Raw genomic sequence first — 288,358 nt, forward strand, 5'->3', positions numbered from 1 at the left:
TTCCAAATGCATGATCATGATATATATACATTATTTGATGTACATCAAATTAATAGACTTTATTAGTTTGATATGCTCAAACTAATAGCTGAGATAGTTACTGCATCAAGACCTCAATTGGAAACTAACCATGAGAAGAATCCATCATTTGAAAATATTATAGGGTCAATGTAATTTTGGCCAAATCAAACAAATATACCAATTAAACAGTGCTTCAGAAAATTGTGCTGTAAAAATAAAAATATATAGCAGGACTATTTTTTAACCTCTAGCATCTCCTTTCTCCTGTGTGAAAATTAGTTAGGAGTAAAAAATAAGTCTTTCCTTGCCTTGTCTCTCCCACAGGGCACCATCTAAGGAAAATGGTTAAATCTTCAGCAGCCAAATATATCTTCTCCTATGGGTGAAATGTTTTATTACGGGAAGTCAAGCCTGAAGAAATGGCAATTAAGGAGGACTTTGAGTTATACTGTGCATTAGTTCTAAAGCAAAATGAAGCTATTTTTTTCCCTTTAGGATCAGCTTCAAGAGGGGATACCAGTAACAGTAAAAGCTTTTTCACAAAGTAGTGATAGTACTCTTTAGTCAGCCCTTTTAATGTGACCCTTACCCAATGCTCATGTTTAGAAACTTCTTCTTGTATATAAGAAAATGTAACTTAGCCAGGAGTTGATTTTTTTTTCTCTACTATCCTGAATTTCTGACTTTAAACACAGAAGAAATTGTTTCTACGTGACTCAGATCAGTTTGGAAAGAAATATCAAGTAATACAACAAAGACACAGGAAGTTTTCAAGCTTCTAAGAAAGAATTACATGGAAAACTGAATCTGACTTTTCTATCACCCATGCGGCCAGAAAGGGAAACTACAATGCTAAGTTTTGAAGGATTAAACTACATCTTGCTGAAAAAATTGGCAAAACTGAAAAGTGAACTTAGTGCTTCCATATATACAAAAAATATGAACAAATTAAAGAGTGGAAAGAAAGTTCATAAATAAAATATATCTTTATTATTACTTTTGTGCCAGTGTTGTACCCAAGAATCTCTGTATTTTTTTCCCTGAACAGTCTAGGGTGATCTTCTATCAAAAAGTACTGTGAAAGTGAAGTCTCTTTAAGAAAATATTTTCAGTTCTATGAGCAGTATTTTCATATATAAATAATTGCAGAGGACTCACATTTATAGTTTGTCTTCATATTTTTTGATGAAAGATATTTTAAACCAAATTTTAAATAGTGTCCCAATAGCCATCCAGCTTGCAAGGTTCTGTCTTTCCCTGAATGCATGAAAAGACTTTCATTGAACATGTAGATAATATTTTCTGTTTTCCCTCTCACATTGGCTGGAATGCAGATTGATGCAAACTGTGAGAACTTAAATGAGTTGAACTAATAGAAATGGAATGTTTACTCCATTGTCATTGAAGATTATGGTGATTTTTAGCTCTGAGCTCTCTTGAATCTGCCAAGTTATGTGTCTAGTCCTCATTTCATTGAAGTGCTGGTTCTATTCCAAAAACACTCCTTCATTTTCTCATATGTTTGGACACTTTTTTTAAATTTAACCCAGAAAAAGCATGTCTGTTAAAAACATAGCTAAGATCTGACTACTGAGATGCCTCTGTCTGAATTAAGGTGCAAAGGAGACCATATGCCAAAGTCAATAATGTGGATTTTATTTAATATTAAATGTGATGTAGAAAGATATAGAAAAGAAAGTGAAGACAGAAATCAAGCAGAAGACAGTCACCACCCACAGATTCAGTGACATCCTGTTGGTCCTTCTTCACCCTGGGCTTCTTGGTGGTGCTGGTCCTGATGTCATTCAAAACTTTTCAAGTATTACACATTTTAGCAAATGAAGAAATTAATGTTCAATGGTTACACTGTTCTGAAATGCTAATTAGAGCACGTGCTCAGTCTTTCTCTTCTTTTGAGTCAGTGGTTTCTTGGGTCATTGGGCTGGGAGATGGTGATTGCAATCTGCCCTTGCCAGAATTACATTTTGGCCAGTCGTAGCTGACTTCAGCACAGTTGATGAGCTGGCTTCCCTCGTGGCTCATAAATTCCTCATTCTTTGTGTTTATTTTCAGTCATACAATCTCTCCCAGCTATGTTAACCTCCCCCTGGTCTCAGGTAACATCTGGACAATAGCACCCCTCTACCATATCTGCATATTCCAGGTATGCACAGAGGAATATTTGTGGGACATTCAGTTGTCATTGGTGGCCACAGATGCCATCGGTGGCCACAGATGCCATCAGTCCCATAACTTGTGGTGCTCTTCCTTTGTCCATCATTCTGTACATGGGAACTTGCGACTTGCAAAGATGACTAGATTTAGAGATTCTATGGCCTGGAGAAGAGGAGGCTCTGGTGTGACCTTATTGTGGCCTTTCAAGACATGAGGGGAGCCTAGACAAAATCTGAAGAGGATTGAAAAGGTGTGTAGTAATAGACCAGGGGAAATTGGCTTAAAATTGAAAGAGATTAGACTTAGATTGGGGATTAAAAAAAAGTTCCTTGCTGTGAGGTTGGCAAGGCACTGGAACAGATTGTCCAGAGACATTTTGGATGCTCCATCTCTGGAAGTGCTCAAGGCCGGTTTGGATGGGGCTCTGAGCACCCTGGACTAGTGTAGGGCATGGCAGGCAATGTCAGGGGGGGTTGGAAGCAGGTGATTTTTAAGGTGCCTTCCAACCCAAACTGGTCTATGATTCTATGAACTCTTATAAGTGGCTGGCCTTTTAATAACAGAACAGAAATGCATGGGATGGTTTTTTGGAAACAATTTTACTTTGCTAACAATAAACTAGGTTAAATTTTGTGTGGTTTTTAGTGAAATTGTGTCATTCTTGTGGTCTTTCTTTTTCATTAATTAGTGTAATGAATGGCAGTATTGGAAACAGCTCATAAGCATGGAGAAGAATATAAAATTTGACCTCTCTGGAACAGGTCGCTATACTGTTGCATAGCCACAATTGTATTGAATAGTTCATGCAGTTCTGGTACACTGGTTTATAGGAGATCATAACAACAGAATAATGGTTGATTAAATCTGTTTAAATAAGACAATGGTGTAAATTTACTCTAAGTTATCCTCTTCCACTGTTAACATTACTCCAGAAGGGAGTGTTTTACAATTAGAATAAAAACCATTATACTGGGGCTTTGTGGCAAGGTTTTGGTAACAGGGAGGTGGGTATAGAGGTGGCATCTGTGAGAAGACAACGGACGGTGACCCCATATCAGACAAAGCCAGTTACAGACAACTCCTAAGAGATCTTGCCATTGGCTGAAATTGTGCCCAGCTGGTAGCTCATCTCTGGTATCATATTTAAGAATAGGTAAAAATGCTTCTCAGCAGCTGTGGAAAAGAAGAATGAGAAGTGAAACCAACAGCTCTGGAGACATCAGTGTCACAGAAGAAGGAAGTGAGAAGGTGCTCCAGGCTCTAGAACAGAAGTTCTCTTGCAGCCCCTTGGAGAGCAGTGTGGTGTGGCAGGCTGCCCTCTTGCAGCCCATGGAGGTCTGTGGTAGAGCACAGATCCATGGAGGACCCCATGCTGGACATGTCAAGAGGAAGGTGCAGCATGTGGAGGAGCCATCCAGGAGCAGATTTTCTAGCAGGAGCTGCAGCTCAGAATTCATGTTGGAACAGTCTGCTGTTGAAGGACTGCGCTCCATGGAAAGGAGCCTCATTGGAACAGTTCATAAAGGACTGTATCCTGTGAAAGAGACTGCGTGTTGCAGCAGGGTAACAGTGTGAGAAGGAATGAGTGGCAGGGAGGAGCTGTTATGGGCTGATACACACCCCATTCTCCATCTCACTGTGCCACTTGAGGGAAAGAGGTACAGAAGTCAGGAGTGAGGGACTGAGGCTTAACCTGGGAAGAAGAGGAAGGGAAAAGTGCTCTTAGTTTAGTTTTTTATTTCTCATCATCTTACACTGTTATTAATTAGCAATAAGCTGAACTCCCCAAGTCAACTCTGTTTTGCCCATGAAACTAATTGGTAAGAAATCACTATGTTAGCTTTATTCTAAAGTTCTTTAATCTTGTTTTTTCCCTCTGTTCTAGGGAGGAGCATCTCGGTGGGCACCTGGCAGCCAGCCATGGCTAACCCACAACACTGCGAATAGACAATGTGACTGATGATTATTTATATGTAATTACCTTTCATAGGGCATTTAATTTGTAAAACGAATTATTTTTCCATTAGATGTAGTAAAAGCATTTAAACATCCTATTTCTCAACATGAATTAAACAAGACACATGAAAATATATAATAGGAATAATGGTGCAGAATTAGTACACGGTAAGGAAACAAAAAATATGAGATTATATGTTTATATTATTATATTAAAAATGGATTAATTTATTTGTTGCTTGTAAAGGGGATTTTTCAAAATACATGTCTAAGATATATGTTTGTAGATTAAAATAGTGTTTTCTAAGCACAAACACCTAAAAGCTCAATATTTTTCCTTATTCTGAATTGTTTTCTTAGAAAATTACCATGTCACTACATACTCCACACAGGAGTCTTTTTGTTTTGTTTTCTTTTTCTAAGAGACAGGTGCATGATTTCATTGAGCTCTAGTCAATGCCCATTGACAGAACATTAAGAAACAACTAAGAGTCTCCAGAAATATGCTGCCATTTCAAAACTGTTAAAACTGCTCCTTAAATTCTATTTGTGGATGCCAATAAAGTCGTGCAATGTGTAATGAGAAGCTTGGTTATACATTGCCTTTTAAATCCATTTGTATTTTTATTGATTATCTAACTGGAAGAAAAGCATTAATTTGTTAACAGAAATAGCATTTTGTTCAGTTAAGATGACTACGAAGCCCACTTTTGTCTTCTGATGTGGTCACTGATTGATGGTATGCTAAAATTTCACTTTAAACTCTCTTGCAAAGATAAACCCCCAAAGTTTAAACAGTAAATAACAGGGTTTTATTTGTCCTGTTCTTATCTACATTTTCTTCCTTTCAAATGTTAATAGCCTTAAGAATTATTTTATCCAATCTTAGCATAAGCAGTCATTCATGGCCCTTTTCTAATTATAATCAATAGATTCCTGAAATGGCATTGCCTGGAAAATATTCTATTCATGATTAAAGGAGGCAATTGAATCACATTTGCAGTCTTACATAGTTATATTTGTTGAATATATTTCGAATATCCTTTGAAATTAGTGTTGGGTTTTAGGTAATTTTGATTTAGACTGTATAAAATTATGAATAGACCTTTTCTGATTTCAGTTGACTAAAATTGCCTGTCTTCTTCCTGAAGTGACATGATAAAAGGTCTGTAATGGTAAAAGGCATCCAAGAATTTTTATGTTTTCTGAGAAATAATCTGTTTGCTGGCATATTTTAGATGCAGCATTTAAGGTTTCTTTCCATTTAAAATGGTGAAAATAGACTCAGGCTATTCTGAGAAAACTTTTCAGTTGGGAAAGTCATGGAGACAGGAGGATTAGGGAATTCAAGGGTAGAGATTTCAGTAGTATTGTCTAACTGTTAATCAAGTCAACAGTCCAATAAGTGCACATTATTTTGGTCTGCGTCTTGAAAAGTATCTCAAAATGCTCTAGAAGGGGATTGAGACATCTGTCAGAGAAGCAGCACTTAATTCGGGAAGGAGGAAATCAACATGGCACAGACAACATGGGGTCACAAAGCAAAGTCCTACATGACTAATTTGATATATAGCTATGATAAAGTCATCTGCCAGTGTGTGAAGGGAAGGTGGTAGATGTTGGTCTGGGTTTCACTACGGTTGTTAATTCAGTGCATCACAGCATCCTTCTGGACAAGTTGTCCAGCTGTGGGATGAGTGTTTTTAGGGTGTGCTCTGTGATGAACTGGCTGAAAAGTAGAGCTCAATGGTTTGTACTGAATGGGGCTACATGTCTCTGCCAATTGACCTCAGCAGTGTTTCTCAGGTTTCAGTTTTAGCGCCCATTTTGTTAAATATATTTGTAGGAGTGTAGGAGAGTGCCCCCTAATGACAGAGTGGCAAAGCTAGCCTTTGTCCCCCAAAAAAGGAAAGAAGCCCAGAAGTTTCTCTCAACCATCAGGTGAAAAGCCACCTTATAGGACCCCAGAGGCTTCACTAAAACCTTGGGGTCACCTAATTGGATAGAAGCCAAAAAGTCCCGCCTGGCCCATCAAGTAGAAAAGAAGAAAACAAAAGAACCACGAGGCTTTTGTGAACGTGTTTCTACCAGGGGCAGACCTCTGTACCTGGCTTGGATTTTCTGTTTGTTATTTTGCCTTTTATTAAACCTTTTTGTTTCTAACACTGCAGCAGAAGCCATCCTGCTCATTATTTGCCTCCGAAGGTAATAGCTAAGTTATCCTTGGGTGTATTAGGTTCCCTTTTGAAGGTTCATAAACCCTGGCCCGACAAAAAGGAACTTAATATATATTTATCAACAATATATCAATATATTTATTAACTATCTGGATGCAGGAGCTGAATACACCATTAGCAGGTTTGCTAATGATACCAAGCTGAGAACTGCTGTTGACTCTCTTGAGGTACAGGATGCCCTGCAGAGGGATCTAGACAGACTGGAGCATTAGGTAATGCTTAATGGGATGAAATGTAACAAGAACAAAAGCCATATTCTGCTCCAAGAGTGGAGTAATTTTGGGCACTGTTAAAAACTGGGAGAGGAATGGGTGGAGAGCAGTCTTGGAGGAAGGACCCTGGGGGTGCTGCTCTGCAGCAGGCTCAGTGTGAGTCAGCAGAGTGCCCTGGAAGTGCTGAGGGCAAATCCCATCCTGGGATTGCTGAAACAGTGTAATCAGCCAGTCAAATGAAGAGATTGTCCCCCTCTATTCAGTGTTAGTGTGGCCTCACCTTGAGCACTTTGTGCAATTCTGCACCCCAAAATTTAAGAAGGATATAAAGGTCCTTGAATGAATCTAGAGAAGGACAAAAAAGCAGGTGAAGGGGCTGGAGGGAATGTCCTTGGCAGAGCAGCTAGGGATTTTGGACTTGTGTAGCTTGAAGAAAAAGAGGTTGAGGGGCAGCCTCATCACCCTCTGCAGCTTCCTGAGGAGGAAAAGTGGAGAGAGAAGTGCTGAACCCTTCTCCCCACTGCCCAGTGACAGTATGCTTAGCAATAATTCAAAGTTGTGCCAAGGAAGGTTTAGACTGGACATTAGGAACATTTCTTTACATAAAGTATGGTCAAACATTGGAAAAAGCTTCCTAGAGAGGTGATCAGTGCCCCAAAGCTGTCAGCGTTCAAGAGGCATTTAGACAATACCCTTAAAAACACACTTTAGTTTTTGGTCAGCTCTGAAGTGGTCATGCAGTTGGAGTAGATGGTCATTGTAGGTTTCTTCCAGCTGAGCTATTTTAGTTTATTTTATTCCAAACACAGTGTTACCCACTGTTTCCATATCAACTAGTATAGGACCACAAGACTACATAAATCATTCTTTCCTGTCTTTCTGCACATATAACAATGTTAAATAATACACATGTTTATGGTATTAAACAAGGTTTAATTGAGCATTGTGAAAATTATTTCCATGTTGTTCTATCACTGTGTTTACAATCAGTTTGCAAAATTGATCCACATAAAAGATTAATGCTATTTATTATCTTAAAAAGGAAAATAAGAAAGACTATTTTTTCTACTGTTTTAGGCACCATTCATCTCAAAAGATGAACAGCTCAATTGTTTGTAATCATATTTAACATTAGTTTTCTTGGCTTTGCCATAATTATATTTGGTGACCTTGGCCAAATCACTCCTGCACAAATCTGTGTATTTTCACTTCCCACATGTAAAATGTGAAGAAGAATGGATGGGAACATTGGTATATAGCAAATATCATAGCTGCAGATTTAAGATCAGGAAATATTATAGTATTATTATGGAAAGGTCAAAAATTAGCATTCTCAAACATTCTCACTGCATCCAGGGTAAACATATATCATCTTATTTTGATTCACTTTCAAGCGACTAATTTATGGGTTTACTTCTTCAGAGATGCCTCTGAAGTTCCTGGTGTGTGTAAAGGTGAAATAAATGTTTTATTTAGATAATGGAAGTAGCTGAGTTTTCTCTGTCTCAGGCAATAGGGAGAAATCATGAAAAATTAAGGCATCTTGTACAGTGTATAAGAGGCAAGAAAGAAAACTTAAAAAGTGCTATTCAGAAGGTGCCTGAAAGTAAAATATGATCAATAAGTTATCAAAAAGATATGTGTAGGATAAATGTCAATATTAACCACCCCAAAAGAAACTAAGATTTTCTTATGAGAAAGAAAAGATACTGTACTGACATTCTGAAATATAAGTTTTAAAACTATCATGTGTTGATAATTTTATTGTTGCCATGACTTTTAGACCAGCCAGGTGCGTCCCACCTGCTAGGTAGTATAATACAGTGAACACATATTGAAGGACTTAGGGTAGAGTTAGAAAGAACAACAGAAACAGCTTCTGGTTTGATTTCCCACAATATCTATGTTACACCACCAAGCTGTTAACACAGAAATGATCTACAGAACCAATTAAGCACTATTTGGTTTTCCAACAGATTTAGAAACAGAGACACGAAAGACAGAATCCCAGTTTCCCCAGTAATTCCTAATATCCTTTGACTTGATTTTTAGGCACAGTTATTATTGAGGGCTGAAAAAATACTCTGGAGCATATAGATATTTTGGCCAGTGCTGAAACTATAATTTATCTCTAAAAGAGCTGTATTTCTAATGGCTTGACAGAGGGGAAAAAAAGGATCTTATCTCTGAAGCTTATCTAAATGATACAAGCTTTTATCAGTAAGCTGTTTTGTTTTTGTATACTTTCAAGTGCTTCAGTGTAACCACAGAAGTACATTTGGCTGCTACAGCACTTAAAAATCAATAATTATGCACTTTCCATTTCTATTGTTCACATCAACATTTTCAATGCAGCCATTTCACACACTGTGGCATCGTGAAGACGCTGGCATAAGAAAAGCAGATGGAGTTTTAGAGAAAGTCAGTGTGCCATTTCACAATGCATGGAACAAGACCAGAGTTCTTTTGTCTAATATAAAACCTTGAACCAGTGAGCTAATAAAGGGAGGAAGTTTGAATTATGAAGAAAATTAATCTTATTTTCTTGTCAGTTCTTGTAAGTATTACATGTTTAAACTCCATTAAAAAATAAATTGTCTTACAGTATCTCTGTAGCTTGTTGATGAACTTGTGAATCAGCTACTGGCAACAAAGACAGAATTTCCTCATTGTATATCCCTTAGCATGTACTGAGGGGTAGTGGCTGAAATTAGTTCAGCATTACAAACATGAAAGAGGGTTAAGAATCTATAAAGGTAGTCAAAACATAGATACTTCTGCTCTAGCATCCCATCTCCAGCAGCAGCCTAAAGCTCAGAGAGGGTCAAAAGAACATTTTCTTCCCAGCGTCCAAGCATCTTTAACTCAGAGAATTCCTGGGAAAAATGCAATTCCTGTGTAATCAATTATCTTTAATACTTTTCACTTTCTGTGTGGTCCTTGGTTACAAACAAAATCAAGAAATATAACAACCCCCTCTTAGAAAGGACATAAGTTTAAATACAGCTAGATCCCTCAGATACTTTTTCAGTTTATAGGGATATAAGGAATGAAACATATTGCTGAGCAATTACAGCAAGCATTGTGAAATAGAATCTGCACATACTCATTATCAATTGCACATGGCAAAAAAATTATAAGTTATGTCTCCCTTGATGGATGAAAGTTGCTGGTCTTTTTATAAACTGTGAATTTTCTAAAATTCTCAAAATCTGCTTTTCCAGTTTGTCTTATTCATGTTACTTCCTATGTGACATTTACAGGTTTGTTTTTTTCATGGACAATTAATAAAGTGAAATTTAAATAAAAATGTAATATAAGGTTAAATTTGAGATGCATTTATTATGTTATGTGATGAGTATAAGAAACACATAAGAAGAGGATTTTTTAAAAAATCTAAATGTGTATGTGATAATTTTTGGGTATTTAAAATATTTTTTTTTTAATGAAAGAAAATTGTAATACAAATGTCACCCTGGTAGAACTGGGGGTCCTGTGATACAGATATTTTTTTCCACTGCTGTATGAAAGTAAAACACACAAGCAAAGGAAGAAACAAACCACAGACTTCCATTTCAGACTCAATGTCTTCCCAGGACAGAACGTGAACCTCTCTCATAGACCATGCACATTTTTAAGTCCTTTTTCCAAAGGTAAAATAAGGGACATTTTAATTAAAGTCCACCTTTTACTTCAAAAAATAACAGTTAAAACAACTGGAAAGGAATGATAATGGTCAGCATAATTTCTAGAAATGTGCACCCTGACTCTGGCATATTTTCCTTGGTTCTTATAAAAAATCAGGAATACATAGAAAAAATGCATACAGTATTCCTGTATAATATATCTGACATGCACTTCTTCAATGAAACTTTCTTGTATGTCTTTATGAAGAGTGTTTGCCTCTCCTCTTTGCTGTTAGCCTTGTTGCTGCAGGGCTTTTTGGTGATCTCCCACATCTTCACTCACTGTCATGGTAGAATCTCCAACAACAGACAAGGAACTTTGTCTGGTTCCAAATCCTGTGTTCACTTCCTTCCGCCTCTTTACTCTGAAATGGAATTTTTAAAAAGCTGTGACCACAACACAAAACAGAAAAGTCAGTTCAAGTTTAAACAGTTGCAGCTCAAATTTCTTCTAAGAAAATGATTTTAATAGAAGACATTAGAATTTAGATGAGAAAATCTTTCTGTAGTGTACACATTAGATAGTTTCTCAGCTGATTCCTTAATAAGAAATGAAAAAGCACAGGGTTTCAGAGCAATTGCTGGGAATTGTCTTTCACAGTGAGAAGCAAACTGCAGTTTTGATGACTAGGAGACGTTATTGATTGATTGGCAGTTCTGAACTTCAGTCCTATTGCTGTGCAAGATGCATTTAAAGCACTTTCAACTCATGTGTCTTTTTGGCAAGAAGGGAAAGGGGGAAATAGTGTAAAAGATCAAACAGGTATCAAACTCCTCATTTGACAGAATTCTAGCCACTAGTTTGGCATAATGTCTTCATATTAAATTAATGACGATGAGGAGATAGTATAAGCACTATAAAATTTATAATTGAAACATAACTATGATAAAAGTATGTCAGTTTTTATAATTTTTGAGTTGCTAAGTTGCACTCCTAATAACAATGTGTAGCAGACCAAAATCCACTCAAACTGGGTGTCAGAAACTGGCTATTACACTCTGGGGAATTTAGAGCACAGTGAAAAGACAGTAGCCTTGCACAGGATAGAAGACATTTATCAAAATTTAGGATCTTAAGTGTGCCCAAAGTAGCTGCACTACAAGCTGACTCAAGAAGACTTCATGTAAGAGTGAGGAAATCATGTCAGATCTAAACTGTTTCTACATGTTACTAGGTTTTATCTCATCCATGATTAATTTATTGTCCTTTAAGCTTAGGGGTATATATCTCCAAGTCCCTCCATGTAATCTTGGCACTTTTATTCTTTCATTCAAATCCTACTAAAAGCCATGGTGCAATTACTCTGTTCCTTGTCCCTTTATATATCTTGAACAGGTTTTCAGAAAAAGGAATTCACAAACACATTGGTTTACTCTTGATTCTGGGACCCCAATAGTCTTATGAACAAAGTCTGAATAAAATGTCAGGGAACCTGAGACATTTTATCACTGTAATGGTACCCAGTTAATTCTTTGCAATTGTAATCCCTTTGTAAATCCATTCCCTGACAGTGTGGACAGGTCAGTCATGCCACTGTGCGCACACATCTCATCTAATCTGCTTACTATTTATAAAACAACAACGTTCTTAGAAAAAAGCAGTGTCACATGTCAAAAGCATTTACGCTGCCAAAGTGTAAAAGCCTTTGAGCTGGCATAGCAGTGTAATTCTTCATAGTGTCAGGAACACCATGATGCTCCTGTCTACTGATTAACATCCCCACTAATTATTCCAGATACAGACTGATTGCCAAGCCCTACATCAGTAAGAATCAGTAAGCTGGCAAGTTCTTCACCCTGCTTGATACACAAGACTAGGTTGTGCAGCAACTTGGTTGTTCTTACTGAATTTTACTGGAATCCTTTTGAAAGAGATCGCTGTTTCCTTTTTAATTACATTCATTTAATGATTTCCAATAATGACTTAACCTTATAAAAAATTGCAGATAAGTTATATGAACAATTACTTATTAAAATACTTGTGCAAAATTACTCAGTTCTATCCTTTCTCATTCATGAGTTAATCAAAGATATATTAATATAAATTAAAAATAGAATTCCTAAATCTAGCAACTGAAAAAGTTTTGAATTAAATTTAAAGAAAAAAACCCTAAAATATATGAAAAATTATTTGGTGTAAATGATGGCTATGGACTTAAATTGGTAGATTACAAGGTACATTTTCAGCACAAATCAAGTTATTTCTTTTTAAAATATTTCTTATTTAAACATTTTAGAAACAATTAGTCTGGCATTGCTAGATAACATGTAAGGTTACTGATATTATAAAAAGTTAGGAGACTTTCATTATGCCTTCTATTTCATATTTAAACTAATGCAGCTGCACATATAATGAGCTGCTCCCAGAACAGCTGTATGAATATTAGAATGGTAAGTTTTAAATGTTCTGACAAAAATACTCACACTTGCCAGAAACTACTAAATCTTAGTTAAAAAACTAGCCCTGGTCTGTAAAGCCTTATAAGACTTAAGAATGGCTATTGACCAACTAATGTACAACAATGTCCTTTTATTTCCACATTGGTTTGAACAGTCTTTGAACATCTCCAGTAAGAAGCCCTGAGATCACTGCTTTAATGAAGGGAATTTTTGCCAGGATATAACTGGAGTAAGTCACACGTGTGTCAAAAGGATTTGGCCCAGTTGCTCTTCTCTGCTACATGATATATTTCCTCTGACTACTTCTGGACTTCTGTGATTTCAATGTGTGTATTCCATGTGATGGAAACAATGAACAACCTAATTAAATGTGAACATTTATGAAGATTGGCCCATAAAAAAATAAAGGAAACCTTTCCCTTTGGTATTCTGCATCAGCCAAACTTCAAAACACATGGTATCCAGGAAATGATGTCACAAGAAGTTGTATTTTGTTTCTCAGCTGGAAGGGCACTAGGAGCCAAGTGAAATGGGAAACTTGGATGCCAGCTGGAACAGGTTGAGGTTCCTTGGGGCAGTCAGGGAAGAAGCCAGTTGCATGAGTGCTCAAGTAACAAGAAAAAGGACAAGAGAAAATGACCTCAAGTTGTACCGGTGGAGGTTTAGATTGGGTATTAGGAAAAATTTCTTCATTAAAAGAAGTGTCAAGCACTGAAGCCAGCTGCTCAGGGAAGTAGTTGTGTCATCATCTCTGGAGGTGTTCAAAAGATGTGTAGATATGATGCTTAGGGACATAATTTAGTGGTGCTGGGTTAACTGGTGAACTTAATGATCTTCAAGGTCTTTTCCAACCTAAAGGATTCTATAATTCTATGATTCTCTGGTTGTACCATCCTGGTTGTGCAAAGCCTGGTGAGCTCTGCAGCTGTTGCTGTTGCTTTAGCCATCTGTTTGGCCAGCAATGACAGTGAGTCGAAACCCATCTGCATGTGAAATACTCAGCTGTATTTCAAATTACTGCCATACAGGGACTAAGACTATGGAAAGCTTAAAAATAAAAGTAATAAGCAAATACTCTTGAAGAAAATTTTAAAAATGGGGTCTAAATTAATAAGCAAAATAATGTGTATGTGTTTCAAACTCCAGGTAAATAAGCAAATAATTTTAAAGCCTTTTTTCTAACAGCAGACAAAAAGAAAATGCTATCAGTCAGGTAACAAAATTGTGAAAAGACACAAGCGTATAAAAATGCAGCATACCATATGTCCACCAATATCTGGTACAACAGAAATATTAAGAAAGCCATTAAGATAGTGTCCCCATTGTACCGAGGTATACAATAACATATGGTACATTTCCTGCTTCACTGTGCATTTCCTTGCTTTTGTTGTTTAGCATCACTATTTTAGAGCTCAATTAATATAGTTTGTGCATGCATTTCTCCACAGAATATTTTTTAAAATTTCACTGCTGTTTAAATTAATCTATTTTTTAGTGAAAGTGCACAGTAAGGATTAATGGAAGGTAGGATTTTTTCCAAATCTTAATTAGATGGAAGAGCTATATAGAACTATTTTAAGGTAGCTACACATGATACTTAAATTATTATTGTCATTTTATTTAATCCTCACACAATTTACTGTAATGATTCTACAGAGAGACATTACAAGGTTGTTGTTTGTTTTAATCAATGATGACTTCCCAAGGACAGATGTGTGTATTTCTCAGGAGCACAGATTAGAGGCAAAATCGTAAGGGATTAGTGTAGGAGCCTTAAAGAAAATACAGCAAGAAATACCAGGTAACTATATTCTGATAAATATCCACGTGTACATGTGGAGAAGAGAGGAAAATGAAAATGTATTAAATATTTTTCTGCTTTTAAGGGCATTCATTCTAGAAAAACTAAACTTTAAGGAATTTATGGATTTCCAAATCTACAATGATAGTTATTTGTACAACACATTATCCCTCTTTTTGGTATTTACAGATTCCATAGGCCTCTTAGATGAGCTGAATTTTGCCACACTAGCTCAATCCTATCAAGGTTCCTATTTAAATTTAGAACTCCTGTGGAGACTAAAAAACAGTTCTCTTCTCAAAGGAATACTCTTAACTATGCCACGTGCTTTTCAAAAGGCATATACTGCGTCATGAGCTTGATATAGAAAATGACATAAGAAAGAAAATGAGCCCTTTCCACTAAAATCTCAAATACTTGCATCAGAAAGGTTTTGATCAAATAATTTAGACCAAATAGTTATTATCCTGGATATGTATTTTTTAAATATAAAAGATGAGAATTCACTTGGTAATAATCAATAATAAATTTCAGTTCAGAACCACTTCAATTTGTCATTTACTGTTTCAACAGTGGTGCTATGCTAAGCTATTTGCATTGGTGGATATAGAAAGAAGGGATCTCTGGTATGAAACAAAATCAGAGTTCAGAAAGGAAATCACTATAAACTTAAGCTAGCATCTACTGGTATAAATTTTAGATATTTATTTATGAATAAAATAATTAATATTCTGAGTGGGATTACAAGCTAATGCCCAAATTATAGAACATGGATTTATGTCAGCTTCTGCTTTAATTAAAATGTATTTGCCATTTAGCATTAGGGGACTGTGAAAGATCATGAGTGCACATATGGATATTGAATTAGGTTTCATATTTTACACTACAGACCCACTGTAAACTCATCCACTATGCCATTCCAATCTCTAAAAATACTACATGCGCTCTCAAACAGCATGACTTTAAGTGTTAAATGTTGTGTTTCCTTTGGGACCCACAAGAGCACAAGCCATCTTTTTCTATACTTCTCATTAAATTATTTTTAATTATTGAACTAATGAAAAATTATGCTTTTATTTTCCTTACAAGAAATTTTTGTTTTTGTTTTCCTATATGATTATAATCCCTTTTAACTTCAAAATTTATATCAGAATAAATTTCCCAAGGACATTTCTGGGTACAGTGTATCACAATAGGTACCACTGAAATTCACTATACAATTACATGTAATATTTTCCCTAAAATACAATATGACAAAATTAATATTTTATCAAACTTTTGCTACTGAAACAAACCCTTTGCTTATGCATCGCCATAACTGCACTGAAATTTTGAATAAGTTACTGACTGTAAGAACTTTTAGAATGGTAGAGGATAAATACAACTCAGTGAATACTTAATAGGAAAGGACTCCTTTGAACAGGCTTTCTTAAACTCAGGTCTTTTTGACTGTGGTTTTTCAAAAGAAGAATCGTTCCCATTTATAACATAATTCTTTCACTGTTCTGACATATAATTCTGACATGTAATAAGAATTTAAATTACCTTTAAAATAAAAGCTCCTTGTCTTAAATTGTTAATTCTCAGATATTCAGATATTTTTTCTCATAACAGCTTTGCATAATAACATCTTTCTTAATTTATAACATTTTAGAGTATGACCATGGCAGGCCATGAGATGACCAAATAAGACAACTTGCCCTTTCAACTACATGATAGAAGAAAAATTTATCCACTAATTAATTTAATCCATTCTCCCCAAGAAAATGAACACAAAGAAGTCAAATTTCCAGCTTTTTGGGAATGATAGTAATAGGGGAGTAATGGCCTTTCTGTCTTTGGTTTCTAGAATACTTTGAACCTCCTGGAATGATCCAGAATACCAATATTATCTGCTTTTACAGTGAAAGTATTCAGAATAAAGTACATTTTTCAAAATTTGTCTGAAAATGCTTTTTTTTTCTCTTATGTCCATCTCCATTTATCACTCTTCTAATTTTGCCAATAAATATTTTATTCCTTGCATATTACAATAAGATATCAGAAAATTTTCCTTATGTTTGAAAAGAAAGCATGTCTCAGCATTTTTGCTCTTGCTAAGCATACATTTAGGCCAAATACAAACTGATGTTGCCATTTTTCTCATAATTCGGTGCATTTTCTCATAATTAAAAGCTTGATATTCATATTGCAAGCACTTAAAATTTAAGTACATTTGAAATTAAAAATTGATAAAAGAGATATCAGGAATATTGAAGGATGTAGCTAGTACAGGTGGCAATTTTCTGTGAGCAATTTTTCTCATTGAATTGAAAAGAGGCTAAGAAAGTATACTTGGCACAAGCCCTTTTCTCATTCATTTTTTGATACATTAAGATTCACTTGCCATAATAATATCTTCACCTACATAATCTCCAGGCCAATAAAAATCACGATAATTTCCCTTCCCAGCAATTACATGTTTGCCAGCTTCAATTTAGTTTCTTTTATCCTTTCAGAATTCTAAACTTTTAACACTTGCTCACCATGCATCTTCATTGCTTTCCTCCTACTTCTTCCAGGTATGAAGGATATACAACTATGAAGCAGACATTAACTTTCCTCCCCATGTCCCTTATCCAATTGCTATTTTCCATCCAAATATGTAATTGAAATTAAATTATTTTCAGAGTTATATTGGGGAGGTTCTTTGTACTTTTCACAATGAAAAGCATGCTAAGATTTAGATTGAAAATCAAATTCCCCTCAAAAAAAGGGAAAAACTCATGTGCATTCAAGAAAATAAATAATTTAACTCCTGAAAAAATTGCTTAGTATATTGTGGCATCATTCAATATTATGCCTCCTAGTTATAGTCATTGTATGAAAATTATATGAGAGTTCTGGGAAGCACTAGAGAGTTATGCCATAGACCATGTTCTGCCTTGGATCATTGCCCAAAGCACTGCTCATCTTTGACAGTATTAAATTCTGGTATCTCCTGAACCGGCTGGAGTAGGAACAAATACCGTGCACAACTGCTGTGCTGTGATTATGAGCTTTACAACAGTGAAAGCATTTCTTTTAAAACTTCCAAAGCTGGAGATAGAAAGTGAATGTGTGCATTACAATTAGTCATTCTTCTCCCTTCCATTCCTCACAGCTTCAAATTCTGACATGATAGCAGCTACTATCTCACCAGCTGTTAAAGATAGCATGCAGCTAGAAAATCATGTAACTGGAAGTTGGAACCTCAGCTTTCAAGTATCACAAAGCACTAATCTCCAGTTCTGTGTCTGGTAAGGTTTTGACTGCTGAAATCATGTGGGAGCTGAAGTGAAAAGCAACAAATACTGATGGTAATCTGGTGACATGAAGGTTTCGTTATCTTAGGACCTACCATGTCTGATAAAAAACACACAAGGGTTCTCAGGACCAATAAAATTATCTTATGTATGCAAACAGCAGGGGGAAATCCTCTGATGCCAAAATGGCAGTAAAGCTGATAAAGAGAAAAGCAGTGAAAGAGTAAAGATTAGTTAAAACACAAGTAGATAACATATACATCATGCTTATTTTTTTTCCTTTGTCAATTTTTCACAACATTGTTTTATCTATTTAACAATGTGTTAGGAAAACAAATTGGTATTTGCTAAATACTATTCATAGATCTGGTAAAAATTAAAAATACTGCTTTTCTAAGTTTGGGTTTTTGGTGGTTTGGGTTTTTTTTGGGTTTTTTTTTTGGGTTTTTTTTTTTTGGTAAGAAAAGTTGCCTGAAAATTTCCATATCTCAATTACATTTTTGATACACTTAATTCACAATTCATTTCAGGATAAGTTGACCTATTACCTACACACTCCTTTGAAAAGTCCAATTTTAGTTCTCTGGATTATTTCATTTCCAGGACAATGCATTTCTACCACCTGTTTTTCTGGTACTCCTCCAGCATCCAGAACCATTGCATCAGGAATGTCTGAGGATAGGTTCCTGCTTGGTACTTTCAGGATTCCCTTATTGTCCTGTTGCCTAGCAACTCAGATAACCAATTCTGGATCCAGACAACACGCTTATTGTCCTCAGTACTCCTGGAAATGGTTTCTAGGTTTAGCTGCTACCTTTTTGGGGGGTGAGGTGAGACTGACTGTCCTGTGGTTTCCGGTCTCCACCTTTTGTACCTTTCTGAACAAAAGGTTGTGCAAACTGCTGCCTTGTTATCCTTGCCCTTGCCCAGGCTCTAGTGACCCCTATTTATCATGTTTGGCCAACAACAGTGCCATGCTCAGCTCATCTCCTGCCTTCATGATTCTGTAAATCTCATTCACACCCCTCTCAGCTCTCTGTCTATGAGTGGAACAGTCCAAGACTCTTTCTTTGCAAAGCACCCAATACTTGACCCATTCAGCAGGTGGAGCATGCACAACTGTTGGTTTATTGAACACTTACGCTTTAAAATTAGGACAACCCCAAACGTATACACATTAAGATGGAATATTAATAGCTCCAATTACATGTAATTGAGTTTAATTTCACATCATCTGCAATTTTACTTATAACTTCTAATGATAGAAAAAGTTTTATATCTTGAACATTCTTTCTTTCAATAGCACTACAGAAATCTTTTAAGATATTAATTTTGTTACTGTTACAATTTTCTGTCTGTTGCTTTGCAGTTCATTGATTTTCAGATCTTAAAATTTTTTGCTACTTCCAGATTAAATTTTTCAAACAATTCTTTAGATGCCTGTAAATTGCTACTTTTCAAAAATATAAATAATGAATAAAACAAGGTTATAGTTATATTTATGTCATAAAATCAATAGACTATTGGACTAAAATGCTGTGAAGCTCTTCTCTGACTAGAAACAGAATCCAGGTTTCTGCTACATTTTTAAACAGGCATAGCTGATTTAATGTATTCTCTTTATTTCCTGAAAATTATGAATCACAGCAGGGAACTAAAGAGTGAGCATCATTTAACTGGGTTCAGAAATATCAAAAACCAGTTTGAGAATATTTTCTTGGTAGATTTTCTTAAATTTTAGGAATTTTTACAGCATTTTATAGAAGATAAAGAAGATCCATAGAACATGCAGAGTTCAGAAACACTTACATGACATATGCTAAATTTAAAGCCTACCAAAAAATTAAATCAAGCAAGCTGGTTGTTTCATCATGTGGTTCTGAATTCTGCTCATATCTTGTATGTGCTGGATTTGATTGGTATTGTGCCACTATAGTTACATTAACGGCATAAATTGATGCACATAGAGTATTATAATTATTCATTGTGAGATTGCAGTAGTGATTGGCCTTGACATTATGGTAAGGTAGCTCATCCATTTCAAGTTATATTATATAGAATATTGAGCATAATAAAATCATACATGAAAATAGAGACATGTTTGCTACAAACACATTTATGTTTATGGATTAATTTACCTCTGAATAAGAAGAGGTGTGAACACAGAATTTAACTATTCCTAAACCTGATGGAAGAAATATATTTTTCCACTGAAAGTTGTGAAAGAAGCACCACTGACAGCTCAACACTGATGTATCTCTAAAATTTATAGAGCTATATTCACAAAACTAATACAAATTGTGAGCATACACAAATAATTTCTGTGGAACAACTCTTTGGTGTTAGTAGGAATTTTTAAGTTTTCTTAAGCCTCTCCTCCTTATAACCTAGAAATTAAAAAAAAAAAAAAACTCATACAAAGAATATGAATAATCTTAGCTCAACTTTAACTTTGCAGTCTTCAATTATCACTTGGGAATTTTTTATGACAAGAGCAACTGTACTGGGAAGGGAAAGAAGCTCTTTATTGGCAGTGTCATCTGCAGAAGAAAGCACTTAAAGCGCCTCTAAGAGGAATACATTTGCATTCTCCAAGTGTGAGATGTTGTGTTATTTTAAAAATCTTATGTCTGAGAGAAAAACAGCTATGAATCTATAACTGTAAGAATATTAGAACACTGGGTCTGCTTTTCTCTATTAATTTTCTAAATTTTGGAACAAAGCTGAAGCCCAAACACACAAAGGAAAAACTAAGTGCCAAATATTTTACACGTAATAGTAAAAAAGCACAAGCCTACAAGCACGACAAATGCTGACATACCCATGTTGATAGACCATCCTTGCTTGCTACTGTTAATTTTGGTAGCAAAATAGATTATCCCCTTTTTTCCATTTTTTTTTTTTTAGTTAGGCACACCACAATGGATATAGGAAAATACATTACTATTTTCTGTCTAAAAAGAAGTATTTGGAGTTATAGGCTCAAGAAACAGTTTTGCACATCATCATTCAGGATTTCTAAAGATGATCATTTGAGATCAGTGAAGTGACAGTGAGATCAATTTAGTGAAAGGAATCATCAGACTATCAGCATTCAAAAAAAGAAGAAATATCTCATATGGAAATAACTGACTTCTGATCTTCTGATTAGTTATAAACAAGTAGATTATAAATAATCTTAATTAACAGGAGCTGAAGTTGAAAACTTCTGAAATATTCCACTTACAAAACTAATACTTTTTTTTAGTTATTGCATTACTTTTTCAGTGAGAACATGTTGCTCTCTTCTTTGAAATAATTGATAATTGATCATTATACAGAATTTAGAAAGTGATAAGATACTGTAACAATGGCCTGGAATGGAAAAGTACCAAAAAAAAAAAAAAGAACTGCTAGAAAATAAGTGAGGCACACAGTATTCACAATATTTATGTTACTATATTAATCCAACAAATGACCACATGATGAATATGAATACAAAATTTACTGTACCTGACAAGAAATCATGCCAAACCAAGAAAATGTCTCCAGAACCACACAGATATATTAACACATATATGGTCTGACTTGAACAGCAGAAGTGACTAGGCAAACTTCAGGGTGCATATCATGGAGTGAATAGAAACAGGTCACAATCTCTATCAGTACTGGATGAATTTTAACAGAACACGAGTCTTAAGACCTCCTGTATCAAGCTGTTATAAAAGCTTTAGAGGAGAGCAGAAAGAAACTGAACAATTTTGTAGAGGAAAGGTATAAAAGATATCACCTCTGACTGCAGAGTCCTTAATTTTGATTTTCCTGGAATCTTGCATGGTACCCCTGAGACACCTGCTTTGTTCTTAAAATCAGAGACCTACTTTTTTCCACCCCACAAAGAGGACACCAGTTTAGAGGGAACTTTGTGTGATATTATTCTGTGGCACTCATTAGGCACTGTTGAGCATTCAGAACAACATCTGAAACCAGCTGGGTTTGAGGTGGCATCAGAAGAATTGTAAATGTGAAATGAAGTCTGCTAGAACTTGCAGGATTTTTTGCTTCTGCTGTTTTTTGAATCCAACTGAATTTAAGACACATATCCCCACTAACCAGAGAGAAGCATTCAGGTTTATAAGGATGGCTTTCTCTTTTACTTTAAAGCTCTACCAATGTCTCAAAATGCAGCCTAAGGAAATATGAGGTTCAGTATTTTTCATTTCAGATTGGGATTTTTCTCTGTCCAGTAAAACCCAGCGGAATTTTGCATGTATTATGATTTCAAGGATAAGGAGAAACTACAGTTTCTCATTTGGAAGAATCTGGGCTATTATCTCCCTTATAATTCATTGCAATCAATGTAAAATTTCTTGTTAATATTGATGAATTTAAGTAATTCAGATAATTGTAGTGTATTTTATTTCTTTTTTTGAGATCAAGAATGGCCTTAAAAATGTTGAAATAACATCTCCATAATTGTCACTTGAGAATTAAAATTAATTAGTGTAGCACTTAACCCCAACAAAACTCTGGCTTATTAAAATATATAAAACTGGAAGGATCACAAGGCTTGTAATTTTTGATGTGTGCTCCAGTTTCACACAACTTAGGCTATTTGGCACCCATTTTGCAGTATTGCTTCTCTCACTCCACACTTTCCCATCATCCCATCCAAAGATACTTCATTTTTCATATCTTATGAAACCAGCTGTAGCTGGCCTCCTTAGGGACATGACTCCAAATATGGAAGTAAATCTTCTAAACACTTATGAAAATAATTAATCATTCCAATGATAGGTTTCCAGGACCTTCTGCAAAGTGCATAATTGCTTATAAATCCCACCACTTGGTCATACATCACTTTCTAATTAATGTTCCTCTTTTATACTCCTTTCCACATTCTCTTTTTTTCTATTGCGTCTATTTGTTTTGAATATACAAGTTAATTTTTCAATTATTCCGAAGCCATATATTTTACTGCAAATTGCTAGCTTTTTGGTAGGTCAGTTCTGGGTAGAAGCATTAACTTTTCATTTAGATATCAAACCACAAAAGTTTTAGTGCTTCTGAAGATTTTAAACTTTTCTATTTAAAACTGGAGTGCAGTATGTATACTTATGAATTAGTTTCTAAAATGAAATACCATATAATAAAAAAACTGGTCTCTCTGTGTCAAGTAACTAGTTTTGCTTAAATATTGAAAATCTTTGCTTTCTCAAATTCTAAATATTGATTGTATGATTTGCTCGTGTTTAGTCTAGTGATTACAAATAAAGAAGTTTTACTGAAAAGGAACTTCAGTCCGTCTACCACTGTGATGGAATTATGCCGCACCCAGGGGAATTTTCTCAAAAATTGTAGGTTGTGTTGTCTGAGACTTATAATAAAATTTTATTAGTGGTCACTGCAGATCTGTATTGGTGCTTCAAAAATCATGCATGTTTTTTGTTTGCTTCTGTGTCTTTAAACACACCTCCAGTGTGGGCAAGCAGGCAAAATCTGTTCCTTAAAAGCATCTCAGGAACTTGTTTGAAGAAAAATGAGTAACATACAGTAGTATTTTTTTGCAAGTGACAGTAAATGCAAAGCACAGCAGGAGACTTTCAAGTGTGGAACTGATGGATGACAAACATGCTATCAAAAAAAAAAGTGTATGTAATGTAAGTTTTAAGTATTTGGAAATGTTGATGGAAGAAGTTATATAATAGAAATTCTTCACATTGCTAAGTGAAAACTGGAAGAAAGTGATTCTTCTGGTCCCCAGAATAAAATACAACTGAAATATCTTCTAAGAAGTGATAAACACAGCTAAAAGATTTAATTAAAGCTCTCAGGAATAAAGAAAAGAGCTGCTGACACAGAAACTGTCATGACAAATCATCTTTTGAGCAATCTTTCAGAACCAGAAAATGCACAGTTGACTACAGAAAACGTCTTCAAATTCTGCTGAAGACCATTAGCTAATCTCGGCCATGATAAACATTTCTAGTCTTCAGCATAAAGTCATGCATTCAGAAAAGTTGAAACTTTAAATGATGTGTAAAAAGAAGCGTGTTTCTTTTATAAATGCTTTGTGACTTGAATGGTTCTTTAAAAAACTTCTGTAAAATCACATTTCAAGACTATGATATTTACCATCTCAAGTAAATAATTTTTCTGTTAATTACAAGTTAATCTTAATAATCATTCTACAAATGGTATTTATGCTTAGTGACAGAACAATTTCAGGAAAGCTCAACAACTCATTTCAAGAACATTCATGGTGACAGTCTATATTTAAGAAAATCACAAAATACTTCAGGTTAGATTTCAGACTAATACATTGGTTATCTCTACTGTACATATTAATTCAATACTATTGAAAGAAAATATGTTATTACCATCATCAAGATTAAGACAAAAAGATCATATATTTCACATATTGAAATCTAATATTTTTGTTGTCTTAAAAACTGTTCATGATTTAGCCAAATTCTTACTGCATGAGTGACCTAATAATCTCTAAATAATAGATTGAAATAGAAAGGATTCATCTTGCTCATGAGATCCTATGCCACATCTTCCCATTTGGAACATTTATAGAATGATGTCAAAATGGTGTTGCTTAGAGGGGTGGATATTTATCTCAAACACAAAATCCAAAAGAATATAATGTAAGGAAAATAACCTTTCAGATATGTAGATAATAATATATATACTGCTGATATTGCAGACAATCAGAATAGCATAAAAAATATCCTCATGTAGTGAAATTTTGCAGGCCTATAAGAAGCAATGTGGTTGGTTCTATGGACATTACAACACTGTCAGTCACAATGAAAAAGGACTTGAATTACTGGATTTGTAAATATTTTTTCCTAGCATTGAAATTTACTTCTGTGCTGACATTAAATCACTAACAAAAAGAGTTTAGCAACTTTTAATGCTTTAAGTGAAAACTTCCTAAGAGAGGGGATAAATGCAGACAGGCAGGCTGTAGTTTCAGGAGGTCATTGACAAAAGACTCTTGTTTGGCTTTCTAATTTAAGAGAGAAGACAAACACAATTGCACTGTGATAAACAATTCAAAAAACATGGTAACTCTCCTTCTGTTATGTTTCCTTAAATGTTAATAAATATTCACCTTTTGCTATCTCCTTACGTTTGTTTCTGTGTAAGTTCTATCAATCATCAGACAACTAAAAACTAGTGATAAGGAGAACTTTTTAGAGACATATGCATGCAAACAACACAGTAGTATCTTATTAAATGCCCACTCAAAATCAGCCTGCATTTTTAAATTTTAGAAATCTCATTAAAAATTTTTTTACAAATTTATTTCTCAGTTTGAAAAACCTATAGGTGAAAGCATTCAAAAGATCGGCAACTTAGCTGAGAATCTTTCTAATTAAATTAAAAATATAGAATAATTTTAAAATAATCAAAAATTACCATTTAATTTCCTTAGTTGTCTTCTAATTGAATTAAAGACCTGGGAAACCAGGTTTTTCCATCTGCATCTGACAAAAAAAAATTTTCATAGATTTTATGAATGAAAACAAGTAATTCAAGATCTTAATAAGTATGTCATAAGATAAATTCATCCCTGATGTCAGTTTAGAAAACACATTCAATTTGAGAAAACATATGTAGTTATGAGTTTGAATTATCTGGAACACTGATTCTAAAGCTACAGAGAAACAATATTAGTGTTTCAGTTTTTTGCAGAAGCCAATAGCATCAGGATGCTGTACAAATTGTCTTTTGCCTGGAATATTTAAACTGGTAGAAGAAGTATGCAAAAATCTTGTCTTTATAAAACTGTTACATATCACTTGATATTCTTTTCCCACATTCATTTCGCACAAGACAATGTAACAGCTCATGTTCATTGAAATAGTATCCTTGTGATTCCTGGGTGCCACATTAGTATGACAAAAATGTGAATAATTTAAGTTCTAGATTAGAAGGTTTTCTATGGTGCTAGAAGTTTGGAATCAATAAATCCTTGTGAAGTGACTGCTTTTCCACGACCCACTGCTTCAGAGCTCTTTGAATGTCAACTCCATTATGAAAAATGGGAATACCTATTAAAAATCTGATCAAAAAAACCAACCCAACTTTATAGACTTTCAAGGTACTTAATATCTCCACTGCAGAGGCAACAACACCAAATGCATTTTTTCATACTCTTTTGCTAAGGGGAAAAATCCTTTTTGAGACCCAACTTTCCAATAAAATTTTCAGTTTTAATTTGATACAAGCATAAAAGTTTAGCGATGTTGCTGATGTTAGAAAGTATTCATTTGTACCCATAATTTACTGAAGGATGCAATACTGTAGCATGCACACCAATCATATTTTACATCTTTCAGCTTTGCCTGTTCCAAGTCCCATGTATCTAGCTGTATGAAATTGAAATCTTCATCTTTTGTCACTGAATCTGCTTAAATAAATTTTTACTTTTAGAATAATGTATTATTGAAATTATTACTGCAATGCTTATTCTAAAGATTTGTTGCTTAATGCTGTCGGTGAGTTAATCAATTATATAATTTTTAATTGAATTTTTTAAAAATTCATCTTTATGTATCTAAAAAAGATCTACCTCTCATCAAAAGCTTTTATGCATTAGACACACACCAAAAAAAGGATAAAAAAGCAAACTCAGAGTAATTAGTGTCTGAATATTGGCTGAATATTTGATGGTTATTCAGGAAGGCAAGTTTTCAGTGCAATAAGGTTAAACTACATCAAATAAGAATACTGCCCTGTAAGCATCTGAATAATTCATTTTTCATATAGTCTGAAACCTGGAACCTTATTCCCAGATGTCAAATTTAATTTTAAGAAATGAAAATTTTATTTTTCTTTTCAAACTGTTCTTCCATGGAGATAACTCATATACTTTCAAGAAAGAACTGAGTTACACTTGATAGCTGCCTCGTAAGATCACAGACTGGAGGTTTGGAAGTCCCTTGATACAGAAAAACCACTTACTCTATTTCTTTCAATCCTATATAAAGCAAAAATAATTTTATTCAGTAAAGATGGAGATATTGATCAGTTTAGTTAGATACATCATTTTGAAACATTAAGTCTGCCTTCTTCTCCTCCCTTACTTTTGGAAAACATATTGTTACTGGCAGAAGGACAGCTATTTTTGGTGGATAGAAACAGTACAGAACTTCAGAATGTATTCTTCACTGAGGACAGGAAAAAAATAAAAAAAATCCAAATTGTGGAGGAATTATATGATGGAAAGGTAAGACTTATGGGTAGGCTCTCCTCTTGCCTCTTGCTACAAAATCCATATATAGTTTATGGTTGCAAATATCAAACATCTTATAAGCTAAAAGTTGAAGAACTGACATTCACAACTTTTTGGTGGACCCAAATTTTATTTAAAATATAGCATAAATGGTTGAGAATTTCATCCCTATTCACATCTGCCCTGTTAATCACCCTTTCTTCTCCTAATCTCCTTCTGTCCCTTCCCCTACTATCTGATACTCCTTTGTTGGCCCTTCCTGTTTTACCTCTTCCCCCAGTTCCTCCACTGTGCATCACGTCGAGCCCAGTCCTGCTGACCTTTACCCATCTCAGCATGTGGATGTCAGAGGGGGAGTGCTGCACACACAGAACAGATCCTGCCCCAAAACATTGCAGATTCCACAGGTTTTTTGCAGCTGGAAGAAGAAGTTCTAGCAAATATTGTATTACCTCATGATTCAGGATTGATGTGCACCAGGTAGACTGAAAAGCTATGAAGAATTTTGCTTCAAAACTCTTAACAAGTCTCCAGTGCAGGAAATTGATTTTTGCTGGCTGCATCAGAATATTCCATGTTTTAACAGGGAAGGCAAAAGGCATGTATCTGACAGCAGAACAATCAATTTACCTGATTTAAGGTTTCTAAAGCAATGTGAGTTGAAAATTTTAAAGTCAGGTATTATTTTAAAGTAAGCAAATATTTGTGTTTTTATGGAGGTTGCAAAGTCCTTATAGGGACTTTATATAGCAATACACACTCACAGAGACACAAACACACAGCTTCAGGCCTTTCCAGACAGTGCAGTGCTGTACCATGGAAGTTTGTTAAATGTACAATATAATAAGATGAAGTTTTTTAGTTGCTTATATGTAGCAGGCACAAGGCCTGCAAGGCCTTGGAGGTCAGAGGCCTGAGCTAGGAAATACCAAAGTCAGCATGACTAAGGTTTTAGAAGGCCCTCTCTTCCGCCTTTCGGACCCTGTTATCTCTCTGTATATCCATAGGTCACTTTTCCCCTGACCCTTACTATTGGACAGTTTTCAATCCCCCTGTAAGGTATAAAAACCCCTAAACTCTGCCCGGTTCGGCAGAGGAGAGCTGTCACTGGAACCTTCGCGGAGACCCGAATAAAAGAACCCTGCGGAACCCACACAGCGCTGCTCTCTCTCTCTCTGCGTCTGCTGCGGCGATACCCAGGGTGACGGCCCCAGGCATGCTAAAAGAGCTGAAATCACTAAAGAGCTGACTGCAAATCACTATAGCTTGCCTGGGCTGCCTGAGCCTCCCGCTGGGCGATCCTGGACCCTCGTTGAGCTATCCTGGACAACCGGCCTCCCCGCTGGGCTTCTGCCCCGGGGGGCCATAGCTGGCGCACCGAACATAGCGGACGCCCGAACAGCGAGGGGCCCCTGGGCCGACATCTGAACCGCCGTGATAGCCTGGCCGCGGAACTGAATGCCGGACCTGGCATTTCAGAGGAGCAGCATTTCTTCGTGAAATTGTCACTGCCTCCGCTCGCCAGAGATCCTGGAAGGAGAAGCTCTTCGTTTTAGCAGGACTCTTCTGAACAGGAGGTCATCCGACCCGCACCCCGACACCTGGGCACGCGAGTGTCCATGGAGGCTGACGAGCAGACGACCCCCAGCAGAACTTTGACCCACAACAGGCTGAAAAGTGTAAGTTTAACACAGCCTTTCTTGCGCGCAAAAATATTTTTCCTTGGGTCCTTTTTTTTGGGTTTTTTTCTTTTTTTTTCTCTTTTTTCTGCTGGCGGGAACTGAAAAATGGGATCAAAGCTTAGTAAGCGATCCCAGAACGAGAGAGATTTATATTCCCTAATCCTAGAAATCCTATCTTCTAACAACTTTTCTTTTTCTAAAGGTAACCTTTCAAAAACTAACCTGAAACATTTTATAAAGTGGATTCTCTGCCACTTCCCAGATACTAATACACAGACTATTACCTTAGACTCCTTTTGGGATACAATTGGGACCACGATATATAAGTTTCAAACTAACCAAGACTTTTCTGTAACCCGGTTTTTACCTATGTTTCACGCTATCACTAAAGCTGTAGAAAAAACTAACAAAAAGATTTTAACCTCAGGGCTAACTTCTGTCGAACGAAACGAAAAGTTCTTATCTCACTTAACAGAAGCGCCTATTTCAAATGCTAATGGAGGAGATAACACCCCCTCCACCCTGGATTCCAGCACTCCGCTGGGTCCTAGTGTCCTGCCATCTGCGCCGCAACCCCCCGACCCCAGGGCGCCCACGGCCCCTGCCCACCCCCTCTCCCCCCCCGCCTTCCCCTCGGGAGCCACATCCTGCGCGCCTCCTTGCTCTGTGTTATCTCCGAGAGCATCTGCACCAGTTCCCGCCGGGACCGACCCAAACCCCACCCCTCCCCCTGCTCCCCCCGACCCTGCTGGGGCCCCCCTCACCCCCTTTTCCGTCCCTCCTGTCCCTGCCGCGTCCGCCCCCACTCCCTCTCCCGCCCTCGCCCCCCCCGCTACCATCGCGTCTTTCCCTGCCCCCGGCACCGTCCCTGCTGCGGCAGGGGATCAGCCCGCCTGCGTCTCCGCGCCCCCCCCCACCATCGCGCTTCTGCCTGCCGCCGGAATTGTACCCGCCGTACCCTCTTCCAGTCCCGCCGCCTCCTACATCCCGCACCCCCCATGCCCCCATACCCTCGCTGCGCAACCCCATACCCACGCTCCGCAGCCCCCGGTCGGGACCCCCCAGACTTCCTTCAGTTCTGCCCCCCCTCCCCAACCCCCCCAGTCCTGTGCGTACTGTATCACGCATTGCACGGCCACTTCGGCAATGCGGCCTTCCTGTAGCCACGTACTGCCATGTGCTGCCTTATACCCGGCCCAGCCACATGCACCTCTGCCAAATGCAGCTCCAGCCAGCCATAAGAAACATAAGGCAAGGCCTGATAGCTCTCACTTCTCGTCATCTGATGACAGCAGTGACAGCGATTCTGATTTGGAAATAGAATATGTAGATCCTTGGGCAAAAATAAAAATGGAAGCCACACAGGCAGGGGACTGGCAATTAGCTCAGAGAATTACTGCCTTTCCAGTAGATTATAAGAAGGGAAAAAAAGGAGGTGCCACTAATAGAAAGACATGGGAACCTATTACAAATAAAGAACTTGTGCAATTAAGAAATACAGCCACAGAACATGGTAGAAGTTCACATATTTTTAGAAATTTCCTAGAAGCTACGTTCTCAGCACATGTTCTGGTACCCCACGATATTAAAAATATTGCCCAGTGCCTCCTTTCTCCCGCCGAGTACATGCTTTGGGAAAGGCATTGGAAAAAGCAATTAAAAACATTATCAGATAACTATGCTGCAGATGCTGATAAGACAAATTTTACACTCGAACAGCTGGCTGGTGAAGGGGATTTGCAGAAACCCTCTGACCAAGCTGATACTTTACCTAAGGCAACATTACAAGACGTGGCTATAGCAGCAAAAACCTCCTTACTTCTTACCCCAGATGATTCTACCCCCACTCAATATTTTTCTACTATCAAACAAGGAATAGATGAAAGCTTTATCAAATTTGTGGATAGAATTAAGGATGCTCTGGAAAAACAGATAGAGAGCACAGAGGCAAGAAAAGAACTGTTGTGTAAACTTGCCATGAGTAATGCGAATGAAAAATGTAAAGCAATTCTGAGAGCCTTACCCTTAGACACAGAACCTACCATAGAGCAAATGCTGGAAAGCTGCACACGCCACCTGTCCACTGAAGATACAGTGGCCCAAGCAGTGACTAAGGGTATTGCAGAAGGAGTTTCTAGTGCATATGCAGTAATAGCTTCTAAAGATCAGGTCCGCTGCTACCACTGCGGAGATTTTGGACATTTTATAAAGGACTGTCCAGAGAGGTCACCTCCCAGGTACCCTCGCAACTTTCACCAAAGGCCCCAGAATCAGCAGTACTATCAGCCGCGTCCGGGAAACTTCCATCGGAGCGTGGTGGAGCCCCACGCAAGGACATCAAATCAAAGGCCACCCAGACCCGGTCACGCACCATCCCAGGAGATCCCAGACCACATGAGGAGGATCCAACACACGGAGCAATACCAAAGGGAACGCGCCGTCAGCTGGTAACTGCACTGTCCATTGACTTTAAAAATGACAATGTTTATCGTGTTCCCACAGGCAAACGTGGGCCAAAAGGAGGTCCTTCTAACATCCTAATTATAGGTGATTCTCTCCATACCCCAAAGGAAATATTTGTTGTTCCAGAAGTACAAACAGTGCACCCGGGACAAGAAATCTTTGTCCAGGTGTACTGCACAGACTTACCATATTTTCTTCCAAAGGGTACCCCATTCGCACAGGCCTTTCTACTCCCTAAGAATCACAGGGAACAGCTTCCTCTCAACCCCACAGCAATGTGGATACAAGTTGTGGGACCCAGTAAGCCTGTCATCGAGTGCGGTCTTACCTGCAGAGGAGAGAAGTTCCACCTACCAGGGATGCTGGACACCGGTGCAGACGTGACCATCATCGCTCGCTCAGAATGGCCAGCACACTGGGAGCTACAACCTGTGGCAGGCATGATCACAGGGATCGGTGGAGCTACAGTTTCCATGCGGAGCAAGAACAACATCCTCGTCGAAGGGCCTGAAGGCAAGTTGGCAACCATCCGCCCATTTGTGGTAAGGGCCCCCATCACCTTGTATGGACGGGACATTTTATGTCAGTGGGGAGCCTCCCTACGTATTCCCAGTCCGGATTTCTAATTGGGGCCACTGAGGAGCGCGCACTGCCAGACACTCCTCGTCTCACCTGGAAATGCCATGACCCGATCTGGATCGAGCAGTGGCCCCTCTCTAAAGTCAAACTGCGCGCACTACATGCCCTTGTGGATGAACAGCTCGCCAAAGGCCACATCGTAGAGACCACCAGCCCTTGGAATTCTCCAGTCTTCGTACTACAAAAGCCCGGAACAGACAGGTGGAGGCTCCTCCACGATCTTCGCCGAATCAACGAGGTCATCGAGGACATGGGTCCCCTCCAGCCTGGCCTGCCCTCACCATCGGTGCTGCCTAGAGACTGGACACTTGCTATCATTGACATTAAAGACTGTTTCTTCAGCATCCCGCTGCATCCCCAGGACGCTCCACGGTTTGCCTTCTCCGTCCCCTCTCTTAACAGAGAGGCTCCACTCAAGAGGTATCATTGGTGTTTTCTTCCACAAGGACTAAAGTGCAGTCCAAGTATATGCCAGTGGTATGTTGCTCACATCCTGTCTCCTGTTCGGAACCTATTCCCAGGTGCGATCATCCATCACTATATGGACGATATCCTGGTCTGTGCACCAGAAAAAACATACTTGGACAAAGCGGTTAAAAGGACTATTGAAACCATAGAAAAGGCAGGATTTGAGATCCGTGAGGACAAAATACAGTACACCAACCCATGGACTTACCTTGGACTCCAGATCCGGGAAAGAACCATCGTACCCCAGCAGCTCACCATCCGAGACGACCCAAAAACCCTGAGAGACTTACACAGTCTGTGCGGATCCATCAACTGGGTACGTCCACTGCTAGGAATTACAACAGAGGACCTCGCTCCACTGTTCAGCCTTCTCCGGGGCAAGGAGAATCTGGACTCTCCATGCACTCTAACACCAGAGGCCCGAGATGCCATCACCAAGGTCCAGGAAGCCCTGTCTTCACGCAAAGCCCATCGCTTCGAGCCCAGCCTGCCTTTCCAGTTCGTCATTCTGGGAAAAGCACCTAGGTTCTATGGACTGATTTTTCAGTGGGACACTCAACTTCGAGACCCTCTACTAATCCTGGAGTGGATCTTTACAAATAACCAACCCACAAAAACCATTACCACCTTCCAAGAAATTATGGCACATCTAATAAAAAAGGCTAGAACTCGCCTCCGTTCCCTTGCAGGGTGTGAGTTCACATGCATATATTTGCCAATGACCACTGGGGATCTGGAACATTTGCTCCAGACCAATGAGAGTCTCCAGTATGCCTTAGACAGCTACACAGGCCAAATTTCAGTGCATATCCCAAAACATAAGCTTTTTAATCGTGATGTGACATTTCATCTGACTCCAAAATTAATCCAAAGTAGGACACCTCTCAAAGCTCTAACCATCTTTACAGATGGCTCAGGGTCATCCCACAAGTCGGTAATGACATGGAGGGACCCTAAGACCCAAAATTGGGAATCTGACATAAAAATAGTGGAGGGATCTCCACAGATTGCGGAGTTAGCAGCTGTTGTCAGAGCCTTTGAGAAATTCAAAGACGAACCTTTTAATCTGGTCACAGATTCAGCTTATGTTGCTGGCATAGCTATGAGAGCAGAACATGCTCTTCTCAAAGAGGTTTCCAATCCAAAGTTATACCAATTGATTTCCACATTAACACGCTTAATTTCCCACAGAAAACAACCTTACTATATAATGCATGTGAGGTCACACACTGACCTCCCAGGTTTCATTGCAGAAGGGAACAGGAAAGCAGACACCTTAGCCATGGCAATAGAGACTGCTAATGTCCCTAACATCTTTGCCCAGGCAAAGTTGTCACACTCATTTTTTCATCAAAATGTGCCTGCCCTTATCAGAATGTTCAAGCTTTCAAAAGATCAGGCAAAAGCTATTGTTGCCACATGCCCGAACTGTCAAAACTACCAGATACCATCTGTGGGGACGGGAGTCAATCCCCGAGGTTTAAACAGCTGCCAGCTGTGGCAGACAGATGTAACCCACTTTACACCTTTTGGAAGGTCAAAGTACGTGCATGTATCGGTTGATACGTTCTCAGGAGCAGTATTTGCATCAACACATACAGGAGAAACTGCACAGCACACCATAAAACATTTTCTCCTCGCATTTGCAACCCTGGGAGTACCAAAGGAGATCAAAACAGACAATGGACCTGCCTATACCTCTCGTAAGTTAAAAGAGTTCTTCAGTGAGTGGGGAATACAACACAAGACAGGTATACCTGCAAACCCCACAGGACAATCCATCGTGGAAAGGACACATCAAACTCTTAAAAGAGTCCTCAATCAGCAGCAGAGAGGAACAAAAATCACCTCTCCAGTTGAAAGACTTTGCAAGGCTCTCTATGTCATCAACTTCCTGAACTGTACAACCTCAGAGCCTGATCCACCAATACTTCGCCACTTTGCAAATACCACCCAAGCAAAGCTCACAGAGAAACCACCTGTGCTGGTGAAGGACCCAGAAACACATAAAGTCTCTGGACCTTTCGAACTCATCACGTGGGGAAGAGGATATGCGTGTGTTCTGCTACCATCTGGTCCAAGATGGTACCCAGGGAAAAACATAAAACCATACCTAGGCACTGCAAATACCACTTCCACAAGCAGTGACAAGAATCCTCCTGAGTCAAACACAAGACCTCCTCAAAACCAGACCAGCTCGGCCTGGAGACGAAGACGTCGCCAAACGTCCACAAGTGGAGGAGACGACTGTCCCATCACACAGCAGCAGACAAACCAGAAAGCTGAACAACATTCTGTGGCATCAAGCCCTAGGCCAGGCACAGCCTGAAAACAAAACTGTTCTCTGAATTAGATGTTATTACCCTTTTTACCCTAAAAAACCCTATTGTCCCTTTTATCTACCCTTACCAAAAGCCTCTAACCTTTTACCCACTCCCCCACCCTTAGTACCATAAAAAAAAAAAAAAAACAAAAACAAACAGTAAAAAACTAAAAATAAAAGGGGGGAGGTGGGAGGAACAGAGGAAAGGAACAAGAAAGGAACCCTAACCCTCCCCTCCTACCATAAAAATAACAAGTTTTGCTTATATTCCCTATCAGAAGCCCCATTCCTGCCCAAAGATGAAAAATATCTCCGTTGGCGCTGTCCTCACTGCTGCCTGGATGTTCCTCACCATGCCATGTGCCGTCAGTTGGATCGGCCCACAGCCGAGCCATAATGTCTGGGTAACCTTAGCAAGAACATTAAAACAGGATAACATGTGCTTATCCATGGGGAGCGTTGATAACCCACTTTCCACATGTCTAGTAGGAATTCCCTTCGTAGCCGATGATTGGCCCGCCTATAATTCAGAGCTTCTCCGCACCACAGGTAAGAGACCCCACCAGGTAGAAACTTGGGACCAGTGGACAAAAACACTGCCCAATGCTCTTGAGGAACCCCAGGAATTGGATCTATTGGGGTCCTCTAAGGCCACCTTCTGTGTCAAATTTTACTTTAGACGTCCAAAGAATAATTTGCCTGAAATTGATCTGAACAAAAACACATACCGAAAAGACATATCGCCAATTAACAAAGCCTACAACCCTCACGATTGGTGTAATTACACTGCTCGTGTGATCTCTGTGTCCTCTCTCCATCCCAAAGTTCTACCCAAGGGAACGTTTCTCATCTGTGGTGACAGAGTATGGGCTGGGATCCCCCCACGACTCCAGGGAGGTCCCTGTACCCTAGGAAAGCTTTCCACCCTTACTCCAAATATCACCTTGTTGCACAATTGGAAAAAAGAGAGCGAATTAAAACGCCACAAAAGGTCCTACACAGCATTTGATGAAAATTGCGATCCCAAATTATACGATTGGAACAAACCTAAAAAGATAGCGGTCTCTATATTCCTACCATGGGTAGCTGCAGCAAAGGCCCTGGGTGACATAAATCACCTTGGGTGCTGGCTCAGTAAGCAGGCTAACGCTACTTCTGCTGCCCTGAGCGATCTCTTAAAGGAAGAAGAAACCACAAGACATGCCTCGCTCCAAAATCGAGCAGCGATTGACTTCCTGCTGCTTGCCCACGGACATGGCTGCGAGGACTTCGAAGGGATGTGCTGCTTCAATCTCTCTTCACGCTCGGAATCCATCCACGCCAACATCCAGAAACTGAAGGGACTTGTGAAGGACTTAAAAGTAGAACAGACCCCAGACTGGGTCAATGACCTCTTCGGTCAATGGGGATTAACGGGATGGGCTGCATCTTTGGTTAAGGGAATCTTGTGGATTTTTCTTGTAATTGTCATCGTGTTGCTTATGTTCTCATGCCTTGTCCATTGTTTTAAAAGAACCATAGGGAACGCCTTTTTTCTAAATACAGAAAGTGGAGTTGTAGCAGGCACAAGGCCTGCAAGGCCTTGGAGGTCAGAGGCCTGAGCTAGGAAATACCAAAGTCAGCATGACTAAGGTTTTAGAAGGCCCTCTCTTCCGCCTTTCGGACCCTGTTATCTCTCTGTATATCCATAGGTCACTTTTCCCCTGACCCTTACTATTGGACAGTTTTCAATCCCCCTGTAAGGTATAAAAACCCCTAAACTCTGCCCGGTTCGGCAGAGGAGAGCTGTCACTGGAACCTTCGCGGAGACCCGAATAAAAGAACCCTGCGGAACCCACACAGCGCTGCTCTCTCTCTCTCTGCGTCTGCTGCGGCGATACCCAGGGTGACGGCCCCAGGCATGCTAAAAGAGCTGAAATCACTAAAGAGCTGACTGCAAATCACTATAGCTTGCCTGGGCTGCCTGAGCCTCCCGCTGGGCGATCCTGGACCCTCGTTGAGCTATCCTGGACAACCGGCCTCCCCGCTGGGCTTCTGCCCCGGGGGGCCATACTTATAATCATCACCATCATTGTCATCATCATCATCATCTCCAGGTAAAAAGGTCGCTATAAAAGATGCCTTCTTTTTTTTTTTCTTTTTTTTTTTTTTTTTTTAATACATGAGTTGTTGCATACAGGTAGAGATATTATAAAAGAGGCCTTATGAGATATGGTTTAGGCCCTGCTACTCCAGTTAAGCTAGCAGTCAGCTTGTAACTTCCCATGTGAAAAATCATAAGAACGAGAGCAGTTAGCACAACAAACTATTCTGCTAACAGAACTGTTCACACCTGCAAAACCAACAAATCTATCCCAGAGAATCAGTAAAGAAGATATATAAAGTATTTAACAATAGGGAGTCTTAGCATGTACACACAAAAACGCCTTTTAACCAAGGAATTGAGTGACAAGAAAACTACTAGCCAGTTGGAGTTGGACAAGAGGTCTGTGAAAGCTGTATGAAAATGAGTTATGTGAATAAAGAATTAGCTTTTTCTGCATGAAGAAACTGAATCCCATTTCTTTATTATTGTAACAAGGAGCAACCATAGGAGACTGTGCAAATAGAAAAGTCTGCTTTCTGAGATTCTGATCCATCCAATATTATGAACATCAAGATTGATGTCTCCTGTTGTTTACAAGCTGTACATGCATGTTACTGTGCTGGAGCAGAGCTTTTCAATATTTATGGGTGCTGGTTTACAGATGTCCATAATTTCTTTCTAACCTTCTAAAAACAGAAGTAAAATTGTATTCATTGCACAGCTGGATTTTTCATTAATTTCAGGGAGCTGCAGATTTCTTAATAGCCACCAAGTCTTCCTCTGGCTTAAAGTGTAACATGAATACAGAAGCTAAAATCTTGTCATCCTTCCATTATGAGCCATGGGACAGGGCATGAAGCTATCATGTTCTTTCCAATGTGCAAAAACCCACACTTACCTGTTACACTGTTCAAATTACAGTGGGAAGAATGGACACATTAGAAATGTTGGTTCTTGAATTTCAAAAGAGATTAATTGATTTTGAAGGATAAAGATCAGAATTTTATTTTAGAGCAAGTTCTAAGAGCAAATGTGTATTATACCATATTCTGAAATATAATAGTAAAAAATCTGTATTTTGTATTGTATCATAATGTGCCTCTGGTTTCCACTCTTTGGAAATACTTTACTGCTGTTTATTTTTTTTAACCTTTTCTGTCATTGTCTTATGTCTTTAAGTAAATGGGAAATACAGTAGATGAATAGCTTAACAAAAGGAATTTCAAAGGATAAATGAGTAAAGAATTTGAAGTCTAAATCAGATGGGCTGAAAAATGTGCTTATACAGCTCTGTAATATTAATTTGTAAACACCCTGCTGTACTCTTGCTCCAAATCAAAACTAGCTCATTAAAAATGACATCATACATTTGAGGAAGAGCAAAAGGGTGGCACAAATTATGTAGGAGAAAATTTGTAGCATTTTTCACTATTTGCTGGTAATTATGCTTTTGTAGCAATTTTAACTAACAAAATTTATATACTAGATAACAGCTTAATCTCTCAAAGCAGAGAATTGACTAGAAGAAAATATACAAATCTGTAGGTACATGAATCTTTTTTTCCAGGAAAACTAAAAAACTTATTCTTCCACTATTTTGAGTTCATTATACAATTGCAAATTTTAAAAAAAATTCTGAAATTTGTAACATTTTTTATTTTTCTGAAATGATGTGCCTTATCATGGTAAATATTTTCCCATTATATATCTTCATATATATAAAAAAATTAACATAACTCCTATATTGAAATTCCATTTCTTATGTTTAACACCAGCACCATGTCTGTAGAAGGAACTATTAAATGGTACAGATTTTACTGTGCTTCACTTGATTTATCCAAAGTTAAACTTCGATCAATTAAAAGATCAGGGCTTTTAGTACCAGGATCAGTGGAGTCCACCACCACCTTAACTCCACAGCTGCTGACTCTTTCCCAGACTTAATTCCTTTTTGAGCTGAATGCACTGGTTCTAATTCTGTCCCCACTGCACACAGAAAGAAACACATGCTAGCACAGGCAGGTTCCTGTGACAGAGTTTAGGAGCCCTCAGGGTGGCAAGGAGGGAGGGAGAAGTGGGATATTCATCAGCTAAAACATTAGAAACAACACCGAGTTAAAAACGAACCAGAAGGAAATGCACTGAATAAACTCTCCTTTTCAAAAATTCAAATAAAAGCTTCAAATTATCTGAAGAATAAATGAATCTAAAAACATCACCTCCCTTGTTATTTCAGGTTTTTGCTACAATTGCAGATATGAGACTGAAATACCCGAAAAGGTTTTACTTTCAATAAAGATATTTTTAAAAAATTTCAAAAACTTTAATTGAATTCCAATAAAATCCAAAACAGAATATTTTACAGATTTTGTGAAACAACTCTTAATTTTTTCCAATTTTTCATTACTTAGTATATTACTTAGTGCAAACATTGCATAAATAAAAGGAGCTGCAATATCTGTATTTTTTCTAAAAAGGAGATGTAGCTAGGTCACTTGTTTTCCTCCAAAATTATTTTGTGTTTGAAAATGCAGCTAAGACACTACAACAGCTATTCCAGATGTCTATGTTGATCAACCCAGTATAATTTCAGTGTGAAGATTCTTCACAATCCACAGAGACTTTCAGCCATTATATATATATATATATATATATATATATATATATATATATATATATATATATTATATATATGCATATTAATTTTACCAAATTCTGATTGGAAATAATCAATAATCTACTTGGTTTAATAAAAGTTAAATAAATAAATATTAAAAAGTTTAATAAAAGTTAAATAAAAGTTAAGATTAAGGCAAAAAGTAAATATCTTTTAATAAAAGATATTTACTTTTTGCCTTAATCCTGGGTTTAAGAGTTTTATACCTCCTTTCCATGATTTATTTAAATATGTTCACTCTGTCTTTTTATCCATGTGAGGTTCCAATCCTTTTTTTAGTCTTGCAAATGAATTTGGAATTGTACTCATTAGTAGCAGTGGTTCTGCAGGCCTGAAAGGCATTTCCTAATGACTTACAACAGAGGTTAGTTGGGATAAAGATGCTAGGAACTCAATTCCTAATACTGGTGCTTTGTTTTTGAGAAGAGTTTCCATGTTCTTGGTGATACTATTTTCTTCTCATTCATTTTATCCTCTGTTGAACAGACACGTGTTGAAATGTGCAGCTGGTCCATCATATTTCTCCAGCTGCTTCTGGCAGTTCTTATAATGCAGATACAGCAACAGCTCCTGACTACTGTCATTCATGGTTGCTGTGCTGTAAATGACAACAGCTATCACATAAGTTGATAAAATTCCATATAGTAACAAACCTCTTTTTTTTTTTTCTGGATAAAAAATGTGGTATCTCCTAAAACTGCTACCTAAGGTAATTAAAATGAGACAGCACTTTAGAGAATACAGGTTTAACACTGTTAGAGAATACAGGTTTAAATTGATTTATAATATGTTTCAGAAAATTTTTCTATGGCCTCACTACATTGAACTAATATTTTGATATTTCTTTGAGCTTGGCTTTCCAATTACAAGATTAGGAAAACTCATTTTCCTTTATATAGTTTCTTTTGCCTCTAATGGGAGGAAGGAAGGAAGGACTATTCTCTCAGTTTTTTCTTCAGGCTAGATCTATAAAGATGACGTGGACATTATTTTGCTGGTGCAGATGGCCCAATCTGATTAAATAAAAGACAAGAGGATCCCATACTACAAAAGGGAAAATACTGGAGGAGATGTGAGAAAGTTTTTCTGAAATACTAGTTGTATTCACAAGACTAGTCAAACTGGTTTTGTCCTAAAAAGTGGAACCCATTCAGTTTTATAAACAAAAAAATATTTATGCTATTACACAATGGGACATGAAACTTGGAGTCAGTGGTCCTTCTAGGGAAAGTCAAAACAAAGACAAAAGAAAAATCAACAAATCATATAAGAAACACAGCATGAGGGCACCTCAGAATGCTTTTAAAGGTATATTCCCAAACGAAGAAAAAAGCTTGGACAATACAAGGTTTGGATTAATGCAGCATACAACCATACTTTGGAACGCTGACCTCTGGGACCATTAGAGAGAAATGTCTAAGTTATCTGCCAGTTATAGTGTAAATGTCTTCACTACAAACATGAATACAGTCTAATGATACATATGGCCCAAACAGTACTTTTCTTCATTCATATTTATTTGAAGCTTACAGAACTTGAGAAAGGTAATGCAAGCCAAATCAGAACAAAAGATAAAATATCAGGGGCTTTAATGTATGAATAAATCAGTAAGACCACTCCTGGAACAGGTTAATCCTCCTTGGTACTCTGTATAACAGCAAGAGTCAGCCAGTGCATATCAAAATGGGACAGGAGATGGGGAAGAAGTTAGTGGTTATGATGCTTTGCATGGTTTTTTTCATCAGTTTGCCTTTGGCCATTCAGCAGATGTGCACTCTGAGCAGTAGCTGTTAAAACATATCAGGGAGATGACCCTACAGAATGTAACCCTCATCTCTGCAGAGCCAGCTACTGAGATTCCAGCTCTACAAGGTGAGAATAAGGCATAGCCCAGGAAAAGCAGAAGTGCTGCCAGATGCAGTAAACCATCTTCAGAGCACCACACAGATGGCACTTGGAACAGATGATTACAGGATGCTCTATCTTTGCTTCTAGGTCTGGGAAGCCCAGCAGCTGAGACCCAGCTGAGCAGGATGAGATGCTCTGGAGAGCAAAATAGTTCATACCCTAGTGATTGTACAGACCATATGTAATCAGGTCAAAAATCAGCTGTGAAGGAAATTTGGAATTGTGTTTACAAGTAAGCAAAGACTAATTCTATTTTATGCCATAAGAAAAAAAAAATATATAAAGCAATCCTTGAGAAGCTAAACTTCAACTGTAGAAGGAATTCAGATTTGCAGAGAGTGAATGACAACAAAAGACAGCACTTTATTTTGTTTTAGTACTCAGGAAGTATCCAATGATTCTTCTTTCTGTCCTTCTGGTGCCTAGAAATGTATGAGCCAGACTATAATAATATAGTAAGGAAATACTTTAATACACTGTATTAGTCCTTTTTGTACTTTGTTTTTCAACAATCACTTGGTGGAATGAAGCCGTGTCCTGGTGGAAAGGTTCTTCATGAAACACGAAGCTCATAAGTCTTGTAATGACATACTTAGAAAAGAAATTTGCAAGAAAAGGTTATTCATAAAAACTCTAACATGTAAACACTGATAGTGTTTCATTGCATCTATTACTTAAAAAAAGATATCAACCAATAAAATGTATAGGTGGGATGGGATGGTTTATTCTTAATTATTCTCTGTGTCTGTCATTATTCTCTTAATTATGCAATAACATGTACTTTTAAATATAATAAGCAAATTTTTCAAAGAATTTGATGGACTTCAATTTATTAAAACTACTTAACCTCCAGTGATATGTAAAGTTGTTATATCTTTGTAGAAATAACCAAAATTAAATGTCTTATTAAGAGAATTTATAAGCTGATTATTTAAAGAAACCCTTAATAATAATGATCCTCATTTCATCAGGTTCCCCACTTCAGCTAGAGTGTTATTGTTATTTAGAATACTGATGTTATGGTTTTACCATTGCATTGCCATGGAAGACTTGCAATAGTTAATGTCACAATTAGAGGAATACAAAAATGTTCTGATAATTTGAAGAGAAATATTGTTGGAAAACGACCGGCAGTGTGATGGCCAAGAACCATTAACAATCTGGTGCTTATTTTTGAACAGGTGTACAATTTAATTATCAAAGCCAATGGGCAATGTTAATGCCAATTTTAGAGATGCAAAATACTGCTGAAGGTTCTGAGCCAACAAGCAAATAAATATCTCATTTCAGTCAGACAATCTAGGATAATCAGGAGTAGTCAACAGTGCTTTGGAAATACTGCAAGCAAGAAATAAAAATGGTACTTCAGTTCTTTGTAGCAAAAATAAGCAATAATTGTCATACAGACACCTTCCTGCCAAAATATTTTGCCCTTCATTAGCTCCTGAGACAAATCCAGATCTCATGCAGAATTACAAGGGGCAACATCTAAATAGATAAGATAGGCATAAGTACTACATGCTATTATTTGGATTATTTTCCATGTTTATGTAATTGCTATAGGTCACAAGCCTCTAGAAATTTTGGCAAAGAATACTTTATAAAAAAAAAAAACAAACAACAAAAAACCAAAAAAACCAGGATCTAGATGATGGAATTTGCTTATAGTGTCTTAAGGAAAACATTTATAGATGCTTGAATGAAAGAGCTCTTTATTGCAAACCCCGTTTTTTTTTTTGTTTTTTGGTTTTTTTTACGAATACCATGACATTGTAAAGAATATCATTTTCAGTTAACACTTCTTGAAAATTTCTGGTAGAAATAATATTAGTAGCTATGGATATTATTCAGACTAAAAAGAAGCATTGCTAATAAGGGAATAACCTGTTTAAATTATTTCCTTCAGAAAGGAAAATCTTATTCCTACAAATTCTTGCATCTTAACATTTTAAGATTCTTTCTAATTTCTAACTTACGTCATTCATAATATGTCAAATATTTTTGTACACTTTTTAATAAGTTATTTTTAAAAATCACTCTCTCCAATCTAGTTTTATATACCAAAGTCAAAATCATTATTTTTAGACAGAGTGTTTTTCTTATATATTTATGTCTTAGTCATGTTCACAGCATAGAAATAAATCTTCACCTAATGGATTTCAAATTTATATTTGAAAGCCTTACTGGACTTTCAGGGATTAAATATCATGACGTGTCCTTTTTGCATTTCTGCTTAACAAAAAATACACACCCTGTGGCATTTTTGGGCAAGACACATGCACTTACAAAGCTCAGGAAAGGTGTAATAAATTTAAATGACCAACCATTTGAACCAGACAGCATGGGTCACTGTTCTGAGGTCTGCATGGGCTTTGCATAAACAGGGATAACTCAGCTGAATTAGGTACTCACTGGTCTATAATCTGATTTCTCTGTTGCCACCATAGCTCAAAACCAACCATTCTGAAGCTGGTAATCCATGGTGTTAAAAAAAATAAAAATGAAAAGGGGGAAAGACAGAGTGCAGAAGAGAAAGAAAGAGTGAGAGAAGGAAAGTGATGGGAGGGAAGAGAGAATGAGGGGAGGAGAGTCTGAGAGATAGGATTGAGCTAATAATACTTCTGTCTTAGGAGCCCTCTATTTTTGCATTCTTGTCTTGATCTGGCTGAACTGGGACTTTTCAACTTTCGGGACACAGTGAAAAAGAAAATTTCCCGTAAATGTTTAGCCATGGTAGCTCTGTTATGAATTTATATGGCTGATGTGAAACCCACTGCATCATTATTACAGTTAACTTTTAAAACTAAAAATATTTGCCAGTGTATGTAAGTAAATAATTGTTTCTACATGATTGCAAACTGATCAATTAAACAAATTCTTTCTGTACAAGATATTGTCTCCAAAATGTTCGTAGAAAATATGTTAGAAGACTGTTGTAAGGTTAGAGATCAAATTATTTTTATAAGTTTGTCAAGGGTTTTATTATATTAAACTGCTTTGCTAAAGACCGGCAGATTTCCTCCACACTTGAAAGATGGTTTGCAATCTCCAGCTAATAAAGTGCACATAATTCTTACCTAAGGAGAGGATTTTCTTCAAATCATAGAGAGAGAAAAAGATACATCATAGAATCACAGAAGGTGGGAGGAATCTTAAAGATCAACAAATTTCAACTTTCCTGCCCTGGGCAGACACACCTTCCAGCAAGATCAGATTGTTCAGGGAACTGAGATTTACTGGCAGATCATACCTTTATGCCAGCCTGACAAACTGGATTTTAAGTAAAACTTTTGGTCAAAGTTTTACTTAAAAGTAAAATAAGAGAAAAAAAGTATTATACCAGGGGGACAATCAAAGTGAGCCTTTTGTTCTCTCCTGACCACTTGGTTTACATCAAGGTTAGGGATGGCACTGTCATTGACATATATTAGTTTTTGTGAATATGTACTCTTCATGGTCATATACATATATCAGTTCCTCATATATTCAAATTGCTTCTTGTCTACCACTGAATATTATTTATATAAGGACACAGGAGATATATTAGTTTTAGGAGACTTGTGGAATATTAGTTTTCGAAAACTTTGAGAACTATTTCACAATCTAATGTGGCATCATGCCGTAGGTTTTTGTATAATTGTGAAATTTCAACCCTAGTTTGCTCTCATATTTCAGAAAATGGACTGTTCTCTTAAATCAGTTTTTGAACTACTAAGAAATGCACTTCAAGCAACTATGCTGTGACTGACTAATAAACTTGAGATAGAAAGCCTTTCTAATATTATTTTTTAAACAAATTTAATGTACTGTAGTTGTGCCACTTATTGTTCTTTATATAAAACTATGTTTTATTAAAAAAAAAAAAAAAAAGAGAAAACCCCAACAACAAGACATTATGGATAAATCAGTTTGTTTTTATTATTCTTCACTTGCTGTTTTTATGGAAATAGACTACAGCCACTAAGTCTTAAGAGTTCAATCAAAATTTGATCACAAACCAAGAAACCCTGCTTTGTATTATCTCTGTTATTGACAGCCTTGTCTGCAGTGATCACAAGACTGTGGACTTTGGAATCCTGCTGAGTGCACTGAAGGTTATTTCTAAGACAAAAGTTTCTCAGTTTAGAGGAGGAAGCTTCAGCTTGTGCAGAGCTCGGTTGGGAGGGATTCTGCAGGAAGCTTCTGTGGGGGATAAAGGAGTTACTGAGTACTAGAAGCTTTTTATGAGCACTCTTCTGGAAGCACAAAAACAATTAATCCTCTTTAAGGTAAGGGAAAGCAGGCAAAGCAAGAGAGTCTCTTGGCTTAAATGAAAGCATCTGAGTCTGCTCAAATGCAAAGAAAAAAGAATCATGCCAGAGATGGAAAAGTGCACAAACACACATTGAGAACTACAAGGGCATTGCCCGAGTATGCAGAGATAGAGTTACAAATGCAAAAGCTCAGCTAAAATTGAAATTGGCCAGAGAGGTTAAAAAATACAAGAAGGGTTCTTCAGGTATGTAAATAATGATCAAAATCAGAAGAAAAAATATTAGCCTGATGTTAAAAAGCAGCTCAAGAAAGGTAGAGATCCTGAACAGTCTCTTTACCTCTGTCTGATAGCTTCCTGGCCTTGGGACCAAAAATCCAGGTTGATGAAAACACAGAGCTACTGTCAGTGAAGGAAGCGGTTGTGTGTGAATGATTACTTGAGCATGACCCCTAGAAATTGATGAGCCCTGACATTATCTACCCAAGGGTGTTAAGGGAGCTGCCTGACACAATTGCCAGGCCACTCTCTCCATGATCTTTCAGAGGCCATGGAGGTCAGGGGATGTCCTAGAAGAATAGAAGGAGGCTAATGTCACACCCATCAAGAAGAATGTCTTGAAGGAGGATCCAGGAAATTACAGGCCCATCAGGGTTACTACATCCCAGGGACAGTTATGGAATGCAGACTCCTGGAGGTTCTCAGAAGTCAAATGAAGCAGGGGATTGGGAAAAGCCAGCATAGGTTCACCAAGGGCAAATTGTGCTTGTCAAACCATCTCTTGCTACAACAAAGTAACACATTCAGCTGATGCAGCATGAGTGGTGGATGCAGTTTACAAAGCAATATCCACCTAAACCTTTTATATCACTTATTCTGTAAGTAACCACACAAATTCCTTAATTATAATATTTATTTCTTTTGTAGAATGATTTTAACTATTGTTCATGCTTTTTGTTTCCTTATGCTATATTTTCTCTGTGCGTTACAATGAAATTTATTCAAAATATTTGAAATCCTGAATATGATGAACTTTTTAAGAGATTTTCTTTGTATTTCTACATATCTTAAATACAATCTTTCTTCAATGGCTCTGTCTTTAAAGGGTTTATATATATAGGTTTAAGCTTTGTTCCAGGAAAATTCTTCACAAGTCACATTATTGTTCACATCAGCTTGAAAATTTAAGTAAGAAATCTGAAACTTTTGGGGACAATAAGATGTCACTAGAGGATGGCAATAGTGGAAGTTAGTCAAGTAGCCTGCAATATGTTCTCACAGGTTTTTTTAAGACCAAAAAATACAACAAATTCGAAAAACCTTTTCTTGCAATAAGATGTAAGTATACTTCAATAACCTCAGAAATGAAGGGAGCTGGAAGTTTGTAGTTTCTAGTGTCACAGAAAAGCCCAACAACACTGTCACAAAAAACCAAAAAAAAAAAAACAAAAAAACACCCAAACCAAAACAAAAAAACCTGCACCCATTATTCCACAGACATTTGGCTCTGAAGAAGGCTATCTCAACAATAAAAACTTAGTCAGACAGTTCAGCAGTTTAATAGATGAGCACAGATATTATACAAGAAGAAAGAAAAAATGAGAACCCAAGGCCTTATCACTCAGCAGGATGAGTGGTGTCACTCCTGACAGTAATTATAGAGTGCTCTGCTACATACACCACATCAGTCTGTGTTTAGTTGACGTTTGGGAATTACAAAAAAGCCAACCCAGCAACTATAATTTTGAGTCATTTTAATCATTGTTTATTGCAAGAATTTCAGATCATATTAGTTTTAAACAACTCATGTACGTTATATTCCTAGTCATCAAGCGCTTAATTAAAAAAAGTAACTTTGCAAATATTTTTCCATTTTTAATTTTTTTTCCAGTGCTCAGGGTTTGATGATGAGCTCCAGCATATAAAAGAGTATCACTCTGGAGCTTATACAGTGGGAAATCAAGGATTTGGGCCAATGCTAACCGAAAAATCAAGAAGCATAACTGATTTTGCAAGCCACAGAAGGCTGCCTATTGCTCACTATCTGAGTGTCTTTAGTAAGCCAACAAAATATCACAATACAAGAGAGCTAAAATTTTTTACTATTCACACAGGAAGGTATATCTTCATGAAATATTGCCATGGATTTTTCATAATGTGTCCAAACAGTTGCCTACATATTACACATTAGAATTTCTCAACACCATTAGAGAAAAAAGAAAACGTTGTATTCTGATGAGATTCCTGTATACCTATTATGTAAAAAGAGAACAAAATCATCTAAATCAGAGCTGTAGATTAACATCCTTCTAGTGCTGTGAATGTTTGAGAAAGGTCTTTAGCTTTCAAAAGTGAATTGAAATTATGAGAAACTTAATGGATGTGTAGACAATTCCTTTACAAATGAATAATTTCAACCTCAAACTGAATCAAACTTCCGAATGTATGACAAGTGCTACATAAACATTTGTTGGCAAAGGTACCAGATTGTGAAAAGGCCTGTAGTCAGTAAGAATACACAGTCTTCCAATGTTATGAAAATTTCTAAACTGCCTTTTGGGGCACAGCTCAGGCAGGCTATGGAGACCATGCTATACTTTGACTGGAGTACTTAGGAAAGTCTTGTACAAGTCTGTTTTCCTTCATAATTTTATTTGATGATATGATAGAAAACCTTCAACTTGTTTTTCCAAACACTAACTCTCAATCCAAAACCCTCAGAAGAATTGGTTCTTGCCTATGTGTTCATCAAAAAAAAAGAGAGTGAAAAGAATGTGGGTGGATTTGATCATTTGCATTGTTTGCATTTGATATGTATAGTGAGTATTTTCACATATAATCTATTATTTTGTGTCAAATGAGTCTCTTCATCAGTATTTTTCTAAAGGCTAAAAAGAAGGAGATTTGAAGATGACCTGCTGTAAGTGTAAAACCAAAAGGGACACAATTACTTAATCTTTCACTGAAGAAAGACTATGGCATAATGTGTATTTCTTGTTTTTTCCTTAGTCACCACAGTACCTCTTAAACATGCCTCTAGTTAAAGCTGCTAGTTAAATTATGAACTACAGCCAAACTTCTGATCAATGGTTGTCATGGAGCACAAGTATATGAAAAAGTCTCTATTTATTCAATTAATTTGCTGGCAAGTAACTCTATTTCAGTATTCTATTTCAGTAGAGATAAATTGAAAATAAATGTGTACTGGTTTATGATTGAAAAATATGACCAATGGCTGTAGAATTGAGCATTTTTCTATACCTGATAATTATTACAATTACCAATTGCAAATTAAGGGATTTTCTGTACCTGAATACTCAGAATGTAGTTTGGCAGACAGAAAATGTTACCATACTGAGACTGGAGAAATGCACTGAAGTAGGAGCTCAGATATGTGGGGGTTATTTCTGAGTTTTACAGATGGAACAACAAATTGTTAATCTGAGTAGAGCAAAGTAGGAACCCAATCCATCATTTCCTGATGGAGATTCTTATTACTGAGCTATTACAAGGTGATAGGAACACAGTACATTTCATTTTAATGGCACAGGTATTGTTTAGGAACATGGGTAGTTTCTAACTGAATGCAATTGAAATAAAAATTCCAGTAAAAATCTTCTTTCCAGATATGTTTATAGAGACATAAATCTCATTTAACTAATGATGTGGAGCTTAATGGCACGAATACAGTATATATTAGCACATAATATTTAGTATGATCCTGTCTGAGGCTGTTATTAAAAGTTTACATTTGGTTGTCAGTGTTATTTTTCGGAAGTGTTGCATGACATCTTATTTACCTCTAGCCCTGGGAACTATTCATAACACTTTTTGAGTTCCATTATTAATTTCCACCCTTATCAGCTCCCAGGTTTCTAGAACCTACCCCTGAGTTACAGTTGCTTTTGAAAATCTAATTCTTGCTTTCTTTGCTTTCTGCAGTTTTAGGCTTCATTTTTTATTGTAATTTTGACATGAATAGTTTCTCAGTACTTTTAGCTATAACTGCTGTAGTAAAATGCAACATTGTGAAGACACTGGTTGTTATAACTCCTATTATAAATTCAGGCTGAAAGTCTCTTCATCAATTCTTGCTGCAATTCACATAGAAAAACCACAGCTTTCAGGTTTGTGGCTACTCTAATCAGACAGAAGGAAAGGCAAGAGAAATAAAATAAGATACAAAAGAAATGAAAAAAAGATATCTCTCTTCAGCTGGAGAGATTATATGATGTGAGAATGAAAGTGAATTGAGGGCCCTTTTTAATAAAAAATCAGAATAATAGTAGAAATAATAATAACAACAACAATAATGATGACAATGATGATAATAACAATAATAATAATAATAGTAATAGAAAGTCATAGCATCTTCTGAAAAATTCCATAGGCAATATTTATTTGTATTTTGGTCACCTTCTGATGCAAGTGCTTCCATACTAGATTTCCATACTAGGAAGCTATTTGTTGCAATGTTTACAATGACACAACTAACACTGTGGGATTAAACTTCTTTTTGACACACGATGTAGCACTGCACCCACTAAGAGGTCCAAATGTCAGTTTGGTATCTGTTTTCCCTTCATCATTCTGGAAGCACAGTTGGAAGATACTAGAAGAAATTTTTTCTTTCATAGTCTTTCAATTTTCTCCACTTTGCAAGTGCAAATATTCAGTATGAATTATTTAAAGGACCGCATAGTTATAAATAAGAAATGCCAAAGCAAAGTAAGGTTATCAAGCTATAAATATGACAGTGGTGTTCAAATATCTAGCTGGATGTAAAATTTGGATGCCAGGTCTCTCTATAGAAGGTAAGGGCTGTTCCAAAATAGCATATTGCTTGCTTGAAACAATGTATAAACCAGTTCTAATTTGTCATTAATACATGCCTTTAATCACCACATAACTCTAACCTTCCTGTTTAGTGTGAGCTCTTATTGAACTAGAAAATTCATATCAGTCTATGCACGTGATTAACCAAAATCTGACTAAATATGGAAAAATACTGACTGATGAAAATCTCCAAATTGCTTTTACATTACTATTTATTCCATGTTCTCTTTCTCAGCAAAAATTTCCATCAGCCCAAGTTTCCTGCCATTTTATGTTCTGTGTAGCCCCACTGAGCATGATGTATTGCCTGTTAAGTAAAGCAAAAATTCTGAATATTATGTGAGAGAAGTGCAGTTGGTAGCAATGAGACCTTGATTAGTCCTACCATATCCATCTATCACATTCCTAGAGAAAAGATCTTCTTTCTCCAAAAATCTGTACTCCCAGTTTTGTTCCAAGTTTTGCAATTGTTGAGAAGCATAAAACTAAGGAAATTAGATAATTGGAGATTACAGCTTTTAAAATCTCAGTTTAAGGAGGATAACCCTGCTTGAAATCTCCCCCTGCTAAACAGATGAACTGCATTTTAACAACTGATGTCCCCCTATTAGCTCTCAGGTCTCTTCCTGAATAAGAATGTCCTTTACCAGAATGCATATTCCTTCTGTGTAGGGGGAGAGTGGGGGTAATTTTTGTATTGCACATTTGCATTTAAATTGCTGCTATGGAATATGGGGAACACATTGTTATTTAATTATTTTCTTATTAAAAAATCATATTATCCATATTCATTTATTGTGCTTCCTTCACTATTAGCGCAGCAGTAGGGTGAGTAAATTAGTCATTTTAATAAAATGTGACTGTTCCCTAAAAGATAATTATTAAGCAGAAAATTGCAGCTTATCAGCAAAAAACTGGCTTTTTTCCCCACAAATTTATTTGTTAAAATTGATTTGTCACTATTAAGATTATTAGATTAATTTTCTCGTGCTTTTCCTTTATTTATGCTAAAATTGAACAACCATCATTTTTCCAATCTACTCTTCATGGTTTATTAAGAATCTTTAATAGAAATAACATTTTTACTCATTAGTTATTTATGTTCATTGAATGCTGATGTGAAAATGTGACTTCAGCTTTATGAAATCAGCAGAACTTGACTATAATTAACATTTCAGTGCATGCATAAAGTGGGCATTTTTCACCATTCCAGTTTCCTGAAACAAACTTACACTGACCACTTGATCAATCTTCACTTATTCTGATGATCATTGTCAAGAATTTGGAAATACCAGCACTTTAATAATGCATATTTAAAATTTGATGAAAATACTGCCTTTTCTCATCCCTCAAGTTTTTTTATTTTTACACAGGTTTTTATATATGTGTATTTGTAAAAAAGAAAGTAGTGGAGGAAAAAACACTGACAATACATTAAGGCTAACCAGAAAACCACCATAGCCACATCTCTTAGCCCAGAATTTTTCTTACCACTAACCTTGCATTTAGATTAAGAACTGCAGATTACCTATGAATAGTTGATGTTGATTTTATGTCTGGTTGAACCAAACTTTTCCCTGTCTATAATGCTATATTCTTTATATTTCCATTTTAATATTGAGAATCTGGCGGTGGAGGGAAAAAAAGGATTAAGGCAAAATATAAACCATGGATAAGAAGTATAACAAGGACCTGTCTTTGTATTCTTACTTTAATTTCAGGAAAGAAGTCTTCAAATTTTAATTCAATCATTTTAATAATATTCCTTTTTTTTTTCCTTTCCCCCTGCCCTGTTTTTTATTACTTTCTGCATTCTACATTTTCAACAAGGAAGTCTATATCCACTTGTTGACAAGCAATGTCACAAAAAACCCTTAAGAACATTTTGCTATAGAAAGCAGATATAAAATGCAAAATATTGCCAATTCAAATGTTATTTTGCCCAAGAGGTTGGTTTATAAAGCAGGTTTATAAGCCTTTCATCCCTAACCTTATCACTAATGACATCACAGTCACAGAATACATCCTAAACTGCAGTACAGAAGTTATACATAATTCTGCCTTGGATATTTTGTGACAGTACCAATGAATTCAACATTAATAAAATACAATTTACTATTGTCTTAAAAATATTTTGAAAACATTTATGAAACCAAATAATTTTAAGGTTAAAATGTGGCTCATTCCTCTCTACAGTGTCTATCAACTATGTTGAGGATTAATAGTTTCTCTGAGAATATATATATATATATATATATATATATATATATATATATATATATATGACTTTTGTAAAAATATAAATGAGATGGACATGTTAAACCGGCCCTATTTAAATTCTTAAGTTCCTCAAGAGAAAAAATACATTGACTTAATAATCAGTAGTCTGAATGTAACCTTCTAAGCCTAACAACAGATTATCATGATGAAAAAATTCCTAAATTTTACTGATAATGAAATAAGTTCTAAGCTTACGGAAGGCTTCAGTTTATTGCCATCTCACTTTTACAGCACATTTTCCTGTGGAAATTATTACAAAATGCTAAAGCAATAGTGAAAACTAGATTTCGCATCACAGAACCATAGTCTTTGCAGATTAGTAGATAATAATATATATAGGTAGTTTGAGTTGGAAAGTACCTTAAAGATCATCTAGTTCCAACCTCACTGCATCGGGCAGAGACACCTTCCAGTAAGACCAGGTTGTCAGAGCTACATCCAGCCTGACCTTGAACATTCCCAGGGATGGAGCATCCACAAGTTACCAGGGCAAAGTTTTTGTGTTTAGCAATCCTTACAGTAAAGGATTTCCTGCTAATATCTAATCCAAATTATCCTCTTCCAGTCTGAAAACATTCCTCCTTTTCCTATCACTACATGGTGTTTGTGAAAAGTCCCTGTCCAGCTTTCCAATAGGCTCACTTTAGGTACTGGATGGCTGCTGTAAGGTCTCTGTGGACCTTCATCTTCTGAAGGTTGAAGATATTTCCTGAGACATAATGTCTTCTATATTTTAAAATTATATTATACCACCTCTTCTTAACTGAATACACAAAAAGTTGCTTTTTGGTTAGCAGCAAATATTAAGACATTTTAGACATCATTCACAGAGTGAAAGGAAGAAAATTTAGACAGTACTTCATGACTGCCTGAGCAGAACAGATGGTAGCTGCACACAGATGCTGCTGAAGGCAGATGACTACTCCACTTTCTTGAAGTAAACAATGGTCTAATTACTGACAATGGTTTGCCATTGTAATAAGAGCAAACAGTAAAATAAAAATTGAAGCATCATAATTTTCAGGAGCAGATGCATGCTCTAATCAAACTAAACAATACTAATTATTACATGTAAATTTTAATAGCATTACTGTCACAGCTGGTCGGTGGCTGAGCAAATAATTCAGTTATAAATAAGAAACCCAGCCCAGTTCCCTAAACCAGCCCCTGAGCTGAACTATGATAGGATGGATTTGAACACATACAGGGACTTGACCCAATCACGTTCCACCCTGAGCTGCAGAATCTCACTGGCACAGAAGCTGGGCGGTGTTTAAGCCTGATCAATGAGCTGTCTGGATTGGGAGATTCAAATCTTCCTATTTAAGGAGAGTGCAGGCAATAAAACAAGCTGCAGTTGCATGGCAGTCCTGGTTTGTGTATTGTCTCTGTGTCTGACCCACTCCCCTCTTGTTACACTTTACTATCAACAAAATATAAGCTGAGATGATAGAATAGGTGCAAAGAAATATTTCCTCCCCTTGAGCAGCTGACAGCAAAAGATGCTGTAAGTTTTAAAACGGCACAAAAATGCATACTGTTGGACAATACCCTTCTCCTGACCCAGTGGTGGGGCAACTGAGAGGCATTTTAAGAACTTCTATTTCCTTTTCAGTCTCATGAGAATGGTGAGACAATAGAGATGTTATAATTCCCGCCATCACAATCAGATATTTCCTAGTTGCAATACATTATAAGCATTTCTTGGCCTATCAGCTTTTGCCACGCCATGCTGCAGATGCCTTAAAGCAAATAATCTAGAACTACCCATCATGGGTCCTACTACAATCCATCTTTCATAATTCTATTTCCCCAAAGTATCTAGCCTTATTTGCAAGGCCATCCTTTGAAACTTTTTTCTAGCTCTGTATCTCCCTCAACAATATCTGTCCTATTCCATGGCATTTCTAAGTCAGCATTTCTTATTTCAAAGTTTTCATAGGGATACATACTGTGTGGGCCTTCTGTCAGGCCCTGAGAACTCTCTACAAATCTATTTCCCACAGCTTACCTTAAAAAAGACACACACCAAGTACAACTACCTATTGTCATACTCTGAAAGTTATGATTACATATGAAGGACAATACAGACTTTTATTAAAGAGAACAGAAGTATAGATATCCGCTAGGAAACAAGAGTAGAAAATTATATGAATTACATTAGGAAGTAGTATATAAGATCACATCATCCTGACAATATATATTACTCAGCAAATAAATCAGAAAGGCTATAGGATATTTTGTACACTGTATTTATTGAAAATACAAATGTACTTGATGCTTCTCCTCTACTCTTTTATTTCTTTCCATTGTCAGGTAAATTTCTAGGTAAAGATATAAGTCCAGTGGTGATATTCAAATTGTCTTCTAGCTCACTAAGCTCGTACAGGCTCAGTGCCCATTTGTTTCTTTTGAAATATTAATTTATTGAATAGTCAGTAATTTCAGTTATTATTAAAAAAACCTCAAAAACCCAAAACAACAAACAAAAACCAACAAAACCAACTAACACAAAACCCAACAAACAATGAACCCAGACCCTTCCTCCATGATTGTGGAAGTGTTATAAGCAAAAAGGACAAGGGAAGGACATTATTTTGTTTGTGCTTGTTGCTTTGAATATTTGTTCTGCTGTATTTTCTCCTTTAGTTTGCCGTGCTTTGACTGACAGGAGCAATTGACATAAAAAAGTAACTAAGTACTACACCAAATATTTATTTGATCAATCTGCTCTCAGTGCTCAATTCTCACTTCAAGAGCATCCATACTTAAGAAAAATGAGTACTATGACATTCAGCTCTTCACATTTTGTATCTCAATAATAGCTCCTCATATTAATTTTGAATGACAGCCTCTAATGAAGGGTAACTCCATTAAAATGGAATTGTAAATGAGTTTACCTATGAAATCCATTTAATCATTTTGCAGATGGAACATTTTTCTTGGACCACAGGGAAAAATGATACAGTAAGCATCCATGATTCAGACAGCTGCAGAATGTTGTCTGTTTATTTTGACTGCAAGGTAATTGCTTTGTTCAGAACACAAACTTCATAATTTTATTTTTTTGTTCTCTTGAGAGACAAATTCGCTTTGGCACTGAGAATGTATATTGACCATAGAAAAGTCTAAACAGAGACATTGTGTATCTAGCCTCTTGTTCCAGCCCTAGTCCTGGTAGGAACAAATACATCTTGTCCTTTCCTTCAATGCTAGAGACAAATATCCTTCTTCTTGACTGTAACAGAAACAGTGCTAGCCCTAATCCCATTATGTGGTATCAGATATTAGTTTCTAAGTTTGAGAGGTTCTTATAAAAAAGGGAACTTATATTTCACTCTTGCATCTTGTGGAAATAATGGAAGCATCTCAATCACTTTATCAAGGATTTTTCTTCTTATTTTATAGCACTGGGCTTGGAAGGCTTACAATGATTCATAATTTTCATACATTTAATGAACAATAGTTGTCATAACCAAAATGAAACCAGTGCAAAAAAAAAATTATATAAGAGTTAAGAGGTCTTGAATAAATAAAAAGTAATATTAATTGAAGAAATAAATATATGAAGAAAAACAAAACCTAAAATAAAAAATAAACTTAGTGTGAAATTACAACTGACAAGATTTAAAGGTCCTGGGCTGAGATAAAAGAAACATTGCTTTGACTAAATCAGTGGCATTATATGTGCTTAAAATTGATATGAATTTACCCATTTCATATACTTTCTTCCAATATTTGAGAATACTCTCAAAAACTTTGCTTTATTGCCATAGAAGTATTGCAAATATACAGATAGTTGGTATCTCAGAAGCACACTGTGCTTTGTTTCCTCAGACAATATTTACTAATCATTTATTAATCAGTAGTGACATCATATAATGTGTTTAGAATGGTGACTATTGTTGAATACACGCAGGTAAAGTTCAAAAAAAAAGAAGTTTTCTGGAGAAAACATGACATTACTGCTGCTGAAAACATCCAAAGCATTGAGTGGCTCTGAGCAACCACATTTGTCCTCAAAGTTGACCTTCAAGCATAGGGTTGGGCTGGATCTCTTCCTTTTCTTAGGTCCTTTCCAACCTAAATTATTCTGATTCCAAATTGCTACTGAAAGTGAAATATTTATGTCTGACTAAAATGTAGAACTTAATTTTTCAGTTTTCCTTCTGAGGAAAATGTAATGGTTGTTAAGGACTTTGAAAAGTTTCAAAACCACAGCATGTTGTTTGATTTTCCTTGCCAAATATTTTAATTACAAATAAGAGATGATGTTGGATTCTACAACAGAGGTCTTAGGAACAATTAGGTACATTGACTATTTTCCAGAGTGTTATTAAGCATGATAAGTGCAAATAGTATACATTAATTAGCCTGATTTAAAGAAATGTATTGGATTGATAATAAAATAGAATAAATGTAGATGATTAATGTTTTAGAACTCATATATTGCTAAAAACTTCAGCTTAAGTACAATATTTGTAAATTGTAGATCAAACACTATCAGTTTTAAACTTAGATTTGTATCAGTTAATTATGCAATTAATTTGGTTTGGAAAATCCTGAAAACATACATTCTTTTAAAGCTACATGAGTTCCAGAACTTCAGAAATCTTCTTTGTTAATTTCTGAAAGAGAGAGGATCTAAATTTCCAAAGACACAAGGCATGAATATGGATTTGCTTATGTAAGAAGTATAATTTACTAAGAATATTCAGATCTTCTGTTCTACAAACTGTAAATAAATTATTTTATGCATCAAATTATATGCTCTAATGTTTATAGTATCTTTAATTCATATTAAGGAAAAATGACAATGCAAACAGAATTTAAAAAGAAAAGAAAAAAATGTGTAAAGTAATTTAAAATATAATGGCATGCTATAAAAATAAAGACTGTTTCTTTTTTCCTTCTCAAAACTTAGGCTAGAATTGCTATTTATTTCTTAGTATCTTCTCCTGAATATTCTGAAATGAATTTACTTTTATACAACAGCTAATTGGTCTTTTTAGAGAAATGTCTTCACAAAGTTTCCTTCTTTAAACAGAGTAATTTTTATTTCTGCCAAGAATTCTTGCAGACTTCAGTAATTTCTGGGAGTAACAACAAAGAGAGTGATAAGACACAATGTGCTTCAACTTCTACTGCAGGCATAAAATTCCTCAGAATTTCTGGAGAATTAAAACAGTGAAACCTTCTAACAAGTGCAGCTTATAATACTAAACATGCCCACTTTTACCTAAACAATTTCAGTTCAATAAAGTAAAAATCTGAAGAAAGAGAAAAATCTGCAAGTAATTAACCCAATCAATAAATTAAAAAGTCTTTTGACCAAAAAACTGAAAATTAAGAAACACTGATGACTCAGCGGATCAGTGGATGACTCAGGGATTACTCATATAAAAAGATATCATCCTACAAGTAGGATTCTTCCCAGAGAAGCAATAGATGCAGCATCTGACCGTGTAGCAATTACCCCTTTCAGAAGAGAATTGCATTCAATATCCTTCACCTATCCATATAAAGGCAGCAATAAGAGTATTTTCTCAAAATTCCTCTGCTACCATTTCTCTATATGTAAATCTTCTGCTAAGAGCATTAGCCCCAGGCTCACTGATGAAGCTTCCAAAAAACTCCAACAAAAAACAACACCACTGCCACCCCCATAAAAAAAAAAAGTAAACAATTCCAATTCCAATTCTACACATTTTACAATACAATGCAAACATTTTCTGGCATTATCTTTGCTACAATAGAGTCCCTCTTGTTTCCTGTAATACAAATAAGGCCAAAAAATGCTAATAGAAAATAGTAATACTGAAATGAAATTAACAAAGGAATTGGAGTTCTGTATTTTCACTATGAAATAATGGGAATAAACACAGGCTCAGGGAATTGTGCTCATTTCTGGAGGGAGTAGCAAACAGAAAGGATGCAAGATAGCACAAAGACTGATAAGAAATAGGTTTGTCCTATCAGTGATTTCATACACCAGCCTAACCTTTATCCTGCACCCTAAAGAGGAGTTTCTGATTTTGTTCCATGCTGGAATTGCTGGAAGTGGACTGGGTTTAATTTGACTATAAAACCAGGTTTTTTTGAAGTGATGAAGTAAGTTCTCAGGGAAAAAAAATTTAGTATCAATAACCAATACTATTTTACTAATAGCAAAATACAGATATTCTATCAAAGTGAAACAATTAAAATTTTTAGTAACATAGTCAAGCCTTGGATCTACACATTCATACTGCTATAATTTGAATTTACAGAGTCATGAAAAAGTGTATTGGAATAGAGAAGGCTCTTGAAGCACTTAGTGTTTGTAAGCATTTTATCTTCCCCATAGATACAAAGAGCAAAAGAAATCTGTCAGCCTAAAAAATGGATATGTTAGAGCAGTGTGACTAAAATCCATTCCTTGGAAACACTGTCATATGACCAAAAAAAGAAGAAAACATGAATAATCAAGCTGGACTGTCCAGTGCAAATATTGAACTTGGAAATCTTGAACACAAAAGTAAGAGAAGTGTGAGCTTGCAGCAGTTTGAATAAATTATATTTCAATTGCAATGCCATAACCTGAAAAGCAACATTGGTTTTATATGCAATGAGCAGATTTACATGAAACTAATGATCTACAACAAGTGAGGTTGGAAATCTTGGATGGTGTGAACTACAGCTAAGTTTTGGCAACTAAAGCTACAGCTTTTAGTGCTTTATGAGGGATGTGATAGAAAACAAACAAACCTAGTAATCCCAAAGAAGAAATCATCATAAAGAAGAGGAAACCACCCCCCTGCCCCCCATTATTGCATTAATTATATGAGATAATGTGGTAAATGCACAATATGAAGAAATAACAATGGTTACTGAGGTCTACAGAATTCTTCATCCTAAGGGCTTGAAGTGAAATTTAAAAGCACCCTGAATTAATCTGAATATACTGTACAATTCAATATTATCCTTTTGTGCCGAAGAAGATGTCACTTTAGGAAGCAGTAAGCATTAGGAATATGAAATACACATTAATTGCCATAAATAATCCTGAACTTCTCTTGTAAAAAAATTTATATTATTAATTTTGTTTGCTTTAAACTTGCATTTTCTGTTATTTACAAGCACCACATCAATTATTTTCTTTCATTATCCATGTGTTCTGTTTACAGGGCATACATGAAGTTTTTCCTTAAATTTCACAAAATCAATTTTAAATCTGAAGGTTTTTTAGTAAAATCATATGCAAACTTAGATTATCAGGGCAGAACAACTCAGAAATCTCCATACCTCATTAGAAGTATGCTGCTAAATGCTTTTTGAGCAATTGCAAAGCAGATGCATCATTTGCAGGATCAGACAAAAGAAATTATGTCAAATGCAGAAGAACAGTGAATATAAATTTAAAAATTACTGAGATAATTCAGCTTAATCATTGTGTTGTTGTATAGTTCATGGAAATGTATCAAAGAGTCTAAATCTGTAAGGACATAAATTCTTTTTTCTCCATGTAATTCTTAAAAAAGGTAAACATTTTGATACATGAAAGATAATAAAATATTGAAAAGAATTAAGAAGGTTACTTTTTATCCATATTAGGGAACATGAAACATTATCAGACTAGTAAGTGTTGATGTAAGTGCTGCCTCGTTGCAAAAATGATTTTAAATATCTTTGTTATATTTTAGAAAAAGCAATTAAGATTTAATGTACAACCTGATTATTCATTCATAAGGCTTGATTAAGTTTGATTTAATTTTAATTCCATTGTGTCACAAAGAACTAGCCAGTAGACCAGGGGGTTTTTCTTTATGCACTATTCCCAGCCAGCTCATGCAATAAAGCCAGGAAAAAGTTTATTTAAAAAAAAAAACAAACAAAAAACCAAAAACAAAACCAAAACACAATTACAAAATTATAGAAAGAAAAGTTTCCTTCTTTCAATTTCTGCTAATGATGTTTCAAAGCCTCTGTTAGTGACAAATCTTTGTCTGGAAGTAGAGATTTTTGGTAAACACTGAACAGAACTCCCATGCACACATGTAAATCTATGCTCATCTACTCCACCTAGCCATACATTTTGAAGATCAAGCATATTCAGTGAAAATCTGTTCTAATTTTACAAGCATTAATCCCAAAGAGCTTTGAAAGATGAACTATTCCATACTCTGTCCTCACTTTAAATAAACATCCACAGATTCATAACAACCTACTGACCAGAGAGAAATTTATTTAATTTTCAGAATATTTTGCTTTTTATTATTGTACTCCAGTTCTCCATTATTTGACTTATTTATGAAAATCTCACTGTATCTATGATTTTTCATTGTAATATCACCAAGGCAGAGCAGCATGTCTTTCACCAGAACTTTAATTACAATGGGAGAGCAGTTCTAGATTCTAGATTCTAAAGACAATATTTTATAGAACTTACAGCAAATTTAAAATAATTTTTCTGGTTTTTTTCCTATAATTTTACCTGAGAATAATGTCCAGACGGAGCACAGAAGCTAAAGAAAACAGGAACACTCGTGCTTTTCTAATACTATAATACATATTAGTGTTCTGTAGTAGTAGAATTCAATTCAGTGTATTCCAATAAGCAATCATGTTTATTGAAATACAATACTGTGTATCAGCTATTTTTTCCCTGGCTTCAAATGCTACATAAATGTTATGCAAGCAGATACTGCTTAGCATAACAGGAAGAATAAGATACTCAGAAACAAAGGGAAAAATCATTAATTTGAAGTAAAACACGGTACTTTGCACTGAGACATTTAATATTTTCATGGGAAAATCTGTTAAATTTAATTTTCAACTAGAAAAAGAGTTATTTTGGCAGTTTCTGTCTGAATTATTCCATATTTTCTATAAAATTATTTAAAAGCAATTTTTTACATAAAAGACCAGTTTAAAAATGCTTAAAAACAGCTCCATCTTACCTGCCTCTACTAGAGTCTGGAAACATCAAGAGTTTGTAATATACATTGAGCAACTTAAAAAAAACCAACCCTGTAATAATAATTTCTTAACTTCTGAAAATCACTGTCCATGAAGTTATGAATATTATTTCCAAAGTCTGACTCCAAGTCACAACTGCCACCTTTGTAAAAAGAATAATAAACTTGGTTTCAACATTTATTACACATAAGTGAATGTGAAATATGGCAAGCTGAACCATTTTTTGTATGATTTGCCTAAAAATATTACACAGTTCAAATGGTTGTAATGGCAGGATTTCAAAAGTCAAACTTAAAATATATGAAGATATAGGGGCAACAAGCTACTGAGAGTCAGAGTACACCAAACGCCAACACTAAATTATACTGAAGTTCAGAATTATCACAGAGGGAGCAGCTTAGCCAGTGCTCATAGATGCATTTTCATGGACTCTGACCCTGAGCTCAAGGAAGGAAAATATTTTAGTACACATGCTAAAATAAATAAATGGTTGGCTATTAAAAAAGGAGCTACAGTGCCATAATGAGAAAATGGGAATAAAAGTGTTTCTGGATGATTTACTATCAGCATCCTTTCTAAAATGAGATAAAATGCCTGGAGAGCTGCTCAGTCTGCTCCCTGACCTTGCTGTGATGTGTCATATGAACAGCAGAACCACAAAGCCCATTCTCTAAGGAGAAATATAACATATTTGTGATTTATTTGACTTTAGTAGAAACATGGTTTCTAGGTTGTCATCCTACCCTGTGAGTAAAGCACTTAGTAAAGTTAGCAAAACCATAATGTATTAAATATTATTGATAGATGTAATTCCTATGTGAGTCAGTATTACAAAGAAGACATCAAGTCAGGGGAAAAAAAAAGTAAACTTTAAACATATTTATTTCTCTAACTTTTAATCTAAGGAAAAGAGATTTAGCAAAGAATGTACACACAGGAAATTTATACACACAGAGAAACTGAGCCGTGATCAATTTTCAATATCTAGCTCGCCTGTCCTTCCTAGTGTCATTCTGAATTTGGTAACAAAACACAGTACTATTCTTGAATTTTATTTTGCAAATATATTAACAGTTAATAATTGTTGTTAGAATTTTTCTATAATGGCACTCTTTGCTACAGCAAAATTGTTATTTGTTACAGATAAATACAACTCACACTGAAATTAATAAGTCAAAATATTTTTGGTCCGTAGTACCTTATGTACTTAAATGTAGCCAGATTAGATTGTGTCAAAATGTTGAAATTATGACACTAACATAGAATAAGCATAAGACACTTTATGAAAAGTCTAATTTCAAACTGCCAAGAAGATTATATATATAAGAACTATTGTGCTGTAATACTGTAACCACTGAGAACCATAGCAAGATTTGCACAAAATACTCAAAATTTTACTACTTTTTGGGTATTGTGTGGGGGTTGCTTTTTTTTTTAATGTGCAATTTCTAACTGAATTTTGTAGCTTGCATTTAAATACCAACATTCTAGTTTGCATTTAAATATCAAGGCTTTTTTACATGAAACATCAAAGTTCAAGAATCAGGACCTTTTTTCTTAACACTACTCTAAATCAATAAGGAAACAGCTTCCTTCTCAGAGTACACAGTCCCAGCACTGACTGTGAGACAGATTGTCATTTCCATCATGTCTAAACAAGTGCAGAGTAAAATATATGGATTTTTTTTGCATTTTGTTCCCACTTGATTGATCTGGAACTCATAAAACTGGTAACAACACTTGACTTGATGAAGCTTGGTTGTATGCATTTTTGCACTGGTTGTACGCACTGGCACAGCTTTTCAAAACCTGGTACCTGAATGGAATATTGTGGTAATGTGGACTCAAGAAAACATAAATTTCACATTATCAAACTACCAAGTCAAAACTCCATTGAACAATTGCATTGCTATCAAAAGACATCTGATAGCTTCCTGTCTGTCTTAAAAATAAAAAATTACAACAAACCCCACAAAACAAGACTAGCAAAAAAAATGAGACTGAAAGAATACGGGATTAATACTTGCTGCCAAAACACCAGCAGTAAAGAAACAGAGGAATCAGTAGGCTACTATGCAAAACAGAGAGAAGTGTAATGATATTATTTCTCCTCTCAAATAGAAATCTGCATTTGAAAAAAAAAAAAAAAAAGGAAAACCAAGACAGGGTTAACAGTGTGGGAGAAAGTGAGAGAGAAGGAAAGAGGCTGAAACAGTAGTTGGCTGCAATATTTCTTTTTACTCCCCAAGATCACAAATAAGAAAAGCAGACTTGGAGAATCCTCCAACAGTATAATGAAGACATGTTCTGAGACAAACTTCACTCTATATTTCAGAACTCAGCAGGATAAATTTTTCTAACATTGACTCATAAAAGTTATTTTATCTTAAACACTTCATATAATTGTAATTATCACAACCTCTGTGATTTTAAAAGTCCTTCAAGAATATTTATATGCTGAAGTGCTAAAATTACAGTGGAATTTAGATCCCAACTGTTCTAGATGTCAGAAAAGTGCATAATAGGGAGCATTTCACAGTCTAAAAAGACAAGAATTTAAAATTAAGAGGCAAAGAGAGGATGCAAAAAAATGAAGAAGTGATTGCTTCAAGAAGTGAAAATCACCAGAGAAGTGATTGATCCAAGATCTACTGCAGAGTCACCTCCAGAGAACAGCATGTCCCAAATCCTTGTCTAATCAGACAATGGATAACCCAGAACAGCAGCATTCATGTCACCAACAGTAAATGGTGCTTTCACAACATAATGAAGCTATCTTATCCAGAAGAATTACACTTAATGAGAAATGGGAAGAATATTATAGGCTTGTTTCACACATAGACTCTTTTCTTTTTGACATCACTACATTTTAGCTGAATCTTTCAGAGCTATTTAGCTGGGACCTGCTTGTGCCTAAAAGTTGCAGCAGATCTGAGGGAAGCTTTTTATTTTTATGCAGATTTTTTTGAGTTCAGACACTCTTCAGTACCGTTCCCAACATAAAAGTGTCATCATTTTGATATCAAACCTCGAATTCATCACTTTTTCACATCTTTACTGGGAACAAATATTTCTTTTTCTGAGTAACACTAAAGAGCAAACCAATCTTAAAATATTGACAGACACTAAATTAGACAATTACACAGCCAAGATTCTGACTGTGGAAAGGCTAAAATGTTAACACCTTGTGACAATAAAAACTGACTTCAATTGAAATTGAAAATTCGTTCAAATTAAATCAGTGAACATTTACTTAAAACTATCAGCTTAATCTAGTTAAGGGAAATGTGCAAGAATAGTTGTGTGTCAACTTTGTCCCTTACAATTTAGTTCCTTGAACTGAAGCTATTAGTTTACTAAATAAAAGTAGTGGGCACTAAAAGCTATTTAGTGGGCATGAAAAGATATTTTTTTAAAATGTTCTTTTATTTTAAACATAAATCACAAAAAAAAAAATCAGACAAAGTTGGAAATATCTCTTAAGTAATGTATGCAAAGGATTTTGATTTGCATAAAAAATTAATAATGACATTTAATCTAAATAGTGCTGCATTTCTTATATACTCTAAAGCACCTTTATGATATTAGGTAGAACCACTATCAAAAGATAAAAATTTTTTTATGTTGTCATAGTCTTGTGAAGGTGTGAAGATTCTGCTTCTGAAAATGCATGAAGGCACTTCACTTGGCTGCCCTTAAGACTCAGAGAGAAGCAGATTAAACAAGAAATTCACTTTTATGAAGAGCACTATAATACTTAAGCATCTGGATTATTTCCTGGTAAATTATCTTCTTCTCACTACTAATTTAAGATGCTTGTTAACTTTGAGTTGACTGCAGAACAGCCATAGAACATTTTCAGTAGGAAAACTGGAAAATATCTTGGACTAGTTGGGAGTGTAGGAATACATTTTAAAAAATTGACTGTACAGGAAGATGCAGGTAGGTGTTAAACACAGTGCTTAACTGCAATAATTCTATCTAACTGCAAATTACAGCATAACTCATATCTTACAAATATTTTGGTTTCCTTTTTTCCTACAGAAATATTTTTTTTAGGTTGAAAAAGACCAATTTTAATTCTTTAATTCTGATGAAGTGATAAAATGTTGAAGCTGTGTACAAAGACTAAGGCTGTCATAGACCTGAGTCATAGTATAGTCATAGACAAAAGTCTCTGTGTATCTTATTAGTTACATAATTTTCTGTGACAATCCCATAAATTAATTACTGTTTATTGGGACTTAATAAATCTATAATTTATACCTTATGCAACCTGACATCAGCACTTGAACAAAAATACCAAGACAGTTCAATCTGTGATATTTGTACATATTCTTTTTCTTGAAATGGTGAATTTCTCTTCTATGATCACATTTGCTTTTACATAAGGTCTTTATTAGTCCATACTGTAACTTATTTCTTTATGAGTATTAATTACAAAATTAAAATAAATATGAAGAAATAAGACTTTTTTTTCCTTTAGATGTATCTAGGCTATTTTACCTAGGTGTATTTTCTTAGGCAAAACCAGCACTGTATTATTACAGACCTTTGTTTAATATTTTTCCATAGTAAGATGTAGCAGTATAGCATAAATAAAGAGCAATATAGAAATAGTTTTTTTGAAAATTATATTTTAATGTTCAGGGTAACCATGGATACAGGAAACAGCTGGTCATTAAAAGCTCATAGATCTGAACACCTCCAGCAGTAGCCCAAATTTTTATTGCAACCCTGCATTTTCAAACAAAATCCCATCTGCTGACATGAATATAGAGGTCTCCTATGTGGTTTGGATCTTTTCCAATATCTTCAGATTCTTTCAAAAGTACACTCAGACCCCAGTAAAGTGTCTGCCAATTTTAGTATATTAATTAACACTTTCTTGGTTTATTAAACACATAAGCCTTCATCTATCCTGAGAAGGTAGCATCGCAAAGGCAGGAAGAATATTGCAATTAAGAATGTAACTGCTTACTGCGGTAACCACTTTTTGTAATGTGGCTGGCAGAACTGACATTAAAAAAATCTTAGATAGCCAGCTGATCTGCTGTTTCATTGTGGGTCAAATGTGGGTCAAATAAATAAAAGGATATTTGGAAATAGAGTAAATGTTAAATCTTTTGTATTTTACACATTGCTAACTATCTAGTTCTTTCCCCAAAAACCATTAAAACAGAATATATAGGCACAATATGAATATGTACAGTTAGCTGTCTCTCATGAATTCCTTCTGCAGGAGCATGAGATATTTTCCTTTCAGAAATGACACTGCTTGCCTGTACATTGTCTGAATGCTGCTACATCCATCTGACCTTAAACCCAACATTTTCAATTTGAAACATAGATGCAGAACAGAATTCTTTTTTGTAAAAAAACTACCTTAACTGTTGTTGTGACCTGCAAATCAATGTTGTGAAAGCAAATCAAAATATAGTGCACCTTCCATTTGAACATCACCATTGAGACCCAGCTGTTAACGTCATCTAAATATTTTTCGAATGCCTAGACTGAATTTGCAGGTTTTCTTTTTCTTCTTTCTGTTTAATCCAGACACTGTTGTAGCTTTTGAATCTAATTTAGCAAAACACTAAACTCAAAATTAAGACTGATTTTCAATATCCTAAGCACATTTTTACTTTGATGTTGATTACATTGCAAAGTAACATACAAGAATATTTGAAGCTGTTCTCTATATATGTACATGTTTCACTTTTAAAAATTTTTAACTTCAAAGAGTAGTATTGTGCTTCTCATGCTTGAAATAAAAGTTGTCAGATCTTATGGCATGTTTTATTACATATCATTGTACAGTGTGTTCTAGGCTATACATGTCTTAGATACCTTGAAATTCTTCCATTAAAATGTTATATGACATTTTATAGACAACAGGGCATTGCACACATTTTGCCTTTTAATGACAGACAAGGATATTTCTTTATCTTAATGTATTTCCCTGATTCCTGCACCACTGACAAGAAAACATTTGCACGACTTGAAATGCAATATAGTGCAGAGATGATTAAGAAATAAGTCACATATAACTTCCACTACAGGACTGTTATTTTGAACACTTTGAAATCTCTGCAACGAAAACTTGTAATGGATGAAATTTTTTTTTTGTTTGATTTTGTCTTTTTTGTTTGTTTGTTTGTTTTGATACATTAACAATCCATGTATGGCCATCTTCTTTTTTTTTTAAAGGAGTCATCAAAAACTTCTAACTGAGCATGAACTGCTTTCCAAGCTCCATGGCCTTCTGTACTTTCAGACACTTGATGAACTGAGGTAGGTATTCTTAATCGCAAGAACAAAAACAAATCTTGAAGAAGAAGTGAGTGTTGTGTTTCAAGTTTCTCAAAGAAATAACCTGGTGGGCCGAAATCTTGCATTTATAATTTTGAAAAGAATTATGAGTGTATTCATGTGTATACATATACATAGTGATAACAGTTAATAAAATAGAGGAAAATCTTTTAATGAGAGGGTTGATATTATGACTCAGAAGCCATTCTGATTCAGGAGATTCTTTTCAAATAGTACTTAGCTTCTCGTCAAATATTCTAGGCCTTTTCTAGGCAAAGGCAGTAGAAGAAGATGGTGAATCAATAATTCAGATTGGCATGCTGAAATATTTTTTATTGGTTAATATGTCATTTCTTCCAAGATAATTTAAAAAACTTTCATAATTTGCCATAGTACATATAATGCTATAAACTACAATACTTGAAAACATGTCCTACTGAAGTTGAAACTAAAATGTTTGATAAAACAAAACAAAATTTTAAAAAATCAGTTTCGTTGTTTAAACTGTCATGAAGCCATATACACTAAATTAGTTTTAAAAATATTGATTTTACGGAATGGTACTCAATCCTATTTGAGTGTATTCTCATTCATCAGATAATATGTGTTCCTCTGCATTACATATGACAAATTTACATCACAGGAAATATGATTTAGATATGCACAATGTTCCATATCAAAAATGTGACTTGAAATACAAATTTAAATAGAAAAAACCACTTACATTTCTGTTTAACTTTCATTCCACTAGTTGCTAAAGGCAAATCATTTGTATAAAATAATTTAACTGAAACAAAGAACATATAAAAAATAGAAATGCTATTGAAAAAGCTATTCTGCAGTACTTCCAGATCTATTCTTTTATTCTTATGGCTCTGAAAAAATGTGACACGTTTTTATTATTTCTATGACTGTATTGTATTTCTATGGCTTTCTGTATTTCTGTATTTCTACCATCAGCATGGTACAAACTGCTGCTGTACAGCTATTGTTGTTTGATTACCTTGGAAAAAAAAAAGGGACAAAATATTCTACCAACCTCTGACAGGGAAAGTGCACAGGGAAAGAGAATAACAACTCTGCTTCATATATATATATATATATATATATATATATATATATATATATATTTCACTCTAATGAACAGTACCTCTTCAGCCAAATTGGAGCATGAAGCAAAAATAAAATATTAATTTGGATGATCTTTTTAAACTATTCTATCTACAAATAGAAGGCACAGAGAACTCATTAAGTTTTCCACTAGAGGTAGCATTTTTGCCTGGCTTCATTTACAAGTAAAACCAGCCTCATTTTAATGTTTTGACCAGACATGAATAGGTCCCTAGAAACAGAGTAGAAAATAAAAAAATCATGACTATGCAATAATTAGATAGTCATTTCTGTACGCAAGTCTTAATAACTTTTTCTTGTCATGTCACTTGTACATACCCTAGAGCTAATGTGTTACTCATTGTTTTCACAAGGGAACTAAATTTTGATAATATAATTAATTGTCAGAATTTAACAGAATTAACAGTGACAGCCATCTCAGTAACTGTGTGAAGAATGCAATTTTCCACAAGAGACAAGAAAATTTATGATGATCACTCATAAAAATAATAATAAAATAATAATTCTTGTTCTCAAGAGTCAAAATCAATCAACAGGCAAGTTCTGAATGGGAAAGAGAAAGGAAAGATTTGTGCTATTTTATAGTTTTCTTAGAAGAGTGAAACTTATTTATTTAAAAGGAAAACAAATTAAGTAAGCATGGACAATCTCAACTTTAAATAAAATAGATATTTTTTTAAGTACCATTCTCAGCAGTGTTAGGGAAGTAATGAGTTATATTATGGTATTCATCAGAATCAAAATAGAGGAAGCAGGAAACAAACTCAGTGTAAAGTCTTTGATGGCCTCCAATTTCTTGTCTAGATGTAATGGAAAAGTTTTCAGTTTAAAAGTCCAAATGCTCTTCATTTCTTAAATTAATTCCCAACAAGTAGTATGATTCGCCTGCCTCTCCAACCATGCATGAAAGTTACTGGCAATAACTGGTGCCTCTAGTCACATTGGCTACCATGCTGGTGGAGGGAGAAACCAAACATCGTCTTCTCTTCGTGAGTTTGCAGTGTACAAGAAAGTTCCTCCTACACACAATGCACATAGGGAATTTCATTTTATACAAAACAGACCAAATAGACCAAATAGCTTACGTCATCCAAAGGATGCCTGATTAATTCACACCAGGATAACATCATGAACTTATCTGGGAGGATCTAACTATCATTACATATGGCTTATTGTGAACAAAAGCCACAAAATGAGCCCTGTTAGCATAGTCCCTAAGAAATAATAAAACATGTCTCAGCCAGATGCTTTGATCAGTAAAGGAGTCAAGAGAATAAAACTCTCTAAAAGAGAGGTAATTAAGAAAACTGCAGATATGTAACTGTCTTTCCTAATCATGACCTCCGGAATCCCTGAAGATACCCTATGAATTTTTGAGCAGTTTCAGATAAATGGGTTCAATGTGAATACAACATATAACTTAATTCCTTACTATAGTGGATCTTCACTTGGAGGAAAAGAAATGTAGTCATTCTTAATATCTCCATGAGATCGTATGTCAAACCCCACAAATTTATATTGCTTTCTTCAACTAAATGTAATTGTTAAACCAGAGGACTTTTGGTGGGTAAATACTTTGCAATTTGCAATGATGGATGATGTTTAGAAGCTAAGAAATAAACAAGCCAAGAAACTGGAGAAGCTGATAAGTATTCCAATTTAACAGATTTCAAATCACTTGAAACATTTATGTGAGCTGTAAACATTTAAATCCAAAAATTTCAGCATCCTTTTATATGAGCACAGAAGGATGAGAACACAGGAATCTCACTCTTCCTGAATTCAGCTAAAAACTAAGGTTATGTCGACAGTTGAATAGTGAAATCTAAGTAGTAAACAGCTCAAAAGAGTATAATTAACCCAATATTGCACAAATCTGCACTTTTGAGTAAAAGTTATTTTTTGATACTTATGACAGAGAGTAAAGATGGAGGAGGAGTGGGAAATCTTCAAGGACTCTGAAAAGGATATTCCTAATGTGACATTAACAGGTATGAGAACAAAGCTCTCACTAAATCTAGAATTAGTTCTAGTAGGATTTGAAATCATTGTAATTAATTTGAAAGTACTTTGCTAGCCTATGGTTACATGCAGAAATTTTTCTTCACAGAGAAATATCAATTTTCTGTACATGATTTATTCTGGTTATTGTTTTCCTATCTTTAGGCTAGAACTTGCAGCAGAATTTTCTTGTTTCTGTTATTCTTAACCACAATTATGAAAAGAGTGAAGCAAGTCATTAGCAATACATTTTGGAACATAATAGTACTTTGTTATAAAAAGAGTTTTGTCTTGTTTTGTTTTCTTTTGCTTTGTTTCATTTGTTTGCTTGTTTGTTTGGGAGGGTTCACATGAAATAAATGTAGTTGATGGCAAAATGATTTATTTATATTGCACTACAAAACACACCATCTTTAATTCATTTTGCTTGCAGGACTGCAAATGGTGACTCTTACACTGGCAATACATTTCACATTATATAAACACAGTTGCCAGGCATACTTTAATATATTAGAACTGTAACAATCTAAATGGACTCTAAGATTCTCAAAATCTGTACTGTGTTTTTCTCTGTAGAGAGATTCTTAGCATGCTGTTTTGCTATAAATAAAAAATACTGGTTTAACTATAGAAAAGCACCATCTATGAACCCATAAAGAAGCCCAAACAGGTTCCTCAAATATGAAAACTGCCTAGCAATGAAGAGGATGAAAAATACTGAACTGAACTGAAACTGTACATAACTGTAGTTATGTAGAATGTAACTACCCAATTTGGAAGGAGGCCAGAGAAACACAAGACAAATTCTGCCATCTGTTGCAGTCATACCATCTCAGTAAAACCAATTGGCACAGTTTGGCTCAACACTGATTCAACCCTTTGAGCCATGGAAATTAATCACTGCAAGTGGTCAATACCTTGGCCTTGTGCCTCATTTGGAGGATTAGACATTCAATAGATTATCTTTAAACAACTGACTCTCATAGAAATCCTCCCAGTCTTCTAAACAGTGAGAATCTTGAATTACCACCAAAAATACTTAAAGTATGACCTGCCAGGCTGGAGATGTTAGAGGGTAGAACATGCTATCACATCTGAAATGGACTATATTTTATACTGGTAATAGTTCTTTGAAGAATTAGAATTCTGTAAGAAAAGTAACCTGTTATTTCTAAGTTGGTTTTGTCCATTGGTTTGTAGTCAGTTGAAATGGTACAGCAAAAAACATGAGTATATCAAAAGAGATCTGATTCGAGACACGCAATTATCTCAATTTTCAAGGCTGTCAGTTTGAAGTACAGACAAGTGACTCTCTTGACATCATGATGCCTCAATGGCAGAACTAGAATGGGAATTCAAGGTTTCTGAGTTTCAATTCAGTGGTTCATCATCTGTTACATGACAGTAACCTCCATGACCTAAAATATCTCTTAGAAGTTTTTATAACATTTATGTAAAACACAATTTAATAAAATATTTTATTAATCTTACTTTTAATATCTCTCAAAGTTTTTTTCTCTCTTAAATTATTTATCTATTACTCTCTCAAGTAATAGATACTTCATACTGTTTTGAAGGACTGATGGTTCAAGAGTAGGACAATAAATTTTAATTTTGCAGGCAAAGTGACCCTTTGTAAGGGAAGGAATTTTACAAGGAGGATGGCCTTGCTTTATCCATACAACTGCTTTGTTTTAAATCTTCATTCACCTTACCATAAAAATGGTAAAAAATGTAAAAAATGTAAAAAAAACCTCAATTGTATATGTAGAACAGTGCACTATTATTACACACATTTGAATATTGTTTGTTATTGAAACAAAGAAGAAGCTTGATAAACTGTATGCCACACTGACCATACCTTCAAACTATCTACCTTAGAGTGATGTTGAACAGAAAATAAATACATTGAGCCTTTTGGGTTTTTTTGGCTAATATTTGTATTCAAATGTACAGTGTATAAAATTGTAATGGCCTTCAAGTCAACAAAAGACAAAAAATATAATTCTGTAAGAATTTTGCTGTTTGATCCTAGTAGGCTTATTTAGGCAATATTGATCTAAATTTGAGAGACATTATATCCTTAGGTATGAAAGACAATTTTACTTATTTTCAGGGATAAGAGTTAAAAACAGAAACAGTGCCAATTTATCTTTTCACTTATAACAAGATATGACTCTAGAATGCAGACAATTTATTGGTACAATTCCAGGTATCTTTTTATTTTTTTCTTATTTTGCAAGAATAATATTGATCTTAAGAGCTTTGTGAATGGCCAGATATTTAGTCAACCGAATTATTTATAAAAATTATGTCCTCTTAGTAATGTCTAAGATCACTCAATCATTTCTTATCTTTAGATATAATGTTTTAAATTATTTTCATTCTATTAAAATCATGTATGTACAGAGTAAGTTCCTGCTGAATTTGTTATACAGACTCTGTCACCTGGAACCTTGCAGAAAAAAAATTCAGATCTGTTGGGCTGAGAACTTTGTTTCCTTTCAAATAAATGCTAGCATGACACTGTACATTACCTTCTCAGAATTCATGAGCTTTCCCAACCATATCTGTGGTAGACATAATTTTGAATGACATGGAGCTGCTGTCATGTCTGTTCCTCATCAGAACAGCTCACAATCTCATAATTGATGGGTTGAAACTATGCGATAGTTTGGGACAATTTTTACCCATTTGCATGGTATATTAGTGCAGTCCATGATCCTAATAAAAATGAATAAAGAAATAAATTAATTTAATTGTTTAAATATTTTTCATTTTATATAACATTTTAATTTTTTAGATTTAAATTATTTAATTTTATTACTTTCATAGATTTTCTCACTTAAAAGCTATGAAAAACTGCATTTTTTCCCAATGATTAATCAGTCAATTATCCATCTGCATTTTTCCTTTGCATGATGCAGGCCAAAATTATTAATTTTTACTATCTTTTCCTCATTAGGATCCACAAAATCTAGTAACCAGACTGTAATCAAGACCAAAATCTGAAAATTATGAGTCTTGACACTGCCTAATAGGAGTTTCATTAACTCATTTTCAATGAGAAGCTTCAAGGTTTCACCTTGAATGACTTCCCAGAAAAAAAACTGTAGTACAAAACCCATCAAAAAATGTCCTGAATGAAAGAAGATCTGCAAATAAATATTTCTCATGCAATCCACTCTCTTTCTGCAAATTGTTTTTAATATGAAGATCACACCACTTGTATACGCAAATGCATTGTGTGCCTCTCTGGTTCAGATCCTAGTATTCACAAAATGAACCCAAGAGGTTCAACAAGTTCTCCCTGCTAACCAAGCAGGTCTTCCTCTCCTAGAGTCCATGCTGACTACACCCACGTCTTGTCCTTGCCTGGAAGCTGTTTGCTCTGTCACATTTCCAGGGATCAAGATGAGGCTGGCTGGCCTGTAATTCTCTGTGTCCTCTTTCTCACCCTTCCTGAGGATAGAAGATAGTCCAGTCCTTGAGCATCTTTCTCAGCCACCACTGCTTGTCAAAGATAATCAAGTCGCCTTGGCAATGACAGCAACCAGCTCCCTCAGCACTTGTGGGTGCATCCCATCAGAGCCTAGAGGCTTATGCATGTCCAGTTTTCTTATGTATGCCTAGTTTTCTTATGAATTCCCTGATCTGGTCCTCTTCCAACAAGTGTACATTTTTGTTGCTCCAGACTTTTGCCCTGGTCTTCCTAAAAGCTAATCTTGCTAGTAAAGAAGGTGAAGACACTTTTCAAGACCATGGCCTTTTCCATATCCTTTGTCACTGGGGCCCCCACCCCATTCAAATTCTATTTAGTTTTTGTTTTGTCTGCTATGTACTTACAGAAGCTCTTGTCATCCCTGGCCTGATTGAATTACACTTGGTTCTTGGCTTTTCTAGCTGTGTCTCCTCATGCTGAGGTAATGTCTCTGCATCCCTCCCAAATTACCTGTCCTTACTTCCACCCTCTGTAGAATTCCTTTTTGCATTTGAGTGTTACCAGGAGCTCCTTGTTCACCCATGCAGGCCTCCTGGGATTTTTACCCAATTTCCTGCTCAATAGAGTGGACCACTCTGGAGGTCAGAGAAAATCACTGAATATTAATTAACCAGCAGATTTTGGGGTGATTGAAGTTCCTATAAGGACCAGGATCTGGGAGACTGCTTCTAATGTATGTAGAAGTCATTATCCACTCATTCATCTGGTATCCCCAGAGCAAGATTTTAGCCAGTCTCCTTTTACAGCCACGGATTTAATGCTCGTTCTTTTGCTTCTTAGTTGATAGAGTACTCCTTTCTTCTCTATTCCCTACTATCCAGAAAACACTAGTTTTCAAGTGTAAAGAGTCTCATTTTTCACTGGGATTAAACACAGTAAAGATGATAATTAAGCATATTTCCAGCACTTGAAAGACTTTAATAATTTCAACTACTTTTGTGAAACACAAATCTCACTTCATCTGTAAATACAGATTACTGTCAGAAATTACAGGAGATAGGCTTGAAAATCACTCTTGATATTTTCATTCTTAAATTTTTTTTTGTGTTTGGTTGGGGTGTTTTTTTTTTTAAAGTGAATACACAACATGGTAACACAAGGAGTTTTGAAAAACTACAATCCTAAAGTGACTACATGAATAAAATACCCCAATTATTTACTCATTCAGAAAAGAGACTACAAGACAACTCATAGAGTAGAGCCTAAATGAAAATTCCTGCTCACAAAAGAAATGAGTTAATGGAGCATTATCCTACAATTCCCTAAGAGAGTTAAAAAATATAAGTGTTTCTGATTTTATTTATTGAGAGAAAAAAATTATGCATCAAAATTATCTTTGCTTCTAGCCACGTTACAATCAACATTATGTTGTTTTGGGCAGAAAACCTTCTCTTTGTTTATAAATAACTGGTATTGCTTACACCTTATTCATCACACATATTCCAGTTGTATGTGTTTTCATACAGCAAAAAGTTTTGGATGTAAATCTTTAAAAGAGTATCTTTTTATTGTCTCGTGAGAAAAATTTCATTTTCCTAACTCATCATAAAGACTTTCTTCTGAAACCATATGATAGGATTTAAACATTTACAGCCATAGGAAAAAAGAAAACACACTCCATTGTACAGGGATATACTACAATAATGAGCTATTACCTCACTGGAAACAAAGTAATATTACTATTTGCAGCAATATTTACAGCTGTACATAAATGCAATTTCACATACAAAACTTGAGTGCTACATATTGTTAACATGCATTGTAAAATTTATTTGACTTGAGAATAACAAATCTAAAGAAAAAATGAACCTCTTTATCCTTGAAATGGTACACTTTACTATAAACTCACTGTCAATAGTGTTTGGAATCACACTTACTTGCCTTGATCACTTTAATGATGCGTGTCCTAAACAGTGCACCAAATAATGGAAAAATCTGACAGCACATCACATTGTTGCATTAATCTACATAAATCAGTTAATTGAATATTAACTGCATGTCAAATATCCCTTCAAAACCTGCTAGGTTAGGGTATGGCTATATGAATCTACTCCTAAGAGAAGCAGTGAAAATTAATAGGTATCATATAGTAAAATGAAAAGTAGCAGAGTCAGAAAAACTAAGAACTTTTCATTTTCCTATGAGTCATAGAATACAAATAATCACATTGCACATTTCATTTGAATACACAAGATAATCTCCTGACAATGAAACAGAAAACAACAGATTACTTTTGTGGTATGTTAAAGATGTACTGCCTGTACCATTAAGTACAATTCTTCTGTGCAACATATATTAACTGCAAATATGTTGTGGTTAAGAGCTCTATAAAGAAAATTATATTAACATTAGTCTTATCCCTTTATTCCTAACACTCAGATTTAAAGTGAAAACAGGATCTTCATGCTTTTTGCTAAATTACTGATAAACAGCTGTGTTAGGGAAAGGAACGTAAATAAATATGATACTTTAAAAATACAACTTCTCTCTCCTTTTATAGAGTTGGGTTTTTTTAAGCAATATAGGAAAATATATTCTTACAGTACTGTCGGCATTTTTCCCATGTTTTTACTTATTACTCCAGAAAGATCAGAGAAAAGGTTTTTGCTGAGGATCAGGGAATTCAATAGGTAAAACAATATTACAGACTTGAAGTCTGTATTTTCACACTATAAGAAAGGTTCTAGATTGTCCTGGCTTGCAAAATAAGCATGTATTCTATTTTTGCCATCTGTTGGGGGTTAGGCAGTTTTTCTTATCTCTTTCGAGAACAATGACACTGCCATTAAGATAATCTCCTGCTAATGGGCTATTGAATTACTCACTGTGGCTGGTAAAATTAGTTACATCATCCCATTGGGAGATGCTCCACCCAGAGGGAGGAGCCAAGCATCCCTGCCACCATAAAACAAGCATTTCTGAGACCACAGACAGCCTTCTTCGCTGGATTTCTGAGAGGAATCAGGAACCAAGGCCCAGCTGCTCCTTCACCGCATTTTCGGAAGGGATCTACACCCTTCTGCAGATCGCCGCTCCAGGAGGAGCAGCCACCATCTGGCTGGACTGTTATCAACACCCTGACTTCTCAGGGTGTCAGGTTTTTTCTCACTCTGCCAGTGGTTTTTTGCTTGTGCTAAATTACATTGTTGTTTAGGTTTTTTTTCTTCCTAGTAAAAATCGGTTATTACCATTCCCATATCTTTGCCTGAGAGCCCTTTTAATTCTGAAATTGTGATAATTCGGAAGGAGGGGGTTTACCTTTTCCATTTCACAGAAGGCTTTTTGCCTTCCTTCACAGACTCCTGTCTTTTCAAACCAAGACACAGATGAATGGTAGTTTTATTTTAAAAACCCCTTACAGTACTACAAACTGTATATTTTAGAAAAGGCAGTTAAATTATTTTATATTTATTCTTTACATAAACCCCTTCCTGACAGTTCTAGGAAATGTGTCAATTAATTTCAGAATCAAAAAGTCATAGAAGTGCTGAGGCTGGTAGGTACCTCTGGAGAAGGTCTAGTACAGAGGCCTCCAAACACTTTTGATCAGGTACCTTTATCATTAAAATATGTTTTAGCAGGTGTGCTAAATATATGTATTCATTCATAAAATTCTATTGTGCTTTATTGCTGCTGTGCAGACACTATAATAAAGAATATATTAAAAGTTTAAAGACAGCTCCTAATGCATTCTGCAATTGAAGTCTTTTCACTGGAAAGATATCCTTACTGATTGCAGTGATCCTTGTCCTGCTACTCAAAGTTTTATAGGACTTGGAACCTGGGACAGCTAAAGTCACGAGCAGTTGCATCTGTGTACCTAAACTGCAAGCATCCTATTGGGTCACCTATTGAAGCAGTGGTGACGTTCACATTAAGGCTCAGGAAGATCGTGAAAAACTAAGCATTGAGGCAAGTTAGTTCTTCCGGCTTAGGTGAGACAATTGAAGGTTTTACATAGAAATATATAGAGCAAGGATTTGATCTTAAAACAGAAAAAAAAAAAAAAAGCCAAACTAAACCAAACAAAATACCCAAATCCAAAATGCTCAAAACAAGCCTAAAAATAATTTCATTGCCCATCATCCCATATTTTCCTATTATTCCTACCATTTTCTATCTCATTTTCTATCTTCTTTGAAATCTTGTTGCTTGGGTCTGGTCTTTGTGTGGATTTGACAGTCAGAAATTCAATCACAGGAAATGAAAAACCTAACAAAAGCTCAAGGAAAAATGACACATTTTTCGGGATAAGGGAAGAACTTCTTTATTTCACTTCACCTGATTTTTTATGCATTGTGTTTTTTTACAAGGGTCATATTGTTTGATAAGAAAATGTTTATCCCTACACACTTCTACACAAGAATGAAAAGCACAAGGTTAACAGTAGGGAGAGGTCTTCTTTACACTATATCATGAGTATGATTACACAAAGGACTATTATAGGTTTCAAAATAAAGCTTGTGTGTGATTTACCTCTCCCTGCCCCTTTCCATGAATTCAGAGAAGAGCAAACACAGAACTTGCACACATTTATCGATGAAGTGTGATCCTTGAAATGAGGTGCAGTAATGAAAGTCCAGCCATTTTGCAGAGAATGAAAGGCAGCTACTTTCATGGTCTTACTAAGGAGACTTTACTCACAACAACAGTAACAAGTAGAAACTTTTACTCTTAGACTGGTGCAAGAGCATTTATTAAGCAAGATTATTTTCAGAAAGAGGATGGATTTGGAAGAATGAATACCTTGCACATATAGATTTAAAGATAAAGTTTGATTTCTTTCATATAATTTTTCACTTGAGGGAAGTATAAAATGAAGCTTTCATGAGGATCCTATACCTGAATTAAAAAAAAAAAAACAAACCAAAAATAAAACTGCTAAATAATTATTTACAATGAAAGATAATTAACAAAAGTGCCTTGCATCTGCTCAATACCATTTTCTAGATAACTTACTGCATGCCCTTCTTGACAACCATTTTGATTTATAACTCCTTCAGCTCTCCTCAAAGTAAGTGATCATGAGGCTTGAGGAAAAATCAGCTTCTTTTGATTTATAATAACATGACTGCTGAAACTTACTTAAATATATTTTTAAAAGCATTAAGATTTTACCTTAAAACCATGCTGTGCTTTTACAGATTAGCCTGTCATAGTCTCAATTACTTATACAAATACAGACATTTCAAATTTTATATATACATGCACACAGAGGCAGGAAAGCAAATATGAGTATAGAGGAAAGATATAGAAAGAAGAGTATCAGCAATGGATTAGTCTGATCCTTGTCTAAATTCAGATATAAGCCTTGATTAATTTACAATAAATATATAAATTTTCCAAACCTTATAAACCAAGTGCTTCTGATAAAATATGCTACTAGTAACTTCTAATTTGATGTACATCAGCTTTTGAATATTTAACTCCCTAAGATTTCCTGAGAATTATCAGTATTTTAGCTTCAGTTTCAAGATATTTGATTACTTTATTTGTGTGTATCAGTTTTCCTAGTTTTTCTTGATCCTCCACTTTTATTTTGGTGTAAGCATGCTGTAGATTTTGGAGCTACTTTTTACTAAGAACAGAAAACAAACAAAAGTGGAACTCCAAGATCTTATCTAGAGTTATGTCAAGGAATCTGACTACTGCTGGGAAAAAAAAGCATTATAATATTTCCAGTATGTAGTAATATTTCCACCATTGGTAGTTGTTATTCTTTTTAATCCCTATCTGTCCACATTTGCTATATTTAGGGTAAGACTTTCAGAGACACAGACTTTTTAAAGAATTACTAAAAATAGTCTTGCTTTATTTATGCTAATAAAATGATTTTATATTTACAAGTATGTTTTTTATTTTAAATGTAAGCACTGACAGAGGCTGTTTGGGAAAAAAAAAAAAATATATATATATTTAACCTCACCGTGACACTATCACTATTATCTTGTGCTGTCCTACTGATCCTGTGCATAATCTGCTATTTCCTCCTGAGAACTAATGTGATATATTTACATTGAGACAATACCATCCCTCCTGTGTGATAGCTGTTGGCACTCAGTCAGAAATAATTATTTTATTGTATGTGGAAAAATAACAGTATGGTTAATTTAATGTTTCTGGTTTGTAGAGGCAGATAATGGAACCAGCTTTTAAAATTGAAAAAAACAATGTAGCCTATAAATGTGCAAAAGTGACTTAAGAACAAACATTGTGTTTTGATCACATTGGTGTTTGGTACCATTAGACTAAACAGGTGCAGTGCCATTACACTCTGGTGAGAGCAAACAGAAAAAGTGAATGTTATCCTCAGCAACATAGAACATAAATAAAATGGAACTTGATTGGAGGCAAAATCTGAATAAATCTGCCCCATCACCTTCAAAGCTGAACAACTATTATTGACTACCATAGTGTTAATTTCTCTCAGTATTGAAAAAAAGCCAGATTAGTGATTATGTGAAAGAAATGGTCCATATTTCCCATCTTCACCATCTATTACTGTAATTTTCAGCTCCCATAGTTCACAAATGGTCAACAATACGTCAGAATGACATTTGTAATGACTGAACTGAATAAAATTTGTTTTGAGCTAAGTAGTGAACTAATAATTTCTAGACTTTGAACACTCATACCTCATCCGCTATATTGATGTTGCATGTGTGACTTCTTAGATAACAGAAATTTTCAGAGAGACATCCACTTTAGGATGAAATGAACTGTATCTTAGAATAGCCCATTCTGCTAAATTAAGTTAAATGAGTTTCATTATTTGTATCCAAAGTTCCATTTGAAGTCTGAGCTGCATCCATGCAGGCAGGAAAGTTGGAGACTGAAAGAAAGACAAAATGGGTATTTCTATTCAATTAAAAGTAACTGAGAAATACTACCATTATAGTAAATAGTTATTACATAGTAAATGACTTTTTAAAATACAGTCTATTTTTCAGCTAATTGTTGTTACCAGCTCACATCCAGAAGACCAAGGTTATACAACCCACTCCCTTTCAGCTACAGTGTAGAAATATTTACCCTCTTTTAGAGACCACACCCCTATCAGTAATATTAATTATCTACAAACATAAGTTAGAATTCTTCTGCAATTTAGTATTAACAGTGCTTAACTCCCTCCATTCCCTCACAGAGATAAATATATATAGACAATATTGTCTGTAGAAGTGGCCTGGAATACTCTAAGAACTTTGAAATAGGTTACTGAATCTATGACTGTCAAAGCTGACAAGATTTCCTCCAAATACTTGAAAATACTTACATCTGATTCTCTGACAGAACCAGAGCACTTTAGAAATAACAGTGTCTGTAAAAAGTTATGATTCAGTAAAAGCAAAGACTAGAAATTGATTAAATAAAGAACTAGCATACAAAGTTTCAGTTTGTGAATTCTGAATGTTAAAACATGATTTTAAAAAATGTTTTAATTCTCTTACATGTATATATTTTACGTCCTGCAAACTTCTTCAGCTGCTGTAAACACGTGCATTAATATGTCTGTAACTGTTTATCAGTTCTGCATTCTATAGCAATTGATGCAAGAATATCATCTAGATGAGGATAGCTGTTTTTATTTACATGTGGACCTAGAAATTAATGTTGCATAGATGTTTTGAATGCCATGAGGCCTTCAAGGGTCACCAGGAATCAGCAAAATATCAATTCCAGAAGATCACTGATTCTCAGAATAGCAGAAAAATGTGCGCCAGAGACAAAGAAGAATTTCCTTATTATCTGGAGCACAGTGTTTCCTTTTGGGGTGACTGAATAAAAAAATATTCTTCTGATGGTGACCTCTTCTTTGCAAGTCAAGGTGATAAGTGAAGAAATGGGCAAAGTTTAATATTGGCATGAAATGACAACATTTATCCACACTAGAGTGTTTCAGTCCTACAAACACATGGCAAACTAATCTGAAAAGGACAAAAGAGAAATTATTTCTCAACATGTATCTAACTTTCAATCTAGAAATTATAGTAAAACACCTTTCGATCTGTTCAATACCACGAGTTTTACCAATGTTTCATGCAATGCCAAGTATACTGCATGGTCAAGGCACACAAAGTAACTGAAGAAATACTCTTTTACTGCATTCTTTTGTTTCACAAGTGTGGGATTCAATTACATCAATCTAGATTGCGATAATGAGCCATCATGGTGGCCTTAGATTTGTTATCACCTAACATTTTTAAAAACCTTCTGTCAAAGCAAGCTGTCTTTTTACGTAGAGTATTAAAACAGTGAAAAATATGAAAAATTTTATCCTTTTTACCTACCAGAGGGGCCAGCACAAAAGGAATCTGACTATAGATAAGTCATGAGATGCTTAGTGCCATATGTAAAAAATCCAAAACTTTAAAGGAAACAAACATTTCCTTGAAAAAAAACCTGATAACAACAAAACCAACAGGACAGCTGCAAAATAATTTGACTGCTATTTGGACTTATCTCTATCAAAATTCTTCATGGCACAGCTCAGGGTCACAAAGAACTCTGTCTGGGAATGCATGAACGCAAAGATTTGTTTGTGTGCATGTGTGTGTGTCCACACTGTCAGCAAGAGCAGAAGCTATGTGGGAGTAAACCAGCATGGCTTGCATTACAGTATTCACACACCAGAACATGGTAATTTCATTTTGAACTGTGCAATTCTTTGTAAATACAAATCTGTTCATAGATACATTCTACTGATAATTTACTACATTCTTCTGATGATTAATCAATCATTAAAACGTTAAAAATAAGGATAAATAGTTCAGCTCTGATGTATTTAGATGCAGCATTTGGAAATGTTTCTACTACTCCTGACTTTCCCATCTTCTGTAATTCTATCCCATGAAAGAATTTGAAGACAGACTCCAAAATATAATTGTTAATGAAGTTGGTGAGAATTTCAATTTTTATGCAAGTTTGTGAGCTTAATGTATTGAGGCAAAAGTGCTAATTTCTCTCAGGCCGCTTGTACTACAGATAAGGGCACTGGAATATTGAGCTAACAGAGCTTCCCTGAAGAACACTGGGCACAGTTCCTAATCCTGTATAGCATCCACCATCTCTGTCACAGTTGAGATCCCGCTGTGTCTCTGTCTGTCTGATCATTATAATGGTCAGAATATTGATTAAGACATTTTCTTTAAGGGATATCTGACCATGAGTGTAACAATTTTTCCTTGGCCATATTCCATAACTATTTGGAAGACCCCAAGAATTCTGGTAAGAGGAAAAATAAAAAGATAGTTCACTTCTTGAAATTATTTGCTGACACATTTTCATAGCACATTAGTGTGATTTTCACACATTTTTCTCTGGATCCCTGTGATGTTTACCACATCTACTGTCATCCAGTACTGCTCTCAGAAAGATTTTAGCCATGACTGTTGAGGTCAATTGAAAGGAAATGTCCTATTATTTGTCATTCCCCCGAGAAATGTGAAATATCTCAACTTTATTTCTGGAATTCCCTACTAGACCGGCCTCAAGAGTGACACAATTTGTATTGTACCAATACTACCACACCATACCTTGCCTAGCTTCAAGCATGCTGTCAGGATGATGTAAATTTAAAAGCCTGCTGTTAAATATCTCGTGTATAGAGGATACAATCTGCCCTCACAAGAATGTCAGTGCAAATCCAGTACCTACTAGCCTTAGAATTCATACTTCTTCTGCCCAAAGTAGCAGCTTTTAACTAATGCACCTAAAATGCATTAGTAAGTGAAATATTGGTCACATGTTCAGTCAGATTGCACCAGAAGAAAATATTTCTTTCATCTGTGATGATTTTATATGCAGATGAAAAAGAAATGGCTATATTCTCCATCAAATTTACTGTCTCCTTGGGTTACAATGCTGCCAGATTTTGGTGCATTGCGACTGCAGATGAAAAAAAAAAGGTGAAAAAAAATTAACTCTTCAGAAACAGAACAAAATTTTAAGGCCTTGTCTGTCGAGAACATAAAACTATTTCAGTTTTTCCTGATAACCAATATCATTAGTTGGTTTCCAGAAAGTTTTCTGGAAGACATCACTTACTTTACACCCACTACCTGGTGAATTCTTTAAGAGGGTCACCAAAATGGCTCTGAAGTGACTGGTATGGTACTTGTCTACTTCACAGTAGAGCAAATACTTCTGAATCCTTAAACAAGATTCCCTAGGGAAAGAATCTGCAGCAGTTTGTACTTAAGGCATCAGTGCTCTGTGGATGATCTGAAGGGCTCATATGCCCTGCTAAATTTGCTGGGCAATGGCTCTGTCAAATAATTAGCGAGGAGCAGGGGCTGGGGTAGATGGTAGTGCAAGATGGGGCAACTCATTGCTAACTTAAGATATGAGGTCAGGCCTAGGAAGTCCTGTGGGATTTGGAATATAACTCATTTTAGCCTCACGGGTAATGTGGTAGCAGAGAGTGGAGACTATGGATATTAGAAACATATCTCTGCCTCTTAGTGTCCCAAGCTGACAAAGAGACAGATATTGCTGAATTTCCTAAGTGTCACTGCTGCTAATGTTTCCCACTTATGGAAAATATTACCCAGCCAACCACTGATGGTTGAACATAAAAATCTGATGAGTAGGAAGTTCCACCTGAACACAAGGAAGAACTTGACTGTTGGTCAAACACTGGAACAAACTGTCCAGAGAGGTTGTGGAGTCTCCCTCACTGGAGATGTTCTAGACACATATGGATGCAATTCTGTGCCATGTGTTCTAGGATGACCCTGACTCAGAAGATTTGACTGGATGATGCAACTGTGCCCCCTTCCAACCTTACCCATTCTGAGATTCTGTCATCTGTTAAAGTGTCCAATCAGCTTTCCTATTGGCTGTTTCAGCAACCAATTAGGAATTAAGAAGTTTTTAATTAGAAGTTTTCTATCCTTCACTTTTCACTGTTCCTTGTGGTTATAAATTCAGTGCATACAGAAACTTTAATAAAGCCTAGAAGTTCAAGCTTACTTTTTTTCATTAGCTTCTCTAACACTTCATATCTTACAAAATAGGGATCTGACTTTTAGGATATTTCCATGTTCATTGAGCTGTAATATTTTAAGACATGGGGTTTATTACTTTACTTCTGTAAATGATTGCCTAATACCCAAAGAGGCCGTACAGAAAGTACCCAAGCTAATATAGCGATAGTCTACAAACACTTCTGTTTTATTGCCTTAAAAACAGATAGTAAATGGATTTTCCTATATTAGTATCCTGAGATCATCCTCTCTGGACAAAATTAACTGCTGAGAATAATATTGCAACTACTCAATTTTGCACTTTTAAATGAAATTTTTTTCAACTTTCACTTTGAGTTAAATAAATGATTGATCTATTTAATCTTGAACAGTTTATTTACTGCTTTGATCTTCATGATATTTCACTCAATGTCACAGGAATATGTGTATACTCTTTAGCAAATATTATTTTTTAATTCACTCTCCTACCCCCCTTTGATGTGGATACTAGCATGTAGCCTCAACCTTGACTGTGTATAGTGGACTAATCAGAAAAAAATTCTTATAATAATAAATGTTCATAAAGCATGAAATTTTCCTGTTCAGACTGAAAATTTCCTGAATGCAAAGGACTAAGGAGAATAATGAAAAATTAATATACAGAGTCTGGAAACTAAAATATTGATTGATAAGGGGAGAAAGAGAAGATCTTGAATATCCAAATAACAGTGGAGGTGAAGTGAGGAGAAGAAAAAGGAACATAAAAACAGTGACTGTAGTTCCAAATATAAGATGCCAAATGAAATTTGAAAGTGGAGAAGAATAAAGCTGTATTTCATGGCACCATGTACCTCTGGATAGCAAGTAGGGAAACAGAATCTCATGGGATACGAAACGTGATGATCTGAAGGACCACAGATATTTTATGGGAGGCAGAAGAGGAAGAAGATGGTCACTAAACTGGAGGGACAATGAAATTGTATCATGAGATCATACTTCCATTAGAGGCAATAAATTCTGCATCTATTCAATCTATTTTATCACACTAAGGAAAGCTTGAACATGCATGTCCTTTGGAAGGCAGGAAAGGTAAGAAATGAGTAGCAGTCACACTGCTTATGTTAGATTCTTTGTGGTTTTTGATACACGGTAACTTCTGTCACACTCTGATGCCCTGCACCTAACACCATGGTATGAGGTCAGGTCTTTAGGAAGACGTTTGCTAATGTAGCAATTGATTACAAAAGCCTTTGTAACCATTTTCTGTCCTTATGTTTGGCTAGTTACAATAAACAAACCCATCGAGTTGCACAAATTAGTTTTCCTTTAGTTTTCTAAAGTACAACATAAAATATTACATAGTACATTATGCATAAAAGTTTAACATAATGTTCATGGAAGTTCCGAGTGTAGAGAAATTAATGACTATCAAACTAGTTAATACAGAAGATATGTTTGTTTTAGAGGAAAATAAAAGCACAGAAATATTTCCATCACTGTTATAAATTTTCATCAGTTTATTAAATCTTTTATTATGCCTAGAGATTCCCCAGCAATCTGAAATGAAATGGCCTACCTCTGAGGTGCTATTAGGATAAGAATAACTTACAGAATAAGCTTTACAAGACACGTAGAATCAATCATTTTTACTATTATAACCAAGACAAATTCCCATTAGAAACTATGCTGCACTTACAAGCATCTATTTAAAATTTTTATATACTTGGTGCACCCAACATAGCAGCACTGTGTCTCAAATTACTTTTGTAAATCTAATTGATTTAATAAATTCACACTTAAATTGCTATTCAATTACTTACTCTTCTCTCCAGCAATTTTACAATCTTGAGCATATAGCAGAACGAGAACATAATTAAAGGGCTTATTCATTAAAGAAATTCTTCTCTGCTGGTAGATTACCTGGGTTTTTTTCTCAAGATATTGAAGCTAAAGCACTTCTCTGCAAAAAGGTTAGCATGGAAAATTGAAACATTATAAATATTTGGTACCACACAGAAGGAGACATGCCTTATCATGTAGTGAATATTAGTGAATATAGAGAATTTTTATGTACCTCATATGATCATATAATACAGAAATATTCCTAATGCTTATTAAGTATTTATCTGTTGTCAGCTAGATTTATATACATTTTTCTGATTTTTAAAAAAATAACTTAAAGTTTCAAAAAGGCACCAGCTTTCATATAATTGCATATATGAATGATGTGTAGTTAAAATCAACCTGAAAACTCCCTTTCCATGTATGAAGACAGATAAAAGGCAAAGATACTCACAGCCAATTATGTGACACAGGTAAATTGCTTTAAATCCAAACAAATCAGAGGACAACCTCTTGGCAGAGATCACAACACAATGAAAAATATTAGTATGAAAGTACATAGAGGGACTGAATGTTAGTGTTTTAAATTTCTCTCCAGAACTATGGACCCACAATACTAGAGCCTTTATGAGGAATTGTTTTTGCTCGTAACAAGCTAAAAAAGAAGGAAAGTATCATCTGTTGTGATTGATGAGAAATTTGAAACAGGGTACTACTACCTGTCTTCTTCAAGTCTGTACAAAACCGAACATACAGCACAGATCAATTAATCTTTAGAACAGTGCTTTAATCAAGACAACCACATCCTCTTTTCTATATATATCAAGAAACTGGTTTCAGCTTGAAGCTGCAATAAATCTTGCTAAAGTGAGATGTTACTCCTGTGAGCACAGACAGATTGTCTTTTCCCCACAAGCAAACAGTCTGCTTGCTCTGCATTTCCAACTTCCTACTTAGCATTGCTTAGAGTGGTTTCCCAAAAAAAAGCTCTTCTATCTAGAGTAAATGTGGAGAGGGAATACTGCCACTACTTATGCCTGGGGGCAAAACAAAGTATTCCAAAGAACAGCTTGACTCTGCTGATAGGCAGTGGATAAGCTAATTCAACTTTCTCCCCACCTTTGCACTCTTCAAGAAAGTCTGTGTATTATATGTTGTGCTCTTATAGATGTCCCTATACAAATAAAGCCAGGATACTGCTTTCTGCATTTGACTTTCTCTATTTTCCTATGGCACTTAAAAAATTCAGTTAAATTCAGAAAGAGTGAATCAAAACAACCCTACATATGGAATGTGACTTTTAATATACAAAAGTTACACTCATGGATTTCCATATGCCCTGAACTAGAATACTCAGCCTCTTAAATACGATCAATAGAAAATAAAATGAGCTCAAAAACAATTCTACAAATTTACAATTGTACTGTTTGCAATTTTAATAGTGAAATACAAACTAGTAAAAAATTACAGAAGTTTGTTTAGAGCTCTCCAAAGACCTTTCAGCTCTCTAAGATAGCATATATTAATTCTCCAGTTACCATATATCCTAGTTTGTTTAAGCTAGGAAAAATAAAAATTAAAGCAAATGTGGCTTTTGCCTAAATAAAACTGCTTAAGAGTATTAAGTCCTCTTTGGTTTACAATCACTTCACAAACTATACAGACACCTACAAGAAGTCTGGATTTCAGGCTAGTAACAGATTTAATGCTACAGTATCTAATCTGGGATTTTGGCCAGAATTGTGTGTTTGAATCATACCTGACATCTGCACAAAGCTTTTATATCACAAATCTACTTTGAAAAAGGATGGGTTCAGGAGTTTCATATGTTCTAATGAGGAAAAGGTTTACTTACTTTGATATTATCATTTACTTTGACATTTTGATGCACCAGCACTTTTTCTTTTCCAGACCAAAAAAATGCAAATTTTTTATGTTCTTATCTGACTGTTGGAAAAATCTTGCAAAAGGTTTACCAAAGCTGTCAGCAATGATGGCTCCATTCTACAAAATTGTATCTGGATTTTACCCAAGCATCCCCTTTATGCATCTGAAGAGCTTGCAATGAAATTTGGTCTACCTGTAGATGGGATACAATACATCAGAGTTTTCTTTGTTTTCTTGCAGTTCTTTATTGCTAACACAACAATACAATTGACATAAAACCATATATTTTTAGATAAAACTTCAGAAATTCAGGCAAAAAAGCATAAATATGCTGGCACTTTTGCATGAAATCTTTCGTCCAGAAAAAAAAAAAAAAAGGAAAATGTTTTGTATAACAATTTAGTGGTTTTTAATTTTTTTTTTCACTTATCTAAGAAAAATGGGTTTACTATCTGGAATAAAACATGATGTCACCTACATTTACAAATATATTTTTGTTACCCATGTCTCAAAACCATTTAAAAAACAGAAAATGAATTGTTCAAAATGTTAAGGAGGAATATATTGGAAAAAAAATTCTGAAAACACTAATATCTTGTTAATCTCTGAGATATTTCATCCTCTTTTCCTACCACCTCAATGAACAGAAATTATTTAGGTATTGTGAAGATGACAAATTCCTGTTTTGAATAAGTAAAAAATGGAGGGAATTATAAAATTCTGAAAAAGCTACCCACAATTTTTCATTTTAGAACACAGAACTGCAACTTATATAGAGAATAAGAATGCAGTTCCTTATCAAAGAGAACCATTTAGCTAGGACTCAAACTGCTAAGTCATTTTAGGTCAAAGCAAAACATTTTAATCATCACTCAACAAATTGATTAGCAGTCAGGAGTGACTGAGAAACTCAGTGATCTTTTTGCCTGAAACACCGTTTAGTAATTGGACTCCCTCTTATTTTACAAATCTCATCAATCATGAGAACCATGGTGAAATCTCAGTTTAATTTCTTCTCACATAAGAAGTATTGCACCATATATTCCATTGAGCTTCTGCCAAGTAAACCTGGCCGTGTGCAAACATAAATGCACCAGCAGAAAAGAGCAAGATATAAACCAATAGCCAGAGCCTGAATACCCAGCAATCCACACTTCAAGCCAGTTTTTAGCCCCTGCTTACCCCATTGAAAAAGGACAGATCACCAAATGGAAGGAAAAATACCTGCTGTTAAGTTTGAGGTTGATCAAGTGCAAAGCTCAGCCTTTCTGAAGTTAATGATTGCTGCTGCAGTTTGCAGTTTTGTCAGCAATATCTCATCTTTGATTGTTTCTATGGTAATCATGGAAATGGTGGTGATAGAGCAGCACGGAACCATTTATCTTCCTTCAGGATAGCCACTGTTAGCTAATCAGCAGTAGCCCTGCTGCTATTTGTCAATAACCAGAAATGTAGTTGTGCCCAAGCTGCCTGAGACACCTGTTAGTAGGGCAATACTTCAAGTTTCCACAACTCTAACTATTTTATCTTTCATTTTTCTAATCAACAGTTTGTTGGCAGATTGCTTTGAAAGGCACCTGAAAATGTCTGCACTCTCTGAACTATATCTAAGCTGAATACAAAAGGAAGATGATGTCACTACTCTCTCCACATTTCTTTTAAAATTATTGTTGTATTAAAATTGATAGATTCTCCATGTTCTTTGATTTTAGAAGCTGTACTTTGATCTGGAATATTCTAAAATATGAACAATATATTATTAATAACAAAATAGATTAAATTAATATCCGACTTTGGAGTTTCATAGTTTATATGAGAAAAACCAAAATATTCAGAATGCAGAAAAATTCAATTACTGATGTTAATTCAAAGACTCACTTAATTTTTCAGCTTCATTTCCTTTTGTTTAAATTGCAGTCATTGCCACTTTATCAAGGTTTTTATATTCTCAGCATGATCAATATGCAGAAACGAAATGAACTCTGTATTTTTTTACAATTTAAACCCTACAGTTTTGCAGCTTTATCAATACTTCAATTATTTTTATAACTCACTTGATGTAAAGATTGTTTTCAAATCAAAACAATCAAAATGAGGAGACATCTTTGCAAATAAGATTACTTTAACAATCAAGGTATTAAAAATTGCCTCTCTGCCTAGGAGAACCGTCAGTGGAAGCTAGCTAGGCAAAACCAAAATATAGTAATTTCAGAACCTATTATATTTGGATAGTGGGGGATTTCCTGATAATTCTTAATAAAATGTTATTCAGGGACACTTTGATTTCTTAAGGAAAAAAAGTCATTGAAAATCTAGAAACTCTAAGTTTCCTGTATTGAAATACAGCAAGCTAAATTTAAGTTTTACTGAATATAACCAGCATGATTAAAGTTTTAAAGTAAAAATACTTCCATTTTTTCTTTGGTAGAACATATATGTACATATACATATACATATGGCAGTTACATAAAATATCCTCTGTTCTGTCAAAACTATTGAGTTTTTATAGCAGCACTCACAAAATAAACATGGAGATTAAAAAATTTCCCCATCATTAAAGCAATTGTAGCACTACCTAAAACTATCTACACATCCAGAAGTTTAATGCTTAAAAATTCACTACCTTGCAGAGACCTTCTGATTATTGCAGTTACTGACAGTACAGTATATCAAAACCAAAGCAAGCCAAGAATATTTCTTTCACTTTTATTCATATTTCATTCATAGTCATCTCTTTATAATTTTTTTTTTACTTTTGAATGATTTCTCAGCTACAGTTGGCAGATTGTGTAAATATAAATCAATATTAACGTCCCAATATTAATATCCCTAAAACACAGAGAACTAAGTGTAATATCAAAGCTAAGCTTTGTTTGTATGGATATTGTCTTTATTCACATATTATACCATCGAGTTACAATAGATACAGGAAACACCTTGCTTAAATTATTTAGCACTAGTCATCTAATATACTAATGTTGAATATTACTAATTACTGATTAAGATCAACTACTGAGTAACTATTAATCAAATATTTTATCTTCTACATGTTTCTCTTAGGTATATTGCATTCATAAACAAATTTTGGAAGATTGAAATTTTTGACCTTGCAGTTAATTTTATGAGATAAAAAATATCTAATCACCAGAATTTGAGGTCACACAAAATACAAAGTTGTGCTGAATGAATGCTGTGCTAGAGACAGAGCAAGCAGTCTGTATTGATCCTTCAGGCCATTCATGAACTTTCACAGAAATACATGTAATTAGGACCTACATGTTGGTCAGGTTTAATCCAGCACTTTTTTCCCAAATGAACAGCTCATTAACAATTGACAAGTAATGATATGCAAAAGGCAGAAGCTTTCAGGAGCACTTCCTGCAATAAGATCATTACACAGGGGAGGCAAAGGAGATGAACCACTACAGAGCTCACCTAGCAGTTCTCCTCTTCAACTTCTCATAGTTCCAGAAGCTTGGAAACATCTCTGCAATATGGTTATGTCTTTCAAAATTATACACAATATGTTATGCCATATTTATGCCATGCAGACACTTGTGGCAAATACTGTTGTGACCTATTTCCAGTGCCCCCTGTTGAGGACTATCATTGTTTTTATGCTTGATCAGGAGCAAAAAAACAACAGTGAACTTTTAGAGCACCGTAATAAAAAAAAAAATATAAAAAAATAAAAGCACTGCAAATAGTCTATATATTGACGTAACTTATGTGTATTCCACTCACAAAGATTGAAAATTCTCCAGGGCAGGTATAAAATATAGCATACATCCAAACCTTCCATCCTTATTGACTGTCAGTTAACTAAACACAGTAAATAAAAATCTCATATCATCATATAATTCACTGCTCTAAAGGCACTGAAAATTTTCCTTAAGTTATTACTAATCAATTTTAATAATTGCTTCTTCTAATTCCCAGAGGTGTTTTCAACATCATTAACAGATATGTCAAAAAGACCAACAAAAATCAGTAAGCAGGAAGATTACTCAGTATGATTGTCTGTCCACAAAGGAGTGTTACCACTCTTCTATGCATAAAATAAAATTACTGAGCAGATCCATGTACCTTTAATCTGAGGCAAAAGGCTGTTGCCTGTATTAATTTTATTTTAGCAAATACATCCACATGAGGATTGACTTCAAACTAAGATATTCCTAGCTTTACTTGTGACTCTTACTAAAAAAGGGCAGGTCTCCACAGATTTAAAATGCCAAATAAGAAATTCTGCTTAACCAGCATGAAGTATAACCTAACAATAGCCTTACACTTCTACCACGTTTACTGATACAAATATTGAAAAATTACAAGTCCCTTTTCAGATGTTGCAAAACTGACAATCATGTTTCATTTAACTTTTTCAGGTCTGTTGGAAGAATTGTCAGAGGAAGAAACAACAACAATTCTTATACAATCCTTCAATACACGGAAATAGAAAATAAAATTCAACAGTTAATGTAGCTTTATAAGACTGCAGTACAGACATTTTTGGTGTACACACCTGCAAATTTGAACATGCAGAATCCATCATATATAACCTAAGTCACAGCATCACCTTAGTTTTTTTGTACCCACAGCAGTTTGATGCATCAAGCCCCAAGATTTTCAAAGTAAAATATTTATTGTCCTCTCTATTCAGAGGACATAAATAACTTTCAATTTATTGAGTAAAAAATTACTGAATTTTAATGAATTGGAAAGAGAAACTGGGGAAAGGAGTTGCAATTTCTAGAACTGTTCTGTACAGAAATAGTGGGAAAAAATAATTCAAAGATAAATTTTACATCTAATAGTGTATATACTCTGAAATTATATCCTTCTTGTCTTATTTTTTCTCATATTTGTCTCTTAAAAACATTGCTCAAAGGTTTAAATCCATTCAAATCCATAGGAATAGAGCCAAAATTAGTAGGCAAGTCTTCTTCCTAAAAGTTTTTCTTTGTTTTCCACATATACCAATGAGCACTTTTAGACTTTCAAGACAAACTTGTCCCTTTGAGTTTTTTCTACAACCTCAGTCACAACAAATTCCTTTTCAAGCAGTATCTTTGCAATATCTTAGGAAATTAGTTATCTGTGGCCAGATGAACCTTTGCTTGTATTCCCAAGTCAATTACTTTTTCTTACGGGTATCAGCTGAACCACTTCACAACTTTTATCGGTCTCCATGTGATCAGACTCTGCTGGGATGCATTATAAATAGTGAAGTATGGATTTAAACAAGATACCTTCTAAAGAATCCATTGACCTCTGGCCATTCAATTATAGAGATTTACAGCACTGTAGCAAAGTTTTTTTTGTTTAAGACTCCATGTTCCTCAGGCAGTAGAATTTTGAGAAACAGGAGTGTAAGACAAAGTACATAAAAACAACTGAATGTTATCACACTCTGAAAGAAAGCATGTTAGACCAAAGGAAGAGATAAGTTTTTTTTGTTTTACTATTGGATGGGAACTGGAAAAGCAAAATGAGAGAATGACAAGCTGTTCCACTGAAGCTGTTTAGTTCCATAATATATCTCTGATGACATCACTGTCTATCAGTCTCCTTTAATGAAAAGTTTAAAAAGGAGAAATGGTCATTGAGTAAGGCTGTAGAACCTCAAACCTTGCATATTCTAAAGAACAGGAGCAAGGATAAGCTCATAGGGTTCCTTCTGGTACTCCATATTGAGTTACATTTCACTTTCCATTGTTCAAAGATTAAATTTTTATTAGTCTTTTTCTCATAAATACTTTTAATTTATTAACAGCAAATCTGATGTCTGATGTAACTTGATTTGTAACATTTCACAGTTTCACAGAATCACTAGGTTGCAAGAGATCTTTAAGATCATTGAATCCAACCCAGGTAAATACAGTTAAATTACAGTGTATCTTTACTATAGCTACCTATCAGAGGATCAACAAGTAGCTTTCCAGCTAATTTCATTTATTAGCCTTAGAAGCAGAACCACCCATCCCTCAAAACCACATGAAAAACCCCTAATCCAAACAAGAGATCAAACCCCAAATTTAAAAATCCATATGGCAAAGGGTGTCTACATGGAATATATCTCAAAATTGAAACTGAGAGTGTGGTGGTGATGCCAGTCCATGTAGCAATTTGACCTTACTCATGGAAGGCCACAGAGTGTCTATTAACTCAGCAGTGCAACATCTCATGTCTTGTCTTGACCAGAGTTGAGTTTAGCAATGTGAATATGATTTATGGCAAAGGTCTGACAAATCTATAAAGCTGAGAAGTAGCAGACATTACCCCTACAGGTTACACTGGGGTTGGAGGAGGCTACCACAGAAGGTGAACTGATATTTGCAAACTGCCTTCAGAAAGGGGCAAACACAGTTTAGGCAGCAACCAACAAACAGAAGTCAAACAATGTGTTTGAAAACACTTTAAAAAAATCACATGACAGACTCAAATCTGAGAAGAAAGAAATGGTCCCACCAATCATAAAATTCTTCATTTAAAAAAATCAGGACCAGTAGCTCTCTGTAATCCTCCCCCAAATTTAACTGTATTTCTACTAAAAGCTTTTCTTTATTATCTAGATATTTCAGTCTGTAAATATCAGTGAGACAGTAACTACCTATTTGGATTACACAATTAGACTTTAATTAGACTAACCTTATAACACAATCCAAAGTGTGGGTGTTCTTCTGAATTCATACGAAATTTCATGTGATCCTCCTAATTTCAAGATATACTCATTATGAACTTCTTTATTTATTTTCTGTTTTCTTTCTTTGTCTTTGCCTGATACTGCAAACACCACAACGTTCATCAATCACTCAAGAAGAAAAAGCAACAAATCAGGAACAACTTCAAAGTTTACTATACTTAAACAATGCCAACAAACAATTATTTACTTAGAGTAGTGAAGTCCAAATCTTAAACAGAGTGACAGTTAATTTTCAATGAAGAACATGATTAAACAGCATTTAACTAATGATTTTCTCTCTAATGTCTATCACTATCAGAGTAAAAAAAAACCAAGATGGATTGGGTTTGTGAAGAGACTACTTTATTTTTTATTCTGCTTCTAATCCCTCTTAGATGAGAAGGAAAATCAGTGAACCCAGAAAAATTCAAATGAAGCATTTCTTGCTGTGGCTCAAGAAGTAAAGGAAGTTTGAAAATTAATGTCCTCACTGGTTTTAACATAAATATCCATTTATGGTGCACAAACAAAAACCCCCAACATTTTTTTCTTTCTTTACTTTTGATGGATATTATATTATTAAGCTAATAATTTGGCAAACTGACAGATAGTGACGACCTAACCAGATGTTTTCTGCTTTATTCCAGTCTTCTGATTTTGGCATGTGAAAAAGAATTTTGCACACCTACAGAAAAAGTGCCTGGCATGACAACTGCATGTCCCACAAAAAAACGGGAAGAGATGGGATTTAAGGCCTTTCCAGAACTCAGTTGTTAAGGGAAAAAAAAAAAAAAAACCCAACAAAAAAAAGCCCATTAAGTGTTTTTAATGCTCTTGATTCAGTGAAGTAGCAACTGAAATAACAGAGCTGAACTCTACTGGTATTTCATAGAATCTGTTTGTGTTGATGGCAGACAGTGAAAGAATAAAAAGATTTTAAAGAACAATCTAAAATACCACAAAAAGACAATAATTGGCAGTGTTTTGGGTTTTTTTTCTTAATCCTGACAACAGAAGAAACAATCTTACTTCTAGATCTAAGTGCCTGACATTGCAACTAAGACAGAACTATGGCAGCCAAAAAAAGAATTATGTTGAAAAAGTGAATCTTCAAATATGGTCAAATAATTAGTGACAACAATAGTTTAAAAAAGGGAAATTTTATCACAGAGAAATTGTTAGATAGGAAAGGAAGCCAATTAAGAGCAAGCCAAGAAGCTTGTTTTAACTTTTATTGTAAATTCTGTCTTTGCTACTCTCAAGTATATTAGACATTCAAAATAAAACATTTAGATAGAAACCAAAAATCTGTAATTTTTATTGATATTAAAGCAAAATTTTGGCTTCCCGTCCCTCCTCCCACTCCCAGTATCACCTTAATTTAATCAGTATTTTCAACTTTTATTCTATATGCTATATTCTGAACACAAAATACTGAAGTGACAATGGAGATGCCCCGTATAATTATCTATTAGGAACATGGAATTTTTGATGTGGTGGAAAAGGGTTCTTGGGTGAATCAGGAACCCCATGATAGAATCATTCTTCAAATAGATTAAAATAAATATGCGTCTTGCTATTTAAATTGTAATGAACTTACTGGTCTCTGTTTCCTTTAGCTTGACCTTACTAAGACTGAATCAACTAGAATTATTATACTAGCCATTTTCTAACACAATCCTGTTCAAATCACAAAATTTCTCATGTTACTATAATATGATCATGATATTACCACAAACATCATAGATACAGACCAATAAAATATATTTTTTGCCTCTGTAACATATTGTAATGGGATGACAGTAATAGAATCTCACAGTATTATGCAGCCATCCTTAGGTACAGAGATGACACTTTTCCCCATAGGTATTATTACTTTGTTATTGTCACCATATGTTATGCACAAAAAAAAAAAAAAAAAAAAAAAAAAAGAGCAGATGGAACATTTATTTTTTAATAAAGATGGGTACAGGAATCTTGGTCCACCTCCAGATTATAGCTAAAAGCTGTTGTTCTAAAGGCTGTGAATCTATATCTGACAAAAGTATTAGAAGCAAATGTCCAATTAGAAATGCATAATGACAGTTTCTCTAAAAAAATAATTAAATAAGTATATGTCATTCACATAGTTTAGTTTCACTCACTCTTTCTGTTTATTGCCTACATTCTATTAAAATAAAGTAAAATAAACTATTGAAAAAGATGCTATCGACAGACAAGTGATGTCTCATTTTAAGCAAAGTAACACTGCATTTAATCATCCTCAAAAAAGAGATCAATGTAACCTGAAGGAATCTTTCAGAGTTGTACTTATTTTGTTGGGACAGAGTTGATTTTCTCCATAGCAGCTCCTATGATGCTGTATTTTGAATTACTGTAGAGAAGAGTGTTGCAACATTAGCTGCTTCAGCTATTGCTGAGCAGTACCTGCACAAAATCCCAGCCTTTCCTGCTTCTCATGTTGCCTTGACAGCGAGGGAACTGAGGATGGGCAAGGGGCTATGAAGGAACACAGCTGGGACGGATGAACCCAATAGGACAAAGAGATATCCCATACCATGTCATGCTCACCGCATAAAGCTGGAGGAAGAAGAAGGGAGGGCAGGGCATTCAAAGTAGGAAAACTACATAGCAAAAATCTGTTTTTTTCACCATTTACGTTTCTCAGGTAGACATCCTGCCCTAGTGTTCAGCAGCATGTACAGATGTCCTGCTTAGCAAATGAGTACAACAAATCAAAATTTCCAAGTCAGCTCCATTGAGTATGATATTCACAGATGATAGGAGCACATTCAGGACAGGTGATACATTTTTCTCATATCAGATTTACTGTTTGTGGTCAAACCAACAATGCAGAGCAATGCAGCATGACTTCTGCTTTCTCCAAAATCAGAGCATGACTCCACAAGTCTTATGAAACTGATCTACGTAATGGATCTGCCCTGGATCCTCAGATTATCAGTAAAGAAATTTTGTAATCAATTCAAGATTTGTATTTTGAACAAGACCCTACCAAACATCTATTAACAAGACCTCTGAATGTCACTTGAATATAATTTCTGTGGGTGGGGGAGAGAAGAGTTATGAATATCAGTATGTTTTTTGCTTGCTTGTTTTTTATTCCAGCCTTGTACTACATCTTGAGATGGGTGCTACCACACTGACAAAACCATTAGTTTTGCCAGTTACAATCCTTCTGTAAATACAGTCCTTCATATGTCATCATACATATCTAATGCATACGTTAATCCAGCTCAGTTTACCAATTCCACACTTTATATTTAATACATACGGAAAAGTTAAAAGCAATGTTGCTATCTAGATTATCTTACTGGCTTGTGTAAGCAATTTCACAGTCGCCCTAAATGCACATTAACACATTATGTTAGCACAATATGTTAATATATTCATACTTATTAAACTTTTTTTTTAATATATTAATTTTTTCTCTCTCGCTGATCATTGGAGTTTTTTCTGAACAATAGATCTTTGCAGTAACCACATGGAAATGCTACCTGGCACAAAGAGTTGAAAAAATACCCCAAAATGGTATAATTTTGATATACTCCTAGAAGCTATTGAGTTAGTACAGTGTGGTAGAAAGAATTCAAAATAAGCAATATACAGAGCACATCCAAAACCAGGGTAATATTTCTATTTCTGATCTTGAAAAGTATGTAGCACTATTCTTCCCTCAGATCACCCAGAAGGCAACTTTAATACGTGTGCTCTGAGAACTGTAAGGCATTTTTGACAGGTCTCCTGAGCAATTTACCTGAGGACTATTCTAAAGCAGCATAATTTTCCTGTCAGCATTTGTTGGTGTCTTCGGGAGAGTTATCCCTGGTTTTGCAGCAGGCTGGGGCAAAAGGTAAGAGGACACAATACAGAGAGAAAGTAAAAAAGTTTAACGATTAAACTATCACAGCATTCCTCTTGTCTTAGGAGGACAATGCATAGAAAGATAGCACCATATCATAATTTTTTTTATTGAGTATGCATGCTTTCCACCATTTCCCATGTTTCTCACACCAAAAATTCCTTTTGCCCTATCGAATTTTTCCCCTTCTCAGTAGGAATTGTTCAACCAAACATTTAGATTCTGCTCAACCATTTCCTACTGTGGAAGCTAATGGCATGCTTTCTACCATATATACAAATAGAAATCAATAAATCAATGATGTCATGAAGCAAAAGAAAAAAGGTAGATCTGCTTAAAAATTAGTTGGGCTTTATTGTTTTTTGTTTTTTGGGGTTTTCTTTGTAAAATCATTTAAATATTAAAATATTAAGGACTCCAAATAGGAAATAGACTATACAACTATATAATTTCAACAACAAAAATTTTGAGTGAAATGTTATATTTACCTTGGGATATATTAGAAAAGGCCACCATATCACAAGTGACATTTCTAAATATCAATTTAGCTGATCTTATGAAACAGCTCCTATTTCTCTAGAGCCAAACTCAACCAATACTCCAGTGCAAGTTCCTTAGCCCAGCAGAACTGTTTAAAAATAAGAAAAATACAAATTCAAATATTTTGTCCACAGTTCAAAGGTAGATAGGAAATACTGCAGCTTACATGCTGGACTCTGTCAGCCTACTTTTACTAGTCCAAATCCACAGCTCAGTAGTTTATACACAGACCCCTAATTAAATTTAAGATACTGAATATCTTAATATATAATAATTATTGTGTTAAAGGAAAAATACATCCAGTAGGTAAGAGACCACAACAGGTAGACAAGTGATTGCATAGTATCTATTTTAGTGTTCATAAATATCATCTGTAAAGACTTCTGATTCTGTTATTGTACTGATTTGCTGCTTAAAGATGTAAGAAAGTTGAGTTCACACCCATGTGCCTGGGTTTTGGAACATGCCATGAACTGGATGGTTCACAATTTTCCTATGATTCTCCACCACTACAAAATATTCTTGTTTCTATTTCTACCATTAGTATTTATAAAACCAAAATATATTTTGTACTGGTCTGTACTGGGACCGGAGTAATTTAATATCTTCATTAATGACAAAGATGAAGGAATTGAGTTCACCCTCAGCAAATTTGCAGATGACACCAAGCTGAGCAGTGCAGTTAACACACCTGAAGGATGAGATACCATCCAGAGGGACCTGTACAAGCTCAAAAAGTGGGACAATGCAAATCTCATGACATTTAACAAAACCAAGTGCAAGGGGCTGCACTTGGGTCAATACAACCCCTGTATCAACACAGGCTGTGGGATGAACAGACTGAGATGGACAGCCCTGTGAGAAGGATTTGGGGCTGCTGCTGCATGAGAGGCTGGACACGACCCAGCAATATGCTCTTGCATCCCAGAAAGCCAAATGTGCCCTGGGCTACATCCAAAGCAACATGGCCAGCAAAGCATGGGAGAGGACTCTGCCCCTCTGCTCTGCTCTGGTGAGACCCCTCTGGAGTGCTGTATCCAGCTCTGGAGTCCTTAATATGAGAAAGACATTGACCTGCTGGAGTGAGTCCAGAGGAGGCCACCAAGTTGAGTAGAGGAAAGGAGCTCCTCTCCTATAAGGAAAAGCTGAGAGAATTGTTTGTTTAACCTGGGAAAGAGAAGGCTTTGGGTTAACTTAATTGTAACCTTCCAGTTACAACTGAAGGGAGTCTACAAGAAAGATGAAGAGGCACTTTCTGCAAGGATGTGTAGTGACAGGACAGGAGGGAATGGCTTCAAAGTGAAAGAGAGTAGGTTTAGATTAGATATTATGATAATTTTTTTTCTGTGGTGCTGATGAGCCACTGGAACAGCTTGCCCAGAAAAGCTGTGGAGGTCACATCCCTGGAAGTGTTCAAAACCAGGATGGATGGAACTCTGAACAAACTGGTTGGTTGGAAATTGTCCCTGCATATGGCAGTGGAGTTGGAACCAAATTGTCTTGTCCCTTCCACCGTAAACCATCCTATGATTCTCTGATTCTATTATTCTAGATATGCTACTTTGGAGTATATAACATAGCTGTATTTTTAAAATTGCTTTGTCATTAATATCAATGTTTTAGGTTAAAATAATTCTAAATTTTGTTCCTTCCTTTTCTCACCCCTCTTCAGAAAACTTATTTTTACCTTCTATGCAGGAACAAGTCTAATCCCAAAGAAGTTTATTTAAAATACATTTACAACACACCAGCTAACAACACTCATTTTCATAAAACAGCTTTCATTTCCTAAAGTGGAATGTGCTTTCAATCCAAACAAGTTCAAAATAATTTTTAAGGCTGTGTTATTTTATAGAATGATTCAATTTTCTTCTTGCTTGAAAGCAAGAAGCTCCAAATAAGTAAAAATTTTTACTGTGTCTGGTTTTGTATGACAATTTATGTATTTAAACATTTAATAATGTAGAGAATACAAAGAACAAGTGAAGTCTTGGCTGACAAGATTGAACATCAATATTTTTTAAAACTCCATTTTAAATATTACATTGTTTTAATTATAGATATTTTGGAGAGTTTTTTCATCAATTGATTCTTTTTTATTTTTTCAGTTTGTGAACACATTTTTATAATGGACAAAACACAAGTGCATTGTATAAATATGCCTACTCCGAAAATTATAAAAAATTATATAAAACATATTTTATTATTCCAAAGTGCTGTATGCAAGTTAGGGAATCATGTCCAGTATTTAGAGACAAATCTTGTTTGCTTTATGAAAAAAAAGAGGGTTTTTTTGCTATGTGAGGAATAAGAAGAATTTTAAACTATTTCTAGACATTTTTCCTCATAAACTACAGTTTTCACAACTTCTCTTTGACTGGCGTATGACCTTCAGCATTCCAAAGTGTAAAACTTCTGCTTCATGCACATGATCCTGATTGGTGCTTATGAAATTTAATATAGGCATATCCTGAAGCATTTGATTTAACATTGCTGTGTGAGTTGCATCCACTGTTCAGTGAAATTAACTTATCTGCATTTGGAAGCTAGCAAGCACTGCACACTCAGAAAGGTCTTGAAAAACTCTTGTGATTTCTCATCATGTATTTTGGTCACTAGTAATAAATTCTTTATAAAAAAATTAGAGGTTAAATTGCATTACCTGAAACATTTCAGAAAAACAAGCACTTGGAAGAAAACAATTTTTTCTTGCAGAAGAACTAACTAATATACTGGGAAAATTACTAGAAATTCAGAAAATATATATTTTTTAACCCCTTGTTATCTAATCACTTAACAACAGAATGCTAAATTGTAGCTGCAATGGTGTCAGGGCATATGATTTCTTTAACATTTCTCTATTCCTATTTCAGTGGATGCATACATTCATCAGAAAATCCCATAAGCATTCAAGGCTTTTTATTATCTTCACTATCCTTCATCTTTTAGTTTGAACACCACAATTTTTTTTACATTATTGAAGCTTTTATTACAGCTTGATGGAAACAAATGGACCAGTTTATAAGCTACAAGATTTCTGTGGAGCATTGTGAAAACAGAAGAGTGTAGAGTCAAATCTAGCTTTGTTGGGAAATAAAAAAAATTAAAATGTCTTATTACTTTTCTCTAGGACCTTATGTTCTTTTTCTTTATAGGACATTTTCCTCAATTTTTTGAATTTGTGGAGTTGATATTTTTTAAAACATAAAGGCTATTCTTGTACATAAAATGAAATAATTTATTTATTAGACTTAAGAAGTCCCAGTAAGGTCAATGGAAATAAAGTTTATTCTCAGCACAACCATCAGTTTCTGAAACAAACAGAAACATCAATAGCTTTCTTCACCTAATCAATGCAGACAGATTGATTTTTCAGAAGGCAGACTATTATGTATGTCTGAGTACCATGACCTTTCAGATTTTACCAACAATATTCTTCATGTAAATTGATCTGCCTCATACCATGGGAGCCAGGGATGCAGAACTGCCAAAAGCATTCACTTCCACTTAGTTAGCTGGAAATATTACTTACGAAAAAGCACCTTCTTCAATCATAGTGCGTCGAGTGATGAGTTGTAAATGTCTAAGACAATTCAGAACTGCAGATACCTTTACACCTAGTAATCATAAAACCACAAGAGTGTGAATGTAGAGTAATTGATTTAAACTTATCAGTTCTAGGCCATTAGACTTGATAAAAGGTATTTCCACTCAACTATACAGGAGCCCATTACAGTCATTTCCATTTGAAGGTCAGCTATCATCAGTATTGACCTTCAACATGACATAAAAGTTATTAATTGATTCATTTACCAGAACAACGAACAACCACAAAACAATAACAAAAAACCAAAACACACACAAAAAAACCAACAACCCAAAACAAACCACCAAAACAAATCAAACAAAAAACCCTATCCACAAATAAACCCACAAAACTAAAAAACTCATAAAACCAAAACGAAACAAACAAACAAACAAAAAACCAAGCTCACACTTAATCAATCTGAACAGAAGGAACTTATTATTTTGATGAATTAGGCTAAGCTGAAACTATCACTGTTCAACAGTTTTATATCTTCTTAGCCAAGCTCTAATACAGATATAGTCATTTGACACTAAGTGATGGACAGTGGGGCTCTAAGGGCAGAGGCTGGGCTGCCTGGGCTTTGGGACAATTTAGAGGCAGTATAGGTGAGGGGATGCCCCTGCTCCCCTTTTAGAAAGGACCTTAAATAAAGCTTGGACAAAATGCTCTGCTGGAAACCAAAAGTCAGAGCTGCTCAGCTCCTGTCTTTGTTTCCCTTGGGGAATGGGTGCCCCTCTGACATATTGGGGTAGAGGTTAACAATACTGGTTTTGATGCTGACACTGAATTTACAGTAGTGCAACAGAAGAGGAATTCTAGATTCTAAATACTTACAGCCATTACAACACTGGCAAAAAAAGCAGTCACCACAGACTAATCACTTGCAAAATTACAAGGACGTCTTGCAAACTCTAGGACAGAAAAATGTTTTCTGAGATAACATTTGTAAGGGTTTTTACAACGTGCTTAAGCAAAGTGTAAAACAGTCTATTAAATGTAGTGTATTATCTGGCGCTAAAGAAATTGCATCTTCCAACATGGTGGCAACTTATTTGCATTACACGTTTGACAATGTGAAAATAAATATCCTTGGTAAGATGTATGGCTGAGCATAAGGATTTATTATGTTACCTAAGAATTCCTGCTAAATGACTTCATGATTGATATTTCTGCTTGTAGATAATAGGTAAAATAATGCTGAAGACTTTATTTTCCTTTGCAATTATGTTGTATGTCAGCACAGCTTGAGAATGTCTTGAAATTGTTTCTAACATATTCACTTCCCAACTATAATTAAACAAAGATACTAGAAATATTAGATGTTATTGCCTTACAAAAAAAAAAAGAAAAAGATTTTCACAATGTTTTTGCAGTACAAAGTGCAGTTTTGGACTATAACAAAAGAATATCCTTAGTATCATCAAGTACAAATAAAATTCTGGTCAAAGCATCCTAAAAAAAAAAAAGAAAAAGAACAAAAAACAGAAAAAAAGGAATTTGTCTTTAAATAGAGAAATAACTTTGATTATCTTACATAAACTATTATTTTCCTTAATCACAAATTTTCTGGAACAGTGAAAGGCAAGGATATCAATATTCCTAAATTGAGAAAAGCAAAACATATGGGAAGAGACGAGGTCAGACAAGAGGTGTTCAGATCCATAGATAAGTATTTATGTTGTTAGGAGACTACTTGTCTTCATTGAATCTTGACAAAATTACCTTAAATAATAACAAAATAAAAGCTGTTATTGCTGTTATCTTCTTTGGCACAGGACTAAGGTTTTATGAAATTCTTAAGTGTCAAAGTGTAAAACTTTTGGGTTTTTTATAATAAGGTCTAATGAAGGAATACTAGACTATTTCCACTATTTCCAATTAGATTCAGATGACTCTTTCCCTATAGTCATAGAATCATAGAATGGTTTGGGTTGGAAGGAATCTTAAACATCATGTGATTCCAAACCCCTGCCATAGACAGAGACATCCTTCATTAGAGCAGGCGACTCAGAGCCCCATCCAACCTGGCCTTGAACATTTCTGGGGATGGGACAACCACAATTTCTCTGAGCAACCTGTTCCATGCCTTACCACCCTCATAATAAAGAGTTGGTTCCTAATATCTAATCCAAACCGCCCCTCTTCCAGTTTGAAGCCATGCTGGTTTTTTCTGTCACTACGCATCCTTGTAGAAAGTCCCTTTCTGTCTTCCTTGTAGGCCCACCTTAGATACTGGAAGGCTGCAAGTAGGTACCCCTGAGCCCACTCTTTTCCAACTCTGAAAACTCAGTTCTCTCAGCCATGACTCACAGAAGAGGAGTTCCATCCCTCTGATCATCTTGGTGGCCTGGCCTGGACATCCTCCAACAGCTCAAAGTCTTTCTCATATTGACTCCAGAGCTGGATGCAGCACTCCAGAGGGGTCTCACCAGAGCAGAGCAGAGGGGCAGAGTCCTCCCCCTTGTTTTGCTGGCCATATTGCTTTGGATGTAGCCCAGGGCACATTTGGCTTTCTGGGATGCAAGAGCACATTGCTGGGTCACATCCAGCCTCTCATGCAGCAGCCCCAAATCCTTCTCACAGGGCTGTCCATCTCAGTCTGTTCATCCCACAGCCTGTGTTGATACAGGGGTTGTACTGACCCAGGTGCAGCACTTCAACCTAAGTCTTGTTAAATGTCATGAGATTTGCATTGTCCCACTTCTTGAGCTGGATATACTGGGATAAATAAGTAAAAGAGGAAGAGAGGAAGGGATAAATAAGAGAGGAAGGGAGGAAGAAGGAAAAGGAAAGAAAGAAGGAATAAGAAACATTATGAAGGTTTACATAGAGACATATTATTACACAAACTTGGCTAAAAGGGTTAGAAAGTGAGAGGGCAGATCAGGGACAGCTGGGCCATGATCTCTTCAATGAACACAATAACCCAAGATAGCTGTTCTGAAAGCAATGCACAGCACAACAAGGCAAAGCACAAGATATTCCAAACATCTACGCTTACTGCTTAAAGAACTGAAATTTCTAGATGTCAAAAATGTTCAAATCCATGAGCACGCATTTTTGAGAGAGATACTGCTGAGGAACAATTCCTTTTGTTCTTTCTCCAAGACTGTTAAAAGGCGTCCCAAATTGAAGACTGAATTAGCCTCTCCTTTTTAATTTTTTTATTTTTTTTTTTTTAAAGTGATTTGAATCACAGAATATTCTGAGTCAGAAGGTCCCCACAAAGTCCTTTCCTTTTCCTGTAACAAGTGAATTTGGAAGTCTGCTACTTCAAAAAAGCTGAAATTTAATCAGAAGAAGTATTTTAAAATATTCAGTAACTGTAGCAGTACCTTGCCAACTGAGACAAGCTTTCAGATATTTCACACAGGGCCAAAATTTCTATATAACTGAAAAGATTAATCACTGATTAATCAAATTTGACAGGCTGGATTCAAAGGAATGAAACTTGAATGGAGCATTGGCACACTTGGACGCACATTTTCCCCTTTACCAAATGACAACTTAATCATGAGACAAAAGGAAAAAAAAAAAAAGGAAAATTCCTGACCTTCTATCAGCAGCAATAATGTTAAGAAAATATTTTAGGAATTAAGAAAATGGAGAAAAAAAAAAGAGAATTCAAGATCGGAATTTTATCTCATTACAGATTTTGGGAACAATTTGAAAACATATTCAAGTCTGAAAATAGGGCAGAAGAAAGTCAAACCAATTTCACATGCATATATTCTGGGGTAGGGTTTACTGCGTTATTTCATAAGGGAAATATATAAAATATTATATCACATGAATAGTATAATTATCTTTTTACAAGGGGGAAAAATAGATCTTAAAATCTGGGAGTACTTTTATAAAGATAACTAAGAGAAGCCAAATAGGATATGAGGAACAACTTGCAGAAATTATAAAAACTATTATTAATCCTTTTTCTAACAAATCAACAGCAAAAAAACCTCATACTCTATTGACAATTACATAAACAATATCAAACATTAAGGAAACAAGAAAGCTACTTGAGTTTTCTCTCTATTCATATGGGAGAAACATGGAAAAAAGTATTTCTGTGCCAATATTATATATATTTATATGGGTTACACCACAGGATCTGTCTCAAACTGAACATTGTCATAAATCAAGGAGAAAAAACGGGTAATTAAAAAGTCCTGGGATGACATGTCAGGCATTAAAGAATTCAAAAAGCCTAGGAAACAGCTAGGACACAAGGAAACACAAGTACAATTTTTAAAATGCTTCAAGAGTGTATAAGAAAGCCCAGAAAGAACTGATATTGGTATTACCTATTACAAATAAGATGAGGCATGGGAAAATATGATTTAATGAGGAAGAATCAAAACAATTTTTATTCAAAAAATCGTAGGTCTTTCTAACTTATGCCATTTTTCTGAATGAGTCAATGAACTGATTCTCCTAGATCAGAGGTCTAGCAGGCCTTCAAATGGCATTTAATAAAGATCTTCTACAATGATTCTTAGAGAAACTTAGCTGACATAAAAAAAGGCCCTACATACAGGAATACCTAGTTACTAAATTAGGGAAAATATAAGTGAGAAGGGAAAGAAGAAAGGAATAATTGAGCAGTTTCCACAGTGTTGGAAGATCATATAAGTGATGGTGCTAAGAAAGAAGGAACTGAATTAATTTTCTTTTTCAGTATAACGAAAATGTAAAAGTATATGTAAAGAAAATAGTGTAAATATTTTGTTAAAGTGCAGCTAAATTTATAATTTTTCACGAAAGGGCACAGTGGATGTTTAAAATTAACATGTGCTCCAAAATAATTTATAAAAATTACCAAAAAAATATTTAGTAAGAAGCATTAGAGTTGAAAAACACTGATCTCATTCTGGAAACTTCTAAGACATGAATTGCATGACAGTTCTCTGAGACAGTATTCCTGTGCTGCTCTTAGTAAGTATTCTATACACACCCATTTTTGGTCAATGTCAGAAACGGGATATAGGGCTAGGTGAATTTTATTCTGATGGCATGCAAATACTGTCATGTAATTCTGCAAAAATAAAAAAGTTAACTGGCTTTAAAAGCAAGCTTTCCTATCTGGCTGGAATAAACAGAGAGGGAGGTAGTGCAATAGAGTTGGGAAATGACAGAACAATACTAAATATGTGTCCTTAAGTGAAATAAAAGTATTGATCTAAAAAGAAAGAATAAATATAGAATAGCTAGTTACACACATGCATCAAAAAACTTATAGTTTTTATGGTTTTCAACATCATGATAAAATGTGTAATTAAAAATATTTATAAGAGTTTTGAAATATATATCATTACAATTTACAGGCCCATTCAAGAAGTTAGAAAATGGGTGATAAAATAATAAAATTAAATTAAAAATTTGAAGCATATTAATGCTCTTAAAGTTATACCACTAGTCACATGCAAATGAAAGATTAATTTATAAATTTGTTCTTGGACTTTGAGATTTTCTTGTCAGGAAATATGAATTTAGTATCTTTGAAACTGGAAACAAATTGATGACAAAAGTACAGTGCTGAGTGTTGATCCATAACAGTTTGTAGTCCAGTAATTTTTTTCCCTGTCTTTTATTAAATATCAGCATAATTTGCTAGAGGAAACATATCTGCAAAACTCTATTTTTTATAGTTTTAGCTCTACAATTTAGTCAATTTTCTAAGGAATTGAAATGAGCATTTCACCAGAAAGTAATTAGAAAACTAACACATAAAAACAACAGTACTCCATGTTGTAATTCTGACGAAATATATTGTGTTTTAGAAATCCATTAAGGGAGCAAACTGTGCATCCTGTACTGTTTTATCATTGCAACAACCAGCCCCAAAGGTTTTTGTTGAAACAAATTTTTTCTCCACTGGATGAACAGTGCTAGATGAATATCAAAGGGTTTAACCATATTCCCATAATAACATCTCTTTTCGAGTTTTGTTCTGATGAAGAGTAAAAAAATAAATAGAACTCAGTCCAAGAGATCCATGACACAAAACTGGGAATGAAACATGTGGCAATTAATATAACCCCTAAGTATTTAAATTCCTCTCTTATCATCCAGGCAAATCATAAAACTCCTTCTCCGTACTTCTCAAAACACATCTGGCACTGCCCAGGCATTTAGAAAGTGTGCAGGCAGATCACTGCACACTCTGGTTGTGCTCACTGTTCACAATGAAGCAGTTTGCAACTCCTTCCACATTTGGCCCTACTCACACCCCTAATCCAGCACAACAGAAATTGGTAAACAGAGCAGAGCAGCAAAAGTTAACATAAACATGACAAAACATAAACACAGGAGTCAAGATTTTTCCTGCTCCTGTGGCCCTTAATCCACGTGTCATTAGGCCATCCCAAAAACTGTCAATGCTCCAGCCATATCCACTCTCTCAGGGCTTAGAGCAAGGACTGTTAATACCTCAAGCAGATCTTCCCACATGGTTTCCCTTTAAAAGAATTAATGTGCACAAAATCACTCTGAATTAAAGTAATACCAATTCAAGCAGGGTTGATGAAAGAATTTGCCTTAAAGCCACATTATATCTTCTAACCAAAATGTAAAGGTATGTTTATGCAGCTGCAGCAGTTTTCATCTTATCTTGCTCCATTTATTTTTCTTGACTACTTCTTAAATTTGATTTTTCAACTCTACTTACAAAAACCATTTTAATTAATAACTTGCGATACATTTCTGTGCAGTTCAGAGTAATAAGGCTGTCTCTCATCAAAAGAGTGCTACTGTAGTGGTCTAGCCTTTATTAAAAAATAAGTCTGGAAGTGAGTACAGTTGTATCATAACATCTTTATAGATGTGCAGAGACAGAGGATCTTCATTTTGAAATTTTTGTTAATCTGATTTTTCTTGATCTTAAAAAAAAAGGGAATGATTGCAAATTGATTTTCTTATTCAACTAAAAAGATAGATTTAGGGAGCAGCAATTTGCTGTTATGGACTTTACTAGCTTTGTTTTGGTTTTTTAGTTAAAGTAAGGAAGAATGTCATTCAGACTGTTTCTATTCCCACACCAAAACTTTGGATCCATAACAATTAGAATTTACACAGTGATACTGTTAGGAAGACTTTATGGCTATAGCAGATGAATTATTTTTTGCATATAGGAAAACCATCATTAAATACCTCATATAATTAGGAAGAAGAAATATCCCTTTCACTTCTAAGGGAAGAAAGGAAAGGGTCTAAGGGAAAGGAGGCAGTGGATAATGTTTCTATATTTTAAAAATACAAGGAAAACTAATCTCATTGAAGATGCATCATTAAAAGTAACTTTTGCCTGTGAAATGTGAGGAACACACCCGCCTCTGAAACTATGATGGGATGACCTTGGCTGAACTCCAGATGCCCACCCAGCTGCTCTCTCACACCTCTCTTCTACATGACAGGAGTGGAAAGGAAGATAGAAGGTTTCATAAAACTTCTGAGATAAAGAGGAAAATGTGTTACCCATTATACATAGAGTAGAATGGTTAAAAACAAAGACAAAACTAAAATAACCTTCCTTCCTTCCTTCCTTCCTTCCTTCCTTCCTTCCTTCCTTCCTTCCTTCCTTCCTTCCTTCCTTCCTTCCTTCCTTCCTTCCTTCCTTCCTTCCTTCCTTCCTTCCTTCCTTCCTTCCTTCCTTCCTTCCTTCCTTCCTTCCTTCCTTCCTTCCTTCCTTCCTTCCTTCCTTCCTTCCTTCCTTCCTTCCTTCCTTCCTTCTCACCCTTCCTTCCTTCTCACCTTTCCTTCCCACCCTTCCTCTCAGGCTCAACATCACTTCTTTACTAATTTTCTCCACTATCTCTTCTATCTGTGCACAGAAGGGGAATGTCAGGATACAGCTTCTCCCTGGTTCTCTTTCCTCCTCGTGCTGTTCCGCTGTATCAGAGTGAGGGGTGTCACTCACATGGGATACAATCCTTCACAAACTGCTCAAGCATGGCTTCTTCTTGCAGGCCACAGTTCTTCAAGGACTGGTTGAGGATGGGAGCTTTCCATGCAGTGAGACTTTTAAGAGAGACTGTTCCAGAATGGGTCCCCTAGGTGTAGGAGTGTAGGAGAGTGCCCCCTAATGTCAGAGTGGCAAAGCTAGCCTTTGTCCCACAAAAAAGGAAAGAAGCCCAGAAGTTTCTCTCAACGATTAGGTGAAAAGCCACCTCATAGGACCTCAGAGACTTCACCAAAAACTTGGGGTCATCTAATTGGATAGAGGCCAAAAAGTCTCGCCTGGGCCATCAGGTAGAAAAGAGGAGAACAAAAGAACTAAGAGGCTTTTGTGAAGGTGTTTATACCAGGCGCAGATCTCTGTACCTGGCTCAGATTTTCTGTTTGTTATTTTGCCTTTTATTAAACCTTTTTGTTTCTAACACTGCAGCAGAAGCCATCCTGCTCATTATTTGCCTCCAAAGGTAATAGCTAAGCTATCCTTGGGTGTGCTAGGTTCCCTTTTGAGGGCTCATAACACTTGGCCCAAGAAAAAAGAACCTAGCACCGGGGGTCTGAGATTCCTGCCAGGAGCCTGCTCCTGCATGTGCTCTCACAGGGTGTGCTTTCCTTCAGGGCACAGGGTTCAGCAGAGGCTCATGCCTGGGAAGTAAGATGGCCATTTGCTCCACCACGGACCTCCACAGGCTGCATGGGCACAGCTCCCTCACCTTGCTCTGCACCATGGACTGCCGGGGAATCCATGCTCTGGCTCCCAGAGAACCTCCTCCCCTTCCTGCTTCAATGACCTTGGTGTCCGCAGGGTTGTTTCCCTCACATTGGCTCAACTTTGGCCAGAGGGTTTCCTTTGGAGCCACTTGGAGCTGCTTGTGTCTAGGGGAGCTCCTAAGCTCTTCTCACAAAGCCCATGGATATACGGATTTTTTTGCTAACAACATGATAACATTATCATATTCCAGATAGAAATCAAACTTAAAATAAAAATAATTTCATGCATCCACAAGTTGCACAGTTCAATATTCCAGTCCACTGCAAAACGTATTCCATTAATTTAATATTTCATAGCCAGCTATTTACCATAATCATTAGAGATAATACAAAAGAATAGTGAATATTCCTCAAAATTAATTTAAAAGTTTGTTTCAAGGTCATATTCACAGATGAAAAAGAAAATATTTTTCCATAAACATCATGTTTTGGGTATTGATTTATACCATCAACAAAGTGAGTTTTTTCATGCTATCCCTTCCTAGATGAACCAGTTAGATCCATTTAATATTTATTACCAAGATATCAGTCAAATAATATATCCATTAATTTAAATAGTATTTTCCATTTCAAGAAGTACAATCAATAAAACTGCACAGCAACAATGTCTGATCCCAATTGTTTCATCAATTCTGCTCATCTTGTACAACAGAACTTAACCTTTTAAAACTGCATGGGGAAACATTTTAAACCAACATACTGCCAGCTAAAAATAATATTAAGGACTCACACTTTTTGAAAGACATAATTAATATTACATTTTCTATTCAGAACTTCAGTCTATGTGGCTTATTACTATGAATGGCAAGAGATTGCACAAATTCTGTGTCCTATGGAGGTATGCATACATATTAAAGAGGAAGATAGCTATCAGCATGAAACTGTTTAGACAAGGATGTAAGGATTTAATTTCTGGGTATTGGTACCATGTTTTTAATACTACTAAAATCATTACTAAATAAAAAATGTTGCCATTGTTTGCTTGTGTCCTCTACAAGTGCAAATCAGCCGTATATCAATTAATAACACTGAATATTGTTTCAAACAACTACAATGGATGATGAAAATAATCTCACAAATAGGGGTTTTGGAAAAAAAAGTGGGACACTAGGCAACTGTGTTTTGCTTTGACATTCATTCTACAAAAAATTAGATGCATGTCTTGTGTCTACTTGCTAAATGAAGCCATAATCATACACATAAAGGTGCACAAAGACCTTTAAATAGTTGTAGTTTCAATTTTTGCTGACCTAGACATCTAACCAACACCTACATTATAGCAGTCATTCTTTTATACTACTCCAAACCTGCTTATAATGTTATTTTATTTGAACTTGAATCTACCATCCCAGAAATAAAAGGGTCTTGAACCAGAAGTTAAAGCAATTGTTTTCAGGTTATTTATAGTATTAGAGAAAATCAGAAACAGTCTCAGAATTTAGCAAGGTTCAACAGTGGCATTAGGATATGTCTACAAAGAAGAAGACAGGTTCCATCTAAATTGAGTTAGGCTGGAATCCTTGAAAAGGGGACTTTCTTAACACCTGTTTTGCATTTAACAGCAGCAGCAAGGTTAATTTTCTCATTAAGGGTTTGCCACAGCACTTTAATCCTCTTGCTCTTTAATTTTACTCATGTTGTCAATGGGTGTTTGGTATCACAGAAGAGTGTTTTTGGTGGTACCACTCGCTCTCTGCAGCCAGAGGCCAGGAGCCATGGACACAGTGAGAGGAATGCTTAGGATACTGTGGCAAGGAGAGGTGGCTGGAGGTGCTGCTGAAGACTGCAAGAGACCTCAGCCTTAGCAATGATGCAGGGCATGGCTCCCAGCCTAAATGGAGAAACACATCACGTGCTCAATTCACAGCTCTGGTGGGAAAATGCTCTCATCAAGGTCTTGCTGTCCCCTCTGAGGCTGGGGCAGGCAGACGCCATATCCTTGCCTGTAGGTGGGATCAAGAGGTTCTGTCATTAAGCTGAAAGAAGGGGCCAACAAGAACTTTGTGAAATTTAGCAGAGACAAATTCCTACACCTGGGAAAGAAGAGTGCCTTTAAATGACATGGTGATGATTTTTTTCCAAAGCAGCTGTTGCTTAGAGATTGGCTGGGTAATCAATCTGCTCGTGGTGTTGATCACTTTTTCATCACTTATTTTTCTTTTTTCCCCCTTCCCAGTTATTAATCAGTCTTTATCTCAATCCACAAGTTTTTTTTTTCTCAATTTTGCCCCTACAATTCTGTCCCCCAAGCCACTGCTGGGGAGTGAATGAGGCTGGGTGGGAGCTTATCTGCCAGCTTGGTCAAGCCATCACAAACACACTGCCCAGAGTAGGTCATGCAGACCTGGATGTTTTTGAGACCTCACTAGACAAAACCGTGAATAACTCAGTCTGACTTGAGAGCTGGTCTTGCTTTGAGCAGGAGGTAGGGCTGGAGATCTCATGAGGTCCAATCAGTCTGATTTGTCCCATAATTCCATGTTTTGCAGTTATTGTAAATCAAATATAGGGGTGCTTTACTAATGGAGAGAGATGATACTAACAGAGAGAGCTGATCACACATATCTAATAGTCTACGCAACTAACTGTTTTTTAAAAGAAAACCAAACATATAAACAAGCCAGCACAGACATATAAGTAAAAGAGATTTGAAATATAATAATATGCCTAAGTAGATGAACCTCTTTCTGGCCATACCTCCAACCTCAGGCTACTTGTGTTACAAATAAATCAAGAAAACACTTAATGTGATATGATATGATGTGATATGTATATGTTATCATAAAATAAATGATAGTAAAGTTAAAACCTGTTGCATGTTATGTGAAATATGTTAGAAAGGTGGGCTTATATGCATGAGCTTCCATTTGCTATTACTCAGTCATGATGGAAACAGAAAAATCATATGATTAAATTTAGCAGCAGACATCAAGTATAAAACCTCTCTCTCAGTTTTTCCCAAGAGAAATTACCTAGTTACTAAACCCTAAATCTAGTTACTTAGAATGTCATTATTCAACAGCAAATGCACATAAATTAGATTAAATTATTTGTTATTTAGGCAAAAAAAAAAAAAACCAACAAACAACGGTTTCTCATTACACAACTCATAACACCAGATATGTACATTTAGAGATTGATTGGTGGGTTGGGGGGCTTTTTGCTTTCTCTTTTTCAAACTTTCAGAGTCTCAATGAAAGTGGGAGCCTTCTGGATTACTTAGTTATCTAACTAAGTAACTTAGTTATCTAACTAATCTAACTGATTAGTTATCAGCATAGAAAATCATAAAATAAAGGAAATATGCTCAGCTAAGGGTCTTTGAATAAATTATCAAGTCATTTTCAGCAGGACAATAAATGAACAGGTCTTCAGGGGCACAAAAAAAATAAGGAATAGGCACTTCTTTCAGTTCTCCCTCTCCTAAGAAGAGATTTGATGTTCAACAAGACAGGGAAATGATCTGTCTCACAGTTACTTTTCTGCTTTGACCTTCATCAGGACTCTGTAGCTTGCAAAGCTTACTTAATCTCTTCTGCTCCTCCCAGTCTTCACTTTTGCTTCCTAGTCTTGTTATATTTGTCATTTCTCCCTGCACCTTTCAAAAATGAACAGAAAATATTTTCTGTTTCTGTGCCCTACAAAAATTCTAAGCCACTGAGGTCCAATTGCTCAAGTCTGGGATGCAGTAAGGGCTGATTTGTCTTGTATAATCTTTCCTTTATGGATGCTTTTTGGCATTTTGAAATAGTAATTTTGGGTATGAATGCTCCCCAAATAATTCAACTAAGTAATACTACTAAACTAAGTAAAAATAAGCTTGTTTTTAAGCAAAACCCTACTTCGTGCATTTTAATGATCACAACTCAATTTAGTTAGTGTTGCTTTATTTTTTGCTTCATCTCCAGAAGTTCCTGAATTTCTTTTACCTGCATTTTGAGTTTTCTGGTCTCTTCTTCCAAACTTTGTTTTTCTGCGTCTAGTCGCTCTCTCTTTCCCCATTCAGAGGCATTCTCACACCACATTCTTTCCATCTGGGAAGGTTGAGGGTAAGAGGAAGAATAACCAAAAAAGAAAGAAAAAGAAAGACGAATAATCTGATTAAAACCCCCTGGTTTTCACTGGGTGAGGCTAACGGCTTCACCTCAGAGTAAGGTCTGCACCTTAGAGATCAGCCCAAGGTGTAAGCTTTCCATGTGTCATAAAGTTAAATATTTTAATTTGAAAATGACAAAACCAGTCAATTTTTCATAAAATGGACCTGCAAAAAAGTATAGATAATTTTTATACAGTAACTGCAACAAAATCCTATTATTTTCCTGCTATTTCTAGAAAAATAGTATTAAAATAATAATAAAACGTTTTAAATAAAACTGAGACTGATTTTGCCTTGACAATGTCAAAGTTCACTTTTTGTTCTCCAAAAAACAAAAATCAGCATGTTTTTATTCTGTTTAAAACTAGTAGGATTGTAATAAATGTTTATTAAATTGAAGAAGTTCTAAAGTATACCTTCTGTACTACATAGCTATAATCAGAGGAAAGATTTTTAATTTTTCATGATAATCTCTTTCTTGTGGTCATGATTAATAGTCTTAAGCAAAATAATATCTTTTATGGCCAATGCTGTAACCTTAGTTTAGGATAATTTTATGAGTTTGTTAATCAAATCCTCATATAGGACAAATATATCAACAGAGACACATTACTAAGTCACATAGAGTAATTATCAAAGAACTGATTTATTCTTCAGAGACAACTAGATAGAGGTTTTTGTCAAGACTGCATGAAATACTTCTCAGACTTCAAATGAAAAAAATTGTAAATTGAATTTTTGTTTATAACACAAACCAGGTACTTATCAGGTAGTAATGGAAATTTATCAGAAGATTATTATCGGCAAGTACTTACTGTTAACAAGTTATTATTAACTGTTCTTAACAGGAGATTAAAAGAGATTAACATAGATTAAAAACTGTAAAAATAAAAGGCTCCAGTTCTTTTAATTGAGGTGAAAAAAAAGAAAATAATTGCTAATATGTTTTTAAAGGTTAAAATATTAAGATCTTTTTACAAATTTCAGTTCTGTGAGAACTAAAATAGATGGTTTGATAAAAATGGTGACTGAAAACATTGTAAGATACTTCTTCATTGAAGAAACAGGATATCTGTGCCACCAAGGCTTTAGAAAGAGCCATAGAGGTGCTCTTTTTCAGTTCTATTGGTTACTTTTATTCTAAAATCAATTTTTGGCAAATAATGAAAAGGTTCTGAATTGAGAGCAAAGAGAACGATCTGTTACAGCATAAAAGAAACATTTTTGATCCTGTGAATAGTAACGTCATTCTCTAGCTAAATCAAATTGCAAACTTGTCGGTTCCCACCTTATTTCTGAGTTAATAGAAACAACTAGAAACCGAATAAAGTTAAAGAAGCTCATTCAGATTATGAGAGGACAGCAAAAGTGATTGTTCCACTTTGCTCTGTGTTGGTGTTGCCTCACCTCAAGCACTGTCTGCAGTTTTGGGCACAGGTCAAAGTATTAGAGTGGGTCCGGAGTGATAGACTACAAGTTGCTAACCCCAATGCACAAGTAAATGTTTGATGCTCCCATGTTCCCAGTGAGGTCTTGAAAATCTATCCACTGAATTTCTGTACAATAGTTGGAAATTAAGGAATCACATGCCCTTATTTAGCAGCAAATATTATTTCTTTCCCACCAAATTTATGCAAGTTGTTTGAATACTTTCTACTGGACTACAATCACAAGCCCCATATTTTTCCCTAAATAAATGTGCGGGCATATTTATTATTACAAGTATCCATGAAAGTTCCAGAACATGAGAAACCCGGTCTTCTTGCAAAGCACCTGACAAAATACACAGCTGAAATTCTAAGCCTGAAAGTTCACCTTTTCACAGTGTTGACACTAATCAATAAAAATTCATTTTGTCAGACATCAAATCCAGAGAAATGACAAAACCATCCAAGGTTGAATTTCAGTCAAGAAATTAAGCAGAATATGACTATCACATGAAGATCTGATGTCAAAGATAAATTTATTTACCTACGTCTGTAAAATTTCAATTCATTGCAGCCAAGATGCAACTATGATAAATTTACATATTTAACAGTCCTGATTTCAGCTGGGATAGGAGTTCATTTTCTTCCTACTAGATGGGATTCAGTACTATGTTCTGACTTTAGTATGAGAATATTCTTGATAACAAAGGGAAATTTTCATTGTTACTGAGCAATACTTACACTAAGTCAAGGCATTTTCAGCTTCTCATACTGCCCTGCGAGCAAGGAGGCTCAGCCTGCACAAGAATCGGGTAGTGGACAGCTAACCCAAAGCAGCCACAGGGATATTCCATTCTATAAAATGCTCTTGTGTGAAATGCCACAATTCTGATTTATGAAGAAAAGTGAAAGCTTAAGAAAAAATTTGCGACATGAAAAGATCTTGAGGTCTTTCATTTTCCTTTAAAATGTGAATGTTTCCCCTCCATAAAATATCTGTGCAGACTTGCACTGAATTTTACTTTTCAATAGGAAGACAAAAATAATGGTGGAAGCATAGAATGAGGTCAAGGTAGTGTCAATGAACTGGATAATTGCAAAGGTGAATGGGGGAAATGAAGTACAGTGTACTGACCTTTTGAAACTGGATAATTACATCTTAGAGCTAACCTACACCACTTTATGAATAGCATGAAAGGCAGAACCCTGAAAAAAAACCAGACACAGAAAAAGCAACTCCACCTTGTACAGTTCATTAGCAGGAAAATCTTAATGCTCTTGTTTAGTTTAAGGCAATATAACAGTGGTTTAGGTTCCAAAAGTTTTATTGAAACAAGATTTTTATCCTTCCCCTTAGTTAAGAAAAGATACAGCAGGATGAAGGGCAACAATTAAGGTGCAATGAATGCAAAAAGAAAGATGATGAAGATGAAATATGGCAGTCAACATGATTTCAGGCAGTAAACAGAAGAAATTCCATGCACCCTTCAGCTTTTGTTTTTTTAAATGCAAAGATTTGTTAGCTTTCTATAAAACTATAAAACTTGGAAAGTATATTTAGAGACCTATGATCTTCATCTTTTTAAAAGAAGTTTTTAAGACAAAGTTGGACAGAACACAAGCATTATGTCAAAAAAGCCCTGTAGTTTTGATCTGATCTGACTTAATGTCAGAAATAAAAAACTGCCAAGCCAACCAGAAATTCTCCCTGTAAAATTTTTCTTGTACAAAACTGTCATTTTCTTTACCAAAAGCATGTTCTGTGAAAGATTATCTGCATATCTCAAATAAAAGCTGATTTGACCGAGAATAGAAGAGTTTTATTTAGTTTTTTTTTTTCATTTCCAATCGGAATCTTACACAATCAGAGCAAATCATTAGTTTCTAATACTATCTGTCTTTATACTCAGAACCTACAGGGAATCTGAATGAGGCCTACAAACTTGTGACCCAGAGAGGGAAGAATTCCTGTTTGATATAGTGACCTCGGGTAGCCTCACTCAAGTACAAATGTAAAACATGTGCTTCAGTTTGTGCAGATCAAAAATTAAAATTTAAAATCAATATGCTATTTTTTTTCCCTTAAAATGACAATGCAGGGCTTTTTTTTATGTTGCAAAGCAAGATAAATGAACACATCTTTTCTGGATTCTTGATTCCACATTGTATTGTGCATAGAGGTAATTTCCACTCATCCATGCCACAAATTATTCTACAGAATTTAAGCAAGAGGTATATTACACTGAAAATTTAATAAGCCACGGGTTGATTATGAATTAAGGACCATGACACCCTCCTAATAAAGAAAACCCATTGAAATAACCATAAATCTTTATAAAGTCACAAGTGAATTTCATTCTTACTAATTTCTTCCCCGTAGTTAGTCAGAAAACTCAGCACAAGAAGCAAATTTTTCCTTTCTGTAACTCAGACAGGAATATTGTCTCTCAAAAAAGGTCATATCCATGTCTTTTCAGAGCCAAGAACTCAAAAACGGTGAATTTTTACCGATCATTTTTAAAATTATTGCACATTCATAAGAAATGCAAGGAAGAGAATGTGCCCTTTTACAGTGGTATTTTATGAGATGTCATCAACTTCCAAAGTATGGAATGTGCTTCAGCTGCTAGAAGGAATAGCAAACACGCAGCTTCCTTAAATAAGATATTGAGATAGATTGGATCCAATGAACTGAAAGCCACCTCTGCCTAAAGATCAAGCAAAAGCTCCACATTCCTGCACTGAATTCACTGTGAAACATCATTACAATTCCTGACATAGTTGCACAGGGTCTGAAGATATTTTTATCAGTGGTTTAAAAGTAATGGTATCAAATGCTTAAACAGAGTCTCTCAGCATAATTGGGAGAAAAAACTTTTTTGTTGTAGGATCATGAAAAAACTCATACAGCCAGCAGCATCTTCAAAGAGATAGACAAGAGAAGAAAACAGTTACATTGATTAATCTGGTTCTCTTAAATCACTTCCAGTTTTAGTTCAGCTGTATCTGTAGAACCTGGAAGATACACCATGGTTCCACTCCACTGCTCACTTCCCTTTGAGAAAGGTGTAGGAGGAAGATGCATTTCACATAGCAAGACAATCACGTGCAACTGGATAGAAAACAGTTCCAAGAATCTTTGTTACTTGCAAAACAACTCCTATTTTGTTGGGATATAGGGGAGGGAGTCTGGGTTTTTTTGTTTGTTTGTTTTTTTTTAAATTATTTTCTATTTTATTGGGATTTTTTTTTTTTAATTTTGAGATTTCTATGGCTAGAAGTCTGTAAGAACGTGAAAAAAACTGCCAAAGCCCCTAAGGTCTTAAACAAAACTCATCAAGTTTCCTGCTTCCAGGATCAGGGCTGCTGCATGCAGGTGTGGTGTTTGCTGACAAGCAAAATTCTTACTTAGCATGTGTGACACTGGGCAGTTTTGCAATGATTATTTCCAGTATGTCTGACATTTTCTAGAATTTTTTTCTTTTTCCACCTAAAAGGTGCAAAGACTACCAGAATCCATATCACTCCTTCCACAGGAGAGGGAAGACAAATGCTGGCTACCACTTTATTTGACAAATGCTTCAATACAGAAAAAAAAAAAAAAAAATTTACTCTGTTTTTTTTCCTATTGTATGCAAGTCTGCCAAGAATACCATTTAGTCCATCAGCAACTATACTGAAACCATGATAAATGTTATTGTGCCTGACAATATCTTGAGACACCAAGCCTTGCAAGAAATAGAACTTTTTAATGAATGCTTATATTCATAACAATGTCTAGCACCAGCATATTTAGTAATCAAATGTTTCCTCCTCCTGGTTCAACTCAAATGCTTAAGTCTGCTGGAAGCTGATATCATTGCACTATGCTGACATTAAATGGAAAGTTGCTGATTTACCACTAATTTTTTTCTCTCCCCTTGTCTACACACAGAGAAAACTCTTTTGTGTGTATGACTAGTTTAAAAGAAGTGAGTTATGCAGGAATAGAAGTTGTGCATAGATATATAAAAAGCTTTAAGCCTGAAACTTATACAGCAATAAGAAATAATATAAGAGAGGCATAAATAAGTTCAAGAATAGGAACATGGTCAGGTGGAGAAAATTACCTTTGATCTTACAGGTCTTTCTTTCTATCTGAATCTGGCACTGCTTTCATCAGTTTCTTGTGAGCTCAATTTCATATGGACTATGTATTACATTAAAACTAACACCACCTGTTCAAGAGAATCTACTATTTATTCAAAAAAAACAAATTTTCTATCAACATCTATCATAGAAAATTATCCATAATGTTTATCTAAAATTCTACTTTCACCATTTATTTGTAAATAATTGAATACTTCTTATTTGAGATCAGTAAAGAGAATATCAACACATCATGCACTCATTTCTACTTTAAAATTATGAAGGGTTTTTGCATTTTGATCTCATTTAAAATGAGAAACACTTATATTTTTCATGTGGAAAAACTAAACAAGATGACTTCACAAATATTGGAAGTTTCTTTCAGTATCACAGAATGGATAAGGTAGGAAAGACCACAGTGGGCCATCTGGGCCAACATCCCTGCTCAAGCGGGGTATGTTAACCTTCCTCATTGTAATCCCAATTCATAACAAGATTGAGACTAGAAGAATGTCTAAACAATCATGTCTACCAAGCTGTACAGTGTTTCTTATTTAGTCAACGTTTTCATGCATCAAAAATAATTTTGAAAATTATTAGAAAAAAATTTTAAACTAGAATGGACTATTATAATGAAGATATAAAAACACATGCTATAAATAAAGAATCTGATATTTATAAGATGTAAGGACAATTTTGTCAAGTAGACATTCTTGCAGGCTTGCCAGAAAAGCATGAATGTTTGCATGAGTATTTAAAAACAATGCAGAGTATGATTATTTTTTCTGATACATTTTGTGCTGTTCTATTCTCAATGTTCTACTGATATATAAACAAAATGTTAAACGATTTGTAGGCTGTCTTGGAAACTAAGGGACTTTCACCCATTGTTTAAAACAAGAAAATACAAAAATGCTGGGTTTGTTTTTATAGCCAGGCGATATATTAAACATATCCACGTGCCCTGATCAGCCAAATCACTAATGCACATGAAAAATAAACCATGTACTTTATTATCTTGCAGAACAGAATTAAACAATCTGTAGTTCAAAATGCAAACCTCCAAACATATATCCTATCATACCAGTCCACACAAATGCCTGTTAGTTTTGTTATGAGTAAAGTGTGCTTCAGCTGAGAGAAACACAGAAAAAAAAAGTATCCGCTGCTGCCACATAAGGAGCCACTGAAGTACCTGCCCCCTCACCACCAGAATCTTGTTTGCTGCATCTTAGAAAAAAAAATGCTCCTGAAAGAAAAATGAAAACCTGGATTTCTAAATTAGGGAAAAGATATGTAATCTGTAATCTGCTTCTCCAGCATTTTGAAAGTTGCCATAATAAATAATGCCTGCTTTTTCTTTTTGTCTACAGCTGGTTTAAGAGTATCTCTCCCTTGCAAATATCCTAACTATCAAGGTACTGGGAATTTTTTAGAATTTTCCTGAAATTCTCCTCTCTTCCCCTATAAAATGAAAGCAGTAAGTGAGAGCTATTTACTCACTGAAAAGGAAAAAAAATACAATTAAATTACCAATAATAAATTGTCCATCAAATAATTCTTCCTTTAAAACTTTTACTGTTGTTTAGAAACAAATACACGTATTCTCTGATTTTATATATACCCATGCCATAGATAATTTCATGCAGACCTTACACCTCTATTATAATATGGACAACAGTAGAAGGACTTTATTTTCCATCTCTGTCTGGGACTAAGACCCTCTCCTCTAGCTCACACCACAAAGACCCTCAGTACAGACTTGGCTGCCCTGGACACCCCAATTCTAGTCCCATTCCAACAGCACCTCTAAGCATTCTCTTTTGCTCAACCCTAAGAGAAACTTTGCTCCAGTCTCTGTCTGGAGCAAAGAACTTCACCTCCAGAAATTCTGTCAGCATCACTCACAACTTCTCCTGCTCTGTATTTCTCCTTTTAGCTGCTGTTCAGCTATATTCCCCTCCTACTTCTATGGTTTACTGTATTTCAAAAGTAACGCTCATGGTATTAAATGTACCAACATCTACATCAAATGTAACTTACTCAGCTGCACTAAAAAGATGCTTCACTATCTTACTTCAGTAATTTGACTCTACAAATTTACTAAATGTCCTCTTTTACTATGGTCTTTCACACTATCCAGTATCAGTTTTTTATGTGAGTTCCTTTCTAGCCTACTTCATACTAACCACTCCCAAAAGTTTTCTCAGTTTCTGGAAATTGCCTATAAGTCAAACACTTTTCACTCTTTCCTGCACAAATCTGAGAGCAGTTTTCAGAGTAATTCCTGACTGCAGAGACAAAAGTTGAAGCATTGGTTCCAACATAATTTAATTACTTATAACTCTAATCTTAGACATGTTTTAAGTAGCCTTTGACTTGAAGGCTATTTTTTTAATAATGAAAAAACCAGTCAGATTCAAGTGATTTCTGTACTTCCCATAATTAGAAACAGAGACTGAATCTACAGTCATTTGAATGCACTGGGCATCTTTTTGCAGCATACCTTCTACTGCAGGCTCTTCAAATTATGTTGTTGTTGTTGTTGTTGTGTTTAGCAAAATACTGGTGCTTAGATAATCATGATCTTACACAAAAATGGCATGTACAAGATGCTGTTTGCTATATTCTTAAATGGAAATTATATTTGAGTTGGGACTAACATGACTAAATTATCAAACTACTTTTCCTTTTTTGACTGGAAATGAACATAGTAATTAGAGTTCTAACCAAGATTGATCTATACAAACATTATACAGTGGTTTAGGTGAACTTAATATGTTTTCTAATCTCCTTCAAGGAAATAATTCACATTTCAGCTAATCCCTTAGAGAATACTGCTTGAAATTTATAAGGGACTCGTGCCAACCAAAACCCTCAAAGCATGACAAGCCACCACTCATGTGGAGAGTGAGAATTCCAGTGTACGGACAAATGACTATTTCCTTTTGCTACTGTGCACGGTGAGGTCAAATTTTTAATCCAGGGAAAAAAAACAGCAAAAATTCCCATATTAACTAATAATCAACAGATCTAATAACTGTAGCTCACGACAATTAAAAAAAATTAAAAGTAAAAAATACGCTTTAATATTTATGTTTCACTAACAAACAAGGTGAAACTTGAGCTCTTGAAAAGTACAAGGAAGGGCTAGATTTGTTTACAAACAATAGCCTGCTTTTCTTATAGGTGATTGGATTATGATAAAATGCAGAAGGGGTGGCAGTGGTAATAGAATAAACAAACTACATTTAAAATTCTAAGTAAATGGCAAAGATTGTTTTAGGAGTAGGATTACATTAATATTTTTCCTAATGTAATTTGAAATCTCAAAGGTTTGGCATTCTTAAGCAAAAAAAAAAAAAAAAAAAAAAAAAAAAAGAATCAAAGCAGAAACTTTCACCCCTTAATCTTCCTCACTGACATCTTACTTTATGAGACAGAGAGGAGGGAGGGAGGACTCCTCACTCTGTGCTAAAAAGTTCAATTCCAGAATTTCTGGTTTATATTTTAAAAGAAGGTGGAATAGGACCCTGCTGAGAATATATATATTTTTAATGACACCTGAAACTTCTTATTAAACTCTGCTTAATTCCCTTTTTCATCCAAGTATTGTTGCAAGACTGAAGTTTCCCAGTTTAAGAGGTTCTATGATCTTCATTTAGCTTACTAACATTGCTAGTGTTCTTATCAGGGGGAGGGGACCATGTATGTATGTGGATTTTTGGTTGTTTTTCCAAGTCAAACCTAATATAACAAGCTTCTTCCCAAAATAAGGAACACAGTCTAAGCTCTGGGAGACCTGAGACTGACTAATGCAAAACCTCTTTTTAATAGCAAGATAAAAAATAGATTTGTATGCCTCTGAGTAGAAATACATGTACAGACTTTAATCGAAGGAAAAATGAGCTCATATTCTATGGAAAGAAATGACCAGACCAATTAAATTTTCATTCTTAACTTTCTGAGCAATAACAATTTATATATCATTTACAGAAAATAATTTTTATATTTGGTATTTTTACAAATAAACAGCCTAGAGATTTAATTGCAGTCCAGACTATAAAAGCTTGCCCCCTGTTACTTCAAATAGTTATTGACTGCTGTGTGTTTATGTAGTTATTATTAGTAATTAATTTAGGAACTAGAAGACACCATAAGCCATTCTAATAAGTACTCTGAAAGGAAGATGACCACCCTTCCTCAAAAAATACAGGGATTGATCATAAGAAGATGAATGCAGACATGTAGAAAATCATCTGGAAAAAAATGTTAAATAGTGCAATGGGTAATATATTTATTTATTTGCTTGTTTGTTTGTGAAGTTTTATTTACTGTACAGAAGGTCAATAACTCTTTTGCTTACAACCAATTTCTTAGCCAGCTTTCCATCCTCACTTTATATTGTTGAATTGAGAAAAATGTACAGCTAAATAAAGAACTGTAAAGAAACAGAGAAATCAATAACGATCAGCATGATCAGGAAACATTCAAAACAAGTTCAAATTGTGCTCAGTCTCAAGAAGTTCCTAAACTGTATGGGTATTACATGGTGCAGATCAGAACACTGTTCAATCCAATTTTAATTTTGAATACAAAATTATTGAATTGATAATATTAAAGATATAATAGGAATGCTAACTGACAGATTGGAAAATAAGATATTAACTAAACTTAAAGTACATTTTTTAATCTAAGTGCTAAAGAATCACAACAAAAAAACATCAAAATGACAGTAACAGTCAAAGCCCCTACATTTAACTTAGGGACTACACAAGTTCACTTATCTTACAGATGATGAGTGTTGACATTTAAGATTAATGGTCATGGGATGCTGGGAATAGGATGTTTTCTGTAACTGTAGGTCTCTATAAATAAATACATGTCAGATTACTAGAATACTAAATAATGTGAAAGCACACTAGAATTTGTAATCATTGCTTTCCTGTAGGAAAAGCACCCATACCAACATATTTAAATAAAATTTGGAAGTCTGATTTGACATAAAGTGAAATTTTCAGGAAAATCAAAATGGCATCAAGGTTCCTTGATGACTACCAGACTATTATAGCAATGTTACTTAAAGTGCAGATAAATTGCACTATAATACACCAGATTCCAAAAGTTGCCATGGTCTGATGCAGTGAACTTTCTCCTTAAGCATTAACAACCTATCCTAAAAGGGACAAATTAAACCAGTATTCAAGCTTGCTTTCTCTTCTGAACTGTAAATTCAACAGGATTCAAGAAGTAGAGGAGATGACTTGTTCAAAGAAATTTAAAAGTCTTATGCTGCTTAGAGTTCAGGTAAATATAGCATAGGACATTTCTCCATACAGCTCTCCATTCAGATTAAGAACCTGAAATATACAACTTTAGTTGTTTGATCTAGATAAGCAATTACATAAAATAATCTCTGTAGAGCAGTGGTTCTACTGCTTACGGTTTACATGTCTTCTGTTTTATCTGAGCCATACCCACAACAGAATATCATACTGATACTCTGAAGTTTCAAGTGTCCCTGAAGAATCTTCTTTTACAATTTCCAATCACCTGTTACTACACAGTTTAGGAACTGATCAAAGGTTCATTGACACCAGCAGATTTCTCATTGACTTCAATTTAGCACTCATGCTGTTACATAAAGAAATATGCAGTACTTCACCAATTAGAAGAAAATTATCTAAGGCTGCTTTCCCAATCAAGCCTCCTCTCAAACTGGATTGTTAATTTTTAAGTGACACATTGCTCCCCTTATCCAGATAAGAATAAAAAAAGGAACTGAATCACTAACTGCAAAACGCTTGTATCTTTAATTAAATCCTTTAATGTCATCAATTTTCAACATTCTACTTGTCGTTACATTTAATTCTTCAGTGATTGGTTACTTTTTTCAAGTAAATTCTTCCCAAGTTGCTTTTATGTGGATCAATGACAAGTAAGCACACTAGCAGAAATATTTACTTTAACAACTAAATGAATGTTAAAATATAACACCAAAAGATAAACTCAGGGGAGTTAAACATATGTTAAAAATTAAATATTAAAAAGCCTTTTTGTTCTGTTTTGTTTTTTTTTTTTTTAACCATACATGGCAAAGAATTAATTTCTGATATAGAGAGCCATATGGTGAACGGATCACATTAGTACATTATTAAGAAGCAACTTTGTCATAATTTTGAGCCTTTCAATCTGAACTACGCAAAATTATTTTAATTATATATGCAATCATAGAATCATACAGTGACCTGAATTGGAAGGAACCTTGAAGATCATCAAGATCCAACCCCCTGCTCTGGGAAGGAGCACCTTGACCAATCCCTAGGACCAATCACTTCATGTACACAAACACACACATACACACACATCTATGTGTGTGTGTGTATTTGCACATTCCTCCCTCATTTTCATTTCACCAAGTTCTGCTTTCTGCCAGTAGCAGGACAAAAGGCTAAACAAACCTCCTCAAATGGTGCCATTTAGGCATGGTGCTCCTATCACAGAAAATCTGTGTGCAGAAACACATTTCAGTATCCACATATGTTTCTTCTGAACATACTTTCTTACAGAACTAACTTTTCATCTCTCACTTGTCCTTAAATTTAAAAAAACCCCCAAAAAACAATAAATAATCTTAGTCTTACTTGGTGTTTGCAATGCAAATTGTGTAATGAAGACAGAGAAAATATTGGCAAGTATGATCTAATGGAGTTTAAATATCTTGTCAGAAGCCAGTATGGGAAAAAAAGTCAATAAAACTGTAAGCTTATCCTGCACTTTCCAAATTAGATTTGTGGGAAAATAAACATCAAATGGAACCTTAATTTTATGCAGCATGACAAATTATACTTTATGCTGGACACTAAGAACATTAACTACATCATTTCCAGAGATAAAACTAAATATGAACAGGGACCTGATATAGGAAGAGTGGAAAGAATAGTTAACTCTGCAAGAATTGCAGCTGAAGCAACAATACAGGATTCTTTCCTTATTCTCTGACCACCTGTCAATTATTGTAATTTATACAGGAACACTCAAAATTCTAGACCTAGTCTAAAAATAATGAGATTTTATTACAGAAAAATTAACTGCACCAAGTTTCCATTCTATAAAGTCATTTGCATTCTCAAATAATTCAGATGCTGTTTACAGAAAATTGCCTAATGATATTTTAAATCCCAGCCTTGAGGCTTCTGATATCAAACTCTATAAAAACCTCCTGTAGCACACTAAAATAGACTACTTTCTATTCTCTATAAAATTATTTTTTGTACATAATTTTGTTCCTATGATAGCCACACAAAGTACTCAGCATTTCTGGGGATCTTAGGTAAGAAATTAAACAGAGAAATTCACAGGAGCTAATACAGCCTGAATGGCTGATAATTATTATGTTTCTGCAGGATTCAGGGGACAATCAGAAAGCATTTTTTGAGTCGGGTGAAGGGTATGTGACAGAATGGATGATCTTACCATATGTATCTAAATTTTCTCTAAGATATAAGAGTATTGTGTTTTCTATTTCATATATGTACTAAGTGAATGAAAAAAAAAGCAATTTCAGGTAAACAGCTGTGTAGCACATTCACACTGTTAGGTAATTTCAGAATAAAGCTTTCTGGAGAAGGTAGAAATCATCCAGAGATTTTAACAAGATCTACCTGTTGACAACTTGGGGCCTCCGAATAGGCTGTTCCACTTTAAAGAGCATTTAAATGTTTACAATGATAGGAGAAAAGTTTATTTATCCAGAAGCTTCACTCACATTAGTGGAGCTTCCTTCATCTGGCATCTGGGAACAACAGGTAGGAACCATTCACAATCTCTTAAAGAAAGTAATGCTCCTAACAACAATACATAGATTGTTGTAATATAGTGTAATACATCTATATACTGAGAGAGAGAACAGAAAACATTTGTTTAAAAAAATGTTTAAAGATGGGGTTTTTGGCTTTATCGCAAAATCAATAGCTGGTGACGTACGTTCAATTGTAAAAAAATAAAAGAGGAAGAACAGAAATGTCTCTGCCAAATATACCAAATGGTCATTTAGATTGTTTTCCTTTTCATCTAGGTATACTTTTTAATCACTGATGCTTCTAAAAGATTTAAGTACCAATTAGTGTAATTTTTGACTCATATCCCACAAACTGAGATAGGAATTTCCCTCATTAACTACCAAAGCACTAAATAATGTAGAGGAAGAGTACATTCTGTACTTCAGCTAACTGAAAATTCTTTTAAACAACACAGACTTGCACTGCCTATAGAGACATTTGTAAGTCTACAGTGCACACCAGTGGACTATAGTAGTACATGCATTTTTCCATGTTTTTCAGGATATTTTTGTAAATATTCCATCTTATTTAGCTCTTAAATGACCAGAAAAGCACATCCTTCAGGATTTATAAAGACGGATATAAAATTTTGAGGAAGATTTGCAACGAGTATAAACAAGAATGTTTTATTGCACATAAGATTAAATGATCATTCTAAAACCTAAGACTTCAACAGGCTTGCTGACTCCAATTCTATATTAATAAACATCACAGCAACACACCAAGGATTTGCTTTGTTTTCCAGAGTCCAAAGGCCTAACTAATCAAACTCAGACATACTTTTTTTCTTTCTCAGATTGATGGTTAATGGAGCTGTAAACTAAACTGTATCTGAAAAAATTGGATATTCCATTCCTGGGGACATTCAACAAGCAAAATTATAGATGTAAAATTTTTCCTGTTCTTCAGAGAACTTAAAGATTCCTACTCTTTCCAACAAAGTTTACTTTAAACCCAAGCATATCTAATGTCAATACTCTTTATTTACTCAACAGCCTTACAAACAACTTTTGCCTTTCTGTAGATACTCATGTAAAGACAACAATTAGTGTAATTTTATACTGAGTAATTTCTCTCCTGTTTAAAATAATAAAGTGTTTTACATCTTTTAATGGATGAACAGAATCGTTAAAACAAAAAAAAGAAATTATCAGTTACAACACCAAATGCAACTTTCTGTTGTACCTGTTAAAACGGTCTAATTTATGGCCCCAAACAAGTCAAGATCAATGGTAGTGTCACACAAAGCTGCCTATAATGCTCATGGTTACTATGATCATAAATTGTCTCTTTACTACTTTTTTAAATTAACACAATACTTTGAAAACTTATTTACAACTTCCAAATTGATGCTGAATGGATAATACGTTAAAACCATGATCAGCAAGATCAACAACATTTTCCATATTTAGTTTATTCCAAGCTGAGTAAATACTTATCTTTTAATGAAAGTAAATAAAGAAAGTGATTAGTTACTGGGAGCACTAATTATCAAGTCTTGGCAGCTGTGAAGTTTCCAACATTCCCCACAATCTCTCCAACTTCCAAAAGGCTAGATGAGCTATCCATTCCTAAAAATGGCTTCATTTGCAGTGGCACTGTCACTTGCAAACCAAGCACTTTTTTTTCACATTCACAGTGGGACTGTTAGGCAATCTACCAAAGGAAATAGAAGATTAATTTAGTCAAGGATATGAAAATAATCCAGATGTAATGATTGATCTGCTTTTAATCTAGAAATTCCTTTGTGATTTAATAGTGGAAATTTATATTAGAATCAGATTCCATGCTTAGCTTAGTAGATTTCTGCACTTTCTTTTATTTCACTTTCAAATGTTTCACTGTCAAAAATCTTGCCTGTTGTTCCAGCATCCATTTCTCAACAGTAATATATAGTGAGTGAAATTCACATCTGTGTTGTTAACACACAAGGTTTGGTTTATTTCAGTAGAGTTTCCACTTACAGAAACCCCCACCACTGATATAAATAATTTCATTCAAATTACTCAGATTCATCCAGATAAATGTTTTTCTGCAATTTAAAAATGAGATTTATGTCATAAATGTCAGAAGCTGAAAAGAATACTCAAATATTACCTCCTGTTAACAATTAAAGAAATCGAGCATGTTCCCAAGAAAAAAGCAGCAACACATATATGTAGACATGCAAATGCATAAATATTTTTATCTATCTCCAATGAATTCTCAGAAAATTTTTACTTCCTATTGTTCTATTCCTGATGACAGTCCCATAAAGCATTTCATAAAGATTACATTTCTTAAGCAAAACTATCAACTAAACCCATACTTCCTCTGTTTTGCACAAGTATAACAAGCTAAAAATCCTACTTAATGAGCAAGCAGAAAATAAAGAACTAAAATCTGAAGGAACTCAAATATGAAATATAGATATTAGTTTGCTGCTGCATTGCATATGCATCACCTATTAACTAGAACTTGAGATTTAATAGACTGCTTGCAATTCTTTCCAGAACATGAAATAAAGCTAATAAAATTCCCTCCATTATTCCAAATTTGAGATGTTAAATTCAGAGGACATTTTTAATTCACTATCTGTGTTTAGTTATATAGACATACATTTTGAGTTTTGAGGGATCAAAGAGGTCCTCTATCCATTGTCCTGAAAGCTAAAACCCATAAACTGCAATACTAATATTTCTTATTCTTCTAGTCATGAACGCAGATTGAAATGAACATGTATTTCCTAACACCAATTCAACACAACCAGGCAATGTTCTTAAATTACTCCTTCAAGGCTGATCTTTGTAAAAGTAAATTGCTTTCTGGCATCAAAACTCCACCATGCTGAGCTAAATCGGTCTCCTGGCACATCTACCTGTTCTCTCAAGTATGAGGACAAACCTTTGCTGTACTCCAAGGCCTGACAGCTTTGGTTGACTCCTTTGTTTACCTATCAGAGTTGCCTCCCATGGGGCCCTTCCCAGCAGTTCCCTGACTAAGCCAATATCCTGCTCTCCTTAGGTTCAGGGTCTGTACTCTGTTACTTGCCTTTCTTCTTTCAGGATGATCAACACCGCTATTTCAAAGCTACCACAGAAGAAGAAATAATTCACATACCCAGCTAGTTTCCTTCATATTAGTCAGTAACAAATCCAGTTATTCATCACCACTTGTTGGCCTTCAGCTAGAATTTATTCTGGAAACCCCACTGAAATCTCTGTGATTGCAGCAGCTATTCTAACTTTCTAGCAGCTGTAGCCACCCACGAGACCTGGGATTTACAACTTCGAGATGTGTTCTTGAAACACTTTTTTGTTTCCTCATTAGGTGGTCTGTAACAAACTCCTACCACAATGACACCCTCACTGGCCTATCCTCTGATCCTGGATTCACAAGTCTGATTATCCCCCATCCTTCTGGAGATCTCAAAAGAACTGAGCTGCTTTTAAATCTGAAGGCAACTTCCATCCCCTCAGCCCTTCCTTGTCAGTGTTTCTAGAAGTCCTTCACAGTACTCCAGTTGCATGGACTTGGCGCAGTATTTGAATTTTTCCAACAATATTGTAGTTCTTTATCCACATACAATTCTAATTCTCACTGCTTGTTTCCTAGGATGTGTGCATTTCTTTACCAACATTTGAGACAGGTGTCCCTTCACATTGTTTTATCATTCCTGAAGTCTTTTGTGCTCCTATCAACCTGTGTCCTGAGTTTTCCAGCCGACCACCTCTCCTTCATTTCACTGTGGTCTGTAATCTCTCATTGCTTCCTTTCCTAGTTTGGGTCCCCATGACCTCAACCCCAGAGCTATGTGATCATTCCCAATATGCCCCTGGCTGATGCCCATCAGGCTGAGTAGTAGCATAGCAGTCTAAGGACTGCACAGACCTTGGCAATCTCTCTGCAATTTTCTGGATCCTAGCCCACAGCAAGCCACATAACCCTCAAAAAAGCAAGTGGGGAACACAGGGGTTTCTATCCTCACAGGAGCAAGCCTCCTACTACTACCACTTGCTGCTTCCTCCTGATGTTAATGCACGGTGTGTGTTAAAGCTGGCTCTGATGCCTCACAAGTTATAGCTTTCTTCTCTTACTTCACTACCAGGTGTTTGAACCTTTTGAACTGCAGATCTGGAAAAAGAGCCATCCTCCAGTTCCTGGAGAACATACCTTTCCAGCCCTCCTACTGCGGGACTCTATTAACTGTGAAACTCACAGCCTCTGGCTGCCCCTCCCATGTGGTTCAGACTTTTTTATCTCTGGGTGCCTGTGAAGATCCTGTTAATCTCCTCTTTGCATTCTCTGATCCTGCCCAGCCTTACTTCCTTGTCCAGGTTGATGGGGACAACATATTTTTTCAGGCACTTTCTACACCTCTACTGCTCTATTTCTCCAGGCAGGGCTTTCCTGAACATCCCCACACCCAACATGGGCCCTTTCTCTCTGAATACAAGCCCCACTGGACCCTGATCACACATTGCTGGACCACCAGCCTCACCACACGTGGGGATGGAGCACCAGAACCTGCTGCCTCTGGCTGGTCCTTTCCTGGAAGCCTGTGGAGCCATCCCAGGGCCACTCTCACAGCTCCCAAGCACCAGTGCTGCCATGATAGCATCCACACACCCTCAACAGGTCCCTCCCATCTGTCTACACAGAATAATCATTGATAGATGGTGGATTTATCACACTCATAAACCCACAATTAACACAATTAATTCTTAATTACAACACAGGAAATCAGAAGTCTAAATCCTTTTTCTTACTTCATGTGATGACAATGTACTGCTAACATACCTGTTTCAGGCTTTCCAGCTTGGTTTGTCTCAGTTCTTCATATTTCCATTTCCAAAGAAATAATTCGTTTTCCATCTTTTCCATTTCTTTCTCCAGAAATACATTCATTCTAAAAAAAGTATTTTAACATTTAGCATTGCACAATTTTGAAGCTGACAGAACAAAAATTACTTTGAATTTCCTTCTCATAGCTTGAGTTTTCTCTTGACTTTTCCAACAACCTTTATTATCATTGCATAATTAGCTCAGACGTTTCACCAAAAATAATAGTTAAATAGAAAACAGAAATCCAGTAGTACAGAATTGAAACTTTAAATGAAATAAAATTTTGGGATAAAATGAAGAAAATTTGACTTCAGTTAGTGGTTCAGGCCACCTAATTTATCTCAAGTTTCTTCACAATTAGTGAAGACCCTCAAAGAAATTGTATTAAAAACAGAGGATTAAACACATGTATACAGGGGGAAATATACTATCAAGACCAGAAACCAAATATGATTGAAGTTAAATGTTAAAAAACATTATTAAGAGATGTATATTTCATGTTTCAAAAATAATTGCTCCTGGAAGAAAATGCTAGAAATATTTTAGGAAAATGTATTATTTAGTGTAGAAGGACTATGCCTGTACAATGAGAAAAATATTAAATAGTTGAAAATAAAATTCTAATGCTGGCAATTAAAGAAACTATTGTGTGCCACAGTAGTTATTTTCTATTCTAATGGAGACCAACTGAACTTTTCAACCTTTTTAATAAAGATGTTATTCATGGGCTTAGTAGAACTATATTTTGAGAATATTTGGTTTAAATATTCACCTATTATAGTAAAATGTATTGATGGAATTTGTCTGGGGCACTTCTATGCAGCAGACTGCAGTCTTGCACAGAGATAACAAGAGTTGCCACTGACTGGACTGACTCAGGTCCTGGAAGCAATGTTGGCTGCTTTAATGAAGCAATCCACTATAGTGAAATATCCTTCTCTCTTACTTTATACCTAAACCTAATGCTCTTGAATCAGGGATCTCCTTTTTTTTCTGCCTAGATTTAGTATATAGCACAGCTTATCTTAGCAAAGACCTAGAAATCCCATAACATTACAATAATAAAATAAACGCCATTATTCACAAAGCAAAATGGAGCAATATGTATTTCATGCATTTCAATGTAACAGTTTTGCTTTCAAAGTAATGGGATATTTCATTGGAATAATATCTTAACTTCATTGGGAACTAAGAGAATTCTTAGTGGGACACTTAATACAATAGAAAGTGAAATCATGAAAGACGATGTTCTAATAGTTTGAATAATTGCCTGTTGAGTGTACTGGATGCAGTGAAAGTCCTCAGAAATGCTCTATTCTGAAAAGTAAAAGAGGAATGTACAGTATATTTTGATTATTTAGAAGACACTAGTTTTGTTTTGTCTTACAGTACTTAAGTGAGATCAGGTCCCTCTGATACCACTAATTGAAAGAAATTATTCTGATTACATAAAGTTTACTATTTAAATAAAGAAAACAGAGTGGAAGAAAGACTATAGCAGACATCAGAAGCAGCTTATTAAGGATAAAGCAGATAAAAGGATCAAGTTCAGAGCATTTTCCATGGATTTTGTAACAAGACCTTTTAACTCATTGTCTAATTAAATCACAGAATTACACAGAATGGTTGAAGTTGAGAGGGATCCCGAGAAGGTCATCTGGTGCAAACCTCATGCTCAAGCAGGGTTGCCTAGAACTGATTGCTCAGAACCTTGCCCAGATGTCATTTGAATGTCTCCAAGGATGCAGACTCAGCAACCTTTCTGGAAACCAGTGCCAGTGTTCAGTGATCCTCGCAGAAAAAAAAAAAAGATTTCTTGTTGTTCAGGCAGTGCCTTTTGTATCCATTTTCTGGGTTGCCCAGCCAGTCTCAAGCAGTTCCTCTTTGATATTATCAACTAGCAGTGGACTAGTCTGTGGGCTTTTGGTCTTAGAAGAAACAAACATTTTAAGCACAAAACAGAACAAATTACTATCTTAAAACTAGAAGAAAATTACATGAGAAGACTGACCCAAAAGATGACAAAAGATAGCTATTTTTAGCAAATGATTACGCAAAATGCTGAACCACTCATAAGGTTTGTCATCTCCATTCGAGTTAATGTGTAATTGATATAGGCCACTAGTACCTAGTAGAGGATGTTAGTGTGTAATTTTATGTTGCAAACCCAAGCCTGATATTTTTTGAATGTCAAAAACATAAATTTTCATCTCTTTACTTTTATTATTTTAAGACCATCTTTCTTTTTGTCCTTTGCAAAGCCTGATCTGTGTGCATAAGGCTATGTCAACATTACTGATGATAGCTCTAAGCAGAATGCAAAAAGCAGAAATCTTCTCAGGGTGAAAAAGCAAAATATCTTATGGAGAGAGTTAGGAAGCTAAGAAGGTTACTAGTTACGTAACTTAGTTAGGGGGAAATTCAAACACTGGATTTGCATAAGCTAACTTGACTCTAGAAAAATGCAGTCAGAGTTCAGGGTGCTGCATGTAAGCCAGGAAACTTCTGAGAAGTCCTCTGCTGTATGAGTAAGATCATACTGACTGCTAAAGTAACCTTTGGCCTTGGGGTTCAAGCTGTCTATTATCTGTTTGCTTTTGATGCAACACAGCTGTGTGTTCTTGGCTCAAGTTCACTGAGAAAATTGCTAAGTTGTGAGAAAGAAGCTGTGAGAAAGTACTTAAGCTAGCGCCACACAAGATAAGGGGAGTAAAAATGCAAACGGGGTGAGATTGTTGAGATAGTCATTGCTAGCAACTCCAGAATACAGGAGTAAAAATACTGACATGAGCAAGAATAAAACCTAAGAGAGAAAACTGGAAATCTGAAGTTGTAAATATAGCAAAATCAGCCAATTCTACTAAGTGGTGGGGACCAGCCCTTTCTGAGATAGCAGGTGAAACCTGCTCAACAAATATTCATCAGCCATCTCAAGTCATGGTGACTATGATAATGCTTATATTAATAATATTATTCCTAGCTATTTACTGTCTGTATTGCCAAATATAGTTACTTCATACTTAGAAGTTGCATATATTCTGCTTACATAACATCTCTGCATGCAGGAAATGTTGCCCTCCTGGAGAGGGAGTTGTTATACCAATTCCCGCTGTTATGTGGAAATCACAGCTAGGTGAGCATTTTTGCTGCCTGAGGTTGGCATTGCCACATGTTGCATGTTATAGAGGTGCCCCAATTCTTACTGCGTGCCAGTACATTTATTTCCTTATACCAAAGTATAAAATAAATTAATATGAAATTATTCATAAATTAAAAAATGAAAAAATAAATACATGAAAGAAAAGAATAAATGAAAAAAATCTGTCTCTGTGAAGTACAGCTTAGAATTGGTTGGACAAACAGAACAACCAAAACCTATTAAAGTTTTGCCTGAGAAGTGACTAAAAGTGAGTTGAAAAATCATCCATTTTCTAAAAGAAAGTTATTATATATGTATGCATACTTGATTGCTGATGAAGAACCTAGGCCCCTAAATATTTCAACCCCAGGAAAATGAGTATGTGAGACATCAGTCTCCTAATTCACACATATATTTTCTTTCACAGACAAGTAAAATACATTTTAAAGAGAGAGAACACAGCCATATTCTGGTATGTAATTCAACTAGAGAATTCTTGTATGATTTCTACAACTATCTAATTCATATAACAAGCACATTAAATATTAGTTAGGAACTGAAAAGATTTTTTTCACCTCAGACTTGTACGATCTACACGACAGTTATGAAATAAACTGACAGACAGGAAATTCTTCAGCACAGTTTACCATTGAAGACTTTCTGAACTGAAAATATTGAATAATTTGCAATAGACAGGGAATGTACTTCCTTTTAATTTTCTAATTAACTTAACTGATTTGAAATTACCGTCACCTGTAATTACAGCCTGAAGTCTGCTACTACATCCTCATACATCACATGCTGCATGTTTCCTTGAAAAGCCTTTCTGGTGAGATTCAATCTTTCTCAATATTTACTATTTACACAACATAAAACTTCTTTTAGGCCACCAAAATGTACATTTAATATTTATGTCAGGCAAATTTGATATGCTACATCAATATTATTTATTGTGTACAATAAATGTGTTACTCCCTCTTTGTCACTGGCTTTTAACACAGACTTTGCTACAAGTTAAGAGGTTAGCAGCATTTTGCAGCCGATTCATGTATTTTGAATTCAATAACAACTTTGTCATTGTGCAGTTGGACTCTTTCAAGTCTGCTGGTAGAGTAAATGAAAGTTTGTTATTATGCACAAAGCACTCCAATAACTGGGTATAACATACATTAGATATCACTGCAGTGAGAGCAAATTACATATTTATGTGGAATGCCTCTTATTTAAATGACAGAAAAGCCAGGGAAAGCAATAAACATACTATGCTGAATTGTTTCTCTAAATTCTTATGAAAGGCTTGCAAACAGCAATGAATAAAGTTTAGAACATATGAGCTATAAATGCAACCATCACCATATCTATTTTAGAAACTGTCTTCATCCCCTCTATGAGAATTGCAAAAGTAGGATATATTTTGCACTTACTCTCTTTCCTTCTGTAAGATTTTCCTCATCTCAGCCAAGTGCAAATTTAAGACTGATACATGTATTAAATCATTCTCTGTTTTCTTAGCTGTAGTGCCCAAACTTATTTTAGGGTCCTCCAAATAGATGCTGGGAAGTCCATTGGGGAAGAAATTGGGAGGCTTTGTGGTGATTTTTTTATTGTCATTGCTTTGGCCTTTGTTTACATCCTGAGAAAACAAAAATACGACACCTGAGAAACACATAAGTGAAGGAAAAAGTCTGACATAGCTCCATAGGGCCTACCAAGGCTCTTCTAGACATTTAAGGAACATTGGAGAAAGAAAATAAATAGGTAATATCTTAGAGAGTTGGACTATATATGGGTAGAAGGTGCAAAATGTCAGTATATTTGAATAACTGTAATTTTGTGATATCTCACACTTCTGTTATGACAAGCTTCATATCCAAAATATTTTGAAAATGTCTTTACTAAGGAAATATATTAAATTTCTCTTTTGTTGGCTATAACTCTGGTGAAGACAGAATCTTGGAACTAATAATACCAGAAATGAAATTTATCCATACAAATAATGTATTGAGGAACTCTACATTATGAACTCAAACTTTATGTAAAGTGTGTTGAAGTAGGCTTATACAAGTTTTTCATAAGGAACAAAGTATATATATAGCTATTTTGAAGATACATGCTTTGCATACAAAACATAAGAAAAAATAATATCAAAATTGGAAAAAAATTAAAAGTAAAATAGACATATTTGAGGAAGACTGAATGTCTCTTATAAACAAGTTACCCTTAGAAATGTATTTGCTTTACCATATCTGAGGAATTTGGTTTAAAAGCTAATCTCATTTTAGCAGTTTACTGACAATCCTCTTTCACATCACTCTGTTCTTTTGAATTTTTTAGAAGAATGACCAAAATGTACATCAGAAAATACTAGAAACCACTGGAAAGATATAAATGTTTCCCATTCACAAATAAAGTTTCAGTTTTTACGTAGAAAATATTTTATACTAGGGAAGTATAGTTAAAGTATATTTTGTGGTATTTCCTTCCAATGGCACATTTGTCTGCCTGAAAATATGGAAGGTGTGCTTTTTTGGCAAAATTTATTTTTTCTACTAAAATTAATTGGTTTTTTTCGTTTGATTGTTTTTTATTTTTTCAGATTTCAAAGGACTATAATATCCTTAATATGCATTAGAGAGTAAAATTTCCAAACAGAATATGTACAGATCTAAGATCTTGGCAATTTCCCTTGAACTGAAGTAAAAACTTTCCTACTTTCAACTCTGCAGGGAAAAATATTTTCCTGCAACGTGTGCAAAAAATTACCTATATCTACAAAGACTGCCACCTATCAGAAAACAAGTAAAGTTTTTAAATGGTGATGTCTATGAAGATTATACAGTGCATTCCAGGGCACAGAATTAAAGGTAGTTAAACATGAACAAATATTTCAACTTTTGATGAATGTAACTGGATCTTTTCTGTAGGAGCTGTTTAAACAATGCTGATACTTGATTTTTTAATTCTAATAATTATTTAATGACTCTCCTTATCAAACAAAAAGTCTTGCAAATTTGCAAAAGAATTGCCTACTTCTTCCCACACTTTTGAAGTTCAGAGAGAATTAAATTATTTTAGACTTTAGGTTCTTTAGAAGCCAAGAACCTAATACTCTTTTTTGGAGGGGAGAAAGAATATAAGTATGCAAAACATAATTAATTCAGATAAGATAGGTAACCTGTTACCGTAAAACATGGCAGAGAATCAAAACAAGATGGTAAATTATTGAATATAACAGTCTGCCTCTGTTCCTTAAGAGTCTAGTCATAGTGGAAGGGTATGAATTATTTTCTGTATTTTTCTGTATTAGAAATATTTAGATGGGTGGGTCTGGGGGCCAAAGGGTTTTGCTAGTGAATGGATCAGACAGCATTTCTGTCAAAATTCTTGAAAAATCCCATTTCTATATGCACATCCATACTTTATCACTTCTTCATGAACCACAAAAAATATTTCCCATTTTTACCTTCTTTGTGTCTTCTGCCCCAGGAATTGTGATGATTTTGGTTAGGTCTTTTGGAGGTTCTGGTTCCAGAAACATTAACAGGCTTTGTTCTTTTTTAATACAGGATATTTCTGAGCAACAGCATTCCATTTTCCAAGCAGTTCCATTTTCTAAGTTTTCCTTCTCACTTACTAAATCCTGATTTATTTTTTTAAGTACACTTAGCTCTTTTATGACACTGTCTAGTTTGATTCTCAATTGTCTTGCTTCCTCTCGTGCTTTATTTCTTTCTCCTCTAACTTTGCTCCATTTCTCCCTCCAGTTAGCAGTGCAATCTGACCACCAGCGCATGGTCTTCTCCATTTGGGCAGCTCTGGCTTTGACTTCCTCCAGTTCCTGAATTTTTACTGCTTCAAAAATTTCCCAATCACTGCTGAAACTTGTATGCATATGTGCATAATGAGGTGAATTTGGGTAGAAACTTTGAGATGGAATATTTGAATGAAACAGATGGTCACCTGGTTGCCAACATCTATCTAATTTATCAGGTTGTGTTGTTTGGTTCCCAAAAACCTCTATCTCTTCCATTTGCTTCTGAATGGAGTCTAAATTAATATTTTGATTCATCATCTAATTTCAGTCCTAAAAAAGACAAAGACAGACAATAATTTAGCTTTTAATTAATTATATAGTATTAATAACCTTCAACAGTTGGGATATTTACTGCTGTAACCGTGAGTTAATCATGCTGCTCATGTTTTAAAAATGTGCTTTATCAACAAGAAATAGCTATTCAAGTATCTTTTATTTAATACTTTTTGAGTACAGCATAAACAAATATACCTATTACTTGGCTAGCATTTGCTTGCAAAGGAAGGGTCATTAAATAATCATAGCGCTCTCAAAAATGTTTGAGTCTAAAGAAAACAGACAAAAGGTTTTTTCCTTCAAGAAAAGATTGAATTGAATCAATATATGTTTTAAATATCTAGTTCTGTTTGTCTAGAACTACAATCACAAATTACTTGCCTTCTTTCCCAAACTGGAATTTCATACTAGGCAAAACTTGCCTTATTAATTTGCATACCCAAGGAAAAAAAGTATTATCAAAACCCTTGTGACCTTTGGATTTCCTTTTTTTCAAGAGAAAAATCAAGTATTTTTTATAGGAGGCTTTATTTTGCTGTCTGCATTCCAGAAGATTTCCAGGTAGTATATTCTTATATTATTCTTGAAATAATAATATAAGAGAAAAAGAGAAAAAATTCTCTTCACTATCCTTATTACTCTACTGTACAGCCTACCTCGTAGTGGTATGACTCAGCTAGTAAATCTTGTTGCATTCTTTTTAATTATTTATCTTTTGATTATTTATTACTTATTTGGCTCAGAGGAAAAACAGTTTCTCAGAAATTGCTTCCCTACCCCAGTGCTGAGAAAATGCTGATGTGGACAGTCTGTAGAGACTAACCACTTACAGCTCCTTGTTTTTTTCATCTTGGTTATGAAAACCAGAGCAACCAAACAAATAAAATTCAGAAAAATAAACAAACTTAAAAATCTTGCTACTTCAAGAGAAGACTAAGTTGTTCGAAGTAAAAAAGAAATTGCTTTTATATTGTGATATCCATTTGTAAAAAAAATACTTGTTACAGCAATTAGTGCTAACACCTGCATTTGAAATGCAGAAGGCCACTGCTGCTAACAAAACACTGAAGAATAGATAGTTTTGGCAGTAGGATTCAGTTATGTCTCATTTCAACTGAATAGAAGCTTTTGCATGTTTTGTTCCAGTTTTCCAGCTGTTTTCAACTTTTCCACGATTTTCAGGCCATTTATTTGCCATTTGTTAGAAGCTTATGGAGAGCTGTTGCAGTGGAGTACGGATATGAGAGGAGGAAAAGGACAATGAAGGACTCCCAGTTCCCTTCATTATCACTGCTGTAGTACCATTGAGCCCCACAACACCACTACACAGATGTAGCAGAGCTGCTGCCAAAGCTTCATCAAGGTTGAGCCTTTTTTGTTTCTTGACCTACTTCCAGCAATTTAATTTGAATAAGCCTTATCCAAAATACAATGATATTGCTACACACAAATTTGTATGAGGCCCAGTAGAGACAAAGTAACTAAATATTAAACCCTTGCAGTCAGTTGTTAATTTAATTTCTGGGTTGTAGTAATTCCTTTGTTTCCTAAAGCTTTAATTTTAAAAAATACTCAAAGAAAACCACAGTAAAATTTATATACATAATAATAGATATAAAATATATTACATAATGAAATAGTTAAAACTTTTGGAATTTAAAAAGTGCAATAAATTTTCTTACTTTTTTACACTTTTTACTAGTACCTACACCTACCCCAAAGTAGTATATATCTACAGAAGTATTTATTACACCTTTCATAATCAGTAGTTTTTTTCAGTGGATTTTGCTAGCTTCTGTGCATATTCATTAAAATAAGGGAGAACCTGGGGAAGGCACAGTTTACAAATTTTAAAAGATGGAGAAATAAGAATGGTAATATTTTTCTTTGACTGAAAATTTGATAGACCTGAGAGTTACTTATGAGTCAGAATAGCCTGTTGCTGATGTTTCATTACAGGTTTGAGGACATTTTGTCTTTCGACATTCAATACTGTTTCCAAAGCTAGAGAAAGGTTAAGATTACAGATCACAGGTTACTAAAAAGGAAACATTGGTCATGAATTCTTGCTCCCCTCCATTGTGATGGCTGAAGTGTTCTTAGGGCTGGGACACTGCCAGTCAGATCAAACTTACAGCTGTAACAATTGAAGTAAGCTTGTACAGTAAGCTGATGGTCTATTAGTCTTCTAATCATTTTATGGTAGGTTGAGCTTTGCCTGCACTTTTCAGCATGGATAGATCCTTTCAGAAAATCTAATCAAAACAGGTTTTTAAGATACCCCCTTTAAGGTTGCAAGAAGTAGAATAAAATATAATTTTTTCGTTAAAAGATTCCGTTCTCAACACAACCAATTTCAGTGGATGGCTGACTCAGGATAAAACCAAAAAACAAAAGAACTATTGCTGGGTAAGTGAATTAGGTAACAGGAATTTTATTAAAAGCATGAAATATGAAGATTTGTGCTTGTATCTATTTTTAAAGAAGTGGACTAAAATATTAGTTAGAAAGGAAGCAAAGACTTAAAATTTCGAAAAATATGTTGATCATTGTAAAAGTTTGGAAACTGTCAAAAATCTCACAGTTCCAGTGGATGGACTTATTTTATCTTATTTATAGTTCATATCAATCTACTCTTTCATGTGCTCAAAAATACTGTACTGATGGAATTATAATAAAAACAAATCCAACAGTCCAACTGAAGACTGTTGTAGTATTGAATCTGTTGATACTGAATCTTTTATAATCTCTAGAGTTATAATGGTATTAAAAAAAAATTATTTTCTCTGGTATATGACCACCTCATAGAAAACATCAAATATGTACCTTGATCTCAGAAAACTCTCATCTATAAAATATCTACATATGTTCCAGGGGGAACAAGAATAGTTTTTAACTTGTATATTAAAGATAATTCAAAGAATAAAGGTCCTTGCTAACGTTAGACACAGATGTTTTAACATCAGAAATATCACAAATCTAAAATTGACAAAACAATACTTTGTGGAGCTAGTTGTAAAGTCACTACTTGAGTTTGCAGCAACAGACTAGCTAGCACAGCATATGGAGCTCAGTGTACATAATTAATAGATAAAAGATAATTGGATGGAAAGATAAAAAACTCTTAGAGAATTGGTGAAAATGGGTGTTTTCTGATCAGTGAAGCCTTCTGATTATTCCACTTTTAACAGCTGAGTGATAAGAAGGAACACAACATCCCTTTAAAGTTGTTTTTCTTAATGGAATAATTTAAAGTAAGCATGAACAAAATATATGAAGCAACATTCATTGTGTCATGTGAGTGATGTGTGATGACAGAGTGAGAACAGAGTGATGATAGTTCTCAGAGGAAAAAAAGACATTTGGTGAACATGACAAAGAACATAGGTCTGAAAGATTTTTAATTATACTGCAACCTTTCCTATTTACCTAATGATCCTGAACACCAGTAAGAAAGAGAAGAGCTCTTGATTTATTTTTGCCACCTATTGTTTTAGGTAAACAGCAATATATTCACCCTTAGTGGCACCATCAAACAAAATCACCAGGAGAGAAAAGAATTATTGCACTTTCTTCATGTTAATACCTGCTCACTGAACTCAGCTTTTTCAGTCAACTCAGTAGCTAGGGCAGTGCTTGAGAATACAATTTCAACAACCTTTTTCTAACTGCATGACTTAATCCTTAGTTACATGACTCTTAATTATTAAGACCTCAGCGAAACTTTTTTAAGGTATTCTGTCTTTAGAGAAAATGTCTGCTTTAGATTAAACCAGTTAATTTTCTTTATCTAATCTATAAATTGAATAGGACAAAATTAATCATAGAACTGAACATGTTCTTTTGTAAGTGCTACTGGAAAGCCAGAACTTTCCATGGCATTGCTGCAGTTCACCCATCAACAGAGCCTGACAAAGAGAGAAGGCTTTAAGAAAATGAGTGGGGGTGATGTGGTCATTATGGGAAGAATATAGGAAGTGATTTAACTCACTCCCTGAAAACTTGGCGGTTTACTAAGGGCTGTTAACTGCCAAGCTATCAACTCAAGCAAAAGAGATCAAGTTTTGTGTGTCTGTTCCTGTTGTAAAGTTGGCTTTAATTAATAACACTTAGCACTTAACCCAGTGCCTAGATGAAAAAATATTGCCAAGTAAATGACTGAAATGTATGGCGAAAAAACATCACACTGAATAGTGATTCATGATATAGCTCTGTCTAAAAATATAGCCATAAAAAATTGCATCTAGTTTCCAGAACGCTAAACATCCTGGCAACACGCAACCAGGAGTTTGATAATTTGGCTAGAAAAAATATAGCACAAAAACTCTGAGGCAGTACCTGGTTACAGGAGTGACTTAGACACATAGGGACATAGGATCTATTTCAATAGGCAATAAGGGAGGATGTCAAAAAAGAGGACTGGCAAAAGTTCTGGTGAAACAAATTGTAAATTTGTGTCATTTTTTTTAAACAATGGTACATCACCAACATTCTGCCAGCTTCACGGAAGGTAAACTAATCTGGGAAACTTCTCATGTGTATTATAACAAACACCTGGAGGGTGCAAAGAAGTCCTTACAGGAGTGGGGCTCAGAATATATTCTCTGCCTAAGCCATCACTGGTCTCACAACTGCCTTAAGCCAGTGGTTTGGCACTTCTCCCTTATTCAGAGAAATATAATCTTAGCGTCGATAACATTTTAAGAATGAAGTAGGACAAGCCTGGTTTAGGTCAAATCTTGTACAATGGATTTTTCAGCTACTGCATCAGCCTCAAAATAGTGGGACAGTAGATCGATGGAATAAACTACTAAACCAGCAAATACACAAGAATGGATCTATTAGTACTGTGTGGGAATCATGTCTGTGAAAACTTGTAAATTGGCTATACAAGTGACAAACTCCCTCAAGAAGAGCCACAGATAAGCTGCCCAAAATCCTGTTAAAATAGAAATAAAACCCTTCTGAAGTCCATATGAGGTTGCAGTTAAACATACAACTCAGGGGTTATCCGTGTGCCTCTCCTTTTACAATGAAAAATGAAACAAAAACGACTGAGGTTTGGCTTATGTCTAAGACCTGAGTGTCTCCTCTTGCAGAAAGTGTGACTCTCCTGCATCACCATGGCAACACCAAAAATTGGAACATATATCCAGAACTTATCTATAACAGATCCTGCATTTTGGAAAAACTCAGGTATTGCAGATCCATTATAAACCAACCTTTAAACTAGATATAGAAGGAATACCATCTGCAACATCAAAAGGACATGTATTGACAGCGGGTGATAATGTTACATGACCACTAAGATCCAAAGTTAACCTGAAATTACTGACATGTAGTTAACACTGGATATGAAGCTGTACGTGGTTGCAGCAACAACAGGGCTTACTGCAGGCATGTAAGGAAAATAATCACATACTTGTGGCCCAGAATACTTACAGCATATGTACACAATGAGAAAACACACAGCAATTATTTCATAAACACTCCTAATAATAACTGTGAAAATCAATGTAAATGGACAAAATAAAGCTACCAATGCTCCTGGCATTGTATCTTAAAAAACAGTCCAGCCTACTTCTTACTTAAAGTGCCCTTCACTTAACGCAGTTTCATTATGTACAAGAGCCTATGATTATGGCTGCAAAATTAATTACAATGAACATACACTGGACATAACCAATGTATACACTCCTGCAAGGAATGAAACCTGTACTGATTACAGTGACCATCTCTATGATGGTGCCTACAAAGTCATTGGCCTAAAGGACATCGAGGTTAGAGATATTATTCAAAATCTGTTGGGTGAAACTGGTATATGAACTGAATTCAATAGATACTAAAATCCTAACAAATTAATTTCTTGATACTACAAGACACTGAAGCTAGGATAACCCAAATGACTTGGAAAACTCTTAGAGGAAAGAAAAGTAAAAATATGATAATAATGAACATACAGCTGATCCCAAAGTCTGACATATGCTGAGAGCAGTGCCAATGTGAGCGGTCAATGGGAGAGCAGCCTGTACATAGAACTCAGTGGATAGGAAGAGGTAAAGGTTGATATTACCTGCAGCCAACAACTCTGGATCTTCAAAAAGCAACTATCTGACAGTTTCTTCAGGTTACACTAACTCATGGGAGTGCTACAGACCAAGCTTCTGAGCTGGAAAAGGTAAATGCCTAAGCTTACCCCCAGTGTTTTTGTAGCAGATTCAACAGCAGGCTGAATGACGAGGCCTTTGTGCTTTCCAGTGTGGTATGGGGACATTCACTCCTTGGTAAAGGAGAAAGAATGAGCGCTGGTATTGACAGCTTGGTTACTAGTTTGTTCATGGAAAAAATACCATTTAGAGAACTTGTAAATAAGAGAGCTTGTGAATTAGGGAAATAATGAATTAGTGAGTTCATGTATTGGAGTAGTCTGTACAAAGATGATTCCACCATTGTTTGATGTCTTCATATTTTGGTGGTGCTGTTTGAGGCAGAGGATTTTTTTATGGTTTATTTTTTTTAAATGAGCTCCTAAACTCATAAAATAAAGTTTAATTTACAAAGTACACTGTGCTGTAAATTTGAAAGATCCAAACAGACCATGACATAATACACAGATTATCTTACTTCATGAAAATTAAAAGATAGTGCTTTAAGGACTTTTTAATGCACATCCAAAGTTGGTTCTGTTTATTATTTTCCCACAGCTATAAAAAAATATATTAACAATATTAAACCATATGGTGAATTTTTAAGTTATCTTGTTTCCAAACATTGCATTCCTTACATGTGTCATAACTAAAAATCAGCCAAAAAGTGGCCTGAAGAGACAAATAATAATTGCTTACTTCCTATTAGGAATTACATGATAATTTTTCCCTCCTATTCATACTTCTCTAGTTTCCTGTTAACATAAAAATGTCAATAATGATCTAATTTATTTCCAAAACCTGTTTTATTTCCTTCTCATATCCAGTAACTAAAACCAGTTATGCTATGAAAACTACAAAGTAAAAAGTTTTGTTTTTAACTTCACAAAGAGAAGTGTTTTGGAGTTTGTCAGGTTTTGTTTCAGCAAGGGGTTATTGTTGTTGTTTTGTGCTTTTTTGTGCAATTAGGAAAGCTTAAAAATGCCTGAAAAAAATGGTCTTCTCAAGACATCAGTTTGAATAGTATGATGTCTTAAATGTCTCTTTGAGATAAAATGAAATTACAGTGGCAATTCTTTAATGTCCTGATGCATAAAACTAAAATAATGAAATCTCATCTTCCTTCTATAACATAATGTCCGCCTGAATATTTTAAGTACAAGAGGAAATGTCAGGCCTAAATCTTAGTTTCCAATAGAACTGAAGAACATAAACTGAAAATATTTGAGAGGAAACAATAAAGACGTGCTAAATAGTGTTCCATTTTTTCTTATAGGTCTGACCAAATTTATAATATTGGGAACACAGAATATCTCTATTTTTCTTATTATTTATTTATGCTATAGACACTTTGCCTTGAAAACAAATTAATAAATTTAATCTCAGGAGACACTAAAAACTCCAGAGACAGAAAGGTATAGGACCAAATGGAAGTAAGCCCTTCATAGTAGAATCTATGTAAAACTGGAGTCTGATCCCACTTCTGAGTTGATCAACACTGGATGATGAGATGGAATGGTATGACAGAGAGGGAAGGCAAAAGCAGAGACTCAAGTTTCTACTTGACTTCTATTAAAAAAGCCATAAACAAAGTTTGCCAGCTATTCTATCAGGCCTAAAAAGTTAAACCTAGAAAGTAACTTCAGGAAAAGGGTAGTTCTGCAGGGAAAATTACATTTTACTATGATACAAAACATTGTGACAGACAAGGCATTTCTGAAGTATGCCCAGGAAGTGCATAATTATATTATTTGTCCATGTATAGTTAAATTTCCAGGAGAAGAGGGAAAGGATGAGCAGCAAAGAGTGAATGAAAGCCAATAAACCACTCAAACTTAAGAGGTAGCAGTAAGTAAAAGGAGGACTCAGAAATGGCTTAAATTTTTTTTATTTTAGTAGACCATCCAGAAACCAAAAGAAAATATAGAGAGCAACATAATGCTGAAATAAGCATTTTACACTATGCAACAGGATTAAGTATACTGCTTCTTGATGTTCCAGTATCCATTGTGATAACCAAAATTCTCTGACTCCGGAGGAGGAATCCTTTTTATTATTAATAGTAGTTTGCTTCTCCTGAAAGTTTTATTAATTCACTTGAAGGCATGTAGGGTAAAATTGCATATATATAATTTATACCTTAAGAAAAAAACAAACAAACAAACAAACAAACCAAAACATGAAGTAGCCCTAAGCTGCCCTCAGGCTGGCCCTGCCAGTCACATTGCCAGTTTGTCCTCATTTGCTATCCTTTTCCACAACCTTTGAAATAAGACTTACAATTCCAGGTGTAAGTTGTCCCACTCATTTTAGAGATAATTAAATCTCTAGTGTGACAGAGATTCTTGTGAAACAAAGGCATGCCATGAAGAAGTCCTAAATATGATACTCTGAGCAAGGGAGATGATCTCAAAAGTCCCCCCTAACATGATTCTCTGAGCAGTGTGATTTCTGAGGAGCTGTAGAAGCCTGTTTCTGCCAGAACAATGTTGCCATGGCATCCAGGAAATAAGAAAAAATTATAATCACAAATTGTGAGTCTCAGAATATGTAACTATTAGCCAAATGGGTCACAAAACCCCATGTAAGTAGGGAAGAGCCACAGGAAATAAGCCCCTTTTGTGACAACACTGAACTGCCTTAAAAGCAGCAATTCTGCACTGTTGTCAGGATCCAGCTGTAAGGAACATAGAAAAGAAGAAAAAAGGCTTTGTCCCCCATATCTGTTCTGCCAACAGAAGCTGCAAATATGGGAATACATGTATGAAGGAAAGGGGTGAACAAGATAATCAAGCACTCCCAGATACTTCCCAGGCTGAAGGTCAGTTCTAAGCACCGGGGGAAACAATCCAGAAAAAATATGCCAGTAAGAGCAACAATTAATGTCTTGCAGGAAACATTTACTTCTTTATGAAGTTTCACAAAGTTTCCTATTTGGACTGATGCTTTTTTTTTAAAATTATTGCCTATACCACGTTTCATCTAACCAAGAGGTATTATATTTTTATCTCAATGTGTGAACTTCTTCTGTAAAATACAGTGAAAAATTCCAAGCCAACAAGAGATTTTGACCAGAGGACTGGTATATTTTGACATGGCTCAAAGCTTTTAAAAACTAAGTGATTATTTCTTTCCACAGAATAAAATACCCCTAGATAAAGTCTATTTGTTCTATTAAGTTACACTAATACAAAATGTGTCAACAATTAAAAGCAGTAATTTAGGACAAGATGTCTTTCACAGTATATTTTACATTATTGTTGCTGGTGGGGGTCAGGGGGTTGGGGTGGTCTTAAAGCTTGCTCAAAATGAAATGCTGTAATTCTCTCTGAAAAAGGATGCACCAAAAAAAGGACGTGGTCCACTTCACTGTAGTCCTATGTATGGATTTTCCTTTTTTCCTTTTACCATTTTCTCTCCATGTCAAAATATCCATTTTAAAGTAAAATCCTCTTCAGTGTTTCTATTGTTTTTTTAAATGCCTGCATACAATATAACTTGTATAATATTACACAGATTATATACATAGTGTACATACTATATATACATACTATAAACATATGCATTCATAAAAAGACAACTTAGGAAGTAGTCACAGATTACAATAAAGATTTATTGTAATCTGTGACTACTTCCTAAGTTGTCTTTTTATGAATGCATATGTTTATAGTATGTATATATAATATATATACACACTATATATAGAGTATGTATATATACTATACTATAAACTATAAATAATTGTTTATTAACAATTATTACTCTTTCTTCTTTCCTTTTTCTTTTTTTGGCTGTCAATTTTAATAAACTTTAAATAGTCTGGATACTATTTCTTTAGATGAGAACCGGAATTATATACTCTGATTTAGGTCTACTGGGTAATACAAATGATTACATATCCTTGCAATATCTTTCAAAGCCTTTTACAGCAACAAGCTGATCTTTCTTCACAGCTTTGAAGTTGTACTCAACTCCTTAGGGTTAAATATGGGTAACATAAATATTTGTACATAGAGATGTTGTCATTTACTACCCATAAGGCCAAAAGAAGCTCTGAAGTACTGCTTTAAATATAATTTACAGTAACTTCATTTCCCCAAGAATGTTTTGTTTGGTTTCAAACTTTTATAACATTTCACCCATATCTTTTGTACATTCAAGTCTGTAGTATTGATTCTCATCCGTCAGCCACTACACTTGAAAAAACATATTGTATAATCAGATTATGCAGGGAGGGCAGGGAGTGTATGTGAAACCAACAACTGTACCAGACAGTCTCAAAAAGAGCTAAGTAGAAGCTAAACTAACCATAACCCAACTGAATTTGGTAGCTGTGGCATTTGAGACAGTTTGCTTGGCTAGCTCCCCCTTGAGATTTGAATTATCACATTTTACTAGGATATGGTTAATGAATAAAAGAGGCAAAATAAACTTCCTGTGTAGTTAGGATAAATATGAACTCTCAAAGTTTTAGATCCTTTCAGAGTAAATGACTGACAAACAGGTTTACAAAACCTAGTGTAAACTGCTAAATTAAACAAATAGCCAAGTCCCCTAAATTCTAATCTAATCTCAGAGATTCTATGTGAAGATTGGTAATCTCCATGGAATATATTGTCTGAAAGATTATTAGGAAAAACATATTATGAATCAGTATATTAACGATAACTTCAATTGAAAACAGATTCAGAGTGTATTTAAAATAAGGCAATGGTTCATTCATACAAAATAATTCTTATCAGTTAAACATCTGGTCTAATAGGTACCTTCTGAATAGCATAGAGAGATTTCTTTAGAACAATAGTAATCTGTTGTTCAAACTTGAAACAAGTAATTGCTTCCGAACAATAAGGTCCACATTAGTTAATACTAGCTCACTACACTGAAGCACTTTTTTAATGCTTATAGCTAAAGATACAAGTGAACACTTCCTGTGATTTACAGAAACACCTATAGGCATCTTGTTCTGCAGGCACAACGAAATTTGATCTAATCACATTAAAATAGTATCTGCTGGGGCTTTTTTGGTTTTGTCGTTTGTTTGGGTTTTTTTTTGGTTGGTTTGTTTTTCAGCAGTTCCACAGCTAAGACTAAAAATAACCAAATGCATGAGTCTTCCTCCTTTGTTTACACAGAAAGCAGAGTAAGTTTCAGAAATGTTTAGCATGACAAACATTTTTTATCAACATTGAAATGAGTTGCAGTGCTAACAGGGTCATTCCCTTTACTGAGAACAATTAGGATAAGCAGATAGCTTCTTACACCACTCAGCTTAGTTACAAGGGAGTCAATAGTCAGTTACAATAGAGAATCTCAAAAGACCCAGCTCGATTTGAGTTGTCAGTGTGTTATTACAGGATATGAGCTCAGCCAGTGCACACATGCCCTGTCTGGCTTATACTGACAGGCAGCCCTTTAACATGGCACAGAAGAGTATCTTGCACAGAAGAGTATCTTGCACAGATTTCCTCTGAAGTTTTCTGAAAGAGGGAAGACTATAGAAATGTAGGGAAATAATATCCAAGGTATACGGAAATAATATCCAGGGTATACATCATCCACAAGCTTAGATCTGCCTTTGAGTATCTAAGTCATAACTGGTCTTAGAAGTCTTCACAAGCATTAAAGCCAGCTCTAAGTTAAAAGTCAAAGAAGACAAGAAAATTAAAAACATCTCATTCAGAGGGTGATTGTCATTCAGGGTATTAGTTAAACAATTTAAGTTACATCAAGTATAAATAATTGCAAATAAGCTATGAATAAGCTTATAGCACACGATTAAAAGACCATTGTATCATGTTGATTTATCAAAGGTTAAATTCCTTTCTCAACTATTGATAGTATTAGCATTCTACTGTTTCATGCTTCATTTACTTATGTTCAAAAGCCAAATGCACCTCCTTGTGAGACTTACAGTAGCTTCTTGTTGAATATAGTTCAATAATTGAATTGAGGAGGCTCAACTACTCTCAAACACAACTGAGAATTTCATAGATCTGGGATTATTAGCACATTTTTAGATTAGGCTACAGGTCAGTTCAGCTGGGTTTCTTTCAGCCTCAAAAGTTAGAAAAAGGAAACTGAAGACAGACTAACCATTCTGAAAAGCACTTTACTGAACAAGAATTAGGTCAGATGCAATGCTAAAACATGTTCATCCAAACAGTAGAGATCACTTAAATGTATAGCGAAGCTTCATTTTTTAGACAAAATCATCACAAATGTACCTCAATTCCATTCTTTTCTATGTTACTCATTTGGAAAGTGACCTTGAACTGGATATCTTCACTTTCATTTACAGGCTTTTTTATCCCACTGGGTTGAGGGGATTGGTTTTGTTTTGGGGGTTTTTCTGGTGTGGTTTTTTTTGGTTTTCTTTTATTTTATTTTCAATAAAGCATGAAGATGTAATGTAAGGAAAAAGTTAAGTTTCTAATCCCTGCTTATACTCAGAGAAATTCTTCAGAGTTTTAAAACCCTTAACAGTATCTTAAAACCATATGCTTTATGATATGAGAGATCAAGAATTGTCTTGTTAGAGCTGAAGTCATTTATGATGCTTTCCTATTCAAAACATGACCTACTTTTAAAGGAAATTTCATAACACTGGGAGAAGGGAAAATTAATCACAAATATCTGATGATTTGTTTCAGACCAAGACATAAAACATTCCAATGCTTATAAGGACACAAAACAATTTTTCTTCAAAACACTGCTCAGAGTCTAGAAACAAGTGATTTTCCCACCCACATAAGCAGACAAGTAAGAACACTCATGAATATTTTGTTTTCTCTGGGTCAGGGCATATCCCTTTGGCTGGTTCAACTACTCTGATATAGTTGTATCAGAATTGACAATTCTGTTGTGTGGAGATGTTTTTGGTTTTATTAGAACAGTTTTAGAAGCCATATCTTGTATAATTAATTGTTCCAAGAACATTCCTTACAAAAAGATTGCTACTTGGACATTTATATGTAATTATTCTTATTTTTCTCTAACCAATCTAGTATTTTAACACCATCTCATGTCTTTCAATAGCTCAAGGACTGTGATTTTGTGTGATTTAATGCTGTAAGATATTATCCCCTGATGACCCCAACTCCACTAAATCCTTGAGGGAAATGAACAAAGGAATAATCCATATTGTGACTTTTACCTGGATTCCACAGTTGCTAGAGTGGTCAAATAAAATAAATCACTAAGTATCATTGGTTGTATCCTAGATGCCAGTTAAACGCATAGAGAATTCTTTATGCATTTAATTCTCCATAATAAGAGAATATACATTCTCTCTAATGTATATTCTCTTAGTGCCCACACGCTCTAGGCCAAAATGTAGTCCCACTAAAAGAGAAGAAATTATTTGAATAATTGGTGACTACTCAGCATGGCAGAAGGGAAGTTGGCACCCTTTTGCAAAAACGGACACCCGCAAAAGTTATGGAGAAACATCCAAGGCAACTGAAAATACATTAAAAAAAAAAAAATCAAAACAGTAGGAGCTTTCACAAAAATTCCTCCCTGGTATTCCTCCAGTAATGTGATTGACATTAAATAAGAATGGGTTTGGTAAAAATCCCAGTCTTATTTAACCCAGTGTAAATCAGACCTAGATTACTGAATTAGCACGAGCAGAGAATCAAGCTGTTCAGGAAGGATCATTTTCATAATAAACCAGTCAATTAATGATCATTGTATGGACTAGAAAGAACTCTCTTTCTAGTGAATAGATCAGGTGAGCCACTGGAACAGGCTTCCCCAAGAAGTTGTAGATTCCATCCCCAGATATGTTCAAGGCCAGGCTGGATGGTGCCTTAAGCAACCTGATGTACTTGGGGGTGAGACTGGGACTAGATGATCTTTAAGGTCCCTTCCAACCCAAATCTTTCTATGAATCTATAATTCCATGATTATCAAATTTGTACACTTCAAATGATTCCAATACCTACCTGTCTGTCCAATATCTATCTATCTATCTATCTATCTATCTATCTATCTATCCATCTATCTATCCATCTATCTATCTATGTTGATAAAACAACAGTAATTTAAGCCTGTTCACTAACAGCTCCTTTAGTACATTCATTTTCAAGTGATTTATTTTTCAGATTTAACTGAGGTTACCATTAGTATTTTATACTTAAGGTGAAAGAGAGGCCTCAATTCAAAGCTGGCTACATGAAAATAAGCAAAAAACACCCCCAGACATCTAATTTCACATTTTCAATTTCAATTTTTTGTAGATGTCTCTGAAAGTGATATGACTAGTTCTATTAATGATACCTAATATATTTTGGAAATTAATTTATATTCGTTGTCTTATGCAAAGAGCTGCATTCAGAAACACAAAAGTAAATTTTCTAACAACACAGGAAATCCAAACTAAAAACTAGTACTCTAGCTCTAGGATTATTTCTAGCAGAGTCTGCTTCATAAAATGTTTGTATGAATCAGTGAGAACAAAATACAAACAAAATGCAGCTATCTGGATAGTCAGTAGGAAGCCCATTAGTACTATTTGCTATATCTGCTGATTAAACTTATGAACATTGCCTTTGGAATTTGACGCTTGGTTCTCACTGCTTAAGGATCATCCACAGTGTCTCCCACCATCTCTGATACTTGCCTTTAAAATAATGACAGACTGAATATATTTCTCCAGCATCAACAAATCATACTATCAAAAAAATATACTTTATGGCATTAGAATAATAGCATACAGCCAGGACACATTTTTTTCTTATCTCATCTTCAGATATTTTCTGAAGGAAGTTAGGATTATACAACTCATTATTGAGTTGCATAACTTATGAAAATAGAAACACTGTGAAAACACTGCTTTCCAACAAAAAAATACAGTACAAACTTCTGCAAACTCATAACAATATTTTAATGACAATTATGTCCATAATACCACTCCCTTTAAAAGGTACCAAAATTTTACCAGTTTATGCAATTATATATACATTTCACAAAGTAATTTAAAAAAGGTTTTCAGTAGTAAAACTTTATAATCTGTGAAACTTCTGCATTTATACTAATTTCTAATCAACACTAAGAGATAACTTTTTAACAAACCATCACTTAGAAAGTTTTAAAGCTGGTTATAGTAAGTAAGCACTCTTCTACACTTGCAAGACAAGTTATGTTTAATGGGATGTTAGAAGTAATGCTACATGATAGTAGCAAAAAACATAGAAGAGAAGAATCCAGCTAGATATAACTGAGCCACATACTTCAAATACTGTTTTCTGATCTTCAGTACTTTTCCTGGGCAGTTCAGACTGTTTTCCTCCTTACCATCAGCATAATAGTAACTCATGCTTTGTCCCTGAAGAGATTTATAGAAATTAAACATTAAACCCACAAGCTTAAGATCCCTTACCTTCTGAGTTTGCTGGGCTCCTCTTGCTTCTCAGTGTAGCAGACACATGTGTAAACAACAGAATTTCCTGCATCCTTTTCTCATCTGCACTGTACTGGGACTTGGCCAATTGGATTATTTACAGCATTAAGGCCACTCCACAGTAACTTGAAAAAGATTCTCATTGGTCAGACATTATCAAAACGAAAACCACATTTTTCTGTTAAGTACAAGTCATTTATACAAACCAAAACTTTTTGTCATACTGTTCTTCACTAAGCATTATTTGCTCAGTTTTTATTTCTCTCTCCTTATAAACTGAAGACTCTGACCCCAGTCCCCCAAATATTATGTATAACATTAGTTATTTCAATCACAGTACTTAAGCACAGGTCCTAGTACTCAACCAAATTGATTGGATTCTTATGACACTACTTGCTCCTGCTATCCCTCCTGAATTTTAAATAACCTAAAATAAGACTGGTTTTTCACTCAGCTGCATCATATAACCTTGAAAATACATGTACTTTCATAATTAGCTCTGCAATTGGCCAGGGGGTCTTGGAAATTATTACAAAAAACTGTAGTATTCTAGATTATCAGAAAAGACCAAGGCAAGGAAAGTTAGGAAAAAACACCCAAAACTTTGAAAAGCTCTTTTTGCATTAAAATTTACAGTTACATATTAAAATATAAGGTAAGAATGATTCATTTCTGGAATAAAAACTCCAATATTTTTGTAACCAACATGACAAAGCATGACACCACTGTCCCAAGCCTGATATCACAGGCTACCTAATTGGCAGGTCCACAAGGCATAAAACTGATACAGTCAGACACAGATGGATGATTTGCCATGGCTATGAAAAACCGAACATTTCCCATTTTAAAAAATCCCTCATTACGTACAGAAAACTGACAATTCTTGTGTCACAATCTCAGACTGAGAAGACAGATTTCCTTTAGCTTTAGCTTTAAGGGACATAGCTCTACTTCCCTACTAATATCCCAAAATTTTTAGCAGCACTATAGCCGATAGTCTTTCCATCATGAATAGTAGATATAGCTGCATGACTTCACTTGTCTGACACTAGGACTTTCAATATATTTTTTTTAATTATTTTAGGGAAAGGAACTATCAAATGCTCCCAACTCTTCCATGACTCATAAAATCTATTCCACTGCCAGGAGACAAAAGCATTTTCTCCCAAAAGACATATGTAAAATAGGTGAAAAAAAATCTCTCTCTGAATTTCTGTTAAAAACCCAAACCAAACAAACAAAAGCCACAAATCAAAGGGGAAAAAAAACCAAAATCCAAGGCAAAAAATATGACTCCATGCAAAACAACCCCAAACTGAAGCAAAAAAAACCCAAATCAAAACTAACACCACAACAAAACAAAACCACAAGTCTGCATCAAATTAAAAGCAAGCACACACACAAAAAAAACGCCAGCCCAACAAAACCCAAATCCAAACAATAAAATAAGGCAACAGCTACTTTATGCATCTTGCATGGCTTCTTTAGCAACTAAATAGATCCCATCTCCCACTACAATAGTCTCTGGCTACATTCCATTACCCCTACTGAGGGAAATCACATTTTAAAAAAATCAAGTTATATACACATCATAACTTAAGCTTCTAACTACTTATATTTCAACCCATTCATGAGATTTCCCATTCATTTTCCATCATTCTTCACTTGCTACAGTCTCTGAGCACATCCAAGAAGGCTGTTCCATTGCCCATATTTAAATAGATTTATTGTTTCTATAGAAATTGATGCACATTTATTTTGTCTTAGAGGAAGGGAAGTAACTTTGGTCATAACTGAAAATGTCTTCCCAAGTGAAAATATGTAACAGAGAATTTATCATTCAATAAGAAACAAACACAAAGGAAAAAGTGTCATTACAGCATGTGAAGGAACTAGTACTCCTGGAAGTGTCCTTTAAGTACCTTTTGGGAAGGAAAACTGTACTCTTCAAGAAAAAAGGCACAAAAAAGAAATATGTATAATAGACCAATAGTAAATATCAAAGCTATTAAAAATGCCTCAGTTTCCATTCTGTTGATTCTGTTGTAATCAGCAATTCTTGAAGGAATCTCATTTTATACCATTGTTAAAAATGCATCAAAATTTAAATTAAAAATTACTGTAAAATTGGGAAGTTACCGTGCTATTTTTGTATCTTTATTTGCAAATATATTATTGGTTTTTAGTCTTATTTGACCATTTACCTTGATGCTGTGTCACTGCAATAAGTGCAGAACAGATGTTGCCAACATGCAAGTTTGCTAACACATGACCCTTACATATGGAGCTGAATTGTCTTCTTAGAAGTCTCCATGTATGTAAACAATTCTTAGTCCATACTAAGAACATTCACATATGCCCATCAAGAGGATGATAAGCAACTCTGGTTGTTATTTTTGTAAGAAAATGTTACTGAGAAAATATGATAAAGCCTATAGACGGCATCAATAATCTAGACCATATGTATTCATGTATGGCCTTAGTTGTCAATTGTGCTTGATTAGGGTGGGAAAGACTCCCCTCACTTTGAGTACATTTGAACTTTGGCAGCATGCCTGACCTGATTTTTCCAAGATCCATAGAGAAACATTAAAAGAACATGAAAACCAAATTTTGAATTTTTAAATGCCACGACTCATCCCTTTGGGGGGCCACAAAGGAAGAGACCTGATCCTTTTCAAGATTACTGAGCCAATGAAGAAGATTAAATAATTTGTCTCAGAGGAGAGTTAGAGCAAGTCTTTCTCAAAACATGGAAGTTTACAATATTTACTGTATTGATGCAATTTCCTTAGCAGATATAAGAAATTATCACTCAAGCCAAAAACAATAAAGCAGTTCAAATACAAATGGCAATAAAACAGAACATTCCTACTATTTAAATTGGAAAATAGAGAGGGGTATGAAGCACTAAAATTGTAACCTTTTGAAACTGGGCTTCCTCAAGTATTCAGAAAAACCAGAAACATATGCCAGTTTCTTTTTATTGATAGAAGTAATTTTTAATCTTACTATTTCATACTGTTCCACAGAATTTCATACAATTGAAGCAATAAACATAACATTTCATTTGAATATATAAGAATAGGAGATCATCCTTTACTCTACCTCAACCCAGGATGCTCCCTTAGGTGATGAAGACACATAGAAGACAACTTGATATAGAAAGTACCTTCAAGGCATGAAAAAAAGAGAAAATAGAGGCAAAAAAGTGATTTTGAATCCCATCTCTACAGCAGCATTAGCAAAGGTCAAACTTATATAACAAAATAGCAAACCTGTGAAGATATAGTCACAGAAGAGATTAATCAATTAAACAAAATGACCAAAATTGAGACTCCACCAAATGTGATGCAGAGAGCACTCAGTGTGGGAAAACATACTGTGGTTCCATTTGATAAAACAGCCTGGGAAAAATGCACAGGGTAATTATTTCTTAGAATATCTCTCTAAAATTAGAAAGGCAAGAAAGGTATAACATTCTCCTCTCATTTTAAGTTCTAACACATTCCAAACAAGTGGTCTTAGCAAAACTTTGCTTTCACAAGGTTTAGGTAGTGTATGCGTGGAGGGGAGCCCAACAGGGATGGCTTCTGTTAGAAGCAGGCAGAAACTTCATCCAGGGCCAAGAAGGACCCAATGCTGGCTGAGGCTCAGCCTTAGCCATCTGAGCTTTAGCCATCACACCATCTGTGATGGTGGTAGAGCTTTTTGGATAATGTGCTTAAAGGGAAAAAACCCCACCCTGCACAACAGCAATTTCATCTGAAGAGAGGAGTGAGTATATGTGAGAGAAACAGCCCTGCAGACACCAAGATCAGTAGAAGGAGGGAGAGGAGGTGTTCCAATCACACAATTAGCTTCCCATGAAGCCTATGGTGCAGACCATGGTGAGAGAGCTGTGCCCCAGTAGCTCACCAAGGTCCATGGCAGACCAGAGATCCATCTCTACACTGTGGAGGACTCAGTGCTGGAGTGGGTGGATGTGCAAGGGCGGGGGGGACACTGTGGAAAGCCTGAACTGGAGCAGGTTTCTGGTAGGACCTGTGGCCCTGTGGAGAGATGAGCCCATGCTGGACCAGGTTTGCTGGTAGGACTTGTGATCCCCTAGGGGACCCCACTGGAGCAGCCTGTTTCCGAAGGACTGCACCCTGCAGAAAGGACTGACACTGGAACAATTTGTCAAGAACTGCAGGTCATGGGAAGGACTCATCTTGGAGAACTTCATGAAGGTCCGTCTCCCATGGGAGGGACCTCATATTGGAGACAGAAAAGAGTGTGAGTCCTCGTCCTGAGAAGGAAGGAGCAGCAGAGACAACACATAATGAACTGACCACAGCCCCCCATTTCCCCCCACGCCCTGCCTGGGGGAAGAATTCAAGAATAAAGTTAATCCTGAGAAGAAGGGAGGGGGGAAAAGATTTTTTTAAAATTTAGTTTAACTTCTTATTACCCTATTCTTATTTGGTTGGTAAGGAACTAAAATAATTTCCCTGAGACTCTTTTACCCTGATGGCAATTGCTGAGTGATCTCTCCCCATCCTTAACTCATGCGCCTTTCATTGTATCTTCTGTCCCCAGTCCAGTTGAAAAGGAAGCAATACATTGGCTTTGGTTGGCACCTAGTGTCCTGCCAGAGTCAATCCACCTGAATAGGCAACATTCTAGCAGGCTAAATTTCATTAATAAAACTATCTATGTACGTAACACCTCACTCCTAAGTAACTTTAAAACAGATCATAAAAGCAACATCAAACAGCAATGACTTAAAAAAAAAATCATAGTTTTATGATATGCACAGTGATAAAGCTTAACAGGAAGAAGCTTATCTAGGGCTAATACTTTACTCAGCTTGTTAGCTTTCAGTTCTGACTTTGCCTGTGCAAGTTAATTTGATCCACAAGTGGAAACAGTGATAGCAGATAAATGTAGACAATTTGTCTTGTACAGATCTATGCTGCTGATTGAATGTCTTTGCTCATAAAAAGTGAAACAGGAAGTAACCATATATTACATTTCATGTGTTGGCCTATTAATACTTTTCAGCACACTTTGTGGTAGCAAATATGTTGTAAGAAAAGTTGTGGTAAAGTTACATTACTTAAAGACTCTCGTAAGCTTCACTTTCTGTTGCTCATTACACTCTTTAGTGAAAATTAACATATAGCACCTGCAAATGGATTGCTTATCATACATAAGTATACTTTCAAAAAGCCTCAGCTTGGCAGAACTACTACTGATTCTAAACAAGAAATATTAGTAGAGCAGGTTATCAAAATAGGTTCTAAATTTGAAGATTCTTCTTCATTGGAAGTTATTTCCACATGATACCAGAATTTCAGTGTTTCCTGCTTCAAAAACAAACGAACAAACAAACAAAAAAACCAACAAAAAAAAAATCCAAACCAAAAAAAAAAAACCACACAAGACTAGCCACTTCAGTTAATTTGCTTGTTCCTGATTTTATTCTGTGTGTCCTCTGGCCAACTGATGGTTCTTGTTACAAGGGCATGTAGGGATAGGGCAAGGGGTGATGGTTTGAAACTGAAGGAAGATCAATTTAGATGAGATATAAGAAAGAGGAGTTGTTTTGTTTTTTTTCACAGAGAGAGTGATGAAACACTGGAATAGAGTGCCTGGAGAGATAATGGACAACTTCTCATTGGAAACATTGAAGGTCAGCCTGGGTGAGCCTCTGAATCAACTGATCTAGTTGAAGACAGTCCTTCTCATAGTGAGAGGGAGGTTAGATGTCCCTTAATCCGTAATGTCCCTTTAAATGTCCCTTCCAACCCGAACTTTTAAAAGAAGTTATGGAACTTGCAAGAGTATGACACTCCAGCAGTTTCAAGAAGAGCAATAGAAGTAAAAAGGGAAGAACAATTTATCTCCTTTTGTGATATACATATTATGTTCTACTGAATGCCTACATAATGTTTACCCATTTTATACTTTATAAATAACTCAGCAAAATAGTTTCCAAGTAAAGTCTCAATAAAAAATATCATTACAAATTTCTGGTACATCTGATGGAAAAAGTTCATAATTTTTATTTATGGCTACAGTTTAGTGTTGAAGTAATGCAATGTTGAAATAGCAGCAACATAATTTAGAAGAGCTTAAAAAGAAATTAAATTAAGAATAAATTAAGAATTTTCCTTTTTCAATGAAAGAAAAAAATTGCTTCTAGTGTGATATTTCAATATGAAAAACTGAAAGGAATTAAATTAAGAAGACATGGTTATCCTGGTCTTCAGTGTAACCTGAGTGTAAGGAGAGGTCCTGCTTAATCTTTTTATTAACTGCCCAGAGGTGTGAAGCTGCTGTGGTGTCTAGATTTGCCCACAAATGCACTGATTAGAAAGACTTGCATAGGTGGGTACAAAGAAGGCACTGATGACTGACAGCAATTTGCACAGCATGATTTTTCAGTTCACCACTTTGAAACCCCAAAATATGACTTTGAATAAATCATACTAATCAGCACATTCCTATAAGAGAAATCAAGTAATTTCTACATATATTTCTGATGAAAAAGGTCCAACAAAAGGTCCAACACACAAATAAAAATTATGAAGCCTCATGGTTTTAGGGAAAATATGTTTCCTGATGAGTCTTTCATATACCCAGGTTTCACAATTTTTCTCCTCAGATATATTTATAAAACAAATTTTTTTTTTGTGCAGAAAAAGTTGACAAATTCTGCAATGAGATATACAAGAAGCATATGTATCTTCCAGCATCATGTTGGGAAGGCTGCAGGATGAGATGCCAGTTTGTATTCTTAGAATGTGAATAATATTAATAAGTACAGCATTAGAAACAACCTTTTCTTTCCCCCTCTCCTCTATCCTAAGAATAAAAATGTCATCCACAAGAATACCCTGGCTCTACAGAAGGGATTGTAACAAGAGTGTTATATAACTAGTATCATCTGACCATACCTAAAGCAAGAAAGATGTCTAAATTAGTACTACAAACACTGCCTATTCCACTCTGAAAAATAAAAAAATCAGTTTTTCACAGTAAATGAACATTCATCATTTTCCTTTCTATCTAAAAGTAACTATTCCTTTTACTAGGATAGCATTACTACTGACACTCAACATTCAAACAGACTGCCACAAAAACCTTAACCACTCTAAAAACAGTTACTGAGTTAAAAGGTAGTGGTTTACTCACTTTTATATGAAACAGTATCTTTCTGTCTTTAAGGCTGCCATTCTCAATAATGAAAACATCTTGTATCTTCAGCACTTTAAGTGACAAAATTTGGCAAGATGGAAGCATCTATGTTACTAATAAAAAGAATGTTTTCATTTAAGTTTAAATATCTGGACTTCATCTGTATCTATTTCAGAAGGAAGCTATAATAATTAGGACTTTGAATCATCAGATTATAAATAACATCCGAAGAAAGATGTGTTTCTGATTTTTTCCTGCAGTCCAAAACGAAGATGAACATCAGCAGCATACAGATGCTGAAAATTAGTGTTTTAGTACTACTTATAGGTCAACAGCAGTTAAAGAGGCCATAAAAAGCAAGAACATATTTAAGATCTTTCTATACATTCCTGTGATTATCTTGATTAGGACAGTTGTTCTTACCCACCATTAAATGGAAATTGGAACCCAGAACACATTTATGTGTACAACGTCAAGCATCTGCCTGGTTTGTCTTGGATAGGATCAGTGCCATTTTGGTTGGTTTGATTTGTAAGAATCTTCTTGCAAACCTTTACTTTATTTTTCATTACCCTACATTTTATTGTAAGAAAAATTAATCACAGCTTCAAAACAAACACTATTAATCGCCTAAGACTATTATATACAACATTAGAGAGTACAAAAAAGAGATACACATCTACTTCCAACAGTATTACTGAATAGCATTGGAGAAAAAAAAAAAGCATTGGTCTGGGCAGAGTGTAAGGCAGATGTCCTGAATTAAAGTTGTGGTGCAAATCGCTTCCAGTTATGACAGCAGGAACAGTATTTGTGAATGTACTCGTATGTCACAAATAGGCTGCATGAACTAAAAGAGCTTCTAAAAGAGAGCTGTTATTCATCTAAAGACCTCATTTTTTTATTATTTAAAATACCTTCTTATTAAAAGTACAATTCACAATTTTTGTGATTCTTTCTATACAGTCTCTAAGCCATACTTACTAATATTTCAAAGTTTACCTATCAGCAATGATCTAAACAGATCATTGCTGATAGGGCCCATGAAGATAAAGGACACATCTGAGAGTCAAGATTGTCACAAATGTCACAACCCCTAAGATAACCCACACTTCTTGTAGTACATCTATTGTAAAAAACTTTTCCACATAATTCCTCAGTAATGAGGAGCCCATTGGTCAATGAAGCTATTCTAACTCTACACTTGAGAGTCCTGAAGTTAACATATGCAAGGGATTGCTCTGGGTTAGCCTGAAAAGTATATCTTTCCCACAGGAAAGATTACTACTGAATTGACTGAATTTTATTTTGAATGGTTATGTTCAATGGGAACCTGAGTCAATGAGAAACCCGAGTCCAGTTTAAACTTTGTTTTTCATATAGTGAATAAAGCTATGGCCATAACTTTTTTTACAGAAATGGAATAGGACACTGCTTATTACCTGTGCTCAGGGACTTAAGTGTCGTCATCATTTCTAGAGAAATATTAAGGCTGATGTCTATACATTAAAATATATTTACTCTCTCTCTTAACACCTTCTTTTAAAGTTTAACTTCTTCTCATTTTTTAACAATTTAGCAAACAGCTCAGCACAATTTTGTACTGCTTCAGATTATCCTCTCTCTAATGTATTGTGCGTAATCTAATTCTCTCTTTCCATTCTTAGTGACTTTCCGTCATACTTAAGTACAGGAATGCCCAGCAGAAATGAGAGGATGAACTTTCCCAATATCCAAGATCCTGTCATAGATAATCCAAAGAAATACATTCTGTACTGTTTAACTTGACCTAAGTTGATGGCTAGCATTTCTTTTGAATGAGAAGAAAAGGGCAGAGCAAAACAGACAAAGAATAAAAACCATTCTGTGGAAACTTCATTCATTAATGCAATTCAGACAGATAATGTGAGCAGGTACAAGGCTCATTTTAAAAATATACAGCATTAGTAACTTAATCCCTCACTCAAATATCTGTGAAAATTAAATGAAGATGGCAACAATATATGGAAATTTTGTGTGTGGGAGGGGAAACTAAAGCAAATCAACAATATTTATGTATGAAAATACCTATAAGTAAGGACTCCTTCACTCTTACAGCAGCATCTTTACGTGTAATCTAAGAAAAATAGTTTTGTCTTACAGTGCAAGCATCCAGTCAGAAGCTGTTCTTTGGTGAGGCTTTTCCATTCCTTGTTCTGTTAAACCTCCTCTCCCTCCATTGCCTATATTTGAGAGACATCATTTCCTAACACAAAAGGAGTTCTGTTCTCTACCCCTCTTAATTTAGCTATGAGGACTCAGCTTTAATAATCACTAAAAACTGTGTTGCTGTTAATGAAAAACATGCTTAAAAATATAAATTTGCAAGGAGAAGAAATATGCAGGCCAATTTAGATATCAAATTAGAAACATAAACTGTCTATAAACTAATATAATATTAACTCAAGTGTACTTAGATTACTGATAAATTAAGTTTTATATATGGGTGGTGCCTACTATTAGCCTATCACTGTGATAAGCCTTGAATCTCTCAGAGGCTTGAGTTCTACTGTTCTACAAACAGGGACAGAAAGCTAAGGCCAACATCACTGTGAGTGACTGTCTTCACCAAGTAGCATTTTGTCTTGCGTTAGAAGTTTAAGTTATAAATAAAGTTTTCCAGGTAATGTAGTATTGAAAAAATGTTAGTAATTAAAACTAATTACAAAAAGTCTTATAGAAATTCTTAAGGAGATTTGTAATCATATCTGTACAGCAGAGATTTTTATCTAGAAGGATCTGTATAAAATGGTTGCTTGTGGTATATCCCTAAAGACTAAGAAATATTCAATATACAGCTTCTATATTGCACTTTCCTGCTTAATTGTTTGTTTTTCTTCTCTCTCCTCCCCCTCCAGGACAGCTTTTGCCACAGAAAGGTGGCAAAAAAGGAAAACACAAGCAGTTTTTAAACCAAACCCCCCCCCCCAACATTATATTTTCTGGTATTTTTATATATTACTGTATTGTAACAATTTAGTTTACTACAATGAAAAGATTTAGTGACAATTGATCTTATTTATCTTTTTTTGCTAAAGCAGACAAATGGAAATGTAGACAGCATTGTGAAGGAATGGCAAGACCAAATGAGATGGAAATTGCCTTTTGGCTTTTCAAATAAGCAAAACAATAATTTTTTCCAAGTAAGTGATATTTTTTTCTTATGTATATGATGTTTAGATCTGCTTTCAGAACACCAGATATAATAACATTTTTCTTAAGGAAAAAACCCAATGCTGCTTTCTGTTAAATTTGTCAGTATTTGCTTTTATTCCTCTGTCAATAAATAGCATAAGTGGTAAAAGTTTTCCTTTGGCTAAGTATATCTGTTGGCAACTCTGGTTGTGAGTGATGCAGTTGTCAACAGTCCCGTGACTAAAAGACCAGATTTGAGACATAGAACATTTCTTTTTCCATTTTTTTATATGCACATGTTTTCTGTGTTTACTTTTTTTTTTTTTTTTAATCTGTGGTTGATTTGAACCACTGAGGTCAGCCTGAAGAAGTTAAACTTGTTAACTTAACTTACGTGTGGCTTTGATTTCGTCTTTATTTACAATTAAATGCATTGTTCTACTATGTATTTTGACACAAAATTATCTCTTCATTGTAGGAAAAGACTCCTACACTCATGTATATGACTTTGGGCATATTTTGGTTAAAATTAATGTTATAGTTGGGCTACAAAATGTTTTAATTTATATGAAAATATAAATTAGACAGTAAGGTGATATTCATTGAAAAATGAGATGGAACCTAATGCCTGCTGATTACCATTCCTGAAAGTTGTATGTATAAATACAAGGACAATATATAAGATTATAAGGCAGAGATAACACAAATGAATAAAAAAATATTCATAAACCTGAAACTAATAGGGTTTCGTAGTCAAGAAAATATTCAGGAAATAACAAAATCACTTCATCTTTGACGTGATTCTTTTCTTCCTTATTGGCTTTAGAAAGTGCTAGATCCCAAGAGAAGACATGGAACTTCAGGGTATTTGAAATGCCTTAAATGCTTTTGGCTTTAAACTGTTCTTTATGTAAACTGAAATCTGGCTAAAATTAATAAATTCTAAGTTAAATTGTTATTAATTATTTTTGGTTTTAGTTATTGATTTTTCCAATTTCAACATCATATATAATTAGAGCAAGGAAGGGCAATGAAGTTTGTGAAGGATAAGTAAGTCTTGTGAGGTGTGGCTGAGGGAGCTGAGGTTGTTTGTTGGAGAAAAGTAGGCTCAGGGGAGATCTTATCCCTCTCTGCAACTGCCTTAAAGGAGGTGGGGGTTTGTTGCTTCTCCAATAAACAAGTGACAGAACCAGAGGAAATTACCTCAGGTTGAGCCAGGGGACGTTTAGATTGGGTATTAAGAAAAAATTTCTTCACTGAAAGGGTGGTCAGTCACTGGGACAAGCTGCCAATCAACAGTGGTGCAATCAACACCCCTGGATGTGTTCCAGTGGTGTATGGATATGTCAACATATCAATAATCCTTGTGGGTTCCTTCCAACTCAGGATATTTTGCCATTCTATGTTGCACCTGGAGATATGGCTTAGAGGTGAACGGAGTGGTGTCAGGTTATTGGTTGGATTTGATGATCTTAGAAGTATTTTCCAACTTTATAAATTCTAATTTTATCTGATCTGAGAGATTATTATCATCCACAGCCTGAAATTCTGAGCAATATGTGAAAATACAAGTTTAATTAGCAAGCAGGATAGAGAAACTGGAAAAAACTGCTTTCAGCAGATTATAGTGCTGTGGAGGTCTGATTGTCATGTTGAGTGAGAACACCTGCATTAGTATTAGCTTTTACTGCATTCCCTGCTGCGGGTCTCTCTGGGCAGCTGTGAGGACACTCAGCCAATTGAAGATCCTTTCTGTCACAGAAAAAATGTCAAAGGAGCCTGGCTCAAGTGCCTTGCACTAGATCTCTAGATTTCTCCACAAGAATGGAAAATTACTTTATTCCAGTCCTCTTCCAGACACTTGATTCATCCCCTTTGTTCTCTCTGACTTGTGCAATGTTTAGATGAAACCAAGGAGATACATAACAAAATTTCCTTTCCTAGAGTTCATTTCATGTTTTTTCATAAAGGGTTGAGAACACAGTTAATTTGTACTAGTGTAGTTCACTGGCATGTAACATTTCGTCAGAGTTATGTTTGACTAAAATAAAATATTTTCTGTGCCAGAGGAAGACTAGATTAAACTGAATCAGAGAGAAACCTTTTAACTCCTAACTGAGGCTAAAAAGCAGAAAGTATTATGGATCATGCTAATGTTTTATGCTACAAAGGAATTACTGTCAACCAGTGCCAGAAACTGCAACTAGAAAAAAAGTGATGGTAGCTTGCTCCTACTTTACCTATGTATAGTTTTTATAATGTTTGAAGACGTGGAACAATTTTGCATTTCTAATACATATTCTGGTTAGCTGTCTTGTTCAAGCACTCATCAAAGCCTTGTAAAACATACTATCATTTAAATACATGAAAGAAGCTCTTTAGGAGAGGCAACATATCTTCAAAAAGCTTACCCAGCAAGATTACTAATTTTTCCAACAATATAAAAATGTCTATCACAAAATGTTAACTACCTGTGCAAACAGTTTCTTACTCAAAATTTATGCATTTGTGGATTTTATAAATCTCTTACCATATATATGATGTATCAGTTGCCATTCTAACATAGCAAACTAATTGAGGGACATAAAATTCAACACAATACAGCTAAGAAAGAGAATTGGTTATCTTAAAATTAAGCAGGATAAGATTGCAAGCAGGCTTTCTTTATGCTTCCTGAAGTGGACTACAACTAATGTTAAAATATCTTCTGGTATTTGTTCTTTTTGCTGTGAGCACATAATCACAGTTAGCTCAAATTTGTTTCTGCTAATAATATTAATATTCTAAAAAAGAAGTAATGGAGAACTTTAATAGGCATAGCTAATAAAGCGATTTAACAGGTACTTATGTTATCTATAAAATTTTGCTGAAATCAAGACAATCTTTGTTTCAAAAAAATCTTCCATATATACTATGACACAAATAATTTGCAAGTTTGCGAAACTGAACTGCATTCAGTTACAGAAACAACTAGAATTTTGGAGAATATTTTTGTATTTATATTGTTGTTTATTGATTATTTAAAATAATGATTTTCCTATAAATTTATTTTTTTGTTCTGAGGTGACCAAACCTTCTCTATGAAATACTTGATTCTGAAACAATAATTGTGCTGCTGAAATATTTTTTTAAAACCTAATAAGTATAAAACTACAGTTTCAGATTCTGACAAAGAAATCTTGGTTATAGTTATACTAAAATGATAGCTTTTGTCACCATGGCAAAATACAAAGAGAAAATACTGTAAATGGAATTTTTTTGTATTTCTCTGTAAAACTGACTCAGCAGAAAAAAATGTTCCGGGACAAATCAGGACATGCTCCTACATTTCTAGCCATGTGAAAAACATCTGCCACCTTTTGAAGGCTGGACTTGAACAAACTGGTGTTTTCAGACGTTGCTCAATTTTGTAGCTACATTCTGGAAGGAACGTTCACGCATATTTCCATGTAGTTAGAAACAAACTGTGTTTCAAATTCACTCTATGTGGCACCTGCAAAGGGAAGAGCATCAGCTCCTATATCAGTTATATCAACAACTTTTATGGTTAAGAGAGTTCTCATTGGAGCTGACCAGTGAAGCTGAGACAATGGTTCAGGCACTTTTGCTTAAGAATAACCTGTTTTAAATGGAGGATACCAAGGAAATTTCGATAAAAAGCTAAGTAACTTGATAAATTATTTATCCATAATTATGTTTACCAGACTTAAAAATTAGTCACAAACAATGTTTTTCTGTGGAACAGATTGTACTTTACACTGTGACATAGACTATGCTATCAAAAGTCATTGTTACTGTATGATCATATAAAACATTTGTGCTGTCAAAATAAGCTTAAAAATCAAATATAATATAATAAAATTAATAAGCCAGAAATGTTGCCTAGTTCACTTCCAGAAATGAACGCTGTGAGCAGAAACTGAAGTGTGGAGATGAACAAAATTTTTAGTGGAACAACACCCAGCCTGAACTTGCCATGAGACTGGGACAATATTGTATTTTTTTCCAATTCAGTTAATATTGGATATTTTAAAACCAAATTAATATAAGCCAAAACTGTATCACAGAAGTCAACTTGTATACAGGAATTTAAAAATATATTCTTGGTCTTTGCTACCTTTGACAATTACCTTTCATTCATCATACCTTGATACTTGGTCATGACTTCATACCTGCATTCAGGGACTGAAATTCCAAGCTAGACTTTGAATAGATTATACTCATATGATGAATCCAGTGTCTTAAAAATTTATACTATGTTCTTTTGCCCATTTTTTCCCCACTCTCTGACTTTGATTTTTTGTTCCACTGCCTTCTTGGCTTCTATACCAGTACTTTTCTCACAGTAACTTTTCTTATTAGTAGCTGTGTGACTCTCTGCTGCAGGGTTCAGCTGTCCCTGGTTTGTATAGCCCCTCTGCCTGACCTTGGCTCTGGTTCACTGAGAAAATTCTTGTTGAGGTGTGAGAAAGCAGGCGAGCTAAAACAAGCAAGATATGGAAAGTGAAAACAGATGGAAGTACAACTGTTGGGCCAGCGACAGCTAACAGCTCCAGGACTCTAAAGCCCTGAGTAAAACTGTAAGACCTTCCCTTCCTACCAGCTCCAGGGAACTGGAAGACAATAACCCAGCAGCAGCAACAGAAGCAGCAGCAGGACAGGTCAGCCCATTTGGAGAAGCCTGGCCCTTCCCCAAAAAACAGTTTATCTGGTCCAAGAGGACTCAGCTGTTTGCAGAGAGGTTGCAAACACCTAACCTAGGAGCTTACTACTTCTAGCCTGCTGTCACATGTATCCTCCAACAAAAAATCCCTTCACACCCCTCAGCTGCATCTTGCTGAAGTCTCAGGGTAAAGCTGCCCAACTGAAGTGACGAAAGAGTGTTTTATGGTATCTAAGAAAGAATGCTGGGCCTATTGTACAGCTAGCAAAACCTTTCCCTGTCCTATGAGAAATTAAACTAAAAAGCAATTTCTAATTGGAAATTAGGAATATTAGAAATTCTGGAAACTTCTAACAATCTAACAATTCTGGAAATTTCTAACAATCAAATGTAAAAACATAGAGCAGTAATTTAGAAAGGATGAAATGAGAGCACTTAATGTCCTTATGTAGCCATCTCAAAATCCTAAGTTGGTGGCTGAAAAAGTAAAGATATTTTATGAATATTCAGGTAATATAATTTTTAGAATTTAAGTCCCCTTTTCTCTAATTGATTGAAGACAAAACTTTCACATCAACAGTTTTGTTGCTGACATGCATTCTCAGTGAAAAAAGATTTTGCTGAAACACATTTTTATTTACTTGGATTTGGTGTGGGTGTTCTATTAAAATAAAGACAACTAAGGCATGCTATCCACAGAACACAGAAGTTTTTAAAAGCCACCTAACAACACTATAGAAGAATCCACACAGAAACTAATTTTCAGTTACTGGCACCTATGCTCTCAATGTAAGCAGCTAATAAAAGTACATCTAAATCAGCATGAAGTGATTCATACCATTCTGATGAAATCCTGTTAAGAAATTCCAGCAGGTAGGTGGAAACATAAGATTCTCAGAGTATCAAAATTCTTGCAAATTAATGTTAGCACAGTTTCCTTTTCTTGAAACTAAGACCATAAAACACAGTCACTGTGACTTCTCACAAGGGAAGTTTCTGGAATAGCAGGTTATTAAAGTCTGCCTTTTAAATCCTATTCCAGATTTTCAGTGGGGCACCCATCTCTCACATTTTCCTTGATGTTCATGAATATTTCAAATTCATCCACATTATATTATGAGGTTTAATTATAAAATATACTTATAAAGGCAGATGTTATTACAAATACAAAAAAAAACCCCAAAATTAAACTTACTTTACAAACAGTGATATCAGGGAAAATATAATATCTGGGATAAAAGAATGACAGAAATTACAGAAATCTTTTTTTCATCTAATGCATCAATTTTTCCACACTCCCTTTTACTATGTAAACACTTAAAGTCCTTAATACTGTTTTTCAATTTGATATTGGTCTAATGCATGGCGTTTCTATAGGTCATATATAATACTGCTTTATTTAACTCAAAGCCAATGTAAATCTTCTCATAGTGAGATTTTTAATTAGATGTTTGGCTTATATGTTCATATTCTTCAGAGCTAATGCTCCGAATAGCATAAATTTTCTCTCGTGAGTTTTCTCAGTGGAAGGAATTAGAGCAGCCTTCATAAATATTAGATCCCATAACAACCTTATGATAATAATATTTTCTGTGGCTTTGCAAATGAAGTAAATGCATATACGCTATGACACACATTAAGTAAATGACAGATGATATAAAATTGAGACTCCTGGAGGCTGTCAGATTAGAATCTTTAAAAAATGTGCAGAAACACAAATCTCAGATATAGGAGAAAAGAGTGCCAAGACAAGCAAATAAATTTGAAAGACTATAAGTAAGAATGCTGGGAGGATCTTTTTATTCTTGAAATTCAATCAGGACTGTATGATTGCCTGCCAGAACATAATGTTTTCAGGTCAATATAAGCAGAATAATTTCTCCCATGAATGGAAGAATCAGAACAGGCTAAGAGCAACCCTCAAAAATATTTTTAGCAGCTATCTCCTTTACTCCCATGTTATGTTAGCTCTTCCAGTTTCTGTTGCTGCTAATAATCACAGGATGCCGACATGTGTACAACTAGTTTCTGCCAATCCAAGCAAACCATAGAAAGCATGCTGTAATTTACAGTCCCAAGATGTTGACAGACGGGTTCACCAGCCAACAAAACATTACTTTCTTTTGCAGCTTCAAAGCCTGGAAGGAGGACATAGAGTTCTGTGAAAATCAGTGGGATGCTGGAAAGCTAAGGCATAAGCTATGCTGTTCATTACAAAGATGCTGGCCATCATTCTGGAGGGGATATCACAGATCTAACCTCAACAAAACATCTGGCAACAGGGCTGTTTTCTACACAGGGTGTAAAAAAATAGGCTGAGAAAGCTTTTCTTAGGGGCCTCAGCCTAGTGTCCAGCTGTGTGTCATTTTTGTGTACTACCAGATATGTAAAACAGTAATATTTTATTCATGTCTATGGTCTAATTCTGTATCTTGTGCAGGTGTTTTTCTGATGAGTATTTTACTTTTGAAATGTTGATAATTTGAGACAGCATTTAGAAAATTCTTCTGTCTTTTTTTTTGTCAACTAATAAGGTTGGAAACATAAAAATCTCTCTAGATTGTTGTTGAAATGATTGTCTAGCAAATGCTGAATTTTTGCATGTTTAATTGTGTCTCAAACCCCTAAAGGGATAGATTACATGTTAATACCTTCAGATTACATCAAATAAAAACAAATCTTACTTTTTGAACCATGGGAAAACATAAACCCTAATTCTAAGCCTCCAACCTCAGGCCACGAGAAGATGACAAAGCTAGGACAGAGCAAAGGCCATCACAATGCAGCACTGGATGTTTAGTGACAGAAAATCCATGACACGTTATGTTTTGTTGGATGTTCAAATACACAGGATGACCTTTGTTGGTTCTGTTGCATCCTTCTATTCACACAGAACCATCCCACTTGGCAGCAGCAGGGCTGCTCCCCACCTCCCATAGCCCTGCTCAGCCCACCCACGAGTCCAAGGAGGTGTCGAGTGCTGGGGCAGTGAGAGAGGCATTGGCTGACATTCCCTGCCCTGACAGACCCCCTGAAGGAGACCCTCCTGCCCTACCAGCCCCCAGGGCCACCAGCCCTCCCAGTAGCATGAGGGTCTCTCCCTTGGTGTTTCCCAGTCTCAGAGGCTCGGGCTGTCGCTGGATGCCCTGGCAGCACATTGTTCAGCTCTCCAGCCCATCTGTAACCAGGGAAAGATGCCCTGCAGGTAAGATGGTGAATGGGACATGGTTTAAGCTCTGCATAACATAATGCAGTGACTCTCTTAAAAGAGGACAACCCTTCTCAAGTGGAAAGTATACAGACATATATAATACAGAAAATCATAATAGTTACCAGCCCAAGAGGCTGGTTTTCTTTAATACGGTGTCTGTTTTTTATCACAGTTATTACATTAGCACCCCACAATCTACTTGCATCCTGTTGGCTCTACAAATAGAGCTCTGCAGATGTTTGCCATTATCCACAATTTAGAAACTATTTCACCAAAGACAAAAAGAACCCTGGGAATTAATCACCCTCTTTGTCAAAGGGCCCTTGAAGAAGCAAAAATGTCAGAGCCATGCAAAGAAATAAAAATGTGTTTGGATGTCCATCTAAAACAATATAATATTGTTTTTATTAAAACAAAAAATTATTTTTCTTTTCTTTCTGTTCTTTACCACACAAGCATATTACAGCCCTTACTACAGTATGCATATTAACCCCCTGCATCAGAAGGAGAAAGAAAGCACATAGGTATTTGGTGCAGACCTCGAGTCACAAATTAACCTATTCAATTCAAGAAGGGTGGTAGTCATCATATGCATAGTGACACATAAAGTTGCATAAACTAAGTGGGTTTATTCTTGTGTGGTTGATGTGATCTATAGGAACTAAAATTACAGTGGTCAGTATTATGAAGTTATTTTTACTCACATTTAATCTGATATGGCACTTCACCCTGAAACTGCAAAATCATTTTCCATTTTAACCGTAGAGAATTTTAACCATGGAGTTGGCAAAAAAAGACTAAGGAAGCTATAGAACAACTGTAATTACATTTTGTCCTAATTTTTCCTGCAGGTGTTACATAGTGTCTCATCAACAATATTTTCTGCATATGTGAGGGAAAAAAAGTCATATTTTTCACAGTATCAGGATAACAACAAAGAGCAAATTATTTAAAAAAATAAATTTGACCCTTTTTTTCTTTGTTTTTACTTACAGTTGTTTCCTTCAGTCCATTTATCCTTTATATAACTGGAAAATTGTATCTATGCACTCTCTAGTTTACATTCTGAGCCTACAGTTAATTTTGAATAGTAACTGACTCCTTTGGCTGGTAGGATCAAATAAAATTAAAACCCAGGTTATATTACAAGTGCTTGTTCATTACATTTTGTGTCAATAGCTCAGACATTTGTGTAGATTTTCTTACTGGAGACAAATTATGAAATTAAATTGAGCACATAAAATACTTCAAAATTGTTAAAAGTATATGTTAAGCAAATTGATTAATACGGAAAGCTATCTCATTATTCACCCTATATTGATGCAATATTTATGAAATAAATAACTAGAATCTACTAGCTTCATAGGAACTAAAGTTGTCTGCTTGATTAAACAGGCATAAGTAATTTCTTTCAACTCAAAATTGTATAAAATAACAACATTATTATTATTATTTTTAGCTGGACTCTGCATAAGCAAAATGCCCATGTCCCAGTATCAGTGCAATAAGAATGAGCAAAATGCAGTATTTAAAACTAGAAAATATAGTTTTCATACTTCAAATGTGTTTGTCACTAATTTGGAGATAGAATATAGGTAAGCTCTAAACATACGCTGTGATTGTTTTCAAGGCAGTGTAGTCATCCCAGAAGAAAAAGCCTTTGGTATAATTTCTGTAGATTTTTGTAGATTTGGTCTATTTTTTGTAGATTTTGTAGAAAAATTGTGTCTTTCCTGTAAGACAACCCAGGCTCCTACTACCAATGCAGTGTATTTCCCAAAGATACAGCCAAATGGCTACTTCTTACAATTAGTGATTTTGCACCCCAGGTGCTAGTTCTGGCTTTTGACAAAGTTTTCTTACAAGGCTCTGGGTTATCTCTTAAAGCTGTAGTGCATAGATACCTGACTGTTTTTCTTACATGCCTCAGACTTCCCATTTCCAAATCAGGAAAATATTTCAGGTGTAGGAGTGTAGGAGAGTGCCCCCTAATGACAGAGTGGCAAAGCTAGCCTTTGTCCCCCAAAAAAGGAAAGAAGCCCAGAAGTTTCTCCCAACAATCAGGTGAAAAGCCACCTTATAGGACCCCAGAGACTTCACTAAAACCTTGGGGTCACCTAATTGGATAGAAGCCAAAAAGTCCCGCCTGGGCCATCAGGTAGAAAAGAAGAGAACAAAAGGACCATGGGGCTTTTGTGAACATATTTCTACCAGGAGCAGACCTCTGTACCTGGCTCGGATTTTCTATTTGTTATTTTGCCTTTTATTAAACCTTTTTGTTTCTAACACTGCAGCAGAAGCCATCCTGCTCAATCTTTGCCTCCAAAGGTAATAGCTAAGCTATCCTTGGTGTATTAGGTTCCCTTTTGAAGGCTCATAAAACCCTGGCCCGACAAAACAGAACCTAATATTCAGGATTTTGTACGAATTTTTTATTATGGGATCTACATACTGTTACCTTTATGGGAAAAAGGAGGAAAGAAAGAGACTTGAAAATCTGAAATATTCCCTGCAACTATGGAATCAGGTGAACATGTAAACTTTATCATCAGAGAGCAGCTCTGTTTTGATTAGTGAAAATTTTATATGAAGTCCTAAAACAAAGAAATATATTCTTCAGCGTGTCCAGACCATTTGTGCAGAGAGAATCCTTCTTCTGTAAAGGCTATACCTCAAGAGTACCTCTTTCTGACTGCACTACCATATTTCAGCTGACTAGAACAGGATTTATCCCAGAAGTCTTTGATGGCCATCTCAGTCCCTTTAATGGCACTAGTCCCTCTCCACCAAACTCATTTGTGCTTGGCCGTGATGGGAATTCTTATGTAACCTGCAGTGCATCATAACCAGTGTGTTTGCTTCTTGGCCTCATGAGCAGCTGTGACACCTCTGCTCTGTGTGTGACTGGTGAGCAGCAGCATCAGACACAGGACACTGCCTGGGGAGGCACCAGTTGGCACAGAAGGGTGCACTGAAAGGAGGGGACAGATGCTCTCCTGTGAAGAGCCTTTCTGTGCTCAGCAGTGGTGGTGACATCCCACAGGGCATAGTCCCCAACCTCCACTGGAGGAACTGATCCTGCACAGCAGAGGCCTTGACCCAGAGTGAGTTCACAAAGGAGCTCCAGCTCTACAGGGATTTGGCTCCAGAGATGCCTGGGGCTTCTGGCTGAGACTGGGATGAGGTGAGCTGGGCTCCTCGCCTGCCTGCTCTTGTGACCAAGCAAAATGTCTGCAGGAGGAGGTCAGCAGACTGTGCAGCATCAGAGATAGTGAGAAATAGCTTGGTGTAAGACCATGTGAAAAGAGAGTGTCTTTTCACTAAATCATCATCTGATCAAAACCTTTTCAATAGATTGGCAATTATTTACTCAATAATGAGTCAAAGGGGAAACAAAAAACAAGAGCCCACAGAGACACGAACCTGGCCACAGAAAGGGTCAATAGCGACAGTGCCAAGGACCAGCCTGGGACAGAGAATCTTGTCTGTCTTGGCACACTGGGATGCTCCTCAGTAGCCAGGCAGTAGGAGCCCCTGTGCCAGGAGCTGATGGACGTGATGGTCATCTTTAACATCCCATAACACCTGGATCATCTCCATCTTCAGCTTCAAGAACCTAACAGTAACGAAGAGGGGGCAGGTAGACTCTGTGCTAATCAGGTGAAAATGGAGCCTCCCATGAAGACAGAGGCTGGAAGCTGGTTACTTCTGGCACTCAGAGGATGGCTCCTGCTCCACTTTTAGATTCCCAGCATTCTGACATGCAAGTGCCATCAATGACATCACCCAACCAGAGAGTCATCAGGATATCAGAGAAAAACTGTATAACATTGTTATCAGCAGGGACCCTTTGCTGTAGCAACACTATCATGTCAAATACAGATAAAACTGGAAAGTCTGAAAGGGGAAAGATAACTCTACTAGTGCTAAAAAAAATGAAACATTTTTTCAAACTGAAAAAAAAACCTTAATGAGAAAGTGTATTCTAATTTAACTTTACATTCAGTGTGGGTTCAGAGTGTATAAGGCATGTAAGTCATTAAATTCTTAGCATGGGGAGACATTCCCTTATTAAGTGAGTGACAATAACACTAAGCTTGCTCAGGTCCTGGATTCTGAACAGTTCTACCAGTTAAAGAAGAACTTGCCAAACAATTTGATGTGAATTCCAAAAGGATTATTTCTTTGTCTGCAATCATCTTTATCTGTCAATATAAGCAATACTTCCAAATATATGCATTCAGTTTTATAGGCCAGGTCTAAAAATCATCAAGATGTACAAGTAATCTTTGCTTAAATCACTCAGGTCCTCAAGAATTCACTAATTACTTTGTCCATGTGTAATTTAAAGTTTTTGTCTGTGTACTGACTTAAGCTGCAAGGTTTTTATTTGCTGGTAACATCTTCTGCACACCAAGGATACATCTAATTTTATCTGATCACACTATTACTAATGTGCTTTGACTGAAATTACACCAGCAACTATGTTTATTAAAATAAAGCATATTTTCTTTTGTTTTCTTGTTCTATACTCTGAATATTTTTTGCTATAAAAGGATGTGACCGAGTTAGGAAGAAAATACTGTTGAATAAATCTTTATATTTCCTCTGTATTTCCCAAAAATTCAATGAATATGTTCTGGTTCTCATAGTGATAGGCAAGCATTCTGGCAGCCAGCAGAAGGGTGAAAATTAAAGTATAATAAAGCTAAATACAAATCTTGCAGAGGACAGCTCCCTAGAGTTTCATGCATTTCTTTTGCATTAATTATTCTCTCAGAGTTTTAAATTAAAACAAAACAGTGTGGTAACACACTGAAAATCACTGCACTAAGCACAACAGAAATTCAGATGAGAAAAACAGTCCTGAAATGAAGTGTAAATGTAAGCATTGCAAAAAATTACTTCAAAGTGTCTGTAAACTTTTCTCAAAAAAAAAAAAAAAAAAGAAAACTGCATTAATTAAATGACATCATGTGCACAGGCCTGATAACTGTTGAAAGCCAAAAAAAATACCCCACAAGGATAATTACAAAAAAAAAAAAAATACAACAGCAATTTTGTTTCACTAAGGTAAAAGCTGTGAAAAGACATTTGGAAAAGGATGTTCCCTTGTTATTGGTATTTCTTGAAGTGAATAGTGTTTGTTTTAGTAGCAAAAATCAGTTTGACTCCCATCAGCACCATGATGACTAAAATGTAGATACCCAGCATTTGAAACTTCACAGAACATGCCTCTGAGGAAAGAGTGAATGGAAGGGGGTTTTTTTACCTAAAATGCAAACCTAGCTGCTGGTTAGGAATGCCATGGCTCGTGTCCACCTAAGTGCAGCTGCTTGTGGCCGTGCCCAGCTGCATTACAAGGAGGTCACGAATCTGATGGAGCTGTGCAAGCAGGGCCCTGCTGTGGGTGGGCATCAGGGCTGCTGTGACAGGGTAGCTACACTCCTGGAAGCTGGGAGAAGCTGCTCTAACACCAGAGGCATTGCTCCGGGACCTGATCAACGCTGTCTGCCTGACAGTCTGGGAGTGGTGTGAGAAGAGATCTACCATCAGCTACCCGTGTAATTACCTATTATACTGTGTAATTACCTGTAATTGCCTATTACTTAGAAAATGCTGTATGCAAGAAGTATTATTAAAACTTTTCTACAGCAGAATATCCCTGCTCTTGACAGTGTTTCTAGTGTAGAAAGCTTTTCCTTAATGTAGTAATATGCTGATCGGGATATTAGACTCATTCTGACATAAATTTTTGGTCATAGTTTCAATCTCTCAGAACAGACAAATCAGAAACAAAACACAAACGGAATGCTCGAACTATGAAACCCAAACACCAATTATTCTAAAAATAAATTTTGGAAGAAATATATTTTTACACCACTTGGTCAACAAAATGCTCAAATCTCCCTTATAGCCCTGATAGGAAAGATTCTAGAGAAAAAACCATGATCAGACATGACAATCAATACCTAGTGCATGCTGGATAATGTATAAGTGTTCTCAGTCTGATTTTCAAATTACATAGTCCCATAATGTAGAGGATTCTAAATAAGTGATATATTATAAATGTTAAAGCAAACTTTAAAACAAATTAAAAAAGGAAAACACTATTTTTGTAAAGACACCAAAAGACCACCAGGTGTCTCTGTAATAAAAGGAATGTATATAAAAAATATACAAGAAAAAAAGTGTTTAAAAAAAAAGTTTTAAAAGGAATTCAATCTTCAACATATACACACATGCAAACCCAAGCAAAAAAAAAAACAATCCCAAAACAAAAAAATAAACAAAACAACCCGCAACCAAAAAAAAAACCAACCCTCTAGTGATCAGTTCAAACTGTTTTAAAAACTAGGGTTATATGGAAAGGTGAAGTGTTAATTCAAGACTAGGCAAACCCTACTGCCAGTATCAGCAATATTAATGCCTTCAAAATTATGGTTTTGATTTCGATTGTACTTTATGATGTGCCTTGCAAAAACTGAAAGGAAACTCATGCAAAGCACGCAAAAAAATCCCCGAAGTGTACCAGATCATGTGCAATTATCTGTTCTAATTAGAATTATTCTAATTAGACATAAATTTATCTCACTACAAGTTTATCACTGCTTTGAATTTAACTATGATTCATGACAAATGTGTCACTGGTTAGTTCATTTTATGGCACAGACTTAGGTACTGATAAAGTAAGAGTGGTACAAAACTGTTATCATAGATAAAGTCATTATGGGAAGATACTACATATCAGTACAGCTTATTCTTGTACTGAAAAAAAAGCTGATATAAACACTTATAGCAGCATAAATTTGCATATTTATATAAAAATATTAAATACAGACTGATGCAATTACTGATAACATTTTTTTTGACAATATGGGTACTAAACATGAAGACAACACTTCTGTATGTGGCCTGTAGTTATAAAATTGCATGAAAATGTAACAACACAAAAAAAGTATTTGTTCACAAATGTGCACTTACCACTTTCAAATTAAAGTACATATCCACCTTTCCCCATTATTGCTTCAGTCTGATACATGTGAAAGGCTATTTGAGTAACATTTATTTAATGGTTAACATGTCTTTCACAGCATTTCTCAATTGTGAGCATTGTAATCTTACCATTTGATACCAGGTAAGTACCCAGGAGGTGAATACTCTAAAAGTACAGAAGACCTCTACCTAATTAAAGAGAAAAAATAAATTTTTCTATAATTTCAGAATATATTTTAACTTAGAAATTAGTAAATTAATTATTGGATTATTATTAAAATTAAAATATTTTTTCTATACTTTCATATAACATATGAAATATTTCATATAACAGCAAAAAACCTCATGAATAGCTGGAAATTTTTTGTATAAAAGCTTTGTGTAAATTTTCAGAAATAGCATTTTGTAAACTTCATTTTGATGTTTACACATTTCATTTAATAGCTAATATATTTAGCAAATAATAAACAATGAAGTAAAAATATAGAACAAGATGTATATAAACCAAATATTAAAATATAACTAAAAATACTAGCATCATTGAGAGATACTACTGGATGCAATATTAGAAGGCAGGTAACTTCCTTGTTTTGCCTTCTTCATTAGACAGCATCTCAGCTCCCTGGCTTTTCATGACTTCTGTTCCTCCATCTCTATCATAAGATCTTAGTGTGGGCTGTGTTACCAACTAACCCAGCAAATCTAGCTCCAAAACTTTGTCCATATCAGAACACTCTTACATCTTCCTCTATGCCTCTTTTTCCTGTTCAAGCTCTCCTTTTGCTTTCTTTACTCTTTCTCTCTCATCTTGGCCACTCTAGGCCTGGATGGGGCTCCAGAGGCAGGTGTGGAGCATTGCATGCAGTGTGCCAGGGATTGGTGCAGGCTGGGATAAGGTGCATGAACACCGGGTGTGTGGGGCAGGTCACTGCCTTACCAGAGCAAGGCCCAACTTGCCCCTTCCCTTCACACACATGCATCCAAAATATTTCCAGACAGCAATTTCCTCCATTCTCTCACAGTTGCATGCCCAGCTGTATCAATGCATTTATGCATTTTTGAGTCCTTATTCAATAGGGCACCAACTGTTCCTGTTTAATCACAGGAAAGCTGCCATTTCTGGGCATGAGATTCTGATTTTTGATAATTACTCTTTTTGACACGAGCACGAGTTCCTTTATCATCACTCTGTTGCTTGCAAAGGTGGCATTTCAGTACCCTTTTCCTTGCACCTATTACCCATACACAGTCAGGTCCATATGCAATCATTTTGTGTGTGTGTGTAAAGAAACATCACTACTGTGCCATAAGAAATCCGGAGAACCTTCCCTCTTTTATAGAATGCAATCCTGATGACGTTGAAGCACAGACTTGGCAGAAGCTGCACAGACATTTTAGGAAAGCAATCCATTTCAGTCTCTTGTGCCACGTGCTGGCAAGAGCCACAAATTACAAGAACAGGAACGCTGTCAGCTTGTAGTTGAAATATGGAGCTCAGGTGCTCAGGGTGGTGGAAAAATCCAGACAGCAGAGGCACAGGAGGATGTGCTGACACACTGATGAGTTGTGCAGGGCACCTGGTGTCCAGAGAGCTTACATCTGACACAGCTGATGCATTCCAGTCTCCATACTGTGCTCTGCAGCACGCTGGCAGGGTGTAGTTCCTCATATGAAACAGTAAAAAACCATATTTTTCTGAGGCCTGTGCATACTTCAGCTGATCCCTTGCAGATCCACAATCATGTCTGCATGGTGTTCTTTGTTCTGGTGCTGCAAGTGGTCACAGCTTCCTCTCTTGAGCTGTACAGGCTACACCTTTACTCACTCTTCAAATTTCCCTTTGAGGCTATCTATGCATTGTTTTCAAACAGGATTTATCACAAGCTGAAGGAGGCCACCTCTTTTCAAAATCTGTATAGTATATAGCATTTGTATGTCAGCATCTGAAACAGATAAAGAAACAATGCATTATTAACAAGTGCTTGATATGATAGGACTTGGTCCAGAACATACTGAAATTGGAATTTTTCCCTAGGCATTGAAAGAAAACAGTTGTGCAGGTAAAAAAAAAAAAAAAAAAAAATTAAGAAGATGAAATCAAATGTCTGTAACATGCTGTGTCACCAAACTATTTCCTAACTGATTAGCAACTTCCCAAATGAATGTGAAAAAGACAGAGATTGAAACCTCTCCGCTCTTCAAGCTGTTAGCAAGTAAGGAAACCAATCTTCTACTTTGCAGTCTCCTTACCTGAAGGACAGAGTAACAGGAATTCTCTAGAGAAAACCCTGACGTTTCTTTCCTCTCCCTTCTTCTTAAAAGAATTTTTTGGCAAAAGCATAGGGTCATGAGTGATTACAATGGGACACGTACCAAGCACTGTAAGCGAGGAGAGAGGGTCCTTTGCATCAAGTTTTCAAGGGTCATAAGAAAATAATTTTCAAAAATCCTCTTACAAGTCCCTGACATGTCTCCCGTACATGTGACAGATGGGTTGAGCTTTGAGTTGCATCAAAAGACAAAATTTAGTGTTTCAGGACGTAAGAAGCAGCAATGCTAGAAGTGTATTAGGTTGCTATGTAAATTAAAGGATATGCAGGAGCTGAGAGGTCCTTCCTGAGCGAAGGGACAAGCTGTTTCTTTGAGAAGAAATTATGTGCAGATAATTCTTCCCTACATTACACTCCCCCTTCCCACATACACACACACTTCTACATAATCTGAACACTCACAGCCCTTTTGGTCCTTAGTTAGATGTCACCAGCCAGGATTAACATCTGTGCATCCCCCTCTCCTGCACTGGGCTTCAATACATCCTCCCTAAAATACTGTAGGCTGGGAGATCATAGCCAGAATGTTTCTCCTCCTTTACTTTCATGATCTCTCAGCTTGCATAAAAAAATCTGGTGGCAAAGAAAAATGAGAAGAAAAAGCAAAATTGTCAGTGATTCACTGTGTTCTTCAACTTGTCATTATACCCATGCCTTCCTTCCTATCTTCTGTTTCTCACCCCCTATCTGTTGATAGGTTCTTGAGTGAATGGTAAATGTCCTGTCACACTCAGAGACAGTGCTGAAGGTCAGGGTCACTCCTGGGGTTACCCACAATAAAGCAGTTCTATATTCTATAGCCCATATGTGCCTTACGCTCCTCCCTCCCCTCTGCCTGTATCACAACAGGATATCATTTCAGCAAAACTGTCAGTCAGCAGGAACGGGGGGAAAACACCTTCCTCGCCTTGCCTTGTCTTGCCAGCAGACTGGAGAAGATGAGCTGTGGCTGTTCCTTCCCAGGCTCCTGGAGGCCGGAGCTAGAGCAGCCACAGGGGACAATGCAGAGTCAGCACGGGTGTGCCCAGGGTGGAGGCTTCATTACTCACCTCTGCCACAGGGCTTGTTTTTGCCCTCAACTCCTGAGCACTGTAAAAACTGAACACTGCCTGGCAATGCAAGGGAAACAGCACTGGGCCAGGAGGGAGGTTGGGCTTGCTAATGCCTTCCCTTCCTGAACCACTGAGGCTCTTGGCTCGAGGACAAGGACATAGGAAGGGGCAGCAAAGTGCCCTGGCCTTGGGGGAGCTGTGGCCACGCTGTGCAGCGGAGAGGGCTTGGTTAGGGCCTCCAGAGCTGCTATGGGACAGGCAGGGTGTGAGCCTGGTGAGTCACACGCACAGCTGCCATCTCTGGCTGCTGGGGTCCCAAACACAGCAGCCATGCAGGAATGATGGGGGACGTGAGGGTTGGTGCCATGGTACAGGTCACAGAATCATCTCAGTTGGAAGGGATGCAGAAGGATCATGGAGTCTGACTCCTTCAGTGAACTGATGAAAAAAACTAGTTGAGTTACTGGAAGATCGAAAATAAGGAAATCTTTAATGTGAATTTTAGTAATTTTGTGAGTTCCCTTAACATTCTTTGCTGTCTTCATCTCTTTATCATCAGCATGACTTACTACTATTTACCATCAAAAAAGGCTAGAATTAAGACTCATTGGTTCTTTCAGTGCTAGTAAATAGGCTCAGTCTACTGGCTGTTATGCCTGACAGTTAGGACTGCAGACATTATTAATTTATATAATACACTAAGTCCTCAATCATGTGTGGGACTGTTAGACTTATGCTATTTTAGGTTCTCTACAGTCAAGAACCTCAGCTTTTGCTCTTTTAATTCTGAGGTACAGCACAGAAAATGGATGCACAAATTTTCTGGCCAAATAGAAACAGCACGTTTTCCCAAGGCAAAGGAGGAAATGAATGTGCCCAAGATGACAAAAAAAATCGGTGCATGCACACAAGCTTGGATCAGACTCCTAGGACTAACAGGCTTAATTCACAGGCAAAAAGTACACATGTCCTGAAGTTGCCCTGAAGTTGCTCCTGGCTTGCCCTAGCAAGATGGTGACTGGGAGCATAGTGACACTAACAAATAATTTACTAGATTTAGCCACTGGCTGCTTTCATGGTTCTCAGGAATGAAGGAAGACATCAGAAGAAAGTTATAAAATAACTTTTGGACTACAAAGATGATTAAAGGCCTGGAGCAGTTCTCCTGTGGAGACAGGCTGAGGGAGTTGGAGTTGTTCAGCATAGAGGAGGCTCCAATGGGACCTTATAGACCTTTCCAGTACTTGAAGGGGACCTACAAGAGAGCTGGAGAGAGACTTTTTACGGGGGCAGGTAGTGACAGGACAAGGTGAGGTGGCTTTAAACTGAAAGAGGCAGGTTTAGATTAGATATTGGGATAAAATTCTTTACTGTGGCAGTGGTGAGACAATGGAACAGGCTCCCCAGAGAAATTGTGCATGCTCCATCCCTGGCAGTGTTCAAGGCCAGGTTGGATGGGGCTTGTGGGCAACCGAGTCTAATGAAAGCTGTCCCTGCCCAGAGCAGAGGGGCTGGAACTAGATGGTGTTGAAGATCCCTTCCAACCCAAACCATTCTGTGATTCTGTAACTGTTCTGGTGAGTCATACCAAGCTCACAGGCCATAAGTTTACACTGTTAGTACAGGGACAGGGGTAGTGTCAAGATATGCTTCCTTCATGCTCAATTTTAAAAGTTATCCTTTTTATTGCATTGCCTTTGGTTTTCCTGGGCCATTCCCCCAGGAAAGTCTCCTTGAATATGGTGTCATGGATATGTTATTCCCTGTAAATTAATAAAGATGTGCACAAATAATTTTAATTTTCTAAGTATTTTATTTATGCAATTGTGTATTGAAATCAACCTTGATATTCCATTTACAATGTTAATGAAAGTTAGATAGGGAATTATTTGAAAGATATTAATTCTCTTAAAGCAAAATGTATTTCAGTAAAACTAAGTCCACATTTTATAATTTAGACAGAGTTACACAAAGGGCACCCTTTTTCCATGCCCTTCATACAGAGCAAGAAGAGCGCATAACCTGCATGAACAGACTGAAAATCCTGCAATAGTAACATTCCTCTGCAAATCCCCCTTCAAGGCAAGGCCACAAGACAAAGCCTGGTTCTTGTCTTTGTTGAAACTCCCCACTATGAGGTTCAAAAAAAAATGGGACAGCAGGACCATTAAATCATCCTACCCAATATGGATCGGAAGGATTCTTTGAACCTTTGCATGTTCAATTTCCAATGTTTCATTGTTTGCTAATTTCCCTGTAATTTCCACTTTTCCCTGCAGTAGCTCCCAGGATTTTAACAGTATTCTCTGAGCTTTTTTCCTTTTTAACCTTCACTGTGTTTTGTTCTTTTCATATCTCCTGTTCAGTTCATATATCAAATCATCCCTTTTCTACACTAAATTCTCCACTGAATGTAATAATCTATTAATAGTAATACCTTAATCCTGTATTTTCTTCAAACAACGTGTCCATAGTAGAAATAATAAAAGCACAAAAACCCCTTGACATTCCTCTGGATGCCATCTATCATTATTCAGCTTATTTGGTTCACATGCTACATGTTTTCCCCATGATCCTTTTACTTGGCTGCAGTGCAAGAACCATCTTTTATATGGATTTTACACAGTAAAGCTTCTGCAAGAACTGTATAAATAAATATAGCAAAGAATTGTTTATGTGAGCATAAATTTAGTTAGAAAGAAATAAAGATAGAGCAACTCATTCAAGATAAAATAGTTCAAGAATAGTGTACAGGCTGTTTTTTTCAGGAGACATGTTGGCTCACTAAATACAAAAATTAGAACAATCATATTCCATTACCTGCAAAAAGAACAAAAGCTGGCAAATAGGACCTAGAGGGTGTACAAAGAGCTTCATTCAAATCTATACAAAGCTATATAAAATGTTTATGTCCCTTTAAAAGTATTTTAAAGCGAGCCACAAACTGTCTAAGAGAACAGGATTATTCTAATTTAATAGTTATTTGGCTGTGCCCATTTTCTTCCATATGGATTTTCTACTAATGGACTGATGGAGTAAATAGTTTTCATTGTCTCAGTCTAGACAGCAGTTAGATTAGGATCAAAAAGATGCCATCTCTCATTTGGTCATATGTCTGTCAGGCATACAGACACCACTTAGCTAACTGTGGTGTACTGAGGGTGAAATGCTGTGGAAAAGAAATTTTCTGCATTCAGTGAATAATTGTCACCGTTTATTCACTACAGATGTCTGGAACTTGTTAGTTCTCCCATCACTGGAGCCTGAGGAGTGAGGGGGGAAAAAAGTGAAATAGTCTTAGCATTGCAAAATCCTTCAGTAAAATGTGAGAAGAAAAAAAAGCGTCTACTGTAGGCCAGAGTCAGATATTTTAGAATTCTAATGTGAGCTATGGCATATACTCTCAGGCCTTGACCTGTTTCTCAGCCTATACAATATGGAAGATGGCTTTTGCAAAGGGCTGGACAACTCTGGGGGTTATTTGATGAATCCAACAGGCTACATCCACAAATTAAGTGAACAGTACATCTTCACCAGACCAGGTATGGCCCAGTGTGGAAGTGATGAGCAGCCAAGAGAACATGTATCTTCATCCATGTAAGTACAAGCACATGTGCACACATGAACAGAGCAGCCCAAAAATGAAGCAACTTCAGTGTCTGCAGCTTGTAGACAGTATTCAAAGTGATAATAGACCCTATCATTAGACAAAAAGGCTTAAACATGTAATTCACAGGAACTGGATGGTGGAACATGGAAAGAATGCACCCTTTTCTGACAAAGATCACAAACATTTCCATGTACAGCTGAGGAAAGTAATTCTAGTATAAGGAGAAAGGATAAGAGTTTACACTACAGGGATCAAAATTTAAATGGGATAGATCACAGAGTAGCTGAGGTTGGGAGGGACCTCTGGAAGTAATTTGGTCCAAACCTTCTGCTCAGGCAGGACAATTCAGAGATGGTTGCTCAGAACCATGTCCAGGTGGCTTATGAGTATCTCTGAGGTGGGAGACTGCTGGGCAGCACTCAAGTCACCCTTGCAGGGAAGAAGTGTTTTCTCACATTCTGAGAGAATCTCCTGTGTCTCACTTTATGGCCGTTCCCTTTTGTCCTGTCACTGGGCACCACTGCCAGGAGCCCAGCTCTGGTCTATCTGCAGCCACTTTCGGCATTTACACACATTAAAAAGGTTCCCCTGACCCTTATCTTTTCCAGGCTGAAGAATCCCAGACCTGCTTCAATTGAAGTTTTTAAACAAGCAGGACTACTTGCCCTACCAGGACCTGCAGATCTGCATTGACAGGAAAAAAAAAAAACAACAAAAAAAAAACCCCCAAAAAACAAACCAAAACAACAACAACAACAACAAAAAAAAGCCAACAAAAAAACCCCACAACAAACAAAAACCAAACAAACACCACCAAAAAAAAAAAACAACTCAAAAAACCCCAAGAACAAACAAAACCATAGCTGAAGACAGGAACGACTGTAACAGGTTTGAACGAACGAGGACATGACACCGACATTGAAGCGAGCAAGTTTCGCGCCCGTGCTGAAGGAAGGCTGCTGACAGAGCAGCAAGGCAAGGGCTGAGCTCTGCCCAGGGCAGGGAGTATGGAACCCAGAGCAGGAACACTTATGCCACCATGGCAGGCGGCACACGTGTTCCTGCTAGAGGGAGGGCGAGGCTTGCTGTCCCATAGAAGCAGAGCATTGATTCAACCGAACGAGAGTCTCCCCGCTGGGGAGATGACAGAGTCTATGCACCCCGCGTTCCGTCACCGTGCCGCGGTGCCACGCTTGTCCCCCCCTCGCCTCCCCGGCCCCCTTCAGAACGGCGAGCACCCCTCAGCGACCGGAGCCCGCCCCGCCGCCCGCGGCTCCGCGCCTGCGCCCTGGGCAGAGGTCGGCGCTTCCCCTTCCGGCCGTGCCGCGGCTCTGTCAACATGGCAGCGGCGCCGGGCGGGCGGCCGCGCTGCCTCCTCTGGGTGGCAGGTGACGGGCAGGGGGTGCCGGCTCCGCCGGGCTGGGCTGCAGGGCACCGCGGGTTGGGAGGCGGGCAGCGCTGGGGCAGGCAGCAGTGTAGGGAAGCGCTTGGGGGTGTGAGGGGCCAGGAGGGAAGGGAGGCTGTCAGCTGGCGCGGGTGAGCGCCCGGGTTGGTTCGGGCATCACTCACGGAGCGCTTTTCCTTTCCCTCGCAGTGGTTGCACATGTGGTGGCGTCAGGTGCGGGTTTTGTGGAGGATCTAGATGAGTCGTAAGTATTGGGGTGTATTGCCTAATTGCCAAGATATTGTTTGACTTGTGGGGAGCATGACCCCCGACTTTGTGCATACTCTGTGCTCTTGTCGAGAAAGCTACACTGGAAAAGATTGTGATTTTTGTAGCAGGAAGGACAGAAAGGTTGTGGCTTGGAATATCACAGATTATTCTCTGTTGGAAGGGACCCAAAAGGATCACTGAAGTACAATTCCTGTTCCTGAGTAGGACTCCCAGCAAGTCACACCATGTGCTTGAGAGTGTTGTCCAAACCCTTCTTGAGCTCTGCTGGGCTTGGTGCTGTGACCATTTCCCTGGGGAGCCTGTTCCAGAGCCTAGGCACTGTTTGTGTGTAAAACATTTTCCTGATATCCAACCTAAACCTACCAACACAGCTTCCTGCCACCAGAGAGAAGAGATCAGTTACTGCACCTCTGCTTCCTCTCTTGAGGAATTTGTAGACTCCCATGAGGTCTCTCCTCAGTCTCACCTATTCAGGAGGTTCAGTTAATGAAGCTGAGGAACATTTTAATTTTTCAGCTCCTTTAAAGCTGTAGTGGTTACTGTGGTTGTGTTGCCAGAAATGTTCTTAGGTTTCCTTGCTTGTTCTTTCTTTCTGGTAGGGTAAATACGTTGGTGTGTTGGTGCTTGCCCCAAGGAAAAGCTGATTGCATTTATCCAAGTTCTTCATTACAGTTCGCGGCATGGCTGCCACCAGGGGTTGGGAAAATGAGTCTAAGTGTGTTCATGCGTGGCCAGAAATGGAAGAGAAGGAGGCTGCAGGACTAGTTCATGGCTGCTTGAAGTGCCAGTAATATTTGTGTAAAAATGTGCCTTTATAACAGAATTAGTCCCAAGACTGTGCCGGAGTTGAAGTGGCTAGTCCTGCCATGAACTTGGTTGTGTATTGTCGCTGTTGGTGTACTGGTTTGCTGTAGCAGTTTGGTAGCTACATAGTTGCTGTTTCCCAAAAAAATTACCCAGATGTTTTTTGGTTGGTTTTTTTTTTTTTGTCAGATTAGCAGGTTGATATCAAGTGTTACAAAGCAGCCTGATTATTGGAATGGAAAAAGAAGATACGAGTGGTAGGGGAGGAGAAGTTGGCATTAGATGACTGCTTTGGAGTAAATTTAGCCAGTTAAAGGTGATGTTTTCATTAGTGTTCAATCCACAATAAATTGCATCAAAGAGCTAAAGTGTCAGGAAGCCACTCACATTTTTACAATATTGCTTGTTATTCATAAGCTCAGATGAGGCATAGTGATTTTATGGGTGAGGGGACGGGAACATATGGAAGGAGTTCTCAGGAGACACACAGCAGTGTCTCTGGTGTTGTGAAAAAACAACTGAAGCATGGGAGCTGTTTGGACTTGATTTTCAAAGCTTGTTTTTAAAACATGCTCATATTTTCAAGGACTGAAGACTCTTAGCCTATCTGTGCTTCTACATCATGTTCCCATATCATGTTTCCACGTGTGTGTATTTAAATATATTTGCTGTTTTGGCATGAAGAATTATGATTCTGTTGTCCCATAACTTTTTTAAGTAAGTGATAAAAGGAAATCTTATTTTAGAACACTTGAATTTTTCAGTTACAGAACTATACAGATGCATGTGTTTGCAATTGAGAAGAAGAATGGAAGAATTTTTCAGGACAGGTTTTGTGGGGGGTTTTTTGAATTTTTTGTAGCTAATTGGCAGGTGGTGAGAGAGGTCAGGAAAACAATTTAAATTTAATGGAAATTAAAATTTAATTTAAAATTATTTTAATTTTAGTTTAATTTTGCTCCAAACTGAGGAGCAGTGACTGGTGAAGTTTAAAGTTTTCCATTTTATAGATACAAAACGTTATGGACATTCTGCTGTTACTGAAAGATTTGTGTTCTCTGAATTTTAGTAGCAGTAAACAATGTGGACTAGTACAAGGTGCAGGTCCCCTTCCTGAGCTTTCGGGATATATGAAAACAAGTGGCAGAGCAGAGCTGACAGAAGTGCCCAGCTGGGCTGCAGGAGGGATGCACAAAACCAGCTGTGGTTCCTCTTGGCTTGTGCTGCTCTGATAGCAGATCTGCTGCCTCACCTCAGTACTCCTCTTGTGATGGGTGTGGACTTGCTCTAGTGTGATAATGAAGCAGATAAGTAACCTGACTTAAAAAGGAAGTGTTTTTCTGTCTGTAGGGTGGCTCAAACCAGGATCAGAAGCATCAGAAATTGTGCAAGGGGAAAGCAAAGAAGAGATACAGTAGCTGGGTTGTTTAAAGGCCCTTGGAACTGTGACCTTGGTGTTCAGTTCTGCTGCCTGCTGGTTTCTTTTAACTGTTCATGATGAAGTGTGGTGCTTGGTTTAAGTGGGGGCTGAGAGAACATTCGATCATGTAGCTGGGAACATGTATGGGTTTGAGACAAATAATTTTGATTCAAGGCTGTGCAACACTTATGCCATTTTTCCATCAGTGTGATTGTGTTTCTGTCAGCTGACAGAGGCTTGCACAGAACAGTTAAAAAGAGACACTGAAATTTTGTGCCTGGAAAACGTATTTATAGGGCCTAGAAACAGCATCTTCAGAAAATACTTCACTGCTCATTTGTAGAGAGATTTCTGTTTTTCTTCAGCAGTGTGAAAGTGAGTTTCTTTAACATTGTCTAGTAATTTAATCATTGATGTTAGCAAAACTACAGTGAGTTTTGGTGGTAGGGTTTTGTTACACTTCAGATTTAGTTTCTGTGGAAGTTGATTAAATAGGTGCTTGTAAATGAGAAGTACGTTGACATTTACTGCTGTAAAAAGTACAGTATTTTTTATACAATATTGAACTCTGTTGGAAAGCTCAGCCTCCAGATGTTTCATTCTTTCTCTTTTCTTTCTGTGTGCTGGCAAGGTTGCAGTCTACCTTTCTCAGTACTTAAATGTTCTTTACAGTTTGCCATAACAATTGTACTGTAGCAGAGAAAGGAGAACATTTAATTGTAAATTCTTATACAAAGAAAAAGTGATTCTAAATTGAAGCACAGCCTAAGATCTTATGATTCAGTAACTGCTTTCTGCCTCTTGCATCATAGCCAATTATTTGGCATTGTAGTTGGAAGTTAGCTGTAGCTCTGTTAGAGTTCTCAGGAGATGCTGGCCTCTTACTGGTTCTTTCATTAGCTCCATAGTGCTTAGGGTGGTGGAGTAAATTTTCAGTGAGGTTGTCAACTAAGCAAGTCTGTGACTTAAAAATGCTGCTTTCCTTTAGCAGTTCCATAGCATAGTCTCTGCAAATACCTTTCCTGCTGCTGTACCGGCAGAGCAGCCTTGGTATGCCATCAATAAAATAGGCTGGAGTTTACCAGTGAAATGCTGCTATTCTGAGTTTCAAACACTCAACACTGTAATTAGATTGTAGTAATGATTTCTGAATTATTTCTGTCAAACATTAAGCCAATATCAGCATTAGTATTTCTTCAAGACCATTATGAACTATTACAGATTAATCTTTAAATGAAATATAATGAATTCTGTCTACTGCTTATGGGCCATTTATAGGCATGCTGCATATTGGGAACTGACAAGTTAGGCTATAACTTGTATTAATTGGATCTTAGAGCATAGATCCATGCTTACTGCATAATTATAGTAACTATCTCATTTTGTAGGAGGAGTGGTGCAGTAGAAATGTTGTATCATGTATGTTACAGTTTGTCACTTTAGTCCCAGTCCTAGTCACTTAGGAAGTCTTGTCTTTTGCAAATATAAATCTTAGGTTAAAGTTCTAGCTAATTCTATACACAGAGCTAGTTAACTAATGCAGTAGTTCATATGATCTTGTATTGACAGCAGTGAAATATGTAAGCAGCATTTCGGGAGATAACAAAGAACTTTAATTTATCAAGCTTAGTTTTATATTAGTGACTTTAGAATTTAGTGACAGATTTAGAATTAATAAAACCATCAGTTAATATAAATATTATTTGTCTAGCATTTAAGAAAATTCAGTAGTACCTGTGTATCTCTGGGTTTTATGAGTAACTTGATAATTTTTATTCCATTAAGTTGGTTTCTTGGTTGTGTGCACTTTAATAAAACTATAAACTGACACACCTACAGTAGAATGTTAAAGGACGTTGAACTAAAATTGCTTTACATGTTAATATTGAAGATAACTTAGTTAGTTTGCGTGTATTAAGGCTAAGATTAACAGTTTAAACCAATGCTCAAAGAGTCTGTATTAATTGGTATATAAAAATACAACAACAAATACATTTAATATAACATCTCCTCTGTTTCTCCACCCTCAAAGAAAGAAACAAACCAGTTATCTTGTATCTATAGCTTTATATTAACCTTGTTGTAGACTTTTTGTTTTTCACACATGCATTTCACTATTTTATTTTCAGATACATAACTTATTGCTTTCATTTTTTTCCCTTTTCCAGGTTTAAAGAAAACCGTAAAGATGATATCTGGCTTGTAGATGTGAGTATGTAAGAAAAACAGGAAGCTGTGCTAGTGGAAATCAAAAGACAGAATGCACAATGCTACACCCTGTAGTCAGGCTGCTTCATCGCTTGGAAAATTGTTTGTACATGATGCAGAAAAGCTTCATGACAGAAATTCTGACAGAATAGATAAGCAATCTGTCTGCTGTTCAGGATGAACCAGGCATAGGCTGAATAGACTGCTGAATGGCCTGCTGAATAGGCTTCAGTCTATGTTTTGCAGTCCTTTAAAATGGAAAGCAGATTGCCTAACACACTCAGGAGGTGATACTCTCTGTTGAGAATTTTTATAGTTCCTTTAATTAATTATACCAGCTGATTTGTGTTCTAGATGTCTGTTAGTACTGAAAGACGAAATATATGAGACCCCTTTTACTTTTCTAAATTATTTGGAAAGATTCAGTGCCCCTTATTTCAGTGACAAAGAGTTTTTAAAAAGATTGTTTGCTTGTGAATGAGGTAACATTTCTTTTCTCACCCAAATATGTACTGTAATTCTCAAAATTTTATTATTCAGATTAGTGATTTTTGAGTGGGAAAAACTATACGAGCTACTTTGGAGTTATCAGCAATGTATAGCAAAACAAAATCCAACTTTTTTTAAATTGTGACCTTATCTTGTTATACCAAAACATTGATATCTTCTGCCTGTTGATGAATTCATGTTTCTGGATAGATTGCTTATATGATCTTTTAACATTGAAAAATAAAGTTACCATGCAGTCTGTTCCTACATAAGAAATATAATAGTGCAGCAATTTAATGTATTCTTTTCAAACTTGTGCTTTCATATTAAAAGTAGGACTAAATCATAAATGCTGCTTGTCATGCTAACCTTGTAACTAACTTGCAATTTTATTAAGAGATAAGGAGTACCATGACTGGAAAATAAATCTTGCTGAGGGTTAATTGTAGAAACAATTTCTACTAATTTTTTTTTTTTTGTGAAATGTATTTGCTTCTCAGTTTTATGCACCTTGGTGTGGCCACTGTAAGAAACTGGAACCTGTGTGGAATGAAGTGGGCATAGAAATGAGAAACATGGGTTCTCCAGTAAAAGTTGGGAAGATGGATGCAACTTCCTTTTCTAGTAAGTATGGTTTGGTTAGGGGTAACTTCATCGCAGCCTGTGTTTTGAAACTATTATTTTTTTTTCTCGTAGTTGTTCTTCTGTGTCATAGCACAAATATGCAAACAGTAATTGTAAAAAAAAGTCGTGATTATTGTTCTTTCTGAAAGTGACAATTTTGTGTAGTATATGCTTTTTATCACATTTGTTTCTGCTTGAATAGGGAATTCTTCCTGACAAATGGAAGGTAAAAGCTTCTCAAAGATCTGCTTTTGATATGCCTCTAAGAGTACTGTTATATAAGCATTTTTATGTGGTGTGTCTCTGGAGAGCATCCAGTTTTAGGTTCCTTCTATTACTGTTGGAGGAGTGCCCGTGTTCTTGCTCTTACTCATTTCAGGTAATCGGTCCTGCAACTCTTACACAAAGCCTGCTGAAATATCTGAATTCATTGCATCAGTGATCACTGCTCAGCCGATTTCTTTCCATGTTTCTCTGTAAATGTCTTCTCAAAGAACCAAATTCAGTGCTTTCAGTGCTATTTCGTTTGCTGATGCCTTTCACATGTATCAACCTTTTCAGAGAAAACCCCTTCATTACTCAGAGAAGTGGTTTGCGTAGACGTGAGAGGATTGTTGAATACTTAACACTACTTCCTTTGTGTTTGTGTGCTTCTTTATTGTCAATGTGCTTAAATCTATGTTGAACCAGGAGGATATTTAAAAGAGAAGGTGTAGGGAGGAGTGGGGCCCAAATGAGATTTGCATGTAATAAAATTTTGTAAATACATGTAGTGTTTTTAGTTAATATCCATTAAATTGGATTATTCAGGTTTGTTGTATTTGCCTAAAATGTTATGCAGAATACTTTTCTCAGTGGTGTTCCAGTTTTTCCTATTCTTAGATATAGGAGAGTTCAGTCTTTTGAAATTAAAATTATTTTTTGTCTCAAAGACCAATTTATTGTATATGTTTTTCTATAAAACCAAATAAATATGACTTCATGTTTCATCTTAAAGATATTTATTTTCTATAAAAAAATAAATCTGGAGAATTAGAAATTTCAAGTTTATGGAACCAGGTAACTTCAAAACTGGGAACACATTTGATAGTTCTCTAACTTTCCAGTCATGTATATAAAATTCTAAATCATATAAATTGTATAAAGTCTTACCCTGAAATATTTGTATTTGTTAGCCGGTTACTGAAATCTTGTGCTTTATATCTAGAACAGAATTGGTACTATGTTTACTAATTCATTTTTAGTTATATAAAAATCACTAAAAGCTGCAAGTGTTCCTTTGTGCCCTGGAAAAGTTTTTCTTCTCAGATATGCTACTGGTTTCATAGTTTCTGATAAATCTTTTGAAATAGCTGTATGCTTTCATTTGAAAGTGGAAATTTTACATCTGAATATGAAACACTGAAGTCAACTCTGCTTAGTACCTTTGCAATCTAAATAGTCTCTGAAATCAAAGTAGTTCAGTCTTGAAAATATCACAAGGAGATGCAGCTGTAATGTGTACATGTCACTAGGAAGGAACATGAGTGGTTTGCTTTGCATGTTTTGTGTTTATAATAAGAATATGAAATAGTGTGAAAGAGCTGAACTTTGGGAAGCTTGTTGTCAGAGGGCTGAGTTCACAGGTGAACATATAAATCATCCAATAAATGTTGCCTCTGATGGCTCTGTGGAATGGGGATACAGCTGTTGCATCAACAGAGCAGTCACCTGCTTTGGTATCAGTTGGATTTTCAGGGGTTTAGCCTCAGGAGTCCACTGTGTGTGAGCAGAGTAGAAACACATCACACCTAGGGCTGGCACAATTGCTGCTGTTTGCCTCTATTGCATTCTTTATATCAAGAAGTAGAGGTAATGATGTTGTCAGCTGTCTTTGATTAGATGCCTGTAGGTGAGCTGCTAGTTTTATTTGTAGTGCTGTGCAATAAGGTACTTGCACCTGATCCAGGTGAACAACCTTAGGGTCATTTTCTAAACTCTTTGCACACAAGTCGTCTAATATCTGCTTGCTGTGGCATGTTGTTGGTAGCTCCGGAATGGTTTTGCAAAAAGCATTGATTCTAGGTGCTTTCTGAGTGCAGGCATTGTTACTCAACAGGGAATTGCACAAGTATTGCCACAATTTTAGACTTATTTAATCCTTTTTTAAGACTGTGTAGTTTAATTTTTGGAAAAAACTGAATTTGCTGGAAAGTATAGTTTAAGGTGCTGTTGCTATGTTCGCAAGTGGAAGGGTGGTTGCAAATTATACTCCTATCTTGCTTGGTGGAAGCAAGATAGAAGTTTTTGAAAAGATCTGAGGCGAGGGAAAAAGTTCTGCAGTTGTCTTACTTTTAACCACTTCAGTAAGCAGCAGGTAAGTATCTGTTTAGAAACTGCCTGCTTCTGGTAAGGTTCATGATAGTAGACATTTACTTGTGTGGAATATGATTTTTTGTAATAACTGTAGTATGATACTGGACTTCTCGTTAGCCATTACTCTAACACTTAAGTAGTTAATTGTCTTCTGCTTCTTTCAAGCATTAGTATTTGTAGCTCTTCATCCTCAATGCTTAATTTTTGCCTCCTATGTTTTCTGTGAATTGTATGTGTATATTCAATGCATGCTACTTTTGGTTAAAGCAGACCAAGCATGTCTATCCAGAGGATTCTTATGACATTTGAGTTGTGGCACATGAATTGGGAGGCTATCCTGGCACCCTGCAGGACCTCTGAAAGAAGTCCAAAATTTAATGATGTAGCTTAATAACAGCAAGCTTTTCCTTGTAAGCAAGTAAAGTAATCCATATTGAGCTAAGTGGTATTTTGTTTCCATTTGTTTATGTGGCTTGAGTGGTAAAACATGTTTAAAGATTAAGGTAGGAGAGAAAAAAAGTCTTGGTTCACTTTGGCATGAATTCATTTCTTTCAGGTATTGCATCTGAATTTGGAGTGCGAGGCTATCCAACAATTAAGCTGTAAGTTGATCCTTCCTATTTAATTTCTTTTAATGGTCTCATGACAAAAAATTAAAAATAGCCCTGTCCATTTAGAAGTCTCAAACCCATGTAATGTGTAATCCAGTACAGTGTCATGTTAAATGAAGACTCAGTGGTTCTGAGTACTTTTTACTGTGGAATACTACGGATTTTAGCAGGTTATTGTTTAAGCAAACAGTATTCCTAATAGGTGATAATAAATCTTGTCAAGTTAGTTTTCTCAAAAAGGAAGCAGAGATGTTCAGTTTGATAATCTTTAAGGATGAAAATTTTCATGCCATATAGAGGTATTGAAAATTCCTCTGAAATTCCTAAACCTCTATGGATTCAAAGAAAGCCTTTTAGAATTAGTAAAACTTGCTTGAATCCTTTGCCATTGCAAGCATGCTACATCCCCTCTCAGCAGACTATCATAAGCTGACCAGCACTTCACTGCAGCTTAATACAAATGTAGTTTAGATGATTGCTTTTCTGTTCTTTTTTTGTCTATTTATCTAGCTTGAAAGGAGACTTGGCATACAACTACAGGGGACCAAGAACCAAAGATGATATAATTGAATTTGCTAATAGAGTGGCAGGGTAAGTACACTTTTCTCAGAGACTGCTTCTGCTGACTTATGTGGGACTTTGAGGTGGGCCAAGACTTAGTTAAAAAGAACAAGATACTGAAGTAAAAAACTATATGTACTATGTGTGTGGCTGCATGGGAGACTGGTGCTGAGTTAAGATTATTTATTTTTGAGGCCACATTTCTTGGTTGTTGTGCTTACATTCAGAATTCTCTCTCAAACAATGAAGACCTTATTGTGGCCTTCCACTGTAAAAAGACATCTCCTAAGAAAGACACAGAGTTTTTATCAAGTTCTGTACTGACAGGATAAGGGGAAATGATTTTCAACAGAAAGAGGATAGGTTTAGAAAAAATATTAGGAAGAAATTCTCTGCTGTGAGGGTGGTAAGACACTGGAACCAGTTGGCCAGAGAAGTTTTGGATGCCCCATCTCTGGAAGTGTTCAAGGCTAGTTTGAGTGGAGCTGTGAGGAATCTGATCTGGTGAAAACTGTTCCTCCTTATGGTGGCAGGTCCCTTCCAGTCTAGCCCAGACTGATTCTGTGACCAGTAAAAGCCATGCATGTTTACATTGTAGCAGCATTTTGTAGTAGGATCCGAATTTCATAGTTAAATGTTCTATGTGATGAACGTAACATGTTATTTGGTGGGGGGGAGGGGAGAATGTTGTTTTTTCTTTTTCAATAATAACTTCAAAAACTAAATTAATTTGCATTTTGGAATTTATTTTTTGAAAAACAGCACAAAAAACTGTATGACATTTTCTTGTGAATTTTTATTTGTTTGGGTTTTGCAGGTTGCACAAACTGAGATTTTTCTATGTCTTTGTTTCTTTTCCCAGACCTCTCATCAGGCCACTTCCTAGCCAGCATATGTTTGAGCATGTGCAAAAGAGACATCGTGTACTTTTTGTGTATGTTGGTGGTGAATCTCCTTTAAAGGTTTGAAGCTCAATTAAATAAAGTTACTTCTTTTGGCTATTTAGGGAGTAATTTTAAAAATCTTTCAAAAGACTGAAGTGCATGCTTGTAACAAATTCTTGGGTTTTTTATGTTTATTAAAGTGCTTTTATAATCTTATGCCATAAACATGTTTTTAAATTGCTCTTTGAAGATAAGGTATGTGACAAAGCTTTTGTTTGACACATACTAAAAGTTCAGAAATTAAAAAAACATTATTTGTATTTTTTCAGGAAAAATACATTGAGGTTGCTTCAGAACTAATAGTTTATACATACTTTTTTTCTGCCTCAGAAGATGTGCTGCCTGAGGTAAGCTGTTTCCATTCCTACTGCTTCCCCAGAAATGGGATGTTTTTCCTCATCTATGTAATTTTGCAGTTTTGATGGCACAGAGGTGGCTTCTTACAGTATGGTTGGCTTTGGTAGATATCTAAGTAATTACACTGAAACATGTAATGTTTGACTCTATATAGGGAAAAAATACAACCCAAATTTCAGTCTGTCATTGCTTTGTTTTGGCCAAAATACTTGTTCAGTCATATTAATAAAATTAATCAGAGGATGAGCAGAACTCAATGTGGGCCACAGAACTTGCTCAAGAAAGTAGATACTTACTAATTAGGAGCTTTGTAGCATGAATTACTGCTGGTACCTTAGTAATCAGAAGTAAGTGAAGAGGTAGGTTATTTTCATCTTGTACAGTACAGCTGATAACACATTTATCTGCCTGGGGATCAGCCAATCCAGTCCACTGGCTGCAGAATTCTCTTGTGGCTTTTTTTTGAGGATTCTGGGATAAGGAAATTACTTACAGTTCATCACAAGGGTGGAAAAAATTTGATATTACTGTGGTGTACAAGTAACCAGTGTTGCTTACTTGCTGTAGCAAAATCAAAAGACTTTTTTATTTATTGTTATCTCCAAGTGGGACCTAAGTCCCCCCCAAGCCTACTAACATGTGACTTTGAAGTTAGTTGGTGATTAATGGGGTGAGAACTAGCAATTTGATTTGTTGGTTTGGTTTGGTTTTTTTTTAGGCAGCTGCATTTTATAACACCATAAGTAGAACTGGCCTCATTATAAATAGTGTATTGTTAGTTATCCAGAAGCCTGGTATCAAAAGCTACCTTAATTTAAATACTGCTGTTTGCACTTCAGCTCCAGCTGAGCAAGAAAAGTACTGTTCAGTTATGCAGTGGAAAGAGTAAAACAGGCTGGAAGTCTTTGAGGTTCTGTGATCACACTGATATAAGCAGTGAGCTTTTTTTTCTTGTAGAAGGTCATTTCCCACCAGTCATTTAAGCTGAAATAGTGATGGTATTCAATATTCTATGGAGAGAAGCAAAAATGTTCAGAAATTTGTGGTCATGAGTTGTAATGAGCCTTTGCATTATGATGTTCACTGTTAGGCTTTGTTTCATCACCTTAGGTAATATTATTCCAAGCTTTAGGCATCTCTTGCAAGCTTTAAGCTGTACACAGATTAATTTGTCCTTCAACTATGTTAAATTATGTTTTGGGCAAGTGAGAGAACAAAGCATCATCTGGGACTACCTTCTTTGATTGTTCAGCTAGTCTATTATAAATTACTGCTTTTACAAGAAAGTTAATGCAGAATGATAAAAGGCATGTCATTTGGAACTGATGCTGTCCTTTACCTTTGCAAAACATCAGTAAATCAGACAATTCAGATTACATGATCAAAATTAAGCTTATGATGCAGTTCTTTCTAAACATAAATCTGTTAAAATTTTAGCTTTGAATGGTAGCAAACCGTAAGAAGTAGATGCAGTATTTTTTTTGTCTGACAATTCACTAAAAACATGAGCTGAATAAAATTGTTTTGAGTTCTAAGAAGAAAAGTTCTACAGCTTGTTTTTAGTATGTTGCTGACTGTTGTAAATATTACTTTCAGCATGGTAATACAGGCTTTTGTTATTTGTCTAAATTAGGTCTGTTTGCAGCCCTGTGTGCTGAAGCTGTTGCTTTATATTCCCATCAGTCTGAAGCACAGGAAATAGCCCAGATGTAGTGGCAGATGTTATTGGTGGTACTATTTTACTCTGCAAAATTGTGTGTCCATTTAGTAGAAGTAGCAGTATGACAGGTATGCTGACAACAGCACAAATTGGGACTGAGAGCATGATTGATAAAACCCTCAAGTTACAATTTCCTATCTAAAGTCCATGTCCAATCTATAAACTATTCTTTGTGCTACTGCAGATACCAGTAAAAATCATGGGTTTTTTTAAATGCGTTGTGAAATCTACCTCTTAAAAATATATTTATGTTTAGTTACTTTTAATATACAAAAACTGATGAATTTATCTTTGTACATGTAGACAGGAAATATTTAGGTGTCCTTAGAGATTTTCCCCATGAACTACATTTACATGTTTTCAGATGGTTTTTTTTTTGTTTAAAAATCTTTTAATTTTCCTTGTATTAATTGAAACCTGACTCTTTCAGTATGTGACGTTGCCTGAATTGCCTGCAGTTATGGTCTTCAAAGATGGAACTTACTTTGTTTATGATGGTAAGTAAAGTAAGATGTAAGTACCTTACAATATTTAAAGCATATATGGAGAAGCTGGAGGAGTTGGGATTTCTTGAAGAGTATGTAGGGACGCTGGGAAATTCCCCAGTCTTAGGATAAATAGCAGCTCCTTTGTGAAGAAAAAGATAAGAAAATTACTAGTTCTTCCGCAACAAAATAGAAGGAATTTTGTTTAGCAGTCTGAAGTAGAAGTGGTGATGTTTCCTTTGTGTTTTCAGTAAGATGTAGCTTCCAATATTACAGTTTTGACTGCATTAACTTATTGAGAAAAGTTGCTTCTTCTCTGACTGTACAAATAAATCATATACATAGACTACCTAGCTTGTTCAGGCTAGGCTGTGGCAGTGTAGGCTGTAGAAAGGCCACCTGAAACTAGTAGTGTTTTATTGCACTGCTGTTTCTACATATGTGTATATGTGCAGTACAGAAGGGCAGTTCACCTGCCACTGCTGTAAAAGTGTATTTCTGTATATATGGGTGCATATCCATATGGAAGTATTTTATTGTACTCAGATTGCACCATAAGGTATGTTAGAAGCACACAGATGTACTCATAGATACATTGCATAGCCTGGGCTTGTGAGCACACCACTTCTTTTCAAAAGCATCTACTCTTGATTCAGATTGTTTCAAATGCAAGTTTTCCTATTTAGTTGAAAACATATCACTCAGAAGATTATTCTGCAGGTTTATTTTCTGAGGATAAGTAATAGCACAGCAAAATATCTCAGGTTGGTCACCAAGAGTATTCTTTGTGACCTCGTAGAATGGATGTACTTGTCTTCCTCTTCAGTTTATTGCCTCCAGGTAAAAATTCACCCTACAGCCCCATGATTTGCATTTAATTTTTTGATCTCTTTTAGCAATTCAGGAGAAGGAAAGCTTGTCAAAGAAACACTTATTTTGCTGTGTGGCCTGCTTGTTTTTCCCACACCTTCTAAAACAAATGCAAAAACTGTAATAATTCAGGCTTTTAATTTACTTTGTAAAAATTTTACTTTTTTGTAATGTACCAGAAATGTTATTGGAAGTCAAACAAATCATGAAAAGGCAGTTTAAGAGACTGAATAAGTTTTTATGTGCAGCTGTTACGACTGGCAGAACTATGAAGAGCTCACTATAGGGAAAAAGATATAGCAAAATGCACTTCAGTGCTCTGACCTTTGTCTTGTTTTGGTTTGGATTTTTTCCTTCTCCATAGTAGGGGAAATGGATGCAGATCCATAGGATGCGTTATGCTTGGAATTGTTTGCTACTGCCTTATGGCAGATGATTGTTAACCTGAAATTACTGATACTTGAGTCTTTACAATAGAATTTAAGACAAATTATTTATTGTGCATTTGTTCACATAAAATGCAGCATATATGTATATATGTTTTTGCTTTTTTACTTGTGATTTAGATCTAATTGATGGTATGCATTGTAATTTAATTCTTAATAGATTAAAGCATCTAGGATCTTAAACTAGCCTTCAGTAGATTGTCAGTCATACATGATTATTTGTTCATTTACATTCACAGTGCTGTTTAATGCATCTGCTTTTTCTTGATCTTTCTGTTTCATTTAAGGACTCTCAAAAATACTGCTTTCTGTATTTTTGTATCTCTGCTTTGTTTGAAACTTGACAAATTATGTACACACACCCCTTTAAAAGCAGGGTTTAAACCTGTTACTTTCTGCACTGGGTCACAGTTAGCTTCTAATATATCATTTATCCTTGATTTGGAAAACAAAATCGTCAAGTCAACTTCTCACACTTTTCTATAATATGTTTTTTTGTTCAGCAATTGAAAATAGCTTTAGAAGTTTTAAAACTTAAAATGCCCATAAAATTATGATAATTGATGTAGCAAGAGTAAAAGGAAAAAGGGAGAAAAATTAGTGGTTGCCTCAATAGTACTGAAATAGTAAATCTGATGACCCACCTCTTAAAAAAATTTAATCCTTTCTTCTTTTTTTTTTTTTTTTAATGTCAGAGTATGAAGATGGTGATTTGTCATCCTGGATAAACAGAGAAAGATTTCAAGGTTACCTGCATGTTGATGGCTTTACACTGTATGAACTTGGAGATACAGGTGAGATGCTGCTGCCAAACCCTTTGACACTGTGTACTAAACAGTGAGAAAAGTCAAAAGAGTACTAAGAATATGTTTTTAAACTTTAGAAGTTAATCAATATCAGGTTAGAGCTGATAGTGGCAGTATTTTTTTGATGTTGGACTGATCTGTGACTAGAGGTTTCATGCACAGTCTACACTAGTCCATTCCTCACAACATAAAAGTTAGTGTGTCTAATCCTGTGGTAATCACAAAAATTAGTAGGACTTTTAAGAGCATCTTACATTTTGCATAAGTTGCATATTACCTCTTGGAATACATGCAGGGAATTTTAAAACTAGATTTAGAAGTATCAAATATGGATTATCCAGATATCTTGTATCTAGTGGATTTAGATATCTTTGAAATAGATGTGGCAAGAAAAGGAGAGGAGCATGTATTGAAGTGGACTTGTCCCACAAGACTTCAACTTTTCTTTAGCAAAAGTTCTGCAGGCTAAATGAAAATTTTGCAGCCAGGTGACCTCGGGAAAAGGCACATGACTTGTACTGCTCTTAAGGTATATACATACTCTTGAGGTACCAGCAGAAATACTGTAAGTGTTGACTTTTCCAGGCCAGGACATCTTATCATCTGTATTGCATTTCAAAATACTTGCATTCAATCAACACTGAGGGTTTTTTTAGGTTTTCTTACATGCTTATGAAGCTAATATTGTTACACCTACATTTTAAATGGTTATTTACAGAAATGCTGAAATGTAGTGTATTTCTTCTTGTTACGTTTTTGTCTTAACAATTCCTCAAATAACCAAAAAACCCCAAAAAAACCAACAAAGCTTTATTAATACACGGGAGAAGCCATCATTTACTTTTAAAGACCTTTATGTATTAATACATAGTACCTGGAATTTATTTACATAATCTTTTATAGTCTTAAAGGTCATTAGTTGTCTACCATATTTATTAGGTAGCATCTTAGGGTGGAAAGAAATAGGGAAAAAGTGAGAAATGATGTATGGAAGAAGTGGAATGGGGAGAAGCTACTGCTATTTCAAAAGGAAGTATGGGAATGAATCATAGGTCTTGCCCATAAAACCCAACAGTATTACTTGAACAAGAGTGACTTTTTATTTTTGAGGAGAATGCTTCCCATGGCATGGTGATAGGTAGGAATTGGACAATTGGTTGTCTTGATGGGGAGGGTTTTGATTGAATTGTGGCATCTGGAGAGAACTGAAAAATGAGCCCTCTGGAGCCTTGAGTTAATCTGGTTGATGACTGACTGCACTGTTAACAGTCTGCTTTCCTAACTGCAAGGGCTTGATCTGGAGAAGCTTTTTAAACATACTTATATCTGATTGATAGCATTCTTTGGGATTGGAGGTTTTTTGTTCCTTTTAATCAGAAAAACTTCACAAAGTAAATCTTGGAAGAGATTGGTATATTCTAGTGTTGACCTTTAAGCTCCTCTGACAGAGGTCTGTGAACTAAATTGTGTTTCTGATATCAGGAATTCTGGGCTCTGCCAGTAAATTTTCCTTTTTTTTTTTCATAATGCTCATAACAATATGAAAAATAGTTGTTATTAAATCCATACAATAGTGATTTAATCAATTAGAATCAGTTTGTAATTGCTGCTATGTAATGCAGGTCTCCATAGCCTCATATTTAAGTATATGTAAATATGCAGCTTGAGTAGAAAATTAATTTTTATCTGCATTTTCTCTCTGTTAACTTCTTTCTATAGATAGGCTTTTCATGCAATGCTAGTGATGTGCCATTAAGCCCCATCTTAACTTATTTTCAGTAGCTACAAGACCACAGCTTGGTCAGCTTGAAGAGGCTCTTTGGCTGTGAGGCTTGTTTATACTTATAAACTAATTCCTGTCTGTGGAGAGTACCTGATCTTTTAAGTTGACATATTCCCCATTGGAGAATGTGTGTTTCTTTTTAAATGGTTTCAAGAATTTTTATTCCTTATTTTAGGAAAACTTGTGGCTATTGCAGTCATTGATGATAAAAACTCTTCAGTGGAGCATACCAGGTACAGAATTGAGTATTGGTGACACTATGGGAGAAATGTGCTGGTATGACATAGGGAAGTTTGGAAGTTTCTTAAATATTGAGAAATATAGGTTAAATAAATGGGTTTAACTTGTAAGTGTTCTGACTTAGTGTACTAGCTTTACTTAATTTATGGCTTGGTTGAAAGCACATGTGAGTTCGCTGAGATGGTGCGAGTTCCTGTATCACTTTTTTGCCATTCGTTAATGGGATCACAGGAGCAAATGGTGATCTCATAGCTTTTAAAAGCTATTGTGTCACCTTCTAAACAAAGACAAAAGTGCTTGAGTTCAGATGACTTTGAGATGAACTCAGTGAGTTTAAACAAATGACTGTACTTCAGTTCACTCACATTGAAAATTAAGCGATGCTTATGTATTAGTTGTCTGTGGCACTTTAAACAAGGGGATGTTTTTGCTGGGGTTAGAGTTTGCCAAAGAGGCTGAGAGGAACAAGACCTTCCCTCGTCCTGTTCTGTTGCATATACAGGCTAAAAAAATACTGTTCAAGTACTGTGTATGCTATTTTCAACCTTTAGGAACTAAGCAAGATGAACAAGATGTTTTTTTGATAGTCCTTGTTGCTGATGAGGTATGAATTGCTGCTTACTGGGGAAATCTCAGTGTTTTTTGTATTTAGAAGGAATTTATCCTGGATATCCATGCCATTTTTTTCCTTTCAGATTAAAGTCTATTATTCAGGAAGTTGCCAGAGATTATCGGGATCACTTTCACAGGTAGATGCACATGGGACTCTGATGTTTTAATTGGACTTGTGCATTAGTCTTTATAAGACATCAATCACTTTTTTTTTCTAAGTGAAAAATGTTACAGTGTATGCTTTTATATTTTTATACTGATATTTAATAGGACCATTTCATTAACTGACTGTGTTTCATAATGCTGTGTTCTAGATCATCACTTTTTCTGAATTACATTTCTAAGTGTGTGCTCTCATTTTCAGTTATAGGAATAATATTTAATAAAGAACTTCTGCTGAAACCTACTGTTGTTTTCTTTTTCATAATTTTATTTTTAATTGCTTCTCTTTCAGGGATTTCCAGTTTGGCCATATGGATGGAAATGATTACATTAATAGTTTACTAATGGAGTAAGTAAATTCTTATTTGAGTATTCTTTCTTCGGTTGTATTTGTTACCAAATGTATTTAATTGAAAATAGTCTTACAAAAAGTTCTTGGCTTTCATGACTTAAGAAAAAAAACACTGTCATCAGAATTCAGCCTGTACCATAGTATCAATTACTCATTAAATTAAACTGTATAAATATATAATTTAATGTTAGATGTTTGGCTTACTGATAATACTGATTGACAAAGCTTATCTTTTAGATCTACTTCGTTAAATTACTGTTAGAGTTGTGAGGCTTTCACTCTCAATATATTTTTATGATATGCATAGAAATGCACTTATTTTGAAATACATAAGTGGTTTAACAAGATGCTTGACAGTTGCCCTTACTGTGATCCTTTTCTAAAAAATACATAATTAGAGAGTTGAGTTGCTTGGCATTTGTAGTTAACTACTACTTCTCCTCTGGCCTTTGGAAGTCTGAAAGAAGGGAAAACCAGGAGTCAGTATTATAATTCTGTAAGTTTTCCAAATCCATTTCTTGGGGATCAAAACATTAATTAAGCATGTGTTCATGCCTCCTAAAGATTCTAGGAGCTTCATGTAGACCCAAAAGCACAAGGTCTACATTTTTGTAGAATGTCTGCAGATTGACACCTGATTTAAAGACAATTGTCTCTCCATTAAAATTATGTGATTTGATTGAGCTAGTGCTTTATAATTGCCAAAAGTGAGACCTTCCTCACTTGCTTAATTGCTTCTCCTGTTCAGGCTCTCATGTCTGTCTGCTGAGCTCTTTCATCCTGTTTATCTGTCAGAAAATTGTTTGGTTTTCTGTCTGGGCAAGTAGGGAAGTTACTTTGCTGATTCAACAATATTATTCCCTGCTCCTCTGCTAAGTACCAGCACAGATGTGCAGAGAAGTAGGGGAGGGACATGAGGAAGGAAATGAAAGGAAAGAAGACAGAACTGCCACTTGGAGTGGTAGTGATCTAGTGGCAAGGTCTGTTCAGCTGAGTTGTTTCACTGAATCTGCAAAATACCTAATTTTATTATTTGTAGTATGTGGAAAGTTCTTGTTCAAGTACTCACCAGCTTTTAATTATTTTATATACCAGTGTATACCTTTCAACCACGAGTAGGAATTTGCAAAAGAATGCAGCAAATTATGTTTGTTGTAGTGGCTCTTCATGTGACTACATGAATAATTCGAGTTTAAAAAAAAAGTATTGCAACTGCTTCAGTTTGTCACCAGGTGGCAGCAAGTGGAAATAGAAAAAATATGAATAATGATAAATCTATCACAAAACACTTTTTAGTGTGTTAGATGCACATAGGAACAAATTCTGTGTTCTTTACGGAGGACAAAATATTGTATGATTTCTGGGAATAGAATAAGACCTCGACAAAAGTCCATTTATGAGCTTGACTGTAACTCCATCAGTAGACATTATAATTGTCTTTTCAGCAGTATATGAACATACTTTTGTTGGATTAGAAATTATACATTTAAAACCATGCACAAAAGATGAAATCAGAATATTGTGTATTTTAATTAAAATACATAATTTTACCTAAAATTTTACTAAAAAATGCTTTTCACTATTGTATTAAAAGCAAAATTACAGTTTTTTATAAGCTAAGGTGTATAATATCACAGTCAGCTCTAGGTATATGTAGAACTCTGCTCTTGAAAGTAACACATTAAATGTGTTTTTGTAAACTTCTGTATAGCATAAAGAATCTGTATATGGAGGTTACCTTTCAGCTGCTCTACAACCAACTGCAAGAACATCAGTTACCAGACTGTTAAATGCAACAGAAACACTGCATCTAATTAACAAAACTTGTTCTGTTTTGCTGGAAGGACATATTTTGGTAGGAATTAGGAACCTGTTACCAGATGCTTGCAAAAACAGTGACTTGGTTTGAGTGCCTTCTACTTAGATTTCTTCTTTGTCCCTAGTAAGAACAGAATAAAAATTTCAAGGGGAAATGTTGTATTTATTGACTCTTATGTTGTAGGTTGCCTTGGTGTACAAAGTTGTGTTATTTGGTTAGTTTTTCTAAAGTTCCATTTAAAGGATGGCATTATTTTGTTAACCCTCTAATTGCCCTTATTTTTATTGACGTGTCACCATGCTTTCAGCTTCAGTACTGGAAAGAGAGTCTGCACCTTAAATCTTCAAGTGTTCAGCTTTCTGGAAGTTCAGAAAATTGTCATATATTATTAAACTTTTTCACTTTTAGGGTTGCATTTGAATTTAAATCAAAACCAAAAGCCCCACCTAAAATGTGAGAGTAAATTTAGGATAATTTCAGTGACTCCAAAGAAAAATGGGCATCTTGAGTAAATAACCAGTACTTTCATTAAATAATTTACTGTTAATTGGTAGCCACAGATAAGCCTGAAATCATCATCAATTTTACATGTATTACAAAAGTACATGGATAGAAGGGTGAAAACATAGAAAAACAAGGTTTTCTTTGCTTCGGCTGTGAAGGAAGTACTTGAATTCATTACTGACAGAATTGTAATTGATAAAGAAAATTGAAAATTTGATAAAGACTACAGGAGATTTTAAACTTGTTTAATATGTTTAAATCTTTCTTTTTGAACAGTCTACTTTTGCAGTATTAAAATTTCTTAAACCTGATCTTATTTTGAATTTAGTGCTACAACTAATAGAAGATTATACTGGTTTGTGTCCAGAGATAATTTCTAACTTTTTTTTTCTTTCCAATTATGATGTATGTGCACATGCACATGAAGATTAACTGCTGAGTAATAATTCTTTAAAAATTCTGTTCCTCTTAAACTACAACTAAAAGAGCTATAGAAAAGCTATGCTTGGCATGGTTTATTCTTTTGACTTGACCAGCAAAGGTTGATTGATAAAGGTGATCAGTTAGACAACAGTTGTGTGGGATTGCATTTTTGACTTACACTTCTGCCTTTGTAAACTTAAATACTTAATGCATTTCATATACAAGGCTGCTGTTTGTGATCTCTTACTATTTGGAAAGTCATAAGATACCTGATTTGCAGTTGCTTTGGATATGTAAAATGCTGTAAACTTCAATAGTGTCACTGACATAGATGTGAAGGAAAATAATATTAATGAGAAATGTGTCCATACCATACCATGCCCGTACCTTTTTTCTTGCTTTCTTGTTTTTAAAGAATTACTATGAAGAGCACACATGAAGTGAAGATTAATAGATTCTCTTCTGAAATGATGTAGGGATTATTTGAATTGAAATCTTTTATATGGTAGTTCTTTAAATATATAAACTGTTTGTTTATGTTTCCAGTGACTTGACAATCCCTACTATTGTTGTACTGAATACCTCCAATCAGCAATATTTTCTACCAGATAGGAACATTGAGAGCACAGAAGACATGGTTCAATTTATTAACAATATCCTGGATGGTACAGCTGAGGTAAGTCTTCATAGTAGCTTGGAATATATTGGTTAGTGTTTATTTTCTTAGATGCTAAAGTAAGGAGAAAAAAAATGGTTACTCAGATTGTTATGTGTGTGTTTAATATTCCTGTCCTGTTTTATTGTCTTGGGTGCTGTCACTGAATATGTGATTGTAAATCACATATTGTAAATCACATATACAACATGCTGTTGCATGTTGTACAAAGCAAGCTTTCTTTTGTTTATAGCATAATGGTAGTTGATATTCCTTTTACGGGTGCAGTTGTAAATGGAAAGGTTTCTTTTCATCTCCTGGTTTACATTAAATGCATTTGTTTAAAATATTGAATGATAGTGTATAATTGAACTGCACCCTTTCTTTTGGGTGGAAAATTAATAAATCAAATAGCTGGAGGAATTACAACTTTAGAGTAAAAGAAACCAGTATTATACTTGCTTTGAATGTTAGAAACAGACACAAGCTTACTTCTCTCTGCTCTAAAACTAAAAAAGAGCTGTCTTTTGTTAAAACAGCAACGTTAATTGGAATTGATGACTTGGATATTTTTTGAGTATTTATTCCCTCAGTGTACTGTAAGTTGAACAGAAAGCTATCTTCTGTGGGTAAAGAAAGAGGTCATGGAGCAGAACTTTCATTTGTGCTTCTGGGGATGGAAGGCTTTGCCACAGAGGGGAGCTTAGTAGCTTATAATTTGGCTGCCTCCTGGGAGAAGACTGTTTTTGGTTTAAGCCCCAACTGACTGTATATTGAGTGCTTCCCGTGTTAGCTGGATTCCACTTTATGCCTGTAGTTTAGGACATTGGCTGGTAATGGAAAATAACACAGAAGATATTTGTCATATGGGGTTTATTTTGGTTTACTTAATCTGCCTGGTTGATGTAGAACATGATATAGGTGAATTTATGTGCTGCTCAGGACTTTACTGGCCCTGCTTTCCATTGCAGTGTGAGGGGTATTGCTATAACTTGGTGTTTCTTTGTTCTTGAGTTCTCGCTTTTTTAATGGTTTTTAAGTGCATTGAGTTATCAACATCAATTAGGCTTTAATTATATGTCTCTTTCTGGTTGAAATAGCGAATGTAATTGGTTTCTGTCTGTTTTTTTTTTTTTCTTTACTTGGAGAAGAATTATTTGTGATGCCTTGTGTTTGTTGCCGTAGTGTCATAGTGTCAATTAGGTCTTTCTACCTTTTGTTTGCAGTATCTCAGCTAGAGTGATTAAAGGTCAGTCTAAATTCACATCTGTACAATACAAAAATAGAGGATATGACTTCATTTAAACTGTCTATATTTAAGGTGTCTGTAGACATAAAATTGCACTACTTTGGCTGCATTCTCTGCCCAAGAAATTGTGCAGCACTTGAGGAATGAGAGTCTTCAAAATATGATGGTAAACAACTAATAGGATGCAGACTTTCTGAACCATAGAGAAACTTCTGAGAAGTCTGGTTTTCCCCCTTCTCTTCCTTGGGAAGTGTTTGATTATTGACCTGGATGATACTGTTACACTGTAAGACTCTATAAGTAACTTTTTGTGAGTCTGTCTCATCTTTGTGGACATTTTTTGCTATTTGAGGGGTTTTTGGTCAGATCATGTGCTGATGAGTTGACTTCCAAATATGAGTTTGTTTCTCTGGCTACTCAAGGAAGGTGAAAAACAGTCCTGTTCAGCAGACAGACTGCCCTCTGGTTCATGTAGTTATTTTGAACACTGCTGAATTAGGGGGCAGTTTAGGTATAGTCTGTCATTGCTTGAGACAGGTTTTATTTATTGCATGTTCATATCTTCTCTTTGCTTAGTACTTGGATGTTTCTAACTGTGCTGTCATAATCCATAAGTGGATGTTCAACAGCTGCAGGAAAGTTCAGAAGAGCTCTGCAGGGACAGTTGCTAGTTTTTGTTAGTGTTTCCTTATGGTAAGAGAGAGAGTTTCAGCCCATTGTCCAGGCTGGCACTAATAGTTTAAAACAATTGTGAGGGACCTTTTCATGAGACTACTGAATAATCTTTATCCAAGTTTGGCAAGTTGGAGTGTCTGGGCATCGTGAGATGTAAGAATAATTACTTTTCATTTCCTTCTAAAGGGACTTAAGATTGCAAGGTCTGAAGAATGAACTTTTGGAATCATAACTGAAAAGTGTCAGCAGTTTTGACATGGTTCCATTTGAAATTTCAGGCACAGGGTGGTGATGGACTTCTGCAACGAATCAAGAGAATAATCTATGATGCCAAGTCTACTATAGTGGTAAGTTTTATTTTTCATTTAATTAGATGGTGCCCTTGTCAATCAGGATACAAATACTTTCAGAGGGTTTTAAAATATTTTTATATGAGTTTTATATTGTGTATCTATTGTAGGTATATGTATAGGTTTAAGCTAAAAGAACTTCTTGATTAAATTTTTTTATAATATGTATAATTAATATTCAGCATATCTTAATTCCTTAATTTTTTTTTAGTTCTCTTCTGTATGCCTGACATATATTTTAAGGGATAGAACAGAGAGAATTCAAGATCTTTTCCTTGACCCTTTTGACATCATTTCCTGAAACTGGTGCTTCACTGTTCTGAGGAATGTTACATTTTTTGTTTAGTTACCTAGTGCATAAGGGAATTAAATACTTCTATTCGTGTAATTTTAGAGCAAACATTTTTATTGTCTTTCTCATAAGTAAATTATGCTTAAGAAAATGTTGTTGGGAAGATGCACACAAATCCATTTCTTCACTTGTCCTACACAAGCAAATAAACCTATGCTGTGAATTTAAGTTGAAACTCACTTGCTTCTAAATGAGTGTCTTCCAAACTTCTGTGAAAGTAAAGTGTTTAGCCACCAGTTTCTGAAACCATTAATCCTTCTTCCTGTGCCATTAAGCTACTCCTCAACAGGAAGCTCTCTAGAATTTGTCTGCAGACTGATTTTTGACAAGACACAAGTAAGAGGTGAAACTTTTTTCTTCAAAGTGGATTTTAATGCTCTTAGAACAATTGTTTCTAAAACTTCAAAGAATGCATAGGATATGCAGTTGGCATGTAAACATTAACTATCCCAATGCAATATTCTAATACCGAACTTGTGTCATTTTTTATGAACTTATAGTAGAAATTCTTGAAATTGAGGACTCCTTGCCATTTTTGCAGAAGAAAGCAAACAAGAAACTCCACAAAACAACAGTAAAAATAAAACCCAAAACCCAAACCAAACAAGCAGAAAAATCAAAATAACACATCCATTAGGACAAGAGGACATAGTCTTGAGTTGTGCCAGAGAATGTTTAGGTTGGACATTAAGAAGAGGATGTTGACTGAAAGGATTCCAATTTGGGCATTGGAATGGACTGCTTAGGGATGTGATGGGATTCACCATCCCTGGAGGTGTTTAGTAAAAGACTGGATGTGGCACTTAGTGCTGTGCTCTTGTTGGTGGTGTTATGTTATAGGTTGGACTTGATGATCTGAAAGGTCTTTTCCAAACTTTCCAATACTTTTTTCCATGATCCCTCGGAAAAACTGATTTTCATTTTGGATGTTTTTTGAATAAATACACAGAGTGATGCAGTAACTTTCTATACTCACTGAAAGTGGTTTTTACTTTCTATTTCAACAGTCTGTGTTCAAGAGTTCACCACTGCTGGGATGCTTTCTCTTTGGGTTGCCCTTGGGGGTCATCAGCATCATGTGTTATGGAATCTGCACAGCTGATACAGAGGGAGAGGTATTTGAGCATGAGGGAGCCAAAAGAGAAAGTGGTGATCGAGAGCTCACAGATGAAGGCAGTGAGGAAGAACAAGAGGAGGAAAAGAATGGAAAATACACAGAACTTTCAGATGGAGAGCTTAAACAGAAAGACATTATGGAAAAGAAAAAAGACTAACTTGTTTGGCAAGAGAATTCTCTAGAATTTCCAAATAGACTTATTTATTGGCGGTTGTCATTTATCGGTTATCTTCATGAAAGAGGATTGTTTTATCTGCATAATGGTAGTTTTGACTTGCATGTTTCACATTTTCTCAGAAATTGACAGAAAAAAAATGGATGTTCTCTTAATTGTCCTTAGTAGATTAACAAAGAGCAATTTAAACTGAAGAAATTTTCAGGTACAGTCCTGTACCATTTTTATAAGAGTTTTGAATTGTTCATTTCCAGGACAGAGATAATGTTACTTGACCTTCCTATATGTGATGAACTGCTACTAATACAGCCCGGCTATGCACTGATTCATATAAAATTAAAGTTGAAAACAAGGAAAGGTTAGGAGAGCTGTAAAATGTTTTAGAGCCTGATAGCTGAAGACAACTTAAAAATTTCTTAAGAAGTCACATGTTCTACCTGTTGTACATTATTATGGGAAAAGAAAAACAAAACCAAAACAACAAACTTCTCTATTTCCTCAAATTAAATGTAAAATTTTGGGAATTGGAGGACTGTTCTACCATGTAATAATATAATTATTCACAGTCAAGAATGTTTACTTGATTTAGGATGTGGGAATTATATGCTAAGTGTTTATTAGTGCTTTAGCAGCTAAAAATATTGGAAAATTATGTTAAAAACCTTTTAGAACATCATTGCCTGTTAGTTACTTTCTGTGAGTGGTTGCACACTTATAGTGCAAGAGATCTGTAAGATTTCTGAATCTGCAGCACAGTTTGATAAAGGAAGACGTCAATATGAACACCTTCTGTTTGTGTAACTCTCTAATGACAAGCTTTTTGAATGGTGTTTATTTATTTTACAGTGTTTACTTGAGATTGTTATATATCTTTGAAATAGGTAGTTCTGTTTGAGACTGTTACCTGAAGGAGGGAGTTAATGAAGCTTAATGTTGACATTGGTAGAGATTGATCAGTATAAAGCATTTTTGTTACCTGTTCCATCATAAAAGCCACTATTAATACACCCCCATGACTGTGAAAAGGACTAATTTGTGCCTAGGGCTAAAACTCTCCAATGATAAGCTCTAAGGCAGCCTTTGGCATCTATGTCATGGAAAGTACCACAAAAACAAAACTTATATTTCTCTGCCTCAAACTATTCATGCTGTGTTTTTTCATTTTATTTCTATTTTTTTTTAAGGATATATTACTGTATAATACAAAACATTAGGTCCTCCTTATAAGGCAGCTTGATCACATAAGAAATTGCTATTTAGTGCTATAGCACTAAATTGAAGAATTTTAAATAGTAACCATGAGTAAGCTTAAATAGACAAGTTCTATGTTTGAGTAAATTTGATGATGCTGTAGAATCACAACCAGGGAAAACATATTGCATTATTTTTCCCTGTGGGAAAGAAACTTGTTCTTCTGTTTAAGTATCTTGGTAACAGCTGGCTTCAGGTTGGCCATGCAGAGTACCTTAAGTAGATCTCTGACTTGGAAGATTGTGGTTTGAACAACATGTATAAACAACATGTAAAGAGATCAGGAAATTTTTTTGGAAAAATTCCATGTCTGATTATGAATACAAACCTTTTTCTTTTTGAAGGAAAGATTATAAGTGAGGTCATAGAACACTGAGTAGTAGGTATCTGATACGGTTTTTTTCCCCCTTTTTATGTTTTCTCTGTTTTTTTTCTATGAATTGCCTTTTTTTCATTTTTCTCGTTATAGCCAGTTGTATATAGTAACTTGAGTTTTCTTGCATTTTGTTGAGGTTTTATTTTTTTTGGTAGAACCTTTGAGAGGTGTAGGTTTAGCATATACATGAGGAATAGATGCTTAAAAATGTGTTTAGAAAGGGGTATTTTTTTTAATGGTATTGAGCTCCTGAGCTGTTTATTGAAAAAAAAATTTAAAAATCACTTAATGAAAAACTTGTAAATTTCTTTGGACTTCTGCATAACTCAGTGCTGATAGTCAAAATGTAGGACTATTAAGGCAGTAGTATGTTTTCTTTGTCTCTTTTCTTAAGATTTCAGTACAGATCAGTTGCATATTTAATGTTGGCTCAGGCTGGAAACCTGCAGCTTTTGACTTAATAAAAAAACCTGAAGTGGTTACTGGAACCGTGCTATTCCTTCTCTGGAGTGTAATGAAAAGAAAAAAAAAAAAGCCTGACTTCTGCTGCACTGCTAAGAATGTTTCAATGTGGAGCTTTCTTTTTTGTGGTTATTTTTGTTTATGTTTATAATCAGTAGTAGCCAGTTGACTAGCTGGGAAGTATTCTGAGATGTGGACCTGAATAATGATAGATACTGTGGAAGAAACGGATCACGCTGGGATCTGTTCAAACTGTAGCACTTAATAGCTGGAGTTAGGAGGAAAGCTTGTATGTCAGTCACTTCTGAACTCTAATGTCTATCAGAACTGTTAAAAATTAGACTTGAAATGTATTGCTGTTTTCATCCAATCCTTCCCCCAGCGACATTGAACAAGTCATGGGGAGAAAAAAAACTGGGTGTCAGAAGTGATGTGACATTAAGGTGTTTGCTGTGGTCACTCAAGTAATCAAGAATGCTGTCTGAGGAGGGGCATTTTATTTCTTCAGTCTCTAGAGGTTTCTTAAAGCAACTTTACTGTAATGACTTTGGATTCATATAATAATGCTGCTTTTTTTAAGTCAAGTGTAAGCCTTTTGTTTTTCTGTAATAAAAAGGATTTAAAAGAGCTTGTTTGCTTTGGATTAATTTACAGTGTCAAGCTTAGATGTTACATGTTGTGTAGGAGGCTGTTTCCTGGGATGTCTGTTGTAAGTGTACTTTAGGCCCCCAGTCATGCAGTGCAGAAATTCAGCTGTTATTCTGCAGGATTTTGAAAATAGTCTCTAGAGGTAGGAGTTTATATTTGCTTGTCTGTGATTTAGTGAGCACTCTAGCAGTATAACACAAATGAATTTCCAAAATAGAAATTTTAAAATACCAGACCTACAGGAGTTTCTGTAGCAAAGGGAACCTGAGTCAGCCTGTCCTAGCTTACATTTCCTTCTGGAAGCACTTGAGTAATCTTGCCGCTTGGACGTGCACAGTCTCATGCTGCTTCATTATTTACCTGGGCTGTTTTAACAGCTCTTGTCCACACTGTGGTGCTCACTGCTTAAAGGATGGGAGGATGGCACTCAGACATCTGATGTGATGAAGATGGCACAAAAGTGCTTAATTCTCATGAAGTACTTCAGTAAAAGGTTCAGCTTGTTCTGTTTTGGTCCAGAACTAATTACGCAATTCCTCTTTTGTCAGCATGTTTGGAGAAGCAATTGTATTTGGAGGAGTGGGAGGGTGGAGAATTGTTCTCTTGACAGCCAAAAGCTGAAGTCAGTGAAAAGGGTGCAAAACCAGAATGTATTTCCCTTAAGCTGTTGAAATCTCCTGAGACTACAGATGTTTCAGGCTGTATTATCCTGTGACAGACTGGCACTGGCTCTCAAATCTTCTCAGGGAGCAAAGCCACTTTCTGCAGGTTTGTTCCCATAACTGAGCACATCTCTAACAGAATGAATCACACTGAGCTGGGGCACCTCACATTGCTGGAACCAGCAAAGACAATTTTGACAGTATTGTGCTGAAAGCTTTGTTCGGTTCCTGGGAGGTTTTCCTAAGCTGCCTAGGCAATGTACATGTTCCTGAAACAATTCTCTGGTTTCTTAAATTTTAACCGTTTTAAAGGATTTTTGTGACTATCCTGTATACAGTTTGCTGACATAAAGCACCATTTAGCAACTGATGTGAACTTTCCTGTTGCTAGCAAACTTCCTTCTGCTTATATACTGAGTAGAGAAAAAAGCAGGAATAGCAAGGATACATATACTACAAGTATTTTACATAAAACATTTTTGAATGGAGAATTGTGGCAATAATAATATTCAGGAATAAAACCTTTGAAGAGAAGCAAGGATACCTCTAAGGAAATTGCTAGCAAGAGGAGTAGAATTGCTTTGTATTTCAGTTGCAAGATTGGCATAGACTTCATCTGGGCTGATGACTGTCCTGGCCAAAATGGTGGGTGGTTTTAGGCTGTCTTGAGTTAAGAGATGAAACCTTTGCTAAGCTCTACAGCTTACATATGAAGGAAATAAAAATGCATAGACAGAAGCAATGGGAGTGGGAGAAAGGAATGGAGGAAGGCCATATGTTTTCATATCAGTGTCTTATGCTATGAGTGATGTTTAACATAAACTCCCACTGGTATGCATGTAAGTCCTTCCAAAAGAAATCTTCTATTCTCTACTTACTGTACAGAGAGCCTTTGGTTGTTAAATTTGCCTGCCATACAGCGAGTGACATTACTACCACATTATTTGTGGAAGTTTTTGCTGTTTCTCCACAGAAATGTACACCTTATTTTGAGGTTACTCAAAATAACATACTTTAATGGTCATCATTTGTTGAAAACAAGACCCGAACCCCAACTCTCTTTTGTCTTAGGTTGCTACACCTCTACCTTTAAGGAATGACAATTTGTAGCATACTTAAATTTGTGCTAAGGTGGCAACTTGTAGTCTTAATGCTTTCAGGAATTAAAGATCTAATCCATAATGTAGAATGTACATTTTCATCTTGAAGAAGTGGCTTGTGTTTTTCTAAATTAAAAAAATACATTTATTGCAATAGTGGCTGCAATTTTTATTCTCTTTACTTGAATAGCAAATGTTGACTCAATCTAAAATAGACAATATGCTATTCATAGACTGTTAAAACTTCGTCACAACACTAAGAGAAGACAAAAAGACTTTATGACTTCAGTACAAAAGTTTTTAATCCCCTCCCAAAGTAATTCTTTTTTTCTTTTGTCATTGAGTCATTTTTGCTTGGAACTGACTATACCTTTTCTGTTAATCTTTTTTTTTTTTCTTAGCATGCTTTTATGAAAGCATTTATTTGAGTATCGTGACAGCATACTGTACTCGAAAAATTGAAATGCAGACTGGTGATTTGGATGGCTACTGAGTAATTTTGTTCATTTATTATTTGACTTTGTAAAATATATCTTTTTTTGATCTTAACTTTGCATGTTGGGCCAGTTGAGCCACTTCTCCTTAGTGCTTCTTGCAGGATCAGACAATTCACTAAACATAGCCTGTTGTCCTCAGGTCGATATTATAATCTACTCAGTAACATTTCTGGAAGCAGACTAAAGCTGAAATAAAATAATATTCTTGTACAGATACCACTATCAAAATATCAGAGTGTTTTTGTAAGACATTTTTTGAGATTATTTTGTCAACAAACTGTTAAATCTTCAAGTATCACAATAACTTTCCTGTCCCTGAACAGAATATTTGGTAGATCAGGAGATGCTTCAGGAAAAAATACTTCAGCTTCTGTGGTAGACTGCCTCCCAAAGGGTGCAGATGGTCTGTATAGAAACACAAAGTTCCTAGGAATAAAATTCTACTGTGAAAAGAGTACTTTACCTAAAGTGGAAGAAAGGTAAGGCTTCCTTCTTTTCAGTCACTATGAAAATGAAATTTAAGGGTATTTCCTGCAGAAGATGGGAGAAATACTTGTTGGCCCAGACAAGCCCTTGACAATGCATTAGTTGCTTCTAAGATTGAGGAAGAGATAAATTGCCGTCAGCAGATTTAACATGTAAAAGCTGTGTCTGGCTCCTGGTAGATAAAATAATTAAAAATTATGCTGTGCTTTCATGCAAAATTGTGCTTTATGCAAATAAACACTTGAAAATTGAGCTAAACCTTGAGATGACATTGTCATGATACATATCTTCCCTTTTGTTTTCCCATCTTTTAAAAATACCTTTTTTAAAAACAAATGCAGAATGATTATATATTTTTAGTCTTCATGGCTTATTTATAAAATCCCCAAATGCTTCAATTCCATCCAAAAATGCTGCGGGTTACAAGAGATGGTTCAATATATTGTGGTGTTAACTTCTTAAGATTTATCTGATACTACTGTGAGGTGAGAAGATCAAAAGTGTTTTGGAGTGGGTTGAAGAAGAGGTAGTATTTTTTAAAAGGTAAATTGAAGTATTGTTGTCAGTTCCTTTGACAGACAAAAATACCAGAATATGAGAAGGTTTTTTTGGATCTTTAAGGAGCTGGGAGCTTCTTGAATCACATTGTCATGATTTAAAATAGAAGGATTTCTAGCAGAGGAAGGGTAAGTAATTCTTGATTTCTAGAACAGGATTTAAATGAAGATACGAATCTGGAACATAGTGTATTTCTGTTTTTACACATTGCATTTGTGTTGTTATGGTTTAAGTGGTCTGTCTTAGGAAAGCTGTCAGTGCATTAATGTGAATCTGTGTTTGGTTTTAGCTTCCAGAGAGCACCTGGAATTCAAGCATAATTCAGAAGCACGGGGTTCTTTCTGTGGGTTGTAGCTGCCTCAGCTTCAGATGTCAGAAATCTAAATGCTAAGATACACTAAAAATAATACTTTGAGTTGCTCACTTAGCTTGGCAAAGTCTCAAGCCATGTGAGGAAAATTAACTAACACTCAGGCATTGCGTGTTAGCTAATGGAGAGTGATTATTTGTGTCTTAAACAATCTCAAGAAGAGAAATTGCAAGCCTTCTTTTGGTTTCGCAAATGGTGGTTATGAGGTGGGAGGAATTTTTCATACTGACATTCTTAACTGTTATATCTAAAAGGTGTGATCTTGGCTAGAAATGAGCAGCAAGGCTCGTAAGGGAAGGAAGTTTGCAATGAGAGATAAAGGTACGGTGATCTCGAAGTAAGACTATTCCTCATGCTCAGCTGCAATGGAGGCTAGGAAAGAGTTGTGAAGTAAATGCATAAGAAAATAATGAAGCTTGTAATATCCACGTGCAAATGATCTGCTACTCTACCATGCCAGTCATCTTTAAAGAGTGTTAATAAGCCTGCGGTTGTGTCAGGATATGATGCACCTTGTTGGTGAGAAAAAGGGAAGTTTCCACAGCACTGGTATTCCTTTTGGAAGAAGGAATACTTCCATGCTGACCCTTGGTGTGAATTAGCACTCGCTGATCTCCAAGCCAGTTGCTTTTCTCACGCTATTTCCCAGCAGCAGGAGCTTGTCTGCACAAAGCAGCGTGCCTGGTGAACTGCAGCTTTGGTAGCCTGTGCCACACACATGTGGGTCACCCCATGGTGGTTTTCAGAAAGAATTAGAAGTTGGTCACAGTGAACAGGAGCCAGAAAAGTGGTGGTAGCAGAGCCTTTAGGGGCCCCAGCTTTGACACCCAGGATGTGTGCTGCTGCAGACAGCTTTAATGGCCATCTGAAGGCACAGGGGAAAGGACGCTCTTCACACTTCAAAAAGTCAATTGCATTGCTGCGATGGTGTATCATAAGGTGAGGAAGAATACATGAGGTGCAGAGGTGAGCACACACAAAAGCCTGTGGGGTGTTTCCTCTGCTCAAGCCCATGCATGCTTGTTTGAAGCTGGGACAAGGCCACTGTTTTGGGGACAGCAAGTTCATGATCATAGACAGAGGTTGGTCTGTGCTGTTGGTCCTTGGGCAGTAAATTTGCCCTGTCATGTTTCAATTAGAGTGTAGCCATGCCATGGAGCATTAAGTTCAGTTTCTGGCCATCTTCCTATGACGTGAAGTGCAGTTTTAAGTGAGGCCATAGTTTCATTATACTGCAACTTTAATGACAGTGCTGGCTTAAGGAGTTTCTATCCTCATACCTTTGTAGGCTGTCCTTCAAATTATGGCCGAGCAAGCTATTGGAAAAGTAGTGATGTGAGTGGAGCAATGAAGTGATCCAGGTGAATACAACTCCTTGGACAGAACATTGTGACAGCATACAAGAGAGCAAGAGTTTGGAGGAAGCAGTAGAGTGGGAAACATTTTAATGGTATTTCATGACAAACTGGCTGTGCTGATTTAGATATTTATTGTGCCCTTTACTTGCTCTCTCCAGAAACCAAAGGTGGTTTGGCCATGTCCTTACAATGAATAAACTGTGGGTTGCTATCCCAAGATCCCTCTTTCGGTAGTGAAGTAAAATTGTTTGTAATGTCTTTTAACATCTCCTTTCTAGGAGAGAGTTAAAATGGAAGAAGAAAAATCTGAAGCCTTGTCATGTTAGACAAAATGCATCATGCTAGGGATGTAACTGGGTAAGAGTAGGATGTACAGAGTATAACTGTGGGGAGTCACTGTCACAGGGATAAGATGACTCACTAGGTTATACATTTGCAGACAAATTTTGCTTTAAACTCTGCATGTGCATTTCAAACCTTTAAAGGCCTGAAGTCTGAGTCCAGACTCAGCAATCCATTTCATTTGTGCAACTTATGCAAATAACCAAGAGAAGCAGGAGCTACATTATATGAAGGAACAGGATTTGCAGACTTGCATTTTAAAAGAAAAAATTGTTTCATGTATAGAGAAAACAGCTAAAGGAATTTTAGACCAATCCATCTGGCATGTAGCAATTGCAAAAATTTTTTATATAATTTTCTGTATGAAAATCTAAGAGGTTTATGAGCTGGATAGATTTAAGGACTGTTGCAAGAGAAGGTCAAATGAAAATCTCAAATGTTTGAAATGCTTTATTCTGGAAACACTTTCCAAGTTAGATGAGAACAATGTGTTTGTAACCTTGAAGAAGCAGAGGAGACAGTACCAAAATTTGTTTTATACTGCTAGTAACTTGACCAAAAAGCAAAAAGCACCTTTAACTAGCAGTGGCCAGAGATGTGTGCTGACCCTTCCTTGTGACTGAAAAGACCACTTTCTTCAAGAGGTGATCACTTGCCTGTTATACCTAGCAATTTATTCTGATTTCTTTCACTTCTTTTCCCCATTGCTCTAATTTTCATTGTCTCCTTTTGTATTTTGTGTTCTTACTCTTTTACCATCTTGTTTCCCCTGCCTTTTCCCATGTTTTTTTTTTCCTTTTTTTATCCCTCATTATTTTCCTCCCTACATAATAGTAGTGGTAAATAGACATAAAAAACAGATAATGCTGTAACAATAAATAGTTAGAAATCTTCATTCTGGTTACTGTGTGACATCTCACATTGTTTCATAAGGAGTTTATTTCCTTAGTGGTCCAACATGCTCAACATTCTAGTACTGCTCATTAATTTTGACTGGCTTAGTTGAAAATAATTGGCTATCTTATTATTAAAATAAGATTAAAACTTGTTCCAGATAACTTGCAGATTTGAGATTGAAGAGATTTGCATGTAGTACAGAAAACATGTTGTCTTTAAACTTTTTGCTTAGGAGTTATAGATTTCACTCCTCTATTTAGAAAACTAGAATTTTATATTTGCTCCTTTTGAATTTTTGCTGCACTTAATGCAGAATTTAAGGCTCCCCTCCAAACATACAGATAAGCATTTGCTGATTAGTTTTATCTTGAACTTGGATGATAAACATGGTCTTGCAAGCTACTTTCTCCCTAGGCATTTATTAATTTCCACGATTATTGTACAAACAAACTTATCTGCTACTCTTGGTGTTCATATAGTTAATTTTAGTATCACCCATTGATGTCCTGTTAATTAGAATATGTATGTAGAGCATATATTTTCCAGATTTAAAAAGCAATGTGGGCTTTTGTTTTTTTCTTCAGAGTCCTTTTCTTTCCTCCTTGTCTCCTGTTTTTATAGTTTTGAGTAAAGTCTAAAGAAAGGAGATTATGTGGTCTAGAGGGGAATAATTTTAATGCATTGGCACAGTGTCTGTGGATAACACAATGGTTACTGTTGAAGAGTTGATGTTCTCTTGGCAGAACTATTTTAACTGAGCAGAACTAATGTTCTTTGTTTTTCCAGGCTGCTGTAATGGTGCTCTGATTCTCAAATAGCCAAGGTGTGTTCCTGGAGACCTTTTTCTCCTTCTCCTTCTTTGTTAACATAAATAGAAACAGACTACCTTAGAAAGAAACTACTGTGTCCCGTGCAATTGATAAGCCACAAGGATAGCTCTCAGAATGAAAAGATCTGATTTCCCTTGTTTGAGACATGATCAGTGTTTATGTAGTATTTACGGGAATAATTCCCAATTAGTCCCAATAGTTTATGCTTGAACAGAACTATAAGATCTCTGTGAATTTTTCAAATGTTTCTACCACTGTAGTTAATTACCTTTTTGCAAGGTAATTTTTTTGGTGAATTGCTTGTTTGATGGCGGTATTGTGTTAGCAAACTTCTAGTTGTGCAAGGCCTAAATTTCTGTGCAGCCTACAGAAATGCAACAGGAAAAATGATGATTCAGCAAACACTGTCTTGTAGAATGCAACCCTCAAACATCACAAAAGTTAATTTGCCTGTATTCATTAACTCTTGGAGTTAGTTACATTACATTAGTTAATGTAATTTCTAGTATCTGCGTCTGCTGCAATGACCTGAAATGTTCAATTTTTTATGGTGCTGTTTGGGCTGTGCCACACCCCAATTCTCCCAGAAAAAAATTGTATTAACTTGGTTCTGCAGCACTGTAGTGGAGGTCTGGTAAACTGTGGTTCCTTGAAATATTTGAACTATGATCCTGGGAGATAAAAGACTAAGGTAATATGTGACTTAAACAGACGTTTATCTACAGATTCTTCAAAGCAAAATAACCTCTCCCTTTCAACTTTCAAAAACACAACTGGTTGAAACAGAATTCTAAACTAATATACTTTACTCTCATTGCTTTTGCATTCCATTTAACAATCACCACCTTAATGCTTTTTTAGAGTAAGTTGCTGCATAATGGTAAATAATCTAAATTTATAATTATATAGACTCCATATAGCTACATATTTGCTATGAAATGTCTTTATATGTGAACAGTGGAAGCACAGAAACAATTGAACTGCCTTTAAAACTGAAAATCCCAATGAGAGACAAAATATAAAACTTCAAAGTAAATTAATAATTTGTAAAATAAAATTTTATACCTGGATCAGATGTGTTACTGTTACACAGGTAAAAATTATATCTATTTAACTTAATATCTATGTCTTTCCAGTTTAATATATTCATATGAGGGCAATAATAAAACATTATTTAATTATCTATCCTTAAAGTGTTCTGAGATTCAGGAAAAAAATCACACTAGTGAACAAAAAGCAAAAAAAATATTATAACCACCAGTCATTTGTATAATTCAATTTTCTGACAGCAAATGATTCCGTTACTAGGGAGATTAATAGAGCAAATATAGATTTCCCTCCCCCCAAAAAATACTTTTAGAATGCCATGGGAATATCTCTATAGTTAACACTTCACATTTTTTAACAATAATTTAGACAGTACTGGACAACTGCTTGTGAGAACAGACCATGGAATTTAATTGGGATTTCAAGTACTAATCTTCCAGACTTTTATCTCTGTTTAACATGGTAATATTAGTAAATACCAAGTCTCTGAATCTGTGTGTTAATGTGGAATCTTAATAATCAAGAGCCTAAACCAGTCCTCTTAGCTCAAGGCAACTGCAATATAATTGAATATTTAGAAGTAATTCAATTGGAGAAAAAAACAGCAAAGAAAAAAAATAAATTCAAATAATAATGTTTTAAAGTCTTTTCCTTTAAAGTTCTCTCTTTGCAATGTTCTAACATTCATTCATGATCCCCACCTCTCAGAAGAGTCACTTTGTAACTCCATAGTTAAAGTCAACCAATAAAACCCAGAAGTGGCTTTTAATGCTTTGTGTTTGAAAGTAATTGGTCAACAGTTTAAATAATTTATATAATTGGTCAACTGGTCAACTATTTAAAATTCTAACACATATATTTGAGAGAAAGATGATTGTTAAAATATCCTACTACTCAAAAGGGGCTACATTGGTACAAGGAATCATGGGTTTGATTCAGCTCTAAAATAGTTCCATGCCTTTAAGTTAGGATTGAGTCAAAGTTGTAGTATTAGCTGTAGAGCTAAATTATCTGCTGCAAGCTGTTTGCATGATTTTTATAAACAAGTTTTCAGAAATGCTTTGATTACCCACTTCAGGTGCCTTTTGAATAATCCAAAATAATACCTTTCTGTAGAAATGTTATGCACTTAAAATGGTGAAAATTTGAAAATTACTTTGCTGTGCTGTTCCAAGTGGGCTTACAAAATGTCAATGATGATGCTATTTCCAAAGCAAAGAAAAAAAGAATGAATTCAACCCTATTTTTCTTTTTTCCTGAAGCATGACTACTATAACTCCACGCATTTGGTTTTACTGTTGTGACTCATCCACGAATATGCTATATTTCTCCATGCTGGGATACTCTTCAGTAGTCTGCATTTGGGACAGAGGCAGAAAATAAAGTGGATTATATTTAGATGCTTGTTAATTTTAGTATCTTTCTCCTTATACAAATTCCACTCAACTGTAGTTCGTGAATGTAGGCATTTCTAATATGAAGATACTGTGTCCTGATCTAGAAACATCTTTCATGTGGTGCGCTACAGAATTTTCACAGAACTAAATTTCTGGGACTCTTACACTATATTTTCTTCTAAAATGCCACTTTTAGAGCCATCTACCAACTTCGTTTTTTTTCAAATGTACTTCAGAATGGTAGAGTGTGAGTTCTTTTTTTGAGTACTCAATAGCTCAGTGTGTAAGATATTTAGGCAGTTCTTCACCAAAAGAATGGAATGCCAGTTTAAAGGAAGCCAACAGCCTCATCCACATAGGTGCCTGAATGCTCTTCATAAACATGTCTTAGGTCTGCATCACACTCATAATATATAAATGTTAGCTACATTGGCAATCTGAACATAAGCTCTTTATGGAGGAACTCCTGGAAAAACGATAAAAAATTTTACTCTCTGTGTGACCCCCAATATTTTCTAATTTAATGCTTGCTTTCTGTGCCTGTTGCACTAATAGAAAAAAAAAGAAAAAAATCCCTAGAGGACTGAGCTGTGCACTAGATGAGGTATGATTACATTTGCCTATTGCTTTTGTAATAGGTAAGTAACTAATTAATGGTGGGTCAATAAGTCATAAATTATTTAAAAATGTGCTATATATGCCTTACTTGGCTACATATTTGCACTTCTGATATAACAAATAGTTTGTATTTTAGCATGACATTTAAAAAAAAAGCATTTTATTCCACTTGTGTTTGGGTTACTTCTTAAGTTGTGTTTTATAGCGATTCTTAATAAAAAATGAGAAGTTATATTCCAACTTAGAGTATAACAAGCACTCATTTTTTAAAATAAGAATGAAATTTTTTCTGTTTTATGGACAAGGTGGTTTTTTTTTTATAACATTCTTAATCTATTTAAATTTGTCTGAAGGAAAAGTCATTCAGGTCAATATGTGTAGTAAGAAATAATGCTATTTTTTCTGTCATTTTTAGGTAAATGACATTTTTGCTCTAAATATATCTTTAAATGAACTTGAAAGACTGTAAATTGAGTGTCTCAGAAAGTTAACTTGCCAGATATAGCCAAACTTGTGTAATTTTATATCATACTGATGGATTGTCAGAACAGATACTTTTGAAATGTCAATTCAGTAGCAGGATACAGATTTAAATACAGATTTTTCATTAGATAAACAAGGATTGATATATGAACAAGAAAAATTTGTATCAATAAACACTGAAATGCAGGAAAGAATTATCTAATTTTCAGCAGATTATAAATGTCTTGAAAAATAAAGTATAGATGACTTATAAACAAATGAGTATGGTTCATAGATTTGTCATGATTTTCACCAACTCATAAAAATTAATTGAATATATATGGGAAGAACCATGTGAAGAATATATTTTGGTCAGGGGTATAGGCAGACTTCAAAGGATGTATTGGATTTACTTGTTTAAAAGTAAATAAATCTCTTTCTCAATGTGGAAAATCTACTGGAATTTTTAATACAAAAAGGAGAAAATTGGGCAACAGCATGCATTAGAAAGGACTGGTAAATTGTATATGTGTCCTAATATAATATGCAATTTATAATGCATATATGTCCATTGGAAGAAACAGTTAAAGAAAAATACTGCCAGAATGGCAAACAAGCTCTGAGATTGAAAACAGCCCTGATGTTTTCCTAGATTGGAAGCTCTTTGATGTCATAATGAAAGCAGTGGAATTTCAGTACAAATGTGTAACCTGTTCTGCAAGAGTGATTTGTTGACGGCGGTAAATGACAAATGTTAGATAGATGTGCTCTTGAGGTGCTGCCAGCCTGTTCCTTCTGTGCACGAGGCTTTTATAATGTGTTTGCCATTCCTTACACACAGCTAAATGGGAACATCCCTATAATTACAGTTCTGTGTGTCATCAAACATCTGAAAAAATATATATCTCTGGTTATTGTGTTGGGATTAAACCATGGGCTGTGTGTTATTAGCTTGCTTGTGGTGCTTAATGCAGATTGTAACTACATTGTTGTAAATCTTGCATAATATCCTAAACCATTATTGTACTTGTCCTGTGTCCTATCTATTATCATACTTTACTGGGGTTGTGTTTATATTGTTGTGGACTGTTATCAGTTTTATATTTTTTTATATCACGAGTGTGAATAGCAGCCATCACACTTGGGAATTTCTTCAATGTGAGCAACAAAGTGCTCCAGGAATATGTACAAACCAGTTTCATCATGGTGAGGTTATGAAATGCAATGTGTGTCTTTGTGTCTTAACATGCCTGTGGTTTGTATGCAGTATATTGGCTTAAGAAATGCAAAACCTGAAATGCATTATTGTTTGGCAGAAGACAAACAAATATTGCAAGGGGAATAGTTTTGAGTAGATTTGATGACATTTACTTTTTTGGGGAAAAAAAATAAAAGATTGATCAGAGTATTTAGAAAAGAGGGAAGCGTTCTTTATTAAACAGTCTCTCAATTCTGCTTTGCTGTCATCGTGAGAATTTTTGTTTTCTTTCTGTGCTGATGTGTCTTATGTTCTAAAATTTATTTTTTCTCAACTGTCGCATTCCTGCCTCCAAAATCAAAGCAACATCATTATTGTGGTGGCCAACAGCTGGCCTGAAGGTCTCACAATTCTGAACAAGTTCACAATTAGTAGTAGATTAAAAAAAAAAAAAAAATTATTTGGAATGTTCTTACCCATTGAGGGGAAATTCACCTAAGTTTGCCATACTTGAGATTAGAAAGGAAAAAAAAAAAAAAAGGTGTCTATTTGATTAACAATATGATTTTTCACTGAAATTGTGGAGAGGATAAAACTTTGCCGTAAGGACTTTAGGATTAGGTCACACATAATTTGAAAGATAAGAGCTAAAGTCACACCTACACTGTTAGGTTTGTAGCAGCTTTTCCTGTTTATCTGGAGTCTGCTTCTCCTAAGTCCCAAGAAAATGTTACAGTTACTGGTGTGTTGGTCATATAACACACTGGTGTGCATCACTCAAAAAAATGCAAAGAAGGTACTAGTTGCAATTGGTAATGTTAATTGTTAAAATAATAATAAAAAAAAATTATAGTACCAAGAGTTGGTAATAGTTAAATATTTGACACCATGACATTAAACCAAAACCAGCTCCAGATTTCATGTCCATTAGGTACTTTGTTACCTGTGCATGTAACAGAAATTATTCATGTTCTCAAAAAAATGGAGGTGTGAGACAGCCTGGGAGGTCTTTTCCATTCCTCCTGTCAATCAGTACGTGAGCAGTAAAAATTGATCTGAAAGTGGAAGGTGATGGTCATTCTAAGTTAGTTTCAGTGAGGAATATGCCTGAGCTCTTAGGTGGTGTTTTAAATTATTGTAGCAGTAATAGATACACTGCTACATTTTCTGTGAGATGGTTTTGACTCCTTTCACCCCCCATAACAGGGATAGTTTGTCTAATATAAAGATGTTTTCCCAGATCAGTAAAGAGGAAGAGACTTGTTACCAATAAAAAGGTAACAAGATTAATTAGCTATACTTGTTTTCTTCTCTAAAGAAGCACAAAGAATTGAAACTTTGGCATCATCAGGCTTTCTCTTCCGAAAGATGATGACAAAGTTTGGGGCTGGTGAACCAGGTTGATGACAGTCACTACCCACACCCTTTGTCATTTTCCTTTTAATGATTTACTATTTGGATGATCATTAACTGAGAAGAAAAAATGTTTCCATAACCATACAAGACATCCAGGCTCATATCCCTAATTACTATTCTTTGGAAAGATGACAGGACATTTCACTGTAATTACTGCTCAGCTGGATGTATGCTTATGAAAAAGAACTCATTTCAGATTATTGTATGGGCTGGTAGGATGGCACTGTCTAATGTGTGGTGTTTCAAACCAGCAAAAAATAGACCCAATATTCTTATTGATTTCTTAGTGTAGTAAAATTATTTGACATAGAACTTGTGAGCATTCAGTTTCTTTGCACAGAAACTGAGAAACTTGATGTTAAAAAAAAGTTTTGAAACATAATTGAGCTCATGATTAGACCAAGACATTACTGAATGCAGCTGTATTAGTTGAAAATGCAGCAAATCAAGATTGTGGCTGCTGTAACTTCAGCAAACAGAGAATCCATGCTTGTAGGTAGCAAACTTGCCCAAAGCATTTTAGTACATCCTTAAAATGCAGTCATATTTAAAAGCTGACTAGAAAAACTGGAAAGTGCTGCTTGAAGTATGTGATATCTGGGTGTGTAGGTGTCTCCTTGCTTATTTTTATGATGCAATTAAGTTGTCATTCCTCTACTTTCATCATCATGAAATTTTGCTCAGCTGCATTAGGAAAAGTTGCCTATGTACAGAGGGGAGCAGTACACAGCCAGTAATTTCTGAATTACTGGTCATCTTGGTATAAAAGAATACATATTCAGTCCTATGCTATGTTTTTCAGTGTGAGAAGGAATTTCATTAAAAGTTGTGAAAACAAATTGTCCATGCCAATTTTCAGGACAAAACAAAGCATGGCAAGATGTAACTAACACCTTACACTTGTCTAAACCCAGTTTATTAACTTACTTAAAATTCAGTCCAATGAGCATAATAACATTACACACTGCATCTTGCTAAAAATCTCTAACTAAACAACCAAAACAGCTGTCTTCCTGTGAATTCTGTAATGTCTTTTGATGGTATAAATTAATGCTGAATCAAGAACTACACAAAGTTTTGCCAAAACACCTGCACTGTGTGTATGACAGCTTACTGATTAACATCTGTATATTGAATCTAAATTAAGCTAAAGTAGTTTCTTAATCTTAAACCTTTCTTAAAATAATCGTGTAAGACTTCTTGTATCTTGCACCTGTATAGTCTAATATAACATATTAATGGGTATTTTAGTAAAACTTATTTAATATAAAATTAGGTGTGTATCAGAAACTCTTGTAGAAAAGGTAAAATGCTAGGAAGTGGTCATGTTAAAAAATCTAATTGTAGCCACTCTATGTTATGGTGCTTTATGTGTCACCCCATATGACATCAAGGATCTTCTTGCCAAAAGGCAGACACCTCAAAGCGGGCCAATAATGTTTATTGCAGTAAAAGAAAGCCTACTGACTCAGGAACTTCTAGTAAAGGGAGAAAAGGGCCTTCAAAGAAAGGTGTTGGTGTTTATATCTGTGTCTGTATGGCTGGATTTGTAAAAGAGTTGGAAGTATTTACTGCATCATTCTAAGACTATGTTTGTATGCCATGCTTGTACAGGAGCTGGAAGTATTTGCTGCTTTATATTGAGAGACATCAGCTGTGTCCATGCCAGTCCTGATGTATGTTTTGACCTCCTTTCAGATATTGCTATTAGTGGTTGACGTGCCCTGGCTGTCCCTTATGACAAAGTAATGAATTAGAAGTGAAAATCTGTTGCAGGAGCAGAGTTTGAGTTGGATGAGGATTCAGAAGTGGAGAGGAACCTATAACACAGCTAAAAATATACATAAAAATTCTTCCGTCAAGGGGGAACAATAGCTCTTGCTTTGCTTTGTGCTAGTGCCTGTCTCCATCTGAACCAGCACTTCCAGCTCCTTATCCTATGACACTTTTTACTCTGTGTCTTGTGCTGTGTTTATACTGCTGAAAACAGAGCCCCATGTTTCACTAAAATTGCTAATCCCCTACTATTGGGAAGACTCTGAAAGCTGAGGCAAATACCATTAGAGCAATGCCATTGATTGGTATTCCAGCAAATGTGTTGGTTTGTCTGCTCCAACCTGCTGTCTAATTAGTCCTGAACAAGCAGAGCAAGCAACCCCAAAGTGGCACCAGAGCCTACAAATGAGTTAATATGCTGTTTCTCATTGTAGAAAGTGTGCCTGTACATGTTAAAAAAAACCAATAAAAATTAGGGTTTGCATTTCTGATACAAGGCTTCTATCTTCTCTTCATACACATTACTGTCTTATTTATAAACATTATTGTGTATATGTGTAAGATGTCTACTGCAGAGATCTGAAAGGGACAATAATTTTGAGTCAGTTCTTTTCAATTTTAACTCTATTTTATCTTGTACTCCCAACTGCTTAAAATAAAACCAGATGATTACATATTTTTAAGTTTAAAATAAGCAGTGTGTGGAAAATTTTAGAAATCTTGAGAAAGTTACATCATTCAGGTGTTGAACTCAGTTTCTCGGAATAAAAGTATTTCCTCATCTGTGTTTTTAACATGAAGTAGTTCCCAGCTGAAATCAAGACCTCTTTATATTGCAAATAACAGTAATTAGGACTCACTTTTTTTACTGGGATGTATATCTGTATTTTGGACCTGTGCCCCAAGATGCTGAATTCTACTCCTATATAACTAAATTTTAAACAAACATCTACTAAAAAAACATTAGACGAGAAAATCAATATTTTTAAACAAACAAGATTAATTAAAAATTAAAGCTTTAAATTAACAGAATAGGAGCCAATTTGCATTCTTCCAGAGAGCCTCAAATCTTCTATGAGCCAACTTGGTAAATGTCACCTCGTTTTATTCTTTCAACTCCCACTGCTCAGACTGTCTCTTCCAATTAGCATTGCCTGTACAGGTAGCAGATCCATGGTATCTACTGGATTGTTGGGGCAGTTAGACTGGTGGGTTATAATCACAGGCTGGGTGATTTATAGGTTTCTCTGTGTGGGAAAGTTACTGCTCAGTGAGCTGAGGTTTGAATTTACAGTAGTGCTAGCTCATTCCAGTTCCGTTTTGAAATATAGTTGGGAACAAGCTCTTCTGAAAGTGAACTTACATTACTTAGAGTAGGTTACCTGGCAAATTACTCAGCTATAAGTTCTAGCTTAGTTTGTGAAAAGGGGCTGGGTCATTGGTTTTTTGGATTTGTTTGTTGGGGTTTTTTTGTAAACAAATAATTTTTTTCTTTTTATTATAATTTACTAATTGAAACTTATGTTTGTTTATGGTTATATTCTATTCAGTTAACCTAGTCACTGTTGTTACTAAGGTACATGGATTAGCATTTTACCTAGGTTCTATTCTAAATATGTTGACAATACGCCTTAAGCACAAATGATGTTGCCTGCTGTCATGAGGTACATGTCCTGTAATTGACCTTTCTGAATTCTGCATATACTGCAACATTATAGGTGTGCGTGTGTGTTCCTCATCCGCACCGGAGATTTTGAAAAAACATCCTACTGCATGGAGCAAAATAGTGGCTTACACAGTTAAGGGAAAGCCAGTAAAGAGGTTGAGACAAGAAAGCAAGTAACTCCACTAGGACTCCAAGTGATGGTCCAGCTTGAATGGGATGGGAGCTTCCTTGAAGGAGTTTTTGGTTTCTTTGTATGAGGACTGGTGGTTTCGCGGTGTCAGAAACCACCTATAATTATTTAATGCTACTAATTTCCTCCAGCTTCTAGAAAGACAAAGCTGCCATGTACTTCTTAAAACACACAGACTTCTTGTTTAAGATTTCATTTGAAGCATTTCTTTGTCCTAATTCACCTGTAAATATGATGTTGTAATGCTTGCTTACACTTAACAGAGTACCTGCCAGTGCTTTCAGGCTCTTTAATGAAAGGCAACATCATTGCAAATTAATTTATGAATTTTAAGAAACTCTGGGTGTGTTCTGTGACAGAGTTCATATTAATTTGCCAGCCTGTAGTCCTTGTAATATGGAAGTTCTAAATGTAAGATGTGGATTCCTAACAAATGTGCTTATTTTAGAGTTTACCTGTGACATCTGATTTTTTCTTCTTTATCCCCTTTCCTTGTTAGACATGAATATTCCTGAACTTTCAGGAGCAGATGTGATGCCACTTAATGATTTCAAACACACTACCTTGACAGGTATCTTTTTAAACTGTCAGTCAGTGTATTATAAGATCAATTCCAGGTCCAGTGATCAAAGGAATACAATTATATGACCAAGTACAAAAAAATGAACTTTAGGGCTGGTTGTTGAAACATGTATAAGTTGAAAAAAAGTTTTTCAACAACTGCAATTACCCCAGCTTTCCAGTAGATGACACTTTCACCAAAACACTTTAATCTCAGTTCACATAATTTCTGATTCCTTCCTTTTTCCCCCGTTGATCTGTCATTTTGTGTACCTTTTTCTTGAAAGGATTTCTTGCTTGGCTGCTTGATTACTGCAACCTCTCTACTGTTCACAAATATATTAGTGATGCAGTGGAACTGCATCAGTGCCATTCACAGGTATTCTTTCTGTGATTGCAATGCCTTGTTGTTCAGTCCTCACCCTTTCCTGGTGGCTTAATGGGTAATTGAAAGCTATGGGGGTTTTGGACCCTTAGCAGTCCCATCACATGACTTTGTAAATGCTCATTGTGTGTCAGTTTATTGCAACATAAGTAATATTTTTTAAAAAATACCAAGCCACTGTAAAAGGTAAATGTAGTCTTACTGTTGTAAGGCCAACGTCAAGGTCATTAAAGAAGCTTAACAACTTAAATGGCTTAAATTCTGGAAGTGCCTAAATCTTCATAATTATGCTATCTTGCGGAATTTTCAGGCTTCCATCAGGCATATAATCTGCTTTGAACGTGTCAGAGAAGTCTGCATGTGTAAGATACTGTAGTAACGTCGAGGACATCTTGTGTGAATGCTGAGTAAAGTGTGAGGGAAAAAGATGGAGGTAGAGTGGAAAGCACCCTCAGCTAGGACAAAGGGATCATCAGCCTCAGCTTGGTAACCTCACTGTCAAGCAGGGAGGGGAACTGTTTCTGTCCAGGAGGGGACACTTTGGACTGATGTCAGCCTTGGAAGTCAACAGTCCGGACACATCAGAGAGGCCATAAACTGAGAGGCAAAACCTTTCTTTGAACCATATCTGTGTTTCCTGTTTGTGCTCAGTTTCCCATGGCTCTTTTATCCTGTGGTGGCCCTGCTGCATGTATGACCTGAATGCAATGAATATGATGCAGGGCTTAGTAGGCAAAAGAAGTAAGACTGAGTGCATCAAGAGAGCCAGAATGCTATGATTTTCTGCCTTGTTAAATATTCTTACTTTAGGTGCACGAGGCTTGGGCTTGAGTGAGAGGACCAACCAGTCTGAGAGCTGTGAGCTGGCAGCAGGAATTGGATGGCTCTGCAGACACCGATAGGCAGGAACTTGGGTATCTGGGAGGTTTTGCTTTGGGGCTGGGCATCTATATAATGATCCTGCAGAGACAGATAGGCACCAAAGCAGCTTCAAGGATCTAAGCAAGCATACTTACTAAAGCCAGTGACTCATATCCATACAGAAAGTGTTCTTCTCCTGATTCAGGTCTTTATTATTTTAAATGCTTAATTAAGTCTCTTTGAACCCACAGGTGCAGCCACTTACTGATGCTTGCTATTTGTTTTCTTTTATTTGTCACAGGCTTTCATTTACCAAGATATTTCAGTCAGAAGACTGAACTAGATGTATTTGAGGAGATTTTAATATATTCTTGGAACTGTGAACAACTTTGGTACTTTTCTGTTCTATTCTCTGGATGCAAGTATGTGCATCTGCTTGTAGGCAGGTCTCTGGTGGCTAACTTGACCACTACCATTCCCATTTTGCAGGCTGATTGAAAGTTGATTATGAGCGTATGACTGATAAATTATTTTTTATGAAAAAGTGGTGGTTTTAATTTTTCTTTTTTCAATAGTCAAATGGTAAATACTAAGAAAAAGAAAGCTTTCCAACACATGAGAGGTGAATGAACTACTTAGGATTCAGACTTTTCATGTCTGTCTACTGACTAGCCAAACATTTATAATTTTCAAAATATGAACACATTGAAAATTATATTTGCTTTCATATGCATCAGTCATACAAACTTTTTTAACTGCTCTTTTCCAAACCCACTGTTGATGTGCTGATTTTTTTCTTTGCTTTAGTTTCTCTGAAGTTATTTCACAATACCTGAGCTGTTAGGTTATGCTTACTAAGTTATTTCACTGTTTCTTAAGCTTTTTAATTTCATGATTTCTTAAAGCACTGTCTAGAATCCAGGCATTTATGCAAATCACTAAACTTCAGTCATTTTTTCTGAATCTTTCTATATCAATGAATGATTTTTGCGTTTAGTTTTTCTTGGTTTGGGATTATTTTTTGTTTTATTTTAGGGTTAGGTTTTTTTAAAACCTTACCCAAAGAATAACTATGAGGGATTTAAAGGAAAGCTTATGGAGTAAATCTTGGCAGAGAGGCATAAGAAGGATAGGAGGAAACTAGTAGCACATGTTTGTTCTGGTTTTCCCAGAAGAAATTTCAATCCATGTTTCCTATTTGCAGGCTAAACTACTCATCACTGAGAGTACAAAGAGAACACTGTTGTGGTTGTTTTGTTTTATTTTATTGAATATGCCTGGAACCTAAATAAAATAGCACAAATTTTGTATTAAAGCATTAACGTGGTTTTTGTTCACAGATATTGTTGGAAATGTTTTCAAAATTTCAGGGAAAGGGAGGAAGAGTAAACTAAGAAGCTGCAAAACTGTGGGCTAGGAAATACATCATATAAAAAACTTATGTAATTTTTAGGTTAAATTTTATTGTCAACTTCAATGCTCTCTGCATATTTTACAATTTATTTGGAAAAGTTTGTAACTGATCATTTTGTTCTGACCTTCCCTTGGAGGGAGCGCTGTGAAGACTGTCTGAAAGCTGGGCTTTTTCCTTACATTACACTAAAAATGTCCGCTGCTTATCATATTCTGAGAGTGTAAATTCAGCTTTAGTCTAGTGTTCCTTATTGTTTTCCATAGCTGTCTGAAGATGTCTAGCCAGAAGGGAACAGTAGGTGCTGGTATTTCTGGCAACTTTGGATGGCTACAAATAATGGCTTACTCTGAAATGTGTTTATATTCATCCTGACTTTAAAGTATTTTTGAGACAGGGCAAGGTGTGGGACACTGAGAGCACTGTTCTACAGGTGAGGTTACCAAGATCTCTTCCCTCCCTTCAGCCACAGGACTCTCCCTAATAATGCTGGAAGTTAAAATGAATCATTTATGAGCATCAGTAGACACATGGGTGGGGCCTCTTTTAAAACTGGTATTTTGTTGATGCAACACGTGTGACGGCCTCTTAGTTCTGAATATAAGTGTTACTGAGAGGAAATTAGGTTGGTTGGCAGAGATCAGCCAGACCTTGCAGTGCGTCTCGCCGAGGAGCTTGGTATATCCACCAGTACTGTGCTTCAGATACCAGTACATGTAGAAGAAAAATGGAAGGTAAGTGTCTTGAAACTTTAATATCCCTTAAACCAGGACTGAAAACAGAAATAATTAAATGATCATGTGTACAGACCTAAAATATTGAACAAATTTTTGTATAGGGATTACATGTATGTTTGGATGTTCTTTGTAGAACTAGTGAGAAAGGGAAAAAAAACAACTTTTGAAAAAAACTACTATGAAGAAAAAAAAGAGCTATGGAAAAGATTTAGTGAAAATACAGCCAATTCTGAAAATAGGAAATAGCATGGAAAAGAAAAAAAATATTTCCAGCATAACTTACAGAGTGCTAGCTTTCAGTATTCTCATATAGCTATAGCAATTTAGCATAAAAAGCAGAAGAGGATATGCTTAGAGATTCACATTGCTTAGTTATGATTATTGTGCTTAAATGGTCTGAGAAAGGTAAATCTATGTGCCTGATTACAGCTGAAACTCATCCTTAGTTTCACAGTGAATTAATTGCTAGAAGCAATTATTTTCCAATGAATACCTGAAGTATTCTGTCTTGAATGAAGGAAAATATGAATTGATAGAGAAAACCCTGTGACTGGAATTGATGGTCAGGTTTCTACCAGAGGCAGAAAACCAGTACAAAACGTGAAACTGAATTGCCTTTCTTATTTTTTCTGAGCTGTCTTTGCTTAAGAAAATAATCATTAGCTCCTTTGTGATCCAGTTGCAATACTTAAATCTGATAAGCAAACTGTGGGCTGACTTTAGAGAACTTCCCTGGGAAATGTAATACCTCAGCTCCCTGATGTTCCAGTTCAGCTGGATTACTGAGTGGATGAAGTGTAGTTGTCTTGGTTTATAAACACCTTCAGAGACCAGGAGAGGATCAGGTTCTTTCAGGGTTCTTGACCACAGGAATTTGCCATGTGTGCTATAAGCACTTTCGGTTTGACCAGAATACTTTGTGTTATGGTTGACAACTCTCATTAAGATATGAGATTTTCAGTTCAATTTTGTTGCTCGTTCTTGTCAGCAGGTATGTTGTATTCATGAGCAATAATGATGTAATGCACTCCTGTATTTTTTGGTTATTGTTGATTGTGTGCATATTTTTATCATGACTTGCACCCAGCTCTGCATTTGTTGCTGATCTCTGTTGAAGATTTGAACGACCAATGCATTACCAAGTTTAAATAGCTAGATGAGAAATAAGATTATTTTTATTTGAGGAAAACAAATCAGAAAAACTTGCTTTTTTTTGCCTCTTCCCTACTTATTCCACCTCCCCTCCCACCCCCAATTAATTTAAATTATTATTTAATTTTCATCCTGAGAAGCTCCACTGGTTTGTGTTAAAAATGTCCTGATCCCGAAGTCTTAGCTATGAGTCTCCCCTTGAGTGGATACACCCTTGGTTTTGGATGTGAAAAATTATTTTCCCTTAAATATTAATTCTGTAGGTACCCACGTAGTTAGAGAAGCTGCATTGTTAGATTTTTCTGTAGCTTAGCAGAACCAAACTTAACCCTTTAAAATTATAATAATATACAAGACTTTGTACATCAGTAAACCAAATTTCCAAAACTGCTGAGAATCTGTGGCTCTCATCATCTTCAATTAGAATGAAGAACTTTGGAAAAAAAAAAGTTGTATGCAAATAAGTAAAGATGAATGTTGCCACCCATCCTTCTGGCACCGGTGTCATAATTACTCCTATGAAATGACTGATATGCAGGCAGGATGCCTAAGGGGGAATCAGCCAAGATTTTTGTCAAGCTAATCACAGCACCTGGGATAGATTGTCAGCATTTTAAAAATCACATGAAGTTCCTCAATGATATCTGCAAACTTTTTAATACTTTGGGAGTGCAGACTGTGACATCTGCATGCATATTCAAAATTATTTTAAGTTTTGGATAGCTATATATATCTATTTCTTTGCATAAATAATTTGGAGTTCCACTTAATCTTTCAAATACATACATGTTATCAAGTTTTTTATTTATTCTATTTAATTTTTTTATTTATATTATAAAACAAACCCAGACATCTCAAATGATAGCATGTGCAAAACTGTAACTTCTGTAGATAGCATGCTGTAATGAGTGGAGAGAATATTACAATGCAAAGTCAGCTTTTCAAGTAGAGATAGTAATATTGGCCTTCAGCATCAGGTATTTAAAATACAATCAGGCACTATATAAAAGAAGTGAAACTTGTAGCACAGCTACAAAAATCAAAGAGTTAGACAAGTTTCCATCTGCAAGCTAGGAACATGGTGAACTTGTAAAGGAACTTTTATGGATATATGTCTCAATTTCAGTCTTGCTGAATTTTGAACAAAGTCTTTAATGAATTTTGAAAGAGTTATCTCTGTCTTTCATCGTTGTCTCCTCTTTCACCTCATCTTCACCACAGTTGAAGCTGGGAACTTAATTACATGGGGCTTTTTCTTTGTGCTCCTTTCTCTGTGCTGCAGTTATTGAGCTGGGAGAAGTCGACTTGAACTGTCCTTCCAACTGTCAAATACATAATACCCATTTCTTCGGAACTGACAGACAGATAATAAGGAGAGGGCAAGCCTTTAGCTTATATGCTCGCTTCCAAAATCGAGACTGGGATGACTCCGTGGACCAGGCTGCTTTCACCGTGGAAACAGGTAGTTACTCCCAAACACTCTGTAGACTTTGCTAGTCTTTTGTTGATTAATAATATTTCCCATAGACTTCAGAAGACTTCTTTCATAGTCTTCATTTTCCCATATCCTTCTCATGTTCCATGTGAAGAGGCTACCTTCCCCTAAATCAGATAGTTCTTCTAATATGTAAAGTTTTCTCACTCTGCCAGAGAAATGACAAGTGAAAAAGAAATCCACCCTTGGGAGCTTCGCCTTGCAAATGATGCCTAAGCAAATTACTAGCCTTTTACATGTACTTTGTTTAGTCTGATGGAAGTGGTTTTTATTTTCCTGAAAAGGCATCAGACCCTGTGAATCAAATGAGACAAAATGCACCTTCCCAATGGGCAGATGTCTGGATCAAACCTGCTGGAGTGCTTCCTACAAAGTTCATCAGCCAAAATGCATCAGTATCAGCGTGTTTCCTCCTTCCAATGTCTGCATTGGCCGTTATATTCTCAATATGCAAATCACATCTTGTGGTCACACATATCAGCGGTGTCTTGGAGATTTTTATGTCCTTTTTAACCCTTGGTGTGCAGGTAAGAACTCTAATGGCAATCAGATTGTTTTAAGAAAAATAGCTAATGAGGACTAAAACTGCTGAAGTTATTTATTATTTAGCTGGTGAGTAAAGGATGTAGTAGAAACAATGAGAATCAAGGAGAGATTTAATTCTGTTCTTTTTAATCTTTTCCCTCCAAGTTCAAGACTGTCTCAGCCATTGTTTTGATTTGTTTTTTAGTGGTAGTAGGAGTGAAGTATAATTTTTTCCCCACAACTATTACAGAGTCTTGACAGGATAGAAAGCATTGGGAAGTTTCCTCTGTTCATCAGGAAACACATTTTTGCTGTGAGAGTGACTAAGCACTAGCACAGGTTGCCCAGAGAGGCTGTGGAGTCTGCATCCTTCGAGATATTCAAGAGCCATCTGGATGTGGCCTGGGAAACTGGCTGGACCTCCAGAGGCCCCTTCCAACTTCAATCATTTAGTAATTCTGTGAATACTGTGTTGTCATCATAAAAGAATGCACTACAAATCCAAATTAAATTCTGTAGATCTGGCTCAGGTAGAAGCAAATCTGGAGTCTGTAGGACCTCGCCAAAATCATTACATGACAAATATGCACATTGTCTGTGCTGATTTGATCTAAATCAGATACACAACTCTCTTGCTGAGTGTTTGACTTGTAGAACAGCTTAGTGTGAAGATAAATTGCAAGCTCTTCCATTAATGTGTTCTACAGCAGGGAGAGACTTAATAAAGATATTATCCAGCTGTAAGTAGGAATGAATTGTCTGTGAGTGCTTAAAGAGCCCACAACCTTCAACATAAAAGTATGCATCAAAAACTGGTAGGAAAGGAAAGAGGGATCCAGTGATGCAGAAACACAGAAGTACTAGAAAGATGCATTTTGTCTGAATGAAGGTCTTCATCTTTTCCAGATGACCCTGTGTATTTGGACAATCAGGCCCATAGAGAAGAATATGTTCTGAATGAACATGGAATATTGTATGAAGGAGTCCACAAACACATAACCTCTCGACCATGGCACTTTGGACAGGTATTTTTCTCACACTTGTTCAGAAATAGATGACATCCATATACTGATAAATGAAGTGTTTGTACTTTTTTCAGAAATGTATGCTCTATTTGTAGTGCAAAGGTTTTTAGGATCAGTTCAGACTATGCATACACAAATGAAAATGTCTGAGAATTGCACTGTAGCCCAAATAACTGGAAGAAAGCTTTGTCTAGTAAAACGAGGGAAATTGCAAAATGTTCTGGGAACAGGTGAAGTAAACACTGTGCTTCAGAAGGAAAATGATTCCATTGGTCAAAAATAAGTAAAAATTACATGGTTTTGCCTTTGGTTTTCCTTCAGGCAGATAGGCAATACCATGTGGACTACTAGGACCTGTGCTTGATTTAACAAAAGAAAAAAAAAGAAAAAAAGGAAAACAAGGGCAGGAGAGGTGAAAGACAACTCATATAGAAAGAAAATTAGATTATTGATAAGAAAGGTACTTTAGCAACATCAGCATACCATGATACCTATATTATTGTCTTTTTCCTCAGTTTGAAGATGGGATTCTGGATATCTGCTTGAAGATCTTGGATATGGGTGCGAGTTATCACCACGGCTCTGATCGTGACCACTGTTGGCGCAATGACCCTGTGCATGTCAGCATGGTGGTTAATCACATGGTAAGACCTGTGGGGGTGTGAGACCTGTGAATAGATCAGGTCACACTTCATTGTATTGTAGAAGGACAAACTCCATGATAATCTAGCACAGCAGGTGAGCAGGGGAAATCCTTCCTGTGCTCAGATTCCCTGGAAAATTAAACTTTTAATGATAATCTGTGATAATTTTGAGACATGATTGGAATGTGAGGATATGGTTGGCTATTTGAAAAGATTGGTTTTCTTTTATCTTTCTAGATAAGTAGCCATACCACTAACAGTATCATGAAGATTCCAGAAAACAATGATTACCTGAAAGGAACAAAGCCATTTTGCTGGAATGGAAGTGTCCCTATTCTACAGCAGTGGTACAGTGGCAGATGCAGGCCGGTCAGATATGGGTACTGTGGATCTCTTGCTTCAGTAATGTGCACAGGTATGATATTTCAGTTTGCCTTTACCTAGTTCATAGAGAAAAGAAGAGAGAAAACAAGGATCAAAAACCTCTGACTCTTAAAACTACTTGAATAATTTCACTCATAAGCATTTTACTAGAAAAGAAATTGAGTATTTTTCTCATGTTCCTGATATAGTGTTTATTATCAACATTTTGCTCTCCAATACAGGTTGAAGAGCAAGAAAAAGTAGTTCCATCTTCTCTGTGACCTTTATACTATGCAGTTATCAATACTGAAACTTTTATTAAAACTCAGAGCAAGTGCAGCATCATTGAATCATAGAGTAGTTGGGGTTGGAAGGAACCAACACAACCTCCACAACCCCATTGTGGAGCTAAAATTTATGTTTTGGGTGATGTTTGAAGGATAAGAAAAAGCATTAAATTATGAACAGGAAGATCTATAGTAATGTCTCCCTCAAAACACAAGAGCATTAGGCTATATTCTCCTTTTAATGCAAAAGATTAGATAATAGTGCACTAAACTCTACAGACAAAAGATCTGAGTTCCAGCTTTATACCATTTATCTACTGAACCTGCATCTACATTGAATGAAGAAATTTAAATTGAAGTCCTGTAGGTGAATCTATATGTATCACATTATTTATATATTAAAAAAAAATGTTTTATTAATGCAGAACCAGGTTAATGATTTCTGAACTTAAACCATCTGGTTTTGTGGATGTTTTTGGTTTTTATTTTTTAAGGTAGAAGAGTAAAAAAACATTCTTTTCTGCTAGGCTTTTTTTCAAACTGCTTTTCAAGAACCAAAAATAATTTTGAAGATATTGCATCCCAAATATTGCTTCCTATCCGTTGTATTTATATAACTGCAAATTAAAATATAAGATAATTATGTATAGAATAAGTGAAGGATTTGCCTAATTGTGATTTGTAATGATTCATTCATATTTTTTTCTTACAGTGATGAGGTGTTTGGGAATTCCAAGCCGTGTTGTCACAAGCTTCTGTTTTCCTTGCTCAATTGAGAATCCCCTTGGTATCAATGAGATTTTTGACTCTACTGGTAAAAACCTGTGTGGCAAAGACAAACTATGGTAAATAGTTTTGCCCTTTTAAAAATTGCATGATAAGAAAACCTGTATAAATTTAGCAGATCAGTGTTTCTCTTTGGTGTATCTTTTTCTTTATTGGGGTAATGCTCTTCAGTTTCTTAATAATGCATTTCAAAACTATGACATTACTAAAGAGATAGTAGATTTTCAATCTACTCAATGTAGATTTTCAAAAAAGAAAAGAGTAAAACCTCTTGTGAGAATCCATGCTGCCTGCTTATCCTTCTCAAGTGAAAAAAATAAGCCCATCAAACTTAGTAGCTGTAAAGGTGTGAAGTAGATAATGAAACGCTAGGGAAAGTTTATCACTAATATGGACTTTTATCTTCAGTCATAATCACTTGGTTGATACCTATGTTGTCCTCTTGAAGTTCCTTGTAATGGATTGTTTTATTCTTATAAACCTTTCAATTCCTGTTAAACTTAAAGAGGAGAACTGTGTTGTCATGTTATCTACTAAAAGAAACATGTTTTGCAATCAGGTCTGTGGGGTTTTGGAACAAATTTCCAGCCTGAGCGATATAAAGCGAACAAAAGCACTCGTGTCATAAATTTCATTAACAGTGTTTAGACATACAAAATCTTCAGTTGATCAAAAAATTATTGCTGACATGGTTTTCCTCTGTCGTAGGTGTTAAACTTGGTAATCCAAGAGACATCTTTAATTGATTTTTCCTTCATTCTACAGGCGATACCACTGCTGGAATGAATCTTGGATGGCTCGCAGAGATATAAACCAGTGCTGTGGTGACTGGCAGTGTCTGGATCCAACACCTCTGGAAACAGGCAGAGGTAATTTTACTATAGTTGGAATAATTTTCCTCAGATTACATTGCTGAATTTCCCTACTACTCAGGTTACGATGTGTTACAACATTTTTTTTCTCTGGTTTAGGTTCAGCTTGCAGTGGTCCTACATGGGTTCGAAGCATCAGGGAAGGGGAACTGGACTTGGATTATGATGGTCATCATATGTTTTCTCGAGTAAATTCAAACTATGTTGGCTGGCTTTCCCAAAACAATGCCAAAAGAACAAAATTTTTCTGTGACACATGGCCATGTGGACAACGTCTAATCACCAAGAGTGTTGGCAGTGAGCAATTTGAAGATATCACTGGAGCTTACAAGTATGAACTAGGTAAGATGAAAACATATTTAATGGGTTGGAGGAAATTTTACAGCCTAATCATATAAAAGTATCAAAGTAATCTCTCCTGTGTTTAAATATGCAAAACAATCAGAAATTGTCTTTAAATTTTAGAGAAAGAGGCAGATGCTTTTCTCTTCAAAGACCTTGATTTTAAAACTTCTAAATATATTTAGATTATTCAAACAAAGTACATACTAATTAGGATAGTGTATTTCAGCTGGAAGGACCAACAATGACCATCTTGTCCAACTGCCTCACATGTCAGGACTAGTGAAAGTTGAAACACACTATTAAATACCTCTTTTTAAGGCACTGACAACCATGGCGCATCAACCACCTCTCTAGGAAGTCTGTTCTACTGTTTGACCAGACTCACAATAAAGAAATTGTTCCTAATGTCTAGACTAAACCTTCCACGGCACAGCTTTGAACTGTTCCCATGCTTCCTGTCACTGGACACCAGGAAAAAAAGCTCAGCACCTCCCCTTCCACTTCCTCTTCTCAGGAAGCTAGAAAGAACAATGAGGTCACTGCTCAGCCTCCTTTTCTCCAAACTAGACAAAGCCAAAGTTCTTAGATGCTCCTCACAGGACATGTGTTCTTTGGTCTCACCTTTAAAGTAGTTTAAAATATTAGCAGACTTGAGATAATCTAAAAAAACCCACTTATTCTTCTAAACCTAGGATTAACACCTTACTTGTTTCTCCTTGTACTAGGTCTGTCAGAAAATATGCCTACTTACTAAATTCATGTACTATTAGCATATTCTGCTGTTCTTACTTTGGGCCATGGATTACTGATTTTCATATTCCAGTAGATGGAAGGAATTCAACCAGCATGACTGCATAAAGGAATGAGCAGTAGATCACAGCTGATTGTACATTTGCAAGCTCTGTGCGGATTTTTGGTTTATTTTTGGTTGGTTAGAAAACAATTGATAGTTTCTTTTGTCTTTTGAGAGAATGGTAGCATCTCATATTCACCCTTAGCCTTTTAAAGAATTATAGAGTTACATTTTGAGTTTTACACTAACTATACATTTTGAGATTTACATGACCATTTTTATATTTAACTACATAAAAGTAAAATAAGGTTTATAATTTTTTTTTTCCCTGAGGTGTTCATTTTCTTCTGTGCATTCAGTCTGCTGTCTCTCGTATTTCATTATCTGGTGCATGTTGTTCTACAACAACCTGCTACTTTGGGTTTCAGGAAAAAGAAGCAATAAATTTAATTATCTTTATTATTTGGGTAGAATAATAATAGGGTTCTTGTGCCTCCAGCAGATTCATTATCATATATCTTCTTCAACAGGTTCTGTGAAAAACAAAGAAGCCTATTACCGGGCTTACAGAAGGATTCACCCAGGCTATTGCAATGCTTCCAACTGTCATATCGACAGAGAGTTATCGTCTCTGAAAAACCCATTTCTGAGTGACTCCGGAATTAACATGAGGTTAAAGATGGCCAACTGCCCAATGTATGGTGAAGATGTCCAACTGAACTGGCTGCTTGAAAATTTGCGTAATGAGAACAAAACCCTGAAGTTTAATCTGTGCGCACAAATTATAACCTACAGTGGTTGTCCGATGGATCAATTTTGGAAAGACTGTGTGAATGTCACATTGGGTCCAAGGGAAGGTAAGAGGGTGAAATTGTCTACTACTCTGTTCTTTTTAGGAGCTAGTTGGTTTTTAGGATTTGTGGAGACTTCCTAATAGTGGTGGGAAGTGAGATGTGTACAGTGTTAAATATCGATGGCTGAATTCCCTTTAGGGTTATCACTCAAAAATAAACACCATGTCAATACTACATGTATGGTGACAGGTAAATTGTAGTCTTTCCTTAATTTCTCAAGGTTTAGAGATTCTTATGATAGTTTAAAAACTTGTTTCATTAAAATTTTGATTCTGGACTCTATACGCAATACAAGGATAAAGCTGAAATTGTGTAATAGAAAAGCAATGTTTCCTTTGGCCAGAAGATATCACCCAGTGTAAAACACTTGCTTAGAGCACCTAGGCATACCATATGCTGGGAAGTGCAAATGTGTAGCAGAACATAAATGCCTGTTTCCATAGGTAATGTATTTTTCTGGAAGAAACAAGATCTCTTTCATTATAACAGATAAGACAAAATTTCAGGCTGATATTAAAATTCTGTTTTATGAGTCTTTAATTTGTCTATATTTGAATTATTGTTTTAGGAATTACACTGGGAGGAAAGATTCCAAATTTTTCTTAATAATTATCATTATCATCATCACCAACTAATCTTGCAAATTCACTGATAGATGAATTGAAAACACTGAAACCAATTGTTGAAAATAGCAATGCATCACCCTAAGTCAGGAAAAATTCTGTCTATTTTCAAAGATGTCATGATAATTTAATATTTAATTAAGCCATTGTAAGTGTGGGTTAAACTTTAGGAGGAAGGAAAGGGGAAATATTATAAAAAAAGCAGAAAACCAAAATAAATAAATTTGTTTTACAGTGAAAAAAATTCCGCTGTGTATATCATATAATCAATATGGACCTTATCTCTGTGATCATAACATTATGAAAGTGGTTGCTGTCTCAGACCCAGAGTGTGGAGAAATTCTGATGGTGAGCAGGGATATTGTGGTCAACAGACCACCTGTTATCGTAAAGGTAAGTAGTTTTAATTATGGAATTTGGGATCTAAGGAACAGACCTGGGATCTCTTATTGGCCACTTCCTAAGTACAATGCCAATAAACTTGAAATATTTTACATTCTTCTTTTATCTTATTGTTTGGGGTTTTTTTTTTGATTTAGTGAGAATGGTGTGACTTTTACAGCAAAACAGTCGACTTAGTAATGTATACAGTTCATAGAAGCAAGTCAGAAAGAAATGAGTATTAATAATCCTTTTAATTTTTTTCCTTTCCATTTATTTGCCTCATTGTCAATTTTGTAAGGATTAAAAAACATAAAATATGTTGGTTTCTTTTCTAACTAGTTACTGAGCCAACCCAGACTGAAAGTACCATGTACTGCAGAGATCTCCTTCTGTAATCCTCTCCAGGAGGATATGAAGAATTGTGTAATGACATTAGAAGGCTGTGGTTTATTCAAGGAGCCGATGACCATTGAGTAAGTTCATCAGTTCTTGAAGTGGGGATAATATTGGAGGTTGACTACTGTGTGTGCAAGTTCAGAACAGGTTTTGAGAGAGAAAATAGTTCTGATATTTGTGGTGTTTAGCACATGGACAGGATATTTTGCCTCTTATTAGTCTGAGACTCCATTAGAAGCCTCACTCCCCTTAAAACTGATCATTTAAAGCTGGCAAGGAATGCTGCTGCTTCATTTTTCTCAAGATTTAATTTAAGTGGGTGCATCAAATATCTGTCTGTACACTTCTCTTTATGAGAAGTACTAGCTGGATCCCCTGTCCCTTACAATCCTATTGCATTTATAATAACATTCCTCTTAATATTCATGAACTGGCACTAACCACATATAGGAACAATTAGAGAACGACAGTGAGAAATACCAATATGCATTCTAAGCTCATAACCTGTTAATCACAGGAAACTGGAAGCTTCCAAGATGCTGTAACATTCTAGGAAAAGTAGCTGTTCATTAATATGCATTGCTTCTTTTCATGACAAGGAGAACTGACAAAAGTATGACTAGTTTTGAGGGCAAGAAGTTAAGAATTGTTCTCACTGAATAGTAATGAACTGGATTCCACAAAGCTGCCCTGTTGAACTGCTGGAAATGGTAAGCAATAAATACACCTTTGAGGCAGAAGGGTGCTACACTTTTTAAGAATTCAAGTCAGTACCACAAATGATTTTCCAATTCCAATTACAGAAGCGACTGTGGGAGTCTTCCAAATCTTATTTTGGGACAAAAGTTTTTACCATGCTTTTCACAACAGAGAATATGGGTTTCTTTTGAAAAAGACAAGAATAACAAAGTTGCCATAACAGTTTGTTTCTAAAATATGTCGTAACAAATCAAACTTAATTTGTGTGCTTATCTTGTAGCACGTAGGTCTCTGAGCTAAGGATTACGGTCCTAATATTTTTCTTTGTCTTGCTCCAGTTTGGGAACGCTGGCATCCAACCAACAGGCACGGACCGTTGTGGAATTCACACCTTACAGGCTTGGCTGCCACCGGCTCCTGGCCAACCTTGGGTGCCACAAGTTTGCCTACTGCAAGGGATGTGCCAAAGCTGAAGTGTGTTGCACAGCAGGCCAGAACGGTGTCCTGCCCATCAGCCAGAACGGGTCACTCCCAGTGTGTGAGAATGGCTCGGTCCCCATGAACGGCTCTGGGGGAGCGGGAACGGCTGTCCCTGTGGCAGATCCTGCGTTCAACTCCATGTGTGAATACATATGTATCCCAGTGTGCAACCCAAACTGCAGTGCAGGGGGACAGCCTGTGTACGATTTTGTGTACCTGCCTGCAGGCCATCCCTTATGCAATACCATTTGCAACCAAGGCTTCAATCCAAGCATCAATCCTGGTTTTGAGATGGGATGCGATCCTGGCTTCCGTGTCATATGTGAGACCGTACCTCCTGCTACGTGTGCTCCAATGGCTCCATCCATGTACAGCTCCATGCCAGCCCCAGCATCCAACCCTGTTTGCACCCCTATGCCTCACGTGGTCTTTGAGACAGGTCCTGCTCCCACACACCCCTCTGGAGGTGGAGGGGGGCCGATGTCCTATTCTGTCTCTGTCCCCACGAATAATGCGGTGAGTGCGCTGCTGACCCACTTCATGGGTGGCCCCAGTCCCAATGGGGCAACCCAGGCAGTCCCTATGTCTGCTCCGCCATCCTACTCCATGTGCTCTCCAGTAATCCACACCATTGGCAGTCCCATGCAACCTGCAACTCCCCTTTCAGTGCCCGGTGCCTCCATCTCACATGTGGTTTGCAGCTCCACACCCTCTCCCACCACCCAGCCTGCGTGCGGCCCAGCGGCCACCCTGACCTCCCAGCCCCTGAATGCCGCCGTAGCCCACGCCGTGTGCTCCCCAGTGGCGTCCCCAGCGCCCCGTGCTGCTGACCGCAGCAGCACCCCGTCAGTGCTGCAGGTGGGCGCTGCCTCCACATCCCACTCGGTGTGCTCCCCAGCGGTCCGTCCCGTGGGACCCCCGGCATCGCACTCGCTGTGCTCTCCAGCCCCCCGGCCCGTGGGGCCCCCCGCAGCCCACTCGCTGTGCTCGCCCACCTCCGCCTCGCTGGTGGCCGCGGGGGCCCGGCCTGCCAGCTCGCCTGCCGCTCAGCCCTTGGACACCTCGGCTGCTGCCGGCCTGCCGTGCTCCCCATCCCCGCGCCCCCTGGCAGGTCCCACCGCCCGCTCCCTCTGTGCCCCCACCTCTCGCTCCATCTCCCAGATTGTGGGCACTTCTGGCTCTCGCTCATTGTGTGGTTCTCAGTGGGGCCCTTCCTATGAGACCACCACTCGCTTTGGCTCCACGTGGGCTCCCACCTCCCGATCGTTGTGGAGCCCCGAGGGGCGCTTGGGCTACTCCTCCACCCGTGCCACCTACGGCACACTTACACGCCCTCCCTACAGCTCCCTGAACCGCTCCTCCTTCACCTTGTCCCGCTCCGGCTACGCTACCCTACCCCGCTCCACCTCCCCCTCTCCCTCTGCCTTTGCCACCCTGACTCGCTCCGGGTCCTGCCCCTCTGGCAGCACCCTGGCTCTGGCAGGGTCCCGCAGGCCCTGGAGTCCCACAAGGAGCACTCTCACCTATTTCAGACGCAAATATCTGTAACGGAGAGTAACCCGGGAAAACCTGAAGCCAGTGAAATAAAGCCTGTGTGCCGATGCTTTACAAGAGGTTAGAAATAGGGTGATGAAGAGCAGCATGCTGCTCCTGAGCATTTATCTGTGGATTTGAGATGTGCCAGAAAGCAGGCTGAGAGCCAACTGCTGAGGATGCATTCGATGTAATACTTGTATGTCTTGAGATACGGTACGGTGGAAATGACAAATGAATGGTGCTCCCTGTGGAGCCATCGTGACAATAGTGGCACGGTGCAGGTAATCAGACTTACTTGCTCAGTCAAGCTGTTTTATAAATGATGTGCTTTCACTCTCTCTTCTCTTGATTTTTTGCAATGCACATTTCTCAGATCTCCCTGGGCTTACAGCACTCGTAGCAAATCTCTCTCCCTGCATGAAATGTGCTGTCCTTGGGATGCTGCAGAGGTGACAGCAGACGTGCCTTATGTCTCACCTAACAGACACTGGGACCCTGAACCCCAACATTGTTGTGGCTCAAGTCAGTTCTGCGTGCACTCTGTCTCCCTAGTTGTGTAGCACTGAAAACTACGGAGGTCACAGAGCAACTAAATAGTTACAAATCAGCTGAAGAGTTTACCTGCATTTTTTTTTTAAATATCCTTTTGTTAAATATTAATTTTAGTTTAACTGCTCTTGATGTATTACAGACCTAGTATCAAGAATACAGAGGTCACGTTAGAAAGTCTGAAAAAGTCAATGAATAATCAATACAATATATTGGCTATCACAATTGACTGTGTTTCATGTAGCATATTTCAAAAATTTTCTTACATACCTTGTATGCATTTAGGTTAGTAGGAAAAGCTCTAATTCCACAGCTGTGGCTTTTTGATTGAGTATAACTAGGAAAAGTCTGTCACTAGACCTGATTAGAAAAGGAAGTGTGATGTTATCCTTCCTTTCCAACACCCAGCTCTCCCAGAGGGTGAATGGAATGCACTGTGTCTTCAGATGATGGTACTGTTCCAGTGCTAACCTTCTCCAGGTGTTTTAGGAGTTGAAATTATACATTGTCATAATGAAACTATCCCTGAATTTTAGATCTGCTCATAAGAATTTTGGATTTACTGACAACACCTCCCATCCCTCCATTTTTTGTCTTCAGTAAAGTAGTCCATTAATTTTAGTAGCAAGTGTTAGTGGGGTTTTGTGGTAAATTTTCTGGTGCTGCAGAATCTTCAGCCATGTAGAAATAGTATTTCAGTAGTATCATTGTAGTTTACACCCCTATGTGATGAGATTGAGTATTATGAGGATTTTGAAAAAGTGTGGTGTCAGATGGTAGCTATGAACATGCCAACACTATCAACTGCATAGTAATTCTGACTACGGTAGAAGAAAGATTTGCCTGGATATTGTAGTAGAGTGATCATAACTCAGTGACTTGGTTTTTTTACACAGTTTCAATAGCCTGCATTAGATATGTGCTGAGAATTTCTTTGCCTGACTGACAATAAAAATAAAAATTTAAAGACTACTTGTCATTCTATTGTTTCGGTTTCTTTTTCTTAACTGGTTTGTAAAATCTTCCCTTAATTGATGTTAAATTTCCTGTTACTTTTCTCAAGATCTGAAAACAAGGCTTCAGAGTAAGATCTGAAGTTAGGGGAAATCTATAGATTTCTTACTTTACCTGAAATACTCAGTGTAATGTTAGAGGAAAAATGAAGCCATCCTCTTTTCTCTCAATAAACTTTTCCACTTGTTGCATGAATTTTTCCTTTGCTCTGTAAAACTTTCAATACACAGAAATGCCAAAATGAACAAACCTTTGGGTGGCAGAACAAGAGATAGAAAAGATAGTGACAGTATTTAAGAAAAAAATGTGATTTTTTTAAAATGTGAATACTACATGATAGCTATATAAGTCTCAAATGACATTTCAGATTCCTTTTCCCAGTAGTGGCATGACTTTTCTGATGTTTCTACTTTCTGAAAAAGAGCCTGACTGCATATTTCAGAAACTCCAAAGATCTGGTCATTGGAGTTGTTGAGAGCAGCCTCCACTCGCACTCTTCTTGCCATATATGCTGAATATGCATTGCTTTTGTGAAATGGACTAAGTTCATTCTAACTAGAGCCATAGGGGAAGACAGAAATCCTTTAAGTTCAAAATTATTCTAATACTGAATAAATGATATTGGGGCTGTTGTCTCATACAGCATGACACTAACAAAGGGTAGCTTGTAGTCTCCTATCAAGTCCATTGTACAGTCTCTTACTCACAGTGGGAGCAGAGCGGGTGGACTACATGTGGACAACTAAAGAAAAACAGTCCCCAAACCAATAATGACAAAAAACCTCCAAAATCAGCAGAATTTAAATTATCTTCTTTTTAAGTGTTTATGAATGGAAGGCTCTAACCTATGTTTTATATGATAGTTCCTTTGTCAGGAGACGTGGTTTAAATTTCCACAAACTTTCTGTATTGTTTTGTGGTGGCTTGGTTTGTTTGTGGGTTTTTGGATTTTTTCCCCCACAACTGGAAAAGTCAGACCAAAATGACTGTCTCAAATATACTTTCTTGCAGTAAAACTCACAAGAAATTAATTTTTATGCCTAATGTATTAAATATATTGAAGATTAACAGTATTCAGTAGTGTGGTGTGATACATAAAGAAGTCTATTTTAGAGAATGGAAAACCAATTCAAGCATGACAGTTACAGTCGTCAGAAATTAAATACAGTACTGTCATATTTATGTGTTCAGGAATAAATTTCTAATTTTAATCTCAGTTCAGGCATTACTTTTATTTAAGTGAGGGAAATATATTCACAATTTTTCTTAGGCGATGAATGTGAAAGAAGGTGTTTGCATTGTTATAGCTACCCTTTCTGTGGTTTAAAAGTATAAATGGGACTAGTGGAATCTACATTTGTGTCCAACTGAAATAAGGTTGTATTATTTTAGAGATGAGGAAAATTACTATTCTAATATGTAGTAATTTCCAGTTCTTATCCCTAACAGTTCATTAGACCTTTACAAATAATTTTTTAAATGAGATGTTTCTATGATTTATCTGCAAGTTAATGGTTTCACTTTTAATGCTTTAGGTTTATGTTTCTATTGACATTTGCTGGCAGCATACCATAAAATACTAGAGTGAAATGTGATTTATTTTCATATGTTCCATTTCCTGAAAAAAAAAATGTTGAAAGGTATAACTCAGTGAACAAATTTCCTACCAAGAATTAGTTATAGAGGTAAATTAAATTTTATATATTGTATCAGACAAGAAGGTTAAATTAAGGAAACATTGTAGTAATTTTATTTAGTGTTAAAAAAAAGCCAAAATATTTTGGAATACATACTATGAATTGTATAAAAATAAAGCAGTTAAATATGCTGGCCAGGAAAATGTGAAAATATTCAAAATGCAAAAGATAACAAGGATTTATTTATTTGTTAAGCAGTGATTTTATGTCATCTATTATATACTTCCATTATATCTGATTTTTCAAAAGTTGATTCCTTCATGCTGCATTTCCAGAAGTGTTTCTGCAGACTTAAGAAAAGGTCTTTATTTGTAGAAGGAAATCCTATTCAAACACTTTAAGGTATCCCTGACCTTTCTTTCCTTCAATGCCTTAGATGGGAGGAATTCTTTCCATGCCTTTATATGTTCTTCCTTCTGCTTTGTCTTTGAACTGCAAGGTATGGTACACAGTGTGTTTTTAGGTTTATTTGTATTTAGTAACTTTCTGACTCTGAGTAACATTGGAATAACATTTTAGTGCAAGATACCAATGCAGGGCTGAAAGCAGAAACTGTTCCCAACCCAAGGATCAAATACACCATACATGAACAGCTGAGCCCTCATTACTGTTCTGTTAATTGCTTATAGAAATAATTAAGTCTGCTACCACACTAATTTGGATTTTAAATTACATTTTGTAACTAACTGGCCACACCTGTCTAACTTTTCTACTAATCATAAATTTTTCTTCCTCTCTCCAGAGAAAAGTTGCTGTTGATGGTGTTCAGTAGATGGCTTTGTTTATTTGAGAAACCTGTACCTTTTTGTATGTTCACTATCCATGTATGATGTTACATTGAAATTGCATGGGTGTTTTCTCCATAAGACATGTTTAGTTCAGGCTTTCGATCATTGCTGCAGGGTTTGGATAAAGAGCATTCACTGCTGTGTATGATTTGGCAGGAAAAAAACAATAAAATTAAATATCTAGAAAACTAGGATATATGTGTAAAGGAGAGAAAATCTTCATTGTGTAAATAAATGTCACCACTATATACCATTTCCTTTTAGAAAATCTGTTCTGTGATTCTTGTTTCTCTGATTACTCTTTCTGATATCAAACCTCAAATTTCATTAAAACTACAACAATATGTCAAGTTGGCTTTAGATTAATTAGAAATAAGAAAGTGCTGGTGTTGAGATAAATATTACCAGGAATCCTTGCTTTTCCAATCCCTTAAAATATTCCAGTAAACCTAATCCATCATCTACAGCAGTTTCTGGGTAGAGAGCTGAGACACTTTCTATTAACCCTGACCTAGAAATACTCTGTAATTCTGACTGAGCTAAACGTAGCATCTTCATCTCTAATTTTTGCTTATCTGTTAATTTCGTTTTGACCTTTTTTTGCCCTTCATCTCTTTTCCAAACAAGTGGAACAATTAGAATAGCTAGAGACTCCTCAATTGCAAATATCATCAAAATGGCTACAACAGCCTTCATTAGGCATTTCAGAGTACCTAATAGGGAATTCTATCTTCAGAGCACAAGCATTACAAGATTCAGAGAATATTGAGGTTTTTGTAATGATCTTGTTTCTTTCCTTTAGGTGTTCTCAGTCAATTTTATAATAGCATGAGTCATTAGGGGTCCCAACTGTACATTAGCTGAATACTAAAGTGCACTTCTCTGCATCACTGACTGAGGCCATTTGCCAAGGAGAGTATCAATGCAGAAGGAATGATAAACAGGATTCATTGAGACCTGGTTTATAAAAACTTTGCTGTGAAACTTCATATGCTAGTATAAAACTAGATATGAAGTTTATTTGAAGACCATGGATCAGACAGAAATAAGATATGGAAGGGTTATTTCATACAAGGCAAAATTTAGACACTAAATGCCCAAAACTACAATTCTGAAGTTTTTTGATGGATACTGCTTAATTCTACTGATATGCAAACGCTGCAGGAGCCTTGCTGCTTCCTTTTAATGTTTTGACGTGCCCAAGATTTATGTCCCAGTATGTATCAGCTTTTGAGCCAATGAGATCCGCATTGAACCCTGTGTACTTCTTATTACTCTTAAGCCAAGTCAGCGTCCAGAAGCTACGTATTTCCAGGCCAAAGTCCTTTAAATGGTCTAATCCTTGATGTGCTGAGAATGAATATAACACACACATATCTGCAAAGTTTATAAATAGCCCTCATCATTTGTATTTAAGCTACACTTTAATGTTCATCTTTAACACCAAATGTGAGTACAGTTTCAAGCTAGACCCAAAATCTGGGACACAGTTAAGTGTATTATCAATATCCCAAAGAATATGCTTTCCTTATATTTCTCCCATGATATAATCTTTTTTCCCATCTATAACAGAAGAGCGCTGTCTTTCTGTTCCCCATTACAAAGGAGACAGTAATTTTCTCTGTCTGTCTGGAAAGGGCATTTCTGGAGGTAAAGGACATATTCAGTTCCAGTAAGCAAAGAATCAGATAGGAAACTACATCTTGATATAAATTTCCCAGGCACTTGATACTGGTTGTACTCTAAAAGAAAGGTGTAGCTTTGTTCTGCTGATTCCCAGAGGGATGGATATAACTATTGCTTTGAGTGGTGTCCATAATCCCCATAACATAAATTTTTTCCACCTACTCCTTTGCTAAATGTTTTTTTTTCTTGGGTATCTCTAGAAAGCTGAAGGCAAACTACCTGCTAACATTTCCTGGCTCCTTGTCTGTACTGCTAACACATTGGTGTCTAGATAGTGTCATATTCCTCATTTATTTTTAAAGGGAAATGAATGTATTAATGAGGGAGAAGGCTCCTAAATACTAGTGTTTACAGAGATTATGTAGAAAAGGTGTTGTTTACTCCACAGAAGTTTCTGGTTCAACTCCTTCTGTCCCAAATGCATTAATCTCTGTTGCTTTCTTGTGTGCTGCTTTTTAGCAAGTGGCTATCTACAAGATTTAATTTGTAAAGATGTAAATTACTTGAGTTGCTTGTAAATGTCATCTTTATCTTCAGTATCATGGCCAATAGAGCTCTAGAAAGCTGACAGGAGAGCATTTGCAAAAAGCTTTTGCCAGGTACTGCCTTTGAAGATGAAATAGTTTTTATAGTTACAAGTATACCTATCAAAATGCATATATTTCCATCTTCAAAGGTAAAATTAGGTAGAAAAATGTTAATTGTGTATAAAATTTCCTCACAGCAGCAGTTTGCTGTCTTTCAGTCAGTGCAGTAGAATCTCAGTCATGTGCAAATGCCCCCAGCTCCATGGGGCCTGCTGCTGCCGTGACTAAAGAATTATCACACACAAGTATTCTGAATAAAAAAGATCCATATCTGGAGAACAAGAAAATTTGAAATTATTTGGGAATCTCTCTTCAAGTCCAAGTGGTGGAAGTATTAAATAGTTTACACTTGTGTTATCTTGGTTATGTAGAGCAGCTAAATAGCTTTAACTTATTTTTCCTTTTTTTTAAATTTCAGTAGAACAACTACTAATACTGAGTACTAGTAAATGAATGCTAATAGTACTAATAAGAGTAAAGAAAAACAACTAAATGTGTGGATGATACTTTTCTGCAACTTTTAAAGCTCCTTATTTATTGACTGTGTTTTCATTAAAAAGTTTAGTTCTACTCTATTTGGTCTTGTGTTCAAAAATAAGCTACAATAGGGCTAAGACATTGATCTTCCTTTCACAAGAGCCAACAAACATGCATTGGTATACTGGATCTAAAATCTCTTGTATATAAATCTTAAAAAGTGAAAATATTATACTTTCAGTTGAAACGTAAATAATTCTTTGACATCTCTACAGTGAACAATTTCCCAAACAGTTCAACTCCTCTTAAAATTGTTAAGAGTTTTTTAAATTGTGAAATTATCTGGGATTTTCTTTGTGTGAATCAGCAAACATCTGACAATAGGAATAAAAACATCAAATCTTTTGTTGTAATATAAAAGCAGATAATGGAAAGGAGGGCACACTTTTTTGTTGTCATTTAATTTTAAAGCACTTCAGAGCTAAGAACATGGGAATTTTCAGCAATACATGTTGGATATAGTGCAAGTTGTTTATCATCTTAGGACTCAGGTAGGAGTAAGACAAAATTTGACAACCTGTACTTAACACAGCTAGACTTTTTTGCATCAATAAAAGAACTTGAAGAGGCAAACTCAATTTGGATTACAAATTTTAAATGCTTTTGCTAAGCTTTTATGTGAGCCCAAGAGTTTTGTCAGAAAGTATTAAAGTTTAAATTGCAGCTGATAACCCCTATTATTATTTTGAAAGAGAAAAGGAGCTCTTCCTTAATGAGAGGTCTGAGCCCACTTCATTATTTGGCACAATTTTGTGTTTGATTAAAAGATAATGACATTGGGCACCCATCTATTTGGACTTGAGTTGCTACTACAAATCAGGATATGAATCTATTTTAAGTGCACTTAAGTAGAATAATGTTTAAGTAAGCATTATCTTCACCTGTCTCATTGGGACTGAAAAGTGCATTTAGAGCAGAGCAACTGTTTAATTATTTGACCGAGTCGTACCTGATGTGAAACTACTATTCACCATATGGCTTAATGAATCCCTAGTTAATAAGCTGTGAACACTATATCCAAAAGATAATAGAGTAAAATATGAGCATTTTAATTCTAAACCATATGTCTCAGGTATTAAAAGAAGGAAAACTACTAGGTAGTTTGTGATATTGGATTGGAAAAAAGTAATTGCTTGGTTCTGTTTAAAAACAATATAGATTAATACACAAGTGACATTTTTTACGACAGAAAGTCTGATTAAAGTAATACTAATCAGAAAAAAGAGGTAATGTAATGTACTTACAAATGAAAGTATTTTTATTTTTCTCCAAATAGAAAACATCCTGTGAGTTGATTCAATAGTTCAAGTTACTTGGGGGTCAGGAACAAAATGTGTGGTTTTGTCTAAAAAACGTTTTGAGGGATAACTAAAATATTGATGAATTTAGAGCTTGAATGCAAAGAATCTTAAAATTAAACCTCATCAAACCATTGAAGTGAATTATTTGGAAGGAAATAATTAGCATCCTCTTGTAGACATTCCTAGTGTCTAAAATCAGTATATAATGATGCTAAAATATCCTCTTTTAATTAAGAAATTTTGACATCTACTTTTTAATGTATGGCAGAATATACATACTCTCAAAAGAGTAAAGATTTGCATTGAATATATTTGATTTACTATTAAGAAAATCTGCCTGAGCTTTCTGGGAATGCAGAGCTTGTACTCCAAATTTTGACCTTGCTAATGTCTCTCAATGTTAAAATCCTTGATTTTAAGTTTACTGGATTGAGGATTATGCATTAAAATGTGAGTCTTTCTCCATTTTGTGTTATTTATGTCCTAGATTATTGAACTGAATGTCAAACTCTTTCTTTGCCAGATGTTCACTGGGAATATTTCTCCTTTCTGAGATTATAAGAAATTTGAATTTGTATTTTATATGTATGAGAGATGATTCTACTTGTCTGACCTCTTGTAATTGCTTTGGTATCTGGCATTTCACTCTGGAAATGTTATCCTATGGGTAATGACTGTGTGATTAAAACCACAAGAAGGAACATTTCAAAGCCTTCCTGTGTGCAAATCTTCCCTCATCCACCCACCCACTTGTAGGGCTTGTCATGGGCTGGGATCCAGCCTGGTGCATCCATGCATCCATGCATTCATGCAGCCATGCAGCAGAGCTGTGTGCAAGTGGCTGAGAGAGGTGAGGTCCTCCCTGTCTTCCCCTGACCTGCTTTGAAGCTGTAGTTCTTGCCCTTGGTCTTGCCTGAGCTGGGTGCCAGGTATCCCTGAGCCTCCCACTTCTTCATTCCTGACCCTGAGCTCCACCCCAGCCTAGCTTCAGCTCATCCCCATCCCCATGTCCCTGCCAGCCCATCCTGCAGCTGTGACCCTGCTCAGGCCCTGCTCTGCCCTTTCTGCTCAGGAGCCCTGGGAGCAGATCCCATGCTGGTGAGATCCCTGCCCCGATGGCAATGCTGTCACACTTGGCTCTCAGCTTCCTCCATCAAGCAGCTTCCTGACAAGCATGATCATCTGCAGTCAGAATTTTGATTCCTCCATTTTCTTCTAGGATTAATTTTGCTAAATATTCGTTGGACAATTTTCTTTTATTTCAGACCTGGCATCATGTGGGACAATGGAAGAACCTACTGATGCATAAAATCATGTTAGATGTCTTTCTTCCTTCATTAATCCCCAGCTTGATGTGGCTCCTACAGATATCAGTGTCCAAAGTCCTGATGGATTCAGTGCAGGAAGAAACCTGTAGAATTTTTCTGGATGAGCACTGTGTGTATGAAGGGCATGTGAAATCTAATAAGAATGTTTGATCACCTGAAAATTGTATTCTAAGTATTCTAGTAGTAATTTATTACCTGGATTTCAGCAAGGCTTTCACAATACTTTTTTTTTTCCATTAGCAATTTTTTATCTTCTTCATTAGTAATATATCATGTGCATAATAAGTATTTATTACAGTTTCTCTCTGGGCTGAAATTATGTTAGAGAATGAAAATATAAATGATTTATTAACACAGAAGAATACTAATTACTGACAAAATCCCTGGTAAATTGGGATAACATAGAGCTTTAACATTGAGATGTTAGCAACTCTGCCTCAAATAAATTTTCAACCTTAAGATGTGCCTGTGAAGAATAAATATCACAGTGTTACTAATAATAAATACTGAGAGAGCAAATGTGTCTCAAGCAAAAGAAATATATAATAGAACTTTTGAAAGAATGAACTTGAGGTAAAATAAGGAGTAGATTTTAAACTTGATGTGATAAAAAAACATTTTCTGTTTAAGAAGTTATCTGCTTGAAAGGCAGAAATTCTTAAATAAACCTTGTTTCCTCTTCCCTCATAACTTTATTCTGTAATAATATAAATTTGCCTTTTAAATTGTGGATTATTTGCTACTTCTGTTGTTATGGCTGTCTCAATTGTGAGTAATATTATTCATTATTTAATAAACATTATTATTAATTACTATGACCTTGCATTTTAGGCCCCCAATGTTCAGTATAAATAATTTACAGAAACCAGCACGAAAAAGGGCAGACCTTTTCCAGGTAGACAAATTGCCTCACTGCTGAATTTTTAGTGATCAGATCCCCCAAATGTAACCAAACACACCAACAAATATCATAAATTCCCACACAGTGAGCAAAGGAAATTGCCTGTCTCAAAATTATCCTGTGCAACTCACCATGCCAAAGGACTCTGGAACTATCCAGCAGGGAGTTTGGATCAGAAGAAACAAATCATGGAGGGCTGTAGGTGACTCAAGCTGAGATACAGTATGATGTTATGGTGTAGATGTTAAGGTGGAGGGAGCATATAATTCTAAGCACCACATCTATATTTTACCCAGTAACTGATAAAGTGTCTAAGAAAAGCAAAAACAGGAGATAATTTTGGAATGCAGACAGGAAAACAGAGATTCTCTCTTCCTAGGCTAATACCTTAAACATTCAGCTACTCAGACATTCTCATCACTTCTCTATAGCTCAGAAATTTCCTGACCCATACATTTCTCTCAGTTCAGCAACAGGGATTCAAACTGAGAAGTGAAAGATATATTAGATATGTTGCAGAAAATAGCCTAGGATGAAGTGGTATGTCATTCTTCTAGTGAAGGGTATTTCCCTCTCCTGTGAGGATGAGCTATTCAACAGTCTGTGGAATACCAGAGCTAATGTCATCTCCTTTCCCATGAAAGAAGACAGTAGCTGCACTTTAGAGGAATATCAATTCTATAAGTGCCAAGTGTGCTTGGATGTTAGACTTGTGGATCTTGACGTGGTTTTGGTACAAATCAGATGCTCACACTGCAAAGAGAGTACGAGTGGGATGTGCAAACTGTGAAGTTTGAAGAAACAAACTGGGCACATTCAGAATTACAGTGCCTCCTAGCAAAAATCCTCAGAACTCTGCATGTAGGTGCTTGCATTTGTCAGCATCTCACTTTATGAACTTTAACCCACTGTGAAATTCACCTTCATTTTTCATTTCATGAAAAAATAACAAATGCTAAAGTGAATTCTGTTGATGCAAGATACCTGTCTATTTTCTTACTTATGCAGGAAGCAGAAGCTGGGTTGTGAAATAACACAGTCAATTTGATTTTTTTTTAATATATTAAAAATTCACAGATTTCTTTATTCTTTTTTGGAGCCATAGATATATATGCTGGTAATGCACATTTTTTCATGACATGCAATCTATCTGATATGCTTTTTACTTCATATTCCATTGTTTTTCTTTAAGCAGGTTATTCTCATTTTTCTTTAAGTAGCATTGTATTAATTTTAGCTAATATCATTTTGGAGTGCACAGAATTGACTGCATGATAATGACACCATTTCATGTTAGTTTAGGTCTGCATAAGGTGGCACTACTACCTGAAATTCTTGGCAGTGTTTTCTTGACCCAAACATTGTTCCTTGTGCTGTAAAAAGAAAAAAAACCCAAACCAAAACAAAAACAAAAACAAACCAAAAAAAAAAAAAAAAAAAAAGCAACACCATGAGGCAGCTGAAGAAGGTTCTTTGAAAAAAACTCCCAGCTGGAAGAAGGAGGTTTAAATATGGGTTATTTTTTTCCTTTCTTTTTTTTTTTTTTTTTTTTTTTTTTTTTTTTTTTTTTTTTTTGCTGTTGGCCTTTCTTTCCCCAGGTCAATTATCTCAGATGACTTCCCTGAGGTAGTTCATTACAAGGCCATATGACTTCATGTGCCTGCAGTTATGGGTGGAGAAATAATCACCCAGGAATGAGGGGGTGGTGGGATGACTCTTTGATGATTGAGTTGGCTTATGTCCTATTAAACTGGTTATGAAATTGCAGTGTAAAGCTCTACTGCGTTTAAACACGATAGGGTATTTCTCTAAAATTTATGGAAAGTCTCTGTAAATTCTATAATTTACATAGTAGTAATGAGTAAAGCCAGGAAAAGTAGGGGAAAGCAGTTAGATGAACATAGTTGCTACTAAAATGTTCCCACTATTACCTATATCTGAATGGGTTTTGGTAAATAAACATACATACATGAGGAGATGCAACAAAGTGAAACTCAGGAGGGCAAATAATTATACTCTTTTGATTCCTGTGAATTCATCAGAGCTTCTCATTCAAACTTAGATTTTTAATTTTTTGCCAGCAGGCAAAAATTAAATTTTACCTATGGAGTTAGTTACAGTCCCTCTTCATGAAGATCATTTTATTGGTAGTGCCTGCCCTGTGCTTTGGAGAGTCTACAGGGTGTGTTTAGCACCATGACATGTATTTGAACATTCCTCTGAGTCTACTTATTTTTAACCAAACAGTACAGGAGATTTCTTTACAAAAATAAGAAATACAAAGCCATACTCCCCCTCAAGGAGTTACAAATAAGAGGTTTCATTGCAAATATGAATATGTAAACTTATGTACCTGTTTCACTGCATAGAATGTACAAAACCCATCAAAAACTATCTAAGAAATGTTTAGTTTTTCTGTGTTCAGGCAAGTAGAATAATCTGAATGCTTCTGCTAATAAAATGTATAGAACAAGTGAGAGCAGGAAGTATTTGCAAATGTTTATTTGAATAAGTGAGTCTGAGTCACTTGGATAACATTTGCAACCATTTTCCTTAAACAGATACAGAGAGATGAAAAAAAAAAACCAACAGTGCAGGCAAATTTTAATCCCCACTGTTTTTAAGAAGGACTTGTTTGTGTATGTCCCTGTCATTAAGAACTTAGTCCAGATGTCTGTGTGTCCATGTTCGAATCTTTCCATGTACTTCCTCTGCTAATAAAAATTGCAGTCGTCCAGTAGAGGAAAATGCTATTTAATTAAGACAAATGAGGAATACACATAACAGTAAGATAGAAATTACTTTAAATGAACTATTGCACTGAAACATGTTTATGTAATTTTGAATTTAAAAAAACCCCAATGAATAAAGTGATTGATGCTTTACGTTCGTTCTTCCTTTTCCAGGTAGACCTGTCCTGGAGTATCAGAAAATAGGAGCTGCCTTCTAAGAGGTAGTCTGGCCTCCCTACTTCTGAAAAAGCTTCACTGAGTACAGTATATGTATTTTGTGCCCACTTTTTGTGCCCACTAACTTTCTCCTTGGTTCTTAAAAGTATGTTTACATGGAAATGCAAGTGGCAAATTTGAGGAGTTGATGCTGAGAATCCAATATCCCAAGAATATGTGCTTCAGTAGTATGTGTGAATGGGTGGAGCTGATTTTCCAGGTCAACTTGAACAAAAGAAATGCTGTTCATGTGTTCTGAGATGACTTTGAAATACAAAGCAAAGCGCATAATGGAGATTTGAGGGGTTACCTTTAAAAGCACATCTCTGTCCTGCATTCTAGTTCAAATGCACACACTTTAAACATATGTGTATGTGTAGTACAGTGACCTTGTACTACTGAGCATTGTGTTCAGTCCTGAGCAGTTCATTCCTGAAGGCCCCTGTCCTGTCAGCTGGGCTGTTCTTTTTCTGTACTTGGTTTCGCTGTCCCTTTCACATCGTGGTAAAATATGAGGTGAATGAATATATCTTTCCATTAATGCTTTCTAGGTTCTTCCCCTGGCAGCAACTGCAGAAGCAATTGTTTGTGATTGCTTGAATAGGCATGATTTTTCCTTATCAATTCCTCATATAGCAGACTATGTCATGCTGCGTCCTCTCAGCGTGCCATGGAAAAATGATACGAACTTATTCATTCACAAACTGGAAACACTGCATATGCCATGCATTGAACTCACACTCCAGTGAGAAAAGATAATTTCAGTCAAGTTAAGGACCTATCAATCACAATAATTCATGAGTCACACAAACCTGTATGATTTTTTTTAAAGATAATTCCTTACTCTAAATCAAATTTTAGGAGAAAGAACCTGAAATAACCTAAGTATTTCATATATACACCATTTTACTGCAGACCTGAAAAAACCCAGACTGCTTACATTTTTTTTACCACTTAAACCTATACAATTAGGTCAAAAAACTATTAAGGTCAAGATCGGATATCTAAGTCACTGGGAACTCCCTGTCAACACATAAACAATCCATGCCAAAAATACCCTTCATGCTTCACCAGAAAGGCACAGCTGGAGTTAATATAGCTTTCCCAGGCAAGCTTATAAGCATCAGGAATTACAGGGTGCAGCATCACGCTAAATATTTCCATTTTATGGACATGACATACATTAAGAGTCTTCTGGTTTGGAATGTAAATACCACTGAGACTGGCAGCTGAGTTGAATCATCAAACAGGAGATCATCTACAATGGCAGAGAAACTGAACCTATGCATGTCCTGCTTTGAGTATAATGTCATGCCAAAAGAAGGTGAGGGTGGAAGGATAAAAGGTGATAAACATGTTGCTTCCTCATTTTTTGCCTCTCCATGTATATAGGCAAAATCTATTTCCTATCCTCTCAAAACAGTTCCCATATTTATCTTGTTCATCCCTGATTTTCTAGATATTTCAGCCTAAGACCAATGAAGATTTTAAGCCACATTTACACTGAGAAGCTTGCACAGATGTGAAATTATATGAAAATATATTTTGCAATTAATGGAGTAAAGTGGATTTGATATACCCCAAAATTATGTAATTTGCTATAGATTTTTTCTTCCAGTAAAAACTTTTTTTTTTCCTCAATTAAATCCGTGACAGAATAAAAAATGCATGGAGACAACAAATGGTTATTAATTCCAATGCACCCAGTGAAACTGAACAGGGTTTGGCATAGTGATTGTTAAGCTACAAAATGAGGGAGAGCATCTCCTCTAGCTGGCTGCAGCCAAGGTGCTTAGCAGAGCATGGAGAGAAGGTGAAAGAAAAGCAATGAAACATAAAGCATCAGGGAAGAATTGAGACAGGATGACATGACAGCAGGTAATGACTGGAAGGGGAAGGAAAGCAACGAAACAAATGATGTGTTTAAAGCATAAAATGAAGACAAGCAATGCTTCACATTCCCTGCTGACGGGCAATCCGTGTTTCATTAGGCTACCTGGTATTTAACAGAGGGAGAGAGACTGGGGAGTGTGCAGTGTGGGACTGAGCTGGCAGGGAGGCTGCTAACAAGGTCGCCTGAGGGAGTGGGGACCCAACTGTGAGCTCTGGAATTGGCTTCTCTCTTGTGGTTCGTGAGAAATGGGGTTTACACACCACGCAGTGCACAACTGTGCACTGTGCAATCTGTACATGTTCGTTTTGTGGTGCTATAAATTGGTTTCATTTCAAGAATATATGCTAATTTTGAAAAGCAACTCCACCTAGTAAACACAGGGGACTTGATCTTTCAGCTTACCCAATAATGAGAAAATGTAGATCTGATTTTTGCATAAGCCAGGCTGTTGGTCAAGATCAAAAAGGCTTCATGTGTTCTGTAACTGACAGAACCCTCCAAATGTCAGCATATAAATATCCAGCTTTTACTATGGAAACTTCCCTGCTATAATTCTGCTCCTAAAATTTCCTTTTCCTCTGATGAAGGCACAGATTAAATTTGTTTCTGCAGTCTTTTTCTTCTGTGTACTTTGTCTTCTTATGCTGACAAATGCTACTATGTGAACAGAAAGGGAGTGGTTGAGCTGGGACAATAGGTAGGTAAGGCATCATGACAGATGTTTGCCTACCATCTGTAACAACTTTATATATCTAGCTGTTCAACAAGGTGGGAGTACATTCCTCTTGACACTGGGTGGGAACTTTTTGCTGCATATTGCCTTATATTAAAGTGTGTTAGGCGAGAATACATCACTCTTTCCTCCATAATGTCCATATACTTTATATACTACAGGTTAGTAGTGGAGTTTGTCTTTTTAGCCATATCTGCCCTGCCATTCTCAGCCAAAAATTGCATGACAAATGTACAAACAATGTAGGACAAATGTAGGAAAAATGTACAAACAAATTGTTGCATATGGGGAAAATAAAAAGAGATTCAGAGAAGTACTAGAAGTTTTGGGTTTGTATTCCAAACACATTTAATTAGGATTTAAAGAAATCCCACAAAAAGGTCTTTAGGGTCTGTTGTGGTTCTCCAGTTCTGACGGAAGATCTGCAGTGTTTAGGACATTTCAGGTTCCAATTGCAATAGCTCGTGCCAGCTGGCAGCTTCTGCAAGACACTGCTCATCAGCTAGAGAAAGCCTGAATTCCATGCTTCCATTCTCCAACACACTTGCAGTATTACCCATGGATCCCTTGTAATTAGAAGGTCAGATGAGTTATGCTGCATCTGTTAAGATTCCCCCCCACCCTTGCTGGGGACACTCCGAGTGGCCTTAATCAACAGATTTCTAGCTCTGTGCAGCTTTAAACCAGTAAAATACTGTGAGATAAACAAGAACATCTGCTCAGATGGTTATTCAAGGTTTAGTTGAGTTTTTCAAAGTACAATAGTCCCAGTGTTCACTGTGTTGGTACTTCTGCACATTTGGTGTGAAGGGAATGCCGTGGTAGAATATAGCTAAGAATGGAATTGAAATGGCTGATTTAACCTAAGTGTTTTGAACAATGATGGTGATTTAACCATGGTGTTTTTATGATATTGTGGTTTGTGGGAGCCTTACTCGATTCTACAACTTTCAATTTCTGACTCTTGACTATATAATGTAGTAGTTATCAAGAGCTTTTTTATTTGTACTGAATAATACTATTTTTAAGCTGATATGGTATTGATATAGACTCCAGAAATTGTAATATTAGATCCTTTCTTATTCTGTCTTTTCTAGATAAGTGGGGTGAGGAAGCTAAGTCACACTTAACAGAAAAATTGGAAGTCAAAGCTAACTGAACTTTCAAACCTTGTAAAATGTTCAAATGATTTTTTATTGTATATATACACAACATTCTAAAGTATGTTGCTTTAATAGTAGGGTATTAAAGGTGAGGCCATTTACACTTGTCTAAAAATCTTACATTCTCTTTGTATACCATTTGGTTTCTGAATTTTTAGAGATGTATATCATATTACATATGAGTCAGGATACTGTGGGTTACTTGACTTTTTCCCTTAGAGATTAATTTGAACATTCAGTTACCCCAGATGGCCATGTTTGCAGTGTCCCCGCTGGTGCCAGGGTGTATCTCCTGAGGTGAAGGACTGGGAACAGAGATAAACCTTTTCCTCAGGAGGCTTTTGGAGGCCGCGATTTCCACACAGTGTAGCCCACAAATAAGAATCACAAATATCGTGTCTGACTTTTACAGGATACCACACTTGAGGAATAGACCTATCCCAAATGAAGCTTTATGAATTTTTATGCTGTATTTCATATCTCAAATGAGAGCTTTTAAATCATATGGAGGCATAGTTGTTTTCTTTTTGTGCTTTAGGGTTTCTTTTTCCCCCAAGAACACAATAAGATAACTGGTTTATCCTATATTTCTGCACAATTAGCTGCTCTCATTCACCTATTATGCCATGCATGTTTTCCAAATAGTGTTGTCAGTAGAAGCTCATTCTGGAAAGTTATTGTTTGTTCAAACTGCAGCATCATAAATACCATAACCTTGCCCAGCCTAGAGAGGGTGTCACCTGACAGTACAGAAATCCATGTGTGTCCCCAAAGATCTCACAGCAATCAGTTCATCCCACCTTGGCTGTGCTGCACATGTCTTGTGACTTCCATGTCAGTCTCCACACTTACCTGTAAATATATAAGGTAATATCCACACGGGCAGAGTTTTGGAGGTAGTGGAGGTTCTAATGGTTCTGAATTGTCTGTAATGTCCTTCTTTTGCAGTCCCTGCCTCTGCAACCTCTCTCAAAACTCCTTAAGGGAGTTTGAAGCCTGTGTGCAAACTGGGCTCAGAGATGTTACAGCTGTCTGTAACTTTGGAATATCTGAATGGTGCAGAAGAAAAGGGAGTGGGGGTTCTGGTCAGTTCATCATGCATTGCTTTTGCTCTTCCTCCCTCCTAAGGGAGGACCCCTCACACTCCTCTGCTGCTCCAACATGGGGTCATTCCCATGAGACAATTACCTCCATGACCTGTTCTGGTATGGGTCCCTTTCATGGGATGCAGCCCTTCAGGAACAGCGTGGATTCTCCATGGGGTCACAAGCCCTGCCACCAAACCTGCTCCAGTATGTCCTCCTCTGTCCAAGAGGCCAAGGTCCTACCAGAAGTCTTCTCCAGTCCAGGCTTCCCATGGGGCTAAAACCTCCTGACATCCACCTGTTCTGGTGTGGGGTCATCCATGGGCTGCGGGTGGATCTCTGCATCCCCATTCTCCTCTATGGGCTGCAGGGATACAACTGCCTCAACATGGTCTCCATGGGCTGAGGGGAGTCTCTGCTCTGGTGCCTGGAGCAGCTCCTACCCCTCCTTCTTCACTGACTTTAGTGTCCGCAGGGCTGCTCCTCTCACATACCCTGATTCTTTTCTTCTCTGGTCCCAGTTATTACTGACTACTTTTTCCCCCTTCTTATCTATGTTATTCCAGAGACACTACTGCTGATGTTGACTGGCCTTGCCAAGTGGTGGGCCCGTCTTGGAGCCAGCTGGCATTGCTTCCATTGGGCATGGGGGAAGCTTCTGCCAGTTTGCCACAGAAGCCACCTGTTTAGCCCTCCCCACCCCCACTACTGAAACTTTGCCATGCGAACCCAATACATCCATGGAGACGGAGTAGCTCTGGCCATGCTCTGGGAATGTCTCCTGGAAAGGCTGCATTTATTTCTCTTCATCCAACTCAGCTGAGCTGCTGGCTGTCTACAGTCCATGGGGATAGTGTCTGGCAGACACTCAGTTCCACACAGGCATTATTCACTCTCCTTCTGACGGTGAGTTCTGCCATGAGCAGCAGAGCTCTGTCTCAGGTCCATGTTGGCTCGTGTGCTCTCTGACGCCCCTTACAGTGTCTGTCTGGTGGTCCTTGCCAAGCAGTGGCACTGTCCTGGCTAGTGGAGGTAATTTTTGTCCCAGTCAATAATTTGTGGTAGTAAAAGCTCACAGTTCTGTCTGTATCATTGGCATTCACTGTCAACATGTTCCAGGTGTGAGACCAAAAGGTTTTCTTCCCCTTCCTTATATTGATCTTCTCAGACAAAATCTGCATTGTAACTTTAGCTCACACAAACAAACACATGCATTTGCCAGGAGCCTTTCACACCTCAATTGCAAGTATATTGGGAAGTAAATTGCAACCAACATTATTATAATATATTAAGTAATAAAGGAATATTGTTTCAAATGTGGCACCTATCTAATGACATAAACTGTAGGGCCTCATCTCAGGACCTTTTATGGCTTCTGATTTATGTTTTCTTTCTTCTTTAGTACAGTGCTTGAATTGGTTTCCCACTGAAATGAAAAGACACTGGAAAAAATTTGTAAAGGAAAAAAAATTAGTTACTATATCTGTTCCTCTTGCTGTACTTTGAAATAGTACATTTTCTGTCTGCTATTTACAAGAAAAATATCAAGAGAAGCCTCAGTGTAATCATATTTGGACAGTGGTGGCAAAACTCTCACATATATTCAACTTTTCAAGACCCAGTGTTCATTAAATACAAAAAAGGTTAAAATCCTGAAGGCAACAAAATGTCTATTCTACAAACAGTGAGCAAACAATGTACTGACATTGGCCTTGGCAAATAACTACATTGTATTTGTGGCAAATGACTACATTGTATTTGTAGACCTTACCACATAATCAGACTGCACTGCTCCAGCGCTTAGTCTCTTTGCAATGACTTTATGAGTCAAAGTGAATCAGTCCTGTAGTGAATCCAAGTCCTATCATTATCAGGGCAGTAACTCCTTTCAAGTTTGAGGGTTTCCTCACTTGTTTTCTACACTTATGTGCCACATTGTGTCCTGAATTTTACTTTACCTTCTCACGTTCCTTCCTGCTCCATGTTGCCCTTACTGTAATAGTTCACTATGTTCTTTCAAGCTTTCTGTTTTCAAAAAAGGACAAGAATTGCCTACCCCTTTCACTTGATTCATCATTAGTTGCACTTAGGTATTTTTTTGGGTTTTTTTTTTTTATTTTTTAAGATCATCTTTTGCTCATATGTATAAGTGCATCAATTCTATGTATAGGTAACTCATCTTTTTAATGTATACTGCTGTGATTTTGCTGAAAGACTGAGAAGTAAATGAGATGTAGACTTGAGATGGAAACCACTGAAGACTTATGGTAAGCCAGTGCAGAAAATTTTACCTTTGGGCAATAATATGACTAGATTCAGATCCTTTTTGCCTGGCAGGAATTAGAAAAATATTGTCTTTTTGTGCAGTTTTGGATGATCTCTGGAATTTCTTTTATTGCTGCCTTCATTGTTTCTATAGGTTTTTTAAAATGTGCTGCCACTGGTAGGTGGCAGTAGAGACACACACATTCAATGACATAGCTGGTAGAGCACATAACTACTATTTGAGTGTGTATTTAGGCATCATGAAATGACTTTTGATGAACTAATGTCCAGCAGCAAATGTCACACAAAACTGCAGATGCCAAACACAGTTAGTAACTGGTAGGTATTAACGATTCTTGCAAATCTCAGATATTGACATAGACCTGGAATCACTTAAACAGACTTTCTACCTCCCTGGAGTCTTTCTTAGCTGTTTCTTCCTTGGAAAAGGTAGAAATTCATTGTGAAGCTTTGGATTTCAAATCCAGATGCAATTTTTTTTTTTTTTTTTTTTTTTTTTTTTTTTTTTTTTTTTTTTTTTTTTTTTTTTGTCAGTAGCAAGGCCTGAGCTTTTTGCTTGGGGAAATGAATAACAGAAATATGTAGCATTTTCACTCTAAAACAGTGGACAAATTTAAACTTAGTGGTGTGGAGTTGTTAATCATAGGTATAAATGAGCTTATTTTTAAAAATTAAGATAGAAGTGGATCTTTTTGTTAATTGTTATGAAAACAGAACCTTATAAAATGTCCCCATTTTTGAACCTTACTTATGTTTCTCAGATATAAATTTATTGTAAGGTAGTTTGTAAAAAGACACACATATCTCATCTGTTTAAAACAATCAACATAATGTCTGAATTCATAATTCAATGTCTACACACAAGAAAATGCATACTACATGGGTGAGTTCACTGTAATTACAATACAGAAGAAGAACCACAGTATTTTTAATTTTATTATTTTGTTCACTTTTAGTACTTATTTGAAAGCAATGAAATATATGTATAGAATAGAACAGTTACTCAAACAGTGACTAATTTTCTAAAATGAAGTTCCATGAAGAAAAAAAAAGAGGATATGGCAGTAAAAAAAATTGTAACAACAGCACATGTAAAACCATCTGCCAGCCTAGTTTGCCAAAGTGCCAGATGCTGCCTCTAGTAGACTCTGTTCCAGTGCTTTGGCATCTGGATGGTCTTTTGTAATGAGGCAAAACTTTGACAGTTACTGAATTTTGGGGATGTATGTGTGCTCAGTTTAACAACGATGATATTTGCAGGCACCAAGCTTCAGAAGAAGCCATCTCATGCAAATAGGTAGGCCCAAGCCCTCAAAAAAAAAAAAAAAAAAAAACAAACCCAGAAAATTTATACAGTAATTATAATTCACTAGAGAAGAGATTTTTGTAATTTTTGTCTCTTGGACATAAGTGTCTATGACAGTTATACGTAAACTGTTCTTTAAAGAACTGTGTTACATAAAATACAGGTAGGTGGAGAAGTAAAGGATGATTGTTATTCTATTTGTGAGATTTATAGGACAAATCATAAGAAAAAATAATAAAGAGTGGAAACTCTATGTTCCATAAGTTCCTTGCAGATCATAATTATTTTTATGAATACATGTTCTTAGAGGATATTCATACCATGATAAAAGATAATGTTACACCATTATATATATATATATATATTTGTACATAAAGATATATTATAGAAGGAAAAAAATAGTGCTTAGATTTAGTATGTTGTAATATCATCTAAATTTTTGAGCTTAAATTTCTGCAAGCTCATGTGGAGCTCCAAATAGTTGACTATATGCCTTAGAGCAATTTTAAGGGAAATTTTTAAAGGAAGAATTGTGAAAACTTGTTTCTTGGTTGTCAAGTTGATAATCTTAAATCAAAGGCATTAGCTACTTGAAAATCTAGATTTCAGTGTTTATCATAAATGTGGTTGCACCAATTCTTCTTACTAAGAAATGTGCTTCTGCTGAAAATCTGAGCTGAAAAAACAAATAATAGAGAAGTTCTCCAGTGCTCTTTGAAAGTAGTGTTGTAACTTTAATATTTTCCAGAATTGGCCATAGTGGACCAAAGCCATCTCAGTAAAAAGATGTAGAACAATATTTTTTTGTGTAGTATTATCTTTTCTTAACTGTTGAAATTTCCAAAATACACCACACTTTGTGAACACCAGGCATGCAGGTGATCATGAAGCCTGAGAAGAGAGTTAGAAATTTCCCTACTGCCAAAAGGATAAGGAATCAAAGCCCAGATTGTAGTTGAAAACACTTACAAATGCTCTCTGAAAATAGCACTCCAGACTCTGAAAGCCTATGACAAATAAGAAGTTGTGTTATTTCTTCTTTATGAAGAATGACTTAAGATGGACAGTCAGTGTTGTGCATTCAAAAAAGCCAGGAGCAATGTATGGGAGCAGAGGCACCTGTTATTAAAATTGGGTGTGAGTCTGTCTGTGTACGTGTGTGCGAAATGTTTTTATCTTTGTTCAGTTTCGTTGTTTATCATGTCTTGGTTAGAAACATGCGACACAGAATGTGTTTCCCTACCAAAAACAAACAAACAAACAAACAAACACCTAAAACCCCCTCCCCTGTCTCTTATTTGTTTTCTTTTTGGTCCTGTTTATCAACACTGAAAAGTATGTGTTTAGCTCTGTTAATCATGCTCTAAGTAGAAATGAAAGGCTTTAAGTCATGCAGAAGGTGGCATGTTATTATAAATAAGTTGTTACGTATGAAAATGCAGAATCTGGACTCATTTTAAGGTACTCAAAGTGACTGTAAATGGAGAATTGGAGGGCTGGAGGAAATTTTAAGAGTAAGGGAATCAAAGGAGGCTGTGAGGAATTTCACTACTTGGTGGCTGCAGATATTCAAGCAAGTGCAGGGCAGCTAAGGTGAAGGACAGCTGTTATGAAATTTGTAATTAAAACATCTGCGATTTGTGTTAAGACAATTACAGGGCAACAGTGGCATGTCAGCTTTTAAAACAAAATTATAACTAATTCCCTCAGCTGGACATTTAGCAGCTAACCTGGTCATTTGGCAAATAAGGATGACCTGTACTGTTAGTCAGCAGGACATCATGAAACTTTATAGAATTTTTTTAAACTATATGTTCTGTATACCTTTTCAAAACAGTGCATCAAGGAGTAATTCTGATACCAAAAAGACTACTATTAGTAGAGGCTATGTATCAACAGACAATATTATGTTTCTATAGCCAAGGTTATATTTTTTGTTGGTTATATCCAGAGAATGCCTGGCTGCCCTTTTCATGGCAATATGTCAGTTCTTTTACATTATGTGTGATGTAGGGAACAAACTGGGTGAACAGCAATTGACTGGCAAACAACCTTTAAGTGCATCTGTACAGTACTTTAGCTTTAAAGAGCACCTTGTCCCTTTAAGGCTCAAATGTTAGCACAACAGCTTTTCTCTCCTAAGTAGCTCAAAGTAAATACAGTAAGGGGTAAATTGCTTCAGTTATGCTTAGTTCTGCTAATCCTTCTTCTTCACCTCCTTTGCTCTGGTTTATGTATAATCCCTTCCCTCTCAGCTCAGGTGTCTGTTTCTGATGAAGATCATCAACATTTTTTCAAAGAAATGTATTTCTTCCAAACACTAGCAGAGTCCCACGATAGCAGGGAGTAGGTTTGTTACTTGTTTGTCTGTTTGTTTGCTTTTCTACCATTCTGTTGCTATTCAGATGTCTTATTTTCCTGGATAAGCAAAGAAGCTCGTACATTACACTGAACTGGACTGCACAGCATTTAAAAGTGTTTCCTCAGAAATCATGTTTGGAGTCCACACTTTTCCCTTTCACCCCTGTCCTCTCTTGCTGTGTGTTAATACCTATGGAAATCAAAAAGTAATGGGAAAGAAATTGAACTAATTCAATGAAATTCAACATTTCACATGAAATTTGGAAAGCACAGCAGCTGGACTTCTAGTGACATAAAAGCACCTGCTTGAGTAACATTTTCTTCCTTTAACAGCTCTCATGCTCTTGTTAAACGTCCAAAACTATTCTAATTTCTTCTCAGAGTATTTGCTTTTGCAGGTTTAGTATTACCTTCTTCTCTTCAATTATTTAATAAGTGTATAAATTAAAGTCAGTAGTTTGGACATTTTTTCTTATCTATATCTTACAACAACATCTATTTTCTCATTATCTCAGTCCTAAAACTCTGAGAAATAAATGAAGGGGTGAAAGGTCTAAAATGTTTTTGAGGCTGTTTTTTTGTGCCAAAGGGAATTTAATGATGATGTCTTAATCCCCCAAAGCAACACCTCCAAAACTGACCTATATGGCCAAAAGTATAGTTTTGTATTTAAAAAATGTTACAAGGAATTCTCTCCTTGACTGTCAAGGCAGACACACGTAAGCAAAAAGGGAATTATTTCCAAGCTCACAAAGTTATTCACTAATGACCATAGAGTAGAAGGAATAATTTTAATTGTAGAGGAAAGGTGGGTGTTGAAATCAATCCTAATTGCTATAGTTAATTGGCAGGTTAAACATAGGAAGCGAGTTATGGTCTGCAACAATAGATATTTATGGCTTATATGCAGAAAAACATTCAATTTAGTCTGTATTGTTGGAATTAATGAGTCTTTTCATCGATAACAATTTTAGTCCTGTAATTAACAGCAGACTATGTATAGGAATATAAAAGGCTTCTTGATTTCAAATTTGACTGTGAAAAGTAGAAGGTTTTTGTACACCACAAGAAGTGTTGGAATGAAGTTAGCATGAGGAAGGCAGACAAAAGATTTTTCCCTAAGCATTTGTTTAATTGTTCAAGTTGCATTGTTTTTTTCTTAATACCAAAATCAATAATGAAAAGTTTGTTCTAACTGTAAGTATATGAAATTAAGTAAATTTCTCTTGTTATCTCTAAAGACTACAGAAAAGATAGGACCCAAAGTAACAAAAAAAGCCACAAAACCTGCCAATAATTTCTCCATTAAAAAAGTTAATTTCCTAATTTAATTTTATCTGTCCCTGTGATGAAGCAGGATCTAGTGTGCTTTCTCTAAGGGTTGCACTTTGACCCTTATGAGCCTCTTCTATGTCACCACAGATCCCTTGGAGCCATCTAGCACCTGGCAGAAGAGCGTGTCTGTGGCCAACAACTGCTCTGATTACCTCAACAGATGTTTTTCTCTCCAGCAAAGGCATGTTGTGACATAATCTTCTAATTTTGCTACTCCTTTCTCATTTCTTACCACTTAGCTTATTTCTTCCGTCATTTATTCTTTATCTGTTTTTTTATTCTCAATTCTCTTCTCTATCAGCAGATTTCTACCCCTTGATCTATACCACCTATAATCTTTCTGCTCCTTCCTTTTGCAGCTCGGACAACAATTCCTCTTATATCTGCAAAAATGAAGCCCCTCTTTTTTTTTTTTTTTTTTTTTTAATACCTTCATTATCAGTCTTTTCATCTTCTCAGACATCTCAAATACTCCTCAGCTGAAAATGGGACAGGTGCAGCTCATCATGAGCCATTCAAAAGGAATAGAGTGATTGCTGAACCTGCTCTTAATAATTTGTACTGCTCTTTATTCGTTCTTCTTTCTCCTTCTCTTTCTTTGTACCAATGAATCTCTGGGATTTCTAAAGAAATAAAGCCAGAAATCACACACACCTTTTTTTACCTATCTGGGTTGACTAGAAGGATTTAAATATGTAAAGTACCTGTCAACCAGTAGCATCAGATGGAAAAAGGATGCAAAATACAGATCTAGAGGAGGTTCCACTGTCTGCCTTCATGGAGAAAATTAACATTTTGACCTTGCTTAGTCACTTTACATGAATATATGTCTTGGAACTTTTGTTGCTGTGGCCAGTTCCTGGGTCTCACTGAGTTGCCTCAGGCAGGGGCAGTGCCTGAAGACAAAAGCTCCCTGTGCTGGTTTTGGCTTAAACCATTACACTCTCCAACCAGCAGAACTTGGTTCCTGTCTGCCCTCTAATTACCTAGCTGCATCTACAGAGCTTCATTCTGTATTTCCTCAGTGGTCAGATTTCATCTTCCTAGAATCTAGAATTTCCTTCTTAGAAGGAATCATAACCATCTAAATACTTTTTTTTTTTAATGGAGTGATGTGATTTTCACCTGTTTTTGGTTTTCTGTTGGGTTTTTTGGGTTTCTGGTTAGACATGTTCAGCCCTAAAATGTTGGGATTATCCCAACCAGAATTGTCCATACATTATTGTGGGAAAGAAAACCCCACAAAAATATGGCACTGCTGTCATTGTAAGTGTTTGTTTTGCAAATCAAGAACAGCTGTGAAAGCCCAGTGCAGCATGTCTTAGTAAAGCAAATTGAGCCAGAGGAGCATGCTTCCACAACCAAAACAGTGGTGTCATGACAATAAAAACAGGTGAAAATGTGATTCTTCTTTCATAAAGCAGCTGATAAAAAAACTGATTAGGCACTAGGATATGAGTCTTACTTCCCACCAACTCAGTAAGAGGTTTTTTTAGTTGTGAAGGTCCTGAGCTGACACCTGATGTTGATTTAAAGAGACAGGTGATTATCCACAAAGTGAAAAATAATGTGGCATTATTCCCTGAGGTATAAACTGCAGTAGCAATCAGAAAAGAGATAGAAGGATACTGTAATAGTGGAGGGAGTGCAGTGTTGACACTGGTGGAGATGAAATGAAGTTGACAGGAGTTTCATTTTGGAGTTGGCTGCACTGATGTGGCTTGGGTAGCTCTCAGTCCCCATGTCAGTTGTCAGTACCACCAGACACACCTGAGTCCCTCTCTCTCCTCCATCCTCTCCTCTGTTTCAAACCTCAATTTACAATTAATATTTTAAATTATCCTGCTAGTGCTTACTACATCCTATTTCAAAAAGTCAACAAATGGGCTGTAAGACCCATCATTATTTCATGGCTTGTGTTTTCTCCCTTAGCTTGAGAAGAATGACTGGTTTTATTGCAGGCTACCATTCACTTTTCTGTGTTTCTGTTCTCTCTGTCTCTCTTTCTCTCTTCTTTTTCTCTTCCCTTTCTCCCTGTACCTTTCAGTGCCAATGGATTATAAATTATGAACCATATTCAAGGAATTTCAAGGTAGCTAGCTACTGCATATCTTCTGGGCTGGCAGGGAGAAAACTAATATAAGGAAATGAATGTGAAGGAAAAAAAAGGTGAAGAAGAAATACTGTTAGAAAAAGAGGAAGATGCAGAAAGTGGGCATATTAAAATTATTTCTGCCTTTGATCTCCTCCTTACCTCTTCTCCGTTACAAATATATTTGTAGGACACAACAAGAATTTTTGGAATGGATATTCATTACAGTTATAATTAACACACAGACCTTTGTGTCCATATTTTCATTAGAAAATTGCTCAAGTATTCCATGAGATTCTATCAGTTGTAGTAACCTCATATTTTTTCATTGCCACAGGTATCAGTCTTTTGCTAGAAAAAAATGGCTGTTGTTTTACATATCACAGGAAATGTAAATATATGAAGATTATTACTCTTGCCTTTAATTGAGGATCTTTGTTAATCACCATGATTGCAGATTTTTGCAGAGATCCATATAAGGTGGAGATCTCATAGTTTAGGTGTGAGCTCTGAAGTATATGTAAAAAATGGAATAATATTCCATTTATTTTGCATCTCATATAAATATGACCTGCTGTGCTTAAAAAAAAGCAGTTTTCTTATAATCCTGGAAATAAATACACATTTTCTTGTAATTGTATTACATAAGATGCATTTCATAATTTCATCAGGTCAAGGGATATAAAGCAAACTCTGTCTTAAAAATGGGGGCCATAAGAATGTGGGGAATCTGAAGATACCTGCTCAAAATTTCATGTATACAATTTGTTTTCCCTTCTTGTTTTGAGTCATTTAACCTGAAAATTTCATCCAGTTATACACCTCTTGCATATTCACTTCTGTCAGTCATAAGGAGTGTTGCATAAAGGCTAATGGTTTTGGCTTCCTGTAGTTCTCCTGCACCCTTGCAAGGCTTCAGATTTTCCACTGGCATTCTTAGGGCATGAGGTACATTGAGACATTGTGTAATGGAGGGTTATTTTTATTAGTAGGCACAATTTTTGTGCCTTGGTTTTGGGCATTTCCTAGGAAAACTTTTTAACCAATGTTGCCAAGGAGTGAATTTGACCTGTTTCATAGTCTTCTCACCTGTTATAGGCAGAATTCTCATTAAGTGCCTGATATTTTTATTCCTATAACATCTTGGTGTTGCTGGAAGCATATCAATTGATAACAGAACATCTTTTAAATAAATTCAGTATTGAATAAACACCTGTTCATGAAATCTGTAGCTCTCTCTGTGCAGTGTGGTAGCAGATGCTCTTGATGAGCATGATACAGACTGACAGGCAAGTTAGATACCAACAAACTATACTACTGATGAGTCTGGATGCTCTGGAAGATTATGTGACAAAAAACTCTATATTTCCCCCTGAAATAAAAAAAACACCCCACATCTGCACGGGGAAATGAAAAATCATTTTTAGTTTAAGACCATCTTAACATCCAAAGTATTATTTTATGTTTGAACCAAACTGAATTCTCCAGAGATTCTGGCTTTTCCTATGCCTTTCATTTTCAGATGTGTACTCTTGCAGAAAAGGATTTCTGGTCAAGGGAAATGAAATTTCAGAAGCACAGGTAGGAAATGGGGTTTGTGCTGATAATACTGAGCTGTCTAGATAAACTGAGAGACACTGTTAGTCTTTTGCAAAGGCTGACACGAGATGTCTAGACAGACAGGTTTGTACAAATACCAAAAGTGAACACAGAGTCAAACTTTCTCTCTTTTTTTTTTTTTTTTTTTTTCCCCTATGGACTGAGAAGTAGCTTGAAAGTCACAAGCAGACTGAATAAAATTAAATTTTACTCTTAAAAATTTGGCTTCGGTGCTTTGCTGCATTGACACAAAAATGTGTGGTGTGACCACTAAGGAACGATGGAATGGAATGGAATGGAATGGAATGGAATGGAATGGAATGGAATGGAATGGAATGGAATGGAATAGAATGAAATAATAGAATAGAATAGAATAGAATAGAATAGAATAGAATAGAATAGAATAGAACAGAACAGAATAGAATAATTTCATTTGAAAGAAACTGACAAGGATCATCTAGTCCAGCTGCTAGTGGGACCTCTAAGAGGTTAATCAGAAGAAATCTCAGAGCATGGTATCCCTGGCATGAACTGAGAGACAACTCTGCTTGCTCCTAGCCCAACACAGTTTCTGTTCTGTTCTCTTGCTCCCTCAGTAGCCTGTGATGGCAGTCACCACCTGCTCTGCTTCCAGTTTTTTTTCCCTTAGTAAAAGTGAGTTAGGTCTGGTGACAAGCATAATTTGTTACTTCAGCTGTGTTTACAGCCAGTCCTGAAAGTATTTTAAATATCTAAAATTCTGCTTTTATGCATAAAGCTTAAGAATGGATTAATCTTAAGAAAGAAGGTAAAACAAGAAATGTCATCTTAGTGGAAGCTACTAATAGCTACAAACATGAGATTATTGGATTGAAAGAGAAGGTTCTTACCTGTGTGAATAATAGCATACAAACCTGTAAAATAAGCATAGGAATAAATGTTCATGTTTTCCAAGAGAGATTGGCACTGAGCCTATGCTTTTCAGAATATTCAGCTATTATTTGGGAAATAATATGGAAAGTAAGGTGAAAGGTGAAAAGGTGTCCTAACAACCTAAAGTATTCAAAGTGAGAGTAAGACTGTGAGAACCAGTGAATGGTGTGCCTGAGTCATCTGGGGACAACATAGCAGAAGAAAGTCGATGTAGATGAGTGTGAAATGATGTAAAGAGAACTCCCATCCCAAAACCTGACTTCACCTGTGTAGGGATGCAGTTTAACCAGCCATTTGGGAATCCAATCTTAGAATTGTAATATCTTTTTTAAAACTCCATGTCCAGTAGCAATTGGAAACAGATAGGATATTAAAAAGTATTAGGAAAAGAATAATGATAAAAACACCCCTATGTCTTCATTTCAAATCCCTAAAATCTATTAAACTCTGTTTCATTCTTGTATTTTTATCTCCTGAAAAGTATTAACCTTCAAAGTGTTCAGGAAAGGACAGTAATAATGATCAAAGGAATGAAATAGCTTCAACTGAGTAAAGAACCACTTTCTGTCCTGTAATTATACCCTTCCCAAGGCATTTCCTATGGGCTTCTGCTGGGGACAGGATGCTGGGCTGTGAGGACCTTTGATGTGGCCTGGTATGGCAGTACTTCAGCTTTGCTGTGTCTGTTGTGGAGGGAGGAATATGATACCAGAGCAAACCAGCAGAGTTAAATTTCACTGAAACACAATATTCCCCACTGCTTTCCTTTGAAGAAGTGCTGCTTTCCTTTTACAAGGGAAGTGTAAGAGTGAGTAAGGCTGTAAAGGAATTCAGGTTAAGCACTGCCTCATCTTGAGAAATTCAAACACACACCTTCCATCTCTAAGGGGATTTCCTCCCTAAAAGACTGGAATTAAAGCTATTCTCCAAATAAATATTTAATCAGGTTTTTGACTTGCATTTGGCTATGTCTTCATTAGCAAGCAGCACAGCGGAACAGGAGCAGATCTTTAGAGTGAGTCAAAAGGAACCCAGCTCATGTGCCAGGGATGACTCCAGGGATGAGCCATGTGCTGAGGGAGTCAGTGGAGGGTTTCGCTTCACAGCCATAACCCTGATACAGCACTACATGCTAATATGGGTGTGCTCTCTGGGACTCTAGTTCTTGGCCCTGTGTGTAATCAGGCTAGATATAAAAGGAGAGAGACAGACAACCTTTTTCAACCTTTTTTTTTTTGGAACAGCCAAATTTGAATGGAAGAGTGGGGCAGAATTATCTAGGATGATAATATTGGTCTGAGGGCCTTTGGGCTGAGAACAGTGCTGTTCAGCAGAATCCTTGTCAGGTATTGCACTATTTCCATTAAACTCTCCTTTCAACTTCTTCACAAACGAAGGTACAGTCCCACGTTGTCTGCCAGAAAAGATATTTAGGCAAAAATGACTAGGTGTTTATGAGTCTTAAGTGGTGTGTGAAGCCCTCTAATGTTCATCCTGCAAGAGGGAAGAAATGCAAGTAACTTCAGTTACTTCAGTGTTTTTAAAAATTTAATGCCTGGATAATCTTCTCAGAGGTGCATAACTTTTTCTAAAATAACAGATGAACTCAATAAAGTTACACACGGCATAGGAACCCAAATTGTGAATATCACCTTACAGTTGTAAAAAAGAGCTTTTTTTTGTCTTTAACAAAAAGAAAAATATAACAAGGAATGGAAATAACGTTCTGTTAAGGGCTTTTTATCATATTTGACACCTTAAGATCTTCCACACCCTCACATTATGCTTCAAGTATAACAGCTTTGATTTCAGTTTATCAAACAATGAATTGTTAGAAAGATATATTCCTAAAGAATGTGTAAGCAGTAACTTGCTTATCTTCACTTATATCTGGTCTACTTCATCTTGGATTTCAATGCTAACAGAACCTGCATGTGTGGGACCAAGGCCCATTTCTGTTTTCAGCAGCCAGAATGTTAGCATTTGATACTTTCTTCACTGACTTGGGTTTTGTAGCAAGGTGCTGAACCTAAAACCCGTTTTCACCCCAGTAAAAAAGTATTGTTTTTGCAGTGCTTATGCTGTAATCTAAAGATTCATTTGGGGTTAAGCCTCTATAGACCTTATTTCCTTTAGATACTAAACTAATTCCTCTGAGCAGTAACTCCTATCACATTTGCAGACATAAATACTGGCTAAATTGTAGTAATTTCCTGACAAGGACTGCGAAAGCAAGAGCTTTAGCCAAGAACACAAGGAAATTTTCAGCTTCTTATGTTTCGTGTTTTTTGGTTGGTTGGTTTGGTTTGGTCAGAGGTTTATTTATTTTATTTTTAACTCACAGCAATTTTCAGACTGTTTTTCATAACACAGTTCATTAACTAGCTCCTTAAAAAATATCTCTCAAGAGTACTACAAATATCTTTTTGCTGCCATTTTGTTGCCAAGAAGTAGGATGGTTAACTGCAGCCAGAAAATGCCCCAAGTTCCTAGCATATCCACAGGAGTAACAAGGGTTTGTTGCACAGCAAAATATTCATTGCATTAAAAGGGGAATGACTCTAAAATTTTCTGAAGGCTTCCCACTCTAAGCAGCCATCTATCCTGTGTTATTGCCTATTTTTTATCTGCTACTTATTTTTCCTCTGGGAGAGGAAATTGTCTGGCTGACAAAATAAAGCAATCCTCAGCTTTGATTTCAGTGGAGAAATATTTACATTGACATATGCATGAAATAACTCAAAGAATTTGCTTTTAATTGCTTTGTAATAATAGTTTTGAATGAGCTATAATTGAAAATACTTTTCTCTCAGTTTCTCCTTAATTAAAAGCAGCATTAGCTTTTTTCCTCACAGTAAAACCACGTGAAAGAAGGACAAATACTGGATTCTGCACCTGGGACAGTGTAATATATAAGTATATAAGTATACTTATATGGTTGTAAGAATATAAATATATTTATATGGGTATAAATAGAGACTGAGGGACAAGAGGTGCACATGCAGCCCTGCAGAAAATGATCTGGAGATTTTGCTTGATGGGAAGTTCACAATGAACTGTGACTGTTTCCTGGCAGGCGAAAGGGCCAACTGTATCTTGGGGTGCTCTAAGCACAGTACAGAGAATGGGCAGTTGCTAAATCAGAGCACTGCTGTGGCCTCAGCTGGAGTATTCTGTACAGTTTTGGGCTCCACAAGATAATTAGGATATAAATATATAACATGATGTGCCCAGGTGGGCAGCAATGGTGAAAGGAGTGGAGGGCATTACTTGGTATGGTGGGTGAGGATGCTGGGTTTGTTCAGTTTGGAGGGATGGATGGGTGACCGTATTGTTGACAATTTCCTCATAATGGGGACAGAGGTGAGGTGCTGATCTCTACTGTCTGGTGTCTGATCACCTGATGGAATGGCCTAAATTTGCAGTTGTAAGTTTAGATTAGATATCAGATAAAAATTCTTTACTGGGAGGATGGTCAAACACTGGAACAAATTCCACTGGAGAGTGTTTACGACCTCAAGCCTGTCAGTGCTCAAGAAGCAATTGGGAAATGCTCTTAGACATATGTTTTAACTTTTATGTTTCCCTTTTTGAAGTTAGAAGTTGGACATGCTTATCCTTGTGGGTTTCTTCCAGCGCAGGATATTCTGTAGTTCTGTGATCCTGGTACAAAGGTAAACCTACCCTTTAGACCCATCAGAAGGGAATTAATTTCTTCTGTGTATTTTTTTTATATTTTTCTTAATTATATAGTAAAAATAGATATTCCTACTAATAACTGTGTTCCTCCTTCTTTACAGAATTTTAGAAAATGGTAAGTAAACATATAAAAACCTATGATAAAATGATAATAAAGCAATACAGATGTATTTTTTCAACTTTAATTTGTGTTTGCATACAAGAAATACTTCTGTGTGTATTATTACATATAGCACTTTCACATAAGCTTTATTTACAGTGAAGCTTGTTCTAATAATTACCATAAGCCCTAAACACAGTGAAGAACAAGCTAATGCTATTCAAGTTTGAAATATAAAAATCTACATGAATGTCGAGATAAATGCTTTCTAATTTATAACATATTTTGCAGCTTAAATCTTACTCATTTTAACTCTGCCCTATTTTAAGCTGAAAAACATTTGTATAATGAATGACTACTTTAAAATCTTACTGTTGTGAAAAACAAATCTATTATACACATGCGTATAGACACAGATCTTTAAAATTTGCATATTTCCATTGAAAACTCCCTGATATTAAGCAGCTGAGAAACTGGACCCTTGAAGTCCCTTTAAATTAGTCTATAATAATTGAAAATGCACCCAATTAGATTAATCTAAAGCAGGTCATGCTCCATTTCAAAAACAGCTGTTTGTATAACAAAAGACAAGTATAAATCCTCAAAGTTCAGTGGATAAGATATATTAGTAGTTTATGGATAAAACTAGCCTTTACATTACAAGTCAGTGTGAAGTCCTTTGAAGTCAAAAAATTAAATCCTTGTAGTGTCAAAGTCAACCTGTTCACAAAGAAAAAGTACTTACGTGAAAGATTTTTAATTAGATATGAAAGGACAGAGAAGGAAGACAGACAAGTCAATTCTTTTCAAATTTCTTTGAATTTAGGCAGTTGGTACCTTTAGCTGTGTCCAGATTCTCT

At 35.9% G+C, this 288,358-nt stretch overlaps 3 protein-coding genes and 2 long non-coding RNA genes across 13 annotated transcripts in view; 4 read left to right on the forward strand and 1 right to left on the reverse strand.

Moving 5' to 3' along the window:
* Positions 1-1,338: 1,338 nt before the first annotated feature.
* On the reverse strand, positions 1,339-157,808 carry CCDC102B (coiled-coil domain containing 102B). Of its 8 annotated transcripts, XR_010368519.1 has the most exons (8): positions 157,692-157,808; positions 141,534-142,154; positions 139,495-139,703; positions 134,887-134,995; positions 116,545-116,649; positions 10,571-10,652; positions 3,817-3,889; positions 1,339-3,730 (listed from the first exon to the last, which is right to left on the reverse strand). XR_010368519.1 is itself a non-coding variant. In XM_064432560.1 (7 exons), the coding sequence occupies exons 2-7, from the start codon at positions 142,140-142,142 to the stop codon at positions 3,885-3,887; spliced, it is 1,119 nt and encodes a 372-aa protein (XP_064288630.1). In that variant the 5' UTR covers positions 142,143-142,154; positions 157,692-157,808; the 3' UTR covers positions 1,339-3,884. The 8 variants fall into 8 exon arrangements, 6 of the variants coding, with proteins under 6 accessions (XP_064288630.1, XP_064288650.1, XP_064288623.1 ...); XM_064432560.1 differs by having other exon boundaries at positions 1,339-3,889; XM_064432580.1 differs by lacking the exons at positions 1,339-3,730; positions 3,817-3,889 and adding an exon at positions 25,183-25,250 and having other exon boundaries at positions 8,336-10,652.
* LOC135289107 (uncharacterized) lies at positions 53,937-72,219 on the forward strand. The gene is made up of 5 exons (XR_010351904.1): positions 53,937-54,122; positions 65,207-65,353; positions 67,781-67,864; positions 70,932-71,004; positions 71,448-72,219. It is a non-coding gene; the product is annotated as an uncharacterized LOC135289107 (long non-coding RNA).
* A 33,267-nt stretch (positions 157,809-191,075) lies between the features above and the next one.
* Positions 191,076-219,493, forward strand: TMX3 (thioredoxin related transmembrane protein 3). 2 transcript variants are annotated; one of them, XM_064432631.1, is made up of 16 exons: positions 191,076-191,321; positions 191,528-191,582; positions 196,001-196,040; positions 197,030-197,153; positions 200,065-200,110; positions 200,630-200,710; positions 201,543-201,642; positions 201,894-201,971; positions 204,132-204,198; positions 206,198-206,296; positions 208,267-208,324; positions 209,027-209,080; positions 209,398-209,454; positions 212,750-212,879; positions 215,061-215,129; positions 216,492-219,493. In XM_064432631.1, exons 1-16 carry the CDS (start codon positions 191,273-191,275, stop codon positions 216,756-216,758), a joined length of 1,374 nt encoding a protein of 457 aa, XP_064288701.1. In that variant the 5' UTR covers positions 191,076-191,272; the 3' UTR covers positions 216,759-219,493. The 2 variants fall into 2 exon arrangements, with proteins under 2 accessions (XP_064288701.1, XP_064288690.1); XM_064432620.1 differs by lacking the exon at positions 216,492-219,493 and having other exon boundaries at positions 191,221-191,321; positions 214,969-215,103.
* Positions 219,494-243,313: 23,820 nt separating this feature from the next.
* Positions 243,314-255,515, forward strand: LOC135307966 (protein-glutamine gamma-glutamyltransferase 5-like). Its single transcript, XM_064432605.1, has 11 exons — positions 243,314-243,512; positions 244,417-244,535; positions 245,051-245,179; positions 245,417-245,594; positions 246,542-246,674; positions 247,381-247,484; positions 247,587-247,829; positions 249,156-249,482; positions 250,338-250,495; positions 250,826-250,959; positions 251,920-255,515. Exons 1-11 carry the CDS (start codon positions 243,314-243,316, stop codon positions 253,607-253,609), a joined length of 3,414 nt encoding a protein of 1,137 aa, XP_064288675.1. The 3' UTR covers positions 253,610-255,515.
* A 27,844-nt stretch (positions 255,516-283,359) lies between these two features.
* LOC135289111 (uncharacterized) overlaps positions 283,360-288,358 on the forward strand; it is a 6,491-nt gene continuing 1,492 nt past the window's right edge. Inside the window, exons 1-2 of the long non-coding RNA XR_010351908.1 lie at positions 283,360-283,441; positions 287,296-287,373. This is a non-coding gene — a long non-coding RNA (uncharacterized LOC135289111). The remainder of the gene's footprint in view (positions 283,442-287,295; positions 287,374-288,358) is intronic.

The sequence above is a fragment of the Passer domesticus genome, chromosome 1, assembly GCF_036417665.1.
Source record: "Passer domesticus isolate bPasDom1 chromosome 1, bPasDom1.hap1, whole genome shotgun sequence".
NCBI lineage: Eukaryota > Metazoa > Chordata > Aves > Passeriformes > Passeridae > Passer > Passer domesticus.

Excerpts from the sequence above, each read along its gene's own strand:
- CCDC102B (XM_064432553.1), bottom strand. The coding sequence starts at position 142,142 with ATGATGAATCAAAATATTAATTTAGACTCCATTCAGAAGCAAATGGAA. Across the intron at positions 139,704-141,533 it reads GGGCAGAAGACACAAAGAAG|GATGTAAACAAAGGCCAAAG; the intron begins GTAAAAATGGGA and ends TTGTTTTCTCAG. Across the intron at positions 116,650-134,886 it reads AGCTGGAAAGCCTGAAACAG|ATGGAAAGAATGTGGTGTGA; the intron begins GTATGTTAGCAG and ends CAACCTTCCCAG.
- LOC135307966 (XM_064432605.1), top strand. The coding sequence starts at position 243,314 with ATGGGCAGATGTCTGGATCAAACCTGCTGGAGTGCTTCCTACAAAGTT. Across the intron at positions 243,513-244,416 it reads TTTTAACCCTTGGTGTGCAG|ATGACCCTGTGTATTTGGAC; the intron begins GTAAGAACTCTA and ends CATCTTTTCCAG. Across the intron at positions 250,960-251,919 it reads AAGGAGCCGATGACCATTGA|TTTGGGAACGCTGGCATCCA; the intron begins GTAAGTTCATCA and ends GTCTTGCTCCAG.
- TMX3 (XM_064432631.1), top strand. The coding sequence starts at position 191,273 with ATGGCAGCGGCGCCGGGCGGGCGGCCGCGCTGCCTCCTCTGGGTGGCA. Across the intron at positions 197,154-200,064 it reads GGATGCAACTTCCTTTTCTA|GTATTGCATCTGAATTTGGA; the intron begins GTAAGTATGGTT and ends CATTTCTTTCAG. Across the intron at positions 206,297-208,266 it reads GTATGAACTTGGAGATACAG|GAAAACTTGTGGCTATTGCA; the intron begins GTGAGATGCTGC and ends TCCTTATTTTAG.